This window comes from Dipodomys spectabilis, unplaced genomic scaffold (genome assembly GCF_019054845.1).
Source record: "Dipodomys spectabilis isolate Male_0828 unplaced genomic scaffold, ASM1905484v1 ptg000024l, whole genome shotgun sequence".
NCBI classification, from domain to species: domain Eukaryota; kingdom Metazoa; phylum Chordata; class Mammalia; order Rodentia; family Heteromyidae; genus Dipodomys; species Dipodomys spectabilis.
Window position 1 is genome coordinate 18,398 of NW_024870701.1, and position 288,358 is coordinate 306,755.

The window sequence follows — 288,358 nt, forward strand, 5'->3', positions numbered from 1 at the left end:
ACATTTGTCTCTGGCTTGTCAAATAATCCCCTTTCTATATAAGAGAATCTGTTCCACCAGTTGACAGATTATGTTAGACAGCTTCCCATTACTATAACAAATACCTGAGGTAACCTATTTATAAGGAGGAAATGTTTGGCTCATGGCTCTGAAGGTTCCACTTTGTGATTGATTAGCCCTGCTTCTTTTGAGCCTGTGGCAAGGCAGCACATCATGGTGAGAGCACATTGTAGAGCAAATTGCTCAGCTCATGGTTATAAAGCAAATAAAAGAAGAAAGAAGGAGCGAAAATCCCTCTCTCCCCTTGAAGGGGACCCTCTGTAACCTGAAGACCTCCAACTTTGCCCCTCTCTCTTGAAGGCCCCATCTCTACCCAATATAAATAGACTGGGGACCAGGGATTTAGCAGCTGGACCTTTGCTCCAAACCATAACATAGGTCATGAGTAGAACTGGAATGTAGCTCAGGGCTTCCTTCTCCATAACCACAGTACTTTCCACAAAAATAAATGCCAATGGGAAATGGAAAAAAGATGATCTTTTTATTCCATCGGTCTTCTTCCATTTCAACCCTACTCTTCCTCTCAAGCTGTCTGATTCCATTTTTTGTCCCTCATTCCTCTCTCCATACATATGTTCCCCCTTTATCTCCCCCACACAACACATGTTTCAGCTTCCTGCATTTATTTTATTAGACTGTACATTAGTTATTCATCAGAGTTATACCACTGGCTTCCTCCCCTACATATATCATAGTTTTGTCAAATATCATAGTTTTGTCGAACTGTTTGTGAGTATCTGCATACAACTTTGTATGTGCTTTCAAACATGTGAATAATAATTTTTAAGAGAAGACTTCTTTGTTTCCTCTAACCATTATGGGAGATTTCCCAAGAAGATTGGGTCTAGAGTTTTAAGGGGTATGGCTATCTTTTCTTTCCTTTTTTCTCCTGGGGTTTGAGCTTATGGTTGAGCAATATCCCTGAGCTCTTATGCTGCAGCTCCACTTCCAGCTTTTTGGAAGAGATAAGAGTTGGAGATAAGAGTCTCACGACTTTCCTGCCTGGGATGGCAAGATCTCCACCTCCTGAGTAGCCAGCATTACATGCATGAGCCACTAGCAGCTGGCTATGTTTATCTTAATCACAAATGAAGTTCTTTCTGTCTCTGCACTAGAACCCAGGAAATGTAGAGAAGAATGATGTTCATTGTCAGTATCAGTGATCATATCTGCCTGAGGTGGTTGGAGAAAACTGGCAATCTGAGGCTCCTGGCAGGAACGCGGTGGTAGATGTTGGTTCTTGTGTCCTTACTCCTGTATACCCTTTCACCACCGAGTGGCATCTCTCTATAACTGACCACATCCTTTAGCTCTGCTCACCCCACCTGTTTACACTGTAAGCGTATCTAGATATTAGCAAATCATATAATGGAAATTCAGTAGTAAATGTGATTCTGGCTTTTTAGTCCCTGTGTTTCACAGTTGGTGCTTTACTTGGGTAATTTGTGTTCAATATGTAAAAATAGTTAAAAAAAAAAAAAAGGGTAAAAATAGTAGAAAAGTTTATTTATTTTGTCTGTCTAGCTTAGCATCCTGTAAAAAATAAAATTCCTTATTTACTTCAAGGAACACTTTTGGTGGGGGATGGGCCAGAGGCAGTCCTAGGGATTGAACTCAGGTCTCACGCATGCTTGCTAGGCAAGAGCTCAACTATTTGAGTTATATCCCCCAGACCTTTTGCTTTTAGTTTTTCATTTTAACTTTTCTCTCAGGCTTCCCTGGGACCTCTACCCTCCTATCTCTGTTTCCCAAGTAGCTAGGGTTGCAAGCATATGCCACCACATTCTGTGTGTGTTTTCTTTTCTTTCATTTTGTTTTTGCTTGACAGCAGCTCTAGAGTAGCCCAGGCTTGCCTTGATTCTTAATCTTCCATGTCAGTTACCAGCACACACAGTGTTCTTTCTGGCTTTTCATAATAACAAATCTTCCGGTTTGAGGATATTCCGTAGGTGGTCCCATGATCCTCCTTCTCCTGGCTAGAATGAGTTCAGTATGTCCACCTAGCATTAGGGTCATACCATTTGGGGGAGAAATATGAAATCCATTGAAATTAATTTTTTCTCAACAATAATTAAGTTTTCAGAGCATACCCTACTACCTCTAAGCCTTTCGGTCTTCTCACAATGCTGACTAGATCACAGGAGAGTGTGGGCAGCGGGGAAACAAGCAGACAGAAATCTGCAGAAATCAGCATAGTGGGTGGAGAAACCAATGACGTACTTCTCCACCATATGTTGTCAGATTAGTCCAATCTTGGATGCTGGGAAGTGGCAGCACTTCCTTCACTGCTGGAGATTTTGGCCAGCAGCTCACAGACACAGCCATCTTGATAATTAGGTGGAATCCCTGCCAAGTTCTACGATCTTCTCTCTGGGAGGCAGCTGGCCCAGCCCCATCTCTGTGACTATGGGTGAGCCCATGGTGAATGATTCAATACCATTATTTCTTCTATCTTCCACAAGATGCTCAAAAGGCAGAGAGTTTACATACATGCTGTTTAACATGACTCTATGCAATGAATATCCAAGTTGGTTTTTCACGTGCTCCTCCCCACACATCACTTCTTACGGCCATAAGCCATGTTCTACAAGGTATTAGAATTAAGGTTTTGGGGGCTGGGAAGGTGGCTCTGTGGTAGAGTGCTTGCCTTGCATGCATGAAGCCCTGGGTTCGATTCCTCAGCACCACATAAGCAGTAAAAGCTGGAAGTGGCGCTGTGGCTCAAGTGAAAGAGCGTTAGTCTTGAGCTGAAGAGCCGAGCCAAGGGACAGCGCCCAGGCCCAGAGGTCAGGCTGCACAACTGACCAAAAAAAAATACAATTAAGATTTTTGACAGTTACTTCTGAAGTCAGGTAAAAATGAACCCGTGCCTATAATTGAGATGAGCCTCAAATATGTGGCACAGTGATACATATTGGCAATGACTCTGAGTCTCTTATTTATATAATGGATCTCAGATGACAAGTTAGTTGCCTGAATCATCACTAACCCCCAAGCTATCATCTTCTTGCCCTGGTTAGAGAAGGATTAAAGGAGAAAGCACAATCACATGGGGATGTGACAGCAGGCCATTTTAACAGGTGGCCAGGGACCTCAACAGCCCACACTCTGCCTGAACAGAGAGAAAGGAAGATGTGTGCATCATTAGAAGTGAAATGATTAGCTGGGCATCGGTGGCTCACACAGGCAACCCTAGCTACTCAGGAGGCTGAGATCTGAGGACCATGGTTTAAAGGCAGCCAAGGGAGGAAGGTCCATGAGACTCTTATCTCCAATTAACCACAGAAAGTCTGAAAGTAGAGGTATAGCTCATGTAGTAGAGTGCTAGCCTTGGAATAGTATCACATATTATATAATGATTGCCATTGACTTCATACTAGATATCTGCATTTTTGCTAAATAAAATCTCTGTGTGTCTATCTCTCTCTTTCTCCCTCTTTCACACCCCCCACCACCACACACACATATCACTGATCTTGCCCAATTAAGTAAAATTATGCAACATAGCAGAACCACTGACAGCTCTGGATTTGAACCAACTTTTTGAGTCTAGAGCCCATCGTACCCATAAGCGCTTTCAGTTTTCTGACCCACACTGTAGTAACAACTATGTATGAAATGATGAGAGGGGGAAAATGTTGGTTTTCTACAACTTTTCCTTCTACACAGATTTCTGGCATGTGTTGCCATGCTATGCTGAGTCATTTTTTGATTCATCATTATCATCGTGCCTTACAAAGTTGCTGGAAGATAAGGCCCTTTTCAAGTCCATGATTACAATGTCTACTCCCCCTTTTCTGGGTTGGGGAGAGAGGGTATCGTTTTTTATGTCTTGATGAGCTGCCAGCAATTCCACACTGTTCTCCAGAAACATCATCACAGTTGACAGGTCTTTATTGCCTGAGCCCAAAAGCCATGCCCATGGCACACAGTGGAAGTGAACCTGCACTAATTGATTCTGTCACTTCTAAGAAACAGAGCCCACAAGAGCAGAACCCTGGTTGGCTCTTCTGTTTTAATGAAGCAAAAGTAGCTTCCATGTTTGTCTGTGTCTGTCTGCAAAGTGACAGTGATTTATCTCACGCTGAAAGCAAGTTCAGGACCCCTTGGAGAAGCACAGAAATCTCCTAACCCCCTTGTGACAGAAGCTGAGATCCTGGCAAGCCGCCACCCCACTCCAGCCATGACTCCTTCAAAGGAAACCGTTTCCCACATCTTCCTGCCAAAAATCGCATATCCAATTCCCTAAAAGTCATTGCCCTTCCCTTCTCTTCAAATTCTGCCAAGGACACATCATAGTTGAAAGAAAAGCAAGACAACAGTCTTCTTTTACCTTAAACCTTGTGTCTGGTTCTTGGTTCTCTTGAATAAGATCGATTAATTAAAATTACAGTCTCATTCAAATTCCTCATTAGAGCTTAAAGAAACATGGGCATGGTGGAACACAACTATAAACCCACAGGAAGAAATAGGAAGATTTCGCTTTTGAGGCCAAGTTGGGCCACATATTGAGGCCCTGTCTCAAAAAAAGAGAAGAAGAAAGGGAGGAGGGGGAAAAAAACAAGGGAATTTTGAAGTTTATCTTACAAAGAGACTTCTTTCATTTACCAACCTCCTACTTGTTTCACAACAAGGTAATTTATTCTAAAAATACTTTGGGAGGGCTGGGAAGGTGGTTCAGTGGTAGAGTCCTTGCCTTGCATGCCTACGGCCCTGGGTTCGATTCCTCAGCCCCACATAAGCAAAAAGAAAAAAGCCGGAAGTGGCGCTGTGGCTCAAGTGGTAGAGCGCTAGCCTTGAGCTGAAGAGCTGAAGGACAGCGCCCAGGCCCAGAGTTCAGGCCCCACGACTGGACCCAAAAAAATAACATTTGTCTACACATAAGCTAAAAGGATTTTCTTAGAAACAGTGTGTTTCACAGAGCTACTGCACTTGATATTATCCAAAACATCACTCTGACAAATAAAATTACCTCTCATTGCTGTTTACGTTAATATGGCATGTAAATTCTGATCTTTTTATCCTTCTAAATTTGTTTTTGTTTTTATTTAAACATCTTTTTTAGCATTACTCCTTAGCTGTTGAGTCTTCCTAATGCTATAGCCAAGGGCTATTTCTGAGTTCTCTCTTTTGACATTTCTGTAATATTTCACTCTGATGACACTACCTCTTGTAGCTGTTCTGTTAGCTGAAATGTTACCGCTCTCTCTTTACTGTCCTCCTAGACATTAAATTGTTCTCTCTTGATATCTTTTAAGAGAGTCTCCTTCCTTCACTGTCCCTTAATGTCAATAACTCTATGATCCTCTCTTGATCTTTGCCTCTTACTCTCTTTAAGTAGTCTTCCCCACCCATGAAGATTCATTTGTTATCAGTTTGGCTTGATCCTCAAATCCACCTCATTAGCTTAGGCTTTTTACTTGAGCTCTAAATTATCTAGAAGTTTCCAGCTATTACCTATGATTGGCTCAACAGAACCTCAAAATTGAAAGTTGGTATAATGGAGATTTTTGTTTGCTAGCTCCTTTCCCTTACTCTCTTCTATCTATAGATTAGTGAAGCCTGTTGACTTTACTCTCTAAATATTTCTCTAATAGATTCTCTTCTTCATCATGTTCTTTTGGAGATCCTAGTCACAGGACACGTCTCATTAATTTTTGCTACTTCTCTACATGTTACTCCTCTCACTAGACCCGAAGCTAAACTGGGTCTAGAATTATGCATCTAGGTACATGGTAGGTACTAAACTAATTGTGAAAACAAATAAAAAGTAAATATATTTTTGAAAAAAAGAACTATCACATTAAAATGTTTGAAAATGGTAAAGTTAGCCATATTGTGCTCACTAAACAGGTGTTGTTTGTTGTTCTTTGCTTCTACCAGGACTTTCTCATGGTTTTTTTCCCCAGGAATACACCTATATTCAGGTAGTTACAACAATCAAGGAAATATAATTTTGCCTTCTTTTAATAACTTAAAAGTGATTCATAACCATCTCTCTGACTGCTTATAAAGGCATTATACTCATTACCTTTTTATAATGGTTGCATTTTATGAAAAATGTGGTCTTAAATTGATAGATAGTGATGGGAATGTCACACAAAACAGTTGAAATATAATGACCTTAAAATGTTACTTAACCCAAGAACAAATTTTCACATTTTCTAAATCAACTTTGTCTTAGTTGCTTGTAATCTTCAGACAAAGGCTATTGTATAAGTAGAAATGCTTTTAGTATCTTGTAGATTTGAAATGTGCTTATAGGATAGGAATGACTCATTTACCTTTATCTCTTGATTTGATGGCAGAGCAGGTTGATGCTAACCTACCTTTCCTAATCAGTAAGGAGTGAAAAGATGAAGTGGAGAAGGCAAGGAAAAACACTGAACTTCCTTTGTTGTTTGAAAGTCACTGATTTTCATCTTTTTAAAATTTCTTTCTGCCAGGAGCCAGTGGCTCATGCCTGAGATGCTACCTACTCAGAAGGCCAAGATCTGAGGATCTCAGTTCAAAGCCAGCCTGGGCAGGAAAGTCTATAACACTCTTATCTCCAATTAATTACCAGAAAGCTAGACATAGAGCTACGGCTCAAGTGGTAGAGCTCTTGAAAAAAAATCACAGAGAAAGCTCAGGTTCAGTTGCCCAGGCTTTAAGTTCAAACCCCAAGACCAAAAAAAGTTTCTTTCTACCTGAGAGTTGATGATTCACACCTATGATCCTAGCTATTCAAGAGGCTAAAATCTAGAAGTAGATGTTTAAAGCCAGCCTGGGTAGGAGGAAAATGTCAGAAAGACTCTTAACATCAATTTGTCAGCAAATTTCTGGAAATGGAGATGTGGTTCAAACAGTAGAGCACCAGTCTTGAACAATCAGCAGGAAAAAGGAAAAATAAAATTTCCTTCCTCATTTTCTTTGCCTGAAATAATGAGATTTCATCACAAGCAGGAACCTTGTGGCTTCTCCCTGTCCAACTGCATGTTTTAGATAAAAGAGAGTAAAGCAACTTAAGGGTCCACACAGCTGTGGGGGTCTCTTCACTTGTCTAAGACAATGCTGGAATCATATGAAAGCCCAAACTTTGGGTGGTTTGTTGGATTTGCACAATAAATGAAGCCTGAAGGAATGGGGGGAGGGGAAGTCTTCCATAAAGATAATGAAATCCTGTTCGTTCTCATGGTAATATTCACTCATATAATTCATCAGAATTAAATTATATTAACCACAGTGAACTCATGAGGAAACCCATGTAAGCTCATTTTCCTCTTGTTCACTTTAATGTAATAATATATTCGTGAAAAAAAAAGACACAGCCAGTTTGTGGTGTTTCATCTTTATCATGAAATTTTTCTTAAGCTCAATTTTTGCAACATAAATTCTCTTTAATATTCACTACTTGTTTTGATTGCACACAAAAAACATATGTTTATTTTATCTCAACATAGCATTTGATACTTATTCACCACTTTCACTTATAGCAACATTAAAATGTAAATAATAATCTCCCTGAAATCTCACAAGTTATTCTTCCCATTGAAGTGTATCCATTTACCCCTATTTATGGACCCTAATCTATAAGCCAGAGTTTATTATACATAATGTGCTTTTGTTGACTGTAAAAGACATTCACCCCAAAATGTCTTGATCTTAGGCAGGCACCAGAGGCTCATGCCAGCTACTTAGGAGGCTGAAATCTGAGGATCGTGGTTCAAAGCTATCTCAAACAGAAAGGTACTTGTGACTCCATCTTCAAAATAAGCAGCACAAAGCTTGAGGCATGGCTCAACTCATAAAGCACCAAGCAGGGGCAGAGAAGCTGAACAAGAGCATGAAACCATGAATTCCAGCCCTGATACTGGCTCACGTACACATTAAAAAATCTTGAGTTCAGATGGTTTGTTTTATGCCACGGATACCTTGCTTGAACTTGATTTACAAATGAAAGTTGCATTCATTTACTCATATTTCCCATTAGCTTGGCTAAATTTTGGGATGCACTCAATAGAGTGGGTCTTTGTTCAGTGAAGGCCTCGTGTTGTTACCTAGGATAGCATCTTATCCAAACGCTGAGATTTACTTTCTTTAACCCCAGGGTTCACATATAGCTTTTTCCACCAATGGCATCACCTATTGCCAGAAAGATAGCTATTTACTTAACTCATATCTACATCTTGGTAATTTCTACTCCTTTTTTCATTAGTTAATTTATCATAGTACATATTATCAAAACCTTTAAAAGCTTCTTTAAAAGCTGAGTGACCCCTGTGCTCTGCTTTATTGTAAGTTCACCTGCTATGTAATATCAAACTCAGTAATAGAACTACTTGTTCTGTCTTCCTGCAAAATCTATCCAACAAATGAATTTCCTTCAGCTTTGTACAGTGTCCTAGATACTCCTTCTGTTTGTGTTTCTGTTATCTGTAACTATTTTTCCTTTTTTACTACTAAATATGACTATGTAATCATCATTATCATGAATTCCAAGAGAGGCATTTTACCCAAAATAGTGCATGTGAAGCATTCAGCCCTAAGCCCTGTAGAAGGCAGAAAAATAGAGATGTACAAAACACTATGTTGAAAAAGAACTTTACAACTTCTGATGGGGGGGGGAGGGAGGTTGGGGAGGTAGTTGTAGAGGTGGGAGGGAAGGGATGGTAGGGGGAAAAGAAAGGAGGAGGCAATGATGCTCAATAGGAAAGATACTCATTACCTTGCTCATGTAACTGTAATCCCTCTGTACAACATTTTTACAATAAAAATGTACAAAAAAAACACAATAAAATGCCAACATGTAAATAACAAAAAAGAAAGAAAAATAGCCCCCAAAAGATTCCCATATTCAGATCTTCAGAGCATACGAGCATATTTCCTTATGTAGCAAAAGGAAGTTAACAGATATAATTAAGTTAAGTGGGGCTGAGAATGTGACTTAGTGGTAGAGTGCTTGCCTAGCATTCGTGAAGTTCCATTCCTCAGTACCACATAAACAGAAAAAGCTGGAAGTGGCACTGTGGCTCAAGTCGTAGAGTGCTAGCCTTAAGCAAAAGAAGCCCAGGGACAGTGCCTAGGCCCCGAGTTCTCCCATAACTTGTCTGTAGCTGTTAAGACCCATTTCAGCCTTCTGACCTCCAGAATAATAGGAGAACAAGCTGACTGGTGTTTTAAAGCCTCTATTTGTGGAAATTTGTTACAGGAACAACAGAGAACTAATGCACCCTGTCATTCAGAATTAATTCCATTAGTGGGAACCTAGTTCTCGACAATATAAGAATGAATGTGCAAATGCCATATAGATTTGAGACGTTTTCATTCTTTTCTCAGTCCATAAAGTAAGCTGGATTGTTTTTAAGTGACTTGGGTTTGACTTTACAAGTCCAGAAAAGCCTTGCAAGAAAGTGTGGTCATCTGAGCTAAGCAGAGATAAGGAGGCCAGTGCCCCCCAGGGAACAAGTAAAGTCAGGAGAAGGAGATGAGACCTGTCACCCACACTTTTGCTAAAGGGTTCATTGGCAATTTTGAATTCTAGAACCCTCCTAGAACTCATTCCTAGATATTCAAAAAATAAAATAACTCTTATTATGTGTGTTTTAAGATTTACAACATGGTATTAGGGGATAGACACAGACAGGAAAATGGTTGGTGTAGAAAATAGATTGACATGTCTATCATCTCTCGTCATCAATGTTCCTGATAAGAGCTATTCATATCCATGGCATTAACCAAAAGCCCTCACACACTATGATTTTATTAGCTTCTGTTTTCGTATTGTACATGAAATCTCCTGATGAAATGTGTAACAGAATTCAGAAGTCAGTAGTGCTCCTTCCTAGAGGCTGTGGCCAGGTACACCGGCTGCAAGTCCTCTCCCCCCAGCATGGAGCTTTCTCTTAGCAGCAGCTCAGTGTGGGCGCCCTGCAGGGTAACGCGCAGGCGGCAGAGCTGGGCAGGAATCCGGCCGTCATTAAGAAACCAACTCGGAGAACACACTGACATGGTGGGTGGGTTGCCGTTGATTGGGAGAAAAATGTCTTCATCGTTTGGACACCTGAACAGATGAGTAAAAATAGATTTTTCCAGAATTAAAAAAAAAAAACTAAAACCGAGAACAGATTCAAATCCATTTCTTTTTAGACTATAATAGCTTAGACAAAAGATGAAGATGAAAAGCAAACTTTTTTAAACTCATATGGATTAATTAACGATGGGATTCAATGTGGGGGTTTTGTTTTGGGTTGTTTTTTTTTGGCAGTTCTGGGGTTTGGATTTAGGGCCTTGTGCCCACTAAAAAAGCACTCTGCCACTTAAGCCTGTGCTTCAACTGTTTTTCTGATAGAGTCTTGCCCTTTCCCTGGACTGCTCTGGACCATGATCTTCCCATTTACACTTTATGCATAGCTGGGATGGCAGGTGCACAAAACCATGCCCCGCATTTCTTTTTTCTTTTATTTTGGGGGAGGATCCAGTCATGGGGCCTGAACTCTGGGCCTGGGCGCTGTCCCTCAGCTCTTCAGCTCAAGGCTAGTGCTCTACCACTTGAGCCACAGCGCCACTTCCAGCTTTATCTGTTTATGTGGTGCTGAGGAATCGAACCCAGGGCCTCGAGCATGCAAGGCAAGTGCTCTACCACTGAGCCACCTTCCCAGCCCTCATGCCCCGCATTTCTATGAACTGAGAGGGGGTCTGCTGAACATTTTCCCTAAAGCTGACCTTGGGGATAAGTTCTGAGGAGTGCATGCTCTTTCCACATGCCTGTTGTGCAGCGGTCTCTCCCTGTCTCTGCTGGAACATTCTCCACATAGAACCCCAGCCACCCCCAAGAAACCTGTGCTTGCAGCCCACACGATGGAGAAACTTGTCTTTATTGCTAACCCAGAACCACCCATCCATATTTTCTCTCCCCTACATTTGCTGAAATTAGATGCATGACCTGCTTTTTCTGGGTACCATAATTGGTTCAAGACTCTGATGTGCTCATTTTCATCTTACAGATACAATGTCTTTTATCAGAAATGGTTCACAAGTAAGCCTCATTGACAATAGTATGAAGCAGGGGTGGATGTGAATGGCTGCTTATCTTGGGAGGCTTTCTTCCTTCCACTTGAACTCTACAGGCTCCTACATGCTAGTCTGTGTGTCCTCTCTACCACCAATCACCCATCTCAGAATATGGCCAACCCTTGGACAGCTTTCACATTTGATTGTGTTTCTGCTCAACCTAAGTGACCAGAGAGTCTGAGCAATTATTATTGATTTAATTGATTTTCTGAATTGAAAGAAACAATGTTCAATAATGTCAAAAAGACTCCACTGAACAGCTCTTGCTAACTCATTCAAAGTTAGAACATCTTTCACAATCAAAACATACTTACTGGGTGCCCCAGAAGCTTCCTGAAATGGCACTTATATATTCCTTTGTTTTTTCAAGAGGAGAGGATCATAACAATTTGTGGGAGGAAAAAATTAAGATAATAGGCTTAGAATGCCTTTGCTTTTCTTATCTTCAATATTGAACCATATCCAATAGCACTATAAGAAATTTGTTCTGGCTGGGAAGGCAGCTCAGTGGTAGAGTGCTTGCCTTGTATGCATAAGGCCAGGTTTCAATTCCTCAGCACCACATAAGCAGAAAAAGCCGGAAGGGACACTGTGGCTCAAGTGGTAGAGTGTTAGCCTTGAGCTGAAGAGCTCAGGGACAGCACCCAGGCCCAGAGTTCAGGCCCCACAACCAACAACAACAACAACAAAAAAGAAATTTGTTCTGAGGTATAAACTTTGGTAACCCATCTTTTGTCTCTCCAGTCATATATGCATGGTCTTTCATTATCTTCATTTTTGTGAAATTATCTACACTATTTTCCTCCTTGTTTATTTAATACATTTTTACTGTAAAGATACTATACAGAGGGGTTACAGTTACATGAGTAAGGTAATGAGTACATTTCCTATCGAGCATTGTAACCTCTTCCTTTGTTTTTCCCCTACCATCCCTTCCCTCCCTACCTTCCCAACTCCTCCCTCTCCCCATCTTGAAATTGTAGTTTGTTTTCAACGTAGTGTCTTGTACATTTCATTGCTACAATGGGTCGACCTGTATCCTTATTTCAGCATTTTGTTTTCTCCCTTCCCCTCCCCATATTAGAAAAATGTATATACAAGATGCAGGACACCGACATCAAATACAGTGAAAACAGGGGTTATACCATGGGGGAAGAACATACAAAAGAAACAAAAAAAATACACAGTATATTATAAGTACATTTAAAACAGCAGCAACAAAGATAAAAACCTCTTGTGTCCCTATCTTGGGGTTTATTCCACTTAACATCATCTTATATGGTCATATAAACATAGCTTTTGACCTTTATGCTTGCCCTAGACATATACTAGTTATTGCAAATAAGGGAAACCATGGGACCTATGTTTCTTTGGGCCTGGCTTACTTTACTTATATCTTAGCTATGGTAAATAATGCTGCAATAAACATACTTGTGCTGGTAGCTTTAGTATGGTCTTGTTTGTGATCATTTGGGTGAATGACAAAAGTGGGATTGCTGGGTCATAGGGGAGCTCTATGTGAAGTCTTTTGAGGAACCTCCATACTGCTTTCCAGAGTGCTTGAACAAGTTTACACTCCCACCAACAATGCAGTAGGGTTCCCTTTTGGCCATATCCCCTCCAGCATCTGTTGTTATTGGTTTCTTGATGATAGCCATTCTAACTGGGGTGAGGTGGAATCTCAATGTTGTTTTGATTTGCATTTCTTTTATGGCTAGAGAAGTTGAGCATTTCATCATGTGTTTATTGGCCATTCTTATTTCCTCTTCAGAGAAGTCTCTCTGTAAGTCTTTAGAAGATACCTTACTTTCTAAAAATTCATTTTATTTCTATTTTACTAGCAAACACATATATGCCTTGGTCTTTCTGGGATAATTTTTTCTGGAAACAGAGAACTCATAATGATAGATAGGAGACTAATAAACCCTTTCATAGCCACAATTAAAGTTTCCTTTAAACTATCCACTTGCTTTTCTGAGTGGATAAGGATTTATATTTCCCCTTCTGAATGCTGTTCTATATGCAGTCACAGCCTTGGCTACAGAGCGGTAAGCAGGTGGTACAATATAAGAATTATACAAACCAGCTGGGCACCAGTGGCTCACACTTGTAATCCTAGCTATTCAGGGGGCAAGAAAGTCTATGAGACTATCTCAATTAACCACGAAAAAGCCAGAAGTGGAGCAGTTGCTCAAGTGGTAGAGCACTAGCCTTGAGCAAAAATAAAAACTCAAGGACAGTGCCCAGGCCTGGAGTTCAAGCCCAGGACCAGCACAAAAATTAAGTTTTACAAACTCTTGTACCACTATCTCATTCCTGGTCATTTCACTCTTATTCATCATTTTCAGGTAGAGGTGAGGGATGAACAAAGTTAGTTGTGTGGATTGAGGTATCTTGTAGGTCCTACACCTCCTCTCACAGTGTATGTAACTAGGACAAGGGAAATGAACCTCAGGGAACATTTGCATTTCTATCTCTTTATTGAGGATGGTACTACCTGTCTCGTAGCATTGTTGTGAAACAACTCAACGTAGAAAGAACCACAGGGTATGTTGTATGTCACCATTAGTATATGTCATGGTAACCGTTGTTATCATACTTACATAAAATTACGTGTATCCTTTCATCCTCCCTACTTCAGTACTTAATGATAATAATAATAATAAAAGCTCCTCACAGAGCTGTTTATATGAAAAAGTGATGCACCTACTTTGTCAATAAAATATTATGTATACTATTATGTTAAGTTGACCAGAAAGAAGTTTCACCTACTACTTTTGGAAACTATTTAGCTTAACAATGCTAAGAACTTTCAGAGAAGATCTTCAACTGAAAGGGCAAAGAGGGCAAAGAGTGAAATGCATTGCAGACATGCACCAAAAATCTGTGAAATAATTGTTGTAATGTTATTTTAAACAAACTGAAACTAGAAATGGTCATAACATCCAATGACAACAGAGTGGATAAATAAGTTATATTTTCCACCCATTCATGGGTTGAAACGTTGTGATACCTCTCTTATCTATCACTGAGCATCAGAACTAGCACTCATACAACAAAAGATAAGTTAAAAAGAGAAAAACCACAACAAATTTATTTAATGGAAGTTTTATGTTATTGGGCACTGGTGACTCATACTTATAATCCTAGCTATGCAGGAAGCTGAAAAAATTTAAAGCCAGCCCAGGCAAAAAATAAAAATAACGAAAAGTCCATGAGACATTAATCTCCAATTAACCAGCAAAAGGCCAGATGTAGACCTATGGCTCACATAGCAGAGAATCAATCTTGAGTGAAAAAGCTAAGGGACAGTACCCAGACCTTCAGTTCAAACCCTAGTATCAGCACCAATAAAAAAGAGCCTTTCGAAATGAAGACCCAGGGAACACTGTCTATTTTCACGTTTACATTCTGTGAGGAATGAACAGTCATGTGGAATTGTGATTGGACAAAGAATATGACCTGATGGTAATAGAAGGGAACCAGCAGGCCTGATCTGTTAGGAGTCTTCTTGACCTCTCTGTCCAGCATTTCTTCCTCTTTGCTATAACAATTGGGACCCTTAGGGAAAAAGGAAAGTGTGGGCTAGCTTTTTTTTATGGCTAGCTTTAGGAGTAAAAGGATTCTGGTCTATGACCCACTTTAAGAAAGAAGAATTTTAGTTTCTATGACTTACTTCGAACAGAAAGAGGCAACAGGACAGAAGAAGGTCAGACAGTGGATGAAACACATCTGCGATGTTAGAAGCCAAAAGAGCAATTGCCTTTAGGGGAGAAAGAGAAGGAAGGGAGGGCAGGGGATCTCTGAGATAGAAGTGGTGTTTCCTTTCTGGACTGCGAGTTGTCTCCAAGTCACTTGATGACAGTTCATGTAGCTATCTCTTTATGGCTGGTATGCTTCCTTCCAAGTATTATTTTTTTTGTAAAACAGTGTTTTAAGAAATTAGAGCTAGTAGAAAGAGGTGGCTGTGCTTACTACCATCATTCCATTTTAATGGTTAGCATGCATCTTTCTCAGCAACCAGAAGCAAAGCCCGGCTAGCAAGCCAAGCCCTCCCTGCAAGCAAGACACATGTCTCCATTCCATCACATGACATCATCCATCTGAAGTACAGCTCCCTCAGACATCACAGATGGAGACCCTCCTCCAATGTACGCTTTAAAAAGGATATCCTCCAAATCTAGGCACTGTGGTACATGCCTGCAATCCCAGCTATCCAGAAGGTAGAGGTAGGATTATTGCAGTCCGAGGCCAACCTAAGCAAAAGCAATAAGTATTAGCTGGAAATACAAAGGGAAATGAAAAGATTGAGGGCATGCCTTACATAGTAGAGTATTTCTCTACCAAATATGACAACCTGAGTTCAATCTCCAAAACTGCAGTGGGTGGAGGGTCATCTCCAATATTCCATCCCTCCATGTTATTCCAGATGATAAGCAGGGAATGAGTGGTTTCTCAGAGCCATGGTTTATAAATCTCCCCCAATACCACAAGTTCTGCTATTATTGACCATTGTGCTTCCTTCCTAATGAAGTTACTTGGACACTAAGGAAATAAAGCTTTGGGTACCTGGAAGACATGAACTATGGATCATGCATTTTCTTAAGGCTTAAACAGGATATCTGAACTTTTGCTATGCTAACACCTGCCAAGCGGAAAGTCCTGGCATAGAGGCATTAATTTGGTGATTTCTACCATACTTTCCGCAGACAGCTGCTGAAAAGAATATTTCTATTAAGTTGGAGGGTGGAAGTTAGGGTGACAGCTGCTGGTAGATGGTGGGGGAGATGAACAACCTAATTTGGAGGTAGAAGACTGAGCAAAGAAGTCTCATTTCTTGGCTTAGATCCCTAATCAGAGAAAAATATATTTTGGTTCTCTCTGTTACTTTTTCACTTGGCAATTTATAACTTCTAACATCTGGCTGTCAGGCTATACAGAAATATTAGCAGAGTGTCTTAGTCTATTTCCCTGTATAATCTGCTGGAGTTAATATAGTACCTATTATTGCTGCTCCCAGAACAGCATAGAAATCCTTTTAAAAAATAAACAATACTTAGAAATCTGTTTAAAATGACTTTGGCAAGGTTTTTTTGTTTTTTTTTTTAAATCAAAGTGACAAGGAGTTACTCAAGAAAATTGCAGTTCATTTTGTCAGATCTTGGTGCAGCGATTTTAGCCTTCAGCCCTAGGGGATTATTGGTCATCTTGCCCCAAAGCAAATTGAGTAACTGTAATCATCAATCCAAATTCTCACTACAGGATTGTTACCAGAAATTCCATTTAACTGTTACCCTAATATTTGTTCTTAGGACCTGAACTTTCCATTTGTTTTGTGGTTTTTCTCTAATGACTACAGGTTTTCTTGGGCCAAATATTTCCTGATATATTAGAAGCACCTGGCACACAGTCGATACAGAATGCATTTTATTGAATGGACAGGAACTGGCTTGGCTGCAGGGGAAAAAAGAGAAGGAAATGCAGTCAACTCTCTCACTCTGTTATGACCATCTCTACCTTCCATTCAGACTCTCAATGCAGTGAAATCAACTTGTCTCCAAGTTGGTTGGTTCTATTTAATTCAGAGCAATTTCAGGCTTAGGACAAAATTAAACAAAAAATCCTCCATTTGCTGGGAGATGGATCAAGCCTGTAATCTTGCTTAATAGGAGGCTGAGATCTGAGGATCACTATAGAAAGCCAGCCTGTGGCAAAAAAAAAAAAAAAAATGTCTGTGAGATCCTTGTCTCCAGTGAACCAGCAAAAAGGCAGAAGTAACTGGTGGCTCACACCTGTCATCCTAGCTACTAAGGAGGCTGAGATCTAAGGATCCAGCCTTGGAAGGAAAGTCCTTGAGATTATTATCTCTAATAAACTAATAGAAAAAGCTGGAAGTGTGCTGTGGCTCAAGTGGTAGAGCGCTAGCCTTGAGCCACAAAGAGGATCAGGGACAGTGCCCTGGCCCAGAGTTCAAGCCCCAGAACTAGGAAATAATAATATGAGTAATAATGAGGAGGAGGAAGAGAAGGAGGAGGAGAAGGAGGAAGAGGAGGAGGAGGAGGATGCGATAAACATAGTTGTGCTGGTACCTTTAGCCTTATTTGTGATCATTTGGGTAAATGCCCAAAAGTGGGATTGCTGTGTCATAGGGGAGCTCTATGTGGAGTCTTCTGAGAAATCTCCATACTGCTTTCCAAAGTGGTTGAACAAGTTTACATTCCCACCAACAATGCAGTAGGGTTCCCTTTTGGCCACATCCCCTCCAACATCTGTTGTTATTAGATTTCTTTCTTTTTTTTTTTTAGTGTGTGTTACACTACATTTTAAAATAAGAATAGTGGATCCAATCTGGTGGACAAGCTACATGTTAAATTTTTTTGGCTTTGGGGTTGGGAAGGTGGCTCAGTGGTAGAGTGCTTGCCTTGCATGCATGAGGCCCTGGGTTCGATTCCTTAGCACCACATAAGCAAAAAGAAAAAAGCCGGAAGTGGTGATGTGGCTCAAGTGGTAGAGCGCTAGCCTTGAGCTGAAGAGCTGAGGGTCATCGCCCAGGCCCAGAGTTCAGGCCCCATGACCGGACCCAAAAAAAAAAAAAAAATTTTTTTTGGCTTTTTCTTTTTTTGTAAGTTTTTTTTATTGTGAAAACACTGTACAGAGGAGTTACGGTTACATGAACAAGATAATGAGTACATTTCTTATCAAGCAATGTTGCCTTCTCCTATTTTTTCCCCTTCCATCCCTTCCCTTCCATCTCCACAACTACATTTCCCACCTTCCCCCCTAAATTGTAAAGTTCATTTTTCAACACAGTGTCCTCTACATCTCATTGTTACAGTGGATCAACCTGTATCCCTATTTAAACATTGTGTTTTTTCCCTTCCCCTCCCCAAGTTATACCGACATCAAATACAGTGAAAACAGGGGTTCTATCATGGGGGAGGGACATACAAAGCAACAAAAAAATCACATGGTACCTTATAAATATGTTAGAAACAATAGCAAGAAAGAAAAACCATTTGTGTCCCTATCTTGGGGTTCATTTCACTTAACTTCTTCTTATCTGGTCATATGTACATATCTTTTGGCCTTTTCTACTTGTCCCAGACATATACTAGTTATTGCAAATAAGGGAAACCATGGGACCTATGTTTCTTTGGGCCTGGCTTACTTCACTTACTATAATTTTCTCCACATCTTTCTATTTCCTAACAAATGGGGTGATGTCATTCTTTCTGATGGAGGCATAGAATTCCATTGTGTGTGTGTATACATATATATCTATGTGTATACACACACACACACACACACACACACACACATATATACCACATTTTCTTGATCCATTCACTTACTGAGGAGCATCTGGATTAGTTTCATATCTTAGCTATGGTAAATAAGGCTGCAGTAAGCATAGTTGTGCTGGTAGCTTTAGCATGGTCTTGTTTGTAATCATTTGGGTACATGTCCAAAAGTGGGATTGCTAGGTCATAGGGGAGCTCTATGTGGAGTCTTTTGAGGAACCTCCATACTACTTTCCAAAGTGGTTGAACAAGTTTATACTTCCACCAACAATGCAGTAGGGTTCCCTTCTGGCCACATCCCCTCCAGCATCTGTTGTTATTAAAGTTCTTGATTATAGCCATTCTAACTGGGGTGAGGTGGACTCTCAATGTTGTTTTGATTTGCATTTCTTTTATGGCTAAAGAGGTTGAGCATTTCTTCATGTGTACATTGGCCATCCTTCTTTCCTCTTCAGAGAAGTTTCTCTTTAACGCTTTTTAGCCCACTTATTTATCGGGCAGTTGTTTCTTTGAAGATTTTCTCAATAGATGAGTGGATCAAGAAAATATGGTATATGCCCATATAATAGTAACCCCTCTGTATGGTATTTTCACAATAAAAAAAGAAAATGTGGTGTATATATATATATATATATACAATGGAATTCTATGTCTCCATCAGGAAGAATGACATTGCCCCATTTGTTAGGAAATAGAAAGACTTGGAAAAAATTATATTAAGTGAAGTAAACCAGGCCCAAAGAAACATAGGTCCCATGGTTTCCCTTATTTGCAACAACTAGTATATGTCTAGGACAAGCAGAAAAGGTCAAAAGCTATGTACATATGACTATATAAGATGATGTTAAGCAAAATGAACACCAAGAGAGGGACATAAGTGGGTTTTTTTTCTTGCTATTTTTTAATGTATTTATAATGTACTATGTGATTTTTTTATCTCTTTGTATGTTCCTCCCCCACAATAGAACACCTGTTTTCACTGTATTTTATTCCAGTGTCCTGCATCTTGTATATACATTTTTCTAATTTGGTGAAGAGAAGGGAAAAAACAAAATGCTTAAATAGGGAAGAGGTTGACCCATTGTAACAATGAGATGTACAAGACACTATGTTGAAAATGAACTTTACAACTTGTGGGTGGGAAGGAGGATTTGTGGAGGTGGGAGGGAAGAGATGGAAGGGGGAAAGCAATGGAGGAGGTAACAATGCTCGATAGGAAGTGTACTCATTACCTTACTCATGTAACCGTAACCCCTCTGTATGGTATTTTTACAATTAAAAAAACATATTTTTTAAAAAGCCAGAAGTGGAGGTGTGGCTCATATGGTAGTGCATGAGTCTTGAACAAACAAGCTAAGAGAGTGTCTTGGCCCTGAGTTCAAGCCCCAATACCAGAAGTTACAAAAGTTTCCCACGTGCCCCTCATCCTACAAAACACAGCATTGCCCCACATTGCCTAGCAGCATGACACATAGGTTAAGATTCTGTGCTTGCACTCAGCGTTTTCTCTCAAAGCCCATGGCTTATATTAGGAGTACTTATTCTGTGGAACTTCTGTGATTTTGAAAAATATGTAATAATATATATCCATCACTATTCTATCATAAAGAATAGTTTCAATGCATCTATGTTTGGAGCCTTTGAAGACCTCCCTCCCTGCAATCACTGATCTGTCTGCACAATTTTATCTTTTCTGGAATAGTATAGAATTGAAATCATACAACCTTTTCAGGTTAGCTTCTCCGAGTTAGCTCATTTAAAGTTCTTTATATCTTTCATGGCTTGCTTTTTTTTTTCTTGTTTTCTATATTTTTAACATGACACTTCTGATTATTTCAAGTAGTTTTTATTTCTAGGAGAGCTCCCATAAATTCATTGTCTCAATCTGGCCCACAATTAAGATAATCTAGGAGGTATTTTACGTACAGATGTCCCAGCACATGCTAAAGAGGTTGATTTAAGTGGTCTCCAGGAGTAGAAGCAGCAAAGCCTGTCGTATCTGCACAAAGGGTGCCCTGGAGTGATGCAGTCAGAATTGGGGACCATTGCTGAATTGTACATTTGTTCCCAACACCTTAAAATGGTGCATATCTGTAATAACAAAGAGTACAATTCCATCTACGCTGACCCTTACAAATAATGATTTTGAAAATAATCAGCCAAATTATTATCACTTGTCAAGCCTTACTCTTATTCCTTCTTTCCTCAACTTGATGATTCATCTAGGATGTTAATGTCTTACCTCAAAGTATACTGAAACTCACCAAAAATTGTGCAAGAGGGATTATGAAGCAATAATATAAATTGAGAGAATTTGATCAAAGTTAATTATATATGCATGTGTATCTACAACAATGAGGCTCCTTTGTACAGTTAATTTATACTACTAATAAAAAGGTATAGATGACAGGGCTGGGAGAGTAGTAGAGTGGCTCAGTGGTAGAGCATTTGCCTTGCATGCATGAGGCCCTGGGTTCGATTCCTCAGCACCACATAAGCAGAAAAAGCTGGAAGTGGTGCTGTGGCTCAAGTGGTAGAGCGCTAGTCTTGAGCTGAAGAGCTGAGGGACAGCGCCCAGGCCCAGAGTTCAGACCCCATGACCAAAAAATAAAAAGGTATAAATGAACTGTTCTATTTTTTTAACTGGTTCTGAGTATTTGAACTCAAAGTGGGCACTTTCCCTGAGTTTTTATGCCCAAGGCTAGTGCTCTACCACTTAAGCCACAGCTCCACTTCTGGCTATTTTAGTGGTTAATTGGAGATAAGAGTCACACAGACTTTCCTGCCAGGGATAGCTTCAAATTGTGATCTTCAGATTCTCAGCTTCTTGAGAACCTAGGATTGCAAGCATGTGCCACCAGTGCTCCTCTTCTGTTCTAGTTTTTAATTCTAAGATTATCTCATAATCTAATTTGGCACATTCTTGATTATAAACTTGAGCCTCTACTTTAGAATATTCTAGAATACGAAATTCAGGCACCTAGCTATCCTCAGGATAGACTGACAATCCCAGCATAACATGCTTCAGAAGGTTTGAATAGAGAAGACATATAAAATACTATGTTAAATGTCAGCCCCGTAGAGTAGCAGTTCCTTTTCGCATGCTGGAATCTTACCATATCTGAAGTATATACAAGACAAATACTAAATAACTTAGAATCATAAGTCCAGTTTCACTTAGCCAGGTTTGACATCCGCTCACAGTAGTTGGTAGACTTTTGGCATTGTGCCAACTCTCAGTCAGACGCAGAAGTAAAGGGGCCTCTCTTGCCATGTCTCCAGCAGGAATGACAACTAAAGACAAAAATGGGTGGGCTTGGGCAGAGTTCGTGTGTACCCCGTAGGTGAGATGTTCTACAGGGTGAGTAGGTAAAGTCTCAGCATCAGCTACAGAAATGCAAGAGAGGACATCACAGGATGGAGAAGGTGCTGATGGGGGATTTGGACATTTGTCTTCAGATAGATTTCTTAAACCCTGGGCCTCTGTTTTATGATCAATTAGAGCAAAAGCATGCTCAGCGTCGATGCCTACACTGTAAGCCGAGGGCCTTTCCCCTACGCCCCAGTCTTCCTTCCTGCTGTGTCCACTAGGTCTATGACATGAGACCAGGGTCACCTGTTCCTACGGGCTCATCCCCTCCCCCTGCAAGGCACTAACTCTTTTCAAAATTTTATTTCCCACTTTTTACTGCTTTTTAAAAATTGTCTTTCAGGGGCTGGGATGGTGGCTCAGTGGTAGAGCGCTTGCCTTGCATGCTCGAGGCCCTGGGTTCGATTCCTCAGCACCACATAAGCAAAAAGAAAAAAGCCAGAAGTGGTGCTGTGGCTCAAGTGGTAGAGCACTAGCCTTGAGCTGAAGAGCTGAGGGACAGCGCCCAGCCCCAGGGTTCAGGCCCCACAACCGGACCCAAAAAAAAAAAATTGTCTTTCAGTTGCACAAAGAAGCTGTCATTCAAACAAAGCAGTGTATGAATACAGTGCATCTTGATCGATGTCACTCCACATTCTTCCCGATCCTTCCAACCCCATCCCTTTTGGCCATGTCAGCCTTCTCAGTCACTCCATGCCACACTCTCCTGAAGCCAAGCATAGTGAGACACAGCTGTAATCCCAGCACTGAGGAGGCTGAGGCAGGAAGGTGTAAGGAGACTGAGTCATGAAGGTATCAGAATAAAGAAAGGGCAGAACTCTAACAGAACAACAGGAGTTATTTGAAAGTGAGGTCTGGGAAGGGCACCCAAGTCTCTTTCAGCCCAGCTGAAGGGGAAATGGCACATCTCTCTTACAACTACGGTCTTTTAAATATTAGTCAGAAAGAGTGAAGTCATGGGGGCAGTGGAATCGGGTGAGATGGATCCAGGGTGATCGGTTATTTTGACTGAGGAGTTTCAAGGTTTCAGCATCCGATGTGGCCTGGGTCTCAGACCCTCTTATCCAAAAGCACAGGGTACATTTGTTCAAGGGGAAGGGGAAGAGGACGATTCGGTGAGGACAGTTCTAAGAGATGGCTGTCACAGGGGAGGTGAGTGCTTTCAGTTTAGGTCATTTTCCATCAGGAGGATCATGAGTTTGAGATCAGCCTAGAGTATGTTATAAGACCTTGTCTCAAAACACTTAAAAGCGCTTGCAAGTGTTTTATATCTCCATTGCATCTCCCTAATGCTCCCTTGAGCCCACCTGAGCCAACATTTTGCTTCTACTGTAATCCACAGCTGCTCTGGCTATGTCACCTGCCATTGTTAAACCCACAGTCAACTCAGTTCCCAGCATGCTGACCTGTCAGCAGTTCAACTCCACGTCCTTGAAAAGTCTTCTTGCGTGGCTCATGGGACATTGTCTTCCCCTGGTTCTCCTGTCACCTCCCTCTGAGCTTCCTGTCTGAATTGCCCCTGTGGCCTCCCCTTCTCTTCATCCCCTTTCCACTTCAATGCCTAGGGCTATGTCCCCTTCCCACAGTGGTCTCAGAGATGACCATGGCCTTAACTATGATCTCACCAATGGACTTTACAATGGATATCTCACCAGGTGATGATGACTCATACTTGTCATCCTAGCTACTTAGGAGGCTTAGATCTGAGGATCATTGTTCAATGGCTTTGAAGGCCCAGGAAGGAAGGTCCGGGAAACTCTTATTTCCAATTGGCCACCAAAAAAGCTGGAAGTGGAGGTATGGCTCAAGTTATAGAGCATGAGTGAAAAAGCTAAGGAATAGCACCCAGGCACTAAGTTCAGCACTCATACACACACACACACACACACACACACACACACACACACACACACACACACACACACACAAAGTTGACTTTGAGATGCCACAAATCAATCAAAACCAAGATGTCCAGATTCTAGGTTTTGAAGTAACGTTGTTAAGACCAGAGATATCCACTGGTGATATCTTACTAAGTTTTCTTCCTTTGTTTTTTTGTTTGTTTGTGCTTAGGCTTCTACATCTTCTATGCTTACAAGTTGCTCTTTTTCTTTCACTTAACAGCAAGCACTGTCAAAGTGAGACCCAGTTCTATGCTGTTATCTGCAGCACTTAACACAATACCTGATATATAGCAAATAGTTTGTATATGATTGTCGAAGCAGTAAATGGACGAACTCAATAAGTGACACATTTTTATACATATTTATTTCATCATTGGTCTTTGTTATGAAATAATTTCTAATATAAACTACTTGGAACAAAAGATCTATTATATAATAGCTAAATGTCATCATCATTATAGCTATTATGTATTCATGGAAACATGTCATTCCTGTATTTAATATTTAAAAATGTTACTCATTCGCTAACTACGTAAAAAAATAAAACAGAAGTGGAGCTGTGGCTCAAGTGGTAGAACACTAGCCTTGAGATAAAAGGCTCACCAACAGTGCTCAGGCTTTAAGTTCAAGCCCAAGCATAAGAAAAAGAATTAATGGATCGTGTATCCGTATCTGTGTGCGTGTATAGCAATCATCAGAACAGCTCATCCAAAGATGTTCTTCTACCTCAACTTTTACAGAGATAATGATAAAGCATGAACTATTTCACTAATCAGGGCAACCATTTGTTCCAAAGTAGCACTTTATGGTTAGGTGAGATTCAGTGACTTTTTTGTGTAGACCCTCATCCTACAATGAGGGTCTTCAGGAACCACACCTATGTGAAGCATGGTTTGTGCTCAGTGATAAATGAAACAATAGAAAATAGGTTTCTGGAGACATAAGTTGGTTATTGAGTGTCCCTATAAGGCAAGACCCTCTCAGAATCTATGTGCACATGTGTGCTTTTTGTTTGTTTGTTGAATGAGTTATGTTGTTGGCAGGAAAACAGAAGGAAATTGAGGCCATCACATTAAACAAGTTAAACCAAATGTTTCAGAGCTAAATATTGCTATTTTCATTCATGCAGAATCCAGACCTAAGATGATGATGATGATGATGATGATGATGATGATGATGACAAAGAAGATAATAATAATACAGGAATATATGAGAACTCTGAACGGGATCTGTGGGAAGGGGAAGAAAAAGATATATTAGGGGCTAAGAAGATTAAAGTACATTTTACACACACACACACAGGAATACAGCATAATAAAACTACCAAATACTGTTTGTAAAAGAAGCATGGGAGGGGAGGGATTACATCAACAGAAGAAGAGTGGCCTTGTTCAAAGTACTCTGTATACATCTATGGAATGATCACAATGAAGTCCTTTGTACTTGTAACACATTGATTTGTGCTGTGTTTCTCTAACCAGCTCACTACTTTCAGCTTAAATCATAAAAAATAATAAAGAGGGAGATCAGGAATGTTCTTTTAGTGTTAGATGTTTATCTCACAAATTTAGGCAATGGTTTTCTGGAGATCTTTTTAAGAGTGAGGCAGATTACTTACACATCTCGCTTCCAGCATTCACTCTGCCGCTCACTAGCTAACTGGATGCAGAGCTTCTCTGATCCTTAGTTCCTTACCTATAAGATGAGAGAGTTAGAAGATGATCACAGAAATCCAAGTACCTACTATCCTTTGACTCTTTTATTAAGTCACCAATGACAAACATTGAAAAGCTGGAGTAACCAAATTACCCTGGATTTCTTAGAAGTTACCTCACACACACACACACACACACACACACACTTGGAGATCTGCGATAAGTCCATGATACCATACACGGTGCATAGTAGATCATTACTGATAAGCAAGTTACCTGCAGTAAGCGTAAAGCATTGTACATTGCCGAACAGAGCGCCAGGCTCATTCCTCAGTGTCGAGCGCCACCTGCAGGCCCTCAGTTCCCTACACATCCCATTGGCCAGAGCATGTCTCCTTGGAAACAGATTTCCTCCTTCCTTACCTCATCATAGTCCCCCCCCACACCCCACCCCCCCACACACACCAGGCTGCTATGGGCACAGAAAAGAGAAGCACAATGCATAAGCATCCTTTTCATTAGAGGAGAAACAAAGGCCAATTAATAAAGACCCAGGGAAGAGGAAGGCCCCGTGGGGGTTAGAAGAGGGAGTGACAGACAGGGGCTGTCTGGACAGTGTGTGAAAGAGGAGTTTTGTTTATTAATTTTGGCACTGTGCTTGCATTTCATCACATAACATAACCTACTCAAATCTTGGTTTTTTTCCACAGCAGTACATAGATAGATAGATAGATAGATAGACAGACAGACAGACAGATACATACGTACATACATAGACAGACAGACAGACAGATAGATATACACGTGTGTGTGTGTGTGTGTGTGTGTGTGTGTGTGTGTGTGTGTGTGTGTGTGTGTAGATTCTATTGCTATCCCAATAGAGAACATCTTGACCAGAAGACTCCTGTGTGTGTGTGCGCACGTGCGCGCACCTGTGCTGGTCCTGGGGTTTGAACTCAGGGCCTGGGTTCTGTCCTTGAGCTTTTGAGCTCAAGGCTCGCACTCTACAACTTGAGCCACACCTCCACTTATGGATTTGGATTTGAGATAAGAGTCTTGCAGGCTTTCCAACCAGGGTTGGTTTCAAACCCGATTCTGATCTCAGCCTTCTGGGTGGCTAGGATTACATGCATGAGCCATCACAGCCTGGTGTCCTTTTTCATGTACTAATAAGGGATTATTCAGTGCTTCTCTGTAGAAAGTTAAATTGTCCTCAGTAGGTGAATATTATCTTTCTATTCTCTCGCATCCCATCTAAGGCATAAGCAATTACTATAATTTACCACAGCATGAAGGCAATACAAATGAGCAGAAGCCATCTCTTCACATCTAAGCAAATACTGGAAAAGCTTTTGATTGCCAACACTACCAATTATTACTGTCATTGCACTTAATTGATTTAGCCAACATATGTATGGTCATTTCAATTCTGTTTGGTGGGGATGATGAGAAGTTGATGGAACACATTTCTGTTTTGTTCACAATTGCTTTAAAATATGTTTCTGCCTTGCATCATGAACGATTATGCTTTCTGTTCAAAATCTGGGAAGGCAATGATTGTCCACATTTCCTGGAAAACCTTTTGCTGCTTTTTTTTTGTCAGTCATGGGACTTGAACTCTGGGCCTGGGTGCTGTCCCTCAGCTCAGCTCTTCAGCTCACGGCTAGCACCCTACCACTTGAGCCACAGCACCACTTCCAGTTTACTGGTGGTTTATTGGAGATGAGTCTCATGGACTTTCCTACCCAGGCTGGTTTTGAACTGTGATCCTCAGAACTTAGCTAGGATTACAGGTATGAGCCACCAGCTCCTGGCTCCTGTTTTGCTGCTTTTGAATGAGGACTTGTTTTCTCTAAGTTTCAAGACTGTTGCATCTCGGCAGCTAACACTGATGTAAAATATAGTGAATGCATGAGTATTTGTCTATGTTTCAAAACTGCGTTTAAATGCCTTTTCCTATGGTCTTTTCTGGCCTTTATTAAGGCAGTAGGAGATGAAGAAGAGCTACAGTAGCCAGTGCTGTGTGGGTAAAGCAAGGAAATGTACAAGAGACCAGTTAGGTCATTAAGCTTGCTTGTATTTCCACAGACTTAGGGAAGACTTAGAGCCAAGGCCCAGCCCTTTCTCCTGCCTTTCTTCCTTGCCTTCTGTCTACCGTGGCATGAGCTCATCACACAAAGAAAATAGAATGTTTATTATTAGACTAACATCAGCCCCCCCCCCCAACAAAATAAAACTTGAGTATATTCTTGTTTGTTTGTTTATGTCAGTCCTGGGCACTGGGCAGTCTCCCTGACCTTTGTTTTTCAGGGCCGGTGCTCTATCACTTGAGCCACAGCTCTACTTCTAGCCTTTTGGTGGTTAATTGGAGATGAGAGTTTCATAGACTTTCCAGCCCTGGCTGGCTTCAAACCATAATCCTCAGTGATCAACCTCCTGAGTAACATGAGCTGCTGGCATGGGACTAATGACCCTTTCTTTACTTTTGGAAACCACACATCTGTTCTCCATTGTTAGAAAATTGATATTTTCTTCTTTTTTTCCCAGTCCTGGGGCTTGAACTCTGGGCTTGGGCACTGTCCCTGCCCTCTTCAGCTCAAGGCTAGCACTTGAGCCACAGCGCCACTTCTGGTTTTCTAGTGCTTTATTGGAGATAAGAGTCTTGGACTTTCCTGCCCAGGCTGGCTTTGAACCGTGATCCTCAGATCTCAGCCTCCTGAGTAGCTAGGATTACAGGCGTGAGCCACCGGCGCCCGGCAGAAAATTGGAATTTTCTATAAATGGAATTAACACTGTGTATTCATTGCAGTTGGCTCTTTTGACTCAGCATCATTATCTGAGATTCATTCCAGCTGTTACCGAGTAGCGTTGCATGGGTGTGGTTTGTTTGATCACTCTCTTTTTTGTTCTTTTATTTTATTATAAAGATGCTGTACAGAGGGGTTACAGTTCCAGTTTGGGATATTTGCAAATAAAGCTGTTAAAAGCATTCTGGTAATTGAGGTAGCATGGGCTTCATTTCTCTAACATATACATTTAGTATGTATAAGTGAGGAATTCTCTCCCTCAGTGGGCTTGCTTTCTCACAGCTGGGGCTCTACCATTTGAGCCATGTCTCCAGTTTGGTATTTTTGCTGGTTAATTGGAGATGGAGTCTCATGGAGTTTTCTGTCCAAGCTGACTTCAAACAAGAATCCTCAGATCTCAGCCTCCTGAGTAGCTAGGATTACTACAGGTATCATCCATACGCACCTGGCCCCTGACCCATAGCCTCTTTTTGATTTAGTTGTTATTCAGGTATAAAATATTTACTTCTTTTTCCCCAGCCCAAGGCTGGGCTCAGACTCTTATCCTCCAACCGGTGTCTTCTGTTTATTTGAGAGTATAGGTATAGACCACTACATTGAGCCCAGTTCATTCGATTTCAATTTTCCTTCAGTTCAAGTATTTGATTATTTCCCTTTGATCCATGGCTTATTTGGCTTTGTTTTATTTAACTTCCACGTGTTTAGAGATGTTCTTGCTATCTTTCTGTTATTGATTTCCCATTATTCCCTTGTGGTTAAAGAATACACTAGATGTGATTTCATTTTATTTAATTTGTTGAGGATTTTTTTATAGCCCTGAATATTGTCTATCTTGATATAAGTGACAAAAACATTGGAAAAGAATGTAATTTCTGCTGTTCTTGTGTGGTGTGCGCTTGTGGGTTGTATTTGATTCTATTGGAGTTGTTGGGTTCTCCTGTATCCTTCCTAATTATTCCCTCAATTGTTGAAGTCTGCAGTCCACTTATGGACCTCCTGTTTCCTTCACCTCTGTCTATTCTTATCAAGTATTTTTCACATAAACATACTTCATGATGTTAGAATTACTATGTCTTTTTGATAGATCAACCCATGATATATTATTCTGTAATGTACCCCTGCTTCTGATCATCTTATTTCCTCTGAAGTCTATCAAATATTAATAGAGTCAATCTTGTTTTGCTTTAATTAATGTCTATTCGACTTGTATTTGCCACCCATTTATTTTCAACTTTCCTGTATCATTACATTTTAAGGGAGCTCCCCATAGGCATCAGGTTTTTAATCTACATTTTCTGTTTGGTTCTCTGTGTTTTCATTTTGCTTTTTGCTTTCCGACATGATACTTGAAATTTTTTAGAATTCTAATTCTTATATGCATGGTGATTTTGAGTGTGGCTCTTGACATAATTCTTTGTAGTAGTTTTATGTTTGTTTAGTTTTTGTTGTCCAGTGACATCATCATTTTACCAGTTTGAGAGAAGTATAGAGCTGTCACTATGCTGTATCTCTATACGCTCCGAGTATCTCTTACTCCTCAAACATATCATGAAATTGCCTTAAATATTTTCTCTATGTACACATAGAACCATATCAGAAATTGTGGGGGGGGTAGGTCCTGGAGCTCGAACTCAGGTCCTGGGCACTGTCCCTGAGCTTTTCTGCTGAAGGGTAGTGATCTACTACTTGAGCCACAGTGCCACTTTAGGATTTTTTGGCAGTTAATTGAAGATAAGAGTCTCACTTCCTTTCCTGTCTGGACTAGCTTCAAGCCACAATCCTCAGATCTCAGCCTTCTGAGTAGCTTAGGATTTCAGGTATGAGTCACCAGCATAAAAGCTCAAGGGGAGAAGGGAAACCTACTTAATTTTTTGCTTACCATGTCCTCTCTTCCTTCTTAAGGCTCCAAGATTCTGTTTTTTTCACCACTAGTTTTCGGTTTAGAGAGTATCCTTTCACATTACATCAAGATAGATTTGCTGGTAAGAAACTCTTTTAGTGTTCCTTTGTCTGAGAATACCTTCTACCTGTTTGTTCTAAAAGATAGTTTACTGAATATAGAAAGAGGGGCTAACAGTTCTTCTACTACAGCACTTTCCTTCCTCTCAACTCTGGAGTCTCCAGGGACAATTTTGTGTCACTCAACTGTTGCCACCCTATAGACAGCTATCATTTTTCTTTGACAATGTTCAAGGTATTTTCTTTTTTTTTTTTAGCTTTCAGAAATTTGGCTACAAAGTGACTTTGCATAGATGGCTCTGCATCCTGTTCGGGGGTTGCTTAGTTTGCTTTGGCAGTTTTGATAAATTTGCAGCCTTTATTTCTTCTAATGCCTTTTCAGCCACACCTTCTACACAGATTATCCTTTCAAGATTCTCTTGACACAAATGCCAGAGACTTCATTACAATCCCCCAGGCCCATGAGTCTCTACTCTTTTGGTCTATTTACATTTTATTTTGCTTTCTCTCTGTTGCTCAGACTATATTGACTTCTGTTTCTCTGGCTTCCATTTTCCTTTCCTCTATTCTGACGGTGAAGCAATTTACTAAGCTTTTTTTTATTTTGCTTGTTTTATGCTTCCATTTTAAATTTTGTATTTGGTTCTTCTTTATATCTTTTATTTATTTACCAAGACTTTCTGGTGAATTTGATGAGGCTGTCTATCGCTCTCATTAGCTCCGTGCATGTTCACAATTGTTCTTTGAAGCATTATTGTCATGATTGTTTTAAAGTCTGCTCAGATCATTACAACATTTCTGTAATTACAATGGTAACATGTGCTGAGTGACTTTTTTCAATCCATTTTACATCTTTTGGGATCTTGACGTGAAATCTGGACACGTGCAGACTGCTGTGACCCACTTTACTTAGGCAGGCATTCTGTTTTTAAACATTCTTTTAAAATCATTCTTCCAGAAAAGGAAAAGGAGCTACCATCTCAGCATCACCGCTAATGTCTCCACTCAGTGTCAACATAAAATGGGTGATGAGATGGGGCTCATCATGGTGTCTTGGTAGGAATGCGAATTCCAGCTGTACACATCATTTCTCACTCCTTTGAGCATGGTCCAATTATCCCCAGGGAAACAATCACTCTTCACCAGGCCTCTGTTGAAAACAGCTCTGTAAGAAGTGGAAGATGGTCAACAACAACTTCAAGATCACCTACTTCTCCGCAGTAGCAATGAGTAGAACTCTCCTGAGCATTAACATTGCTGAGCTTTCTTGGCCTTCTCTAACACTTTGGTGGGGATGAGTATTTTGTTACACCCCCAGTGGAAGGGAGGGGACTCTAGGCTCCTCTCTTGGCATTTACTGATACAAATGGAGGCTGTTTCCCCATTACGCTGTGATGTACAACTGGAGAGAGACATCGCCTAAAAGTTTCCTGTCTGACTAAGCGGTTCCTTTTCTAGTCTTTTGGTCAGAGCAGCAGCTTCTCTGAGGGCTTTGTTTTCTTACTATATCTGTTGGCATCTCTAAGATGGCAGCACTTCAGTTCCAATACCAGAATATATGAGATAAGAAGCAGTTCCAGGTAACTTCATGTTGTCCCTTTGGTTCTAAGGTCCCTAGCTAGCCTCTTTGCCTCAGTGCTTCACTGCTTCATCCACGACTTCAAGCTTTTATCTGTTCTTCACAACTTCAAGCTTTTATCTGTTCTTCACAGACAGAATCAGGAGGATGTGGGTGTACTCCATCTTCTGAAAAGCAGAAGTACCTACTGAACTTATTTTCAACAATAAAAGTTTTCACTGATGAAAACAACAGGAATAAGATTATATTCCTAAATAACAATTTAAAATTTGAATAAAAAAATGTCTCATTACAATTATCTTAAATACACATTGAACATGGAATATGTGCTCTGTGTTTCATGATTATATCTTGTAATTGAGAAAGATTGAAGTTTATGTTGGAGAAAGGAATATCTACACACACACACACACACACACACACACACACACAGCCAAGACCCTTGCTTGAATCAAAATTTTAAAGATTTTTAGCCAAAGAGCCAGGCAACAGTAGCTCATGATTCATGAACTATAATCCTAGATTCTCAGTAAGCTGAGACCTGAAGGATTACAGTTTGAAGCCAGCCTGGGCAGAAAAGTTTATGGGACTCTATCTCCAATTAACCAGCAAAATGCTTGACTGAAGGTGTGGCTCAAGTAGCAGACTACACTATTAATGGACTGAGCCAACATAAATATCACTGATTTTCCCAATCTTTGTCAGTGTCTTAGGAATAATTAGATGATATGCTTATGGGAAGGAACAAAATGTCTAAGACTGCTAAAGTTAAATAGACCTAGCTTTCAATTCTGAGTGGACAACAAGTCAGCCTCAATTTCTTCACGTGTAAAATAGGAATAACACTACATGATTGTTATAATTTTGCATATTTTAGTGTGATGACCAAATAAGACACCAGAGGTATAATACTTACATTCATGTTCATAGGTTTTTCATATCATATGTTGGTTATCAACACATAACTGTCAGTGATGAGTGACATATTTTAGGTACTGCTTAAAGATGATAAGATTTTTCTTTGGTTTCAATTCAACAAGAACAAGAATTAATATTTTCCAATGATTTAACATCACATGATTCAGATCCTCAGTGCCATGTAAACAGAAAAGGCCAGAAGTGGCACTGTGGCTTAACTGGTAGAACACTAGTCTTGAGCAAGAGAAGCTCAGGGACAGTGCTCAGGCCCTGAGTTCAAGCCCCAGGACTGGAAAAAGGAAAACAAAAAAAAAAAAAGCTGGGCACCAGTGGCTCATGCCTGTAATCCTAGCTACTCAAGATCATGGTTCAAAGCCAGCCTGGGCAGGAAAGGCCAGGAGACTCTTATCTCCAACAAACCACTCAGTAAACCAAAAGTGGCTCTGTGGCTCAACTGGTAGAGTGCCAGCCTTGAGCTGAAGAGCTGAGGGACAACACCCAGGCCCAGGGTTCAAGCCCCATGACCGTCCAAATAAAAAGAAAAAAAATCGCATGATATAAAGAAGCTCTAAACGTTGTCCAAAGGGAGTTTACTGAAAGCAAATGAGTATGATTAGAGGCCAAACAACCTACAGCTTTCCTGGGTATCACCCAAGCAGGTTTTCCCAACAAGCACAGATGGTAATAACCATTCCATGTTCTGCACCTGTCAGCCCACACTGGAAAGGCATAGTGTAGGTCTGAGTGACCTACTGTTAAAGATAAATTAACAAATAGGGCCAACTCTAGACAAGAGTCATCAAAGTTAGGAAGAATCTGGAAATATTGAGCCAAGAGCAATAGAAGGGAAAGACTGGTTGGCAAGGACATGAGAGTGTGTTCAAACAACCACTGACTGTTACACAGAAGTTTTGTTGAGGCCTTTGCATGCCAGTAGCGAGTTTAGACAGGAGTATTTGGCTGTGAGGAGCAAAATAAAACCAATATTGAAAGAATGCTGTGTCTGTCCTCAGTTGCGTTTTCCTCCTAAGTGAAGTCAGAATTTGAAGCAATTTGTGAAAAATGTATGAAAATACTTTCATCCAGGCTTTAACAGCTCTGATTTGTTCACATCAACTTATATCTGTGTACGTATGATCACTCTACCCTGACGTTCTATAAGTTGAAAGAAATACTCGTGGTTAGCTTCAAAGAGTGTATGGGTCACTATTTTTATTCTCTCCTAAGAACTGTCATTATGATCTCTTTACTACCCGTGACTCAAATTGTCTTCACATCTTTCTTAGCAACAACATTATTTCTTTTCTTACTGGGTCACAAACTGACAATACTGCCAACAGTCCCTTGGCAATCGCTAACTGATCATAAAATTATTTTTCTAGATATCTTAACCATAGCAATAAAACCTATTTTCAATAATACTATATCAAAGTGTCTTTTTTTCAATTTTGTTAAACCATTAATTTGGCTTGTTTGGCTTTCTGACTCAGCTGTTGATCTACCATTTGAGCCATACCTCCAGCTGTAATATTACACACAGATTTATTAGCATATTTATGTAATTTATGTTCACAGGCTCTGCATCTGTGGATTTAACCAACTGAAGATCAGAAATACTCAAAAAAGCATTGTGTCTATATTGACATGTACAGGATTTTTTCCTATCATTATTTCCTAAACAGTAGAGTAGAATAACTATTGGTGTAGTGTTTATATTTTATGCATTTATTATAAATAACCAAGAGATGATTTAAAGCACAAGGGAGGATGTGTATAAGTTACATTCACATATTACATCATGGTATATGTGAGAGACTTGAGCATCCACAGATTTTGGTATCTATTGGAGTCCTGGGACCAATTCTCTACAGATATCAAGGGAAAACAGTACTTAACAACTAATACAAGTGCTATTCTATTTTCAGCCATGGCAACAATAGTCTCTGAAGTACTGCTGTATCATTTAGCATTCTTAAACTTGTAGCAATCAGGAGTGCCTCTTCATGGAGAAAATAAGTGATATTTTGTTTCCATTGTATTTGTTGTTAGTAAAATTGCTAACAAATGAAACAGAAAAGAGTAAGTACCTTTGTTAAGGAGAGATTGTTAGTTCTGGGTATTGTACTCAAAAGAACTGAAAGCAAGGACACATGCAGATGTTTTATTTTTACATTTTACATTTCATATTTATTACTCACAATAAATGAAAGGTGGGAAAGAACTCATGTGTCCATCCACAGCTACACAGATAAACAAAATGTGTGTGTATATTTAACAGAATAATGTTCAGCCTTGGTGGAAGGAAATACTATTACAGACTATGAATATGGATGGATCTTGAAAACATTGCTCAAATGAACAAGCCAGTCACAAAAGGGGAAATGTGAGGGATTCCACTTGTATGGGACACTTAAAGTGATCAAACTCAGTAATACAGTGTGGTGGTAGCCAGGAGATGGGATCAAAGAACAAGGAATTGGTGTTGAACAGATTTCCACTGCAGGTAATGAAAAGGTTTTGGAAATTGAAGGTAGTGATGGTTGTATAACCATATTAATGTGCTTAAATTAATACTGAACTGTATATTTAAAAATTGTTAAAAATTACATATTTTATACCATTCTTTTCCTACAATGAGAAAGAGACAAGAAATTCTCTAGACTAGTTCTACAAAGTGGGTATTGTTTTTTGAGCTTTGGAGTTGCTTTGGAGTTTTTTTGTGGTTGGGCGGGGGGAAGTTGTTTGTATGTTGGTGGTGGTTCTGGAGCTTGAACTCAGAGCCTGTCCCTGAGCTTTTGTGCTCTAGGCTAGTGCTCTACCACTTGAGACACAGCTCCACTTTCAGGATTTTTTGGTAGTTAATTGGAGATTAGAATCTCACAGACTGCAATCTTCAGATCTCAGCTACCTGAGTAGCTAGAATTAGAAGCAAGAGCCACCAGTGCCTGGTAAAAGTGGGTATTCGTATCTCTATGTTAAAGAAGAAAAAGTGCCTCACCCACAGTCCCATCCATTCACCTGAATTGACTGTCCAAGCTTTATGAAGTTGCAGAGCTCAGCTCACCAGAACAGGCTGCTCACTGTGAAATGACTTGTATTAAAGCCAGCTGCTGCCAAAGCATTTCCCTCTAGGTGACTTTAATTGATTTCATGTTCAATTTAGTCCTAAGCAAACTAAAGCAAAGGTAATTGAAAGAGTTATTTGGAGACAATACATGTATTTCTATAAAAACTGGTCACCGTGAAGCTGAAGAAAGATGGGGAGGAGCGTCACCCTGCTTCCGTTATGGTTCAGTTCTAGCACATCGTGTCCTCACATAGACCTCCCCTGATGATAAAAGTGGGCTGTAGCCCCAAATTTCCTATGTGCGGTTCTTTGGAAGGAAGTCTTTGCACACCCCCTGCTGGGTCTTCAGCCAGACAGCAATAAAACTCTGCTGGTCACATCCAAGTATTAAGATGTTATTTCTTTTCTGCTGTATTCTACATAAGATGAAGGACATCAACATCTTCCTTCCATCAGCCAGGGACAGAGCTCTATGGGCCTCCCTTAGGCACTGCCCATTCTCTGGATCTGCCTTACAACCCCCTCATTGTTCTTCTCCTCCTGTGGTTCCTTGATTCCTATCACATATTCATCAAGATTTTGCTGGGCCTCTCATCCCAAGATCTGAACAGGACTGAGCTTCCTCTTATCCTTTTCCTCTCACACACCTTACAGTATTTGAGGAGGCTTGATATATATCAGGCCTGTGCTGAGCTTTGGGAATAAAGAGATGTATTCCTACTACCCCAGCCATGATCACTGTCCTTGGGATCCTATGGCTTATTGGGGAGGTGGGGAGAGGGACTGATTGACCAATAGGCATTCGTAACACACTTCCATAGCTGTCCAACCTGTGCAGGCTCAACCATGTATAATCTGCATCCTGGGCAGCAACAACCTGGCCATAGACCTTTACTGTTTCTCTTCAAACCTTTGCTCCCACAGTTCCTTGGACTGAAATGCCTGTGTCTGTCTCATCTTACCTGGTGACAGTTTTACCATTCAGGCTCCAACTCAAAGCCACCTTCCTTCTGAAGTTGTTCCTAACGCCTGCAGTCTGAATGAGTGTCTTCTTTTTCTACCCCTGCCATTGCATCTTCATTGAACATCTAGTCTAAGCATATCATAAATAATCTTAAAATTGGTTTTACATGCTTGTGTCATCCTAAAAACAAAATTCATCTGAACAAGGAATCAGATGTTTCCTAAAACATCTAATTAATGATATAAACATATATAAGTGATAAATAATATAACATGAATGACATAAATGGTTAAATTTGCTGGATGCTGGTGGCTCACATCTGTAATCCTAGCTACTCAGGAGGCTGAGACCTGAGGATCACAGTTCAAAGCCAGCCTGGGCAGGGAGGTCTGTGAGACTCTTTATCTTTAACTAATCACCAGAAATCTAGAAGTGGCACTTTGACTCAAAATGGTAAAGTGGTACCCTTCAGCAAAAAAGAGCTCAGGAACAGATCCCAGGGCCTGAGTTCAAGCCTCACAACCAACAATAAATAAATAAACAAATAAATGTCAAGGTTTTTTATTATATTTTTGTTGTAAAGATACTGTACAGAGGGGTTACAATTACATGAGTAAGGTAATGAGTACATTTCCTCTTGAACATTGTTACCCCCTCCTTTGTTTTTCCCCTACATCCCTTCCCTCCCCTTCTCCCCAACTCCTCCCTTTCCCCCTCAAGTTGTAAAGGTCACTTTTAACATAGTGTCTTGTACATCTCATTGTTATAATGGGTCAACCTGTATCCTTGTTTCAGCATTTTGTTATTTCCCTTCCCCTCCCCAAATTAGAAAAATGTGTATACAAGATGCAGGGCACCAGAATCAACTACAGTGAAAACAGGGGTTATACCATGGGGGAAGAACAAATAAATAAATGGTGAAATTTTTATTGTTTTATATTCAATGTTGTGTAACCTATAAAATGTGAGGAGATAATATTTGGATTCCACATATCTAAATATGATAAACAAGCATTCTTGGAACACTGGAAAGTTGCACTTTATGTTGATAATCTCTATCTGTGGCAGATTACGGTGAAGAGTTGTGCCTTCAATTTGGCTAAAACCTACTTTATAACTAAAATGGATGATCCCAACTTCTAGTATATGGTTTTACACACACTGGGCTTGTGGATCTCCAGCCAAACAAGTCTTTTTTTCCTATAGAGCTAAGTTGATGGAGCAAATAAAATGTTACACCACCAAATAACTCTCAAAGATGAATCCTTCAACTCTCACCTGAACCCTGGTGTCTCTACAGATTGCAATGCTTCCCAGAAATAATGCTAACATACATCCTCCACGGTGAACATTTATGGAGGAAGAAACAGAACATAGCTGGAAAGCTATAGGAATCAATTCCTTTAGTTTATTTCTTCACCTTTAGAAGCTACCTCATGTGTAAGGGGTAACCTGCTGATGGAACTGTGTAGTTAGCTAGATAGATCCCTTTATGAAGTTATACTTCTATGAAAAATAATTTTAAAGGAACAATATGGTGTTGCAATAGAAATGAAGTATAAAACAGGTCTCTGTGTGGATAGCAATGAAGGTGTCTGGAATAAAACCAGCCACCTGTAATTCTGATCTATTATTCAAATATATGTTGGCCAATAATGATCAATAGCATCAAGAAAATCACTTTAAGCTGAAGCTATCATTATTATAGTATCATAAAATGTCAGAGTTCTCTCATTTTACAGCATAGACAACTGAATCCCGAGTTTCAAGTCATTTTTTTCAAAGTCATTCAAAGAATAGCAGTTAAGCCAAGCCAAGACTTTATACCTAGTACCCAGATTTCATTGGCCAGATATTTTCTCATGTAAAGTTACCTTAATTTCTTGTTCTTTCTTGATTGCTAGAAATCAAGCTAGGAATTACAGTAATAATGTTAAGATGGAGACATTAAAAGAGTCCTCTCCTTTCCTCCCAGTCTTAGGAGGAAGAGTCTTTAGGCTTTCATCATTAAATGCAGTATTACCTGCTGGTTTATTACAGATTTCTTTTATCAGATTGAAGTGGTTCATTCTTTTCCAGATTTATTTTTGGGTCTTTGTTAGATCTTGTCAGATATTTGTCTACTTTATTGATATTATCATGTTTCTTTGGTCCTTCCATTAACATATACTAATTTTTTAGACTTTAAACCAACCTTGCATTCCTGAAACAATCTGAGTTGATCATCACATAAAATCTTTTTTATATCTTGTCAAATGCATTATGCTATTGTTTTGTACAGTTTAGTGTCTTGTTGATGAGGTCTATTTTCTGTAGCCTTCTACCTCAGCAGAATCTTTGTCTGGCTCGTGTAAGGATAATACTAGCCCCAAGGATTAAGTTTGGAAGTATTTCTTCCTCCTGTCTTTTCTGGAAGAGTTTGTGGAGTGTTAGTGTTATTTCTCCTATAAATATGGCAGAAGATCTGAGACGGGTTTTTTTTTGTTTGAAGAGTTCTTAATCACAAATTTAATTTCATTGTTACAGTTCTTTTCACATTTTCCTTTGTTTCTTTAGAAATTTTGCCTATTTCTAGAATTTTTTCCTTTTAAGTTATTGAATTTAGATTTAATTTTAATATTTTTAATTTTTGACAAGTTGATTATTTTGCTTTTGTTCATTTCTGATTTTGGTCATCAGCTTTTATTTTCTTCTTTGATATTTTTCAAAGAACCAACTTTTGTTCAAAACAATAAGTTTTGTTTGTTTCATATTTTTCTATTCTGATAGTTATCATATTCTTCCTTCTGCTTTCATTGAATTTAAATTGTCTTCATTCTCATGATTGTTAAGTTGATAGCTTAAATTTTATTGAGAACATTTCTTTGTCTAATATTAGTGTGTAAACACTATTCATTTTTCTGTGGCTACTACTTTAACTACATCCCATAAACTTTAATAGTCTGGGCTTTCATCTATATTCTATTCAAAGTATTTTATAATTTGCTCATAATTGCAATTTTAGAAATGCAATTATAGAAATGCATCATTTAATTTCTAATTACTTGAAGGTTTTTCACTTTTCTGGTGTTAACTATTTCCAATCTATTTTCATTGTGATTACAGGAAGTTGCTTGTATAATTTCAGTCATTTTAAGTTTATTCAGACTCATTTCATGACTTTATATGTTGTCTATCTCAAAGATATTCCATGTGCCCGTAAAAAAGGTGAAAATTTTATTTTGCTCAACAGAGTGATGTGTAGATGTCCAGTAGCTCTGTATGTTTGTAGTGTTTTTCAAATCTTTATCTCCTTGCTGATTTTCTGTCAAATTGTGTTATCTATTATTGGGAGTCCAGTGTTGAAGTCTCCAACTGCTAGTCTCTTGTCAATTTTTTGTATGTGCCAGTACTGAGGCTTGGACTCAGCACAAAAAAAAAAAAAAAGGAGCTGTCCCTTAGCTTTTCACTCAAGGATGGTGCTCTATCACTTGAACCTCTACTTCTGGCTTTTTGGTGGTTAATTGGACATAAGAGTCTCATGAACTTTCCTGCCTGAGCTGACTTTGAACCTCACTCTTCAGATCTCAGCCTCCTGAGTAGCTAGTAGACTCACAAGTGTGAGTCCCTAGTGTCCATCTCTTTTGTCAATTTTTGTGTTATGTGTTTTGGACTCTATTGTTACATATATATGTATAGTATTTTATGAACAGATTGGAAAGTTTATCATAATAGGTGATTTATGTCTTAAATAACATTTATTTTCATCCTAAACTATATTCAGTCTGATAATCATGTAGCCATGCAGCCATTTCAGTTCTCTTTCATTTTTGGTTTTCATTTTATGTTTTATAATAACTTCACTTTCAATTTATTTGAGTTTTTAATCTAAAGTGTACCTCTTACACCAGGTATGGTAACTTGGGTCTCTAACTTCAGCTACTTGGGAGGGAGAAATAGCAGAACAGTAGCTTGAGGTAAGCCTGGGCAAAAAGAAAAATTAGTATGACTGTTTAAAGCATAGTGGGGCATATCTGTTATCCCAGCTATCAGTAAGCATAGGTAGAGGATCACAATTTGAAGCTAGTCTAAGTGAAAAGCACAACCTTAAAGACATGGACACAAGAGGGGTTTTTTTGTAGTTGTTGTTATTGTGGTGGTTGTTGTTTTTAATGTACTATGTGATTTCTTGCTTCTTTTGTATGTTCTTCCCCCTATAGTATATCCCTTGTTGTCACTGTATTTGATTTTGGTACCCTGGCATTGTATATACATTTATCTGAATTAAGGAAGGGAAGGGGAACAACAGAATGGTGAGACAAAGGACTAGGGGGGAACCAATGCAACAGAGATATACACAAGACAATATGTTGGAAATGATCTGTACAACTTGGGAGGGGATTGGGGGGTAGGGAAAGTAGGAGAATAATGAGGGAAGGGGTAAAAAATTTGACAAGAAATGTACTTAGTACCTTACGTGTATAACTGTAACCCCTCTGTACATCACCTTGCCAATAATAAAAATAAAAAATAACATGGAAAGTGTTGATTAACCAAACAAGTGAAAATAAATTTAGCAAACATAAATTTTTTTAAAAAGCACAAACCTATCCAAAAAGTAACTAAAGCAAAAAGATTGGAAATACAGCTCACATAGTAGAGAGCTTATCTAGAAAATGCAACACTCTGAATTCAAACTCCAGAACCTATAGATAAGTCAACAAATACATCTTTATTTTTTTTCTTGGTTGTTTAACATAAGAGTTTTCCGATGTAGTCCAGGCTGGCCTCAAATTTCAAATCCTCCTACCCTGGCATCCAAAATGCTGGCATTTCAGGCATATAGCACCAAACCTAGCTTAATATTCTACATGTCTTGTGTGTCTTTTGTCCCTCTGCTCCCTCATTATCACTTTTGTAGTGTTATATTTTTCAATATGCCACTTAAATACCTTTTTAACAACTGTGGTTTTTAAACTATTTTTCATCGTAGCTGCTCTAGAGATTATAACATAAATCCATGTTATACTTTTAATGGCTTTCATCGTGACTTCATGTATGTATATAATGTACTTTGATCAAATCACATTAACCTTCATTATCCTCTCTAATTCCTCCTCCCCTCACTGGCTCCCTTCCTTTTCACAAACAGTGTCCCCTCTACTACAATAGCTATTCTTCAATAAATAAATAAATAAATGTGTGTGTGTGTGTGTGTGTGTGTGTGTGTGTGTGTGTGTGTGGTGTGTGAGCACGTGCGCGCACACACCCACATGCTGGTAGTAATACATAAATTCCAAAAAAATGTTTAAAACTCAAGATTACCATATAAAACATGTAATATTTACCTTTCTGAGTCTAACTTATTTCTTAACATGATTATTTCAAGTTCCATCCATTTTCTTGTGAATGATGTCAATTCATCCTTCTTTAAGACTGAATAAAACTCCTTTGAGTATGTTTGTGTGTATGTATATATACTGCATTTTCTTTACCCACTCATGTGTACAACATGGAACCTTAGCTTAATCAAGTTAGATTAATATCAACATTATTTCAATAATATGTAGAAATTTCATTAGAATAATCCCTTTCTTCCCTGTCATTTCTGTTCTTATTACACAGTTGCATCTTTATACTTGGACATATCATCACAGTTTTTAAATTAATTCGTTCATTGTTTAAGTACGATTTCAAAAAATATCTTTCTTTAAGAAATGTACGCATTATCCTGCCCATGTAACTGTAACTCCTCTGTACAGTATGTTCACAAATAAAATTAAATTAAATTAAAAAAAATATCTTTCTTTAAACATTTACCTATGTAATTATCTTTGCCAGTGTTCTAGCTTTTCTTTCACATATGCAGGTTGCTCTCTGGTGTTGTTTCTTTTTAATTCTAAAGGATTTACTATAGCATTTATTCAGAGAAGACTTCCCAGGCTTTCATCTGGGAATGATTTAATTTCTCATTTTTAAAAAATGGTTTTGTTGGGCTGGGAAGGTGGCTCAGTGGTAGAGCACTTGCCTTGCATGCCTGAGGCCCTGGGTTCAATTCCTCAGCACCACATAAGCAAAAAGAAAAAAGCCGGAAGGGGTGCTGTGGCTCAAGTGGTAGAGCGCTAGCCTTGAGCTGAAGAGCTGAGGGACAGCGCCCAGGCCCAGAGTTCAGGCCCCCCAACCGGACCCAAAAAAAAATGGTTTTGTTGTTATCAATCACTAGTTCACCACCTTTTCCCTTCGGCACTGGAAATACTTCTTCACAGGGCCTTCTGGCTTCTATGGTATACAGTAGAGACAGCTGTGAATCTTATCAAGTTTTTGTTGTATATGATGAGTCATTTTTCTCTTTCTAATTCCAAGATTTCACTTTGGACTTCTAAAATGTTTTTACTTGGGTATGGTTCAATATTATCTAATCAAACTTACAGTTGCTAACCATGTTAAATATGTAAAGTTTACACCAATTTTGGTGAGATTTTGACCATTATTTACTTAAAATATTTCTGCTCAATGTTGTTTCTTTATCTTCTCCATTTGTACCTATCATTGCATGTAAGCTATGTATCTAATGGCCTTCCACTAGTTTATGAAGATTTGTTTGGAATTCTTCATTCTTTTTCCTTTCTGTTCTTCATATTACATGAGCTCTCTTGGCCTTTCTTAAGACTTATTGATTCTTCTGCCACTTCAAATCTGCTTTAGTATTAGTGCACCCAGACACACCCGCATGGACACCCATACACACATACACATACATATACACATCCCCCTCAAAAGAGGAGTCATGGGGGCTGGGAAGGTGGCTCAGTGGTAGAGTATTTGCCTTGCATGCATTAGGCCCTGGGTTCAATTCCTCAGCACCACAGAAGCAGAAAAAGCCAGAAGTGGTGGTGCTGTGGATCAAGTGGTAGAGCTGAGGGACAGTGCCCAGGCCCAGAGCTCAGGCCCACGACTGACAAAAAAAAAAAAAGAGGAATCATGGAAGCAGTGTAAGGAGAGTGTGAAAATAACTAGCAGGACTGAGAGCAGGGGGCCTCTTTAGGAAAATCAAGATGAAACCTGAACTAAACAAGTAATAAAGAAGTATTCAGGAAGGATAAATCCACCTTTACATGTGTATAGGAAGCAAGAATGAAAAAGTGAAATTATCACTGGATTCCGAACATCCTGCATTTCTGATTTTATCACCTCGGCAGATTTTGGTTCCACTCATCCCATGTGGAATTTGTTTTTAAAGCAGTTTGGTGGAGAATTTGCATGTAGTCATGTAGGAGTCATAATGAGAAGCATCTGGTAGAAATACCCAGCAGTGAGGTGAAAGATTAATGTTGAGCTTTAAGAAGAACTATGGAATAGAAACAATGTGGGAGGAGTTAATGAAAACTTAATGGTAGAAGCCATTGAGTAGATGAGTTGTCCAAGGAAAGAAAATAGAAGAATAAGAGAACATAAACAATTATAACACCTCCTCTCTTCTTTTTTTTTGCTGTTAATCTTGCAAGAGGGCTGTCAATTTTATCAGTTTTTTTTTCAAAAACACAGCTTTTCATTTTATTAATTTTATTTATACTTTTTTAAATCTCTCTCATTAATTTCAGCCCTTATTTTGTTATCTTCCTCTGTCTACTAACTTTAGGCTCAATTTTTTCTCACTTTTCTAGAAGTTTTATTGCATCATGAGATTATTTACTTGAGCTGTTTCTGTTTTCTTGATGTGTACACTCAGAGCAATGAACTTGCTTGCCCCTCAGGATTGTTTTTGCTGTGTTCCAGAGGTTCCATTGTGATGCATTTTCATTTTCATTCAGTTGTAGGAATTTATTCATTTCTTAATTTGTTCTGTGATCCAGGTGTTATTCAGTAGCCTGCTGTTCAACTTCCACATATTTGAGTAATTTCTGCACTATGCTTTATTGTTGAGAACTAGTTTGATTCCACTATGGTCAGATAGAGCAGAAGGGATTATGTCAATCTTCTTGTATGTGCTTAAATTCCTTGTGTGAACTATATGTTCCATCTCAGAGAAAGTTCCATGGGCTGCTGAGAAGAATGTGTACTGGGTTGTGGTTGGGTGGAAAACTCTGTAGATGTCTGTTAAGTCCGTTTGAGATATGGTGTCACTGAGTTCAAAGGCTTCTTTGGTAATCCTCTGGTTGGTTGACCTGTCCTTTGGTGAGAGTGGGGTAGTAAAGTCTCCCACTACTGTTGTATTTGGGTCTATCATATTCTGTAGGTCTGAGAGTATTTGTTTAATGTATTTAGATGCTCCATTTTTTTGGTGAATATAAATTGATGGTTGTGATGTCCTCTTCAAGTATTGTACCCTGTATTAATATGTAATGACCTTCTTTGTCTTTTAATGAGATTTTAATGAAGTCTATGCTGTCAGATATCAAAATGGTGACCCATGCCTTCTTGCTGGGAGCATTTGCATGGTAGATCTTCCTCCATCCCTTCACTTGGAGTTTGTTTTTATCTTTGGCTGTGGGATGGGTCTCTTGGAGACAACAAATGGATGAATCTTGTTTTCTGATGCACTTTGCAGTTCTTTTTCTTTTGAATGGTGAATTGAGTCCATTAATGTTTATGGTTATTATAGAGAGACATGTTATGTCTGCCATTTTCTTTTTTTCCTAAATTTTACTTCTTTCCTTTTCCTTAGTTCATAGAGTTCATAAGCTTTGTAGATTAAGATAATGATGATTTTCATTGTGAAAGTTAAAATGTATTTGTGACTTTAGCTAAGGATAACTGTGCCACTTTGTACTTTGAAATTTATGTAATCACTTAACCTCAATAAAGAAATATTTGGAGAAAAATAAAGTTACATGTTTAGAAAGGTATGTACAGCAGGATGTTGTAAAAAAAAAAAAGTTAGAAGATGATTAATAAAACACATTGTGATTGAATCACTAAAACTAACAACTGAGTTCTGTCCCTGACCAAAGTACTATTTTCTACATTGAAGCCCAAGAATCAAAGCCTTTTAGTTTTAGCTATAAATGTTTAGGAGCATGATTTTTATAAGTGTCATGACCACAGTCAAATTGAGTTCATTTTTAAATGAAACAAAGTGAACTCTCTGGGTTTTATAGAATACCTTTATCTTTTTTTTCCTTGTGTATGTGTAGGAGGAAGGTAAGTGGGACTTGTATTCAAGGCCTCCCACCCCTGTTTAGCTTTTTCACTCAAAGCTGGCACTACTTTAGCCACGTCTCCAATTCAACATTCTGCTGGTTAATTGGAAATAAGTCTTTCAGATTTATCTGCCTGGATTGGCTTTGAACCTTGATCCTCAGATCTCAGCCTCCTGAGTAAACATGATTACAGGCAAGAGCCTGTAGTAGTAGTAGTAGTAGTAGTAGTAGTAGTAGTAGTAGTAGTAGTAGTGGTAATATATTCTTTTTAATCAAGACAAATTGAAAAGAGAGGTCTGAGATGATGGATCATGCATCCTTGGCATTTACACTTTGTATATATGCATTGGAATATTACACTATACCCCAAGAACATGTACAATTACTATGTCAATTTAAATTTTTTTAATTAAAATTTAAGAAGGAAAACAAAATGCAAACCTAAAAAAATATATTTCTCTGAAATACTATTGGGACATCTCTATTATCTGCCTTGGTATTTAGGTGCTTCATTAATGACAATAGTGCCACATCTTATTACTGCCTACATTTTGGAATATGACTACATGACTTTCCATTGTTCTCTTCCAGGATCTCCAATGAACACTCACCCAAACTCCAGATCCGGAGTCACAGTTACCTGAGGGCAGTAAGTGAAGTCTCTATCAACCGAAGTCTGGACAGCCTTGACCCTGCAGGCTTGCTCACGTCACCGAAGTTCCGCTCCAGGAATGAGAGCTACATGCGAGCCATGAGCACCATTAGCCAGGTAATCACCACCAGATCAACTGTGGCCATGAGTTAGTAAATACAGGGGCTTAGTGAAAACTGAGATTGGAAAAGTGGGTAGGTTGCCAATCCCCAGGTAAATCACTGATGGACTAGACTCAATCCGGTCCTGCAAGGGGTGTACCACGTGTTCAGCCACAGCATGCTCCTACCAGGGGAAGTGCCCTCTGCAGATGGAGGAGGCACAACGTGAGGATCCTTGGAAAGTCATCAGCAATTGGAACCAGCAAATTGGTCAGGAAGTTGATGGATGAGGGATCAGTTATAAAGATGCTTAGAAGATAAATGCACAATATAGATTGCAAGGCAGTGTCTAATTATAAAAGTTATAGAGTATTAGGCAAGTTAACAAAGCAGGACTTGGGTAAAATGGATCCTAAGGAATGGTACATATTGGTAAAGAAGTAGAATCTTACTGTTAAAAACTGGTTCACACTTTCTAAGTAAAGATCCTGAATCACAACAAATCAAAGACCAGATAAAAGGGATTACATTAAACTGAAGAGTTTCTGCATGGCAAAGGACACAGCTAGCAAGATAAGCAGAAAGCCCACAGAATAGGAAAATATCTTTACTAGCTATGCAGACAAGGGCCTCATATCTAAAATATGCTTAGAGCTCAAAAAGGTAAACCCAAAAAAAACAAATCCTCAAAAAGCCAACCCAATTAATCAATGAGCTGAAGACTTAAAGAGAGATTTCTCCGAAGAAGAAATAACAATGGCCAATAGACACATGAAGAAATGTTTGAGATCACTGGCCAAAAAAGAAATGCAAATCAAAACAACACTGAGATTCCACCTCACCCAGTGATAATGCCAATATCAAGAAAATTAACAATAACTGATGCTGGCAGGGATGTGGTTAAAAGGAAATATTACTATACTATTGGTAGGAATGTAAACGTGTTCAACCACCCTTGGAAGCAGTATGGAGGCTCCTCAAAAGAACTAAACATAGACCTTCCCTATGTCCCAGCAATCCCATTCCTGGGCATCTATCTAATTGACCACAAACCAAGCTACACTAGAACCACCACCACAACCATGTTTATTGCTGCATTATTTACTACAGCTAAGGTATGGAACCAACCCAGATGCCCCTCAACAGATGAATGGATCAAGAAAATGTGGTAAATATACACAATGGAATTCTGTGCTTCCATCAGAAAGAACAGCATTGCTACATTTGTTAGGAAATGGAAAAACTTGGATAAAATTATACTAAGTAAGCTAGGCCCAAAGAAACATAGGCTGCTTGATTTCTCTCATTTGTAATAATTAGAATGTGCCTCTAAATCTACAAGTAAACCCAATGGACAGTAAAAGACAAATAATTACACTGGAAATGATTAATTAAACAGCAATCTAACCATTCACACAGTAAGAGTAAAAGCAGATATCCTTAGGAGAGGATCGCAAGGGATAAATAGCTATGTGGATATGATCATATAAAATGATGCTTATCAAAATGAACTCCAAAAAATTGAAGCAAGATTGGTTTTTGTTTTTTTAGGGGTGTGTGTGTGTGTGTGTGTGTGTGTGTGTGTGTGTGTGTGTGTGTGTGTGTGTGTGTGTGTTGTTGTTGTTGGTCGTGGGTCCTGAACTCTAGGCCTGGGCACTGTCCCTCAGCTCTTTAGCTCAAGATGAGTGCTCTACCACTCGAGCCACAGAGCCACTTCCAGCTTTTTCTGCTTATGTGGTGCTGAGGAATTGAACCCAGGGGCTCATGCATGCAAGGCAAGAACTCAACCACTGAGCCACCTTCCCAGCCCCGCAAGAGTGTTTTTAAAATTGTTACTACTGTACTGTTTGCAGTTCCTTTGTTTTTCTTTTTTCTTTGATGTATTCCTTCTGTCACTGTTTTTGGTTTTTGTACACTTTATCTTGTATGTAAGTTTATCCAATTTGGGGAGAGGAAGGGGAAGCACAGAAACAGTGGGACAAAGCGTGAACCAATTCGCAGTGGTATTTACTAGACACTAGGTTGGAAATGAACTTTCCAGCTTGAGAGAGGGGACGGGAGGGGGAGAAAAGGAAAAACTGTTCAAAAAAACATACTCATTATCAGATGTGAAACTGTAGCCCCTATGTGCATCACCTTTACAATAAAATCTTTTTTTTTTTTTTTGTCGGTCATGGGGCTTGAACTCTGGGCCTGGGCGCTGTCCCTCAGCTCTTCAGCTCAAGGCGAGCGCTCTACCACTTGAGCTACAGCGCCACTTCCGGTTTTCTGGTGGTTTATTGGAGATAGGAGTCTCACAGTCTCTCTTGCCCGGGCTGACTTTGAACCGCGATCCTCAGATCTCAGCCTCCTGAGTAGCTAGGATTACAGGCGTGAGCCACCAGCGCCCGGCCAATAAAATCTTTTTAATTAAAAAAAGAAAAAATGAGCCACTGCACCTGGCCACAAATGTTAACTAGTAAACCGAAACAATTTCAACTTCATATATCCAGAAATTAGTCTCCTGGCCATGTTTTGTGTATTTAAAAAAAAAAAAAATATGTTCCTATAAAATAAAGAAGAAAGGAAATAATGCTAAAAAAAAAAAAAAAGTAAATAAATATGGGCTGGGAAGGTGGCTCAGTGGTAGAGTGTTTGCCTTGGATGCCTGAGGCCCTGCGTTCCATTCCTCAGCACCACATAAACAAAAAGAAAAAAGTCAGAAGTGGCGCTGTGGCTCAAGTGGTAGAGCGCTAGGCTTGAGCCGAAGAGATGAGGGACAGTGCCCAGGCCTAGAGTTCAGGCCCTATGACTGGACCCCCAAAATATATATATATATATATATATATATATATATATATATATATATATATGTAAATAAATAAATAAATAAGTAAATAAATAGAACTGGTTCACACAACTGAGCGTAAAGATTCAATATGGGCACTGAATACATGACCATCACAAAAACACTCTGAATTAACTGTAACATCCAGCATTAGTAACTCATTGGTCAGTTACTTGGCCAACTGCTCTACTACCAGCTCTTACTACTAACTCTTACAACACTTGTAAGGTATAAGTAGCCAGATGTTAAGTGGAACTTCCCTGTGATGACAGTTGTCAACAAGATCCAAAATTTACATACCAAAAAACAGTGTGGATCCAAGACTATAAAGAGAGAGCTGCTAAGAATAGGGTCTGGGAACTCACATTTTAACAAGTATTCCAAGCTGTCATATATTTCCTACAAAAGAATCTCCATACCCATGCATACCTACCGACCTTAGTGTTTTCCAGTGATACCCATCATCCAACCCCAGGAAAGAGTTGGAGCCTCATTCTGGTATAATTTTGGCTTGTGTGTCTCCATCTTTCACACTCAGTGCCTACCACCAGTCTATGAATACATTTTTGTGCATATGATCATATAAAATGATATTTATCTAAATGAACTCCAAGAAATGGAAACAAATGGGTTTTTTTGTTAATTCGTTTGTTTTTATTTTCTTTTCTCCTTTGTCACTTTTTGTTTTCTGTGCCTTTTGTCCCTTTCTTTTTTTTGCAAATTCTTTATTGTGATTAAGTGATGACATAATTTCACAAATTTCACAGTATTGTGGGATAGTGATGCTTAAAGTCACAAATACATTGTTACATCATTAGTTTTTGTTCTTACAGTATGTCTATGAGGTAGCTACTATTGTACAGATTAGGAAAGTGTACAGATTAGGAAAGTGTAGCTGTGAAAGGTTAAGCAAATTTTTTATTATACAATACATATAATATTAAATTCCCACTCATTCTGTGTAAAAATAAGAGCAAATGGATTCAAAACCTGAACAGTAACACAAAACAACAAAAGATACTAAAAATGAAATTTAATAAAAACATATGTGTCTGGAAGAGAGGTGAGGAGGGAACAGCAAAACAAAGGAGGGGAGTGAATATGTGTATGGTATCAAGAATACTATTCAAGACTACTAATTTCATGTCAAGAAGATTCAATAGCCAATTTAAGAGGCTTCCACTGGCAAATATAGGACAAATTTGAGTTCATTTAGAGTAATAGTTGAACTGGATTTAAAACCATCGTGGTCATCCGTTTTCCACTGCTTTAACAAATACCTGAGATAAACAACTTAAAGGAAGAAAGGCTTATTTTGGCTCACAGTTTCAGTTCCAGTCCACAGCCAATAGACCTGTTGCTTTGAGGCCTGTAGGGAGGAGAAATATCATGTGGTTTGCATGTGGCAGAAGAAGCTGCTCACCTCATGGTTGACTAGAAAGAAGTGAAGACCCAATATTGTATCCCTTTTCACTCCTTCCTTCCACTTACTCCACGCCTCTTAAAGGGTCTACCAACTTCTAGTAGCACCATGACTGGTGACCAAACCTTTAACACGAGGGCCTTTGGAGACACTTATCCAGACCATAACAAGGATCAAAAACTATTTTAAATTTATTTTTGTATCTTTAAAAAATTAGTTGAAAAAGCTGGGTACCAGTGGCTCATACCTGTAATTGTAGCTACTGAGGAGGCTGAGATCTAAGGATCACCCATCCAAAGCCAGCAGCCCAGGAAGGAAAGGCCATGAGACTCTTCTCACCAATAAACTACTCAGAAAAAGCCAGAAGTGGCACTGTAGCTCAAGTGGTAGGGCACTAGCCTTGAGAATAAAAAGCTCAGGGACAGAACCCAGGCCCAAGTTCAAGCCCTAGGACTGGCAAAAGAAAAAATTAGTTGAAGATAAAAGAGAATAAATTTATTATCTCAAAAAATTTAACTGAAAAGAATATAAATAAACCTTTAATTCTTCCATTTCTATATGAACTAAACTACCAGATAAAGTAAAAGAGAAAACATTTATTAAAATATTCCCACTAGTAATTGTAAAAGTTGTAAGATTAAATATTGCCATTTTTCTACCCTCAATGAATGAACAGATTTGAACATAAAAACACACATTTGATGAAAAACACACATGACCTCTAGTCATGCTAGAAGGATTGAACCTGAGTCATGTCAGGTTAAAAACACAACTTAAAGCTTTCAAGAAACATGAAAAATAGAAGCACTTATCAAGTTTTACCATTAGTATGAAGTCAACAAAATATAAACTGTGGGAGGCTCTGGGGGCCAAGTGATCCAGATTCCTCAAAATTTTAAATGCAATATGAAGAAATGTTTGTTTGGGGGCCTAAGGGTACACACTTGTGATCTGAGCATGCAGGAGGTTGCAGTAAGAGGAGTGAAAATTTGAGGAAAGCCTGAACAAAAAGACTCTATCTCAAAAACATAGGAAGGAAAAAGTGGAGGAAGGGAAGAAGAGAGAAGGAGGGAGCAAGAAAGGGAGAAAGAAAGTATATTAAAGGACAGGTACCAATGGCTCACCCCTGTAATCCTAGCTATTCAGGAGGCTGAGATCTGAGGATCACAGTTCAAAGCCAGCCCAGGCAGGAATGCCCGTGAGACTATATCCAATTAACCACCAGAAAACTGTAAGTGACGCTATGGTTCAAGTGGTAGAGCACCAGTCTTGAGCTGAAGAGCTTAGGGACAGTGCCCAGGCCCAGAGTTCAAGACCCACTACCGACAAAAAAAAAAAAGAGTACATTAAAGGATATCAGACTGGATAAGACTAATCTTATGCATATTTGAATGATTTTTTAAAACTATGAAAAATGCAGTGGAGTTTGGAATAAATTGTAGAGATAGCACTTACTATTGGAGATGAGAGTTGTGATTAAGATGGTCATGGAAATGGCTACTAGGGGTGCCTGAAAATTTTCTACTTATTGATCCTGATGGTGTTTTCACTGGCATTTTTCTTACTGGGATTTGTTAAGTTAAAGATTTGTCTCATTTGGTTTTCTATAGCTGTATAAGAACAATCCTGTTAAGAATATGTTTAACCTAGATTAGTAAGTGAAAAGCAAACAACTTTCAGAATTACACTTAAGATTTAAGGTTTATAAAAATGAAATCAAGGAGGTTATACATAGCCTCAGGTTTAACATTAGTAATCCAGACAGGGATAAACATTTTACTAGTTCCTCACAATATTTGCATGTCAATCAAAAGGAGAAAATCGAATAAATGATGTGTGCGTACCTATACTGTATAATTTACTTTACAAAAAGAATCACTTATGATGAAATCTTTAACTCAGATTCACATTCCTTGTTAAGGTTTCCTCCACTATTTCTTTTCCTTCATTCCATTTGACATGACTTGTCCATACCTTGTATCTGTACGTCTAAATGTATGTCCATATAATTCCTAATAAACATACGGGTGTGTGTGTGTGTGTGTGTGTGTGTGTGTGTGTATGTGTGTGTGTGTGTGTGTGTGTGTTGGGGCTTAAACTATATCCTTGCTTTGCTTGGCTGGTGCTGTGCTACTTGAGCCTTGCCAGTCCATTCCTTTGCTGGTTTATTTGGAGGTAGAATTTAGCAGATTTTTCTGCCAGGGTTAACCTAGAACCACAATCCTTGTGATCTCAGCCTCCTAAATAGCTAGGTTTATGACATGAGGCATCAGCATCCAGCTAATAGAACTATATAGATTAATACAGATGCATATGGTTATTTGCTTTGAAAATGTGCAGATTATATCAAATTAGATAAAGGAAGTAAAATACTATTCTTTAATGTAAAGGCTATTTTAAAATGCAAGTTTCTTTTCATTTATATAAAGGGCAATTAGTCAATTTTTGAAGGTTTACTGGAGTGAGTAATCTTTATATATCACAAGATGAGACAGTAAAAAAGTCATAATTTAGGTACACATTCTAAATTTGATTCTAATTTAATCCATTAAAGTCTCTATTACTCATGAATTAAATATTAGGAAAAATAGAGATTAAAAAGTCCCAGAAGATAACAGAAAATTCAAATTTCTTCCAACTCTTTAGGGACTTAACTATATAAAGAGAGATACTAATTTGAGTATATCCAGAATGCTGTGACCCATTGTGAATTATATACAGAAGAAAATAAATCAATGAAAACTGATCACATACACACACATGCGTGTGCACACACACATAGGGCTCCATTACAAAGATTTTTCTAAACTCACTCAATTTGTGGTCCATATTAGCTTTTTATAAAGAAGAGAAAAAACTAAATAGCTTTGAAAACAATCTTGATAATGCTTTTTAAGATTTTGACATGCTTGGGTTTGGCAGGGGGCAGAGGGAGGTTGGTTTTTGTTGTTGTTTTATTGTTGTTGTTTTTCTTTGCCAGTCTTGGGGCTTGAACTCAGGGCCTGGGTACTGAGTCCCAGGGCTTCTTTTGCTCAAGGCTAACACTCTACCACTTCAGCCACAGCGCCACTTCTGGTTTTTTCTGTTTACTGGTACTGAGGAATTGGACCCAGAGCTTCATGCATGCAAAGCAAGCACTCTACCGCTAAGGCTTAGTCCCAGCCCTTTAGTTTATTTTTGAACAGAATGTATCTTGCCAGAAAATAGAGTATGTTTCCACACTCCACAATGGAGCATCCGTCAACATTGACACTACTTAACAAACTAGTCATTTTTAAAAAAGTATCATATAACTATAAACCCTCTGTACATCACCTTTACAATAAAAATTTTAAACACATAAAACCACTAGTTTTAAGATACTATCTGCTGAAAACAAATTATCTTGAATATATGAGCTACTCAGATCATGAATTGATAAAATTCCTGTTTAAAAATAGAGAGAGCCTAGGTTGTATCTTAAGGATAGAGCATTTGCCTAATATGCATGAGGCCTTGGGTTCCAACTCCAGTAGCAGGTAAGAAGAAGGAGAAGAGGAAGAGGAAAAAGAAGAGGAGGAGGGAGGAGAGGGAAGAGGAAAAGGAAGAGGAGGAGGAGGAGAAGAGGGAGGAGGAAGTGGAGGAAGAGGAGGTATAAAAGGAGATATAAAAGAAAGTTTTCATCTTTCATCCTGGAGCACACATTGCAATAGGGTTTCCTGTTCTCTATTTCATTGCATTCGAAGACAAAGCTCTCTTCCTTTAAGATGTAATTAGTGAGCTGAGAAGGTGGCTCAGTGGTAGAGCGCTTGTCTTGCATGCATGAGGCCCTGGGTTCAATTCCTCAGCACCACATAAGCAAAAAAAGCCAGAAGTGGCGCTGTGGGTCAAGTGGTAGAGCACTAGCCTTGAGCTGAAGAGCTGAGGGACAGCGCCCAGGCCCAGAGATCAGGCCCCAGGACAGACAAAAAAAAAAGATGTAATAAGTAGCCAGGTGCTGGTGGCTCCCACCTGTAATCCTGGCCAATTCAGGCTGAGATCTGAAGATGGAAAGTCCATGAGACTCATCTCCAATTAATCATCAAAAGGTTGGAAGTGGAGCTGTGGTTCAAATGGTAGAGCCTCAGGCTTGCGTGAGAAGCTCAGTGGCAGGGCCCCCAGCCCTGGGTCCAAGCCCCAGTAAGTTTCACGGCATCTTTAGCTCCATACCATTCCCGTTCTCATCGGGCACATAAAGGAAATAAGGGGCTTGGGGTTTCATGGGATCGGAGGCTGCCTGTCCTTCTGGGAACTGACAACTAACCGCAAGGCGTTGGCCGTGTTGGTCCGCAGGTGAGCGAGATGGAGGTGAACGGGCAGTTTGAGTCCGTGTGTGAGTCGGTGTTCAGCGAGCTGGAGTCGCAGGCGGTGGAAGCCCTGGATCTGCCCATGCCCGGCTGCTTCCGCATGCGCAGCCACAGCTACGTGCGGGCCATCGAGAAGGGCTGTTCCCAGGACGACGAATGCGTGTCCCTGCGCTCATCCTCCCCGCCGCGCACCACCACCACGGTGAGGACCATCCAGAGCAGCACCGGTGAGTGAGCCCGCCCGGGCGGGAGCAGCGCGGGGCCTGCCTGGCGCAGCGCGAGCTCTGCGCAACCATCCTCAAAACACCGGGCCCTTGCTGGCTTCACACTGAGTTACTGGTAACAGATACCACCCATGACTAGGGTGCGCATCGTTTCCCTACATGCGCCTGTTCTCATCTCTAGCTACGCGCACACACCACCTTCCCTGTCCATCGCCATCACCGGGGTCAGGAAAGTACAGTACCGTCAGGGAGGGGCAGCTGCGTTGATTCCAGCCAACCTTTACTCTCACTAAGAAGGCTCTTAGTGACCCCCAAAGAACCAGAGAGCTTCTTGTGAATCACAGGGTTGGATGGCTTTTTAAATTCCAAGATAACCTCCAAATGACTCTCCCAAAAGATCCATGAGAAAATAAGAAAGAAGAGATGCATGCCACGTCCCCATGATGTTGATTGAATGTTTATCTTTATAACACAAAAACAAATTGATTTCATTGTTTAAAAAAAAATCTTTGATCATATACATATACTTAGCATCTCTTTTTCCCTCCAATTTGTGTTTAGATTTTTGCTGTTAAATTGTGTTGTTATCAGTAGACTTTTTAGGTACCAACACACACAGAAGAGCTTAACTAGTGAAGCTTAACTAGCTTCACTCGTTTCCATGACATTGGAACCTGGGTAGTAATATAGCCTTGAGCTCTGTATAACTATGGAAGTAAACAGTTGGGTTTCAAGAAGAAAAATTCTTTCATTTTAACCAGGCTTACCCTTATCACTGAACTATGAGAAAGCCCAAGGGTTGGTATATAACTGAACCCTCTATTAGAGTTTTGAGTGAAACATTTCTCAAATGACTAAAATGTCTACATGCAGAAGTAAGTAGACGGAAAGGCTGAAGCAAAAAGGAAGCAGACACAGTATAGACAGAGATGCCAAGCTTTTTGTTCTGTTTTAGTCATCCATCAAGTAGCTACAATGAATCCGTGTTTTTAGCAAAAGCAGACTTTCAATTCCTGCGAAGTAACCTCAGCCACTATGATCATAGCCCACACATCAAGTATGTTATCTCCAGAAGGCTAGTAATGTATTATTTCACTGTGTGACCTCCAAATTAGATCAACTAAGAGGGAATGCTGTAATTTTTGCTCTGACAGATTGTCTGACGTCTGAGTTGATTCTGGAACTTGCTGGGGACATTTTGGGGGATGTATTTTTCTTCAGTAACAATTTCCCTTTGTCATTTGTGTAGCCATCTTGAACCTAGTAGGAGCATATTCTAACCTGGTGGCCAAATTTGATTTTCTTTTACAAAGCTGTTGAATACCATATGTTAAATGCTTACTTGTAGTTTTGTTTTTTTTTTTTTTTTTGGCATTGTTGGGGGGTTTTCAATCCCCTGGCAATGATTCCTTCCCATCTCAGGAAATACTTTTTCTTTTGAAGTATTTGAAGTATTTGTACTTTTTGCTAAAATCTAACACGCCCAACAGGGGAGGGCTGGAGCCATGAAGGATGTCTGTCCTGTGTTTTTCCACTTAGAATCTGAGGAGAATCTGGCTTTAGCCAGAGGCCTCCCACAGAGGCCTCTGGGAGATTATCCAAAGCAGTGAGGAAAAACTGCACAGAGGTAATTTATACCCTCTCTTTGGGCTCCATGAGTCTTCTTCATGAAAACTAGGCCTCTTCTAACTGCAGCTCTCTGGGCATAAGCTCTAGGCTCCACTGCCCTCTCAAGGACTCAGGGACAGGAAGATGGGATTTGCTCCTGGTGAAGTGCAGTGAGGGTGTTGAAGTATAATATGCCAGATTGTTACACAAAGAAGCTGCTGACTACACTTTTAATGATCTCATATTAATTAGTTTTCTTTTACTATTGGTTTCGTTCTTATAGTGGAGCAAACACACTTTCATGTAAAAACTAATGCAGATCAACCTATTCTTGAAAGGATGCACCACTCATCCAAAGAACTCAGGGCTGCCTTTGCTCTATATTAAATTACTTTCCCTATGTATACAGGTCACATATTCTTACTGGTTTAGTGGAACCTGACACATACTACTTTCACATCTCTTTCTTCTTTTGCTAGATATTCATGAACACTCACAGTACATTGCATTTTTTTTTCCTAAAACTATCTTGAACCTGAAAAATAGTCCTCATTTTTGCAAGCTGCTATTATTAGGGATAATTTTCCCCACAACAGTCTCTATTTGAGACATTGCTTTTGCGTTAGCACATTTTAATTGTTCCAACTTTTAACAAAATGTACCGTTAAGGTTTTCTTTTATTCATACTAGCAAAAGGAAATTACAGACAATAGTATGCAATAGAATCAGATAGCAAATGAGAGGGAGCCATTAAGATGAGCTTAGCTTTCATTGGCCACAGGGACGTTTGAGACATCATTATTATTAACTGGTGATTGAAGACAAATAGAAACATCTCTGAAAACAGAAAGGGAATTCGCAAGTGGCTGACCTTATTCTTTCTTAGGTTTATTCACTTTTTTTTTGGGGGGGGGGGGGGGGTCCAGTCGTGGGGCCTGAACTCTGGGCCTGAGCGCTGTCCCTCAGCTCTTCAGCTCAAGACTAGCGCTCTACCACTTGAGCCACAGCACCACTTCCGGCTTTTTTCTTTTTGCTTATGTAGTGCTGAGGAATCGAACCCAGGGTCTCAGGCATGCAAGGCAAGCGCTCTACCACTGAGCCAACTTCCCAGCCCCGGGTTTATTCACTTTTTAGCTTACCTGTGATAGAATCTTAGTCTATAAACAACTTCAGTTACTTAGAATGCTCTCTATCCACTAGAATGAAGAATTTTAAGTGTTTATTTTTAATTGATACATGATAATTGTACATATTCGTGAGGCACATTATAGTGTTTCAATCAATTGTATAATGACCCATCAGGGAATTAGTATATCCATCGGCTCCAATATTTATCATTTCTTTGTGATGAAAGCATTCAAAATCTTCCCTTGTACCTATTTCAAAATATAAAATGTATAATTGTTGCTCTGTTACAGTCACCCTAATGTAGTCCTCCTGTAACAGAAAATCAATTGTTCCTCCTATCTGTTCAGTGAAATGTCAGCCACAGATGGATAAATACCACATGTTCTCCCTCATATATGGAATCTATGAAAATTCATCTTATAGAAGTAGAAAGCACAATACTGGCCACCATAGGCTAGGAAGGGTAGAGAGAAACAGAGCCAGGAGAGGTTGATTAATGGCACAAAGTTCTAAGATTAAAACTACCATCAGAAAGTAAAATGATGTGGAAAACACGACTCATTTGTCTGAACATTTTAGGCAAAAGTAAAACTTGATACCTCAAATAAACCCAAACGTGTGCTTCAAAATGTTGGCTTAAACTCATATAGCATATACCAATACAATGACATACATGAGTGAGTATTCTCTTTATTTCCTAGGCTAATCATTTTCTGTGACCTAGTATCAAAAGCACTCTATTGTAGCTAGACACAGACATTCCAGTGATACCAACAGCCTAATTAAGCAGAAACACTATTTAATTATCACAATTATAAGTAGATGCATACCCAAAAAGACAGACACACATGGTAAATGGTGGTACATGCCTGTAATCTCAGCACTCACGAGGCAGAGGCTTAAAGATCATCCATCTGAGGGCAGCCTGTGCTGGTAAACAAGTTGAGATCTTCTCTATAAAAAGAAAGGAAAGGAGTGAAGGAAGAAAAGTGATGAGAAGGAAAGAGGAGGGGAGGGAAGAAGAGGACTAAAGTAGAGATAGAGGAGAGGGAGGAGGAAGGAAAAAGACCATCAGAAAGAACACACAATAATTACCTAGACAGCAGGAATATGAGATTATAATGCTGCTTCTCTTGCCAGCCTGACCACCCGTTTTTGGAGAATTCTTAAGAGTTCATAGAAAGTTCACTTCTTTCTACGGGAATGCAGGTTAATTAATAGATCCTTTTCATAAGGCCATGAGGGAAAGGTACAAAAGTGCAAAGGATAGATATCAATCAGAAGCCTTTGAACAAAGCACTTTTGTTTTCTAATCAAGATAAAAATCAAACAGTAAATATTTGGATATTACCTAAGTTCCTTGCCCTTCTTTGAATCTTTTCAAGAAGAACTGGAAACTCTACTTACCCTCAACCTGGGAGGCTCAGACAAAGGAGGAAGGAAGGAAGGAAGGAAGGAAGGGAGGAAGGAAGGAAGGGAGGGAGGGAGGGAGGGAGGGAGGGAGGGAGGGAGGGAGGGAGGGAGGGAGGGAGGGAGGGAGGGAAGAAGGAAGGAATGGAGGGAGGGAAGGGATGATTAGAGATGGCTGTTACCTGTCCAGTAGGGAAAGGGTCCCTGTAAATCAGATAAACAAGGAAGTACTTTGTAAAATACAAATCAGAATGCCTCTTCCTTGACTTTGATTTTAAATCGCTCAACCTGGTTTACTTTAATACTAATAATGATAAGAGCTAATATTTGAGCACTTAATATTTGACAAACATTGTGAACTGGCTGCATAGTTTAGCACCTGTAACCCTAATGAATACTCTGGGATATGTATGTGATAGTGTCTTCATCATCTGGTAAAAATAATAATGATAAAAACAATGATCAAGTTCTACAGCTAGTAAATGCTCTTAAACTATTTATCAAAAAAAATGTCTTGAAAAGAATGACCTATTATCAAATAAGTTAATATAACTCTGTGGAAGGAGAAGCCCAAAAGCATTTTCTTTTATGCTTTTCTCTCAGGAATATTCATTTGTCTCCTGTCATGTTTGAAATGTGTATTTTTTTTAATTGTGAAAATACCATACAGAGGGGTTACAATTACATGGGCAAGATAGTTGAAATGTGTATTTTTTGTAAATTTTTTAAAACCCTCTTTTTTAAAAGAAAAATATGTTTTGTTCACATATTGTTGGCATAGTCTCTTATGTTAGTTTGTCTGTAAAAGATCTATTTAAAATTAAACTGTAGGGTTTGGGGTGTGGCTTAAGTTGTAGAGCACCTACCTAGCAAGTATGAGGTCCTGAGTTCAAACCCCATACTCACACACGAGAGAGAGAGAGAGAGAGAGAGAGAGAGAACTAAAAAGAGAGAACTAAATTTTCTACTCAAGAGGCTAAGATGTAAGACTCACAGTTCTAAGCTGGCCCAGGCTAAAAAGCTCAAGGACAGTGCCCAGGTCCTGTGTTCAAGTGTCATGATGGAGAAAGAAAGAAAGAGAGAAAGAGAGAAAGAAAGAGAGAGAGAGAGAGAAAGAAGGAAGGAAGCAGAGAGAGGGAGAGAGATAGAAAGCAAAAGAAAGAAGGAAGGAAGAAAAAAGAAAAAGAGAAAGAAAAAAAGAAAGAAAGACTAAATTTTAAAACTAAATTGAAGATGTGAAAAATAAAAATTTGAATAAATAAAGAAAAGGCCAAAGAAAAGAAAATTCTCTGGGTTTAAAATTTCATAGTGTGCTATTTCATTTTAACATTATGATGGATTTAAGAGATCAGATTTCTAATCCCTAGATCTAGTCCTGGTATCAGACAGCACTGAATAGAGTGCTGTCACTCATACGGAAACTAAGCAGGTGGAAAATTCTGTTTTGTGGCTAATAAAATTGACAGGGTTTCTCTGCCCTTGGGTTAATTAAGAAAAAAATCCTATAATAATTTAATCACACACTGAAAGGTCTCTTCATTGAAGCAAAGACACAAGATAACTCAGTTATCAAGGTCAATCAGAAAACACAAATTAGAAAAGTAAGCTTCTTTTTTTTTATTGTAAAGATACTATACAGAGGGTTACAGTTACATGAGTGAGGTAATGAGTACACTTCCTCTTGAACATTGTTACCCCCTCCATTGTTTTCCCCCTACCATCCCTTCCCTCCCTACCTTCCCCGAGGTTCTTTTTTTTTTTATTGTGATTAAGTGATTACATAATTTCCCGAATTTCACAGTATTGTGGAATAATGATGCTCATTTAAAGTCACAAGTTCATTCTAACTTTCCTGGAGTAAATTGTCTATCACAGTCTATAACATATAACGGTGTTCACATGTTATACACCATACATGTGATCAGCAGCATGGGGATATTTAGTAGTGGTTCGACCAGATGAGTGGGAGTTCTTTGTTTCTTAAGTCCTGTTAGTTTTGTCGTATCACCTAACATTTTGGATTTAGCATCCACTTATCAAGGAGATCATATACCGTTTGTCTCTTTGCTCTTGGCTTACCTCGCTCAACATGATTCCTTCTAGCTCCATCCATTTCCCTGCAAATGCCATTATTTTGTCATTTCTAATGGCTGCATAATATTCCATTGTGTATAGATACCACAATTTTTGGATCCATTCATCTGTGGTGGGGCATCTGGGTTGTTTCCATATCCTAGCTATTGTGAACAGTGCTGCAATAAACATGGAGGTGCACGTGTCCTTGTATATTGGTTCCTGTTGTTCAGGGTAGATGCCTAGAAGTGGTATGACTGGGTCGTAAGGGAGGTTAATCTTTAGCTTTCTAAGGACCCTCCAGACTGCTTTCCAAAGTGATTGTATAAGTGCACATTCCCACCAGCAGTGTAATAGAGTTCCTCTTTCTCCACATCCCCTCCAGCATTTGTCGTTGGCTGATTTGTGGATGTGGGACATTCTGACTGGGGTAAGGTGGTATCTCAGGGTTGTCTTTATTTGCATTTCCTTCACCACCAGGGATGATGAACATTTCCTCATGTGTTTCTTTGCCATTTTTATTTCTTCATTTGAGAGTCCCTCTTTAGTTCCCTTGCCCATTTAGTAATTGGTTTGTTAGGTTTGGGAGGGATTAGTTTCTTGAGTTCCCTGTATATACAGGATGTTAACCCCTTGTCTGATATATTGCTGGTAAATATTTTTTCCCAGTTAGTTGGTTGTCTTTCTAACCTGGTTGCGATAGATTTAGCTGTGCAGAAGCTTTTTATTTTAAGGTAGTCCCTTTTGTCGAGTCTCTCTCCAACTTGTTGTGACCCTGGGACTCTGTTCAGGAAGTTCCTTCCTATGCCTATTAGTTCAAGTGTCTCTCCTACTCTGTCCTGTAGTAGTTTCAGAGATTCAGGTTTAATGTTAAGGTCTTTAATCCATTTTGAGTTGATGTTGGTGCATGGTGATAGGCTGGGGTCCACTTTTAGTTTTCTGCATGTGGCTGCCCAGTTTTCCCAGCACCAGCGGTTGAAGAGGCTCTGTTTCTTCCATTGTATGTCTTTGGGTCCTTTGTCGAATATCAGCTGGCTGTAGGCCTGTGGATTTATTTCTGGATCTTCTATTCTGTTCCATTGGTCTTCGGGTCTGTTTTTGTGCCAGTACCATGCTGTCTTTGTTATTATAGCTCTGTAGTAGATTTTGAAGTTCGGCATGGATAGCCCTCCCATATTGTCTTTATCCCCTAGAATTGTTTTGGCTATTCTAGGTCTTTTGTTGTTCCATATGAATTTTTGGACTGTTTTCTGTATTTCAGTGATGTACGTCATTGGGATTTTAATAGGAATTGCATTGAATTTGTATATTAGTTTTGGAAGTATTACCATCTTTACTATATTAAGTCGGCCTATCCAAGAGCATGGGAGGTCTTTCCATTTCCTAGTGTCTTCTGCAATTTCTTTCTTTAACTTTTTATAGTTTTCATTAAATAGTTCTTTTACATCTTTGGTTAGGTTAATTCCTAAATATTTTATTTTTGGGGAGGTTATTGTGAAAAGTAAGCTTCTTAATGTGAATATTTAACATATGAGAAATTTCTCAGAAAATGTTAATTAATGGAGGTTAAAGCAGGAGGATGGTGAGTCCAGACCAGCCTGGACTACATAGTGAGGCCTTCAATAAAAATATATGTTAAAAATAAAATATTAAAATAAATAAATATGAGCTGGGAATGTGCCTTAGTGGTAGAGTGCTTGCCTACCATGCATGAAGCCCTGGGTTCCATTCCTCAGTACCACACAAACAGAAAAACTGGAAGTAGCACTGTGGCTCAACTGGTAGAGTGCTAGCATTGAAAAAAAAACTCAGGGACAGTGCCCAGGCCCTGAGTTCAAGCCCCAGGACTGACGAAAGAAAGAAAATAAGAAAGAGAAAGGGGGGGGGGGGGGAAGGAAGGAAGAAAAGAAGAAAGGAAGGAAGAAAAGAAGGAAGGAAGGAAGGAAGCATTGCCAAACCTAAAACAAGAATCCAAATTGTAAAAAAAAAAAAAAAGTATATGACAACATAGGATCTGAAATTTCACCTTTTCTTTTATAATACCTCTATCCATAGACATTTTAATACGGAAGAAGCTGCCAGTTTTCAAGACCTTCTTAGCCCAGCATTGTCTGGCTCAATTCCCATTGAACTTTAACAAATACAGCCAAGCTACTATACCTGACATGTAATTAACACTCACAGCTGGACAACTCCCTAAGCCAACACGATTTAGCTCCACGTAGAAACCCAAAGTTTTATATTTGTGTCTATTCTTCCTGCCATGACTTTTTATCACCCTTTCAGGGCAAATCTTCACTACTGCCAAGAGTCCTTGCTTAAAACCAAGGAGACCAAAATGAACAATGCCATGATTCTATTCAATTGGCTTCTAAAACATTCTGACATTTATTTTAATGATCAATTAATGACCCTATAACCATGAACACTCTGATATCTTTCTTTGCCACCTGCTGGTGTCCTGAACTCATGCAAATTACACAAACATACAAAAATATATTTTTAAATTTACTTTTTATCAAACATGGGGCTTGAACTCTGGGCCTGAATGCTGTCCTCAGCTCTTCAGCTCAAGGCTAGCGCTCTACCACTTGAGCCACTGCATCACATCCAGTTTTCTGGAGATAAGAATCTCACAGACTTTCATGCCCAGGCTGGCTTTGAACCACAATCCTCAGATTTCAACCTCCTCAGTAGCTAGGATTATAGGCACCCAGCTTTATAATTTTTTTATTCATCTTTTTCTCTGAGTTATCAGTATTACTGAGACACTAATTCTTAAAACTTCTAATTTCACTTACTAAAGACAAAAACTAGTTCAAGGTATCTCTAAAAATATGACACACTGTTAAAATTTAATTTATTCTTATCCCTAAAATATTTTATGGTTTCAAGGAGATATGTAATATTGTTAAAATTAATAATTCTGAGCCAGACCCAGGCTTTAGAGATGCATTAAACTTATATTGAAGTCCTGGATAGAATTACCATCCTATGTCTATTTAAGATGAATTTTCAATTTTTTTTTTATCTAACATTGTTATTTCATTACCTATTTTTCTTTTTAAAGTTTTATGAAGAAAAACTTTATAAAATGTTGGCCATACCAGAAAATCATGAGAACTTTTAAAGTTTGTTTTTATCGCTTTCATCGAACTTTTTTTCCTATTGTCTTTTGTTTCAGACTTTTTACTGAGAAATAATTATATTGAGCCCAGGCATAGTAGTTCACACCTATGATCTTAGGACAGCATAGGGTGGCTTAGGAATTCAAAACCATGCTACAATAGTGAGACCCTGTCTCAAAAAAACAAAACAACAACAACAAAAAAAGCCAGGTCCCAGTGTCTCATGCCTGTAATCCTAGCTACTCAGGAGGCTGAGATCTCAGGATTGAGGTTCAAAGCCAGCCCAGGCAAGAAAATCCATGAGATTCTTATCTCCAATTAACCACCAGAAAACTGGAAGTGGCACTGTGGCTCCAGTGGTAGAGCGCTAGCCTTGAGCTGAAGAGATGAGGGACAGTGCCCAAGCCCAGAATTCAAGCCTCACAACCAACAAAACAACAACAATAAATAGACAGACAGACAAAATAAAGCCAAGAATGGTGGTGACAAGAAAGAAACAAAGAAAGAAGAGAAAGAGGGATGGAGGAAGGAAGGAAGGAAGGAAAGAAGGAAGGAAGGAAGGAAGGAAGGAAGGAAGGAAGGAAGGAAGGAAGGAAGGAAGGAAGGAAGGAAGGAAGGAAGGAAGGAAAAGAGAGAGAAAGGAGAGAAAAGGAGGAATGGAAGGAGTAGAATGCAAGCAAGAATTCATTGTATATACCACAGAATTAAGAAAAATAAGGGAAGGGCTGGGTTAAAAGGGAGTGAAAATGTTGAAGGGCTGACACAGATGGAGATGCATTATATACATAAACGGCTTTGATAAATTGCAAAAACTAAATTCAGGGCTGGGAAGGTGGCTCAGTGGTAAAGCGCTTGCCTTGCATGCATGAGGCCCTGGGTTCGTTTCCTCAGCACCACATAATGCAAAAAGAAAAAAGCTGGATGTGGCGCTGTGGCTCAAGTGGTAGAGCGCTAGCCTTGAGCTGAAGAGCTGAGGGACAGCGCCCAGGCCCAGAGTTCAGGCCCCATGACCAGACCCAAAAAAAAAAAAAACCAACTAAATTCAATACATAACTTAAAAATTAAGAAAAGTGAGGGAAGGGGTGGGTTGGGAGGGGTGGGTGAGAATGTTGAAAGGGATGACATTGGCCAAGATGCATTGTATTCACAAACTGCTTTGTTGAATGGTAACTCCTTGGTAAAACTACTTAAAGATAATTTAAAATATTCAAAAAAAAAAGAAGGAAAGAAGGAAGGAAGAGCAAGTCAGGTGTTGGTGGCTCATGCCTGTAAATCTAGATGTTCAGGAGGCTGAGATCTGAGGATTGCAGTTCGAAGCCATCCCAGCCAGAAACGTCCCAATGAGACTCTTATCTCCAGTTAACCACCAAAAAGCTTGAAGCAGAGCTGTGGCTCAAGTAGTAGAGTGCTAGCCTTGAACAAACAAAAAAGCTAAGAGATAGCACTGAAGCCCTGAGATCAAGTCCCCATACCAGCACCAAAAAAAAAAAAAAAAAAAGGAAAGAAAAGAAGGGAGGGAGGAATAAATGTGAGTTTATAGGAAGTTACAGAGATGGTGTAAAGAAGTCTCATAACTTTCATTCAGTTCCTCCCCCCCAACAACTGTATGATGGTAATTCAATATTAATCCTAAGACAATGACATTGAATAGTGGATATGAATAATTCACATTTTATCACTTCCACAGAATCCTATAACAACCACTGCAGTGAAAATACAGAATTATTTAACCACAAAGATCAAATAGCACCTAGATTTTGCCAGTTTAAATGTAATTGTTGAGCTGGTGTTCTAGAGCTACAAACAGAACCTTTACTTTCCCTCCAACGCTCTTTGCCCTCTGTTGAATTATGTTATAATTCAGTGACCTACAATCTTCCTAGCTATGTAGCTATATATATATATCATCTATATGTATAGACATATTGCACTATGCATTTTGCTTCAAATATCAAATATTTAGAAAATTTCAAAGAATGGTTGTATTTAGTTACTCCTTTTATCTTTTTTTTTTTCGGCAAACACAATTTAGGGGAAATTGCAGGCATTTCTTCACATGACTACTTTTTCTAGCCCCTCTCTCCTCCTCTCTTGCTAACCTTGCCAAGACAGAGTCGCAACTATTTTGGGAACTATACTGAGAAAGGTGGTCTTGAGAAGCGTGATATATATAACCAGATAGACCTGTATTTGCCATTTTGTATTAGACCTGCTTGAAGAATGCAGCTGCTATTCTACCTGCCCTTGAGCCCCAGACACTCCCAGATCTGGAGCTGAAATTAACGACCCTCAGGCAGGGAGTACCTGACAAAGTACACATTCCAGACCACTTTCCCTGGGCCTAGGATCGGAGATAGTGGCTGCCTGGCAACCACTTCCCCCAGGTCGGGGTCAGAGATAGTGGCCATCTGGCAACCACTTCTCCTAAATTACCCTAGAAGTACCCTCTAATTAGTTTAGAGCACAATAGCTCGCTAGCCTGACCAGTTATTAGCCCCAGACCTTTTTCTCCCACTTTGTACTGCACCAATCATCCGCTAGAATTATGATTTAAATTTCCCGCGTGGTGTATTGATTCATTGCCAATACATACTGAGGCCTTACCCCTACCAAAGAACATATAAAAAGTGCTGTAACCCTGTGCTGGGGACCTCTCTCTGCACTCGGACATCAGTGCACAGAGGGGTCCGTGCTCGAGCTAGTCAATAAACGACTCATTGTCGCTTGCATTGATCTTTTATCCCTGGTGGTCTTTTCGGGCGCTCCAAGTCTCCGGGCATTATAGTGTCCTTAGATCACAGTGTGAGTGGGCAGGCACTATTTCATTTCTATTTTATGACATCATCTCTTTATTTAAAAAAAACTTCTTTCCACATGCACATGGGGTTCTAGAGATAGCACCACCTCACACAACCTGATTTTCACATGGTTACAATGTTTTGCATGGCTAGGATTTAGAGCTGTATCAGATATGATCAAGACAGAAACTCGTCTTGAATTCCTGGGTGCTGATGTTGTTTCTGTACTTCATACCATGCACCAAAAACAAACCATTTGCTTCACAGAGAGGGATGTTACATTCACCCCCATATCATTCTAAGGATCTAAGTTTTAATCATTACTTATATGGAGAAAAGAAGCTTTTAAAGTGGATGATATTAAGAACCAAGGAGATACTGCACACTGGTAGCTCATGCCTATAATCCTAGCTAATCAGGAGGCTGAGATCTGAGCATCCCAGTTTGAAGCCAGCCTAGGCAGAAAAGCCTGTTAGACTCTTACCTCCAATTAAATCACAGAAAAAGCTGTTAGTGGCACTGTGGCTCAAGGGGTAGAGTGCTAGCCTTGAACAAAAGGAGCTCAGGTACAGTGCCCAGGGCTAGAGTTCAAGCCTCAGGACCAAAAAAAAATCAAGTAGATGGTTAAGCTTCCATTTCTCATTCATTCTAAATATGTTCTTCCTCCTCTCTTCTTTTGGGAAAACCCCTATGAAGCTATATCTTTACTAATGCTTCCTTTCCTTTTTCTCTCTTTTCTAAAAAGAAAGAAATTGTACAAATAGTATCCTTGTTTCTACAACTTGGTCTCTAATACTGTTTAATCTAAAAAAATCTAAATAGGCATTTTCATAGATTGCTAATCGCATCTCTAGAATTAATATCAAAAATAGTTTTAAAATCCATGAAATACATTTTATTTTTCCTAGCTTTCTTTTAAAGTGCATCATATCCCTCAGCCTCCCAAATAATAAGTACCATAAAAGATCTGGGGGGAAAAATACTAATAACTCTAAAGCTACGGCATATAAAAGAGAGTCTCTTCCCTATTTAGTTCTATTTGTCCCAACTATATAGAATCTTTAAAACCAGAAACATCTATTGTTGACAGTGTTCTTTTCATTCTTCTTCTCTCCTTCCTTCCCTCCCCTCCTTTATTTTGAATAGCCATTAAAAGAACAAAAATGGACTGGACACAGTAGACGAGGCCCATTATCCCAGCTACAGGAAAAAACACAAGTAGGAGGATGGAAATTCAGGATGTCCTGACAAAATGCAAGACCCTACCTTGAAAATAACCCACACAAAAAGAGGCTTAAAGCATTTCAAGTGGTAGAACACCTGCTTATAAAGCATGAGGTCTTAAGTCAACCCCCAATACCACACACCCAGAGGGGGAGGGTGGAAGGAAAAAAACTCCCACTCTTTGAACCCATCCAGGTCATAAACTACAACTCAAACAACATGTTGAAATCTAAACACTTGAAATATCATTGTTGGGTTTGTTTGTTTGTTTGTTTGTTTTGGGGGGGTCTAGTTGTGGGGCCTGAACTCTGGGCCTGGGCACTGTCCCTCAGCTCTTCAGCTCAAGGCTAGCCCTCTACCACTTGAGCCACAGCACCATTTCCAGCTTTTTTCTTTTTGCTTATGTTGTGCTGGGGAATCGAGCCCAGGGCCTCATGATGCAAGGCAAACACTCTACCACTGAGCCACCTTCCCAGCCCTCATTGTTGTTTTTTGTTGTTGATTTTTGCTAGTTCTGGAGCTTGAGCTCAGGGCCTGGGCACTGTCCCTGAGCTCTTCTGCTCAAATGCAGTGCTCTACTGCTTGAGCCACAGCACCACTTCCAGCTTTTTTGGTGATTAATTGAGGATAAAAGGACTATATTGCCCAGGCTGGCTTCAAACTACAATGCTCAGATCTCAGCTTCCTGAATAGCTAGGATTATAGGCATAAGCCACTGCCACCCAGCTCATTGCTGTTTTTTTAGCCTCTGTTTCCTTTCTATAACTATGTTCTGTAGAAATAATATGAAACAAAGAAAATATGTTCACAATGGTAATGAAGGATTTAAACAACCTTGATTGGGAGTGAATATTTGTCCAACAGTAGAGGAAAGGTTAGATAAATTGTGGGATTTATACTTCAATAGACTACTACAGTAATTGTAAAAAAAAATATGTATAGAAATTGTATAATAATATGAGGGAACTTCTTAAGCAAGAAATGTACAATACCTTAGGGCAGTATCTAAAATTGTGTTTATGTTTGTACACACAGACTTCAAAATATGCCCAGAAGTTGTTCCCAGAGGCAGAAAAATCTAGAAGGAATGCACTAGAATATTAAATAATATCTTTAGTATGACAACCAAAGGCAGTTTTTGTTTTTTCTTTATTCTTCAGTTTCCAAATTTCTGTAGTGAGCCTATTTTACTTTTATAATAAATCCATGTTTATTTGGAAAAAAAGAAAGAGCTAAATGCTTTGGTAGGACTATGTTTAAACAACAATTCAACTAATGTTAGCATATCTTTTGGGGTTCATTTTTTCCTCTTTTATTCCTGATTTAAATGAGGCCTCTTTGGTTGGGTGAATAGGATATTTGAAGAACTCTCTAAGGAGATACTTGCTTTATTGTTATGTATCTGAACTACATAAAATCACCTTTTAAGAAAGGATGCTTAAAATCAAAACCAAAACAACTTTTTAAATCCTTTCTTTTGTTCTCTTTGACTCTCATTGTGGTATCCGTTGAGATTTTGGAGAATTGTTTGGGGTTGATTTGTTTTTCTTTTTTCTTCAGATGTCAAAGGCAAGTAATTTACCAACCACACTTACAGGTGATTTTCAGGGTGAAAGGAGTTTAGGACAAAGGAAGAAAGCTATATCAAGCCAGCTTATGGTATCTTGAAGAAAAAAACTTAAGTCTAGGCTTTGTAGTCCTTACTCTGACAAAAAGTGTTGCTCTCAGAGGCACATTCTCAGATTTATTTACCTGAGTTCCCACCAGAAAGGCTCCCCCCAGACAATTAGAATGAGAAGAAAGGTCCCTGCCACACTCATGAGCCAACATAATAGCCCTGGACACCTGTGTTTTCAGAAAGGGGAGAACTCCTTTGAAAACAGAAAAACTGAACCGCTGAATGGAATTGGAGAAAAGTGTGGTGAATGCTTGTCATTATTATTTATTAAGAAATGGCTGGGGACAGAACTGCATGCTACAAAGATGGATCTACACTGGGGAAATCTACAACTGTAAACACACAGAGAAATCTGGCTTCATGAGGTGTTATCAAAACAATTTTTTTAAAGTATCACACTATCTTAATGCGCAACCCTACTACCTCTAGTAGAAATGGTGCTTCTAGGTTAAGCAGTAAGATTCCTCACATCATTTGTCTTCCCCTCTTCAAGTCTTTGCTTTCTGTTTTGCTACCCCTTTCTCTCGTTCTGTCTGAAGAATGCAAAGGCTGTTGGTCATTTCTCACTCACATCCAGGAAATATAGGGACATTGTTAGGAAAAGACCATGCTGAACAGTTGTCTCTTTTCTGGCATATGTCCTTCTGGAATTCCCTGTTTGAGAGAACATAGCATGAGTGAGACCCCAGAATCAACAATTACCCTCCCTACATTCACAGGGCCACACTGCATTGAGCAAGTCTACCAGAGGATGGTATCTTTCAACCAGCTTGTAGAATAAGTGAAGCCTTAAGACAAAGTGCACCTGTTGTGTAGTGTGCTGAATTTATAAGGTCACATACAGTTTATTAGTTACTGTATGTGTGTGTGTGTGTGTGTGTGTGTGTGTGTGTGTGTGTGTGTGTGTGTGTGTGTGTGTGTTCCAGTCATGGGACTTGAATGCAGAGTCTGGGCATTGTCCCTGAGCTCTTATGCTCAAGGCTCTACCACTTGAGCCACTGCTCCACTTCTGGCTTTTTAGTGGTTAATTAAAGGCAAGAGTTTCATAGCCTTTCTTATCCAGGCTGGCTTTGAACTTCAATCTCAGAACTCAGCCTCCTGAGTAACTAGAATTATAAGCATGAACCACTGGCTTATTTTTAAGCCTGTCAGTAGGCCTACTGTAACCCAGCTGAATGTGTCTAACTGGAGCATCTCAACCAAAGGTTATTCAATAACGAGATACATTGATTGGGAGGTTTCTATTTGGAGCCATACCTCCATTCTTGTATTAGTCAGATTTCTGACTTACTATAATAAATGCCTAGGACAATTAACTTACAAAGAAAAGAGGTCCACTTTGACTTACAGTTTCAGTCCATGATTTCTTGGCCCCATTGCTTTGGCTAAAAGAATACATTGCAGCAGAAGCATGTGGCAGAGCAAAACTGCTCTTCTCATGGCTATAAAGCAAAATAAAGGAAGGTAAAAAGGCCAAAATCCCACTAACAACCTTGAGAGCACACCCCCAATGACCTGAAGACCTCCCACTAAGTATCACCTCTGAACGCTTCCACCACCTCCCAATAGCACAATCTAGGTATTATATCCAGGTCCAAACCAAAGCAATTGTTTGAGATTGTACTTTCATCCACTCATGCACAATTTTTATTATGTTTTTTTTTTAAAATTGACTATTCAAACCCATATTTAGTTTGTAATGCTTCTTCCTAAAGCAGGCATAACTCTTTTTAGTTGCAACATACCTTAGACAAACATGAATCATCTTTCTTTACTTCCAAAGAAAGATTTAATGTAACTATTACTAAGTAGGAAAGTTATACCTTTCTTTCTCCCCTCAAATTAGTTCTCGATCACATTATGTTTTTTTAAGGTGATTAAGAAAACCAGTACTGGGGCTGGGAAGGTGGCTCAGTGGTAGAGCACTTGCCTTGCATGCCTGAGGCCCTGAGTTCGATTCCTCAGCACCACATAAGCAAAAAGAAAAAAGCCGGAAGTGGTGCTGTGGCTCAAGTGGTAGAGAGCTAGCCTTGAGCTGAAGAGCTGAGAGACAGCGCCCAGGCCCAGAGTTCAGGCTCCATGACCAGACTCAAAAACAAAACAAAAAAAAAAGAAAGAAAAGAAAAGCAGTAGTATTCAGATAAAGTTTGTCTTTAAGATATTTCTTGTGTTTTTGCTTCCCATACTGAGACTTGAACTCAGAGCCTTGTACTCTCCTTTAGCTTTTTCAATCAAGGATAGTGCTCTACCACTGGAGTCATACTCCACTTCTAGCCTTTTGCTGATTAATTGGAGATAAGAATCATACAGACTTTTCTGCCCATGCTGGCTTTGAACCATGATCCTCTGATCTCAGCCTCCTGAATAGCTAGGCTTAAGATATTTCTGGCATTACCTACACCTTCAGAGCATTTTGACATTTCAGAATAGGACTGAATCTTGATGTTGTCCCCACTTGGTTGTCTCTGTTCCCCATGGAATTCAAAATCATCTTAAATTCATTTGATTTTGGGATTTCCCACATGCTTACTTTTTCTTTCCACATATGTCATAGGCTAAAGAATACACACAGGCAAATAGCTAACTCATTAATTAAATGGGGATATTGATCCATTCTGAGCCCTTTGCGTGATCAGCAATCCATGGACACCCGCTGAACATCTGCAGAACAGCAGGCTTTCCTGGGTGCTCTGTCTCACAAACAAAATGTGTTCATATTGCACAAGTTTCCCATTTTATACCAGATGTTTACAGTGTACTAACAGTGGAAAACTTAAAGCAAAGTCATTGTTCTGAGATCAGAGGCCTAAAATTTAGTCATAATTCATCAGTTTGCAGCTTACTATTTCTCCTCCAACACATATGACTTAATTTCATCCCAAAGCACAATTGTGCACACTTATATTTCTAACTAGTAACAAGCCATTTCTTCATCTCCCCTTTCAGACTAAAGCTTTCCTCAGCTTGACAAATCTTTCCAATCACTGAGGAAACTCTAGTGGTTTGAGGAATGTATTCACAAGCCCTCAATTCCATCCATCTTTGATTGGCCCTGTCCACATTCTTCTCAATTCTTGTTCTTAATCTTCTCACCTGTGTAGTTAGTACCAACTTTTGTAAGTTTTGCTGCCCTTTCCATTTTCCAGAAAAAGCCATCAGGAGTCAGTCAATTGTGGTGGTGCAAACTGTACTTAAGCTGATAAAGCCGTGTGGTTGGGGAAAATAGATCCAAAGAAGGAATCTGAAGAAGAAGGAGGAGGAGGAGGAGGAGGAGGAGGAATCTCAGTAGAATTGCCTTGATTCAAAATTGAGCCTGATTATGCTACTATTTTGTGTACATAAATCTCCCAAACCCAGAATCTGATCTTTGCACCAAGGCATTGTTTTATGAAGATTCACTAAAGAGAATAATAACTTTGTATTCATTTGGTGTCCATGACTATAATGAAATATCAAAAGCTGGGTACTCCATACAGAGAAGAGGATTATTTGGGGGCCTCATAAATATGAGGAGGAATCCCTAGTTGTGTCTGTGGAAAATAGCCAAGGCTGAATGAATAGCCTGGGATGCTGCAGGGTGCTTATAGGGTTGGGTTATGGTGCATTTTTCTTTTTCTTTTTTTGTCAGTCCTGGGGCTTGAACTCAGGGCCTGGGCACTGTCCCTGAGCTTCTTTTGCTCAAGGACAGCACTCTACCACTTAAGCCACAGCACCACTTGCAGCTTTTTCTATTTATGTGGTACTAAGAAATTAAACCCAGGGCTTCATGCATGCTAGACAAGCACTCTACCACTAAGCCACATTCCCAGCCCCTTATGCTGCACTTTTCTATATATCTTTAGGTTCAGGACATGGATTTTAGCGTACTTCAATGTACTTTCTTTGATAGCCCTTACCATCACTCACAAATATGGATTTACATGATTAACATTGACAGAAAGTGTGATGTTTAGCTGTCCATCATCTACTCAGTGCCTGGCATATCAGTGCCCAGCAGATTGGTGTGGAATAAGTCACAAAACAAGTAGACTTTATCAATATCTTGTGCTCCATTCTCTTTGGAGATTTGACTCAATGAAACTGCAACTTCCTGAGAAGTTTCAAGGAATCCTGACCACGGAGAGGGTGTGTTCTCACCTGTCTTCCTTCCACTGATGAGAGATTCAAGTCACCAGTGAGGGGTCTGGGCAGACCTCCTTCCCAGGGATCATCAGACGTGCTCCAGAGAGCTCTTCCAAGCAAAGCTGGCTCAGTCATTCTTCATCCTTTGTTTTCACTGCTGTTCCCAAGCATTAGCTCATCTATAATTACATTTCTTAGAACTCATTTATTCTTATGGTAGAGTAGGCAGCAAAATTAAATGTCACTTAAATCCAGATGTCCTTACCAACAGATACTCTCACCCTCAGCCCTATCTGGAGGTTCCCTTAGAGAGAGGATTCAGGAAATGGAGCTTTTACAGTAGCCTTGACCTTGAGCTAGAATCCTGGGCAGTACTGTAGCAAGCCATGACTCTCTTACCCTAGTGGGTCTCAGGCAAAATGAGTGAAAACACCTGCATACTCTCCAACTCAAACGAACAACTCTGATGAAAACATTGTTGTACAATCAGAGCTGGGTTTCCAGATAGGAATTTGGAAGAATAACATGTACAAGATTTCTGATCTTGCCCATGTAATTGTAACCCCTCTGTATGGTATTTTCACAATTAAAAAAAAAAAAAGATTTCTGCCATCTTCTCAAAACAATGGTATTCTGAGTTTCCTGAGAGTTTTCAGCCTTGGCTCCATGGGTAGGGGTGTGGAGCGGTGGGACACAGGAACAGGGGGCTTAGTTATTAAGTACCAAGTCACACAGTGTCCCAGACTACTTCCTTCCTAAGAAGGAATTGGTTCTTCTGCTTTTGTGTGACTAAAGAATCCCACAGAGGGGCTGGGAAGGTGGCTCAGTGGTAGAGTGCTTGCATTGCAAGCCAGAGGCCCTGGGTTCGATTCCTCAGCACCACATAAGCAAAAAAGCCGGAAGTGGCGCTGTGGCTCAGTGGTAGAGCACTAGCCTTGAGCTGAAGAGCTGAGGGACAACGCCCAGGCCCAGAGTTCAGGCCTCACGACTGGACCCAAAAAAAAAAAAAAAAAAGAATTCCACAGAGCCCCTTTCAATCACACAAATACCCTCCTTGCTTTCATGGTAAATATGATTCCAATCTTCCAGAAACAAGCAGCCAAGACTGAGCAGACAAGTATACTGGATTCCCATGTATCACTAAAGTGCAATAATAAAGGGCCCATTCCTTCTACCTCTACCAAAAGCAGAGAGAGAATGCCAGTGTGCAGAACTTTTTCCTTGTTCCCCTGTTTTCCACCTAGGTCCCCACCTATGAGACAGTGCCACCCACTTTGAAGGCAGGCCTTCCTCTTTTAGTTAATCCTCTCTGGAAACACACTTAAAGCTGTGCTCTATTCTCCTACGTGCATCTCAACCCAAACAAATTGACAATCAAGCTTAACCATCACAGTTGGCTAACAGAAGATCTGTCAGGTTTCCCAGGTTTTTCCTCTAGCCTTTGCCCTGGAGTTGTAGATGTGTGACTTTCCAGGAAGCTGGGACACTATAGAGAAGAGTGTAGCTTGTGCCTGGGAAGAATATCATTGCTAAAACTGGGAACTGGTGGCCAGTCCTGTAATCCTAGCTACTCAGGAGGCTGAGATCTTTGAGGATCTTTGAGCCAACCCAGGAAGGAAAGTTGAGAGTCTTATCTCTAATCAACTGCCAAAATAAAGAAATGGAGCAAGGGGTCAAGTGCTGAGTGCCAACCTTGAGTGAGAAGGCTAGTGGAGAGTGTCCAGGCAGTCAAGCCCCAGAACTGGTGTGCACGTGCACGCACGCACACAAGGAACATCAGTGCTTGAGGACCAGGCACTTCATTTTTCTCATCCTGTGTTCTTGGGGACTGACATTAAGTACTGGGTGGCCATTTAATTACTATCTAAACCGTGACACTTGTGACTGTGGAAACGGCATCACTTTCAGTGTCATTTTGAGGCTAGCATTGTGTTGAAGTTGGAGACTTTGGATTAAACAGTATTTGGATGATCTTTGCTGATAGTTGGGACAGAGTTGCCTCAGATAAAGGATTTTGCCATGACTGAGATAAGTGTCATACATTTATCTCTATATTTTACTGCTTTTTAAAAAAAAATTCTGTTGGTTGTGGAGCTTAAACTCTGGGCTTGGGCACTGTCCTTGTGCTCTTCAGCTCAAGGCAAATGCTCTATGGCTTGAGCCACAGCATCACTTCCGGTTTTCTAGTGGTTTATTGGAAATGAGTCTCACAATCTTTCCTGCCCGGGATGGCTTTGAACCGTGATCCTCAGATTTCAGCCTCCTGAGTAGCTAGAGCTAAGATTACAGGTGTGAGCCACTGGCGCACAGCATTTTTCTGCATATTTTTAAAAGACCAATTCACCGCTTCTTTCAGTCACATTCTGTGTGATATAGCATAATCCTGGCTGACACTATCCAGAACAAAGCAAAATGCATTTTAACCTCCTAAAGTTTTCCAAAAAGCAGTCTGAAAAGTTGAAAATGTTTCTTTCTCCAAAATAAGCTGTAATAATCCTTCATTTATTTTAGATTATCTTCAGATAGCCTCACAGATGGCTTGCTGAAGTTACCATGCCAACAAATCTGTTTGGCCCAAAGAATTAAAGTAACCCATCAAATTATGTGTGTTTCTCTTGTAATAAAACAAGTCTAAATTTCTTATTTCTCCCTATTAATGGTATCCCACTCTGCATCTTGTAAACTGAACTACAGAAATAATTCCTGGGAGAGACACACATTTTTTTCCTTCTTTATTACTTGGTTCTAAAATCCCAAAACAAAGTATTAGAAAGCCTCATTATTCTATTTGCTTTTGCATGAATTCATGTCTTTTTCTTTTTACCCAAGTTTGCCATTGGAAATGCTCAAAAGACATTAAATATTAATGATAATAAAATTCTGGAGATGCTCATCCTTCTAATTGCGTGCCTTGCACCCAGTCCCTTAACAGCAGCTCAGGAAGAAACAGATAAAGCCCAAATTAAAAATAGTTCCTTCCCAGCAAGATCCCTGCCCCTGTGGGCTGTGTAGCTGGTGATCTGGAAGCAGAGGGGTCTGTAAGCAACTCTGGGTTTTCTCAGACGTTTTAACTTTGTGTTGTTTAAAGAAAATCTAGCTGGGGATCACTGGTGGCTCACACCTATAATTTTAGCCACTCAGGAGGCTGAATTCTGAGGATCACAATTTGAAGCCATCTGGGCAGGAAACTCTTATCTTTAATTAACCACCAAAAAGCCAGAAGTAAAACTATGGCTCACAAGTGGTAAAAGTACTTGCTTTGAAATAAGCTGAGGCCCTGAGTTCAAGCCCCAGGACTGAGAAAGGAAGGGAAGAGGGAAAGGAAATGGATCTGGGAAATGGCACTAGCCTTGAGCATAAAAGCTCAGGAAGAGCACCCAGGCCCTGAGTTCAAGACCCAGGACTAGCACAAAGACAGACAAAAGGAGGAGGAGGAGGACAGGGAGGAGTGGTAGGGAGACAGAGGAGAAGGGAGGGGAGGGGAGAGGAGGAAAAGGGAGGTAAAGGGGAGAGGAGGAGAGCAAGGAGGAGAGGGGAGGGGAGGGGAGAAGAGATCTAGCCAGAAATTTGCAAAACGGCCATTTCTCACTCAGTCATGAAATTCCTTTTTGTCTAATGTGAGAAACGCCCACAGGAAAGGCAGATGTCCAGACGATGCCAATCTTACCCATCTCTGGGGTCCCTCTCATGCAGACGGCAGGGCTTGCAGAGCTGGAGCTCAGGAACAGCATGTGGGGAAATGCGGTGAGGAGGCAGCTGTGTAACCTTCTGCTGGCATCTAATCCTGCCTTTACAGTTTTGGAAACATCTGTTCCTGGATGCTGATGGTGTTACAAAGCAGTCATCATGTTCTCAGTGCTATCATTGCCCACAAGGAGCTGAGCCAGCTGCCCAGGGAACTCTCCAGATTAGAGCCCAGAAGGGGGAGGGGAACTTGGGGAAGAATGTGTGTCGTGTAGGGCCAGTCCCCCAAGGGACTTCTCTCAATCTGCTAACAGCTCCTGCTCAGTTTCCCCTTCTAGCGTCTGCCAAGCCCTAATGTAACTTGTGCCCCAACTCATGTCCCTATGCATCAAATGCTCTCCTTTGAACACCTCCTGATACTCTTTCTTCTGATAGCTCCATCATGCTTCAGGCTTTCAGTCGCTCTGGCGATTTCTCTCCTTCATTTTCTTTAACTTTACCATCAATTTCATGTTCTTGCCATTATAATGCTTCTTCCTAATTTTTATTTTTCTTGACCCTCTTCTCATTTTCTCCAACCTTAGCACATACAACTGCCCAATCGCATTGGGTGTCAATGAAATAAAATCTAGACCACACGAATGAAAGGTTCCCTTATTGTCAGGGGGTTCTGATCCTTACCAGGATGACACTAAACATCCATCCCAGCCACCAACTATTCTGGTCAGTCCTGAGTCACAGCCTTCTCATCATTTGAAAGCTTCTGGAATCTGCAGAAAAGGACTCCTAGTGCCATAAAATGCCTAGGTCCCCATCCTCTCAACGAGTCCTGACTTTGCCTGAACAGTCATGTGATCCATCATCAAGTCACCATCCCAAGCTATGGAGTGATGCTGCCATTACAGAACTGGGTCTTGCTTTCCTTCATTCTAGTAAGTAAGCTGCCTGCCTACCTGTAAGGCCAAGATCCCACAGGGCACTCTTTTCTGGGGCCGGCATTCCTGAACTGGGTCTTCCTACCTTGTCTCTTCCGGCTTCTTGGATGAGCTGCCTGGTGCCCCCATGGCCACAGAGTAGAAGCCAGCTTTTCTCTTGCCTGTCGGTCCCCAGGGTCTTGGTGGTAGGGATACTCCTCATGGGCCTCTCTGATTTCCTGACTCTTCTCTATTCCTAATGCAGAAGGTGAGCTCTTCCTGTCTGAGCCCTCAGGCTATCAATGGAGCTTTCCTTAAACCTTAGCAGCTACGTGATCTGCTAACAGCTACCTGTTGTAAGCAATCATCTAAGATGGGATTATAGGATCCTGTAGCCTGTCTCACCCCACTATTTCTCAAACCCAAGGAAGAGTCAGGAAGAAGCCCAGGATCCCAAAGCACCTCCACATTGTCCATTTCCCTCCCACACTCTCCCCTATGGCTTAGCTCCGTATTTCCTCTTTTGGGAGCTTTCCTGTTGTTGCCCAAAGGAAAATACAGAGTGGCAATTTATGTGCCCCGGTGTTGGCTCCTTGGGTGAATAGTCAAACTTTGGCCTTTCTGATGAAATAAACATGATCCAACATGATAAAACACGCTTGCTGTTTTTAAAATACAAGGCAAAGAATTTAATGTGTAGTTTCACAGCAAAGCACATGCTTATCATGCCCAGGCCCTGAGTTCAATCTGAAAGAAAGAAAGGGAAAGAAAGAGGGAAGGAAGGAAGGAAGGAGAGAATGAGAGAGAGAGAAAGGAAGAAATAAAGAAAGAGAGAGGAAAAAAGAAAGAAAGAGGAAGTGGTGCTGTGGCTCAAGTGGTAGAGCGCTAGCCTTGAGCTGAAGAGCTGAGGGACGTGCCCAGGCCCAGAGTTCAGGCCCCATGACCTACAAAAAAAAAAAATTCAGAAGACCTTTGTTATGGGGCTGGGAAGGTGGCTCAGTGGTAGAGTGCTTGCCTCGCCTGCATGAGGCCCTGGGTTCAATTCCTCAGCACCAAATAAATAGAAAAAGTGGAAGTAGGTGCTGTGGCTCAAGTGGTAGAGAGCTAGCCTATGTGGTGCTGAGGAGCTTCAACTTAGGGACAGCACCCAGGCCCAGAGTTGAAGCTGAACAACTGACAAAAAGAAGGAAAGAAAGAAAGAGAGACAGAGAGAAAGACAGAGAGAGAGAGGAAGGGAGGAAAGAAGGAAGGAAGGAAGGAAGGAAGGAAGGAAGGAAGGAAGGAAGGAAGGAAGGAAGGAAGGAAGGAAGGAAGGAAGGAAGGAAGGAAGGAAGGAGCCAAGGCAGTCTCAGGATAATCACTGTATAAAGAATAACACTGCCCTTACATCCTTGCATGCAATCAAAATCTTAATCACTTGAAAGTACTGTGAATTGAACTCAGAGCCTGAGTGCTATCCCTTAGCTTTTCCACTTAAGGTTACCATTCTACTACTTGAGACATGGCTCCACTTCCAGCTTTTTGTTGACAAATTAAAGATAGAGTCTCACAGACTTTCTGCACAGTCTGGCTTTGAACTTCAGTTCTCAGATGTCAGCTTCCTGAGAAGCTGGGATTGTAGGCAGGAGCCACCAGTGCCCAACTTGGAAGACCTCTTTCTGTTTCTCTGTGTCACACACACACACACACACACACACACACACACACACACACACACACACACACACACCATCCTGTGATTGCATTCTCCCATATATATATATATATATACATATATATACATACATATATATGTATATATATACACATACATACATACATGCATACATACTCAATTATCCTAGTGAAAGCACTTTTTCTCTGGACCCCACACATCTTTTCTCCATCACCCAAAGTCGGAACTGTCTTCTAGACTTAATTTCTTTAGCTTCTCTGCACCTTCATCTTCACTGCCCAAGTGGCTTCCTTGGCTATTTCTTCAGCTTCTTCTGCTGAAATCATAGATTCTCCAACAACTTCCAGTCCCTTGGAACCCAAGTCAATGAGCTGGCACCAAGTTCATCCCATATGCATGATTACAATCCTCCTGCTTTTCCCTGCTGTTTCCTCTAATCCTCAACACTGCCATTGTCCTAATTCCTTAAATAATTCCAACATATTTTAGAAACCAGAACCAGAGTCTTCCTCTATTGAGAGGTTGAGGGTGCATACTTCAAGCAAAGAGTAGGGTCACTACTTTGCCCTCCCATTAGCCAGAAAGCTACACACAGACCTTACAGATTACTAACAGCAACTTCACCCTTCACTTAAGAATAAAGAATAAGAACACAGAGTAAGCATAACTAAAAGCACCTTCATTCTTCATTCTAGAAGGGAACAATTAGGCTACTTCATCCATTCAATATTACTCTTCTGATGAAGTGAGATAATTGGTATACTTGAAAAGCCATCATCAACTTAGGTGCAATGGTGCACCCCTTTAATCCCATCCTACCTCAGGAGATGGAGGTAGAATCTGGGATCCAAGCCAGCCCAAGGCAAAAGTTAGAAGCTCTATCTGAAAAAGAAACTAGAAGTAAAAAAAAAAAAAAAAGAGGGAGTGACTCAAGTGGTAAAGTACTTGCCTAGAAAGTATCAAACTCTGAGTTCAATACCAATGCCAAAAAAAAAACAACTATCCATCATCAGCCCACATCCAAACCTGATACAGACGCTATCAGTGCTACACCCTGGACACAAATCATGACACTGAAATGCTATGAGTAAACACACCTCAGCATTACTTTTTGCCGAATACCTATTCCCTTTCATCTTTTTCAATAAACAAATTAGTGAAGGAAAATACTTCCATTTTAAATATATTGAGACAGCATAATTTCATCTATGAAATCACAAGAGATCTGGACCTGAGTATAATTATATACCAAATTGCATGGAGTCAATAACCCTGGGTATCTGAGTTTCCCTTTTGTCTCTATCTAATTATCTTTATCTGAAAGATATAGGGCTGCTCTGACTGACATACATCTATGCTGTGATTTCCTTCAGATTAAAATAAGTTTTCTAACAAATTATAATTAAATATTTCTCCTTTTTCCACATACAAATTAGTGTATATGGAGGGCTGGGAAGATGGCTCAGTGGTAGAGTGCTTGCCTTGCATGCCTGAGGCCCTGGGTTCAATTCCTCAGCACCACATAAGCAAAAAGAAAAAAGCCGGAGTGGCGCTGTGGCTCAAGTGGTAGAGCGCTAGCCTTGAGCTGAATTGCTGAGGGACAGCGCCCAGGCCCAGAGTTCAGGCCCCATGACTGGACACCCCCCCAAAAAAAAATTAGTGTATATGGAAAAGAGGAAATCTAGTTTTAGAAAATAGTTTGCTTCATGCTTGAAAAGCTGTCCTAACCATCACCCAGACATGTGGACCCCTGTTCTCCCATTCTACCTCAGGAGGTAGAGATAGAAGAATCATGGACTAAGCAAAAGTGGGAGACCCTATCTGACATTCCCAGGCCAAGGAAATATAGTGATCTTCTATACTGAAGATCCTAGAATACCTTCGCAAAGCTCTGAGGAGTACTGATGACCATTCAGACTACCAGCTTCATGTTACAAGACCATGTTACATGGCTTTAATTAACACAAACAGTAAAGGCCTTGAAGCTCTAAAGCCTAAGTCAAGAATTAGTAACCTAAATCCTAACCCAGCAGTGTACCCAAACCCACCTCATTCACTAGCTTTGAGACACTAGAGAAGTTGATTGAATTTCCAAAAATATAATATCTTCATTTCCTAATGGGGGAGAAGAAAAGGTAATAAAGGATATTGGTTGACAACAGTAATTCAGTGATAATGTCCATCTCCCAGTGTGGATGTGAACTCAATGACGAGAGAGTGCTTTGAGACTAAGTAGTTGGGGAATAGCTGAATACAGACAGGTAAAGGCTAAAACTATCTCACCCTGACTGTAGAAGAAGCAGGGTTGACTGATGAGGCCCTAATTTTTGCCAGTGTGGATAAATGGAAAGGTACTGCGTGACCTTGAAGAGCTAATGAAAGTGAGCAGAGGCTGTCATGCACATCCCTACAAAATCCTCTGGTGTGTGGTATAGGAGTAAACTCCTAATTAAAATGACAAGATTGCATGTGAACTCCAGGGACCATGAGAACTTTATAATTGATTCTTATAATGTGCTTCGGATACACACACACAACTATTAATGGTTTGTGGGAGGTAACATGCCCATTTTACTTTGTATTAACAATAGAAACACTCCAAAAGAAGTACACATAATGGAAATGATTACTTCTCTCTTCTGTAAGAGGCACTTAACCTTTGACCTCTAGCTAAATTCCATTACCCGAGGCAGCTTGTAGGCAGCCAGGAGTTTGTGCCCCTTTGCATTGTTTATAATGATATGTTAAAATAATTTTCCTAAGGATAGCTTGTTATAGATTAAGATGAACTGAATAAAACAGTAACTTGAGCAAATACATTGAAAAATAGAGACTGCCATTGCATTATTTTCTCTTTATCTTTCCTATTAGACCTATTCCTCCGTGCATTTTTTAAAATGCTGTACAGTAGAATTACAAATGACTTCTTTATTTTCTAGGCCAGTATTTACCTTTTTTATTGTTGTAGTAGCAGGGCTATAGTGGCTCATTCCTGTAATTCTAGCTACTCAGGAGACTGAGATTTGAGAATTGTGGTTCAAAGCCAGCCCCGGCAGGAAAGTCTAGAGTCCTTTATCTCCAATTAACCACCAGAAAGCCAAAAGTGGCGATGTGGCTTAAGTGATAGAGCACCCACTTTGAATGAAATGACCAAGTGAAAGTGCAGGACTCTAGGTTTGAGCCCCAGTACTGGCAATCTACATTCATAATACAAGCCACTCAATTTAAAGATGTAAACAAAAAGTCATGTGCACGTTAATCTAACATAGTTTACTAGCCTAATGTTAGTATTGATATTCAATTTTAGAATTAGCTGGCTCTAATATTTCAAACTAGCCGCTCAACTGTAGCAGTGCTACAGGACAATAGGACTCTCTCCCTCTATGGGCTTAGTCCTTTATGTGTGTGGGTGTGTTCGTGTCTGTTTTCTGTTTCTATAACAGAATGCTACACACTGACAAAGCTTCAAAGTTTCAAAGCTTTGAAGTTCAAGATAGAGAAACCTGTATCTGATGAGGGCCTCACCACTCAAACCATCCCAGAAAGTGCACATGGCTAACAAGTAAATGAGAAACACCAAACATATTCTTTGGAAGAATGCCACTCCCACTCCATGATAAAGATCCTACTCCCAAGACAATAGCATTAATCCACTCATGGGGACAGAGTCCTCATGACCTGATGTCACCTCTCAACACCAACCCTGGAAATTATATTTCCAACAAATACATTTTGGGAAATACCATAGCAGTGTGCTTTTGAGCGACCTTCATACCTTCAGCCTATGCCAAACTTGATTTTGTGTGGCGTGCCAATGTTGAAGCATTTTCCAAAGTTGTATTTTCCCCTCCCTCCTCCCTCACAGTATTCTAAATCAGCCACCCTGAACATATCTAAACACATGTGTGAATACTATGAGACCCAATTTTACTGGTAATCGTGGAAATAAAAGAACCTAATAAGTTAGGAAGCTGAATGAGAAAAATACAAAAACCAAAAATAAATAGACTCATAATGAAATATCCTTTTAAAGGAACACTGGAGGAGAAATGAGGGGAAGAGAGAGAGAGATGTCAAAAAAGGGAGAAAAGGGGGGGAAAGGAAAGGAAGGGAAAGGAAAGGAAAGGCAAGGAAAAAGAGAAGGCAATTAACATTTCTCAGATTATTCCAGGATTACATTTTTTTTAAACCCACCCTAGTTATGTTGTAAATCTCTTAGGAAATCACCGTGCTTATTTTTAGTATTTTCAATATTTTTAATATTTAATATTATTAATATTGGAAACTCTAGCAACCTCTTTAATCATTTTCCCAATTGCTTGAACCACAAAATCTATTTTCTTCCTCAAAACATTATCTTCTACCTCTCAGAACTGGCCTTCCAAGGCAAAAAAAAAAGAAAGAAAAGAAAAGAGGGTGGGTGAGGATTCTGAAACACTATGCTTCCTTAGCTTGGGTATATTTGTGTAGGTTCTAGACAACACACATAAAAATGTACCTTTAAGCTAGGTGTGGCCATACATGTCTGCAATACTATAATACAAGCACTTGAGAGATGCATGTAAAGGATCAAGAAGTGAAGGTCAGTCAGGGCTCCACAGTGAGTTCCAGGCCAGCCCTGGCTATATGGTGAGACCCTGTCTCAAACAAACAAACATCAGCTGTGCCTTTCTATTGTTCAGGTTTCAGTTTCCTGAGGTAGATAGCAATTCTCAGTATATATCAGCTTCCCATTGAAATGGCTGATGACCTTCTCTTTATCCTGATACTTGGAAGAGGAAAAAAAATAGATCTACTTTAAAAGGACATATAATACATGTCTGATATACAAGGACAAAGATTATTTTTTTGAACATTAAGAGTGCCACCAAAATGAGGGCAACTTGACCCTGGTGACAGGAAGTCTAAAATTGTATTTCTGAAATCCATTAAAGGTCAAATGGAGAGAAGCTTATTTGAGCAGCTAGATTTTTAACTGTTGATCCCCTGAAGCAAAGATTTGTTGTTCAGGAAGATCAGTGAAAAATCTAAGGTTTGAGAGTGATTTGATATTCATATGAGCAAGGAAATAAATTTAAATTCTTCTAGAAACTACAAAACTTACTTTGTAAATAATACACTAATACTATAAAAATACATAGTTTTTATTAATTTAGTAAATATTTGTTCAGTGCTATAGTCTGCTCAGAAGAGAGAATATACAAAAACTTAAAACCAGGGTATCAAGCCAGGTACTGTGGCTCACACCTATAATCCTAACAACTCAGGAGGCTGAGATCTAAGGATAGACATTCGAAGACAGCTGGGGCATGAGATTCTTAGCTCCAAGTAAACAGTAAAATGCCAGAAGTAGAGAGATGGCTCAAATGGGAACATACCACCTTAAGTGAAAAAAGCTAAACAAAGCACAAGGCCCTGAGTTCAAGCCCCAGGACTCATCTCACACACACACACACACACACACACACACACACAGAGAGTGCTTTACCACTGGAGCCATCCCTCTAGTCCAGCATTTTGCTGATAGTTTGGAGATGGAATCTCATGAACTTTTCTACTTGGGATAGATTTGAGCTGCAATCCTCCAGGCTCAGCCTCCTGAGTAGCTAGGATTAGAGGCATAAGCCACTAATACCCAGCTTCTTCATCCTTCTTGATAATTTTGAGTTTAGAAACCAATTTCTTATCATATCAGCATCATGTTTAAACTATAAATAATTAATGAAGAGCTATATCAAAGCAAGTCAACCTTTCTATTATGTCATTTATGCATGCTCACATTATTATCTCTAATTTCTTAACCATCTATCAACTTTATGAAGGTAAATTAGGAGAATCCAGATAATATAATGAGAAAATCCTACCAATTGAGTACCCACAATCTTGACACATTTCCAAGTGAACTGAAGCAAGTGGGGGCCTGTATTTGATTCCCATAGCTGCTGTAATAAATTTTCACAAACTTGTTGATAAAAAGCATCACTAATAAATAAAATAAAATTAAAAAAAAAAAGCATCACTAATTTATTATCCTAGAATACTTCAAGGTCAGAAATTAAAAGTCATGAAGCGCTACTTTAGTCAGAAGGCTGAAAGTATGAAGAGCTACATTTCTTCTGGAGGAATTCAAATCCATTTCTCAGCATTTCCCAGCTTTTAGAGGCTGCCTGCATCCTTTGGCTCACGGCCCTTCCCATCTTCAAAGCTAACAATGGCCATTTAAGTCTTTCTTTCTTTTTCTTTTTCTTTTTCTCTTTTCTTTCTTTCTTTCTTTTTTTTTTTTTTTTGCCATATGGCTGGAACTCAGGGCCTGGGCACTGTCCCTGAGCTTCTTTTGCTCAAGGCTAGCATTCTACCCCTTGAGCCAGAGAACCACTTCCGGCCTTTTCTGTTTATGTAGTACTGAGGAATTGATCCCAGGGCTTCATGCATGCTAGGCTCTACACATTCACAGCCCTTGAGTCTTTCTTCCAAGGTCCCTTGTGATGATATTGTGGCCCACTCTTATCATCTAGACCGTCTCCCATTCAAAATATCTAACTGCTGTGCAAAATCTCTTTTGCCATATCAGATATTTACAGGTTCCCAGAGAGAGGACTTGGACATCTTTAGACATTATTCTCCCTACCATAGGATCTCTCACATGTATCAAAATCCCACCCCATACTCAGGGTAGGTGATATACCCACTTTATAGATTTTTAAAGTTGACTTAGAACCTGACTAGTGGTTTCTTTAATCTAGACTGCCTCTGTCCTCTTCCTGAAACATGTCTTTGATTTGATGGGGAAGGCTGTAGAAGCAAAGAAAAACTGCAGTGAAAAAAATACTTTGGTTTTAAGCCGGTGTTATCTTAGCATTAAAATAAGAGAACAACACACTTTCCCAGACAGACAGACAGACAGAGATATAATACTTTTCATACTTATAACCAACCTATTCTTTAAATAATGATGCTATAATTCTATGAACTAACAGATATGCTTCTCTATAGTTTTCATAACAGTAGTTACATAAACAATCTTCTGGTACACTTACTTAATTATTCTTTTATTTTTTCAGCCATGGGGTTTGAACTCAGAGCCTGAGCACTGTCCCTGAGCTTTTTTGCCCAAGGCTAATGCTCTACTATTTACAGTTTTTCTGATGGTTAATTAGAGATAAGAGTCCTGGGCTGGCTTCAAGCTGTGATCCTCAGATCTCAGCTTCCTGAGTAGCTAGGATTACAGGCGTGAGCCACCAGTGCCCAGCTACTTCATTACTCTATTAGCGATTCCTGACACTTCCTGAAAGATTGTCATACTTGACCCAAATGATCAGACATACCCTTGTACAGCATTCCCTTGTCTAAACCTTGGTATAACCTTGTTACTTGGTGGCAGAGCCTCAGAGAGCAAGTATTTTGTATTGTAGAAAGCACTCCTATGTTTCTAGCTTTATAATTGTTGTATAATGAGGTGCAAAAGTGCATCTTTGGATTTTTACCATGAAACTAACTAATGGAGAAATATACTTTGCTCTTTTTCCACATTCCCTCCCCCCTCTCTCTTTCTCCTGCTAATATAGGCTTCCCTGTGGTGCTCAATATTTTTTATTTCTTGGATTTTTTTTGTTTTTTTTGGGGGGGGGGGTCCGGTCGTGGGGCCTGAACTCTGGGCCTTGGCGCTGTCCCTCAGCTCTTCAGCTCAAGGCTAGCACTCTACCACCTGAGCCACAGCGCCACTTCCAGCTTTTTTCTTTTTTGCTTATGTGGTGCTGAGGAATCGAACCCAGGGCCTCATGCATGCAATGCAAGCACTCTACCACTGAGCCACCTTCCCAACCATTTATTTCTTGTTTTTAGGGGGATAATCAATGCTTGCTAAATAAAATCAACTATGAACATATAGCTCCCAAGAAAAACCAGTATAAGAATACTCTGTGTTTACAGCTTTCTCAATTCTTAGAAAAGTTTTTACTGAAGCCAGATGCTAGTGGATCATGCTTGTAATCCTAGCTACTTGGAAGACTGAAATCCAGAAGATCAAAGTTCAAGATCAGCCCAGGAAACCATTCAAAACCACTTTTCAACCAATAGCAAGGCACAATGGCACATGCCTGTCATCCCAGCTACATGGGATGTGAGATCAGGAGGATCTTACATACCATACCAATAAGGGCAAAAACTGTCCATGAAAGTACATCTCAGTGGACAAAGCTGGGCATGGAGCAACCATCTGTTATGACAGGAAGTATAAAATAGGCAGATTACAGTCCCAGTGTGTACCCAGGCAAAAAAGTGAAACCCAATCTCAAAATGTAGGAGGTATGGCTCAGTGGTAAAATACCTGCCTTGCAATACAAGGTCCTGAGTTCAAACCTAAGTACTGAAAAAAAATTTTTTTTGCAGTACTCCAGTCTTTGCTTGACTTTGTCAGATAGGTCAGCAAACACTGCTGCCTTCCCTCCTCAAGACTTTGGTCAGGGTGTTGACAGCTAATGATGGTTTTATTCTAAGTGTCATTACTTTTTCTATTACATGAGGATTTCAGCGATTTTTCTTCTGAAGAAAAAGACCTTCTCTCACCATGTTCTGCCCAAATTGTTCCAGTGAATGCTTCTGTTGGCCTTGAAGAAGATTTCCCCAAACCTCATGATCCCTCCTTTTTCCACTTTACACAGAAGAGTTGTTCTGTAGAACATTGCAGAATCTTGGGGGAGATTGCTTTTCCTGTTGTGCATGACTTATGCAATGAAGAATAACCCATTTTTGAGGAAATACGGCTTCCATGAAAATCATCTTTTCCTGATCATACTATTATTTGGGAATTGAATCACAAGAAACAGAGAAGCCATATTTTAAGAGGTCAAATTGGGAGTCTTTATTAGAAAGCCAGCGACTGCAGGTAAACTCCTGTCACAAACACCTGCAGCCCAGAATACAGCTAGTACAAAGCTTTTAAAGACAATACTAATAATAACACATGCTTGGGGTGGAGACCCAAGCCCAACAGAAGCAAACCATATAGGGGAATACTCAGGGGCAAACAAAACTTTCCATCTAGGAAAATACAAAACTTTCCATATAGGCAGGGGTGAGCAAATCCAGCCATCCAGAGAAATGATCAAGGGCAAGCAATCTCTGTAGCTAAACTTTCCTAGGGCTAAACAGCATGATATATCTGCATATTAAAGAATGGACTATCTCACTTTTAGGCTTTTTGGAGCTGGGTGAAAAACCCCCCACTACTCAGCAAGGTACCAGAATGGTTGTGAGATACTTAGATCTGGTATCCTTATTTCAGTACTACGAGTAGATAGTATTTTAATGAGCTATCACCTCTCCTAGAGTACATTTCCCATTATCATTGATAGAATACAATTATTTAAACAGCTGGATCAAGTATCACCTTATTTCTAGTCTTGAGTAATACACTGATTATTGACCCATTTATGTGCCGGAATAAGTCTAATGTGGTTTATATTCATGACTTCATTTAATCTGTAATCACCCAGTGAAGGAGATAATCATTCTTGCTCCATTTTTCAGGTGAAAAACTAAGAACCTGTTAGACTAAGTTGCAGAAATAAATACATCTAGAAAGAGATCACAATACCATGCATTCTCTCCTCTTCTCCCCACCCTGCCCAGCTATATTTTATTTCATCCATTTTTTTCTTACTATTATTTCTCAGCAATTTGGCCTTTTATACCTTTACAAATATCCTCTGAGAAGATTTAGTGCTCCTTAGTTATTTACTTACTGCCTCATTTCCTCTCCATGGTGATAATCCTTTTTGCAGCCGTTCCTCACTTGAGGGAAGTGATGGCTATATCTATTCCTAACCCATTTAAGCACTTATTATTTCACCTTTTGTTTCTTGTTGGGTCTCTCAAACCAAAATGCATCCTTTATCACCTCCCAAATAAGAATCAAAGTAAGTGTTTCTCTTTTCACAGACTTGGAAGCCTTTTAAGTCTCATCTTTTCTTCATAAAACCTCAGGCTGGGTTTCAGTAAAAGTATTTTTAGATTCTTTTTAAAGATTTTATCAGAACAGTTCTTGCCTATGTATTCACAGTTCTTTTGGTTTGTATCATTACTATCAAGAGAAACTAAATTGATCTCTTGCTGTTTAGGGATATTATCTGGCACTTGATTTCATACAACATCAAGTCCTTTGCCATAATTTATGAGTTAAAGCAATCACTAACATACATACCCATACATACATACCCATACTCAATGTAGTTTTTTCTCAAAGCTTTAAATTTAGTCTTTAATCAATTAATACTTACAGAGGTTTTTCAGCTTCCAGTGGGGAGGGTATACTGCAATAAACCTAGTGTGTGCATATACATATATGCATATGTATATATACATGCATATAGATATGTGTATATACTTATAATATATGGGCAAAAGGAGCTGGAGATGTAGCTCAGTGTTAAGAATAATGCTTAGGCAGAAGCCAGGGCTCATGCCTGTAATCCTAGCTACTCAAGCTGAGATCTGAGAATTGTTGTTCGAAACCATCCTAATTATCTCTAACAAACTTCCCAAAAAAGGCCAGCCATGGAGCGGGGCATCGGTGGCTCAAGCCTGCCATCCTAGCTACTCATCCTAGCTGAGATCTGAGGATCACAGTTCAAAGCCAGCCTGGGCAGGAAAGTCCGTGAGACTATTACCTCCAATAAACCACCAGAAAACCAGAAGTGGTGCTGTGGCTCAAATGGTAGAGTGCTAGCCTTCAGCTGAAGAGCTGAGGGACAGTGTCCAGACCCAGAGTTCAAGACCTATTACCACCACCACCAACAACAACAACAACAACAAAAGCCAGAAGTGGAGCTGTGGCTCAAGTGATAAAGCACTAGCCTTGAGCAAAAAGAAATTCAAGGACAATGCCTAGACCCTGAGTTCAAGCTCCAGAACTGGCACCGAAAAAAAGAAAAAAGAAAAGAAAAGAAAGAAGGAAGAAGGAAAGAGAAAGAAAGAAAGAAAGAAAGAAAGAAAGAAAGAAAGAAAGAAAGAAAGAAAGAAAGAAAGGAAGGAAGGAAGGAAGGAAGGAAGGAAGGAAGGAAGGAAGGAAGGAAGGAAAAAAGGAAGGAAGAGAAAAGGCTATGCTTAGCATGAATGGGCCATGGGCTCAATCTCCAACACTGAAAAGAGAAAGAAAAAGTTCATTTAGTCCACCTCACCATCTGAACACTATAGCTTAGCCTTGGGTCACTTTTCCTCAAAATATGCTTAGAACAGCTACGTTAGTCTGCTATTTTGCAAAAATCATCTAACACAAAAAACCATTTTACTAAAAAGGTATTATTTCATTCATTATCATCAAAACATTCATTATCATTAAACCAATAAAGTTCAAAATTCTTTTTGAACTCTGGGTCTGGGCACTGTCCCTCAGCTCTTCAGCTCAAGGCTAGCACTCTACCACTTGAGCCACAGCGCCACTTCCGGCTTTTTTCTTTTTGCTCATGTGGTGCTGAGGAATCAAACCCAGGGCCTCATGCATGCAAGGCAAGCACTCTACCACTGAGCCACCTTCCCAGCCCTAAAGTTCAAAATTCTAAGTATAGAATTTGGGGAGAGCCTGTTGGGGAATGCCTTTCCAGCGATTTGCCTATTGAATTTTGAGTTTTAAGCTATAAAAACATGGCTACTATTTTTCTAATTAGTTAACATGTGTTTTATTGCTGATTTCAATTTAGCTTCTGGTCAAAAGCTGAGGGTAGAATCTTCAAGTCAGCAAGGGCTTAAGAGCAGTAGTGCCAGAGAGGAAAGCCCTTGGCTTCCTTCAGGCAGAGATGTCTGGAAAAGGGACTCAGAGGACTCTGAAAGCAGTACATATTTGCCTGTGCGTGCTGATGGTGATAGTTTAAGGAATTTTCTTTCCCAGCTGGTTGATGCCAACTTGGTTGGTTGAAAAAGTATGGAAATGAGCAAGCCTGTCAAAGCAGAGGCTCCTTCTCTTCCTGTCAGAGAGCCTATTGTTAAATACTTACCAACTCAGCACTGTGTAGAGCATAATGGATACACTGTTGGAGGGTTAATGATTGAGTGAATCACAGGGAGGAGACAGCTGGAGGGTGAGATGTCAAGAGTGGATGGAAGTGAGTGAAGATGACAGGAACAAGGGAAACAAAGTTGTAATGTGAAGTCACAGGAAAGAACTGATTTATTCCCTCCCAAGTCTCCATTAAAATGCTGATACACCCACTCAGTTCTCTATAGATTTGCCTTCCTGATAGAAAATCATCTGTTCCTGGCTTGTAGCCTGAACACTCAGGCAAAGACGGGTGATCATTTCTACAGTTAGATTTTTCCCTTTTGAGTTTCAGGATTAAAAACAAAAACAGGACTTAATAGCTGGGCATCTGTGGCTCGTGCTTGTAATCCTGGCTATTTAGGAGGCTGAGATCTGAGTATCAAGGTTCAAAGTCACCCCGGCAGGAAAGTCTGTGAGACTCTTATCTCCAATTAATCACAGAAAAAGCCAGAAGTGGCCTGTGGCTCTAGTGGTACATTTTTAGCCTTCAGCTAAGAGGAGCTCAGGGACAGCACCCAAGCCCAGAGTTTTAAGGCCCAGGACTGGCAAAAAAAAAAGGGGGGGGGGGGGACTTAAGGCCTTTTTTTTCATGCATTTGTTCAATTTACTGAGCATTCTACAATGTATAGGAGTCATTCTTTTCCTTTTAACTCCTTCCTTCCTTTTGATCTCCTTATAATTAATATTCCTTTAAATCCCACATAGACACAGATATCTTCAGTCTTAGCTTTCCTTTGGCTTGCTATGTTAAGCCAAAAACAAAATGCTTGGATTCAATATGAAATTGATATGAAGAGTAAAATAGACTAAAACCCAGGTTACTGGGGGTGTTTTTTATTTTTTTATTTTTTGACAGTCCTGAGACTTGCACTCTGAGCTTTTGTGCTCAAGACTAGTTCTCTACTATTTGAGTCACAGCCCCACTCCTACCTTTTTGATGACTAATTGGAGATAAGAGTCTCATCAACTTTCCTACCTGGGCTGGCTTCAAACCACTAGCCTCAAATCTCAGCCTCCTGAGTAGCTAGGATTACAGGTGTGAAGCATCAGTGCCTGGCTCAGGTTACTGTTGTTGAAATGGAGACTTTATAAAGAACACCAGAACCAATTAGTCATAGTGTGGTATGTCTTTTTTAATTAAAAGACACACTCCAGCAAACTGGACGTTAATTAAACTACCAACCTTTGCATCCAATATTGAATTTCAATACTTCTTGTATTCTCACCATGTACAAAAATCTCTGAAAGAGGAGTTACAAAGGAAATAAAATGAATAAATACCCTCTGTTCCCAGGAACTTGGAAAGTAAGAGATGTTTTGCTTGTGGGTAAAGATCTCTGACACAGTGATCATGGTCCTAAGTTATAATACAAACTCTTCCACCTAGAGCTCTATAATAAAAAAGATGTTACTTTGTGTCTCTGAACTTCCATTCTCTCCTATTTAATCATACTGCAGAGATAAAGTGAGATGAAGCATATGAAAACAGTGAAATCAGGGCCTAGCACTGGGTAGTGCTCTGTTAGTGCTGATTTGTGGAGATTACAGTACTGATACACTTACCAGTGACAGTAGGGTTGGTGGTGGGAATGCTGGTGAACATGGATGCAGACAGTGAAGATGGTGGAGGTGAAGAGAATAAAGAAGAGGAAGGTAGACATGATGGAGGTGGTAGAGGTAGGGCTAGTGATGGTTGAAGGGAAGAGAGCAAAACTGATGGAGGTGTGATGGTGACAGTGGATGTGATGGCAGAGATGATGGAGATGGTGGAGATGGCAGACATGTAGATACATTGGGGACATGGTAGAAGTGTGGTGGTGATGGTGGTAGCAGTGATGGTGGTGATGGCAGAGGTATTAGTAGAGGTGATAGAGCTGGTGATATAGTATTAGGAATGATGATGTTAGCATTTTCAACAATAACAATGATCTTCCCTCATTCATAGAAGGAATTTGTACAGTAACAGTAGTTTTTCAGTGCCTGTTTGCTAGGACAGTTCTCTATGGATATCCTATTTACCAACGTCTTCTGTTTGTGTTTCTAAAAAACACAGTTTTAGATCATTAATGGGAGCACAGTGGTAGTAGAATGCACAGATCACTAAAGACAATATAAGTTCAGGCTGACGTAGGAAGAGTATGCATTCAAGGACAGCCTGGGCTGTCCTTTTTTATGCTACCATGGACCAAACAGCAAGACTTTTTCTCAGAGAAAAAAAAAGGAAAGGAAAGGAAACCAAGAATTATGATACTGTGTAGTAAAAACAATTCTAGCGGTAATCAACGTGGTCTTACACTATAGTCAAAAGAGACATTTATGGCTGATCAGGGTTGGGAAGGCTTTGCTATCAAAGGCAGAGAGTTAAGCTCAGAAAGTAGGTAACTCACATCGAAAATTGGGAAGGGGCTCCCCAGGCATATGCTAAGATGTGGAAGCACTCCTGTTCTCAATGTGTGAAGGAACAAGTGAACCCAGTAAGGTTCATGGGAAAAGTGATCAGTGAGGTTGGATCTTGACTCAAGTGGTCCTTGAACTTTACTCTTTGGGCAGCATGAAGCTAATGTTATTTGTTTGTTTGGGAGGGAAAGAAAGAAAGAAAGAAAGAAAGAAAGAAAGAAAGAAAGAAAGAAAGAAAGAAAGAAAGAAAGAAAGAAAGAAAGAAAGAAAGAAAGAAAGAAAGAAAGAAAGAAAGAAAGAAAGAAAGAAAGGAAAGAAAGGAAGGAAGGAAGGAAAGGAAGGAAGGAAGGAAAGGAAGGAAGGAAGGAAGGAAGGAAGGAAGAAAGAAAGAAAACCTAGCTGAAGTACAGATGAAAGGGTCTGGACAGAGGAGACAAGACCCTTTTGTAGCTGTGGCAGTCATGACTCTCCGGACAGAGAGAAGAGCACAGATGTAAAATAATCCAGTAGTGTTGCAGTGAGGAAAGAGAGACTGTAGAGTAGGGACTGGGCCTCCTACTCCTCCACATTGAGTCGGTCCTGCCACATGTGTGAAATGGGCTTGCACTGAGCTGAGTGTCTGAAATTGAGCCAAGAAGATGAAGAACACAATGACTTCAAACAGATACAAATGAGGAGCTTCTATGTAGTAGTGAGTGGTCTCTGAAACAGTCTTAAACATGTCCTGGTGTTATCTGTTTCTCATTAGCTTTTAAGGAAGAGGAGGAACTCAGCAAACAAATTCGTGTGTGTGTGTGTGTGTGTGTGTGTGTGTGTGTGTGTGTGTGTGTGTTTGGCCGGCAATTGAATGACTAAATAGTGATGATCATGTTTAAAAAAAAAAATCTACTGGGCACTAGTGGTTCATTTCTGTAATCCTAGTTACTCAGGAGGCTGAGAGATGAAGATTACGGTTCAAAGCCAGCCAGGCAACAAAGTCCATGAGACCACAAAAAAACAAGTAGATCTTTGGCTCAAGTGGTAGAGCACTAGCCCTAAATACAAAAGCTCTGGGAGGGCTGAGAAGGTGGCTCAGTGGTAGAGTGCTTGCCTAGCATGCATGAGGCCCTGGGTTCAATTCCTCAGCACCACATAAGCAAAAAGAAAAAAGCCAAAAGTGGCGCTGTGGCTCAAATGGTAGAGCGCTAGCCTTGAGCTGAAGAGTTGAGGGACAGCGCCCAAGCCCAGAGTTCAGGCCCCACAACTGGACCTAAAAAATAAAAAAAAAACAAAAGCTCTGGGATGGCTACCAGGCCCAGAGTTCAAGCCCAAGGACTGGCAAAAAAGAAAAACAAATCTAATCCTATCTACACAGGTTGAAAACAGGAACATCATAGTTCAAAGACAGCTCAAACAGAAAACCTCATGAGATCATACCAGAAAAACAACAACCAAAATAACCAGGGATTCTAAGCATGGCTCAAATGATAGAACTCCACTCCAGTAAGCACAAGACCTAGAATATCCCCTCCCAAAAACATCTGGAAACATCTGGAGTCTTCATTATTTTCAACGACTAACAGAATATTGACTTTTCACACATGCCATTCTCAATAGCATTGTTCTTTTAAAAAAAAAAAAGTAATGCTTTCATTTTTCTAGGACAAAACTAACTACAAACTAACTACAGGAAATTCTGAATTAAACAGGCAAAAATTCAAAAGGTACATGAATTATGCAAGACGTCATCAGCCATGGAGATTTCACTTCTGCCCTATATGAAGTAGTTGCTGCTTCTAGTTTTCAGCAGAGACTCAGATGATCTTGGTTCCCAAAGACTTATTCTTGTTGTTTTGTTGTTCCATGAGAAATAGACCACATGTGGGAAAGGGTAAATGCATCTACGATCCTTTCCTTGATTCTGAACTGGAATTACTTCATCAGGACTGTATCTGTTTAGGTTCTCTTACAAATTATACCCCCAAGCTTCATGAATAAGTATTTAAGGAAGAAAATATGTGTTTGAAAAGCAAGCTCAAAATCTATTTCCTCAGGCTGGGAGTGTGGCCTGGTGAGAGAAGGTATGCTCACATGGCATGAGTAGGCCCTGGGTTCTATCACCAGCTCTGTCTCACATTCCAGTAGCCAGTTTCCCTGGCATGGTAGTCATTTCTGCTCAAGTAAAGCCATGAGGCAGAAAAGTACAACCTGTCTATTGAAATGCCAGGAGGAATTAAAATCCTCTTCCTTATTTACCAAACATTTACTGAGGTCTGGGTTTGCTGGCTTTCCATTACTATAACAAATTTCCTATATCAGTCAACTTTTTAAAAAGAAGAACAAATCAGATGCTGGTGGTTCATGCCTGTAATCCTAGCTACTCAGGAGGCTGAGATCTAAGGATCTAGACTCAAAGTCAACCTTTAACAATAAAGCCCATAAGACTCTTATTTCCAATTAGCCACCAAAAAAGCCAGAAGTGGAGCTGTGGCTCAAGTGGTAGGGAACTTGAGCAAAAGAGCTCAGGGACAAGGTCCAGGACCTGAGTTCAAGTCCCAGGTCACACAAAATGAGAGGAGGAGGAGGAGGAGGAAGAAGAAGAAGAGGAAGAGGAAGAATTATTTATTTTGGCTTACAGTTTGGAAGTTTCAGTGACCAACTAACTGGCCTCCGGTGCTTTGGGATATGGCTAGGCTGCCCATGGTAAAGTAGAGTGTTCACATCATGACCAGAACTGGAAAAAATGAAAGGAAGAAAAAGAGGCTGGGGCCTCAAGCGCCTTCAAAGCATGCCCCCGCTGACCTAAACCCTCTCATTAGCCCTCACTCCTTAAATTTCTGACCACATCCAATAGCATCGGGGGCTGAGACTAAGCCACTAACAGATGGGCCTTTGTGGGGGACACTTACCTAAACTTAGCAAGCACAACCTGTTGTCCTGGGCACCAGGATTCTCCTAAGGATACAGCAATATCATAGACTCAGCTTCTGCCAAGACTTGAAAGAGCAAATAACCAGGGCTAGTAGTGTGGCTCCAGCCATAGAGGGCCTACCTGCCTAGTAAACACAAGGTCCTTGAGTTCAAAACCCACTTCTACAGTGAGAGAGAGAGAGAGAGGAAATAACTTTACACTGTAAGTAATAGGAAGAGAGGGTTAAGGGAGATTTTTATTTCTATTGTCTAACATAGTCATAGGCTCTCTGGTTAAGAAAAATAAATTGCCTCTTCATCCAGGAAGTCTTCCTTGATGAGAGGAAGCCAGAGGCAAAAAAAAAAAAAGAGAGAGAGAGAATAGTGAATGAACTCAGCAATCTAGAGTAATGGAAATACAAAGACTGGGAAGGAGGAACAGAAAGAGGAATGGAAGGCATAAGAATGGTCCAAGATACAAGTAGGAGCAATAAGGACCCAAGTAAATCAGAGTGTCATCAGTCACCTTGAAAGTTCTGCCAAGAGCAGTGAGGAGCTATGATCAAGAAGATGAAGCCAGGCACCAGTAATTCTAGCTACTCAGGAGGCTGAAATCTGAGGATCATGGTTTGAAGAAACTTAGGCAGGAAAATCTGTGAGACTCTTACCTCCAATAAACTACCAAAAAAAAAGTTGGAAGTGGGGCTGTGGCTCAAGTGGTAGGGTGCTGGCCTTGAGCAAAAAAAGCTCAAGCCCTAGAACCAACACACACACACACACACACACACACACACACACACACACACACACACACACACACACACACACACACACACACACACACATACACACATACACACACAGAGTGCTTACTCTATTCCAATTGTCTTATTAAAGGCAACAAACAAAAACTAAACTGAAAGATTAACCTTGATCTCGTGGCACTTAGTTCATGTTTGATGATTTATTTATTCAACTACAGTACTCTGCTTATATGACACATGTCAGATATTACTTTCAGGATTTGGTTTATACAAGCACATATACATTGGCGTTGGGATTTACAGTTAGGACATTGAAACAGAAGTTACTTAGGCATTTCTCACCAAGATTCTAAAATATAACACTAGGTGCACCTGGAAGAAATGCACATACACATTTTCTCTTTAGGTCTACTGAAGGATAAACACCATCCTGCAAATCTTTCGCCAAGTGGAAGTGAAACCCTCTGTGGTGAATTTATTTCCTCAGGATGGACATTGCATTGGTGAAAAGATTAACTGACAACTACCAAAAAAGAACTGCAAGTAAATGGGGGACACAGCTGTGCTGGAAGTTGTCAGGGACCAGGTTTGCCTGGAATGCGGGGGAACCCCCAGGAATCGGGGTATGCTCTGCCAGCCTACATAGTTTCCTGAGGCTTTCCATCTTGAAATCACATTAGAAGGCCTAATCCTACACTATCCTCCTCTCAAAAAGAACAGATACTTCTGGACTCTGAAGGAGTATAAAATTTCACACCATTGTGAGTGATTATTGGACCATTTATCTCTCTAATCATCTACCCATTTCATCTTGGTATAAGTCTGGCTGTGCCTTGTTCATATTACTGTTAAGAATTACACTTCGAAGACAGATGTTAGTTCATTGATCTCGCTTTGATCGTCTTACTCTTACAATAAAACATATAAAACTCACACCTTGATAAGAGGAAAATTGCAACCACTGGATCAGATCCTTTGTCTTTGGGGGTCTCCATGATTGATCTACGGACCCAGAGTGAGAAACAAAATGGCAAAGATTTATGGAAAGCAAAATAATAAGCACTAGTCAGGAAAGGTGCCAAGGGACCGGCACCATACAGGAGTTAATAAGGTGTTTCCAAGAGAGAGGCATGTGACTCTTAAGATCATGGGATAGCCTGGGGGCTACTTCAGACCCAATCAGAGGCTCCACAGAGCGTCTGGGTGCCCATTCAGGCACACACATCTGGGGTCCAGTCGGTCTGCTGTTCATATGCAAGTGTTCCAAGGGCGATGGGCCATGACATGGGGCCTGTGTGTGTGACTGCTCAAGGCCAAGGTGATGTGATGTCTAGGAACCTGCACCTGGGATCACTCAAGGCCCTGGTGATGTGATGTCTGGGAGCCTACACCCAGAACTTCTCAAGGCTGTGGTGAGAGACACAGAACCGCTATGGAAGGGGCTCTTTGCCAAGATTGTTTTACCTCGCCAGGCAATTTTTCTGCTATAATCCCAGCACTGAGGATGAGGCAGAAGGTTCACGTTCTAGCCCATCTTGTGCTTCATAACAACACACTTTTCTTGCCAGCAAATGGATTTAAAGATACCATGCAAAATCAGGAAAAAACCTCCGAGAGATCTGGAACTCTCAAAGCTAGTCTGTCTTACCTTAAAGACTGGGAGTGTACAATTCAATAAACAATCACTTTGGGGGGGGGGGCAGTTGTGGGCCTGAACTCTGGGCCTGGGTGCTGTCCCTCACTCTTTAGCACTTACCACTTGAGCCATAGCACCACTTCCAGCTTTTTCTGTTTATGTGGTGCAGAAGTATTGAACCCAGGGCCTAGGCAAGCACTCTACCACTTAGCCACCTTCCCAGCCCCTAATCACTGTTTATTTAACCAGCACTCATCTAACGCTTCTCTTTGCCAGTCTTTGTTCAAAGATGCTACAGAAATATAAACACACTGACAATGACATGCAGGATTTGGATGTCTGTGACCTTGTTTGTCAAAGCTGCTTAACCTAAGGATATCCTGGTGCACAGTGCCACACAGCTTCTGCTGACCCGGGCAGAGATTTCCCACAATGAAGTTCAATGCTAGGCCAAATGCACTTTTCCTCTGTTCTCTTAGACTCAAGGAGGGAGTAGGGAGTTACAAATTAAACCTATGAGCTGATCTGGTTGTTTCTCCCACACTGAGATGACACCTAGAGCAGAATACCACTGAACTCATGGTACTGAGTGCACTTAACTCTTGAGCCACAGTTTCTGCCCCTCATCAACCTGTTCCTAGCCCCTGTGTTTCATTTTTATTAACACTTATCTCAATCTTCAGGGCCCTGAACCATATACCACAGTATCATCTTCTGTAACCTCATCAAAGCAAATTTAGACTTAACCCCAGAAATATCTGCTGTAAAAGAAATCTGTATTCTCATTGGTACTACATACTCCCGATCTCACTGGAGACCACTCTGGAAAGAAGTAAAACCTATACAACTTCATAGATTCTAGACTGCTACTGCAAGATATAGTCTACAAAGTTATTCCAATCTCCCCTCCAAAAAGCAAAATAAAATAAAACACTGTTACTTCAGTGACCAGTAAACAACCCTTTTTTTGGACACACAGTATCTGAAAGGCCGTACCTAATCACCTGGTTACAAGGACAAATCAGAACAGTTACTCTCCTGTTTCCATCAGAGAGGTTAGTGGTAAGATAGGAAGACAGTGATTATCTTGGCTGTATCAGTTGCTAAGGAGATACAGAAAAGGGTTTTCATTCTCCGGGCACATCTGAGTTGGTTCTAAAAGGAGGGTAGTCACTCTCATGACTAAACTGGCAGATTCAAATCTGATTAATTTCTTTTTGAAGCCACTTGGGTGGCCCAGACAATACTGCTCAGGATGGTGAAAGAAGAACAGCGCATTTTGTATTTTTTATTCTATGTCTTCTAAGCTGGGTCTGGATTTGATGTTCAAATCTGTATTTCCAGCTCTGGTGCTTCCCGACAGGTTTCTCTGTGGGATGGGATGTGGCACATTGATCCTTGGTGTTGACTTGACGGGGTGATGGCGTGATGATCACATATGGACACGAGGGGGCGATAGAGATTCACAGAAGTACAGGACCTTGAACGTTCACAGCATCCCGGTGGAAACGTGGAATCCTAAGTTTCGTGAAGGGAGGAAAGTGGTTGAAAATTCTTTTTGAAAGCTTCCTGAGTGCTTATCAAAAGTGTTATTCCGAACTCGGGCTCTGGTGGCTCACCTGGAAGCTACTCGAGAGGCCGGTCGATATCTTGAGGCTCCAGATTCGAAGCCAAGCAGAGCAGGAAAAGTTCATGAGACTCTTTATCTCCAGTTAACCACAGGGAGGTTGAGAAATGGAGCTGTGGCTCAGAGAGTTCTAGCCTTGAGCCCAAAAGCTCAGAGACAGCAGTCAGGCTCTGGGTTCAAGCACCTGGACACACACACACACACACACACACACACACACACACTGCTTTTTTTTCCAGCACTTGTGCACAGGTGGTGGAAATTTTGGCCAAAGCTTTGTCTTTCTTCTTCTTAATACAGCTGTTTGATTCTCTGCGCTTCTGCCCCGTTAGTGGCTAGTCCAAATCCATCCCACTGTTGTTGGCCTTCCGCCTGGCCCGGGGCTCTCTGCCCTTGGTGCCCGCGCCCCCCACTGCCCCGGAGCCCCGCGTGGTCGCTCCGTCTTAGGGGATTCCGGGCCGGCAGGTGTCCGCCCTCTGGCTGGTAACCTGCCAGGCTGGAGGTGCACGGCGCGCCTGCACCTGCACCTGCCACAGCCCCGCCCTGCTCATCCACGGCGCGGTCCCGAGGCACCGATCCGCGGGCCGAGCAACCCGGCCACCGCCCCGGGATTTCTTTTCAAAAGAGCAAGAATGTCGATGGTCCCTGCCAATCCTTTCTTCAGCTGGAGCCCCCGTGAAATCCCATTGAGTGAAATCCGTTCGGCGGATAACGAGCTCGCCTAGCATGCGTGTGGGCCGGAGTGCATTCATATAGATTTCTAAAAAGAAAAAAAAAACACTTTTTACATTATAAAATGGCCATCACAGAGACTCTGGTAGAGACCTGGGCTTATTTCACTCACAGGGGAAAAAAAAATGTACTTAATAAGAAAGTCGGGGGAGGGGGAAGATTCTAGGTAGCTGATTTTCCATATCCACAGAACTATTTAAAAGGGATGCTTGTTCGGTCCTTTGTTTTTTTTGTTTTAGTTGTAACAAGAATTTATGTTAGTATAACAGGGTGAAAAGTAGGGAGACATGGGGAGGGAGAGAGGAAACATTTCCTGTTCCCATAACAGAAGGGAGGAGTTACAAAGTCCCTGGATGAAGTTTCAAACAAATGTAAATTACATGCTAAGAAAGAAGTTCTAAACTAGGTGCAGGTGGCTCTTGCCTGCAATCCTAACTACTCTCCAGGCTGAGATCTGAGGGTCCATAGTCAGACCAGCTTAGGCAGACAAATCCTAAAGACTCATATCCAATTAACCAACAAATAGCTGGAAGTAAAGGCATTACTTAAGTAGTGGAATACCAGTCTTGAGTGGAAAAAGCCACACAAGTGCATGAAGCCCTGAGTTCAAACCCCAGGACTAACCAAAAAAAAAAAAGGAAGAAAGGAAGGAAGGGAGGGAGGAAAGGGAAAGAGAGCAAAGGAAGGAAAGAAGAGAGAGAAGGAAGGAAGGAAGGAAGCAGTCTGATAGTAAGACTTGTAGAAGGTACTAAGTGTACCTGGCTCAGAAAACAGCTCACCATCTGGCAATAAATTATTTCCAAATTACAATTTAGAAAGGCTTTAGACATTTTGAACACCTGCAATTTTCTGTAGACTTTCCAGAAAGCTCCCAGATTGCAACCAATGCCATAAATGTAAGCAAATACCTCCTACCCTGCTGCTGCTTCTCCTGGAGGCTCATGCACCAAATTCCAGGTAGGCAGTCACACAAGTTCTTCCCCAGTTCCAGGATTTGGAACCCAAGTTTCCCAATGTATGATTGCCAGCTGTAGAGCAGGGAGCCCTTATCCACTGTACCAAACATTTCATTCATCCACTTCACAAATATTTATGCAGCACTTTCCTAGGTCTGGACATTATGCTGAACTCAGCAGTTCCACCTTGAAGTCTGTTCTCCTGGAGTTTACAATCTAGGGACAGAGTCCAGCATGAATCCAAGTTCTTGAGGAAGAATCTACCAGATCAAAGAATTCATCAAGAACACTTCCCTGATGGGGGAAAAAAAAAATCTTCATCAGTGAAGAAAATAGAAAAGGCAGGTGTTTATAGTCAGAAGATTGAATGCATGGTGTATCTGCAACAGTGAAAGTTGATGGAAGAGCTGGATCTAAGGTCGGAAAATGTAGGCACAGTTGACAAGTTCAGCCATGTACAAATTCTATATTACCTAAGACAAACCGTAAAACAACTGTGTTTATTATATTCTAGGTATAGTTTGGATCTGAAGTGTCCATAAAGGCCCATCTATTGAAGGCTTGGTTCCCACTAGTCTGTGGAACTATTAGGGGGGAACCTTTACAAGATGGCACTTAATGGGAGAGAGTTAAGTCATTGGGGGTGTGCCTCCAAAAGGAATTGGGTTCCTAGCTCCTCCAGTTCCCCCCCCCTCCCCTTCCTCCTCCTCTTCTGCCTCACCCTGTTCCTCTTCCTCTCCCTCTCCTCCCTCTCTCTCTCCCCCTCCCTTTCCTCAGTCCTCTCTTCCACGCCTTTTCTACCTCCCTGCTGTCATGAGATGAACACTGCTCCTTCCAGAGCATGCTCTCGACCATAGGCCCAAAGCAAATCCAAAGACTGAAACCTGTAAAACCATGAGCCAGAAGAGAGCCTTCCTCCTTTTACGTTGATTAGTTCCGATATGTTATCACAGCGATGGGAAGCTAACTGCCAAATTGGACAATTTCACATGAGCAATGTAAGCAAAATCCAGCGGAATGATTCTTCCATTCCATATTTAGCTGGAAATGGGTATGCCTTCAGATCTGTGGCCTGGAGCAAAAACACTCAGGGACAGGGCACTGAACTAACCGGGGTAAAAAAAGAATTGATCTTAATTACAATCTCCTAAAAATGTGAGGCCAATATTTGCTTCATTTTGTTTTTAGGTTTTGTTTTGTTTTGTTTTGTCAGTTGTGGGGCTTGAATCAGGGTCTGAGTGCTATCCCAAAGCTTTTTTCCTCAAGACTAGTACACTTGAGCACTAGCCTTCCAGTTTTCTGGTAAGAGTCTCATGAACTTTCCTGCCCAGACTATCTTTGAACCATGATCCTCAGATCTTGTGAGTCACCAGCGCCTACCTGTTCTTAGGTTTTTTACTCAGTGAGTTCTAGCTGTTTATATTTCTACTCTTTTGTCCCTAACCTGCATCGTTGTCTAGTTTTCATTTGATTCATCTTTCTCTACCTGCAATGTAGCTTAAAAAGTATAATGGCACTTTAGGAGTTCTGTTTGGAAATCTAATTAGCAAACATCTGTAAATTCAGGCTGGGATCGGAGCTAAGATGGAGAGTACTTGCTTAGCATGCCTAAGACCTTAAGACTTGATCTCTAGCTTGTCAGTCCACCAACCAACCAATAAAATTCATGAGTTTATTAGGCGTAGTTTCTACTTTCCATGTCACGCCAGGAAAATGCTGCCACCATAGAGAGATTGCCTTTGGTCTAGCTCCAATGACAACATTCTCTCCATCTTGTCAACCTTTACCAATAGTCTCCTCACCATCTCATGGCTTCTGCGCTTGCCTTGCCTGCAGCCTCAGCTCAGCTAGTGTTCCTGAGAACATCTGCGCAGAACCTCTCCATCAGAGTGGTCTCAGCCCCTCTGACCTCATGGTACAGGAGGTAGGACTGCCTGTCCTATGAAGATCATAGCCAGCTAGACCTTGTCCACGTTCACAGGGAGGGAGCAACCTCTGCCTCCCTGCGGGAAGGTTACACGTTATGTCATGTATCTCTCATATGTGATATCCATCATTCTGAATCTGGCTTATTGCAAATTCAGCATTAGGGCTGGCGTGTCACTCAGTGGTGGAGTGAGTGTGCATTTAGAAATGGGAGACCCTGGCTTCAATCCCTACCCTGAAGGAAAGAAGGAAGGAGGGAAGAGAGACAGGGTGAAGGAGGGGGGAATAGGAGGGGAGAATCATTAGGTAAAAGTACTAGCAAAAAGGAAGAATCCTTTTGGAATTGGTCATGTGCTGCTGAAAACATAAGTGACAGAGGCTGGCTGTGACTTTCAGAAGGATGCTGACAGAGCCTACACAAGTCACCACAAAGTCAGGACTTCTCCCACATTGAAAATAGCAAGTCCAGGGAAGCACAGTGGAAGTGTTGTTGTTGTTGTTGTTGTTGTTGGTTCCTTTTAAACTTTTTCTCTTAATTATTTTCAAATAAATTCTGCAGACTGTGACAAGTTTAGAAAGGGGTGAGAGGCCCTGTGTGTGTGTGTGTGTGTGTGTGTGTGTGTGTGTGTGTGTGCGCGCACGCGTGCGCACACAGGCATACGCGCACACACACACACACATCTTATGGCTTACCCTGAATTCCAGCCAAGGTGAATGTCAGCCATTCATTCACCAGATAATGTCTGCTGTGTATCCCGTAGGTCTATATGTAGCTTTCAAATGTCAACACCGGTTGCTTCACAATTTAACATAATTTATATTTTTTCCTGTCATTCAGTAATTAGATTATAATGTTAATATTAGCCACATAACTAAATTTCGCTAATTTTAGGCTTTTCGCTATAACATAGTTACTTTTCAGCATCAGTGCCTACCGGACTGGAGAAAAGTTTGACTTAAAGTTTAAAAACACAAGAAATATCCTAATGAATCAGTACTAATTTTGTTTTTATTGAAATAGTATTTATAATTTAGAATTCTAAAAGCAGACTATTCTTTGTGATTAGTTTACCTTCCCTTCCCTCACTAAATAAATCCATTATTGGGTCCCCACTGCTACCACCTTACCTACTGTAAGAAAGTCTTCAATGTCCTTGCATGCATTGTGTCTACATACAGAATATACTGTTTTCTTTCCATTTAGGTGACACTTGATATCACCATAATTATACATGAAAATGGGTATTGTTGGAAAGATTAATATTCTGACCTATCAGAAGAATCTACAGTTTGAATACAGTAAATCATTGCTTAATAAATCTACCACTCATACTTGACTCACCTCTGTTTAGTTGCTTAATTATGTTAGGTGTGCTTTTTGTTGATTCTCATGAACTGTTATTTTCAAAATGATGTATGTATAGTGTACTTTTTCCCACCTATGACATGTTTAAAATGCTTTGTAGTATCGGCCAGTGAGAAAGTAAATACTATACTTACTCACATTTGGCTTAGCCAATTAAGTTGCAACCCCTTTTGCAAATAGTTCAGGAAATTATTCTAAAGTTCAAGATCTCTGAGCCTGAGTGCAAAAGAACTTCAGTTATGTTGTGGTCCCTTAAATGTGAGACTCACGGCCATTCCAAGAGCCAGTTCTTATGTTCTTACATTGCCAGAAAGTTTGTGAGCCTGTTATTACAAATTAAATTACATAAAGTTACAATTCAATCTATTCTATTTAAAAAAAAATACTAAACTGTAGTTTAGTGGTGGTATGAATATAAGAGTCTCTGGGTTCCAACTCCAATACTGCAAATACACAGGCAATAAGTTCCTAGAATTCCTGAATCCCTATTTGGCCATTTCTATAACCCTACTTTTGAGACTATTTGATACTTCCTATGCCTGTATGATAACTACTTCCCACTTCTTGCCCACCCCAAGTCCAGGAAGAGTTATTCAAGGTACTGGGATTGAATTGAGTTATGTTTTCACGTAATAAAAATCATTTATAGGGCCGGCACCGGTGGCTCACACCTGTAATCCTAGGTACTCAGGAGGCTGAGATCTGAGATCACTATTCAAAGCCAGCCCAAGCAGGCAAGTCTGTGAGATTATTATTTCCATTTAATCAGCAAAAAAGCCAAAAGTGGAGGGGTAGCTCAAGTGATAAAGCACCAGTCTTGAAGTGGCGCGTGGCTCAAGAGGTAGAGCGCTTGCCTTGAGCTGAAGAGTGTAGGGGCAGTGCCCAGGCCCAGAGTTCAAGCCCCACACCCGACAAAAAAAAAAATCATTCATTGGGTGTGTGCCAGTGGCTCACACCTGTAAACATAGCTTCTCAGGAGGCTAATATCTGAGATCACTATTCAAAGCCAGCCCAAGCAGGAAAGTCCGTGAGATTATTATTTCCATTTAATCAGCAAAAAGCCAAAAGTGGAGAGGTAGCTCAAGTGGTAAAGCACCAGTCTTGAGCAAAGAAGCCAGGCTATAGCACCCAGACCTTGAGTTCAAGCCCGCCCCAGGACTGGCACCAAAAAGAATATATGAAGGTGAAGGGATACAGTAACAGTATATATATACTATATATGTAAGTTAACATCAAGACCAGATTGGATTACAACTGAATGTGTAATTTTTGTCCAATTATGATTTTAAATTGCTGGCTGCTGACCGATGTAAGAGTTCAGCTGAAATCCACAAGATCATTCCCTGAGAAACTGTTACTATAAGGAACTTGCTATAAAAAGCATGTACATTTAGTTATTACTATCAAATGGTGTGCTATACACTGTTTGTGTCAATAATATTTACAATTTACAAGCCAGGGGCTAATGGCTCATTCCTGTAACACTAACTACTCAGGAGGCTAAGACCTGGGGATTGTGATTCAATGACAACCCAAGTAGGAAAGTTCATGAGACTCTTATCTACAATTAATTGCCAAAAATGCCAGAAGTGGAGCTGTGGTTCAAGTGGTAGCATGCTAGCCTTGAGCAAAAAGAAGCTCAGAGACAGTTCCTAGGCCCTGAGTTCAAGCCCCAGGACCAGCAAAACAAACAAACAAACAAATAAATAAAATTGCAATTTACACACATACATAGAGGTGTCTACTTTTTCTTCTGTATAATCCCTTGTTAAGCATTAGCATCATATCACAAGTCCTGTAAGAAAGAATATGGCTTTTTCATAAAGTAATTGGTAGTAAGAAGTTTGCCTCTCTGTGGACATAATTTATTAGATCTTGCTCATACCTATTTAATTTAGCAGTATTGAAAACATTTCTACTTCCATCTAAGTTTGAAATACTTCCATTTAGAATGAGAATCATAAGTAAATGATAGTCGAGACATTTTTGGCTCAGCCCTAAGGACTGTGAGAATAGAATAAAAATTGGGAAACTGTTTACAACAATGACTTACAAGCTTACTCTCCAAATCAAATTATTGAAGCAGGTCTAATTTATCTTAGGTTAGTATTTTCACCTTGAAACTCACTGAAAACACACATGACCGCCCGGTTGGCTTCCTGAACAATTAGGTATGTGCACCTATTGACTCTCCTGCAGAGCCAAAAGTTGAGCCCATCCAACAACCACACAACAACAGCAAGCTTCTAATCCAACCCACACAGAAAAGGAACCATGGCTATATTTCAACACAAACTCTGTCTGAACATGCATAAAATGATGTCTGTCTCCAGGATTAGATGGGTAGTGCTGACACCTAGGTGTGATGGTTGAAGTCTTACAGATCTACAGTCCAGCAGCACCCACTTGGATTTGGGCCTTTGTCCGAAACCACAATGGATGCTTTTACTGTATGAAAAATTCCCCTTCATGGTTTAACTGGTGAAAGGGAAACACTGTCCAGATCTAACTAAGGACAAGAAATCATTGGATTTTTTTTGATGCTTGTTTAATTAAGTTCTCGTAACACCAACTGAAAAAATTTCAAATCAGAAGCAACTATGTGTTATGAGAAGACTGGGGTGGGGGGAAGAAAGGTAATTTGGGACTATGCTATAACTGCCATTTTTTGTTTTTATTCAAGGTGTCATAAAACTGAGTTCTGCCGTTGAAGGTACGTTTTTACCAGCACAAAACCCATAATGTTTTGCTTCAAGGCTGCACAGCGTGGCCTGCAGCTAGCAAGCTTCTGTGCAGTGGTGTTTTACGCCATGTTCCAATTGCCTACGTGGCCATTTTGTCCGTGCCTTTCCTCGTGCTGGTCCTGTTACGCTGCAAGTCTCTCGGCCCTCCCCCCCGCAGTGAGGGTGGCAGTAAGGGAGCACATGTGTCTGTCTGTATTTCCTCGTGCGATGGCCCCAGATCCAGAGCTCTGCCAAGAGCCTCTGGCTCCCCAGCACTTCTCTGGAGGAGTTGGACACAGTCCTGTTAGGAACCTGTGCCCTCTTCTCTCAGTAGGGCCTTGGGCTTGTGTCCCCACCTAACAGAAGATGAGGTGTGAAGACTTCCCAAGAAGAGATCTAAGTATTGACAGAATTGGTCAGTCTCATTGCCAGGTCTTCCTGGACCCAGAATTTACCATCACAAGATGCTGTAAGGACCAACTTTAGTGTTGTCTACTTAGTGAGTGGACTTTCCTTTTCAGTTATGAGATCAAGATCCTGAGAAGAAAAGGGGGGGATTTAAAGCAAGTACAAAGAGCTGGGGGAGCAACCCAGTGGTAGGGTGCTTGCCTAGGTACCTGCCACAGCACCAAAAACAACAACAAAAAAAATCTTAATATAGCTGGGTGCTGGTAGCTCATTCCTGTAATCCTAGCTACTCAGGATGCTAATAACTGTGGCTCAAGTCCCTTAGTGAAACAGCTAAAGGTCAGTGCCTAGTTCAAGAGCCAGCACACACACATAAAATTAAAATGGAATAAGTATGTACCATTGACCTGGTGATACAGATCAGCAATCTCAGCAAATGGGAGCAAGAAGCATGGAGGATCAAGAGTTTTAGGTCAGTCATGGTCAGCTTAAGCTACAGAGTGAGACCTTGTCTCAATCACCAATCCTCCAACAAAAAAGAAAGTACAAAACAGACAACAGATAACATACCAGAGATTTTACTGCATAATCCCCAAGAGTGCTTTAAAAAAAAAAAAAAGCTCATTATCTGAAATGACTAATGGGTTATTGGCATGAACTTGACCTCCTTACCCTCTTAGGGACTTTCCAATCCAGAAATAGAGGATGTGTAATTTTTCTCTTTTTGTGAGTGTCTGTGTTTGTTTTGGGGTATATGTCAGTGTTCTCATTTATTGAGAATGTGTTGGTCATGCTTCAGGGTTGTCTTCATCCTCATCACCTAATCGGGGGAGGCTGCCTGGAAGAGGTGGTGGGCTTTCAGGTGAGTTTTCTAGCTTGCATGGAGATGTGGCTTGATGGATGGGCAATATGTGCAGGTCGGAGTGGGAGTAGAGCTGGACTCAGGCAGAGGATTGAGAGGGCTGGCCCTTAAAGGTTGAGAGATGAGAGAATGAACTCAGCCATCTCTTCACATGAACTAGGGAGTTCTGCCTTCCTTGTGGATTTACTACCATCACATGCTTCAAAAGCAGTATTTAATATTGGAGAGTGAACGACCAGAGACTTAATGAGGAACAAGGAAGTTGAGGATGAGGGTCACAGTTAAGAGTCCATGCTTAGCCTGTGTGAGGCCCTCAGTCCAGAAATGAAAGAACAGGGCAACGTTGCCGGCAGTGGTGACTCAGGATGGGTAGAAAATATCAGCAAAATGATATCCCTTCAAGGAGAGAATGCATATTTCAGGACTTTGTTAAGCCAAGTTCTCTCAGCATGGCAAAATGAAGTTTGGTTCACAGGCTCTCCAGTCTGTTCCCTACCTAACAAAGAGTCCAGAAAATTGAGTCAGGAAAATGGCTCTGCCCACAGGAGCTCACAGTAGCAGCTTGAGCCTTGAGTTTGAGCTCATTATCTGGAGAAAGACAGCAACAGTTGGTCCACCCTACGCCCTTTAAATGTTTTATCAAGTAATGCCTTTCAAGTCATTACATTACCTGCTTTCTTTAAGCACAATGTACCACTTGCAACAAAAGCATTCAGAAACAAGCTGGGTGTTGGTGGATCACGCCTGTAATCCTAGCTACCCAGGAGGCTGAAATCTGAGGATCGCAGTTGGAAGCCAACTCAGGCAGAAAAGTCTATGAGACTCATGTTTCCTATTTAAAAACCAAAAAGACAAGAAGTGGACTTATGGCTCAAGTGGTAGAACACTAGCCTTAAGCACAAAAGCTCAGGGACAGCCCTAAGTTCAAGTTCAACAGCCGGCATCCCCTACCTCCACCCCTACCCCTCAAAAAAAGAAACCAGAAAGCCAAGAGAACTGTAATAATTTTTAATTGTTCTGCTGAGATTTACTATGGAATGGCTTGAGTCCTCCACACAGGGTTGTGTTTTCCCAAGAAAGACAGGAGCATGGACTAAATAGAGGGCTGGAAACAGAATAGCTGTCTGGGCCAGTAAGCCTCTAGTTGCCTGCTTTGTTGCTAGTCTTCCCCTGGGTCCCTGGAGGTTGTGGGTACCAGACATCAGGCCCAATTCGACTGCAGCTTGAGCATCTTTTTGGCAGCTTATTGGCTGAGGTCTGTAAAGCTTGCAGGCTCGGGAGCATGCTGTGTTGTACCTGTGTTAGAATATGTGTGTACAAAGGCGGTTGGGGGATGTTGTGATTGAGTAAGGGGAAATTTCCATGCATGCCTTCTTAATGCATCTAGAAGGTGAGGCTCTTATGAGCATGCTCAGTACAATGTGAGTCAAGTACTGTCTTGAGCCGTTAAAACAGCAGAGATTCAACTGCTTAGTTAATTACTGTGCTTACCAGTTTCCATTTATGGAATGAATTCCAGGCAGCTTTATGGAACTCGATCATGTTGAAGAATATGCACATCCATGGAAAAGATCCATTGCCAAGAATAAAATCTCAAAATCTTTTTCCTTTTCTTTAAAAGTGACTGTTCTGGATTATCCTAGAACTCTGAAAATAGTATTAAGATTTTAGGTAGGTTCTCTCTTTTTCTTTTTCTTTTTGTTTCTTTTTCTTTTTGAGAAGAAACAAGTGTGAGGGTCTGGGGATATAGCTAGGTCTTGAAGTGAAAGAGAACTTGCCTAGCATATATGAGGATCCTAAATTCAATCCCCAGCACTGCTAAAAGAAAAGATAAACAACTGTGAATATCACAAAAGAAAATCATGAAGATTTCACTTGCTATTTCCCACCAAAACCTTTGCCAAACAGCCTGCAGCACTGGGCTGCTTCATGTCATTAATGACTAAATTAAATATCATTTAAAAGATTCGAAATTAAACAGAAGCACACTTTGCAATATGACTTTGCAATGATTAAAAGAAATAACTGCAGGCTGAGATCGGAGGATAGCAGTTTGAAGCCAGCCTGAGCAGGAAAGTCCATGACACTCTTATCTCCAATAAGCTACTCAGAAAGAGCCAGAAGTGGCATTTGTGGCTCAAGTGGTAGAGCACTAGCTTTGAGCAAAAGAAGCTTGGGAATAGAGCTCAAACTCAGAGTTCAAGCCCCAGGATTTGGGGTAGGGAGGGGGAGGCAGGGGGGATATAAATGTAAAGTTTTATCAATAATACTGATGAATTCTCACCTCTAATTTTAGGTGAATAGCTCCACATTTGGAGATGATTGGGGTAAGAGATAGTCAGATAGCAATTTGGGGAGATAGTTGAAGCAAGGGCATGGCAAGTATTGCAAAAAAGAATCCTCTAACTATTCCTCTTAAAGGGATTTGTCTCTGGAAATTGGAGCAGAAAGAATTGGGGTTGGGGTAGACACATACTGCCATATGTATAAACAGAGCAGCATCTTTACCAAAGACAGGTGACAACTCTAAAGAGTTTAATCAGCATTACTCTGAGCCCCAGCTGGATGCTATTGGTCCAAACAATGTGATACTACTGATGGTTTGGGTTGAAATACGTGGAAGGCGTAGAGTGTCATGGGAGACCGCAGCCTGGAGGAACTAGATGAGGTGCCATGGTGGAAGGCTGGTATAGGCTATGACCTGGTATGCTCTTTGACAAGACTCCCCCTCAAAGTCTACTTGTTGTTGGGCACCAGTGGCACACACTTGCAATCCTTGCTGCTCCGGAGGCTGAAATCTGAGGACTGCAATTCAAAGCCAGCTGAGGCAGAAAAGTCTGTTGTATTCTTATCTCCAACTAACAAAAAGAGAAGTGGAGATGTGGCTCAAGTGGTAAAGCTCCAGCCATGGGAAAAAAGCTGAAGTATAGTGCCCTAGCCCAACACACACACACACACACACACACACACACACACACACACACACACACACACACACACACACACACACACCAAAGACAACTTGATGCCTTTTGGGTGATGGTTTGAAACACCAAATTAACATTGAATTCTTTTAAAGCCTAGATAAGGAAGTATCCTTAGAGAAAATCTCCCCTGCACAAGTGATATTCTCTTTCCCTTCCTTCTGGTCACTTCATTCTAAATTCAATATTTTAAATCTTATTACTCCACAATCTCCCTTAGAGAAGGACTACTTTAGGATTGTTGTCATATACAAATGGGCATGGTTTCCACAGCTTCATGGACTCTCGTCTGCCAAACAGAAAAACATCTCAACAGTTTAAAAAGAAGAAGAAGGAGGAGGAAGAAGAGGAGGAGGAGAAGGAGGAGGAGGAGGACAAAAAGAAAATTAAAAACAGGGCTGGGATATAGCTCTGGAGTAGAGCACTTACCCACAATTCACTAGGTCCTGGGTTTGATATTTGTACCATAGGGAGAGAGAGAAAGAAAGAGAGAGAGATGGAGAGAGAGGGAGAGGGAGAGAGAGAGAGAGAGAGAGAGAGAGAGGAATAGAAGAACTGTTAAGATCATTAAAATGGGCTCCATCAACACTTTGAGCTTACTCTCTGTATTGTAAATCTCAAAAAGAGCTGCCTTCCTATTATGGAGCTCTGATCTGTTCTTGTGCACCTGTAATTTACTTTGCTTAATATTCTGACCTCTTTGTACAACTACTTAAAGACTTTTTAAAAAAAATTCTGTCCCAGTATCAGTAGCTCACATCTGTAATCCTTGCTACAGAAGAGACTGAGATCTACAGATTACAATTCCAAGCCAGCCTAGGCAGGCAAGTTTGTGAGACTCTTTTTTTTTTTTTTTCTGCTTATGTGGTATTGAGGAATCAAACCCAGGGCCTCATGCATGCAAGGCAAGCGCTGTACCACTGAGCCATCTTCCCAGCCCCGAGTTTGTGAGACTCTTATCTCCAATTAGCCACCAAGAAGCCACAAGGGGAGCTGTGGTTCAAGTGGTAGAATGCTAATCTTAAGCAGATTCTCAGGGACAATGCTCAGGCCCTGAGTTCAAACCCCAGGACCAGCCACAAAGACAAACAAACAAAAAACTTTTCCATACTATGGCATGCACTGCATACAAACATCCTTAAATGCATTTAATGTTCAAGAAACATTACAAATCATGTATTTTGTAGTTACCTACCCAGATGAATTTTGCACTTGTCATTGTGTCCATTTGTGAGGCAAGCCATCTGCTTAGTGTCAAGATACACTATGGTAATTCATTAGCAAATAGATAGCTAATGGACTAGATTCTCATGGGAAATTGAAACTGAAGTGTACATTTGTTTTCTTCTTTCTTCCTTCCTTCCTTCTTTCCTTCCTTTCTTTCTTCCTTCCTTCCTTCCTTCCTTCCTTCCTTCCTTCCTTCCTTCCTTCCTTCCTTTCTTTCTTTTGCCAGTCCTGAGGCTTGAGCTCAGGGTCTGAGCACTGTCCCTGAGTTTCTTTTACTCAAGGCTGGCACTCTACCACTTGAGCCACAGTGCCACTTCAAGCTTTTTCTGTTTATGTGGTACTGAGGAATCAAACCCAAGGCTTCATGCATACTAGGCAAGCACTCTACCCCTGAGCCACCTTCCCAGCCAAGGATCTTTTTTCTTTTTCTTTTTCTTCTTCCTTTCTTTCTTCCTTTTTTTCTTCCTTTTTTTCTTTCTTTCTTTCTTTCTTTCTTTCTTTCTTTCTTTCTTTCTTTCTTTCTTTCTTTCTTTCTTTCTTTCTTTCTGTCTTTCTTTCTTTTTTGCAGGTCCTGGGGCTTGAACCCCCACAGTCCAATCTTTCTGAATGGCTGGACTCATGGGCTAGGGACCAAGCCTTCAATACATAAGCATTTTAGGAGAGATTTCATATGCAAAGACACAGTCTTCATAGCAAGACACAGACTCAAAAAACTTATTATAAGCTGTCATGAAGGTGGCTTACCCCTGGTAATGCTAGCTACTCAGGAGGCTGGAAACCGGAAGATCATGGTTTGAGGTTAGGCTAGACAGAAAAGTGACTAGATTCTATCTCAAAAAAAAAAAAAAAAATTTCGGGACTGGGAAGTTGGCTCAGTGGTAGAGTGCTTGCCTCGCATGCATGAGACCCTGGGTTTGATTCCTCAGCACCACATAAGCAGAAAAAGCTGGAAGTGGTGCTGTGGCTCAAGTGGTAGAGCACTAGCCTTGAGCTGAAGAGCTGAGGGACAGCGCCCAGGCCCAGAGTTCAAGCCCCACGACCAACAAAAAAAAAAAAAAAAAATTCAAGAAGCCCAGCTAGAACAGTGGTTCAAGTGGTCATACACCAGGATGACAAGCATAAGGCCCTGAATTGAAACCTCAGTACAGAAAATAATGATGATGATGATGATGAAGAAAATCAAGAGTTCTATGAGCAAAGATAATAATAAAATGATTCATGTCGAGTGATGTGGAAAAGTAAATAAATGCCTCAAAAGAAAAAAAAGAAGAGGGCTGGGAAGATGGCTCAGTGGTAGAGCGCTTGCCTTGCATGCTTGAGGCCCTGGGTTCGATTCCTCAGCACCACATAAGCAAAAAGAAAAAAGCCGGAAGTGGCACTGTGGCTCAAGTGGCAGAGCGCTAGCCTTGAGCTGAAGAGCTGAGGGACAGTGCCCAGGCCCAGAGTTCAAGCCCACGACTGGACCAAAAAGAAAAGAAAAGAAAAAAAAGAAGAATATGGAACTTTTCAAATAAGGAGAAGTGAAGCAAATATTACTGCAGCTTTCCAGAGAGCAATCCTTCATAAATCTGTGAACTTTTATCACCTTAAACTAGTAAAACTCTGTGCTGAATAAGCAGTCTTGAGCACTAGCAACAAATTAGCAGAACCTGGAAGACAGTTCTCATCCAAACACCTTACCCTTTCTTCACCATAGTCCCTGGGGCCCAAAATGAAAAATGTGTAACTCCAAAACTGTAAGGAAAATCTCCCATGCTTAACTGTTGGTTTATTTTCTCTATTTTCTTTCTGGTTTGTAAGATGAAGAACTCTAACTGGGTTTCCAGTGTCTGCAAATTGGTTTTTATTATTTTAGAAGTCTGCTGGAAGATTTTTGACTATCACATCCCTTTTCTGTAAAAGAACAACCGGATGTAAGCCAGGTGCTGGTACCTCAGTCCTGAAATCTTATCTAGTCAGAAGGCTGAGATCTGATGACTGCAGTCAGCGTGGGCAGAAAAGTCCTGGATGCTCTTATCTCCAACTAACCACTCAAAAGCTGGAAGTGGAGCTGTGGTTCAAGTAATAGCCAAACAAGAGTATGAGGTCCAAGGCCCGGAGTTCAAGCACCCAGTACTAGTACCAAAACAATGACAAACACACACACACACACACACACACACACACACACTTTTGCTGTCTCCACCACCTTCCAACAATATCAGCATACCCTGAATCCATCAAATGATTTATTTATTGAATAAGTCAAAGCCCCACAGTCCAATCTTTCTGAATGGCTGGGGTCATGGGCTAGGGACCAAGCTTTCAATACATAAGCCTTTTAGGGGGAGACTTTATATGCAAATCATAGCACTCTTTGAGACACACTTTTCTCATCTATAAAATGGAATGAAATGGAACTCTAGGTACTTAAGCTAAAAAGGTCATATTAAATGATAGCACACTTTTAGTCCTAGCACTCAGGAGGCAGAGGTAGGAGGACTTGAGTTTAAGGCTAAGCTAGTCTACAGAGTGAGGCTTTGTCTCAGGAAAGAAGGCAGGGAGCCGAAGAGGGAGGGATTGAGGGAGGGAAGAAGTTAACTTGGTTTTGGTTTCTTTGAAAGATAAAAATCTATAGTTGATGAGGGACTGAGAAGAATGAGTATCAGCTTCTAAATACTGAGAGAGCCAGGTACTGGTGGCTCATGCCTGTAATTGTAGCTACTCAGGAGGCTGACATATGAGGACCATAGTTTGAAGCCAGCTGGGACAGAAAGGTCCTTGAGACTCTTATTTCCAATTAACTACCAAAAAACCTGAAGTGGGGCTGGGAAGTTGGCTCAGTGGTAGAGCGCTTGCCTTGCATGCCTGAGGCCCTGGGTTCGATTCCTCAGTACCACATAAGCAAAAAGAAAAAAACCGGAAGTGGTGCTGTGGCTCAAGTGGTAGGGCACTAGCCTTGAGCTGAAGAGCTGAGGGACAGTGCTCAGGCCCAGAGTTCAGGCCCCACAACCGGACCAAAACAAAACAACAACAACAAAAAAAAAACCTGAAGTGGAGGTATGGCTCAAGTGGTAGAACAAAGCCTTGAGTAAAAAAGCTTAAGTGAGCTGGGCACTGGTGGCTCACACCTATAAACCTGTCTACTCAGGAAGCTGGGATCAGAGGATCACTGTTTGAAGCCAACCTAGGCAGAAAGATCCCTGTGAGACTCATCTCAAATTAATGATCCAATTAGAGTGTTGGCCTTGAGCAAATGTTGCACAAGGACAGTGCTCAGGCCCTGAGTTCAAACCCCACAACTGACCAAAAAAAAAAAAAGCCAAATGAGAAAACAAAGCCCTGAGTTCAAGTTAGAAAGAAAGAGAAAAAGGAAGGAAGCAAGCAAGCAGGCAAGCAAGCAAGCAGGCAAGCAAGCAAACAAACAAGCAGGCCTAGATTTGAGAATAATAGCTGGATGCCAGCCCGGGCAGGATAGCCTGAGAGTCTCTTATCTCTAATTAGCCACACAAAAAAGCCAGAAGTGAAACAGTGATTCAGATGGTAGAGGACTAGCTTTGAGCACAAAAGCTCAGGTACAGCATACAGGTGCAAAGTTCAAGCCCCAGGAGACACACACACACACACACACCACACCACACACCACAAAAACAAAGAAAGGTAGGTGAAGAGAACCCAGGGACCATGTGGACAATCCAGGAAGGCCTCACAAGAGAGGTGAGAACAGGCTGCCGCTGAGTAGGAATTGGCAGGTGAGTAAGGGAGGGCTGGGACTCAGCTCAGTGTTGGAGTACTTGCTAAGGTCAAGAGAGGAAGTGCATTTGGTGTGCAACACTGCAAAGAAAGGGCGGGGGAGGGGTTGAGACCACAGGCAGTAGGTCTTACAGCTGTCAAATCCAGGACTTGCCCTTATCAGTAATTTTGTTTCTGTAGTTTGATCTACCATTGTTGAGCCAGGTATACAAATTGTAAATGGAAGATTCCAGAAACAATAAGGTTCAACCCTGCTCTGACTACAATGATGACATCCTGCCCTATGTCATTCTGGCTCACCCAGGACATGAATCATACCTTTGCCCAGCATGTCCATGCTAATGAATGGGCCCATTAGTCATTAGTAGCCCTTCTGTTACTTTCCTATGTATATCCAAGCCCTTCCTCCCTACCTCCCCCCGCCCCCGCCCCCGTGGACATTGGGTCTTCCTCTTGTATGTTAGGCAAATACTCTATCACTGACCTATACCCCCATAAATTGCTCAGGCTGGCTTCAGACTTATAATCCTCCTACCCTTAGTCCCTGCAGTAGCTAGATTGCAGACATGTATCATCACATACAGATCTAAAGGTTCTCTAAAGCCATCTGAAATTATCATTAAGTTTGTGTGTTTGTTCATATGTGAATTATTTCTGGATAAGAGTTAGCAGAATACCTAAGGAGTCAGTGAGCCAACAGTTAAAGAACTGCATAATTTACCAGATGCCAGTGGCGCACACCTTTAATCCTAGCTACTCAGAAGGGGCTGAAATCTGAGGATCGTGGTTCAAAAGCCAGCCTGGGCAGGAAAGTCTGTGAGGCTCTCATCTCCAATTAACTACTCAGAAAAAGCTGGAAGTAGCACTATGACTCAGAGTGGTAGAGTACCACCAGCCTTGAACACAAAAGCTCAGGGACAGCACCCAGGCCCTGAGTTCCAGCCCCACGACCAAGCAGAAAAAAAAAAAAAAAAAAAAAAGCAAACCATCAGCCAAGTGCCACTGGCTTACTCCTGTAATCTTAACTACTCAGGAGACTGAGATCTGAGGTTTGCAGTTCAAAGCCAGCCAGGGCAGAAAAGAAAGTCTATGAGACTCCTATCTCCAATTAACCACCCACCAGAAATGGAGTAGCAACTCAAATAATAGAGTGCCAGCCTTGAGCGGAAAAAGCTAAGGGACAGTACACAGGACCTAATTTAAACCCCAGTACTGGCATGTGTGTATGCACAAGCGTGCGCGTGCACACACACACAGAATAGTGACTCAACTGGTGGAGCATTAGCCTTGAGCACAAAAGCCCAGAGACAGCACACAGGTGCAAAGTTCAAGCCCCAGTGGGGCTGGGAAGGTGGCTCAGTGGTAAAGTGCTTGCCTTGCATGCATGAGGCCCTGGGTTCAATTCCTCAGCACCACATAAGCAGAAAAAGCTGGAAGTGGTGCTGTGGCTCAAGTGGTAGAGTGCTAACCTTGAGGAGCTGAGGGACAGCGCCCAGGTCCAGAATTCAGGCCCCTCCCTCCCCTCCAAAAAGTTTAAGCTCAGGATGGGCGTGCACGTACACATGTGTATACACACACACACACACACACATACACACACACACACCACAAAAACAAAGGTAGGTGAAGAGAACCCAGGGACCATGTAGACATGATCTACATGCATACACATAACCACCCTGACAGAAATCACCATCTGCCACTTATATTCTGAGAAATTCCCCTAATGGAAATATGCACCCCTTGTGGCCATTTCCCCCCCCCCCCCACCTTCTCAAGCATTTCCCTCCCTGTCATCCTTCTATTAGCCACCCCTCCCCACTCCCCACCCTCCCACCCCCCACCCCTGACCCCCACCCCCTGGCAAGCAAGCATCCCCTTATCCTCCCCATCTACCCATTCCACCCCAACTCTACCACTTTGGGATTCATTCACTGTAGCATCTGGAGCACAAAGGATTGACTTGATCTTTACTCTCTGTCATTGAAATATAAAAACCAATATGTTTACTTTTCAAAGATATTTACTTTTCAAAATGTGAAATTATGTTCTGAGATAATATTCAGACAGACCATTCCACTGAAAACAGGATACACAGACAGTCTCCAACTTAAAGCAAATTCACCTAACCATTTTTCAACTTCATAATGGTGCAAAAGCTAGCCATACATATTTTGTAGGAACTGTCCTGAACTTAGAATTTAGGTCTCTCTGAGGCTAGGCACCAGCCATGAGCCATGACTCTCAGTCAGTCACTGGAGAGGAGACAGCATGGATTTTCTATAGTTAGGTGCCTCCATTCCATTTTTAACTTATTTTTAAGTTACCATGGGCTTATAGATATTACCTTATTGAAAGACAAAGAGCATCTATATATGCCTCATTTCTTAATAACATCAAAGACCTGGGCTGCAGATATAACTTAGTCATAGACCTCGCCTACTATTAAGCCCAGGATTCATCCTCCAGCAGCCTACCTACCTCTCCCCGTCAAAATCAAAGACTTAATGAGTTAGTAAGGAGATCCTGTTAAGCAGGAACTTGGAAAGGCAACCAAACAATTAAAGTACATCTGTGCTAAGGACATCTGCCAGTTTTAAAGGTCTTTACATTTTTTTGTTTTGTTTTGTTTTGTGCCAGTACTGAAGCTCCAACTCAGGGCCTGAGCACTGTCCCTTAGCTTCTCTGGCTCAGTGCAGCACTCTACCACTTGACCCATACCTCCACTTCTGACTTTTTGGTGATTCACTGGAGATAAGATTCTCACAGACTTTCCTGTCTAGACTGGTCTAAAACTACAGTTCTCAGATCTCAGCCTCCTGAGTCACTAGGATTACAGGTGTGAGCCAACAGTGCCTGGTCTTTAGGTTTCAAAAATCTTCCAGGGTCCAAAAGCTTGCCCAAGGGAATATTTTTGTGATGAAATACTTTCTATCAAAACTGGAACTTAAAGCAAGTATACCCTAAAGGTAAAGATTAACCAGAAAGTTAATATGATCCTTCCCCAACTACTAAACAAACACACGCGCGCGGGTGCGCACGGAGAACCAACAAAAACAAACTCTCAAGACGAGATGAAGGATGATCCTTTCATGAGAAAGTATAACCATGCATCAGCCCAAATTCACATCACCTGACCCAGCCAAATATCACAAGCCATGAAAGATATTTCAAGTGATAAACCCCTACCGGAAAAAGAATTTTTTTTTTTCGGTCGTGGGGCCTGAACTCTGGAGCCTGGGTGTGGTCCCTCAGCTCTTCAGCTCAAGGCTAGCGCTCTACCACTTGAGCCACAGCGCCACTTCCAGCTTTTTTATTTTTGCTTATGTGGTGCTGAGGAATCAAACCCAGGGCCTCATGCATGAGAGGCAAGCACTCTACCTTTGAGCCACCTTCCCAGCCCAGAAAAAGAAATACTTTTGTAGGCCACAAATAAATGCTCCAGGAAAGTAATCTGCTCACCATCAAAAAAAAACAAAAACAAAAAAACAAGCAATGAGTGGGGACAGAAGGGAAAAACAAAGAAAGCAAGGGAAGGGGTGATATTATTCATAAAGAAATGTGTTCATAAGCCAGGCACTGGTCGCTCAGGCCTGTAATCCCAGCTACTCAGGAGCTGAGATCTGAGGATCTCCATTCAAAGCCAGCCCATTCAGGAAAGTCTATGGGGCTCATCTCCAGTTATTTACCAGAAAACAGGAAGTAGTGTTGTGACTTGAAGTGGTAGAGCACTTGACAAGTAAAAAAGCTCAGGGATAGCACCTAGGCCCCCAAGTTCAAGCCCCATGATCAACAAGGAAAAAAGAAAAAAATGTACTCATTACCTGACTTGTGTAACTGTAATCCCTCTTACTTCACCCTTATAATAACAATTTTAAAAATTAAAATAACCAAGTGTACAAGGGAACACCACACCATAGTGAGAACATAGACTCACCACAAACTTAAATGTTAGGTTAATATTCCCATCATACAGGTATGCATGCTTATGTAAAGAAAGAGAAGCCAAGCACTGGTTGGCTCCTGCTTGTAATCCTAGCTACTCAGGAGGCTAAGATCTGAGGATTGTAGTTCAAAGCCTTCCTGGGCAAGAAAGTCCATGACACTCTCATCTCCAATTATCCACTAGAAAACCAGAAGTGGAGCTGTGGCTCCAAATGGTAGAGTGCTAGCCTTGAACAAAAGAGCTCAGAGACAGTGCCCAGGCCCTGCTCAAGCCCCCGCAACCCACCAAGGGGGTGGGGGGAGAGAAGAACTGCAAACTTCCTATCAGAAAGCTGAGATGTGGAGGATCAAAGTTGAGAGTAGGGAGGAGAGGGGCGGGGAGGAAAGTAGAAGGGAAGAGACGGGGAAGGGAGGAGAGGAGAGGGGTTCTAATATCTCCTCGAAGGACATCCCCCCCATAATGCACTCTCCTCTACTAGCCCTACCTCCTAATGTGTCCACAATCCAGCATCCAAGCCCTCATTTAAGACTGAGCAACACTCCAACATGAAACAACCATAACTTTCAAAGTTATAAAGGTGACAGTCTTCTTAAAACTTACCTATAACTCCAGTGTGATCTCAATTAAAATCCTAACAAGTTTTTGTGTAGTGATCTCATTTGTGAACGTGCTGAACACAGCCAGATAGTCTTGAGAAGGGACACGATGGGCGAATTGCCCACCGAGCACCAAGAATTAGCTTATACCAGCCAGACGTGTGGCACGGGACCCAGACATGGCAGTGGCCCACAGAACAAACCAAAGAGCACAGAAATAGCCCTGGGCACAGATGGAAGCTGGAGAGGCAGCTTTGCAGATGAGTAAGAAAGGGACAGCATTACTGTAGATGATGCTGGCACCAGGAATGTTTATTTGGAAAACATGAAACCAGACTGCACCGTCTATAATCAGGATCTCCAGAGACACAGAAACTGTAGAGGACTCAGAGGCAGAAAGAGAGCAAGGAAGAAAAAGAGCAAGCCAGGCACTGGTAGCGCATACCTGTAATTCTAGCTACTCAGGTGGCTGAGACCTGAGAATCATGGTTTGAAGTCAGCCTGGGCAGAAAAGTCCCTGTGAGACTCTTACCTCCAAAACTGAAGCGGGGCTGTTACTCAAAGGGCTAGACACTACTAGCCTTGAGCAAAAAAGCTCAGGGACAGTGCTCAGGCCCCGAGTTCTAGCCCCATAACTGACAAAAAAGGGTCGGGGGAGGGAGGAAGAGGATGGAGGAGGAAAAGTTCATTGTTAACTCAGCCCATGGTCAATTGGAGGTAGGAGTCTCACAGGTGAGCCTGGCACCATGATCCTCCTATTCTCAGCCTCTCCTGTAGCTTGGGATGACAGATATACACACCTGCACCCAGATTAGTAGAGAAGATGTCTAGCAATCTTTTCTGCCTGGATTGGCCTCAATACTCCAGTTTTCAACCTCACAAATAGCTGAAATTACAGGTACAAGATACCATCATCCAACCAAAATTACTATTTATTCTATTTTACTTATTCATTTAATTTTTCCCACTACCAGGGCTTGAATTCAGAATTTCAAGCTGGCTTGGCTTCCTTGCTCACCTGGCACTCAGCCAGTTGAATCATGTTTCCAGTTCAGTTTTTGCTGTTTAATTTGGAGATGGACTCTCAAAGTTTTCAGCCCAGGCTGGCTTCAAACCTTGATCCTCCAGGTTTCATCCTCTCAAGTAACTAGGAATACAGGTGTGACTCACTGGCTCATAACTTCATTTTCCCTTTTGCCTGTTCCCGGGGAGAGCACTGTTTGGGGTCTCTGGCAGAGAAGGAATACAGGGTACTCCTAGGTGGTTCTTTATGGTCTGTTTCTTGGGATTTGGGTTCTTGAGGTACACTTAGGTACATATAACCTAAATCAGATGTAGTATTATAACCCATTCCTCCCTCTAATTAATCAGAATACACAAAATGCATTTGAATTTGAAAGAGGAAAAGGTAGTCCTTTATCTGTTAGTTACCCCTGATTCTTTATCATGACTTTTAACGACCCACTGAAACTCCGTGTGTGTGTGTGTGTGTGTGCGCACGCGTGCGCCAGTCAAACTCAGTTCCTGAGCTTCTTTTGGTCACCATAGCTCTAATTTAAGCTTTTTTGGTAGTTTATTGAAGGTAAGAGTTATAAGAGGTAAGAGTTGCACAGCCCTGCCCGGGCTGGCTTTGAACTGTGATCCTCAAATCTCAGCCTCCTGAGTAGTTAGAATTACAGATGTAACCCAGCATGGACACATTGAATCGTATAAAGCTAAACTGCGTAGGGAAAAACAAGCTTTTCCTCTTCTAGAAGGTGAAGTCTTCATCTTCACATCTGTGGGATTCTGGTAGTGAATTCTCCTTCAGAAGTACCTCACAGCTCTGAGAAAATGACATAACAGAAAGGAACTGCCAGCCAGCCAGGCCAAGCTGTCAACTTGGAAATTCCAGAGGCTAGCCCGGCCCTCTGGCTTCCTGGAATGCTTTCATTCCATCCACATGGGGTAGTGAGGAAAATCCCTGCAACATCAATCAGAAACTGGAATAATCCTTCCTCCTCTATCAGAATGGCAGACTGCACATGCCCAGTGGGTGGCAAAGTCAGGACATGGAGGCCAGACACTTAACTGGCTTACTCAGTCAGATTCTGCTCAGGACTGGATGGTTCACACTAGGTCACAGGTCTCAGTACCCAGCAGCCCACGGCTGATACACACTCTGATCACACAGGCTGGCAGTCAGCAGACTGGATTTATGCATCATGTAACAGGTGGCAGAGAGGTGACTGAGAAAGGCTGGTTTCCCTCAACACTGGCATTTTGTTAATCTCATCTCCAATGCTGTCACTCACCCAGAAAGGGCCTCAATGTGCTTACTTCTGCTTCAGGGGCATTGGAATGTGGTAGCAGCTGTCCGAATGATGCAGAGGCTCAGCTGAGGAGGAGGGAGGAAAAGTACCAGGCCAGACAACTAGCCAGAGGAGGGCAGGCAGGCAGGAAGCCATCCACACTACCGTCCACCCAGCTCCTGCTTCAGCTCCCATCATCCCTTGTAAAAAAATTCCAGTAGGTTGGGGCAACAATGAACCCCCCAATATAATCCAGGGGTAGAACCCAGGGCCTCATGCATGCTAGCCAGGCATATCAGTCCTCAGTGAAGTTCTTGCCAAGCACTGATGCATGCCTATAATCCTAACTACTCTGGAGGCTGGTCTGAGGAAGATCATGGTTGAAAGCCAGCCCAGTCAAAAAAGTTCAAGAGACAGTTATTTACAATTAACCACCAAAAAAGCTAGAAGTGGAGCTGTAGAATATAGTAGAGCCAAAGTAGATGGTGTGAAGTAGAGCTATAGTAGAGGAAAAAACCCCTAGACAGCACCCAGGCCCTGAGTTCAAGCCCTTAGAGCACAAACACAAAGCCAAGTGCTGGTAGCTCATGCCTGTAATCCCAGCTATTCAAGAGGCTGACATCTAAGAATCCTAATTCAAAGCCAGCCCATGCAGAAAAGGCTGACAGACTCTTATCTCCAATTAACTACCAGAAAACCAGAAGTGGCACTGTGGCTTCAAGTGGTAGAGCACTAACCTTGAGCAAAAGATTTCAGAGACAGCACCCAGGTCAAGTCCTACAACCAACCAAAAATAAAGAGGGACAAGGACTGGGATTCCTTATATAAATGAGGGTGTATGTGTGTGTGAGTGTGCGTGCGTGCGTGCGTGTGTGTGTATGTGTGTGTGTGAGTGTGTGTGTGTGTGTGTGTGTGTGTGTGTGTGTGTATTCCTTACATAACCTAGCATTAGAGGACTAATACCTGAGCTGGTATAAATTATTGTAGTTATTAACTACAATTACACGAATAACAATGCTTCTAGGTATTTCCCTTGCTCTAGACTGTACAAAAGGGCCTTCCCCTAGATGGCGACATTTAATCCTCTCATATATCGAAATAGAAATCCGTTCATTTCACAGACGCAGAGGCTAAGCACCTAAGATCACCCAGCTGGTATGAGGCAGATCCAAACTCAACAATCACACTCAGCCTGTGTGATTTCCACCTTTCCTACCTTGCTGGTAGGTTCAAAGTGAGTCCTGTATCTTTCCAGCTACCACGTGAAGGGTGACCTCAGCAGAGATAGGGGAAAGTGGAGAGCCAAACAACTGTCCTTCTGTTGGTCCCAGGCTAGGACAGGGCTGGGACAGGTGGGGCCCAGGGCCAGTTCTCACAGGGGTAGAGGTTGATTCACACCAGTATAGGCTGGGAGGGAGCACCAGAGGCATGGCCCCAGGGAAGCTGGCTTCTTCTCAGGACACGCCCTGCTCCCACTTTCCTCCTGCATAGCCCATCATTCCCAGATCCCAAGCTAGGCGTAAATCATATAAGTAATTGTGTGCACCATGTGAATACACACACCCAATGCCCAATACTACATGTGCATGGGCCCTGCATTCGCAAAGACCCAGCTCCAGAACGTGTTTTCTATGGCAGACCTTTCCAAACATCAGAACCTCCAAAAGGGCCCATTAATCCCAGGGTACCAGGGCAACCCTCTGATGGCTGTTGAACCTAAATTATGGGACCCACCAGGGCCGCTGGCAGTGGGAAGGGGAAGGGGGGGATGTATGCACTACCCATTCAGAACCACTATTTAAGGAATAAAAGCTTTGTTTCATTTTTAAAGAATTTATTTCTGAGTATTGATCATGACCTACTCTGATATGATGGAAGCTATTCTCAAGGGTTCTCATCTTTACCACCTGCTTGGTTTCCTGTGGCTGCTGAGCCATTTCCACAAACTTAGTAGCCTGAATAACAAATAACTTCATTTCTGGAGGTCAGATGTGACAATAAGTTGATAAGATTGTGTTCGTTTTTGGAGGTTCAAGGAGAGAATCCACTTCCTGGCCTTTACCACCTTGTAGAAGCTACTGGATTTCCTAGGTTTATAGGCCTTTGCACCATTTCCAAAGCCCACAGCAAAGTAGCTCTTCAAGTCTGCTCCCCATCTTCTCTCATGTTCTTTTTCTCTTCTGTTCTCTCTCTTGTATTCTCTCTCCATCATTACATCTTCTTCTCAGTCTCTGACCCTCTTACCTTCCCTTTTATAAGGACTTGGCACACTCAGATAACTAAAGATAACCTTCCCATTTTAATATTCTCCATCATATCTGCAGAGACCCCTCCTTGCCAATTAAGATAACAAGGTCACAGATCTCAACTATGTTGATGTGGCCATCTTTTAAGGCCACTGTTCTGTCTGCCACTCTGGCATCTTTCCTACATGAATTCCAGCACCTGCCTCCATCCCCTTTCATCCTTTCACCCACCAAACAAAAAGGCAAAACAGCATCAGGATTTGCACAGTACTAAATCAGAAGAATAAGGCCAAAATCTTTCTTCTTACTTACCTGGTAATGAAGCAGTGTAGGAGGAGAACTAAGAGGAGAAGGCAAAGAATGGATGAGGAAGAGGTGGAGGGAGAAAAGAAAGAACTAGAATAGTCAGGAGTAGAGGAGAGGGCTAATGAAGTGTTTGACACCAGCCTCATGATCATACCTTGAACATCTACTGAGTCTTCAACTATATCCTGGACACTGAGTTCTCAGTCTTCAGCGTCACCACTGGACCTGCGAAAGGTCAGTACTTGCCTCAGGTCAGCCACTAGCATTATTTCCTAAATCGGCCGGCAGGCTAGTTGGGAAATACACTACATCAATTACTTCTACTATTGCTATGATGAAATAATCCATCCTGAATGACAAGAATGGATTTGTTTTGGCTGCCAGTTTCAGAAATTTCTTCCTAGTCCTCGGCTCTGTTGACTCTCAGGCCCTGTAGTGAGGCAGAAAATTATGGTGGCAAGGACATGTGTTAGAGGAGCATCACCTCTTAGTGGACAGGAAGCAGAGACCAAAAGGGAAGGAGAAGGAGAGGAACTAGAGGAATCATCTTCAAAGTTACAACCCCTAGGGACCTTCCTCTTCCAGCCAGGCTGCTCCTCCTAAAGTGTCAACCACCTACCAAAATTATGCCACCACCTGGGAACTAAGGATTCAAAGATAGGAGCCTGTGAGGAAAATCTCAAACCATAACAGATGTGGAAAAAGGAACTGTACTAAAAGGCTTGATTCTTGCCTTTTGAAACTTGTGGTTACTACTTTCCCAACTTTTCTGAGCTGAAGTCTCATCCTGTGATCTTTCTGTTGGCAGATATACGGGTATGTGGGGTAACCATGCACCACAGACACAATAATTTAAGCAACAAGATTTTATTTTTTCACTGGTGGAGACTAGCAGCAACGATCAAGGTTTCACCCAGGCTGTTTCTTCAGAGGTATCTCTCTTTGTCTTAAACCTGCCATCTTCTTGCTGTCTCATCTGTGCTTGTGGATCCAGGCATCTTAGTTCTTATAAGGGCATCAGGTATGCAGAGGCAAGACCCACCCTAAGGAATCACATTAATCACCTCGTTTAAAAGCCTGTATCCATAGCCAGGCATTGGTGGCTCACACCTGTAATCCTAACTACTTAGGAGGCTGAAATCTGACGTTCGCAGTTCAAAGCCAGCCTGGGCAGGAAAGTTCATGAGACTCTTATCTCCAATAAACCACTGAGAAAACTGGAAGTGGCACTGTGGCTCAAGTGGTAGAGTGCTCATCTTAAGCTGAAGAGGTCAGGGATAGCACCCAGGCCCAGAGTTCAAGCCCCATGACCAACACACACACACAAAAAAAAGCCTGTATCCAAATATGGCTATATTCTGAGGACTTCCACATACAAATTGGAGAAAAAAGGAACAATAGAGCCCTTGACAGTGGGCTAGGAATCTGGGAAATTCAAACAAATAAAGGATACTTTCCCCTCCATTGTAGCAGGGGCCTGGTTGCAAATAAGGTGAATGGGGGAAGAGAGAGCCATCAACTTGAAAAGTGTAACTCACCCAAGTGTAACTCCAGTACTCAGGAGACTAAGTCAGGAGGTTCATGAAGTTGAGACTAGTTGAGCTACATAGGAAATTCGAAGGTCCAAATAGGCTATGGCTACATAGTAAGATCTGTCAAAAAGAAAAAAGAAAAAAAAGGAAAAGAAGGAGAGATGGAGAGAAGGAGGGAGGGAAGGGAAGGAAGGAAGGAGGGGAAAGGGAGAGAGGAAGGAAAGGAAGAAAGGAGAGGAGAAAAAGAGGGAGGAAGGAAGAGAGGAAGGAAATGAACTGAACAGAATTTCTTACTTCAAAATATATTTACTATGACTGACAACAACAACAGCAACAAGATATATTTAGAAGGCTGGGAGTACAGATGGAGTTCAGTGTTACACCATTTACCCAGCATGCACAAAGCCCTGGATTCGATCCCAGCGCCTCCCCTCCACTACGAGTAGAGACCTTTTTATTGTTTTGTTTATTTTTAACATCAGGAAAACATCTGGAGAATAAAAGTAAAAATATATATGAGACAGTGCTGTAGTTTGGATCTTAAATGTCTTCCATCTAATGACTTGAAAGTTTGATTACAGGCCTGTGACACTATTGGGAAGTGGTTGAACGCTTAGGAACTGGAGCCTTGTGGGAAGTAGTTAGGTCATTGGGGGGGGGGGTGTCCTTGGGGGGCATATTAGGACCCCAGCTCCCCTGTTCTTTTCACCCCCTGACAGGTGTCCTCTGCTCCACTACAGGCCCAAAGCAACAGGGCCAAATCACCAGGGACTAAAATCTCTAAAACCAGAATGTAAACAAAGGCTTTGTCCTTGTAAGTTGTTTGTCTCAAATATTTTGTCACAACAAGGGAAAACTTAACAGGTAATCAGTGTTTCAGAACTACCCTATGACCGAAATGTGAATATAAAGTTCATACATAGAAACTTAGGATTTTGAGTATGTACACCACTAACAAGTAAACTAAACAGCAGAGATTTATGCTGCAATTCCATTTGCTTTATCAAAAAACAAAAAACAAACCTACAACCTATCTGGTACTAAACATCTGGTTGTCATGGAGATGGATGTCACACCTTAAAGCAGAGGAAATACTCAGCTCTAGATTGTCTCTGTTGTTCTGCAATAGGATCATAAGTATACCTGGCTTAGTAGGGAAAATACAAAATGAATGGGTTTAGTCAGGAACCAGTGGCTCATGCCTGTAATCTTAGCTACTCAGGATGCCGAGATCTGAGGAACACAGTTCAAAGCCAGCCTGGGCAGGAAAGTCCATGAGACTCTTTATCTCCAATTAAGCATCAGAAAACCAGAAGTGGAGCTATGGTTCACAGGTTGAATGCTAGCTTTGAGCAAAAGAGCTCAGTGGTAAAGACCAGACCCTGAATTCAAGCCCCGATGACCAACAAAAAGAGAGAGAGAGAGAGAGAGAGAGAGAGAGAGAGAGAGAGGGTGAGAGGAAGGGGAGGTACTTGCAAAGTGGTTTTTACATTGTATATCATTTATCAGATTCTTGGAGATAAGTCAAACAAGATAATGAGTATTTCCTTTATTTTGCTTTGTCTTCAACCTTATAAGGAAATTAGTCATTCTTGTCCTCAACTTATAGAATAAACATAGATGTCTAAAAAATTTTAAGCAAGCTGGACAGGTGGCTCAAATGGTATAGAGCTTGGACCCTCAATCTGTAGTACTAGAAAAGAAAAAAAAAAAGTCAAGCACATAATAATCCTATAATCCTAACTACTTGGCAGGCAGAGATGGGAAAGAATAATGTTTGAGGCCAACTGAGGCAAAAAAAAAAAAAAAAGTTCCTGAGACCTCATCTCAACCAGTAAAAAGCTAGACATGGTGGTATATGCCTATTACCTCAACTATGTAGTAAACATAAATAGGTGGATCTTGGTCCAGAGCAACCTGGGCAAAAGTGAGACATTACTCCAAAAATAACAAAAGCACAAAGAGCTGAGAGTGTGCCACAAATGGTAGAGAGGCTGCCTAGAAAGTAGGAAGCCCTGAGTTCAAATCCTGGCATCACCAAAAAAGAAATGTAAACAAATGTCCTGGGTAGCACATTTCTTTAATGTTTGTGTATTTATTTATTTCTTTACTTATCTTTTTTCCCCCTCCTCATAGATTTATTTTATTGTGAAAGTACTGTACAGAGGGGTTATAATTACATGGGCAAGGTAATGAGTACATTTCTTATCAAGCATTGTTGCCTCCTCCTTTGTTTCCTCTTCCCATCCCTTCCCAGCCTCCCACCACCCCCCTCACCCAAACCTCCTTCCTCCCCCCCCTTACTTATCTTTTGTTCCAGTCCTGGAGCTGGAAATCAGGACCTGGGCACTCTGCCTTAGCTTTCTGACTCAAGTCTAGAGCTCTACCACTTCAACCACTGCTCCGCCTCCAGCTTTTGGGTGGTTAATTAGAGATAAGTCTCATGGACTTTCTTCTCCATGCTGGCTTCACACCTCAATCCTTAGATCTCATCCTCCTAAGTAGCAGGATTACAGACATGAGCCGCTGACACCTGGCACACTCTGAGCTCAAGGTCTGCCTTCCAAACTAATGTCCTTAAAACATTATCCAATTTGCCAGATGTGTAGTAACTCCAGCGAATATAGTCAGATCTAGTACCTTACCTTGTTTCCATGGTAGGTTAGGGAAGTCTGGAGTCAGGCTGCAGCCCCACCTGAGGAGGGCCGTGTGGTATTAAATTCCCCACTACATGCTTCAACTTGACCAGAGTCTCTGAGTCACATCTACTCCGCCGAGCCCAGTCTAGCTGGAAACATACCTGCAAGGTTTGTTGTTGCTGTTGTTGTTTAGTTTTAGAATTTCTGTTCTTTGTATTTTCTGAGCTGTAAGGTGACGTGAGGGCAAGTTTGAAACCACTGACAGAAGTCCACAGGGCAAATCATCAAATATTCTCTTTCCCAGATACAACAAAGCAGAGGCAGGATCCTGGCACGCTGTGGGGTTGCATTGGGGTGGGACAGGCATGTTAATAAGAAAACCAAAGATGGAGGAAGGTGTTAGCTCCCCCTCACCACCCCCCAAACAGGGACAGCAGCCCATGGGAGAGTGGAGGAGCCTGCATCTAGCCATGTAGAGTGAGATCGTGATGCCTGGAATCTTGCAGAATGGGAAAACTACCCATCCCAAGGAGAGCCTGGGTTGCTGGGCACCAGTGGCTCATGCCTGTAAACCTAGCTGCTGAGATCTGAGGATCACGGTAGGTAGCCAACCTGGGCAGGAAAGTCCGTGAGACTCTCATCTCCAATTAACCACCAGAAAAACGAAAGTGACACTGTGGCTCAAGTGGTAGAGCACTGGCCTTGAGCTGAAGAGCTCAGGGACAATACCTAGGCCCAGAGATCAAGCCCCAAGACCGACAATAATAATAATAATAACAATAACAATAATAATAATATAACCAAGGAGCAAGGAGAGCCTGAAGACCTGCCCCTATAGAAAATGAAACACCTGCCGGGTACCAGTGGCTCACTCCTATAATCCTAGTTACTCAGGAGGCTGAGATCTGAGGATCACAGTTCAAAGCCAGCCTGGGCAGGAAAGTCCATGAAACTCTTATCTCCAATAAACCATCAGAAAACCGGAAGTGGAGCTGTAGCTCAAGTAGTAGAGCGCTAGCCTTGAGCTGAAGAGCTGAGGGACAGTGCTCAGGCCCAGAGTTCAAGGTCCACGACCAACCAAAAAAAAAAAAAAGAAGAAGAAAATGAAATGCTTACATAGTTTCATTTTGCTTTTTTTGTTTGTTTTCTAGGCTGGGGGTAGAACACAGGGCATGCCACAGGATGAGCGAGCATTCCACTGTTGAACTTCATCTCCAGCATCACAGCCCATTTATTTTGTGCAAGCAGCTCCTCTAATCAGGAGGGGCTACAGGGCTGGGATGGGAGAACAGGGGTCTGCTCCAGGCTGGTTAGTCTGGAAAGGCCTCACTAAAGAAAGAGTACAAGAAGCTGGTGGCTCACACCTGTAATCCTAGCCGACTCAGGAAGCCTGAGATGTGAGGACTGAGGTTCAAGGTCAGCCCCAGCAGGAAAATCTATGAAACTCTTATCTCAAATTAACCAGCAAAAAGCTAGAAGTGGAGCTGTGGCTCAAGTAGTAGAGTGCCAGCCTTGAGCAAAAACAAAAAAGGTCAGAGACAGCACTCAGGCCCCAAGTTCAAAACCCCAGTCTCAGTAACAACAATAACAAAAAAATAATAAAAAAACAAATGAAAAATTGAAACCAGAGAAAGATGAACTTTTAGTCTGAATCATTAGGAAAATGCACTGACCTCCCCCTCTACACACACACACACACACACACACACACACACACACACACACACACACACACACAACCCCTGAGGAGTTTCAAAATAGTCTTGCAGTATTGGAATCTTGTCATATCAAATCACGTAGGAATGAAAGAAAGAGTCAGCTTCCTCCATATCAGATGCTAAGTGCCTATAATGTCACCGAACATTATCTGAGCTTCACTCACCTCCTAAGCTACAAGGTGGAAGTTGTCATGCTGGCTCAACAGATGGGAAAACTCAGGAATGATGCCAGAGATACCAGGATACCACCAGGAAAGTAGAAGGATTTTTTTTTTAATGTTTGTGAGATAGATTCAGAAATTAACACACCAGGAAGTAAAGCTGAAAGGCACTGAAAGCCACCAGCATTCCTCACATCACCAGCATTATTTTAGGTGTTAAGAAAATTATACTCTTGTAGAAAGAGCCTGGGAGAACAACTAATAAAGGCACATCTGATGAAGAAAACCGGAAGTGGCGCTGTGGCTCAAGTGGTAGAGCGCTAGCCTTGAGCTGAAGAGCTGAGGGACAGTGTTCAGGCCCAGAGTTCAAGCCCCAGGACTAACAAAAAAAAAAAAAAGCCCGAAGTGGTACTGTGGCTCAAGTGGCAGAGTGCTAGCCTTGGACAAAAGGAGTCCCAGGACAATGCCCATGCCCAGAGTTCAAGCCCCAGGACTGGACTGGCAAAAACAAAAAACAAAAAAAAGACCCATCTGAGACCCTTTTTATTATTTCAAGAATAATAGCTAAACCAATCATTTAATGACATGATAGACAGTTTCCTGGTGACCTGACCATGTGAGTTCAGGTTGACATAGGCAATATGCATATACTCAAATGTACTTAAAATGGATAACACCTTTTTCTTTTCTTTTGTGCTGGTCCTGGGTGCTGTCCCTGAGCTTTTGTGCTCAATGCTAGTGCTCTATCACTTGAGCCTGGCTGAGACCTCCATTTTTCACCCTCTGTATCCACGTCCTGGCAGGAGGTACTCCTCCCCATCACCACCACCACCCCCTTTTTTTTTTCAGGTTGTGGGGCTTGAACTCAGGGCCTGGGCACTGTCCCTGAACATTTCCTTTCAAGTCTAGCGTTGATCACTTGGAGCCACAGCATCGCTTCCGGTTTTCTGATGGTTAGTTAGAGATAAGAGTCTCACAGACTATCCTACCCCGACTAGCTTTGAACAGAGATCCTCAGATCTCAGCCTCCTGACTAGCTAGGATTACAGGCATGAGCCACTGGCACCTGCTGTCTGCTCCTTTTCCATCTCTACCTACCTTCCTTGCTTTGCTAAATAAGTCTGTGCTAAACACCTACTTTGTGAGTTTCCTTTTTGTAAAACCCTTAAAAATGCTTTTCATCATGGATTTCAGGGTCCTGTGATTTGTGAAGATACTGGAAAGGATCCCTCTCTTTTCTCTTATCAGGGATTCACCCTAATCCCCTTCCTTTTTTCCACTGGCAAGATAATTTAATGATCTAGCTGCTGGACACCACCAAAATAAAAGGATCATCACCATTATCATCATCATCATCATCATCATCGACAGTGAGGTAGCTTGCAATTGGCAAGTCTGGCTAATCCTGAGACACTGCTTTTTCCAATGAAGGGGAGAAAAATTAATAGAATAGTGTTGCTTACCCATCGCTTTGCGAGGTTCATGGCTGGTACTATAGACCCAGAGACAGGTTATCAAGAGAAAAACCACACATATTAATTAAACATATTTTTTGTTGTTGCTGTCGTTTAGTGGTTGTTTTTGTTTGGTTGGTTTGGTATTTTTGGTACTGGTCCTCAGGTCTGATGTCGAAGCCTGGGTGCTGTCCCTGAACTTTTTGCTCAAGGCTACCAGTTGAGCCACAGCTCTACTTGCAGCTTTTTGGGCAGTTAATTGGAGATAAGAGTTTCATGGATTTTACTGCCCAGGCTGGCTTTGAATGGAGATCCTTACATCTCAGTCTCTTGAGTAGCTAAGATTATAGGTGTGAGCTACTCCTGCCTGGCTTTACATAACTTTTCTTTGTCATACGTGTCCCTGTGGTCAGCATGAGAGCCTTGAGAAGTGAACAAGCTAAAGGAACTGGGAAGTGTGTGCAGCAGTATCGTAAGTACTGAAACCTTAGTTTTCAGGCCTAAACTCCTGAGAGTCCACCAATCAGGTCCAGCCACTCACCTCTAGACACCAAAAATAGATGGCCAGGGGAAAAGGCAGAGAAAGGAGATCTACCATGCAGCCAGGGACACACCATGGGACGAGGCAAAGTAAGCATTTCAGCCAGACATGAGCTTTAGATTTAACAAAAATCTGGGGTAGAGGGAGAGAGGTGTGCGTCACTGAACAACAGTCCTGCTCAAAGTGTTGCCCAATTGAGTCATACTGCATTTCTGGAGTTGTTCTCACTGTCATCACTTGAGAGGAGCACACTGGTTCTCATGAGATGATCCTTTCTTCCAGAATGCAGCTTCTTTATTGCAGTTACTTCTCTTCCTTTGGAGGACAGGGAGATCCTGCCCTACAAAACTCTGCTGTTCCTTAGGGAGTAGTTTCTGGCCCTTGGCCAGAGATGTTTTCAATCAGTCCTGTTCCTCCTGGAAACCAAGGTGACCACAAAATGACTGCAGAGAGAATGGCTGAGAGCAAAGACAGATACAACATGGATGCAAAGCTGCCAAGCTTTTCTCCTGCATTTTAATTTGTGGAGCCTGTGATTGTTTCAGCAAAAGCAGTATAATTATCTGTCACAGTGTGGTCAGAGGCCAAGCTGAGCTTGGTGGTTCATATCAGTAATCCCAGCTTACAGGAGACAGAGGAGGGATGATCGTGATCTGTGGTCTATTTTCTATCTGGAGAAATAAAGCAAAATGGATTAGTGGCATAGCTCAAACTCAAATGATAGAGTGTTGGCCTAGCCTACTTAATAAACCCTGTCTCAAAAAAAAAAAGCCCTGCAAATTATATAAATAATTAAAATCAAAAGGACTTTATGTATCCTGACCCCTTGGACTAGGCATTCCTTGGGGACCCAATGTACAGACACCATGTCATGAAGGTACTAGAACTTCCCAAGTACATTTCTTAGGACTGAGGCCCTAATTTCTGAACCAGTAATTGTGTTCAGGTAGAAAGCTACAGCTAATTAAAATAGAGTTAGAGCCAAACACCAGTGGCTCACACGTATAATCCTAGCTGCTCAGGAGGCTGAGATCTAAAGATTATGGTTTAAACCAGCCCAGGAAGGAAAGTTCATGAGACTCATCTCCAATTAACCACCAGAAAACCAGAAGTGGAGCTGTGGCTCAAAGTGGTGGAGTGCTAGCCTTGAGCAAAAGAGCTCAGGGACCGTACTCAGGCCCTGAGTTCAAGCCCTAATATTTCCCAGCCTTCCACACTAAAGAAGTTCTGTTAGCCAGGCAGCTGGTGACTCATACTTGTAATCCTAGTTACCTGGGAGGCTGAGATCTGAGGATAGCAGTTTGAAGCTAACCTGGGCAGGAACGTCCATAAGACTCATTACCAATTAACTAACAAAGAGCTTGAAATGGAGCTGTGGCTCAAGTGGTAGAACACCATCCTTTTGAAGCTAAAGCTAAAGCACAGTACCCAGAACCTGAGTTCAAGCCCCAGTACTGTCATCAAAAAAAAGAAAAAAAAAAGAATTCTCTGTTATTCCCTGTTATCCAGTAAGGAGAGACTTTCACGTTGCATAGTGTTAAGTTTGGGTTTAGATAATCTGCTTATCGAATAGCAATACATTACTTGGAGGGAGAAGTTCAGCACCTGCTCCCTACAAGCAATCCTTCTCAAGGGGACAGCCTTCCCTTTACCTCCTATTCTAAATTCTAGACAAGCCCCATCTAAATGATTAAGTTGCTCATGGATAAATAATCCTTATTTAGGTTTACAGACCCCACAATATCTGGTGACTTTGGGATAACATCAGAATGCGTATCCTTCAGTCCCCTGTATCCACAAACACAAAACATGTAGACTGCCAAAGGCACCACATCTAAAGAAGCACACAAACTAGCCCAGGAAGTTAAGGTCCCTGGTGATATGCTGACCAGTGAAGAAGGAAAACAAAAAGAGACACATCCTGGAAAGACTCCACTGAGCAGTAGTTCTTACCCTCTCTGTACAAGCCCCCTGAGTCCCCTGAATTCCATAAGGTAGAGCTTTGGCACAAAACCCCTTCTACCTTCTCAAGCCTTGCCCTCTAACAGAACTCATTTTCTGGGCTCTTGAGAATGTCTCTTACTCCAAATGCTCAGAGACAGTGCCTCATTTCCCACAATGTTAAGAAGACCAGAACCACATTTTAGCTTGCTTTTAATTTCTATAGAGGACTGGGCATGGTAGAGTATACCTATAAATCTAGCACTCAGAAGCCTGAAGTGGGAAGACGAGTGTTCTCTATCTTAACAAAATAAAATAATATAGATACCAGTGGCTCACACCTACAATTATAACTACTGAAGAGGCCAAAGACAGCAGCAAAATCAGAAGATCAAGGTTCAAGTTTGTCTGGGAACATTGCTGAAATGGTAGATTATCTGCCTAACAAATACAAGGCCCGAAAAAGAAAGAAAAGGAGAAGGGGAGGGAAAAGAAAAGAAAGCAGAAGAAAGAAAAAAATCTAGCTGGCTTACACCTGTAATCCTAGCTACTCAGGAGGCTGAGATCTGAAGATCATGATTCAAAGCCAGACCAGGCATGAAAGTCTGAGACTCTTACCCCCAATTAATCACCAGAAAAACGGAAGTGGTGGATCAAAGTGGGAGGGCACTGTCTTTGAGCAAAAGATCTCAGGCATAGGGCCCGGGCCCTGAGTGCAAGCCCCACGACTGACCAAAAACAAAAAACCTAGTGGCTGAGAATGTGGTTCAGTGGTACAGTGCTTGCCTAGCATGCATGAAGCCCTGGGTTCAATTCTTCAGTACCACATACACAGAAAAAGCCAGACGTGGCGCTGTGCCTCAAGTGGTAAAGTGCTAGCCTTGAGCAAAAGAAGCTCAGGGAGAGTGCCCAGACCCTGAGTTCAAGCCCCAGGACTGGCAAAAAAAAAAAAGAGAGAGAGAGGGAAAATTTGGCCTCCATCTCCATGGTAAAGCACCTGCCTTCCAGCTCTAGAGTCAATCTCAAACCATTAAATAATAATACTAATAATGATAATAATAACAAAAAATCTTTAGAAAGTTAACTTTATGTCACTAAAAAGCTCTTTGATCTTGGGAGGAAATTCCAGTCAGAGGGCCAAAATGTTGGGGAAAGAAGAGATCTTAGAGATTACTGAATTCTGCACTTGTTTTTACGTATGAAGAATCTGAGACTAACAGAAACCAGAACTCAAACTTCTTTCTCCAAACTTTTATTATTTTGACTTCTAGGAGAAATTCAGTAAATCTGGGAAAAAAAATAGGTTCAGTTTGAAAAACAAACTGGAGGTAGGGAGACATGTAAGATAAAAACCGTCTTTGAGAAACAGGGATCGGATCTGTTGTAGTAACTATCTGAGTTGTGTGCAGCAAGGAGCTCTAAACTGGGTATAACTGGTTGACACACTACATCCCCCGCCAAGTACTTCCTAAATGCCCTCTTGCAGCTTATGATGCAATGGGAACTTGGAAGATAATTACAACTTAACAAGTGCTCTGACCACTGAAAAGTGCAGTGGTCTAAAGAAGCCTAGAGGAGGCATTTGGAAGGGCAATAAGGGTGTCTTCCTGGAAGCGATGACCAGAAGCTGATACCTGAGTAAGAACGAGGAGGAAAGACAGACTGTCTCCACAGAGGGAAGCCCGGGGACAAGGGCCTTGATGGGTTAAATAACAAAAGTAAAAATGGTCAGAAAGAGGGTCGGGGGAAGACCTAGGAGGTGGGGACCAGGTAAGCAGCAATCTCATAGCCAATGGGGCTTTCCCTGCGGGCAGCTGTGTCAACTGGAGTAACAGCTGTGACTCTTGCTATGGTTATGTACACTAGTTTGAAAAGAGGAACAAGACAGAAATATTTTGACAAAGAAGATTGTACCTGTTGTTTGCTGAATGCACAGATCTGAACACATACATATATACCTACACAAATATACATAAACCCACATAAGAATACATACAACAAAACACATGCAGTTATATGAACATGTACCTACAAAGACATATAAACATATATACGTACAACACACATAAACACACAAGCCCCCTCACATAAACACAGAAGGGAACCAGTTTCACAATCCTTTTCCATATGATGAATTCTGATTATTTTTATTTAATTATTTTCTTTTTCTAAGTGGTGAAAGTGTGTGACTCACCTCAGTGGATCCTATGATTCATTAATAAGTCACAATTTAGTCTGGGAAAGCTTGACTTAGGAAGTTGGTGCGACACTCCAAAGAGTAGTTAAGTAGTAAAATGAAAACGATGTGGAACAATTCCAGGAGGAAAGAGAAAAGGGCCCACCGTTGTTAAAGATATGCCCAGAACCAGTGCCAGTGGCTCATGCCTGTAATCCTAACTACTCAAGAGGCTGAGATCCCAAGATGAGGAGATGTTTGAAGCCAGCACAGGCAGAGAAGTCCATGAGACTCTGATCAGTAAGGCTGGAAGGTCCAGCCTTGAGTAGAACAACTAAGGGACAGCACCCAGGCCCGGGAGTTCAAGTCCCAGTGCCCCGCCCCCATCTCCAAACATACAGCCCAGGGCTCTGGTTGAAAATAAATTAGAACATTAACTAGTAGCTCTCTGGGAGGGTGAAGAGTGAACATTTGAAAATACCCTCCCCCAAAAGGGGAGGCTGGGAAGGGATGTGAAGGATAAACAAAGGAGGAGGCTGCAATGCTTGGTAAGAAATGTACACATTATCCTGCCCATGTAACTGTAACTCCTCTGTACAGTATGTTCACAAATAAAATTAAATTAAATTAAAAACAAAAACAAAAAAAAAAAAAAAAAAAAAAAAAAAAAAAAAAAAAAAAAAAAAAAAAAGAAAATACCCTCCCCCTCATTTTTTACCAAACAAAAATGTGTTGCCTCGTTTGAGGTATAACTGGATAGCAGTATACCACTCCAGAAAACATGAAAGCTTTATTGAAAAATTGGGGAAGTGGTTATGAGGAACTCAATGAACAGGTGGGAGCTTCAGTCCTGAGCTAGAAGATCCTGTGTGAGACAAACAACCCATCAAAAACTCACCAGGCCTTTGGGGATTTGCCAGGCAGGCAATTAAAGAATAGCTTTTTTTTTTTCATTTATATTTCATTCTGTTGGCAGGATTTAATTTCTTTCCAAAGTTGTCATCCAACTTGGAATTCACAATCCCTAGATGAGAACTGTTCCAAGGCAATTCTTCCATACATCTCAGGAAAAAAAAAAAATGAAACTATTAGTTTTATTCTGCACACACACACACACACACACACACTAGGCAACCACAGGTCAAAGGACTTTTCTCTTGCCTCTTCCTCCAGCTTCCAGTGGCAGCTAAACCCTTTCTTGTGAACAACAGATGTTTCTGAGCTGGGGGCTCTGTAGGGTGGACGGCATTCATGCAGAAAGAGAGGAATTCCCTTACCGTGCTAGCAGATCCGTGGCTGCTTTTGCTAGAACTTTTATCCTCCAGCCAGAACTCACAGCAGGGACTGAGTCACTCCAGGTGATTGTAACCTCCTCCCCTCCCCCGCTGGCGTGGCGTAGGTCATTTACATTTACAAAGGCTCCCCAGAAGATTTCTTCCTTTTGCCTCTCGCGCAAGCCACTTTCCTGCATCATCACTGGGGCTGCATTGGTCAGCAAACACCGGCCTGGCAAGTCTAGCCACTTAGCCAGCTATTTTTCTCACTCCCAGAAAACTTCTTGCTGGTTTGCTTGCTTTCTCTTTTAAATCCAGGGAGCGAAACAAACACCAATTTCCTGCCTTAAGCCCCTTTTTTTTTCTTCTCTCCCTCCCACCTTCCTCCTCCCTCTCTTTAAAGCACCGGCCTCGGCTGTATACTGTAATTACTGCTGGCAGTGGTTTCACCAACTCCACTCTTAGAAGATAAGGCTAAGGTTTTATTACTTCTCAGCCCAATGCCCAATGGTGACACGACTTGTCTTTATCTGGGGACCTGACAAGGTTATCAGCAACTGCAAATGGGCAGAACCTTGGAGCCCTGGACTGCAAAATGATTGTCTTCCCCCGCCATCCATTTCCTTTCGTTCCACAGACTAACTCTTAATTTTTCTCAAGTTTTTCCACATTCTTAACCCGACCTTTGTCTTTCTGGGTTCCGTTTGGAATGAAGCTGTCATTCTGAGCAGTGACAGTGGCCGCCAGGAGTTCATTCCATCACAGCCTGAGATTCTGGGCTTACAACCCACAGAATCTTCTAGCATCTTCTGGCTCTAGTGTCGTGGGTATAGACGGTTTTTCTAACATTTTATTTAATTAAAAACAATTGAGCTCTCATGATTAGGTATCAAAACAAACTCAGATTTTTTTTTTGCCTATGCCTTTTATAATTCTTTCAAAAACTAGAATGGAAAATTTGGTGTCTAGTGGCAAAAGCTTGTAATCCCCAGACATGGAAAGGTAAGGCAAGAGAATCACAAGTTGAGAGACCAGCCTGGACTACAGAGAAAAACCCTGCCTTTAAAAAAAAAAGAAAAAAAATGCTGTCAGGCTGGGAATATGGCTCAGTGGTAGAGTGCTTGCCTAGCATGCATGAAGCCCTGGGTTCAATTCCTTAGTACCACATAAACAGAAAAAGCCAAAGGCCCTGTGGATCAAGTGGTAGAGCGCTAGCCTTGAGCACAGAGAGGCTCAGGGACAGTGCCCAGGCCCAGAGTTCAAGCCCCAGGACTCCAAAAAAAAAAAAAAAATGTTGTGTACAAGTGGCTCAGGCCTGTAATCCTAGCTGAGGTGTGAGGAAGCTGATACCTAAGGGTTGATGTTCAGAGCCTGCCTGGGCAGACAAATCCTTGAGATTCTTATCTTCAATTAACAAGCAAAAAGCCAGAAATAGAGCTGTGCCCCAAGTAGTAGAGTACCAGCCTCGAGCAAAGAAGCCAAGTGAGAGCAAGAGGCCAAGTTAAAGCGCACACACACACACACACACACACACACACACACACCAAACCAGCACACTTACTATTACCATCCACTGGATAAGCAGAATTCTGCCAGGAGAGACAATATGAGAAGTGTTGTATTTAAAAAATCTGATCTTGGACCTTCATCCTTTTCATTGTAAAATGCTAAAGCACATACACTCCCTCTCCAGCGGGCACAACCTTCACAGGTGGGACCCAAGTCCAGAAACTGAAAGGGGGCTGCAGAAGGACGCCCCCTGGTGGTTGGTCTTGCTGCCAGGGCTCTCAGTTGGGATGAGTAAGACCTCATTCCATCACCAACACCATCACCATCACCCAGGGGCTGGAAGGTGGCTCCCTGGTAGAGTGCTTGCCTTGCATGCATGAGGCCCTGGCTTGGAGTCCTTAGCACTACATAAGTAAAAACAACCGGAAGTGGTGCTGTGGCTCAAGTGGTAGAGTGCTAGCCTTGAGCTGAAGAGCTTCAGGGACAGCGCAGTGGGCCTGGTGGGAAGCACACAGCTTCCAAACTCCACCCTGGGAGAAGTTGGTTAACGCACACTCTCAGGCTTGCAGAACAGAGACCACAGACGCCTCTGCAGGGTTGTTTTAAGAATTTAATGAGACCAGCCAAAGCAGTTCCTTCCATCAAACACTTAAGTGAATGAGGGGGCGGCTGAGGGGAGTGGGAGAGTAAATTGATACCGACTTACATTTTGACTTCAAAAGTTTTGTAGGTTACTCTGTTTAATTCTGGCAAACAACAAGTGCTCCCAGGGGGCCTTGCACTTGCTGGGCAAGGAAGTGGACCAAGAGAGAGATAGAGGCATACCTGTACAAGGTCTTGGTTCCTTATATCTATGATACTTAGACATTTTCTGAGCCAAGTGGGCTCATGTAAACAATATCAACCCAGATGGTTTTTCCTTGAGGGAGGAAGGAGGAAAAGAGTAAGATGAATAACAAGTGCTTAACTAAACAGCCCAGAGCTGCCTGGGGCCATCTCCCACTGACCTGCCTTCCAGTCCTAGCTAATTATTCTCATAAAGCAAAATGGGCACATTTTCTTTCTTCTTCACTTCTTTTTTTGTTTTTTGTTTTTTGTTTTTGTTGGTCGTGGGGCTTGAACTCTGGGCCTGGGCGCTGTCCCTCAGCTCTTCAGCTCAAGGCGAGCGCTCTACCACTTGAGCTACAGCGCCACTTCCGGTTTTCTGGTGGTTTACTGGAGAAAGGAGTCTCACGGTCTCTCCTGCCCGGGCTGGCTTTGAACCGTGATCCTCAGATCTCAGCCTCCTGAGTAGCTAGGATTACAGGCGTGAGCCACCAGCGCCCGGCTTTTCTTCTTCACTTCTGCATATATTCCTTTCCCCCAGACTTAGGCTTTCAGTGTACTGGGTGCAAATGCTTTGGCTCCAGGTGGTCTTGATGCAGACAGACCCTCTCTTACAAGGCCCCTAGAAATATGAACGGCTGTGATAGATCCACTTTCTCTTCACTGCACAGATGACCAGGGAAAGGCTATTGGTAAATTCACACCCAAGTTCTAGCCTGGCTTCACACCCAGCTACTATCTGCAGTCAGATATATGAGTGACCTGTGCTGATACCCTGCACAATACAACCTCACCTCGGGGTGGGTTTACTCCACTGTGGTTATGACCCAGGAATGCTGTGGGATTCCATTCCAGATTTGTCCTAGCATTCCCCACTCCAAGTTTCCATGGGCCAGGTGATACTAATTCTGATGAAGTGAAACCAGGAAGTCTAAAGCAAGTTTCTTGGCCATCAGATATCCATCTTGCGTGCAAGCAGACAGATCACAGGATAAAAAGGCCAAGAAGAAGTGAAAAGTAGCAAGGAAAAGAAAAGCAGCCACAGAGGGAAAGGGCAGTTAATATGCTGAGTCCTCAGGTTCCATCTGCTTGGTGCCCCTGAATAACACCTGGCAGAGAGAAAGCAGTTCACAAGTGAGTGTAGAAACTGCCTTCCTTTCTCTTTTTTTTTTTTCTTTTTAGTGCCAGAACTCAGGGTCTGGGTACTATCCCTGAGTTTCTTTTGCTTAAGGCTAGTGCTCTACCACTTGAGCCACAGCTTCGCTTCCGGCTTTTTTTTTTTTAGGATGGAGATAAGAGTCTCATAGCCTTTCCTGCCCCAGGCTGGCTTTGAACAGTGATCCTCCTATCTCGGCCTCCTGAGTACCTATTATAGGCATGAGCCACCTGTACCGGGAACACTTTGCTTTTTTATGTGCTGGTATTGAATCCAGAGCCTCATTCATGCCAAGTGCCTACTCTCTATACCCCTAGCCTTCACAAGTGACATTACATTGGGGTTTGATGTTCTAGCTTTATGACAAAAGTTGGTCAACCATAATTGTACTTGGCCAATACTTGGCTAATGCCAAACACAAGTGGATATTGGTAAGAATTGAAATAATTATCTCTTGGTTGCCTAGTAAGATTGATTTGGGGACCTCCCCGATACCCCAAGCCTCTGGGGCTCAAGTTCCTCATGTAATATTTACATATAACCTGTGCACTTTCTGTCGTTACTTTGTGTCATCTGTAGATTCTTTCTAATACCTTAAACAAAACAAATGCTGTATAAATATGTGTTATACTGTATGTTCAAAGACGAAGAAAAGAAGCAACTTTTGCTGCAAATACTTTCCATTGGCCACTTCCATTGTAATTGTGGGTGCTGAAATTGTGAATACAGAGGAAGCCACAGAGAATGGCTTTGCTGCAATACTCTTTTTTTCATATATTCTTTCCTGCTTGTTAGACCTTTTTCCTTTTTCTCCAGATACCATGGTTATTCTTTCATGTAACAAGCATTTGTCTATGTAATGGTCATGGTGGGACTATGTGACATGCCTGTGAATAAGACAGGCACCAATGCTTGCCCTTGTGATTATGACATTCTTAGTGAATTCCATTCTTTCAATCTGGCCAGGAAAACACACACACACACACGCACACACGCACACACACACACACACACACACACACACACACACACACACACAACAAGGAATATAGAATATGACAAGAAATGGAAAATGATTCACAAAAGCTTTACAGAACAAAGTTCTCACCCTTGGCACCATCTCCACTCCAGCCTCCTGGGCACATGGGCACACTGTCTTTCAACAAGATCTGTCTGTCCTAACCAGAGGGGCTGGTAGACCAGCTGCCCAAACAGGAAACCTTATATAATTCTGTAACCCTGACCTTGGGTCTTTGCATCTTCCCCTCTGGTAAACATTCTATTCAGCCCAGGAAGACCTGTAGACCTGGCTGGGACACATTTTGAAAAACATGCACATGGTTACAAATGTTGACAAAGGAAGAAAAAAAAATCCCTAAGTCTAAGAGGAAGTGATATATCTGACTCAATAGTAGAAATCACTTCAGAAAGTCATAGAAAAAATGGAAACTGAATCCTCAGCAATGAAGCTGCCAGGGCAGGCACTTGTGTGGCTCGGTGACTCAAGAGCACCTGTTTGAACGGCCAGGAAAATGAGCTGTGAAATCTTGATCACATTTCCTACTGGAAACAACACTCTTGCCTTTAAAATGAGTAAGACCAACGTTTAAGCCCCCAGATTGCGACATGTGTGCCCTCATTCTATGAATCTGTGATTTGTCTTTACAACTGGCCAAGCAATGCTTACTTACTCACTCAGAACCCCAAGCCTCAGTAGTTAACAGTCTGGGTAAACACTAAGTAAATATCTGCCTGTTTTCAGGTTACTCCTTTTTTTTTTTTTTTTTTTAATTTGTTTTTGGGTCCGGTCGTGGGGCCTGAACTCTGGGCCTGCGTGCTGTCCCTCAGCTCTTCAGCTCAAGGCTAGCGCTCTACCACTTGAGCCATAGCGCCACTTCCGGCTTTTTTCTTTTTGCTTATGTGGTGCTGAGGAATCGAACCCAGGGCCTCATACATGCAAGGCAAGCACTCTACCACTGAGCCACCTTCCCAGCCCAAGGTTACTCCTTTGACATTAGTGATTTCAGACAACTGATTTCATATATGGTAATCCTCAGCTTCTAATAGTATTCAGCTACTTGTCAAACTTCAGTAACCTCCACATTAGGCTGGAGGCCTATAACCCTAACTATTCAAGAGGTTGAGATCCAAGGATCATGGTAAGAAACTAGCCAGACAGGAAAGTCTGTGAGACTCTTCCAATTAACTACTGAAAAGCCAGAAGTGGAGGTATAGCTCAAGTTAAAGTGCCAGTCTTAAGCAAAATAGCCAAAAGAGGACTTAGGCTCTAAGTTTAAGTCCCAGTACACACATACACATGTACACACACACACACACACACACACCACATTACTACCTTTTTTTTGGTCAGTCATGGGGCCTGAACTCTGGGCCTGAGCATTATCCCTCAGCTCTTCAGCTCAAGGCTAGCACTCTACCACTTGAGCTACAGCACCACTTCTGGCTTTTTCTGATTATGTGGTACCTAGGAATCGAACCCAGGGTCTCATGTATGCAAGGGAAGCACTCTACCACTGAGCTACCTTTCCAGCCCACATTACTACCTTTATACCTGGATGTGAATGTTCTAAAACTACCTTCTTCCAAACATCATTTAATGTCACTATGTTTTTTAAACATTTATTTTTATTTTTTGGAAACAGGGTCTTGCTAGCCCAGGCTTGGCCTCCAATGCTGGATCATCCGGCCTAATGCTTTAGCGTACTGGGAGTACAGGCATGTACCACCATGCCCAGCTAATAATGTCCTCTAATTTACTTGATTAATGAAACTTTCTGAAGAGAACAGTTAACTTTGATCTGAACCTTTTTCTTAGCTGGAAAGAAATGACCTGTCCCCTGTACTAACTGGAGCAACCAACTGTGGTTCTTCATCCTCCAAAACAAACTGCAGAGTAGAAGGGATAAGTAAGAGGAAGAGGCAGGTTAGAAGCACTGCCTTTGGCATTTGCCTTGTTTTTACCTCACACAGAGATAAAAGAGAGTAGGTGGGGCACAGAGGTGTGCTCTCCTGGAAGCTGAATTTACACTTGGGAAATCTTAGGTAATCTTTGCAAATGGGTCAAAATGCTTCAGGCTGGTTAGAAAGTGTCTGTACACCGTGCAAATTCAGATAACAGGGAATCTCCAGTATTAATCCTCACTACCATTCAGTTTTGCCTGTGGTTAAAGTGAAGAAAATATATTGGGAGAAAATGGCAAAAGCTACTTTCTACTTTGCTTCCTTAAAAAATATTTCCCCCAGCCAGGCACCAGTGGCTCACGCCTGTAATCCTAGCTACTCAGGAGGCTGAGATCTGAGAATCACCGTTCAAAGCCAGCCCGGGCTGGAAAATCCGTGAGACTCTCATCTCCAATTAACCTCCAGAAAACTGGAAGTGGTGCTGTGGTTTAAGTGGTAGAGGCCTCACCTTGAGCTGAAGAGCTCAAGAACAGTGCCCAGGCCTAGAGTTCAAGCCCCACGGCCAACTAAAATAATAATAATAACAATTTTATAATCCTCCCAACCCAGACATTTCATCTTGCACTTAAAAAAAAATTGTTAAAATGCTAAGTTAAACAACAACAACAACAAAAAAAAAAGACAGGGCTGGGAATGTGGCTTAGTGGTAAAGTGTTTTCCTATCATACTCGAAGCCTTGGATTTAATTCTTCAGTACCACATAAACAGAAAAGGTCAGAAGTGGCACCGTGGCTCAAGTGGCAGAGTGCTAGCCTTGAGCAAGAGAAACTCAGGGACAGTGCTCAGGCCCTGAGTTCAAGCCCCAGGACTGGCAAAAAAAGCGGGGGGGGGGGGGGGGGGGGGGGGGGAGAATGACATCTGATTCCAGCACTGGTGGCTTACACCTGTAATCCTAGCTACTCAAGAGACTAAGAGCAAAGGATCAAGGTGCCAAGCCAGCCTAGGCAGAAGTCTATGAGACTCTCATCTCCAATTACCCAGCAAAAAGCCCCAAATTGGAGGTATGGCTCAAGTAGTAGAGTGTCAGCTTTGAGCAAAAAAGCTAAGCGTCAGCACTTAGGCCTTAAGTTCAAGATCCAGAACCTTCACACACAACAGAAAAACCCCCAAAGGCAAGACCTCTGAGCTGACTTTTCTTTATCCTTTTTACAACTTAAATCCAGCAAAGATGTCCACTCCTTCCACAGCTCCACTTACCTTGCAGCTGAGCAGCGTTATCTGCCTATGTTACATAGGTGGTGTTCCAATCTTGGCCAGCAGGGTATGCTGGAGAGATAGGCTTGTCTGCTGCAGCAGAAGTTTGTTTTCTCAGACCTTGGGTATTTTAGGAGGGAGGGGGTGGGGTGTGGGGTCGGTGGGGAGGAAAGAAAGCAGCTGGCCTGCAAAACATCCATTTGTTCTCTGAGATGGTGCCACTTGCCATTTTGTAAGTCAAAGGTTGCCACGTTACCTGTTGCCAGGTTCCTAAGAGTGCTTGGGAGAAAATGTGGGTGAGAAAGCATACAGCAACTCCTTCAGCCTGGTGAGTTTCAAGCTCTTTTGACTGGGCTGGCGCTGACATTTGGAGAGCAGCTGCAGTGGACTGGGAGCATTGTTTGGTTGGAGTTTTAACAGGAGTGGCTGCTTCTTACATCATTTCCAGGCATCAAGTGCCTGGGGCTTTTTTTTTTTTTTTTTATGACTCACTTTCTGATCCGGTCCTCCCTGGATTTCTCTACAGTGTTTGCTAGTGCCAAACTGCCTTGCCCCAGGAAGCACAAGTTTTTGTAGCAACTTGTTAAAACAACTCTGGTGCCTCTTTAAAAAAAAAAAAAAAAAGTTGTGATTTTGGAACAAACCTGGTGCTTCCTGCTTTGTGAGAACAATGTTGTGTTTGATTAGCGGCGTGGCTGGGTGCTCCCCCCCGGAGCCGGCTGCTATCACTTGACTAGATCTCCAAGCCAGACATGCCAGGGCTTGGGCATTTGTCTGGCATTAGGAAGCGTCTGGAATACTAGTAAGCACCAACTGGCCAGGGCCTGGCTGCAAAAGTTATTATTCTGTCCTCCCCTGCTCCAACATGCTTTTTTCTACTTGGAGAAAAGTAGAACTCATCAGCTTTGTTGTTTTCCTGGAGGATGGCTTTAGTGGAAATCATCCTCACAGCCCCTCCCCGCCCCATCCCACCCCCCCCCCCTCGGCCAAACTGACCCGGAGAGACTATGGGATGTGCTTGTGCCAGACCTCACCGAAGTGGGTTGAGAAAGAAGAGTATAGACCCCGCCTGGGAAGCCTCAGCTCTGCCTCCTTTGGAGGCTGGTAGCCACACGTTGGGTGGCCTGGGAATGAGAAACAGTAAATATTTTTGAAACAAGCTAGTGACTTTCCATGTGTATTTTGTTGGATAGAGGGAGTTTTTTTTTCCCTCCTCTGATATTTGTTCTTCAAATACTTCATTTTCATTTTCTTTCTTGCTCACTTGCTTGCTGTGCTGAGGATCAACCCAGGCTTTGCCCTAGGCAAGCACTCTACCACGGGTCTACATGCCTACTTCCTTTTCTCATTTCTTTTAAAATAGTTTCTCATTGTGCTGCCCAGGCCAGTCTGAAGCACCTGGACTCAAGCACCTCGGCCCTCCTGAGTAGCTGGGATTCCAGGTCTGGGCCACTTCACCTGACTACAAACTTTAAAATTACAGCCACTTGGGGCTGGGAAGGTGGCTCAGTGGTAGAGCGCTTGCTTTGCATGCCTGAGGCCCTGGGTTCGATTCCTCAGCGCCACATAAGCAAAAAGAAAAAAGCCGGAAGTGGCATTGTGGCTCAAATGGTAGAGCGCTAGCCTTGAGCTGAAGAGCTAAGGGACAGCGACCAGGCCCAGAGTTCAGGCCCCACGACCGGACCCAAAAAAAAAAATTACAGCCACTTGGAGTTGACCAATTCTTGTGGGTTACTTGGAATTCATTCATTCATTTAAACTGGGCTGTGCAATCTGGGTTCTCTAACTCTACCACTTAGAAGCCATATGACTTAGAGGCGCTCTTTGTCCTGAGTCTAATATTTCTACCAATCAAATAGGGATAGTGGAGCCAGGTATGGTGGTACATATTTATAATCCCAGCCACTCTACAGGTTGGGACAGGAGGGTCATGCATGTGAGACTAGCCTAGGAAAATTTTCTAGTCTTTGTCTCAAAATAAAATATGAGCTAGGCACTGGTGGCTCACGCCTGTAATCCTAGCTACTCAAGAGGCTGAGATCAGAAGATGGTTGTTTGAAGCCAGCTTCAGTAGAAAATGCAATAGAATACATCTCCAAAATAGCCAGCAAAAAGCTGTTCTAGTGGTGTGGCTCAAGTAATAGAGCACCAGCTGAGCAAGCAAGCCAAGCAAGAGCATGAGGTCCTAGGTTTAATACAGGGTACCAGCAAAAACAAAAAATAAAATGATTTTTTTTTTAATACTGGTACTATATGGTAGAGGGCTTGCCAGTATGCATGAGGTCCCATGGTACTATGTGGTAGAGGGCTTGCCAGTATGCATGAGGCCCCAGGGTTCAATTCTCAGAACTGTCACACACACACACACACACACACACACACACACACACACACACACAAAATAGTAAAATCTTTCTCATCTCTGAGACCATGTTTGTCCTTTTTCACCAGAGAAGGACCCAAGCCAGACAATGTGTCTAGCATTGATGTGTAGGCCTGCTTGCCCTATCTAGCACATCACCAGGAACACAGTGATGTCTAGACTCATAGTTCTGGGCTTTGGGTTCTCCTGAATAGCAACAGTAGCACCTAACTTCTCTGCTGGCAGCTTCATCCTCAGTGCCAAATGCTTCCTAGAGATTCCAGGACACTCATCATCATTACCAGACAGCCTCTTTGAGGAGGCTTGCTTTTTGGTTTCCTTTTTTAAAATTTGTTTGTTGTTTTTTTTTTTGGTGCATGTCCCTGAGCTTTTTTTTGCTCAAAGCTAGTGCTCTACCCTTTGAGCCCCAGCTCTACTTATGGCTTTTGGTACTTAATTGGAGTCTCGTGGATTTCCTGCTTAGCTTTGAACTTTGATCCTCAAATCTGAGTCACATGAGTAGCTCGGATCACAGATATGAGCCGCTAGCACCCTGCTTCTTCTCTGGCTATTTTGTGTCACTCTCCATGGGACCCTACTTTTCAAATTCTTTTCTAGATTTCACTTGTATTCATAGTGCCACAGGATCTCCAATTTGAAAGATCCCTTGTCACCAAATTCAGTAACTTATCAGATGGTGGTAACAATTTCTATAACTTTCCAGCCAAAAAAATGAGTTGGTCTGTCATAGTACAACTCCAGGGATTGAGAACTCACTACCCTTTTTATTACATGTGTGGACAATGAAGAATTGTGTGTGTGTGTGTGTGTGTGTTGCTAGGGATCAAACCCAGGACCTCATGCATGCTAGGTAAGTTCTCTACCACTGATTATTTTTCATGCCTCTCTTACCTCTAATTCTTCCCTTGGGGAGTAATGTGCAGTAAGTCCCTCTATGCTCTATTCAATTGTCTTTCATATCATTGAAAAATCCTGTCTTCCTTCTCTTCCAAATGAAGCCTCTCTTCCTCATGTGATGTGATAGGAGGAATTATCAGCAATAGAGCACTTGCCAGCAGGCCCAAGAAACTTGGCTTGATCCCCAGCCCTGGAAATGTGGTGAGGGAGAGCAGTGTTCCCAGAATACAGCGCAGCATTGGATGGTTGTAGACACCTTCTCTGTGGCAGATACCACACTGCCAGTCAGTACATGCCTTTTCAGAAACAGGCACCTGAGTGCTTCTTAAGCCTAACATTTAATCCTTCCATTCTCTATGTCTGAAGTTGTCTCTTTATGTCCCACTTTTCAGTTCTTCCACAGGTCTCTTTTCCTTTTGGCCTCTTCAGGCCATTTGCTTTGTCAAATAGTCTGTAGTTTTAATTCAGCCGTCTGATATGTTTGTCTCACCTGTACCACCTCTGTACTGTTCACCTGGATTTACCAATGTTCTCTATCAGTGTTCTCAAATTATCGCTGGTGGAAGGACTAGTTTTGTGTATTTGATCTTCAATCTGTTGCAGATCAATGATTTGATAAAAAACTAATTCTTAGGGAGAAAAAAAAAAAGAAATTTGAAGAATCAAAACATGCAGAACACAAGCCCACTGTCTTTTGGTTTTAGTTTTTGGATTTTTGGGGTTTGGGGGGTTGGTTTTTTTGAGGGGGAGGGTTAGTGTCAGTCCTGGGGCTTGAACTCTGGGCCTGGGCATTGTCCCTGTGCTTTTGTGCTCAAGGCTAACACTCTAACTCTACCACATGAGACACAGCTCTACTTCCAGCTCTTTGTTTTCCCCCTCTTTTGGTGGCTAACTGGAGAAAGGAGTCTCAAGGACTTTCCTGCCTAAGCTGGCTTTGAAATATAAACCTCAGATCTCAGGCTCCTGAGAACCTAGGATTACAGGCATGAGCCACCAGAGTCCAGCTCACTGTTTTAATTAGATCAACAGATTGATAAAACCCACTACGACATTGCTATAAAAGTTGCTAAAAGCATGCTCCACATTTTCACAGCGAGCTACACGGGAACAAATAGAGTGGTCTGAAAGTTGTCCCATGTTACAGACACCAGTTGAATAGCACAGCTCTGCACTTGGAGGTGCAGAAATGTTTAACAACCTGAGGAAGGAAATCAGAAGAAGGGGGAGTTGTCACTTAGATCCTTTTTACTTGTCTCTGAAAGGCAATCTTGGGTTGGGACTATAGATCAGGAGTAGAGCACTTGTGTGGTATGTTCAAGGCATTGGGTATTAAAGGCTCAAGGTTTAAGGTTCAAGGCTGCTGATTCAAAAAAAACCAATCAACCTCCAAGGTTTGAATTTCTCTTAAATTCCTGTTTGGTGACTGCAAGGTGCATCTTTGAGCCAACTCCAGTGGTAAAGTCTCAAAGCAAAGCAACTTCAACGTACCACCATGGCAGATAGTTCAAGTTCTGTACTCCAAGTGGGCCAACCTCAAATTTTTATCACCTTTGAGTGTTAGAGCCAGACCAGCCTGTTGGAGAAACCATTTCTCTACTCTACCTGACACTAGTAAAATATGGTTGGCCTGTGGAGTGTGTTGGACCATGCAGGAGGCAGAGCTCAAGTCTAGCAATTGTGCCAGAAGTAACAGGACCTAATCACCATCCCTCTCCCCATTACCATACCACAGCAAGAATTCCACTGCCCTTTACAGCAAAAGAAATGAAATGATTTGGGGCTGCAGCACCCAATTTTGAGTAATCTACTCAGAAAGAAGACACCAGGGAGGGTGTAAATAAGCAGTGTCTGCCCCAGAAGATGGGGCATATAATGTTAGAACTGGTTATATCACTTCTTTGGAATATGAGTGAACTGAATGTCCTGAGAATCCATCTGAAGGCAGTTATGAGTTTACATCGCACAGACTTGTCTTCGGAGAAATAATGTAATGACTTAGTCTCCTTAGATTCAAGTTGAGCATGTCTACCCTTCCCAACTCCCTCTGACATTGACTGCTGTCCCAAACAGAGTTTCCATCCTTCAACCCTTCCTGGAAATCCAGAAGTAGCTCCTGGTGGTTAGGTGCATGGAGCTAAATGGGACAAGACATCTCATCACCTTCATAGCTTGGCCAGAGGCTTAGCTGTGGGTCATTGGGAAGAAGCTGAGGTAGACTGGCCCTGCTATGGCTCTCTATAAACACACACTGCCATCTTCCTGAGTGGTAGGACCTCTCAGGAGACTTAGCAACAACAACAACAAAAGCACATTGGCTAGGATCTGGTGGCTCCTGCCTATTATCCTTGCTACTCAGGAGACTGAGATCTGAAGATCATAGTTCAAAGCCAGCCAGGGTAGGAAAGTTTGTGAGACTTTTCTCTCCAATTAACCACCAAAAAAGTGGAAATGAAACTGCAGCTCAAGTGGTTAAGTGCCTGCCTTGAGCAAAAAAGCCGAGGGACAGTGTCTAGGCCCTGAGTTCAAGCCACAATACCAGTACACACATGCATACCCCCCCCACACACACACATACACACATGAAATAGTAAACTGGCTTGTTTTTGCTCACCCTGTTAATATTAAAGATATAATATCATGCAGTAAGCTTACATGGAAAATCTTCTTGGGGGAAATTTTTGTTAATGAAATATCCAGGTAACTAGGAGGGGACCACACTTTTCTTGGGTACGTGCTTCCCACCCATCGCCCTTCCAGAATGAATATGCTCTTGGATAGTAACATTTATGTGACATTCTTTCAATTCACAGACAATCCCTGGGGAGCTGCCCAACAGAAATGTTGCTATATCTTTTAAATGTAAGGAAATTCCTCCAAGCCACTGGGCAGTAGAGATGAGGACAGCAAAACCATTTTATTTACTGTTATTGTAGGATATTTTCTTTGTGTGGCCAGAGGAAACATGGACAATACTGAAGCAAGTATTTTATTTGGTGAAATGGTGCCGGTGATCACTAGAACTACATACAGGCAATGAGCCAGGCTTGTGCAGCTGGGTCTAGCTCCTGGGCCTAACCACAGGGATACACCTGTAGAAGGAAAAGACATAGAGGTGGTGGGGGAGACAGTCCACATGGTGAATATTTGGTAATAACTCTAATAGGTTTTAAGGAGACTAGCAAAACTCTTCAGAAAGCTAGGAAAGGCATTGTTCTTTTTAGGTAAGCATTCTCATTTGGAAGCTTCATAATTCTCTTTTGAGCTTTCTTTTCTTTGGGTCGGTTGTGAGGCCTGAACTCTGGGCCTGGGCTCTGTCCCCCAGCCCTTCAGCTCAAGGCTAGAGTTCTACCACTTGAGCCATGGCACCACTTCCAGCTGCTTATGTGGTGCTGAGGAATCGAACCCAGAGCCTCATGCATGCAAGGCAAGCACTCTACCACTGAGCCACCTTCCAGCCCCTTGAGCTTTTTGTTTTTTGACAAAATGGTTCTTCACAAATGAAAAGTGGAAAATTAATGTCAGATAGGTGGAGAGAGAGAGGCTAGAGTCAGCTTCAGCTAGAGCCTTGGGGAAGACCTTGATTAAAATGTACCAGAACAGCAGCTACAGATGAATGGATTCAGACCCTTGACTTGGTCAAGTAGCTGTAAAGGAGGCACCTCAGGAATAAGTTTATGGAGACCAAAGACACACTCTGAAAGTGTTTCAGATACTATAATACAAATTTACTTACAAGCTGGGTGCTGGTGGCTCACTCTGGAGGCTGAGATCTGAGGATCAAAGCCAGCGTGGGCAGGAAAGTCTGCTAGACTCTTATCTCCAATTAACCACCAGAAAACCGGAAATGCTGCTGTGGCTCAAGTGGTAGAGTGCTAGCCTTGAGCTGAAGAGCTCAGGGACAACACTCAGGTTCAGAGTTCAAGCCCCAAGAGTGACAAAAAAATCATGAAAATTCATGAGACTCTTGTCTCCAATTAACCACCAGAAAACCAGAAGTGGCACTGTGGCTCAACATGGTAGAACCCTAGCCTTGAGCAAAAAAAGCAGGGGGACAGCACCTAGGCCCGAGTTCAACCCAACAACTGACTGAAAAACATTGTCTAGTGAACACCTATCCAAAAGAAAGAAGAAAGGAAGGAGAGGAAGGAGAGAAAGAACGAAGGGGGGGGAAGGAGGAACGAAGGAAGGAATTGAGTGTTGATGAACCAAACATACTTCAGGGAGCTAGGAGTCACTCTTACTCATTATTAAGAACAGTATACACATACTTACAGCCTCCTTCCTTTCAGTGCTTACTATAACCACCAAAATCGTCTTTAGTGAATTATGTTATTTGATGTTCAGCTACATTTGATGTTTTCCTGAGAAGATAGAATCCTTTTCACCTTTTCCATATGTGTACATAACATGTGGTGGCCTGTAAAGTTGTCTACAGTTGGCCAATTATATCTAATTCATGTTGATTTATAATTTCCATTCCAGAAACTTCCATTTCCGAGGCTGTTTCTTTCCGTCTTTTCCCCTGAGTTTTGTGAGTGATTTGCTCCATTGGAAGCTCCGCAGGGGATCTCCCTCTGTACATGGACTTGTTTTCGTCTTCTACATCTTAGGGTGTGTTTTGTGTGCCCCCATTTCCAATGGCTGTCAGACACAATAGCAGGAATGAAAGCCCAGGCAGAAATCACAGTGTGTTTGTTTTCACTGTCTTCCAGTGTCATCTTGCATTACAACATATAAGAAGACACCACCTCCAGTCCCACCCAGAACTACCACGAAACCTTTCATTTCTATCACAGCCCAGAGTAGCACAGAGTCTGCGCAGGATGCCTACATGGATGGACAAGGCCAGAGAGGAGACATTATCAGCCAGTCTGGTCTCAGCAACTCCACGGAAAGCCTGGACAGTATGAAGGCTCTGACAGCCGCCATCGAGGCTGCAAATGCTCAGATCCATGGCCCTGCAAGTCAACATATGGGCAACAACACTGCCACTGTCACCACCACCACCACTACCATAGCCACGGTTACCACTGAGGACAGAAAGAAGGACTTCAAAAAAAACCGATGTCTATCCATTGGAATACAGGTAACAGCTTCCCTGGGTTCTTTGAAATAGGAACCAAAACTAAGAAATCTAACACGTATGGTCGTTTGTGTTTGTTTGTTTAATCCTCAAGAGATTACTATTTTGCCACTTGAGATAGTTTAGCTGTGTATAAAAACACCTGCCAATTAGTGGCTCTGATTTCTTAATTTTTAATTTTAATTTTGTTAAGCAGTACTGGGACATGAAGTGAGAGCCTCATGCTCTTCTTCACTCCAGGCTATTTGCTCTGCCATTTGACCACTTGAACCACATGCCCACTTCCAGCTTTTTGCTGGTTAACTGGAGATAAGAGTGTCTTAGATTTTTCTGCCCAAACTGGCGTTGAACCTTGATTCTCAAATCTTAACTTCTTGAGCAGCTAAGATTACAGGCTTGAGCCACCGGCCCACATTTGAATTCCCTATATTTTAAAATGTGACCAAAATTATGAACATATTTGGTCTGAAGATGCTATTAGCAGCTATTATTTTTATTCTCTAAATTGAATATGCAGCTCCAACTGGAGAGTAATTCAGGGAACACAAATACAAACATAAAGTGCCCCTCAATTCTTCATGTGAATTTTATTCTCAAAACCAAGGAGTACACATCCAAGGATGTGTTATTAGGTTGTGTTATGTGATGTTAAGGTTATTAGGTTGTGTTATGTTATGTTTGACCCCATTGAATAACTTTGTAGGAACAAAACTGGGAATTGCTTTTCACAGGTATGGGAAAGTGAGACCGGAGCAATTGGTATAGTATGGGAAAAAGTGTACATCAGTTCTGGTCTAGTTGTTGACTATTTAATCATGCATTTCATAATCATATAGCAGACAAAGCTGGACACGGATGACTCATACCTGAATCTGAGATCTGAGGATCGTGGTTCTAAACCACCCTGGGCAAGAAAGTCTATGATACTCTTATCTCCAATTAACCAGCAAAAAGCTGTAAGTGGAGTTGTGGCTAAGTGGCTAAAGTGCCAGCCTAGTATAAAAGCTAAGGGACAACACCCTGATCCTGAGTTCAAGCCCCAGTACTGGCAGCTCAGCAGACTTGCAGTTCAGCTCATTGTTTCCTGCTTTTCTCAGGAAAACTTAGGCTCCTTCTGCCTTGTTGTTGTTTTTTTTGTTTTTTATTTTTGCACCTGTTTGGCGTGGGTTACCCTGCAGGAAACCCTTCTACAGAGAAGAATCAGTTCTCCTCTCCATTTTAGTGGTATGGATCATTCTGCAGGTGCCCACCCCGCATAATAACTTCTCAACATAATAGCCAATAAATCTATCCCCACTGAACCAAACCTAGGCACATAGAAAAGGCAAGCATGAGGTACAGCCTCACAACACTGCTGTATTTTCAGTCTGCTCTTCAAAGTCCACTTTTAAAGTGCAATTAATCTTTCTCTAGTAGCAACAAGTCAAATGCCTCTTTCTAACATCCAGGTTTCCATAGTACACATTGTCTAGTTTCCTAAATGCATTTGTAGCATTAGGGTTGGAGTAGATGGATGACTTAGAGGAAAGGGCTCAAAGCCAGACCCCGCCCATGTCTCCTCATTTCCATAAGCCAATTCTCCTCCCATCCTCCAAAGCAGCTCAGGAGTGGGGAAAGAGGTTGGAGGTCTTATTGGTCTCAGGCAAATTGATTGATCTTCCTGTGCTTTTGTTTCATTGTTTATGCTTCATAGGATTGTTTTGAAAATAGAGCTTTAAAGAAAATGTCTGGCTTCTGCAGGGTGCTGGTGGCTCATGCCTGTAATACTAGCTACTCAGGAGGCTGAGAGTTGAGGATAGTGATTCAAAGACAGTCTGGTCAGAAAAGTCTGTGAGACTCTTATCTCCAATTAACCAGAAAGAAAGAAAAGAAAAAACTGGAAGTGAACCTGGCACTCGTGGCTCACTCCTGTAATACTAGCTGCTCCGGAGGCTGAGATCTGAGGATACTGGTGAGAAGCCAGCCTAAGCAGGAACTTCCATGAGATTCTTATCTCCAATAAACACCCCTACCCCCAAAGAAAAGCCAGAAATAGAACTCTGGGGTAGAGTGCTGGCTAGCCTTGAGCAAAAAGAAGTTCAGAGACAAAGTCTAGGCACTGAGTTCAAACCCCAAGACGGGCACAAAAAAACAAAGCTAGAATTGGAAGATAGTTCAAGTCGTAGAGTAAGTCTTGAATGAAAAATCCAAGGAAAAATATTCAGTCCTGAGTTGAAGTCCCAATACTGGCAAAAAAAAAAATTAATTAATGAATTAAAATATCTAACTCCTAAACCAGGCACTGTTGGCTCACACCTGTAATCCTAGCTACTCTAGAGACTGAGATCTGAGGATCAGAGTTCAAAGCCAGCCCAGGCAGGAAAGTCCATGAGACTCTTATCTCCAATTAACCACCAGAAAACCGGAAGTGGCGCTCAAGTGGTAGTGTGTTCACCTTGAGCTGAAGAGCTCAAGGACAGCGCCCACACCCAGAGTTCAAGCTCCACAACTGAAAAAATAAATACATAAATAAATGTGATGGTTGCACATGAATGTGAATGTACTTAGTACCACTGAACAATCCACTTAGGTGATTAATAATTTTTAGTACATATCTTTTGCTATAATAATTAAAAATATCTACCTTACTATCCCTGGCACATGGTCATCACTAAGGAATGTTAGCTTACCTCTACTTCCTCAATAGAAAGTTCATTCTGTTTTCTCCCTTTGCTTGGTTACTTTCAATAGTTCATCTCTCCCTAGCTCAGAACTTTTTTTTTTAGTGCCAGTACTAGGACTTAAACTCAGGACTTGAGTGCTTTTCCTTAGCTTTTTCACTCAAGACTGGTATTTTACCACTTGAGCTACAGCTCTACCTCCAACTTTTTGCTGGTTAATGAGAGATAAGAGTCTCACAGACTTCCTGGACCTCAGGGGATTGAACCACAATTCTCAGATCTCTGTCTCCAGAGTAGCTAGGATTACAGGCCTGAGCCACCAGTGCCCTGCCACTTTGTTATTTTTAATAATATACATATATATTATGTATCTTTTTTCTTTCTGGTCTTGGGGCTTGAACTCTGGGTGTGGATGCTGTCCCTGGGCTTCTTTTGCTCAAGGCTAGTGCTTTACCACTTGAGCCAAGAGCCATTTCTGACTTTTTATGTGATTAATTGGAGATAAGAATCTCACAGACAGGTTGGGAAGGTGGCTCAGTGGTAGAGTGCTTGCCTCAGATGCATGAGGCCTTGGGTTCGAGTCCTCAGCACCACATAAGCAGAAAAAACCTGAAGTGGCGCTGTGCCTCAGGTGGTGGAGGGCTAGCCTTGAGCTGAAGAGCTGAGGGACAGCTTCCAGACCAAGTTCAGACTCCACGATCAACAAAAAAATAAAGAATCTCACGGACTTTCCTGCCCTCGATGGCTTTGAACTGTGATCCTCCGATCTCAGCCTCCTGAGTAGCTAGGCTACAAGTGTATCCAATGCCCAGCTTATATATCTTAATATATATAATCTTGATCAAAACTCAGCAGTTCTTTCTGGAGGAAAACTTGATATGATCAATATTTGCATATCCATTCCGAACTGGTGTGAGCACATCCCAGCAAAATATATTTATTCTTTTTTTGCTCTGCAGTTATATACCTCAAACAATTCTACATTTTTTTTTTTTGTTTGTTTGTTTTTGCCAGTCATGGTGCCTGAACTCTAGGTCTGGGCACTGTTCCTCAGCTCTTCAGCTCAAGGCTAGTGCTCTACCACTTGAGCCACAGCACCACTTCCAGCTTTTTTTGCTTATGTGGTGCTGAGGAATCGAACCCAGGGCCTCATGGATGCAAGGCAAGCACTCTACCACTGAGCCACCTTCCCAGCCCCAATTCTACATTTTTTTTGCCTTTTTTGCACTTAGCAATATATTTTGAAGAAATTTATTTATCAATCTTAACTTCTGACTTTATTTTAAAACCTCTATATGCTTATCTTAATCACCTCCCAAGCTCCACTGATGGTTTTTGCCTTCTATTATAATTCCATCTGTGCATGCGCATGCACACCAGTTCTGGAGCTAAACTCAGGGCCTGAGCACTATCCCTTAGCTTTTTCTGTTCAAAGCTGATGCTTTAACACCTGAGCCACATCTCCACTATGGTTTTTTGGTGATTACTTGGAGATAAGAGTCTTATCATAGACTTTCCTGCCTGAACTGGCATCAGACCAGGATAGTCAGTAGCTGCTGAGTAGCTAGGATTACAGGGGTGAGCCACCAGGATCTAGCTACATTGGATTCTTTTTTTTTTTTTTTTTTTCGGTCGGTCATGGGGCTTGAACTGTGGGCCTGGGCACTGTCCCTCAGCTCTTCAGTTCAAGGCGAGCGCTCTACCACTTGAGCCACAGTGCCACTTCCTACATTGGATTCTTGACGGCCAAATGTAGTCTTAATTCTCATCTTCTATTGGAAACACTTTACTAAATGTGATTTCTAGAATAGTTTCAAGATGCTTCTTTAATCTGGAAATACATGTCAAACATGTTTTACATGCCTCTGTGTATATGCATACATATGTATATACATCTGCATCTATGTATCCTAATGCTAGGCAAGGAGAAGGCAGACTGCTTTGGAAGTAGACCAAAGTTGTGTAGTTAGAATTACTCTTAAGATAAAAAGATGGTGTCACCTATTGCTGCCAGTGGCCACTTTGAGAGGTGGAAGAAGGAAGGCTTCATATTTTGTACTATAGACTTCTGTACCATATGAATCCTTGCCATGTTCCCCTATAGTTTACTTCTTTCTTTTTTTTTTTTTTTACTAGTTGATAGGTTTTATCATCTATACAGAGATATATTTTATATCCTGTGTGGAGAAATGAGCCAAACTGCAAATGGTAAATTTGCCTCTACCAAGTTAACTTTTTTAACCCTTTTTTTGCCAATCATGGGGCCTGAACTCTGGGCCTGGGCTCTGTCCCTCAGCTCTGCAGCTCAAGGCTAGCACCCTACCACCTGAGCCACAGTGCCACTTCTGGCTTTTTCTTCTTATGTGGTGCTGAGGACTCAAACCCAGGGCCTCATGCATGCAAGGCGAGCACTCTACCACTCAGCCAACTTCCCAGTCTGCCAAGTTAATTATTTTAGAGCAATACAAATCAAATGAAATATTACTACAGCTTAAAAGTAGGCTTTAAAATAAAAACGTCATATTATCTCTGATTCATAGTTGATAGCTTAAAACAATAAGGAAAAAAGCAAAGAAGACAATTTCAATGCATTTAAATCTTTTGCAAGCATTTTTGTCTTTTTTTTTTTAAAGCAGATCTTGGGGCTTAAATCCAAGGCCTGGGCACTGTCCCTCAGGTTTTTTGTTTGTTTGTTTGTTTTTTGCTCAAAGCTAATTCTCTGACACTTGAGCTACAGTGCCCATAATGATGCTTTGGAAGCTTATTAGAGATGAGTCTTATGGACTTTCCTGCCCAGGCTGGCTTCAAGTCATGATTAGGGACAACACCCAGGCCCTGAGTTCTAGCCCCAGGACCAGCACGAGAGAAACAGACAGTCACAGCCAGACAGACAGAGGGGAGAGAAAGAGTGAGAGAGAGAGGAGGGGTGGGGGAGTCAGAGAGACAGAGGGGAGAGAGACAGACAGACAGAGAGACAGAGGGGAGAGAGAGAGAAGAGAGAGGAGAGAAAAGGAAAGAAAAGAATACTATTGCATTTCACGAAGACCAGCAGAGTCAAAGAGCATGCTGATAAGGTAGTGATGGTTCTTCTCAACAAAGAGGCTACATGTAGCAAAACAGTTCAGCAACACTACAGATGTTTTTGGTGAGCTGGGTATTTGTTTTTCTAGGGAGGCACTGAAATGAGTCAAGTGTTTGTTTGATGATTTCTTCAGGTGGATGATGCTGAAGAACCTGAGAAAACGGGAGAGAACAAAGCACCCAGTAAGTTCCAGTCTGTGGGCGTACAAGTAGAAGAGGAGAAGTGGTAAGTCCACATGCATGCATCCTTTTTCATCTTGCTACTGGCAAGTACAGGGGAAGTAGTAGTCTTCATGTGGGGCCTACAAAGGGCAGTGGCCTCCTACTAATGTTTGGGGGTATTTAGAGGGTAAACATGAATCCATTTTAGGTGACTCCTTCTTAGACTATAGTATGTTTTAGCTAGTATTGTATTTTGAAGTATATCACATTGGCATAAACACTGTATGTAGTACTTTGGACTACCGAATTCTTCAAACAAAATTGGAGGAAATCTTTTGCCAGCAGTCATGCCTTGCAAGAAATGTTAAGACATTCTGAGCAAAGAAAAATCATATAGGACAGAAACTAATGTAAACAAAATTTAATTTTTGTGTATGTGTATAGTATAAAGTATTGGTATTAGGTATGAGTCTGTATACACAGAGGAGAGAGAGACACAGAGATAGAGACAGAGAAAAAGAGAAAGAGAGAAAGAAAGAGAACCAGACAGACAGACAGAGACAGAGGGGAGAGAGAGGAGAAAGAAGGAAAGAAAAGAATACTATTGCATTTCACCAAGACCTGCAGAGAGTCAAAGGGCATGCTCTGTGTGTGTGTGTGTGTGTGTGTGTGTGTGTGTGTGTACATGCCTCTATGATTGAAGGCATAGAATATTTGCCTTTCAAGCCATAGACTCTGGGCTTAATCTTCAATACCCCACAAAAATTTAAAACAATAAAAATAAGACATAAAAATTATTACAATATAGGGGCTGGGAAGGTGGCTCAGTGGTAGAGCACTTGCCTTGTATGCTCAAGGCCCTGGGTTCGATTCCTCAGCACCACATAAGCAAAAAGAAAACAGCCGGAAGTGGCACTGTGGCTCAAGTGGTAGAGCGCTAGCCTTGAGCTGAAGAGCTGAGGGACAGCGCCCAGGCCCAGAGTTCAGGCCCCACGACCGGACCAAAAAAAAAAAAAAAAAAATTATTACAATATATAACACCTAACAACAGAACTTGAAAATACCTGGGGCAAGGGTTAGCAGTACAGCTCAATGATAAGTATTTGCCTTGCACAAGTAAGAGAGCTTTAGTTAGATCCCCAGCACAGAAAAACAAACGAAACCACAACAAAAACAAGTGCTAGGAAGAAAGCTCTTAGAACTCTAAAGAAAAGCAGATAATTCCACTATTAGAGTTGGACAGTTCAGAAACTCTTTATCTCAAGTGGACAAATAAAAAAAGCAGAAGATCAATAAGGGTACAGTTGACTCAACAACACCATCAACCAATAATTGGATAGAATTGCCATCTATAAACTGCCTCATTCAACAGCAGTAGATTACACTGGCTGGTCAAGCTCACGTAGAACGATTACCAAAAAAGACTGGGTCACACATTCAGCCATAAAACAAACCTTAACAAATTTAAAAGAACATAAATCAAACACTGCTGTCAGACCACAGTCAAATTAAACTAGAAATCAATGACAGAATGATAGCTGGATATTCTCAAAATAGTTGTAGATTAAACAACACCTTAAATTACACTTGCAACAAACGCCCATAATAAAAATCTAAGAAATTATAATATATTTTGAACTAAATGAAAATAAAAAATATAACCACCAAATTTATGGAATATACCAGAACAGTGCTTAGATGGCATTAAATGCAAATATTTAAAAAGAAGAAAGCCAGGAGCCAGTGGCTCACACCTGTAACCATAGCTACTCAGGAGGCTAAGATCTGAGGATCATGGTTTAAAGCCAGCCCAGGCAGGAAAGTACATGAGACTCTTGTCTCCAATCAACCACTCAAAAACCTGAAGTGGAGCAGTGGCTCAAAGTGTAGCATGCAAGGAGGGAGAGGAGGAGGAGAAGGGGAGGGGAGGAGGGAGGGAGAGGAGGAGAAGGAGGGGGAAGAAGAAGGCGGAGGAGGAGGAAGAGGAGGAGGAAGAGCTGGAATCACTTGTCTAAGCTTCCACCTCAGTAAACTAGAAAAATTAAATTCAGAGCAAATAGAAGAAAGGAAATAATAAATATTTTAGAACAAGAATAGAAATCAGTGAAATTGAAGACAGAAAATTAACAGGAAACACGGATGTGTTAAAGTCTCATGACTGTGACAAGTCCCTTAAAGGTACAATGAAATGGAAGAATGATTTCTTTTGGCTCATGGTCTCAGAGGTTTTGGTTTATGGTACTCTGGCTCTATTGTTGTGGTAAAGTCAGAATATCATGGCAGAACTTGAAAGAACAAAGCTGCTTACCTATTGGTAGCCAGGAAGCTGAGAGAGAGAGACAGAGAGAGACAGAGAGAGACAGAGACAGAGACAGAGACAGGGAGACAGAGACGGGGAGACAGAGACAGGGAGACAGAGATGGCAATAGGAAGGGTCTAGGGACAACTCCCTCAGTGACATATACTCCTTCTAACAAGGTCTAACATCCTACTTTCTACCACCTCCCAAAACAGCACCCCCAGCTGAGAAGCAAGCCTTTAACTCATGGGCTTTATAGGATTCACCTTGTATCCAAAACATAGCATCAACAAAACCAAAATATGACTCTGTGTGTGTGCCAGCCCTGGGGCATGAACTCAGGACCTGGGTATTATTTGAACTATTTTGCTCAATGCTATTGCTCTACTTGAGCCATAGCTCAATTTCCAGCTTTTTTGGTGCTCAATGGAGGTAGGAGTCTTACAGAGCTATTCTGCCCAGGCTGGCTTTGATCTGTAATCCTCAGATCTCAGTCTCCTGAGTAATTAATTAGGGTTACGGCCACAAACCTTGGGTGCCTGGCCAAAATATGATTCTTGAAAAGATAAATAAATTGATAAGCCAGGCAAACAAAGAAAAAAGATTGAAGACAATTTATCATCATGAAACATGAAAGGAAATGTATCATTGCAGCTATCCTGGTCATTAAAAAAATAACAAATATAGTTCAAGTGGTAAAACACCAGCCTTGAGCGAAAAAAGCCAAGCATAGGAATGAGGCCCTGAGTTTAAGCCTGAGTACTGACACAAAAATAAAAGATAAAAGTTTTAATTTTCTTTTATTTTTATATTTTTAAATTTTTTGTTGGTTGTAGGGCTTGATCTCTGAGTCTAGACACTGTCCCTGAGCTCTTTAGCTCAAAGCCAGTACTCTACCAACTGAGCCACAGTGCCACTCCTGATTTTCTGGTGGTTAACTGGAAATAAGAGTCTCACAGAGTTTCCTGCCTGGGCTGGCTTTGAACCTCAATCCTCAGATCTCAGCCTCCTGTAGCCAGGATTACAGGCATGAGCCACCAGCACCCAGTTTAAAGTTTTAATTCTTAAAGGTGGATAGATATTATTCTTAATGTCAGTGTGTTATGGGGGAGTGGTTTAAATTCTCTTAAACAATACCTTACCTGTTGGATGGTGTACACACACATTTCTTAGTCTATTATAGTTTCAAAAAAGAATTTCTTTAAAGGTTAAAGTTTAACAAAGCAACATTATCACCTTTTCTCAAAACATAGGAGAAAGCCATCTGAATCTTGTATTCTACTTCAGACCCTGCCTGCAGCCAACCAGTTTATCTTTCAAAATTAACACCTCTACTCTTTATAAGAATGCGAAGTATAGCCTACCCAACAGTCACCCCAACATCAGATAAGCCACTTTTGTCATTGTTTAAAAATGTGTTAAACATTTATTGAGTTATTGGTTTGCAGGATGGCCAGTTCCTCAATAAACTGAGTGATTTACTTCAGACATCCTTGAAAGGGCTGGCAGACCTGAACTTTCCAAAACATACCCTTTGTCAAAGGTCACTTTATAGTAAAGCACTATAAATAAGCATTTGAATTGATGTTAGCCATTGTTTTCAACCTTTTTGTCAAACATGAAGGGATTACCTTTATCTTTTGGCTCTAAACTATAATTCTTTTTATAAGTTTGCTGATAGTAATTCATTTAGATAGGATCTTTAAAAGCAAATATGGTCACTAGAGAGAACTTAATGACTTGAGGATTTTTTAAAAATTATGTAGTGTTAATGGTGAGCTTGCTGTTTTCACACTGAATGGCCACTAACAATCCATCTCTTCCTTCCTCAAATAAACAAGCTGATAAAAAGCACCAACCTAACAAAAAAGTGAGAAAAGAAAGAAAACAGAGCCAGAAAAGATAGGACAAAGAAAGCCAGATTGAAAGACTTAGTAAGAAGCCTAGAGACTCATTATCTTTTGAATGATCACAATTTAGGAGCCCAAACTAACCCAGAAAAGCCCTCCATTGAATTGTTTGTTAAGAAATAGTCTTGCAAATTTAAGGTGCTCTTCAGTGTTTCAAATCAAAATAAAATAATCTATTGGTAAACAAATAGCAGGCACCAGATAATGCCCAGCTTTAAGAAGAGATATGGAAATGAAGTATTACAAATCTTGCTGGAGCAAGGCCTGGTAGCTCACACCTGTGATCCTCGCTACTCACGGAGACTGAAGCTTGAGGATCGAGATTCCAAGTCAACCCAGGCAACAAATCCTTGAGACTCTGACCTCCCATTAACCAGCAAAGAGCCAGTAGTGCTGTGGCTTGTGCCAAATTTGAGTAAAAAAGTTCAGGGAGAGCACCCAGGCCCAGAGTGCAAGCCTCAGCACTGGTGTGTGTGTGTGTGTTTGTGTGTGTGTGTGTGTGTGCGCGCACACACACAGAAAATCTTACTGGGACACTTGGAGGCAGCCAGAACACCCTCAAAATGCCATGGATAGCAACTGTACCATGTGCAACCTTGCAGAGGGGGAGACACTACACCAACACATGCTATCTAAAGGTCACTAGTTTAAATTTGCCAGCAGCAGCAGGTTAGAAATCTGTGAGCATGTGTTGTTTTGAAATAAGACTGCTTCTCTTAAGGACTCAGTGAAGAAATTGATCACTTCCATCAAACATTAGCTAATGCTCTGCCAAATTTCACAGTGCAGCTAGTAGCTCTCTGTCTATAGGATCCACTGGGCACTTGTTTACTGGTATGCAGGATGGATCTTGAACAATGCAGGCAGATCCTGGCAATGCCTCCTCCCGAGCAAAGCCGGCAGCTTCCCTCCCATCCTCTCACATCCTTTTGACCGCTCTTCAGGAATTTCTATGAAGTCCTCTAGCCTTTCAAGCTGATAATTAGCAAATCTAGTAAACCAATCCTTTCTGTTGACTAAGATGAGAAAGGGAAGCTGCTCCCAGGAAGCTCCCCTTTCCTTAAGTAACAATTGTATTTAAGAGTGATTCAAACTGCACTTTGTTACCTGAGCTCACTAGTGGCTCACGCTCTAACAGTGGACACAAAGAGGAAGACTATTATATTATTGTTCCCGTGATAAAAAGTAGTATGTAAATTTGCTGGGAGACAACTGTATAGGACCAGGTTTAACCATTAATAACTCTAATGGGTTTTGGAGTAAATTTTTTTACAAAGTGTGTGAATCTTTTTTACATTATGTACCTTTCCTACAAGAATTATTTACTAATAAGTCAATCAGTGGTAAGAATAGTAAGCAAATGTTTTGTACATTCTAAACATCTATAAATTACAAAAATAAAATTAATCTTCTATAATCCCATAACTAATAGAGTATATTAATAATTATAATCCCTTAGCTAATAGAATATAGAGTATCAATAAGACCAGTATTGACCTAGGGCCTGTCACCTGTGTTGGGCTAGCACTGTACTACTGAGCTACACCCCAGCCCTTCAACATTTTAAAAGTTGTTGAAACCATTTTGTGCGCACAATTTTGTGGCATTTTATAAAATTAACTAACATTGCAGAAGACATTTTCTATGTATTACTAAAATTTTATGCCAGCTGGGTAAGGAAGGCAATTATATTCTCTTAACAGACTTATAAAGCCATTAAAAGATACTTGACTGAAATTGTGTGTGTGTGTGTGTGCGTGCGCGCGCGCGTGCGCTGGTACTAGGGCTTGAACTCAGGGCCTTGTGTTCTTCCTTGGTTTTTGCATTCAAGGCTGGTGCTCTACCACTTGAGCCACACTTCTACTTCTGTCTCCTGACTTTTCTGCCTCAGCTGGTTTTGAACTGAGATCCTCAGATCTTAGACTTCTGAGTAGCTATGTAGCTACAGTAGCTATAGTAATGAGCCACCCGTGCCCAGCTAAGATTTTCTCCCATTCTGTAGTTTGTCTTCTGTCTAGAAATTGTTTCCTTGGTTGTACAGAAGCTTTTTAATTAATATGATCCCATTTGTTGATCTGTACTTTTATTTCCTGAGCAGTACCTATGTCTACATTTTTAAGTTTTCTTATGTGATTCTCTAGTAATTTTAAAGTATCAGATCTTACATGAGATTTTTGGTCCATTCAGAGTTTATTTTTGCCCAGAATGAGAGATGAGGGCCTAATTCCCAGTCTTTTGAATGTGGATAGCCAGGTTTTTCAACACCATTTGTTGAAAACATTATTTTTGATTCAATGTGTGTTTGAGCAGTTGTCAAAAATAAGATGTCTATAGCTGTGTGAGCTTCGGGCTTATTTATTCTACTCCATTGGTGTACATGTCAGGTTTTGTGCTATAATCATGCTGTTTTGTTACTTGGCTCTGTAGTAGACTTGAAATAATGTCCTGTGATGACTGCAGAAGTGATCTGTCCTGCTCAAGATTGCTTTAGCTCCTCAGGGTCTTTTTGAGAGTTGTTATATGAATTTATATATTTTTCTCTCTCTCTCTTTTTTTTTTTCTCCAGTCATGGGGCTTGAACTCTGAGCCTAGGCACTGTCCCTCAGCTCTTCAGTTCAAGGCTAGGGCTCTATCACTTCCGGTTTTCTGAGAGGTTTATTGGAGATAAAAGTCTCACAGACTTTCTTGCCCAGGCTGGCTTTGAACCATGATCCTCAGATCTTAGCCTCCTGAGTAGCTAGGATTACAGGTGCCCAGCTTGATGTTAGATTTTTAAATGAATATTGCTTTGAATCTGAAGACTGCTTTCATTAGTGTAGCCATTTTCACAATAATAATTCTGCTAGTCCATGAATATGAGAGATCTTTCCATTTTCTAATGTCTTCTTCAGCTTGTTTCTCCTAGATTATATAGTTTTCATGATAGAGATATTTTTACCTCCTTAGTTAGATTTATTCCTAGGTATTTAAATTTTTCTGAGAGCCTGTGAATGGTATTGTTTTCCTGATTTCTCTCTGTCCATTTGTTATTGGTATATAGAAAAGCTATTGTTTTTTGTATGTTAATTTTTATTCTACTATTTTATCAAAAGTATGAGAGCTAAGAGTTTTGGTTTTTTGGTTTTTGTTTGTTGGAATTTTTAGGGCCTCTTGAGTATAAGATTACATCATCAACAAATAGGGAAAACTTTAGCTTCCTCTTTCCTATTTGTATCACTGTTTTGTGCCAGTCCTGAGCTCAGGACTGTGTAATGAGTTCTGCGTGTGTATATGTGTGTGTGTGTGTGTTGTTTTTGTTTTTTTTTCTGCCAGTCCTTGGGCCTGAACTCTGCACCTGGTCACTGTCCCTATGCTCCTTTTGCTCAAGGCTAGCACGCTACCACTTTGAGCCACAGCACCACTTTTAGTTTTCTGGTGGTTAATTGGAGTTAAGAGTCTCACAGACTTTTCTGGCTAGACTTTTTCTGGCTGTGATTCTCAGATCTTAGCCTCCTGAGTAGCTAGGATTACAGGCATGAGCCACCAGCATCAGGCTGTGTTGGTTATTTTATTTTTTGCTAACCCTGGGGCTTGAACTCAGGGCCTTGGAGCTATGCCTGAGCTTCTTTTTCTCAAGTACTCTACCACTTGAGCTACAGCACCATTTCTCACTTTTTTGAGTAGTTTATTGAAGAGAAGAGTCTCAAGGAGTTTCCTGCCTGGTCTGGCTTTAAACCACGATCCTCAGATCTCAGCCTTCTGCGTTTTGTTGTTTATTTTTAAGATAAGTCTTGCTCTGTGCCTGAGCCAATCAGACTCATATCTCACGTTGTACTGAGAATGACAGGTGCACACACCACTTTGTTTAGCCCTTGAGCTTCTCTGTACTTGGGTTGACAAGCCTGTGCCCCCATGCCCAGTCATTGGTTCAGATGGAGTCTTACTTTTTATGCTTGAATTGACCTTGAACTGTTATTTTCCAATCTCCATCATCTGAGTAGCTAGGATTAGAGGCTTGAGCTATATGCATTCAGTTTCAGTGATTTATTTATTTAGTGCCAGTATTGAGACTTGAGCTCTCAGGGCCTGAGAGCTGTTCTAAGTTTTTTGCACATGGCTTGTGCTCTACTACTTGAGCCACAGCGCCATTTCTGGTTTTCTCATGATTAATTGGAGATAAGAATCTCACAGACTTTCTTGCCTGGGCTGGCTTTGAACCTCGATCCTCAGATCTCAGCCTCCTGTGTAGCTAGGATTGCAGGCGTGAGCCACCAGTGCCCAGCATTTTTTTTTTTGGGGGGGGGGGTCCAGTCGTGGGGCCTGAACTCTGGGCCTGGGCGCTGTCACTCAGCTCTTCAGCTCAAGGCTAGCGCTCTACCACTTGAGCCACAGCGCCACTTCCGGGTTTTTTCATTTTGCTTTATGTGGTGCTGAGGAATCAAACCCAGGGCCTCAGGCATACAAGGCAAGCGCTCTACCACTGAGCCACCTTCCCAGCCCCCCCAGCATTTTTTTTTTAATGTTACCTTAACATTTGTATTTCTTGGATAAACCCTATTTGTCATCCTATATAATTCTTTCTATGTGTTGAATGATCATGAAAGATTTTTGTTTTTATGTAATGTCTTTTTGTCTTGATATCAAAATAATGCTGTTTAAGAAATACTTTTCTTTCCTTTTAGATATTTTGTTTTTATTTTATTTTTTCACTAATATTTATTTGTTGAAGTCACTAGTGAAGTTAGCTGAATCTGGAACTTAACTCCTGGGGAAGCTTTCTCTCCCCCATGGTCTTTCTCTGTAGATCAGGCTGGCCTTAACTCACAGATCTCCTGCTTCAGCCTCCTGAGTCCTGGAATTACAAGCATGCATACCACACCCAGCTCTAATGTTACACTTTTGATTTTTCACCAAAATCACCTCTATTTCCATCTGTCTCTCCTTTTTTTTTTTTTGGTCGGCCGTGGGGCTTGAACTCAGCCTGGGCGCTGTCCCTCAGCTCTTCAGCTCAAGGCGAGCGCTCTACCACTTGAGCTACAGCGCCACTTCTGGTTTTCTGATGGTTTATTGGAGATAGGAGTCTCACGGTCTCTCCTGCCCGCGGTGGCTCTGAACCGCGATTCTCAGATCTCAGCCTCCTGAGTAGCTAGGATTACAGGCGTGAGCCACCAGCGCCTGGCATTCCATCTGTCTCTCCTTAAGTAAACCAGTTTTGTACTTTTAAAATCCTTCCTTCTTCACACACTAAAGCTCATGGCTCATAACAGCACAATGTCGATTGCTGCAAAAATCTCTTGATCACATGTGACTTAAATGTATAAATGTTTGGCCCTTTGGTGGCTCGGATCTTTTCAACTAAGTAAGATGTTAAAGACAGAATCAAAAAAGTATCTCTAATAGGCAGCCAGCCCAGGGACCAAAGATTTGGGAAGACAGGTGGCAGTCAACTACATCTCTTCTTTGTCCACACAAAAACTCTGAATCTATCCACACTCCTCACTGTTTCCTTGGAGAACAACATAGCCTCGTACCCACCCTCATCAATCTCTTTCCAGTACAAAATTAACAATACCATGACCTAGCCACATAGTTCTTTACCCTGCTCCTGAGTTTTAAAGGTGTGGCCTTCCCGTGTTTCAGATTTCAAAAGTTGAAAGCTTGGCCTCAACTCCTGACCTTATACATTCCTTACTCCTCCTTGCTTCCTTCACTTCTTCCCTCCCTCCACCTTTGTCTCCCTTCCTTCTTCCCATCTGCCTTCTCTGCCTTCTTTCCTTCCCTCCTTTCTTCCTTCTTTTTCTCTTTTCCCCCTCTTTCTCTTTCCCTACCTCTAACTCTGGCTTCATTCTTTCCCTCTATCTGCCTCCCTCTTTTCACCTTCTTCCTTCCCTTTCACCATTTTTTTCAAAACAATTTATTGTGCAGCAAGAAAAATGATCATCTGACTCATAAAACTGGTGGTCTCCACTTAACTTAAAATAAGATTCAATAAGAAACTATTCAAATGCAATCATTATATTCAATATACATTGTGCAAGACTTCAACTATGTAACTTGAGGGTAGGGATGAGATGGGGAAAGATGGGAAAGAACAATGGAAGGGGTAACATTGATCAAGATGCATTATACTCATAACCTGACTCGTGGAGTTGAAACCCTTCTGTACAACTACTGTATAAAGAATAATATTTAAAACTTACCAGTGAGGCCTCCCGTGCTTGTTAGTTATCACAAGTCAGGAGCCAATGAGTGACTGACCTCAAGTTCCAGTTGCTGAGCATCTGAGGGACATACAACTAAAAAAATACTTTGTTGAGACTCAGAACCAAGGTTTTTATAGTGACAGTGCACCGAAGCCATTAGCACCTACTCAACTTATTCTGAAAGAAACTGGTAGAAGATAAGTGGCCCTCTGTCATTATCTTTCATTCTTTCTTCCATACACAAATGTATGTTGCTCAGAATGGAGAAAATCCTCTATCTTATTTTGTTTCAAGAAATCTACAAGCAAAAGAACGATGAATGTGGAAGATTTGAAATAAACAATAGAAGCTAGGCACCAGTGGTTTACACCTTTAATCCTAGCTACTCAGGAGGCTGAGAGCTGAGGATTGCAGTTTGAGGCCAGCCTGGGCAGAAAAATCCCTGTGAGACTCTTATCTCCAATAAACTACTCAAAAAAAAAAGCTGGAAGCGGTGCTATGGCTCAAGTGGTGGAGCACTAGCCTTGAACACAAAGAGTCTCAAGGACAGTGCCCAAGTCCTAAGTTCAAGCCCCAGGATGGGCCAAAACAAACAAACAAACAAACAATAGATGCTTTCTGTGAGACAGTTTGATGGCCAAGATAGAGCAGTTCCTGTACAGCTGTACTGCAATCCCAGTTCCTCCATAATCTGCTCTGATTTGGAAGCTGACCTGATAAGAAATAGTAAACTTGTAGCTGTGTGATAAGTCTCACATCTGTGATCCTAGCTATTTGAGAGGCTAAGATTGAGGAGCCTGCAGTTTGAGGCCAGTCCTGGCAAAGATTCCACAAGACCATCTCAATGAGTAAAAGCAGGCTGTGGTGTGTGAGCTTGTTACCCCTGCTACAGGGAAAGCATAAATAGGAGGATCACAGTCCAGGCAAATCCAGGCATACATATGAGATGCTGCATGAACAATAGTGAAAGCAAAAATTGCTGAGGGTTTTGCTGAAATGGCAGTGTGCCTGTCCAGCAAGTGCAAGGTCCTGAGTTTCACACCCTAGTATTTCACACCCTAGTATCTCTAAAATAAAAGAGTAAGCTTTTAGAGAAAGTATTTATTCTTGATCTCAGTCTTCTCCCCCTACCCTTTCTTCTGATACTTTATCTAATGAGCCATATTCGATTTTTACCTGTTAAAAGGTACTACCTCACACAATTCCCAGATGACTGGCCCTTTGAGGGCATTTTTCAGATCTCACATAAGACTTGGTGAGGCTGAGTGGAAAATGTCTGAGTTCTTACAAAAAAGAAAACAATAGCCAAAAAGCTAGTGTTTCCCTTTTGAAAAAAGAAGAGGCCAGGGGATTTTGTCATGGAAAGAGTTACCACACCTAACAGTTAATGGCTTAATTCTAGAGAGGAAAAATAAACAAATAAAAACCTTCTAATCAGAAATCAAGTCCGATTTAGTGGCACATATCTATAATCTATAATCCTAGCACTGAAGAAGCGGGAAGATTATGAGCTTGAGACCGGCCTGGACCACATTTTGAGATTCTGTGTCCAGGAAAGCCATAGAAACTTCTTTCATAGAAGCAGTGTAAAGCAACTGCAAACGAGAATGCTAACAAGTGACTTCAATGTGATTCAGATCAGCCAGGGTGTTGTGGTCTGCACAGGTCAGTCTAGTCTTTCATTTTCTGTCCCCGAGGCAGGCATGTTGGCCAGCAGTTTTCACAACTTGTAATCATTACACATTGGGCTTGCAGGGCAGGAAGGACCAAAGAAGCTTCAAGAGTGGAAATTGTGGGTTTGGAAACAGCCAGCCCCAAGGTACAGCTTTTATACCTCCCCCTGATGACTACTGGTCAATTCTTTTTAAAATACAGAAATGAGCTGGGCACTGGTAGTTCAGGCTTATCATCTTAGTTACTTAGGAAACTGAGAGCTGAAGATCATAGTTCAAACCCAGCCCAGGCAGGAAAACCTGTGAAACTCTTATTTTTTTTTTTTTTGGTCCAGTCGTGGGGCTTGAACTCTGGGCCTGAGCGCTGTCCCTCAGCTCTTCGGCTCAAGGCTAGCGCTCTACCACTTGAGCCACAGCGCCACTTCCGGCTTTTTTCTCTTTGCTTATGTGGTGCTGAGGAATCGAACCCAGGGCCTCGAGCATGCAAGGCAAGCGCTCTACCACTGAGCCACCTTCCCAGCCCCTGTGAAACTCTTATTAACTACCCTAAAAAAAAAAAAAACGAAGTGGAGCTGTGGCTCCAGTGGTAGAACATCAGCCATTAGTGATAAAAGCTCAAGGGTTAGCAGTCCAGGCCTTGAGTTCAAGCTCCAAGACCAACACACACACACACACACACAAATATAAAAATATAAAAAAAAATACAGAAATTAATCTTAAGTGATCCTCTTCTATGTTCCTGTCAACATTTTTAAAACAACAATAACAACTTGATGACTTTACACATGAAAGACATAAAACAGCTTTGTGGAGCAGAAGATTCTTTGAAAGCTCCGGGTAGAAGAAAGCCCTTGCTTAGAGAACTTAATTGATAGAAGCAAGCAGCTTGGACAGGGCTGCCTGAGTTCAAAGGCACCGCTTTTAATTCCAAACCATTTTAATTTTGCTTAACTTTTATTTCTTTCTGGGTGACTAAACTGCAAAGTTCTATTAATCTACTGCCAAGTCATTTTTTTTTTTTCTTAAGAAGGTGGATACATTACAAGATCCACAGCTAGGAGACCGCTCTCAGGAATGCTGTGGTAGTTTTGTAGAGATAAAAACAGGCTCAGGGAAAGTAAGCTGTTCTGTTTTCTGTGGGGAACAGATTTTTGTCTCTGGCAAATGACAGAAAACAATCAGGGATTAGTCTTCATGGAAGTTTGGAAATGCAACGCCTCTGGCAACATGATCCTGTGGAGCGAAGCCTCATGTTTTAGTAGTTGGAATTTTGTGTTAGTACAACAGCCAAGATGTCAACGGTTGTGAGGAGTCATCCAAGTCACACACACATGCAGCTGGAAAGGAAGCACAGCTTCAGGAGACTAAGTGTGATCCTGGGCGGTGAATGGGAAGAAGGCAGACATGGCTACTGCCTCCAGGAAACACGGACTGCTTAGAAGAGCAGTGTAGCAGAATTGTTCTTCCTTTCCTTGCTAATACAAGAGACTTGAAACATTGCTTTCCGAATTTTACATAATGTGATTTAAAAAATTGTTTTGTTGTTGTTTCTTTTTTTTTTTTTTTTGGACCATTTAAGCATTAAAGAATTTATAGACGTGCCCAGGTGACAGTGGCTTATGCCTGGAATCTTAGCTACTCAGGAGGCTGAAATCTGAGGATCGTGGAAAGTCTGAGAGACTCTGATCTCCAATAACCACCCAAAAGCCAGAAGCAGAGATGTGGCTCAAATAGTATCGCTGGCCCTTAGCCAAAGAGCTAAGGGATAGTGCCCAGGCCCTGAGTTCAACCCTTATACTGGCAACAACAACAACAACAAAAACTGATCAGCTGAACTAGGGGTATAAGATCAGCAGTAAAGTGCTTGCCTGGCATACATAAGTTCCTGGGTTTGAACCCCACTTCTACAAGCAAGCAAAATTGCTTCTTTCTTGGGGAAAAACATTGCCAGGTCTGATAATGGTGACAGATGTAATTTCTTAAAACCATCAGAAGTTGAAATGGGCTGGCTTTGGTTGGTCTATCTTCATAAAATGAATGGCCAGAATCATGACATACCATGATGATTTGACCATCCTAATGATTAACACAAATCAATACTGTGGCTAGGTTTTCCTTGACATTTATTCTCTGGTGTGTATATATGGAAATGGATTCATTGAAGTAATTATTCTGTCTCCTTTTGATGATTCCGAGTCTTCTAAAATCTTACTCATAACTACTTACTGGTATTGTTCTTGTCATTATTTATTCTGATGGACTAGAGTACTAGTTTTAATTGACTTTGACAGGGCTGTCCAGAAGCATTAAGAAAGAACATATTATATCGTTCAGTGTTGGACAGTCATTGTTTGGTGCACAATCCTTTAAGAGTGGCATTGTCAAATGTGAGATGGATGGGAAATCACCAGGCAAGCAAATTCTTTAAATGGGGTGATTATGAGCCACCAGAGGAACTGTCCCATGGCTCACCTGTTAGGAAGGCAAGTTTCCAAACCCTGGAAAATAACAAGTGTGGAAGAGGATGTAGAGCAATTGTAAGCCTTGTGTGCTGTTGGTAGGAATGCAAATGATATAGCTGAGATGGAAAGCAATGTGATAGCTCCTTAAAAAAAAAAAAAGATCACTAAATCAGGCACATGTAATCCTAACTACTCAGGAGGCTAAGATGTGAGGAGCATGGTTCAAAACCAGCTTGGACAAAATAGTCTGTGAGATTCTTATCTCCAACTAACCACCAAAAAATCCAGAAGTGGAGATTGTGGCTCAAGTGGTAGAATGTCAGCCTGGAATGTAAAAGCTAAGGAAGTGCTTTAGACCCTAAGTTCAAGCCCCAGTATTGTCACACAAAAAAAGAAAATGTGGTGGTGATGCTTGCATGTGAGATGCAAATGTATTTTAGGCCACTGAACTATATATTTCAGAATGGCAAAAGTGGTAAAGTGTATATTTTATCACAATAATATTAATATATTAAACTAGTAAGTAGCAACAAAAACAACCACAGAAACCACAGTGGAGAAATGAAATCATGATACCATTATCCATGGACTTTGATTGCTTCCTACCTGTTCTAGAGGTCAATGAAGTTCTGTTTTTTTTTTTTTTTTTTTTTTTATGTTTTTCTCAGTTGTGGGGCCTGAACTCTGAGTCTGGGCACTGTCCCTCAGCTCTTCAGCTCAAGGTTAGCGCTCTACCACTTGAGCCACAGCACCACTTCCCGTTTTCTGGTGGTTTATTAGCGATAAGAGTCTCATGGACTTTCTTCCCCAGGCTGGCTTTGGACTGTGATCCTCAGATCTCAGCCTCTTGAGTAGCTAGGAGTACATGTGTGAGCCACCGGTGTCCGGCCAATGAATTTTTTTGTGTTTAAAATTACATCAGGGGGCTGGGAAGGTGGTCAGTGGTAAAGCACTTGCCTTGCATGCAAAAGGCCCTGGGTTCGATTCCTCAGCACCACATAAGCAAAAAGAAAAAAGCCGGAAGTGGCACTGTGGCTCAAGTGGTAGAGCATTAGCCTTGAGCTGAAGAGCTGAGGGACAGCGCCCAGGCCCAGAGTTCAGGCCCCACGACTGGACCCCACCCCCAAAAAAAAATTACATCGGGGGCTTGGGTAGGTGGCTTAGTGGCAGAGTGCTTGTCTTGCATGCATGAGGCCCCTGGGTTTGATTCCTCAGTACCACATAAGCAGAAAAAGCCAGAAGTGGCATTGTGGCTCAAGTGGTAGAATGCTAGCCTTGAGCTGAAGAGCTGAGGGAGAGCGCCCAGGCCCCAAAGTTTAGGCCCCATGACAAAAAAAAAAAAAAAAAAATTACATAAGGTCCTTACCTTCACTGCAGCAGTCATGGAGAAAAGCACAGAGCTTTGCTTGAGAAACACTGATGCCATGTTTACCCATGCAAAATACCCAGGTGGAACCTGTTAGTTAATGTTGTCTTTTGTTACCTTGGAAGGAAAATTAAAGGCACGGGGAGGAGGGGGGCCAGTGTCAGAGAACTCTAGAACCATAAGCTGCACTGCACCAAAAAGAGTATGAACCAGATTGCAACAGGGACCTACAGAACTAAGAGGCACATTCTTGCAATCTTTCCAAAAGAGTTTTCATTTGAGTGGGAGCCTAATGAGACTTTGGTTTGCTTTCAGGAAGTCTCACTTGATAAGAACTACCCTGGCAGGAAAATGCAGGATTTATGATAGTCTTGGTCCAGGCCAGGCTGTGGTTTTCTCCAAATTTCTAAGCAAATTACACAGACTAAGATATAATTGAATTGTTTCCTTACCCGTCATCAGCCTTAATTTCAGGACTTAAGTCATGCCAGATTTGGAGAAGTGGGACACTGGATATTAATTATACTGACTTTGGTTAGCTCTGTACTTTATCCCACACATGAAACAGCTCAAAATATGCTTTGATATTCCATATGGAACAAAAAATAAGAATTGTGCAGTCATTCTATTAGATGCATAGTGATCAAAATGCTTGAATCAAGGATCTCCGTCAAGCATACAGTCAGAGAAGAAGGAAATTTTGCTTCAAGTTCTGCACAATTAGGTCAAACTGGAGTTTGAATTCAGAGCCTTCAGCTTGTTAGGCCTGCACTCTACCACAAGAGCCACATTTGCAATGATTTTTTTTTTCCTGCTGGTTATTTTTGAGATAAGGTCTTGCTTCCTGCTGGGCTTGGGCCTGTACTATGACCCTCTATTTTTAAACTTCTGGTTGTAGCTAGTTAACAGATGCATGAGACCATACCCAGCTATGAGTTTAGAAGAGGGTCTCCCAAACTTTTTTTTTCCTCAGGCTGGCACCAAACTGTAAACATACCAATCTCAGCCTCCCAAGTAGCTGGGATTGTAGGTGTGAGTCAACAGTACTCACCTTCAAGAAATATCTTTGAGGCATTTTAGCACACTCCTAAAATTCCTGCAACTTGGGAGGCAGAGACAGGATGAGTGTGAGTTCAAAATCAGCCAAAGCAAAATTAGCAAGACTCAGTCTCAAAAACCGAATACAAACCAAAGGGCAGGGGTTTGGCTCATGTGATCAGCACTTGCCTAGCATGTGTAAGACCACCAAAGGAAAATATCCTTGAATTACATCTCTCTTTTTCTATTCTCCCAAGCTTCCGCAGGTTTACTCGATCTAACAGTGTGACCACAGCGGTACAGGCTGACCTGGACTTCCACGATAATCTGGAAAATTCTCTGGAATCTATAGAGGACAATTCATGTCCTGGTCCAATGGCCAGACAGTTCTCCCGGGATGCCAGTACTTCCACTGTTAGCATTCAGGGCTCAGGAAACCATTACCACGCCTGTGCTGCCGATGATGACTTTGACACAGATTTTGACCCCTCCATCCTGCCTCCTCCGGACCCTTGGATTGACTCTATCACAGAAGACCCCCTGGAGGCCGTGCAAAGGTCTGTGTGCCACCGGGATGGCCATTGGTTTCTGAAGCTTCTCCAGGCAGAGCGAGACCGTATGGAAGGGTGGTGCCAGCAGATGGAGAGAGAAGAACGGGAAAACAACTTACCGGAAGACAGTAAGTAATGCCCATCTGGATCCCCCAGGGCTTAGGTCACCATTCCTTTGAATTTGTTGGCTTGTTGTTTTCCTTTCCTGCCAGCTTCTCTTTCAGTTTCCCACCCCCAAACCACAGCGTGGGGAAGAGGTAGGCCATTCCAGTCGAGTGACCAGAAACTTCTGGGCTGCACACTAGAAAGGCACTGGGTAGATATCACACGTTCTAGTTCAAGATCTGGGCGCTCCATGTGGGAATGGACTCATTCTCTGCTGTTTCCCCTTCCCCAACATGATCTTGAAACACTACTGATTCTCAGAGGATTGAAAATAATTCTTCTTATTTTCAAGGTCTATAGTTACGTATGTGCATGGAATATTATAAGCTTTACCGTTTTATTATTCTTATTCATATACTATATATAATTTTATTTTATTTTTCATTTTTTTATTTTGTTTTTTTCATTGTGGGCCTTGAACGCAGGGCCTAGTTGCTGTTCCTGAGCACTTTTACTCAAGACTAGTATTCCACAACTTGGAGCCACAGCCCTACTTCCAGTTTTTGAGTGGTTAATTGGACATAAGAATCTCACAGGGACTTTTCTGTCTTGCTCTGAACTGTGATTCTCAGATATTAGCCTCCTGAGCAACTAGGATTACAGGTGTGAGCCAGCGATGCCCAGCTGTCCTTGAGTTTTTGTGTTCAGGGCTAGTACATTATTTGAGCCACAGTTCCATATCCAGATTTTTGGTGGTTAATTGGAGATAAGAGCCTCAGGGACCTTCCTACATGGGGTTAGTTTTAAAGCAGATTCTCAGATCTCAGCTTCTTGAGTCTCATGGACTTTCCTACTCAGGAAAAGTCCAAGATCTTCAGATCGTAGCATCTTGAGTAGCTAGGATTACAGGCGTGAGACAATGGTGCTTGGCTCATTTGTGGCATTTTTTTTTTTTTTTTTTTTTTTGGTCGGTCGTGGGGCTTGAACTCTGGGCCTGGGCGCTGTCCTTCAGCTCTTCAGCTCAAGGCGAGCGCTCTACCACTTGAGCTACAGCACCACTTCCGGTTTTCTGGTGGTTTATTGGAGATAGGAGTCTCACGGTCTCTCCTGCCCGGGCTGGCTTTGAACCGCGATCCTCAGATCTCAGCCTCCTGAGTAGCTAGGATTACAGGCGTGAGCCACCAGTGCCCGGCTAATTTGTGGCATTTTTAAGTTAATTTAGTTTGCATTTTGTATTAGGGATGCAAACTTTCGATCACTAAAATAATTAAAACCAATCTCAATTTAATGGGTTAAAACAAATGCTGAGTAGATAAATAATAGGCACTGTGTTTCGTTCACCATTATGTGTAATAATTGTGTAATAATGTTGGCCTTTTAACAATTCCTGTAATTAAAAGAAAATTATAACCAATCTATTTTTTTGCAGCTCTTCATGGGCCTTCTCTAAAGTCCTAGAATTAAGCAACAGTCTAGACCAAAAGTTGTTCAGAATGCTCTGCTCTGTCACATAAGCATGTTCAGATTGTGAATGGAGAACAGGAAGTGACCTACAGGTAAAGGAAGTGAGGTAGAAAGTCAGGTTGATTGGTTACAGCTTGTATTTGTCTTCTTTGAATGAGGTTTGAACAGTAGACTGCTTTGGATTGGTTGAGACTCTGCTACTTGTTACACAGACATTACAATCTGTTAGTGCATCAACTGGGGTTATAATTCACTGAGAAGAGACAAACCTGTAGGTGAAACTTAAACATATGTATGGAGGCAGCTTTAGGCCAAACATACTTCAGTGTAAAATTGACATAGGAAATTTACTAGATTATCTCAGTTTTGAAGCAGATTTGACACATCTTCAATAATTCTAATATAGGTTATGTATATTTTAATGTTATATGTTAATTTTCCTGTGAAAACTATTATGAAATTAACAGTGGATCCTCCAATTTATATTTTTGAATCAAATTCAGTGGTAGGCATAAACCTACTTTAATTTTGTATAGGAACTATCTAGAAAAGGATCCTCATGATGTAGCTTTTTAGAGATTCTCTTTTCTTTTTGCTTTTATTTTCGTGTGTGTGTGTGTGTGTGTGTGTGTGTGTGGTGTGCACGTGCCCGTGTGTGCACGTGCCCGTGTGTGCACGTGTTGCAGTAGTGGGACTTGAACGCAGGGCCTTAGCTTTTTTCACTAAAGGCTAGCACTCTGCCAATTGAACCACACTTCCACTTCAGGTGTGGAGGTAAGGATCTCACAGACTCTCCTTTTCTGAACCAGCTTCAGATCTCAAGCCTTCCGAGTACCTAGGATTATAGGTATGAGCCATTGACATCTAGCTGACTTGTTTTTTGAAAAATAACTTTTTGTCATAAACCCGGCTACAACAAGCATAAAAGCGATTTGTGTGTGTGTGTGTGTGTGTGTGTGTGTGTGCACGCGCCCACATACACCTGCTAAAATAGGGGCTTGAACTCAGGGCCTAGGCACTGTCTTTTAGCTTTTTTCCTTAAGGCTGACACTTTACCGCTTGCACCAGAGCTCCACTTCTGGCTTCTTGCTAGTTAACTGGAGATGAGTCTCACAAACTTGCTTGTCCAATCTTTGAATTGTGATCCTCAGAACTTAGCCTCTTGAGTAGCTAGGATCACTGGCAGGAGCCACTAATGAAGTTTAATATAGCCATGCACTAAATGCACCAAACCAGCTGTGTGAAGAAGTAGTTCATTTTTCTGTAAAAGAATTACATTGTATGAAAAGAGCGTCTGGAAGATAGCAGTTATCAGGTCATGGGTGTGATGTCCTTGCTAAGCCTGCACTCTCCTAGCTCCTCCTACTTTTTCCTCCTGCTTGAGCCCTATTGCCTCACTTATTTCTTGCAAGTTAGACAATTCATAAGTCGATTTCTGTAAACTTCCCTTGCTCTTCTATGAGTACAAACAACTTGACCATGGGAAAAATATACATCCTTGACATTTGTTCCTAACTCTTAGTACCATGCAGACTCACCTAAGCCTAGATCCAAAGCCTGAGTGGTGATCTTCAGGCACAATTACCCTTTGTTTCCTAGTGACAGGTAAAAGAAGCATTGCTCAGAAGCTCTAAGTGGGGACTGGGCAGTTTTCAGTAGGTAAGCAAATAGTTGCAGGTACTAGGGCTTGAACTCAGGGCCTAGATGATGTCTCTAAGCTTTTTTGCTCACGGTGAAAGCTCTACCATTGGAGCCACAGCTCTGTTTCTGGCTTTTTTGCTAGTTAAACGGAGATAAGCGTCTCATGGACTTTTCCTGCTTGGGCTGTATTTGACTTGAGATCTTCAGATCTCAGCCTCCTCATAGTTAGGAGTCTAGAGGTGAGCCACCAGTGCCTGGCAACCGTTGCATTATCTTATTCTCCCTACTTCTTGGTTGCACCCCAAATTTATTTGATGGAAAAATGGCATCTACTCCCAGGAAGAATGCAGTGAAAATGCCACTGTCTTAAGGAGTGATAGGTTGTGGAGCTGCTGCTGAACAGGCTAAGCTGTCTTTGATTTCTATTCATTCAGTTCATTAATTCAGGACTTGTTGAAGCTTCCTAGGCTATTAGTAAGACCCAGGGAATCTGCTAACAAGAGTCTTTAATTGGATTCTGATCTCACACTGGCTCTTCTCTCAACCCAACTGCAAGATGGTAAGGTGGGCAGTGGTTGCATAAAGCTGTGGGAAATTCTTCCTGAGACTAAAGGAGCTATGGAAACTGTGAATTCTGATACAACTCACATATGTCCAAGGGTGAAAATCGTGCCAAAAAAAAAAAGAGGCTCTCAAGCTGTGTTTGGGAGGAAAGAGAAGCATATTTGTTTTGAAATGAATAGTATCAGTCATGCCAAAGCAATGAATATGTAGGAGCTACCCAAGCATTTGTTGTTCAGGCTGAACTGGGTGCAACTCCCCAGTGCTTTAGAAACACCTTATGCATTTGTCTGTCAGGTACTTCCAACACTCTTTTACAACGGTCAGTATCTCTCTTTTCCACTAAAAAGCAAGCTTTCTGAAGTGTGTGTGTGTGTGTGTGTGTGTGTGTGTGTGTGTGTGCGCACGCACACATGTGCACATGCGTGCATCCACGCCAGTACTGGGACTTGAACTCAGGACCTGGGAGTTGTCCCTTAGGCTTTTGTTGTTTTTCTCAAGGATGGTGCTCTATCTCTTGAGCCCTCGCCTCCCTTCCACCTTCTTGCTGGTTAATTGGAGATGAGAGTCTCACAGACATTTCTGCCTGGGCAGGCTTCAAACTTCCATCCTCAGATATCAGCCTCCTGAGTAGCTAGGATTCGAGGCCTGAGCCCTGCCTGCCCCCACACACCCAGTCTAATCAATCCTTAAAGGTCTCCATCTCTTTATTCTCTCACCTCAGTGATTGGATTTCAATAGGTGAGTTTAGGGGACATACTGATTCAGACCACAGCAGTTATTTTTGTCAGAAGCTTCACATGACGTTCACTGGTGAGACACTGAACAGGGTCAAGAGGTGGGCATCTGCCATGTAGCACTACAAAGAACCTCTATCTTGACCAAGTGGATGGTCTCAATGAGTCCCAGGCATTCATTCCTTCCAGCTCTCAAAACATTTGAAGCTTTCTCTTTCCTCTCATGCTCTGAGAGGCAAAAACTTCAAACTGCTAGGATTTCAACATTTTTAAATAGCACAGCTGCAAACTACTTTGGGCAAGAAGTCACCAATTTCGAATGAGGCAAAGCCAAACCAGTGAGAAGCTGACCTTAAAGTAGTAGCAACTCTCCACAGCTAGAAGAGAGGGCCAAGGCCCATGGAAGCATATTCATCTTGTCCTTACAATGCCCCTGCCAGTGGACTGGAGACTTTGACAGGTGCTGTTTTATTTGCCCTCAAAACAGCGCTCTGGCAGCATCTTGTCCAAGGTTTCAGAACACAGAAGTGTCTGATAGAACAGATACAACATGAATAACATTTGACAAGATAATGATACTTTGTGTTGCTTGGCACTACCCCCAGTAAGCTCTCCACACATATCTGCCCCTGGTTTCTTGGCAACCACCATTTGTTCTGATAGCTGGCCTGGAGATGCAGAGGGCCTTTGTTTTCCTAATTCTCTGATTTAACTTCTTTTATTATTAATATATTTTTTTTTGAAAAAACAAGAGGAGTGGCTAGGGAGAAAGGACAATCCCATTTGATGGGAGAAGAGCCTGCTTCTAAGTAGCCAGCATTTGTTTGTTAGTTCTTAATCTATGTACACCAGAAACAATAGCATCGATAACTAGGTCAGCCACTATTATATCTAGCTCTTAGCCAAGCCATGTGATGTGTTCTTTGGATCTCACCCAGGGAGGACCCTCCTCCAGGGATCATGATAAAGGTGATTTCTTGGAATCCCTTCTCCCATAAAAAGAAAAAAGAAAAAAGGCCAATTATTTTATTTTATTTTGTGCCAGTCCTGGGGCTTGGACTCAGGGTCCAATCAATGTTCCAGAGGTTTTTTTTGCTCAAGGCTAGCACTCTACCACTTGAGCTACAGTTCCATTTCTGTTTTTTGTTTGCTTATTTTTTAGTTATTATTTTTAAGTCGTTTATTGGAAATAAAAGTTTCATAGACTTTCCTGCCCAGTCTGGATTTGAACTTCAGTCCTCAGATCTCAGCCTCCTGAATAGCTATGACTATAGGCATAAGCCACCAACACCTGGCAAAAAGTGATTTCTTAATAAAATACTCCCAGATCTGTTCTTCATAGTCATTAGAGAACAATTAGGATAGATTGAGAGAAAGGAAAATTCAAATCATACTTGCTTAATTTATTTTGTGAGGTACCAGGATTATTTACACTATTATACTGGTGAATATAATCAATGTTTCCAATTGTTCCCTTAAAAAAAAATGGTTAGGCGAGCTGGGCACCGGTTAAAGGTGGCTCACACCTTTAATCCTAGCTACTCAGGAGGCTGAGATCTGAGGATCACAGTTCAAAGCCAGCCCAGGCAGGAAAGTCCATGAGACTCTTATCTCCAATTAACCACGGAAGTGGCACTGTGGCTCAAGTGATAGAGTGCTCACCTTGAGCTAAAGAGCACAGGGACAGCACCCAGGCCCAGAGTTCAAGCCCCACGACTGACCAAAAAAAAAGGTTAGGCTGAGGGTATAGATCAGTGATATAGCACTTATCTAGCATGATGGAGGCCCTAGATTTGACTCTCAGCACACACTGAGTGTGTGTGTGTGTGTGTGTGTGTGTGTGTGTGTGTGTGTGTAATCTCCTCCACAAAAGGCTGCAGCCCATGAAACTATCATCATGCTCATAAGAATGTGAGATAATTTGCCAGGCATAGTAGAGTGCACCTGTCATCCTAGCTACACATAGGCATAGATAGGAGAATTGCTATCCACAGCCAGTCTGGATTAAATGTGAACCCCCACCTGAAAATTTACCAAAACAAAAAAGGGCTGGGGACATGGTTTGAGTGGTAGAGTAGCTGTCAAGCTCAAAGTCCAGTAATGAGACATAAATAGACACACACACACACACACACACACACACACACACACACCGAGTCTGGACAGGAGAATCCATAAGATTCTTTTTTGTTTTGTTTTGTTTTGTTTTGGGTCCGGTCGTGGGGCCTGAACTCTGGGCCTGGACACTGTCCCTCAGCTCTTCAGCTCAAGGCTAGCACTCTACCACTTGAGCCACAGCACTACTTCCGGCTTTTTTTTCTTTTTGCTTATGTGGTGCTGAGGAATGGAACCCAGGGCCTCAGGCATGCAAGGCAAGCACTCTACCACTGAGCTACCTTCCCAGCCCAATCCATAAGATTCTTATGGAATCTTAAGGAAGCTATTTGCTCAATGGCAACTAGAAGTATAAATTTCAGTATGTTTAGTTGTTGCCTTTCTTTTTTGAGAGTCAAAGGAGAAAAGATCCATCTCATTTAGAAGAATTAGTCGGTTATCAGTTATTTTGTGAAGCTGTTATCTTTAACTCTGAAGGTTCATCTGGGATCCTGATTTTGGCATCCTTGGGCTGGAAAATGCTTCCTCATTGACCTGAACTGCGGATGAGAAAGTCTACTTAGCCAAGGAAAGAAAACAAGCCCTTACAGCAGACCAGTTACCTCCAAGCTGTCTTTCCAAAAGTATAACCATAAATTCTTGGGCTGTGTAGAGCTATTATTTCCCTTGATAAAAGCAGAGCAGAACAAAGACTGCAGTTCTTGTTTTAAACCTTCAGCTCTCCCAGTTGATAGCAGCTTTTTGGCTTGATAACAAAATAATGGAACTCTACAGTGAGTGGGGCTACATCCCAGCCAGCTGACAGAATGCCTCCCTCCCCCCACCCCCTCTCCCGTCCTGCCCCCAACAACACTTGGAGTAAAATGATACAAGGCTTTCTCAGACAATGACACCCTTGTGAGAAACAGCTGTCTCAGGAGATGCACAGGGTTGTTTGACAGTGGCTTGTATGTTACATAGATACATCTGCTATTATCTAAGTGAGAACGAACTGGCCAGATGGAATTGAATGTTTCTAACTAGGAATGCAGTCTAAAGCTGTGGAGGGAAAAATAGACTCAGGTTTCAATGGGCCAAAGATGAAATACTGGTTGATTTGTACTCTGAAATCTATCTTTAGCTTCTTGAATTGTGGACAACTTATAGGTGGAATTTTCCTGGCTTTATCTGAAACAAACTGATAAACGCAGTGTGTGTGTGTGTGTGTGTGTGTGTGTGTGTGTGTGTGTGTACAGGAGGTAGATCCATTCCACTTTAATTTTGCCTGTAATAGCATCCAGGTTAGTGAAACTCGGCCTTCCATTCTCCAGACTGCTCTGAAACCTTGGCAAGAATATAAGGTTGGTGATAAAACCTGTAGTGGAGTTTGGTTACGGAAGCTGTGCACAGTCGTTATTGCACTCAGCTATCTTGGGGATGGCTGGACTTCGTCTGCTGGATCCCCACAGACTGTGGATTAGGGGGTGACAGACAATGTAGTACTTTCTGAGGTCTGGCCTTCACTTGCTGCCAGTCATGTGCACCTAGCTGGTGCACCCTAGCTGTTTCCTGTTTGATTCTCATCTAGTGTTCTAAGTGAGCCTTTAATTGGTCTGTTCATGCGCGCACACACACACACACACACACACACATACAGACACACACACTCACTCACTGCAGAACTGCTTCTGGCCCAACCTGAAATTAGGGACCACTGGGGACGTGGCAGTTGTGAAAAAGAAATTGTGTGCATTGCACTTTAGGCTTAAGTTTTGAGAATGTTCAATTCACTGCGGTGTGAGAACAATTAGAGGGCATCCTTTTGGGGGTATCCTTTAGAGGGGAGGGGTGTGGAGGCTGAGGAGGTTACAAGGCCTGGACACAAATCCGTTTCCAAGGCCAGTAAATTTCCCGGATTCTAGAAGTTGCAAAGATGATCCCCCATGGTTTTCATCCAAGCATGATCCCCCATGAGAACTAATTCCTCCATTGAGAACTAATTCTGGCTTTCAGCTATCTGGACTCTCCAAGCAATTCTCCAAGCATTCAGCTATCTGGAATCTCACCAAACCCTCTTCTTTGGGGGTTTTTATGGAAATTCAATTGCATAGGTATGATGACAACATGCACAAACTCTTGCAGTGTGATTGGATGAGCAGAGAAAGGGTGTGGCCAATGGTAATAGGCTGAGTGAGGAAACCCAACAAGGCTTGTCTTTTCAGATTCTTTTTTTTTTTGTCGGTCTTGGGGCCTGAACTCTGGGCCCTGGGTGCTGTCCCTCAGCTCTTCAGCTCAAGGCTAGCACTCTACCACTTGAGCCACCCACAGCGCCACTTCTGGCTTTTTCTGCTTATGAGGTACTGAGGAATGGAACCCAGGGCCTCAGGCATGCAAGGCAAGCACTCTACCACTAAGCCACCTTTCCAGCCCTCATTTCAGATTCTTAAGCATTCTCTCCTCCTGGCTATGCAGCAAGACTCCTGATATGGGGTCTTGTCGTCTGCTATTAGGCAAGGCAGATCAGAGCATTTCTTTGTGGCCAGCTCCAAGGCTAGGAAAACCACTCGTTTCTATAGTCTGTCTCTGTGAAAAGAAATTCCAGTGTCTATGGCCTGCCTTGGGAAGAAAATAAAAAGTGGTGCAAGATGAGATGAAAATGCTTAAGGATTAGCATGTGGCAGTTTGTTTTCTGGTTGACACAGTGTCTTTAAATGGCTTAGTCTATTTCAAAACTTACTCCCTTAATGGGATCCCAGGGGTTCCATAGTCACAGTTTGTGTAAGCCTAGGTCCATGGTCTGGTTGAAATCAGATTTATAAACAGGAGAAGAATGCGGAATGTGCAGACATGGTTAGGCATGGGAGCTTAAGAAGCCTTGAGGAGGGAGAGGGATTGGTGGCAAGGTGGAGTTTGTAGAGGAGGGTGCACAGGACCAGGATGGGAAGGATGTGGATGTTGCCAGGCCAAGGAGGCGGAGCTATGGCAGAGTACTCAGAGGAGGAGGCATCCCTGCTTAGTAATTTAGCACCCACAGAGACACTATTAAAGAGAAACTTGGGCAGGGGTGGAGGGTGGGGGTTTGGAAACTGCAGTGTCTACATCAGTTGAAAAATGAACAAAGATAAGGCTGAACAGAGTTTATCCTATGGATGGTTGGTACTATGATATAATGTATCTTCCAAAATTCACATGTTGAAACTTAATTGCTAATATGATAGTGTAAGGAATAGGGCCTTAGAAGCAACTAGGGGCCTTGAATGATGCTTTTAATGTGCTATCTTGAAAAAGAGAGCATCTCTCATCAGACACTCAACCCCTTAGTACCTTGACCTTGGACTTCCCCCTCCTTCAGACCTATGGCAAATAAATTTCTGTTGTTTGTAAATCACTCAGTCTGTGGTTTCCTGTTACAGCAACACAAAGACAATGTTAAACAGGAAAAAACTATGGAAAAGTTGAAATGTGAGAAAAATATCGGATAAGAAAATGGTCTGGAGCTGAGGGTGTAGCACAGTGATAGTTTGCCTAGCATCTGGGAGGCCCTGGGTTTAATTGCCAGCATGAACAAAAAGGAAAATAAAGAAAAGAAATAGGAACTAGGAGCAAGAGACAGAGACAGAGAAAAAGAAAAAGAGGGCTGGGAAGGTGGCTCAGTGGTAGAGTGCTTGCCTTGCATGCATGAGGCCCTGGGTTTGATTCCTCAGCACCACATAAGCAAAAAGAAAAAAGCAGAAGTGGCACTGTGGCTCAAATGGTAGAGCGCTAGCCTTGAGCTGAAGAGCTGAGGGACAGCGCCCAGGCCCAGAGTTCAGGCCCCACAACCGGACCCAAAAGAAAAGAGAAAGAAAGGAGGGAGGGAGGGAGGAAGGAATAATAAAACCAGGCCTACAAGGTTGGCAAAGGATGGAGGCTATTCCTATTGTGATCAAGTCTTATAAATCTAATTGTAATAAAGATTGTCATAGTAAGGGCAGTTGAAGGGTTTATAGGACTGAATGTGGAACAAGTTTTAGGAGAAGACAGAACATTGAGAGTCTTCATGCCTGGTTGCGATTCCTTTAATTTCATAAGAGGCAAGGTTATGGTTGATGATGAAGGAATAGGGACCGAATAAAGAAAAAGGAAAGTGCTAAATGAGTAAGGGAGGTAACGAAGAACATCTCAAAGGACTAGTGGACAGCAGTAAAAGACGAGTGGGTGTGGGTTCTTCCTGGACCAAGGCACAGGCTCGGCACTGTGTGGGAAGCAGGGTTGCTGCTCTGGTTGGCAGGTTCATGTGACAGACTCTTTGGACCTGATTGTGATGGGCCTTGTTTTGCAGTGGGAGCTGCCATACATGAACAGCATCTCACCCTTCAACTCATGGCAAATCTGTTTTCTGAGCAATGTCCTGACCTGAGGTGGGAGGAGGGCATTAGTGGGAACCTCTTATTTCCAGTCATGGTTAAGAGCCTGTCTCTTCTATGGTTCTTTATCACCCAGCAGCTATTGGACCACTGTTCTAACTCAGATAGGTGGAGGAAACCATTCCAGACTTCACACAGAGACACTAAAATCTGCATCTCGAAGTAATTATTATGGATTCCTTTTACATACAGGCAGAAGAAATGGTTTGTCCTTACAGTAACATTTGTGAAAATCTTCCTGAATGAAAGCCATCAACAGAAGGAGACATTCAATTAGTTTATACTCCAGAGGATAGATACTAAAGTAAGAAGATGCAGAGGAAATAATGCCCTGATTTAGGCCATACCACTTTTTAGTTTGCTAGGTACATGTCCAAGAACTAAAGGATAGGATATACAAGTTATAATTCCAGATATACCCTAGCAAATTAAACATGTTATTTTTTATTTGTAAAAAGTGACACTGTTTGACCAATAAAGAATGCTGAGTTGGCCTGTAATCCTGGTTACTCAGGTGGCTAAGATCAGAGGATTGAGATTCAAAGTTGGTTCAGGCAGAAAAGTCTTTGAGATTCTCATCTCCAATTAACCCATTAAAAAAACTGAGGTGTGGCTTAAGTGGTAGAATACCAGCCTTGAATGAAAAAGCAAAGTGAGAGTGAAAGGCCCTGAGTTCAAGCCCCAGTACTGGTGCACACACACACATGTGATCATGATGATGATGATGTTGATGATGATGATGATGATGATGATGATGATGATGATGTTGATGATGATGATGATGATGATGATGTAATGGCCTCACCACTAGGGGTCAGTTAGATGTGTCCTCTGTGGTGAGATGCAATGACCACATCTATGTTAGAGGTTGGAGAAAGGTGTAGGTTCTTCACTGTGCCTGAGGCTTCACATGGAGGCTTAATGACTGTGGAGTAGGATATCAGACCTAAACACTAATCATCTTGGAATATGAGGTATTATACAGGTGATAATTATGCTTAAGGATTTGAAATCTAGGTTAATATTTATCATTAAGTTTCAGTGCAGGGGATTGAATCCAGGGCTCCATGCATGCTAAAGGACATACTCTAACTCTGAACTATGCACTGCCCCCTGCTCCCAGCCCTGACATGCTGATTTTGACCCAGTAAAAAGTCAAGCATATCCTCAAAGAAAGTAGTCTTTGTTCTACCTTGCTGTCACCAGCATAAACTTGCATCTGCCTGAGATTCACTGACAGAACACTAAGACAGTGTTCATTTTCTTCACCTGTGTGCTTCCTATACCTCTGTGTTCTCAAGTAAAAACCTTATTCCACAGGGGTCAGTGAGACACACGAGATGTGCTTCTCTCTAAATGTCTCTTAGTCTTCGATTGAATCTAGCTAGAAATTTCAAATCACAGATTGCATTTATGCCCCCTCCCAACACACACACACACACACACACACACACACACACACATCTTTGTTCATTATGGTGTATAATCTTTAAAGAAAACACAACTTCCTCAAGAAGCACTGGACATGTCAAATTGCAACTTCCCTGTACTACCTTTTGAAGTTCAGAAAAATAAATAGAACTTACAATTTACAGCAATCATCTCTGTCAAGTTCACCCTGATGGCTTCTACATAAGTAGCTTCAGACCAAACTTCCCCTAAATGCCGAGAGAGAAGAAAAGAGGGTGGTTAAAACTGTTAGCTACTTCTGTTAGGTCAGCTTTCTGTCACTGACAAGATATCTGAAGGAGTCAGGTTAATAAAGAAAAGGGTTAGGGCTGGAAATGTGGCTTGGTGGTAGAGTGCTTGCCTAGCACACATGAAGCCCTGGGTTTGATTCCTCAGTACTACATAAACAGAAAAATCTGGAAGTAGTGCTGTGGCTCAAGTGGTAGAGCACTTTTCTTGAGCACAGAGAAGCTCAAGGATAGTGCCCAGGCCCTGAGTTCAAGCCCTAGTACCAGCAAAAAAAAAGAAAGAAAGAAAGAAAAGGGTTTCTTTTGGTTCATAGTTCCAGAGGTTTTAGTCTATTGTTTGAACTTGTAACGGAATACCATGGCAGAGGCTGGTGCTCACCTCCTGATAGCTGGGAAACAAAAGGGAGCAAAAGGGGTTGGGCCCTAGTATCATCTCCAAGGTCCTGCTGCCAATAACCTAACTTACTTCCACAATGGCCTCTCTCCTTCATTCCCACCATCTACTGGTAGCAGCACAGGCTAGCAAAACAAGCTTTGAACACATGGGACTTGGAAGAACATTCAGGATCTGAGCTATAATACTACATTAGATTGAACAACCTAGAAAGATTGCATTTACCCAACAACACAGAACCCCAGGAGCACATCCCATCCTGGTTCAAAAGAGCCTTAAAGCTCCACTCTGTCAAAGAAGATCTACTACTGCAATTCAAGCCACAAAGCCTGATGAGAGAGATGACCCCAATTTAATGTTCCTTTGCTTACATTCAGAAAGTCTTTATCACCTTTCCAATGGCCAGTGAGGAGACCTTAGTGATCTGAGAGATGGGGTGGAATAGTCATTCTTTACTCCAGCGACTTCTCCCCACCCCACCCTCTGTCCCTGAAGGGGAACAGGGCAGGAGAGAATTCCTACTACTCTCTAGGGCTGCATTTCATGGAGGTGGGCAAGTAAATAAATTCAGGAGCAAATGTGAAAACAAAATTAACATTGGTTCCTCTGAGGAAGAGGAGGAACCCAGATGTTTGTTCTATCATCCTTTGAGCACCAAAGTATCTGAAAGTATTTTAATCCTTTTTTTCCCATATGGAAAAAAAAATCTGGCATTATCAAATTGTGATGACTAAAACTAAATATTTTAATTCAGACCCAACTTTTATACTGTAGCCAATTTGACTGCAAATCATGTTTTCCATTCTGTAGGAAATGTTCTGTAATACAATGTTCTCTAACTCCCTTGACCTTTCGGGTTGCTCAGTCAGGCTGAACTCTACCTGTCCCAATACAAGTAATCTAGTGAATCCAGAATGTTTCTATCACTGTCTGTATCTCTCCCCACTTCTCTCTACCAAGACATAAGTTCTGTGAGGGAGGGACTTGACCCTTGCTTTCCAGATCTCATTTTCCTTTAGCAGAATGCTTTCATATAGCATGCTGAAGGACTGAATGAATTCTCAGAACTCTCATGGCCTATTTGTGCTCTATGAAAACACTTTTGGAAGGCATGCTTAACACTAGATTTGTGTGTGTGTATGTGTGTGTGTGCACGCATGCCAAGGATGCACACGCTGTTGTTGGGGGTTGAACTCAGGGCCTGCGCAGTGCCCCTGAACATTTTCTTTTCCACTTGAGCCAAAGCTCCACTTTCACTTTTTGGTGGCTAATTGGTGATAAGAGTCTCTGACAGACTTTCGTGCCTGGCTTCAAATCACAATCTTCAGATCTCAGCCTCCTGAGGAGATAGGATTACACGGGAGAGCTACCAAAGCCTGATCCAACTTTCTAATACTAGATGTGCTCCTTTAGATGTATGGGAAGAGCCCACAGTTGCACCTGTATTTCATTTACTCGTTCTACTTTTGCTCTTGCTTTTCTGAGTATTTTCTTTTTGCTGTAGGTAGGCATTGTACATTTTAGAGTGCAAAACATTATCAAACAGTATCAAGATGCTCCTCTCTCTCCCCCTCATCTTCCTTCTGACTTTCCTTCTTCTTTGCCTCTTCCTTCTCTATTTCCCTCCCCATCCTCCTCCTCTTCAAGTCCTAGGGCTTGAACTCAAGGCCTAGATGCTGTTGCAAAGCTTTTGTGCTCAAGGCTAGCCCCCTACCACTTGAGCCACAGCTCCACTTCTGGCTTATTGGTTGTTAATTGGAGAGAAGAGTCTCAAGGACTTTCCTACCTGGGCTTGCTTTGAACTGTGATCCTCACATCCTCAGATCTCAGCCTCCTGTGTAGTTAGGATTACAGGCATAAACCATCAGCACCTAGCTTCCATCTCCTTCTTGAGATAGGATTTTGCTCTGTAGTCTAGGATGACCTGGATCCTCCTTCCTCCGCTTCATGAGTGCTGGGATTATAGGCATGTGCCCCTATGCCCAACTCGTCTCTTTTTCTCATTTCTCACTTATAATAGTTGGTCTTTTCCCTTTCTGTTTTCTACTTCCACTGATGTTTCTATTTATTGTGTATTGCTTTTTTTACTTCCTGGAGGCACATGTAACAAACAAAAAATTTTGCCTTCCAGAGAAAACATTTTACATCTACCAAGTGAGTGTCCAAGGGAACACACACACACACACACACACACACACACACACACACACACACACACACACACACACACGGAAAGAAAACCCCAGAAAATTCCCAATAGGACTTCTCTCTTAACTTCAGAGTGAATTAGTTATTAGTGATCTGCAAGAGAATGTGTGGAGGGCAAGGAAATACAAATTGTTGCCTACTTATCCCCCAGCTCTCCCAGGTCATGGTTTCTCTTAGGCCCAAGTCATTATCCCTTCCCTGGACCTAGGAAAGATGCCAGTACCCTGTAGTCCTTAAGAAATTTCCATCCAAGGAACACGAGGCAAAAACCTGGGAAACAGAAGGACAGGAACTCCACCCGAGATATTGTCACAAGGGTTCTAAATCCAGGGCTTGCTCCAGACCTTGCTGAATGAAGAAAGATGTCCCTTGTTTTTTGTTTTTTTGTTGTTGTTGTTGGTGTTGTTGTTTTGGGCCCGGTCGTGGGGCTAAACTCTGGGCCTGGGCACTGTCCCTCAGCTCTTCGGCTCAAGGCTAGCACTCTACCACTTGAGCCACAGCGCCACTTCCGGCTTTTTTTCTTTTTGCTTATGTGGTGCTGGGGAATCGAACCCAGGGCCTCATGCATGCAAGGCAAGCGCTCTACCACTGAGCCACCTTCCCAGCCCCAGATGTCCCTTGTTTTACTTCTAAGAAAACATTTAAGTTACCCTCTATTCATCGGATGAATGTGTCAGCTGGATGAATGTTTAGAGCAATGCTTTCTCTGGTGAGAACAACTATCATGTGGTGTGTGGGCGTGGGCGTGCACATGCTTGCCACTACAGCGGCTGGAGCTGAAGCCCTGACACTTGAGCCATACTTCCACTTTGGTTAGTTGGAGATAAGAGGTCACACAGACTTTCCTGCCTGGGATGACTTTGCACTTTGATCCTCAGATTTCAGCCTCCTCGGTAGTAGGAGTCACCGGTGCCTGGCAAGAACCACTGTCATATTGACTGCTTTTGTGGAGATCTGAGGAAGCTCAGGCATTCAGGTATATTTGAGAACCACTAACTTCAAGACCTGAGGTCTATCAGAATAGCTGAAGTTTTTACAACAACTTCCAGAAGCTATGGAATCCCAACCAACAAATTAGAGAACTTGAGTCTCTCTTTGTAAACTTCTAAAATACATTCTGAGAATCGGTGTGTCACACTTAATCTGCTCTGTGGCAAGATATTTCAGAGAGGTTTCCCCAACCCCAGGGCTTGCTTAAAACTACCTTTTCACTTAGGAATTACCTGTTCCACTTACCTTGCCAAATCTGGGACAAACTCTCCAGAAAATAAACCTGTTTCAAGCAACCAGGATGTCCAGTCACCCTTAAATATTCAGACTTTGTTGTTTTTTCCCCCTCTTCTCTTCTGGCTAGAGTAGGTGTGGCTCTCTGGTTGTCATATCCATAAAGGATCATAACCAATATTTATTACATGATTTCTATCCTTAACAGCACTATCCTTAACAGTTCATACAGATTAGTAGAATAACTCAACAAATAGATACCGTTAGCCCTCTTCCTGTATAGGAGAAACCAGAGATTGACAGTAAGTTGAAGCAAGAACTCAGGATCACTCAGGTCATCAACTCTAAACGTGTGTGTGTGTGTGTGTGTGTGTGTGTGTGTGTGTGTGTGTGTGTGTGTGTACACACATGTGTGCGTGCCAGTACGCAAGCTTCAACTTAGGGCCTTGAGCTCTTACTTGGCTTTTTTCACTCAAGGTTGGTGCTCATCCACTTGAGTCACACCTCCATTTCTGGCTTTTTATTGGCTAACAGGAGATGAAGAATCTTCCTGGAGCAGACTATGAACGGATCTTAGCCTCCTTAATAGCAATGATAACAGGCATGAGCCACAAGTGCCCCAATCACCTCTCAATCATCACAGAGTATCTTTTTTTTTGGGGGGGGGGGTCCGGTCAATACAAAGTATCTTATATTTACATAGCTGTCTTTTCTAGATCAGAGATGCTCAGACACTGAGAGGAAACCTAGTTAATGAGGGAAATGATAAGCATCTCAAAAGAGTTTTAGAGCAAAGTAGAAAGAAGGTCAAAACTTAGGCCTGAAGAATTTCTGCCAGATAGCCTCATATTGTGACTGAAAAGGAACATTCTGTCCCTGAGCTATTTGGTATGATTTGTGACATATGAACAATGTTCCAAAACATTTAAGTAGTGTCACATGTATAATATGTATTATAAACTATTATGATGAACTATTACCCAGCCTGATATTGTAGACAAGAAAGAGGCGAATTACTAGAAAAACCTGGGAAATGAAGTTTCTTTCTCTTCTGTATTCTTATCAAACTTTTTGGGGAATGTGGCTGAGAAAAGGAGACAGAAACTAATGGTTCCAGCCTATAATCCTAGCTACTCAGGAGGCTGAGATCTGCAGATCACAGTTCACAGCCAGCCTGATCAGGGAGGTGCATGAGACTCTTAGCTCCAATTAATCACCAAAAAGCCAGGAGTGGACCTGTGGCTCATATGGTAGAGTACCAGCCTTGAAAGAAAAAGCAAAGGGATAGAACGCAGGTCCCGAGTTCAAACCCCAGTGCCACCAGCACCAAAGGTTCTCAGTGGAGGAGAAAGCATTGCTCTAAACTCTCACCCGGGTCATACACTCACACTAGTTGGAGTGGGAGAAAGAGAGAGAGGCAGAGAGACAGAGACAGACAGAGACACATAGAATTCCACTCTGATACTCTATAAATTCAGAACAACAAGACTGCCTAGATGTCGATTATTCTCCAGGAAGGTTTTCACACTGGGCCAGGGTTTTTCTGAAGCTGCTTTTCCATGTGGGCATCTTTTCCCCTTCCCTCTTGCCCCAGAAGGCAGACATGTTATAAATGGCCCAGTGGCAGTGCTCCACCAGTGGCAGCTGCGTCTGTGTCGGTGGCTGGTTCAGGGGATCCCTGGGAGACACACAGACTTGGGGAGGTTTTCCAGAGAGCCCCACCCAGTTGGGGCACATCCACTTGGCAGTCAGGGTGCTGGCCTTGGACTGCACAGGGAACAAGAAGTAGCTTTCTTGTGAAGAAAAGTTTCCGTAGATATATAGCTTCCCGGGGCTGGGAAGGTGGCTCAGTGGTAGAGCGCGTGCCTTGCATGCCAGAGGCCCTGGGTTCCATTCCTCAGCACCACATAAGCAAAAAGAAAAAAGCCGGAAGTGGCGCTGTGGCTCAAGTGGTAGAGCGCTAGCCTTGAGCTGAAGAGCTGAGGGACAGCACCCAGGCCCAGAGTTCAGGCTCCATGACTGGACCCCAAAAAAACCAACCAAACAAAGATATATAGCTTCCCTATATGTCCATATAGGGAACTGAACCTGTATTCATGAGAAAAGCAGGCTGCACCATACAAGCTGGGCTGGCTCTGGTATTCTTTAGGCAGCAAACTGCATGTTCTCTCTGCTTAGAAAACCTTTCCCTTGCTGAGCACCAGTGGTTCACACCTATAATCCTAGCTATGCAGGAGGCTGAAATCTGAGGATCAGAGTTCAAAGCCAGCCTGGGCAGGAAAGTCTGAGAGACTCTTATCTCCAATTAAACACCAAAAAGCAGAAAGTGGAGCCATGGCTGAAGTGGACAATGCCAGTATTCTGAGTTCAAGCCCTGGGACTGGCACAAAGGAAAAGAAAAAAAACTGTTCCCTTGTCTGGCAGAATCAGTGGCTGAACTCCAGCAAAATAATAAAGGTTATGGGTTAGGTCTGGCGATTGCCAAGAGATTCCCCCATCCAAGCTTTGCTTTTCTTATGTTTGAGTTCTGGTTAGAAAAACAAGGTAGTATACCATGATTGCTGATTTTATGAATCCATAACTGTACTGACAAACAGTTGAAATTCATCCTTGGAGTAAAAGAAGTTTAAGAAATAAAAACCTAGCCAGGAGCCAATGACTCACACCTTAACCACTCAAGAGGCTGAAATCTGAGGATGGAGGTTCAAAGCCAGCCTAAGCAGAAAAGTCTGTGAGACTCTTATCTCCAATTAACCAGCAATGAAGCTTGAAATGGAGGTATGGCTCAAATGGTAGAGCACCAACCTGGAATAGAAAAAGCCATGTGATAACACAGCATCCTGAGTTGAAGCCCAGCACAAAAAATAGAAATTAAAACAAACCAAAACAGAAACCCTTATTTGCCTCTTCTCATGCAGTGCTGTGATGGGAAGCCAGAACTCTCAAGAAATATGCATGACGTTCATGTTCATTTCATTTTATGTGTTAGCCCAGGAGCCCGGAGTGCATGGACTCACATCACAAGGACGTGGGTGGGCATGGGACGTGCCACATACGCTGTTTTTTCCCATCGTGACATCATAACCTTCTCTTTTCTTTATTTACCAGACTAAATCTCTGCCATGAGGCATCTGTGTAAACTTCTTGTGTGTTTGCTCTTTTCAGTTCTAGGGAAAATCCGAACCGCAGTGGGCAGTGCCCAACTTCTCATGGCCCAGAAATTCTACCAGTTCAGAGAACTGTGTGAAGAAAACCTGGTAGGTAACATTTGGCCTCCTCACGATCTCCTGCTAGTAGAGAATCATGAGAAGAACTTGTCCTCAAGACTAGCCAAACTAAAGTAAAACTGTTTGAACTCAAGCTTGGGAGTCTTTTACCTAGAACAGACAACTTTTTAATGAATCTTATTTCCTGCTTTTCTTAAAATTTAAAAAAAAAAAATATTTACACTCAAATCATCTTTGGAGAGAAAAGCACTCACATTAAAACTTCATTTCCTGCTTTTATGAAACTAAAAATTTCCATTTTCCTGGCTTTCATATGATAGCTCGGATTTTTATTGTTCTTCCCATAATATAAAGCAAGCTGATGTTTCAAAGCTAAAAATTACAAAGCAAAACATCTTGGATCATGATTCTCTCTAAAATAGCTGTCAATGGCTATTTCCTAAACAGAGTTTCTGTTTTACCTCAAAGGTCACAGGTGGAGGGTATCCTGAAGTGTACATTAGATTTCTTTGAGACAATGATCCAATCCAACAATTTTGGACATACTAAAAGAAAATAAGCTGGGCACTGAGAGCTCACGCCTGCAATCCTAGGAGGCTGAGATTTGAGAATCTCAGTTCAAAGCCAGCCAAGGCAGGAAAATCCCTGAGACTCTTATCTCCAATTAACCACCAGAAAACCAGAAGTGGCTCAAGTAGTAGAGCACTCTCTGTGGGTGAGCTGAGGGACGGTGCTCAGACCCAGAGTTCCATCCCATGACTGACAAAAAGAAAAGAAAAGAAAAGCACCTCTTCTACTACTTGTGTAACTCTGTTGAGGGTGCACTGTGTACATGTATGCAAATATCACAATGAAATCCCCTCTTACTACAAGTTTACACTAATTGAAAAATAAGGTAAAATTTTAAAAAAGGAAAAAATTTTACCTTATTTAAGCCATCCTATTTTAAGAGTCGACTGCAAAATAAAGCAAGCTACAACTCACCTGGGCTTGAAACAAAAGATAAAAAGCTTGCTACTGTCTCCTAAAGCATAATTTCAGTAGCCTGGCTTTGATTACTAAGTTGTTGAACATGCTGGACCTAAAATAAAGAAAAGGAAAGGCCACTATTTATGTGTGGAACATGAAACCCTGATTGTTTGCAATATAAATGACCCAAAATATGATTTTAGAATTTTAACTCTGTATCACTGGCCCATTGTTCTCTCTTCAGATCTTATCTTATTTACAAGGACAGATACAGACTGGGGGTAGGAGGGGGAAGGAGATTTATCTAGACAGAGCTCAATGAAGAGAAAATAGAAAATCAGCAAAAGCCATTTCTCTTCTCTAGGCTATTATTTTTTTTAATCTACACACACACACACACACACACACACACACACACTCAAGTGGCATGACTCAAGTGGTAGAGCACCTGCCTTAGCTAGCACAAGGCCCAACACTGAAAGAGAGAAAGGAAGAAAAGAAGGAAGGGAGGGAGGGAGGGAGAAAGGGAGGAAAGGAGGAAGGGAGGGAGGGAAATAGAAAGCTATACTGCTGAAACTGTGGAAGTCACAGTTGTTAAAAGAATTAGCCAAACCCAGGCACTGGTGGCTCTCGCCTGTAATCCTAGCTACTCAGGAGGCTGAGATCTGAGGATTATGGTTAAAAGCCAGCCCCCAAAGGAAAGTCCGTGAGACTCTATCTCCAATAAACCACCAGAAAACTGGAAGTGGTGCTGGGGCTTAAGTGGTAGAGTGCTCGCCTTGAGCTGAAGAGCTGAGGGACAGTGTGTAAGCCCAGAGTTCAAGCCCCGAGACCGACAAAAAAAAAAAAAAAAGTGCCAGAAGCCTTTGGCTCACAGTTGTAATCCTAGCTACACAGGAGGCTGAGATCTGAATATCATGGTTCAAAGTCAGTCTGGGCAGGGAAGCTAGAGAGACTATTATTACCCATTAACTACTAAAAAGGCAGAAGGGGAACTGTGGCTCCAGTGGTAGAACACCAGCCTAGAGCACAAAATCTCAGGAACAGTACCCAGGCCCTGAGTTCAAGCCCCAGGACTGGTATACCCAAAGAAAGTATTTAATGAACAACTGTACTGTGGAGTAGAATGTAAACTTTGTGCAGATTTTTTTTTTTTTTTGTCAGTCTTGGGACTTGACCTCTGGGCCTGGGTGCTGTCCCTCAGCTCTTCAGCTCAAGGGGCGCACTCTACCACTTGAGCCACAGTGCCACTTCCAGTTTTCTGGTGGTTTATTGGAAATAGGAATCTCACATACTTTCCTGCCCAGGCTGGCTTTGAACCGTGACCCTCAGATCTCAGCCTCCTGAGTAGCTAGGATTACAGGCTTAAGCCATCAACAGGTAGCACTTTGTGCAGATTTTAAAGACGTCATTGTAGACAAGATATTTGGAAAAGATTTGCTGACTTCTAAGAAACTTTAAAGCCTTATTAAACAACTTCTGATGTTTCCTTGTTCCTGGTGGGCTCTTATTTCTGGGAGAACAGGAGAAACAAAGTGAAATGCAGGAATCCAGTGCCACACTGGGGAAGAGGGTCATTGGTGGTGAAGCCAGGCCCCAGCAGGAAAGGCCCAGAGCATACATGTGCCAGACTCTGTATTAAGTAAGCACCTGTAGATGTCTGAGTTCATTCAATCCTTAGAATGAGCATTTAGAGTTAATAATAGTGACATCATTCTTATGATGATACTATAGATGAGAAAAATGAGTATGAAAAGCTAAAAATCTATGACCAAGCACAGTTATAGGCAGAGCCAAGACTCACAGCCCAGTGTATTTGGCCTCATTCCTGTAAATTCCACTCAGGATTGAAGTTCTATTCCTTAGCTTGAAGGAGTTAGCTCCACCCCATTGGCAGCAGGAAGCAAGGTAGCCTAGTGTTGGCCCCACTCAGGCTTACAGCCACATAAAAGCAGCATTATGATTGGCCAGAATGAGAGTCAACCCTCCTTGCTTTAGTTCTTCTTTAGTTCTCTGAGGAGGAGAAAAATAATAGGCCCTTTATTTTGGATACACTTACACATTATCCCAAACCAGACTCTCAGGCTTAGAATGAATTGACAAAAGTTGGCTTTTTCCAACATAACTAAACCAAAGAACCCAGCCTCCTCTTTCTTCTACTTTCTGACCTCTAACCTCCACGATGGCCTGGATTAAGCATTGAGCTGCTACTCACTTTTGTGTGTGGGAAGTCACATGACTATCCATTTGAAGAACGATCAGACCCTAGCTCTCTTTTTCTGTTTCCTTACTTATCTATTTCACAAAGGTAAGGCAAAGAGATTCCTTGAGAGGGAAGTGGTGCAGTGGCTCAAGTGGTAGAGCACTCGCCTTGAGCTGAAGAGCTCAAGGACAGCACCCAGGCCCAGAGTTCAAGCCCCACAATCAACAACAAAAAAAAGAGATCCCTTAAGAAGAGGGAATAAGTTGCCTATGATACAAAGTTAAGTACACTGAAAAAAATATTACAGGTATTTGTGCCCAATGATCTACAGATTGGGTATGGTGATGTCCCTCTGTGATCCCAGCAATCGGTGGGCTAAGTCTGAGATCGAATTTCTTGCCTTAAAAAAACAAAACAAGCTGCACTGGTGGCTTATGCCTGTAATCCTAGCTACTCAGCAGGCTGGGGTCTGCGGATCACAGTTCAAAGCCAGCTCCAGCAGGAAAATCCGTGATACTCTGACCTCCAATTAACCACCAGAAACCTGGACGTGGCATTATGGCTCAAGCAACAGAGGACTCGCTTTGAGCTGAAGAGCTCAGGGACAGTGCCTAGGCCCAGAGTTCAAAACCCACAACGGACAAAATAAAAAAAATCCACAAACAGCAACAACAAAAAAAATCTGAAGCCAGAAATGCTTCAAAATCTGAAATTTTTGTTATACTCACATGATACTCACTACAAGTAGAAAATCCTACATCTGACTTCACATAACAAGTTGTAGTGTAAACACAGGTGTAGTATGTGAGTGATTGGAATCTATTGTAAACCTCTATGGAAAGGTAACATGAAATCTCCTCCCCTGTGTCACACACACACACACACACACACACACACACACCTGTAATCCCAGATAGTAGCTAAGTAGAGACAGTTCTAGAGCAGCAGGGGCAATTTAATAGGAGACCTTACCTCAAAAACAAACTAGAGCCAGGCACCAGTGGTTCATGCCTGTTATCTTAGCTGTTCAGGAGGCTGAGATCTAAGGATTGAGGTTTAAAGCCAGACCAGACAGGAAAGTCAGTGAGATCCTTATTTCCAATAAACCAGCAAAAAGTTGGGAGTGAAGCTGTGGCTCAAGTCTTAAACAGAAAAGCTCAGAGATAACACCTAGGCCCTGAGTTCAAGCTCCAGTACTGGCACACACAAAATAAAACCCCTAAAAAACAAAAGGAAAGGGCTGTGGGTGTGGCTTTAGTGGTAGAGCATTTGCATGGCAAGTGGGAGGCCCAGACTTCAACTCCTCTTACTATGGAAAATAGTTACCTTCACTGTGTGTGTAAGGCATTTATGAAATGGAAATGAAGTTCATGTTTAAACTTGAGTCTCATCCCCAAGGTATCTCATTATGTAAATGTAAATATTCCCAAACCCTAAAAAGTGCAAAATCTCAGCTTCAGAGCCCAGTGGTTTTAGATAATGTATTCAACACTACTATTTCTTTATATTGGTGGTAAAACTAAAAGTTTAGCCAATAGGGATCATGAATCCAAAATAGGTAGTTTACTTTTTTCTTTCTGATAAGGCCAAATATATTGTGCGATCAAAAACTATTTGAAAGGCACTTTGACTATTATCTATCTGTTTTGAATGCCTAGATGTTGAGGAATGTTTTTTATAAAGACAGGGTTTTGCTGTGTTCCCCAATCTGAACTTGAATTCACGTTCCACCCACCTTAGTCTTCCCAAATTGGGATTACAAGCATGCACTAACATGCCTAGAAAGAAATTTTATCATTTACTAAGTCAAAATACCATACACAAAGCCTTTCATTAATTGTCACTGAAATAATTTTTTGTTGTTGCTGTATGATACTGAGGATTGAACCCAAGGCCTTAAACGTTTTAAGCAGGCATTCATTCCACCACTGAGCTATACTAACCCCAAGAATACATTTTAACAGTGACTCAAGGATTTACAATGTTATAGTTTATTTTTTCCAAGAAAATCAGGATTATGAGAATGTTTTCAAACTATAGTTATACATATATCTTCTTTTCTGTTTTTTCTTTCTTTCTTTTTTTTTTTTTAGTTGGACATGAGGCTTGAACTCAGGGCCTGGACATTGTCCCTGAATTTTTGTGCTCAAGACTAGCATTCTACTATCTTGAACCGCAGCTCCACTTCCACTTTTCTGGTGGTAAATTGAAGATAAGAGTCTCATGGGCTTTCTTGCCTAGGCTAGTTTTGAACCACGATCCTCAGATCTCAGCTTCCTGAGGCTAGGATTATAGTGCCCAGCAAAGACGTCTTGTTTGTATGTTCTGGCACTGGGGCTTTAACTCAGGGCTGTATACTCTCTCTTCTACTTAAGACTGTTACTCTACTACTTGAGCCACATTTCCACTCCTGGATTTTTTGGGTGGTTAATTGAAATTAGTATCTGGAATTTGTCTATGCAAGCAGCCTTCAAATCTCTCCTCAGATCTCCATATCCTGAATAGCTAAGATTATAGGTATAAGCCACTAGCACCAGCAATGCGTCCTTTTTTTTTTTTTTTCTAGTCATGGGACTTGAACTCAGGGCCTGGGCGCTGTCCCTGAGCTTTTGTACTCAAGGCTAGTACTCTTCACTTTGAGCCACAGTACCACTTCCAGTTTTCTGGTCATTAACTGGAGATAAGAATCTCACAGACTTCCTGTTTAGGCTGGCTTTGAACTGCAATTCTCAGATCTCAGCCTCCTGAGTAGCTAGGATTACAAGCATGAGCCACCGGTGCCTGCCTACACCTTTTTTTTTTTTTTTTTGTCGGTCGTGGGGCTTGAACTCTGGGCCTGGGCGCTGTCCCTCAGCTCTTCAGCTCAAGGCAAGCGCTCTACCACTTGAGCTACAGCGCCACTTCCGGTTTTCTGGTGGTTTATTGGAGATAGGAGTCTCACGGTCTCTCCTGCCCAGGCTGGCTTTGAACCGCGATCCTCAGATCTCAGCCTCCTGAGTAGCTAGGATTACAGGCGTGAGCCACCAGCGCCCGGCTTGCCTACACCTTTTTAAAAAGAAAAACCAGCAGTGAACTACTCAAAAGCCGGAAGTGGGGCTATGGCTCAAGTGGTAGAGTACCAGCCTTGAGCAGAAAGAGGCTCAGGGACAGTGCCCAGGCCCTGAGTTCAAGCCCCACAACTGATTTAAAAAAAAAAAAAAGCTAAGGGACAGGCATGGAACTCAAGCTCCAGTTCTGGCAAAATAAAAATAATAAAATAAAAATTGATTCTTTTAAAAAATAAAAATAAAAAAAATAAAAAAAATAAAATAAAAAGAAAAACCAGGCTAGTGATACTAGTCCATTCAAAGATGTCAAAGTTCTTTCTACCCTGTTAAATTTCATGGTCAACAACTTTGCTCTTTCTTAAGTTCTGATGGTACCATTTTTTGTAGGGATGAGTTTTGAAAGTACAAGCTGGCCTCATGTTATTATACAACATGAGGTCTCACAGATTTTCCATGGCATGAAAAAAAGTGACATTAGCCAGAGGCTCTTGACACGAGGAGGCTCCCACAAACTGACTTGCCTGCCTTAAACTACTCTTGCAGAAAATGATCAGCAATGACCAAGTCACCTTTGTCTCTTGAATGTGGTTTATTTTCCTTTCTTAGATCAGATAAATTAAGGTCATACCTTCTATTGTCAGAGATATATGGGTGAGGACAAAGAAAACCAACTCAAACCCTGAAGGTTTACAATCCTAGCATATTAATCCTTGTAATCATGCTTCTATATGTATAGATACTTGTTCATGCTTACTGTATTATGTGGCAATCTATTTAAAACCAATTAAGGACTGAGTGGATTGGCTCAAGGACTGAAAAATAAATAAATAAATATATGCTGGGTGCTAGTGGCTCATGGTTGTAATCTTAGCTGCTCAGGAGGCTGAGGTCCGAGGATCTCAGTTTGAAATCAGCCCAGGCAGAAAAGTCCATGAGACTTAACTAGCAAGAGGCTGGAAATGGGGATGTGGCTAGAGTGGTAGAACACTATCCTTGAGTGGTAAAAGTCAAATGAGAGCACAACACCCTGGCGCAAGCCCCAGTACTGGCATAATAAACAAACAAACAATGCCAAGCAATGGTGGCTCACGCCTGTAATCCTAGCTACTCAGGAGGCTGAGATCTGAGAAGCACAGTTCAAAGCCAACCATCACCAGAACACTGGAAGTGGTGCTGTGGCTCAAGTGGTAGAGTGCTAGCCTTGAGCTGAAGAGCTAAGGGACAGAGCCCAGGCCCAGAGTTCAAGCCCCATGACAAAAAAAAAAAAATCTAATTAAATTCTAAGTGATTTTATCCAAGCAGCCACATATAAAATGAATTCCTATACTAATAACATCTTAATTGCCAAATACATAGTATTTTGAAGGGTTGAAGGTGTGTTTCAATGGTAGATTAAAGGTTCAACCCAGAACCAAAAAAAAACAAAAAACAAAACCCACGAAATAAAACCAAAAACATACCTACAGAGTGCTTAGAAAACATTACTTTATTATTCAACATGAATGTTAAATCTAATCATATTCTAGATTCCTTATCTGTTCAGTGAACAAATTATGGGGCATAGTGTTGAATAATATAAATATACTAAGTTGTTTTTTTTTTTCAAAGTTGGTATTTAAATGTGTTGTTTTTAAATGCAGGGTATAATAACTCATGCTAGAATTTTTCAAATGTTTGACCTTATCCGCTTTATCAGACCCATACAACAAGTCTAGATACTTCTAAGAGAGGAATTTTACAGCCTTGACAATTGAGTCACCAACTCAAACCAAAAGTGGAGATAAGATTACCATTCATAGCCTCGCTTTTATCTCCTAGCACCAAAAGGAACCCGGCATTCTTACATTATTTGGAATATTTGCAGATGTCTCATTGGCTCTGAGCCTGGTATGTCACATGGTCTCTAAAGCATAAATATGTTTCTTTCTCTTGTACAGAACCCTAATGCTCATCCGAGACCCACTTCCCAGGATTTGGCGGGGTTTTGGGACATGCTGCAGTTGTCCATAGAAAATATTAGTATGAAATTTGACGAACTTCATCAGTTAAAGGCCAATAATTGGAAACAGATGGATCCTCTTGACAAGAAGGTAGAACAATGTAGATTTTGTATGGTTCATTTAAAAACTTGTACAAACGCTGGACAGTCTAAATAGGCTTCTGCATTCAGTCCTGCTGTTTACAATGTGAAATGGAGCTGATATCATATAAATTTCATTGTAATGACAATGTTTACATAGTAATCATTTGGGATATTATCTGTAATATGTTTCAGGCATATTTTAAAAGAAAAAAAAAAACCTTGTCTTTGTGAATTGGAAAATGGGAATGTGGCTTTTTTTTTTTTTTGGTCAATTAAACTTTTAAGTTAAACCATTTTAGTCATTGGAAGGAATTGCCTCCCTTTTGCTTTTTAAATGAAAATAAATGACATCTACAATGCATGGTACCATAGAGCAAGAGTTCAACTTCCTTACAAGCTGAGGATGTGTTTCCGAGAAAATTAGGAAGCCCTGAAAAATAACTGACTTGATGATCATCTCATAAGTATAGTAATAAACAAATCACTGTGGTTCAAGTCTAAAACACCATAAGCTTCCGTAGTCATCATAAATGTTGGGATTTTTTTTTCCAAAGTTCTACTCTTGGTTGATTTGCCTGGGGAGGGAAATATTGCTCACTGTGGTCCTCATGCAACAGTTTAGAAATAAAGACTGGAATTCTTTTACTTTAATTAAGCAACTGTAATTTCATATCTGATTAGGGTGGCTCCACCAGGCTCAGACAAGTATCCAATGTCTGCTTCCTCAGGCTGTCCTTCATACATGACTGTTTTGAAACACTTGCCTGAGGTCAAATAGTTCCAAGAGATTCAACCTCAGAAAATGAGGCTCCTTTGAAGCAATGGTGGTCTTGCTCTCTTCAAGTCTCCTCCTTTATTAGAGTCAATGGCATTCTAGTTATTGACACTGCTGCCCATTATATTGGGGTTCCTGGGGTCAATGGACTCCAGGAAGAAATCTGGTCCCAAGGGACAGTCTGTAACAGAATGCCATCTCTTCACTGTCCCCACCCCCAGTTCTATTGCCACCAAACTGGGGGTTGTTGTATTAAATATGAAATTTATATGGTGTACATCTGGGCTTTTAGTTGGGAAACCAAACATTGTACCACATTCAGTTTTCTTTACTCTGCGTGTGAAGCTATCTGCTGTCAAGGCTTTTAAGTGGATCTTATTTGAAGAAATCCTGGCAGGTATATACGTGCTGGTAATTTACTTTCCAGAATTGATCCATTTTATTTCTCATTCATTGATTACTTAAAAAGCGTTCTTAAAACAAAACAACAACAACAACAACAAAAAAACACAACAAAATAAGGTAGGCTGGGCACCGGTGGCTCACACTTATAATCCTAGCTACTCAGAAGGCTGAGATCTGAGGATCACTATTTGAAGCCAGCTGGGCAGGAAAGTGTGTGACACTCCTATATCCAATTAACCAGAAAAAAGCTGGACATGGAGGTGTGGCTCACATAGGGCCAGCCTTGGGTGGAAAAGCCAAGTGAGAGCGTGTGTAAAGCCCTGAGTTCAAGCCTCAGTACTGACACATTAGAAAATAATAATAATAAAGAAAAATGGGAGGGGGAAAGGTAAATGACTAAAAAGTTCCCAACAGTCATACTTCTAAAAATATCCACTGAATTACCCCACAATGAAGAGCTGAACTGCCCCAAAGAAGTAGTACAAATTGCAATAATGAGACCTCTTGATACATGCACAGTGAATCATTAGTTATCTCAACTTTTAAAGGTTTTCATTTTTAATGGATTTTGTCAATGATCAGAACTTTTCACCGTGCCATGGACTTAGAAGGGGGGAAGGGAGAAAGAAAGGAAGAAAGGAAAGAAAGAAAGAAAGAAAGAAAGAAAGAAAGAAAGAAAGAAAGAAAGAAAGAAAGAAAGAAAGAAGAGAAGAGAGAAAGAATCTAATACTGTGTTGGTGGACAGTTTGCACTATGCTTCCCCTTCACGACTTTTCCACCACCTCAGACAACTGTGGGCCAGTGCATTGTACTACAATGAATTTGGTACTTCTTCCTGGCAAGCAAGGAAGAACTGCTGCCCTGAGCCTGTGTTAAGACACAAAGTGTACCCTTTGGATCTGATCCAGATTTTAAGAACAGGGTCACATTTCATTCCATAGCACCTTGGGATGTTTTATCTTAAATGGACACATTGGGTTTGTGTAGATCTGTTCACACCCTGGAAGCTTAACATCCTCTTTCTAAAGCATTGTGCCTTAGAATGCCCTTCTTCTCCCACCCTACTGGTTTTCTTGCCAAACAGATAAACGTTCCTGGCCGTTTCTCTCCCTGTGGTTGGAATTCCCTTTGGGACTACTAGTTATCCTGAGACCTCCTCAGGATTGACATTGTTAAAGAAGGATGTTTGAGGAAACGACCTGCCTCCCCACCCCCCAGGGTAGGAAATAGCAGGGTCTTCCCTAGTCGGTCACCCTGTACGTTGTATTGCTGTGTGTTCGTGTAACACGCAGAGGGCCTCACTCACCATGGTATCAACAGAGCTCAAGGACATGGTCTTCTAAGCTCCTTTGGTTGCCTAAGTGTGGAGGGGAATCTGGGTGGGCACATTGATGATGATGATGATGATGATGATGATGATGCGACTTGCCTCCGTAAAGGGGATCCACTGTTCTAGATAGTTCTGGGGCTACTGTGCTCTCCTAGCCCATCTCTGGCACTAGGAAGAGCCTGGAGCCTCCAGAGACCCCATTTCCCCAGGTGTTAGGTGCTGGGGTCCTCAGTCTTTCAACCAGGGGTCTGATGAGAGGGAAGAGGGAGGTGTTTAAAATACTCACATCCTGCCCTTAGAGAGGCCTAGTTCTGCAATCCAGTCTTGCCCTTGGCCTTAAACTCATCAGGATTTCTTAAGTTTTCCTGCATCCTTTGACTACCCAAACCAGAATAATGAAGAGGGGGGAAAGAAATGTCTATACAGTGTGCAGATCAACAGTAATCACCCCTTAGGGTAACATCTTAAAAACAATCCAACAAGTGTGTGTGTGATGTTCTAACTACTGACCTATCCGAGTCTTTCCCAAGCTTGTCCTGAGAAGCTGTGTAATGTCCTGAACCTTCTGCTTTGATCAGGAGAGAAGGGCCCCTCCTCCAGTGCCAAAGAAGCCGGCGAAGGGCCCTGCGCCGCTGATCCGGGAGCGCTCGCTGGAGAGCTCGCAGCGCCAGGAGGCCCGCAAGCGCCTGATGGCCGCCAAGCGCGCCGCGTCGGTCCGCCAGAACTCGGCCACCGAGAGCGCCGAGAGCATCGAGATCTACATCCCCGAGGCGCAGACCCGGCTCTGAGCCCGCCCGCCCCGCCCACCGCGGGCCCCGCCCTCCAGAAGCCCCGCCCCCGACCCAGCCCCACCTCCTGTCGCCACGCCCCCTCCAAGCTTCCTTCTTTCCCCCCCGCCTCTGTCCACCTTGCTGGAGCCCCCAGCAGCCCCTCTGCTCCCTAGATCACTCTGCCCATCTTCACCAAGCTTCGTCCCCTGTCCTGATGACTCTGGGCCAAGCCAACCCCACGCCCCCACCCTCCCGTGTAGACACTACACCCTTAGGTCACCTGCCATCCTCAGTTCTCTCAAGCTAGTGTGTCAGCAATATAAAAACCATAGGGAATTTCAGAAATCCAGTATATCACTAGGTGATCCATTTGGGACTTAGCGTCTTCCACGTGAAGGAATGAGGAGCTCCGACTCCCTTTATTTCCCTCCAAGTGGTTATTCTTTAAAAAAAAAAAAAGAAAGAAAGAAAGAAAGAAGAGAAAAGAAAAAAGAAAGAAAAGAAAGATAAAAAATCCAAATTACACTTTCTTTCGAAGCTCAAAACTCACACCATCTCACCAGAATCAGAGTAACAAAGAGACAAGGGACCAAGCTGGCCTGGGGGTTGGGGAAATGGGGGGGGGGGGAGGGGAGGGAGAGAGGGGAGACACAAACCTGCCTGTCCCCAGAGGGAGGGGGGACTTCATTGCTCACAGCTGCACAAAACCTGCCTCAGTGTTCCATCATCAACCACAGCTTCAAATGTTTCAATCAGCAGAAGATTGTAAATTCCATCTTTCAGGGAAATTAATCTATTCTGAAAGGCAATAACAAGAAGAAAGGCAAGGCAAAGGCACTGATGCGTTAAAGATTCAACAGAAGGGATTTTTTTTTTGTCTTATACAAATTTAGAACTGAAACGTTTCTTTTACTTTTTTTTTAATCAACTTTTATTGTACCATGTGTGTTTACCTTGGAGTGGTAGCGGTGATTTTTAAAGGGGAAGTGTAAATCCTATTGATTTAGAGTGGCCCTACCACTCTATCCACACATAGAAATACCCATCTGCCTCTGAAGCTCTTTTCAGAGATTTTGGCTTTTCCCATCATCCTTCTGAATGCTACCCATGCAGCTAGTTTAACCTAGTATCTCATATTTCGAGGATCTTTCTTCTTTAACTTCCTCTCACCACTATACAGAGCTCACTTGTCCAGCAGAAGACCATCTCAAGTGGATAAAAGAAGTTTCCCTTCCCGGTAGACAGGTTGCCTCATTTGAAGTGCTGCCACAGTCATTTTGAGGTTCAAGGTAGAGAGAGATGTTTGGCCTGAAGAGGTGAGGAAGAGGAGGAGGATTCATAGACACTGAAACAAATTCAAGCTTCTGGCGGAGAACTTTGGTTCCCATTTTCAGTCATGGTTGATGAGCAGGATGCATGGCATTAGTGATTAGCTGAAGTTGTTTTCAAATGCCCTTACTTGTAGCAGTTTAAACATTTCCAATGTGGGGATTTGAAAGTCTCACCTGCATTTTATATCAAGCTCACACCCTGAAGCATTAGAAATTTGCCATTAAAAAAAACAAAGGAAATAATAATAATAATAATATCAAATATGCTTGCACCAGAGAAGCTCTTTTAAAAAAATACACTTTCATAGCCAGGTGCTAATTTAATTTTCTCTATAAATTAAGAGAGGTGATGGATTCTGGCAACAAATATTTTCACGGACATATTCTAAAAACCACTAGAGAATTTGCTACCTCTCAGAGCCATCAATGCTTTGAGCTATCTTTATCAACAGGGCACAGATGTTTACTGCTGTGGTTTACAAGAAAAGGGCTACTAACTTATTTAAACACCAACGAACCAACTTTTAACTAGGGTAAACAAAGCACTGAAATGATTTGTAAAATTGGAGCGAACAGATTTGGAGCTCAAGTACTTGCTAGTTTCAAAAACAATATACTTTTCTTTACATTGTAGCAGTGATGAAAGAAAGATCACGAAGGTTGTAGAAGGAAGGCCAACTGTCACCGTGGGTCCCTGTGGTCCTATTCACTACAGATTAGCATAAAGGAAGCAGCATCCATCCCCAGATCCATGTTCAAGTATAGCTCCAGGCTCTGAGGTAGCGTTAAGATCTGGATCATGAAATCACTTGCTAATGTGATTCAAGATCATCTTAAAATATTTTCTTTGCCAACTGATTTAGCCCAGGATATTTTAAAGAGAGATGAGAGAAGGTCTATTTATCTTGTCTAAGTGAATGGTATTTGTATATTCAAAAGCTATTTTTGGTAAGAATTTAAAATCTTTTAGTGGAACAGGCCTAGGGCATCATGACCTTTGCCTTCCTTAAAAACACAGTTTAAATTGTACAAACACTTTATAAAAAGCTAATTATTCATGTTACAACATGACCCTATTCAATGCTGCTTGTTAACCATCTGACCTGACATTCACGAGCATAATCCTTCTTACATCATTCTTTTTGATGTAATTTGTAGAAATGTTTTTATTTAAGTTCATAATGGAGAATGTATGTGCCCTGAAAAATTACTTATTTTGTTTAGCTTTGGTATAAAGAAGTTGAGCATTTTCTTGGGGAGGGAGAGAATTACAAAAGAAGTTTGTCTCCCAAAAAAAAATAATAATCAAAGAAATTACGTATTTATTATATTTTTTGTAGCTGTCCCCATACAATTCACATAACCTTTTTGTAAAGAGAGATGAAGAAATGGATCAAAGATTTTTAATATTTGAAATGGTAAATAGAACTAATTTATTTGTAATATATTTCTGTTATTTATAGATGTGCCCTTAATGTTTGACTGTGCATTTCCGACTTTCATTTAACCCTTATCCTTGTGAATTTACCATTTCTTTTTTAAATACATGTCTAGATGCATATTTTAAATAATGGGAATGTAAATCACTAGAAGATCTGAATTCCCTAATGTAATTTTTAAAACTTATTTTGGTTTGGAAAAAAATAGATTCATTTGAAAGCCTTCAGATGGAGGGGTGGGGAACATTTTTATGGCTTTCTGAATTGGAATTTCATAGGCTCATTTACCTAGATTGTGTGTGGGCAAAAAAAATGTAAATAGATAAATGTTTCCCATAATGTAAAAAGAAGAAATTAATAAAATAATCAATGCACTGCTTTCAGGTCTGTGTGTTTTTACTAGAATCTCACTTCTTCCAAGATCTTAGTAGTCATCTGTCTTTGGAGGAGAGTCTAGATTAATAATTAAAGGACATATGCAGGGATTTCAAATGTGAACAATTAAATCTGGTACTAATGGTTCATGCCTGTAATCCTAACTACTTGGATATCAGGAGAATCATGGGTTCAAAGCCAGCATGGGCAGGAGAGTCCTTGAGACTCTTTTTTTTTTTTTTTGGGGGGGGGGGGAGGAGTCCGGTCGTGGGGCCTGAACTCTGGGCCTGGGCGCTGTCCCTCAGCTCTTCAGCTCAAGGCTAGCGCTCTACCACTTGAGCCACAGCGCCACTTCCGGCTTTTTTCTTTTTGCTTATGTGGTGCTGAGGAATCGAACCCAGGGCCTTGAGCATGCAAGGCAAGCGCTCTACCACTGAGCCACCTTCCCAGCCCTCCTTGAGACTCTTATCTCCAATTAACCACCAAATATCTGAAAGTAGAGTTGTGGATCAAGTGGTAGACCAGTAGCCAAAAAGAAAAATAGAAAAAGAACTAAAGAAGTCTTTTCATTATAAAAACCTAATAATCATATGCACGTGGAGTTTGGAATCCGGAGCTGCCAGAACTTTCTGACGTTTAGTATATTTTATTTTTTTTATTTTTTTTTGGGTCCGGTCGTTGGGCCTGAACTCTGGGCCTGGGCGCTGTCCCTCAGCTCTTCAGCTCAAGGCTAGTGCTCTACCACTTGAGCCACAGCACTACTTCCGGCTTTTTTCTTTTTGCTTATGTGGTGCTGAGGAATCGAACCCAGGGCCTCATGCATGCAAGGTAAGCGTTCTACCACTGAGCCACCTTCCCAGGCCCCAGTTTAGTATATTTTATGAAGTTACTAGCCTCCCAATACATATAAATCCATGTATTTTTTTATCTGTTCTTAATTCTTTGCAAACATTTTACCCATTTTGTTTTCTACATAGTTTTTCAGGGTAAGGAAGACCAGAGTAGTAATGCTTTGTGGCTTTTATTCCATTTTCACAGTCATGGAAATCAGTGCTCACTGGGGCTGGAGGTGCAATGAGGTTGGTTAGGTTCAATCTTCATCAAAAAAAAAAAAAGAAAGAAAGAGAAAGAGGAAGAAATGAAAGAAAGGAAGGAAGAAAGTTCTAGCTACATAGGAGGCTGAGATCTGAGGATCAGGGTTCAAAGCCAGCCCAGACAGGAAATCCTTGAGACTCTTATCTCCAATAAACCACCAGAAAACTGGAAGTGGCGCTGTGACTCAAGCAGTAGAGCACTAGCCTTGAGCTGAAAAGCCCAGGGACAGCGCTCAAGCCCAGAGTTCAAGCCCCACAACCAACCAAAAAATAAAATAAAATAAAAATTTAAAAAGGGAAGAAAGATAGGGAAAGAAAAGAAAATTCCTGCTCAATGATATTTAGTGCCTTACCCAATGTGACACTGTTACTAAGGTACATATTTGAGCCCTAAATCTCAGCCTTTTGTGGTGTGTGTGTATGTGTGTGTGTGTGTGTGTGTGTGTGTGTGTGTGTGTGTGTGTGTGTGTGTGTGTGTATGTACTGAGTCTTGAACTCAGGTCCTAGGCTCTATAGTTTAGCCTTTTCACTTTAGACTGGTTCACTGCTGCTTGAGCCACATCTCCACTTCTAGCTTTTTGCTGGTTAATTAGAACTAAATTAGAACTCAAAGTCACACTTTCCTGCCCAGGCTGGGTTGGAACCATGATCCTCAGATCTCAGCCTCCTGAGTAGTTAAAATTACAGGTGTGTGAACCACCAATGGCCAGCCCAAATCCAAGTTCCTTCCATGTGCATTCTTTCCACATTTGCCATTCAATTTTATCTGTCATGTTTGTAAACCATACCCTACCCACAAAAATATAGAACAACAACAAAAAAAAGATAACAGAAAAAAGAAAGGTAATGAGGTGTATGGAGGGGGGAGGGGGGAGAGGTAACAGAGTGACCTATGAAGTGGACTTGAACCCTGGTGTTGGTTAAACAAATCACAGGACTATGAAATGATGTCCATAGTACCTCTTCCCCAGGCCCTATCAATGCTTTCTTGTTGCTGCTGCTGTTGTTATTGTTTTGTTTTTGTTTTTTGGAAATCAATCCACTAATCTGCAACAAACTAATAAGCAGATAAGTCACCTATTCTGAGATTTTGTACATAAGGCCTGTACTGGTCACCAAAATTACATGATGTACCTTTGAAACTGCTTCAAAAGAGAAATGAGCAGGTGATTGAAGCCTGTGAAGTCACCAGGATCTCATTACTCTGGTGCATCCGGCACCATGATCAGATTTCTTGCCTTCTCAAAACTTATTCTGTTTCATAAAGGACCTGTAAATGCTTCAGCCAATCCCCAAACAAAAGGAAGTAGTTTTGGAGTACAGAAATTTGTATGTCAGCAAAGCAATTTCCCATTGCAGAGCTTAACTTCCCCCACCCAACATCATTTCGTTTTATTTTAACAAAATTATTTGCTCTGAAAAATGACATTTTTTTCAATTCTTGAAATTCACTCCTTGAGGATATACATTGACATGGATTTAAATAAATGATATATTTTAAAAATAGTGTGTGGATGTGTTCATTCTCCAATGCCATTGGTATGAAAAGAGGCAGCAATTCCTCTCTGATCTACCGGATGGGCTCTTTAACTTTCAGTGAGCAATCAATCCAATCAATTCTTTTTGTAAACAGGAACAAATAACCCTGTTTGAAATTCCTCTGTTAGTCCTAACAAATTTACTAGTACACATTTACAAAATAAGTCTTAAAATTCTCCCATAAGTCTCTGTCACCCATGACGAAAAGAAAAGAGAACAATGCCACTTCCTGGTACAATGTTCTCTGCTGGCCCAGGATAGCCATAACCAGAAACATCACAGGAATGTGGAGTCCCAGTGTGGTTCCTGTTTCTCCGTTTAGACAACCATCTTAGGTTATTTCCATATGTCTTCTATGTAAATGAGCACAAGTCTGAGCTAAAGAACATAGCTGAAAGCAGGTAAGCATTTTCATAAATCCCAAAAAGTCAAGCTCTGACCTGTAGCTGATTGAACCTCTATGATTCATCACATACAAAGATGAAGAATGATGAAGAATGTCTGTTAGCAAAATGAACTCCCTTCCCGTACTTATACACTCCTTCCTCTCTCCACAGCTTAGCATGCTCCCTTCCTAGGCAACACTAGGCCCCTGTAGTAAAGGCAGTAAATAATCAGCCTCCAACCCCCTTTTACCTTGGGATGGCACTTCTCTGGGGCAGCTACCACCATATAAGGCAACAAGAGCCCCTCAGAGTGACCTTCAGGTCTGGGCAGCTGCAGGGCCGCTTATCTACTATTTGGGCAGCAGTCATAAATCCTAGTCCACCATGATGAAGCCCCTGGCCCACACGTCCACACCAGGGTCTCCACCTCCTAGCCCCTTCTAGCCCCTCCTAAACCTCCTAGGTTATATAGGTCACCTCAGACAATAGCTAGTACTTCTCACTTTTCCCTTGTGAGAAGGGGTCTTGCTGGCCCCTTTCCTGGCAATAAACCTTTCTGGATGTCTGCATGGTTTTCTGGCAAAGTCTAATTTAATCTAACACTCCCCCCTGACCGGCCCAGGCACCATTATGGCATGCCACGGGTGTTCTTGTCCTGTCTCCTGTCTACTCTATTATGGCATGCTACATGTCTCTGTGTTGGTGTACTTGTCTGCATTATGGTATGCCACGTGTCTCTGTGTCTCCTGTCTACTAAAATGCTTTGTGATGTTGGCAAAGTCTAATCTAACTGCCTTTGGGGGAATATATATGCTAATTTCATCTGGAAACTTAATGGGTGAGCTAGTGTCACTAGGGATCTTCTGCTAAGATTGCAATGGAAGGTCTTCAGTAGAAAACACTTTCACTTTGGGACCAGAAAGAGAAGGAAGCAGATAGAGTCTATTCTGTTACACTGGAGTGTGCATATGTGTGTGTGTGTGTGGGGGGGGGTACATTCTTGGCCCCATGCCAGCAGATAAGGCCTCTAACCATAGCTACTCAGGAAGCAGAAATCTGAGAATCACAGTTCAAAGCCAGACTAGACAGAAATGTCCATAAGACTCTTATCTCCAATTAACAATCAAAAAGCTGGAAGTAGAGCTCAGGTGGTAGAACACCCAGTTTGAGAGAAAAAGCTAAGAAATAGGACCCAGTCCTGTGTTCAAGACACAGTACCAACACACACACACACACACACACACACACACACACACACACACACACATTCTTCCTTTTTGCTCTTTAGGCAGAGTTGTAATCAACTGCGATGGCATTCTGTAGTCAAATAACCTGGTACTTTTGCTGCTTCTGAAGATCAATATTTTCCAAATAGAAAATATCCTAGCATAGGTAGGGTTCAGAGATTTATATTTACAGTCACTCCTCCTTATCCATCTGTTTCACTTCCCCAATTTTGGCAACTATTGATAGAAAATACTCATAAAAGAACAAATGTATCCTATTGCACATATACAGACTTTCTCTTTCTTGTCATTATTTCCTGAGCAACATAGCACAGCTACTTATCATTGACCTTGTTCTGAGTGTCATGAGTCATCTATATGGAATGATGTGCATAAGCCTGTGCAAATTGGAGGGATTTGAGGTTCCATGGACTTAGGTATCCAAGAAACATCCTGGAACCAGTCAGCTGTGGGTATGGAGAAATGACTGTGGGCACTTCCTTCCTGCTAGGGCTTTCATGTGCATCAGCATTTTTAATTATAAAAGGTGAGGAGGAATATCAAAGAAGTTAGGTGATACCATACATGAGGGCAGCATCTCAAGTGATAGAGTGCTTGCCTAGCAAGGCGTGAGGCCCTGAGTTCAAATCCCAGAACTGCCCCCATAAAGAGTCAAGAAAACATCTCCAGGGATTAAAAGAAAAATATTCTATTAACAAAAATAAATAAATAAATAAATGGTTTATTTTAGAGGGAAGGGCTTTTGCTTTTTTTTTTTTTTTTTTTTTGGTTGTTTGGTTTGAATTTTTTGTCTTAGAAATTTCTTGCTCTAGAAAATGTTTACTTCTCTATGGGACACTTTTTTGGGGGGGGTCCGGTTGTGGGGCTTGAACTCTGGGCCTGCGCACTGTCCCTCAGCTCTTCAGCTCAAGGCTAGTGCTCTACCACTTGAGCCACAGCACCCCTTCCGGCTTTTTTCTTTTTGCTTATGTGGTGCTGAGGAATCGAACCCAGGGCCTCAGGCATGCAAGGCAAGCGCTCTACCACTGAGCCAACTTCCCAGCCCTATGGGACACTTTTTAAAAACAAATAATAGATTTGTCCTATCAGTTTCTTTCCAGAATAAGATCTACTGTGCTTTCAACAACCTTAGCCTGTGAAATCTGTCTCTATCTCCCAAGAGGCAAGAAGTAGTTCCCAAAGGCAGAATTTGACCAAAAGGTAAAAAAGGAGAGTTTCACTCATTTGCCTTTGCATTCCTTGCACTGCTTTCTCTGGTAGAGATCATCTCTTTTCTTCACTGCAGCCTGGTCCCTGGGAGGCGGTGCGGACCCTGGCACTTCCAACATAGGGCTACAAAAACATGAAAGAGCGAGTCTGTGAGCCAATCCAGGTGATAAGTCTGTGAGGGGTCCCTGTCAAGGACTTGGTAATTTTCTGTCTAACCTTGGGTGGATGCAGCAGGGGTTCCTTGACCAGCAAGTTATTCAAAATGGAATTCATGAGTGAAAGAGAATGACAACATTGATCAACTAGAAAACTGGCACGGTGGGAAGGTGTTGGCAAAGGAAATGGGGATTTCTACACTGGCTTTAAGTGAATATTAATCATTTTGCAAATAATAGTGAAGTGTGAGAATAATTATTCAGATAATTCTGGGTAATTTTAGAAACAAAGAAAGAGCAAAACATCCTACATAGGAAAACCTAAGCTGCTTTGGCCTTAGCCTATTTCAGATCTATCTGCAGCTGAACTCATCACAGTCTGAGGTATTTTATTTGAAACTAGATTATGAATGGAGCCAAGGATGAGCTATTCTTTTGGCAAAGAATTGGGTTAAATAGTCAACTGAGACAACTTGGGTAAAATTATTAATTAATTGCTTGCCTAAAGAAATAATCAGGTGGCTGGGGATATGGCTTAGTGGTAGAGTGCTTGCCTAGCATGCATGAAGCCCTGGGTTCGATTCCTCAGTTCCACATAAACAGAAAATGCTGGAAGTGGTTGCTGTGGCTCAAGTGGTAGAGCGCTAGTCTTGAGTACAGAGAAACACAAGGACAGGGCCCAGGCCCCGAGTTTAAGCCCCAGGACCAGCAAAAAAAAGAGAAAGAAAAAGAAAGAAAGAGAGAGAGAGAGAGAGAGAGAGAGAGAGAGAGAGAGAGAGAGAGAGAGAGAGAGAAGAAAGAAAGAAAGAAAGAAAGAAAGAAAGAAAGAAAGAAAGAAAGAAAAGAAAGAAAGAAAGAGAGAGAGAAAGAGAGAGAGGGAGGGAGGGAGGGAGGAAGGAAGGAAGGAAGGAAGGAAAGGAAGGAAGGAAGGGAGAGAGAAAGAAAGGGAAGAAAGAAAGAAAGAAAGAATCAGAAGAAATGCTCAGTAACACTAGCTAATCAGTAGGCTGAGATCTGAGGACTGCTGTTCAAAGCCAGCCTAGGAAGAAAAGTCAGCAAAACTCTTATCTCCAACTAACTACCAAAAAGCTAGGCATGGAGGGATGATTCAAATGGAAGAGCACCAGCCTTGAGCCAAAAAGCTAAGGGACAGCACCCAGGCCCTGAGTTCCAGCCCCAGAACAGTTATCTAAATAAATATATAAATAAATAATTTTAAAATTAACTTTAAAAAGTCAGGGGTTGAATGTGAGAAACATGATAGACACCTGAGAGAAGTCACTGACAAAACTGTCATCTGAGTGATGTTTGCTAGGGAACATAGGTCTTCTGTGGATTTATTGTTTAAATGTGTAGGAGAATGGATTCATCAGAGGTAGTTTGTCCCACTCCATTGTTCCTGCTGGCTTTCATCCTAAGTAATAATTCTACACCAGGATTGCTGGAATCAGCCTCATATTCCCAAATACAGAAGGAAAAGTCTCAATACGTTCCACCGGAAATACTCACATGTCATTTTGGGATTTGGTGTTTTTGGCAATGCTAGGAGTCAAACCCTGAGCCTCAGGTATCATATGTTATATTGTTTATAATAATCTGACTTGTGACTGGGTTAGGAAGGCATTGTCATAAGTTTATGCTTACAAATATTCCCCGCATTTCTCTTATAAACTCCACCCACCTTCTTACCAGCCACAACATGTCCCAAGCCTCCCCAGAAACTTTTTTTTTTTCTCGAGCCAGGCAAAGTTTGAATTTCAACTAGACTACCTAGTTTGAAGCCTGGCTCTCTCCTTTACTGATGTTGTCTTTTGAACAAGTTATTTCACCTCTCTGTGCCTGAAAATAGTGCCTGTCCTTTGTGAGATAGATCCTCACAAGGTACCTATAGGATTAAGTAAACTAGTTGAGTGCTAGGCACCCAGTCACCATCTAGCTAATAAATGATAATTTATCATATTGTTTATCATGATTTAAACATTAATCATTTACTGAGAAAGTGCCTTGTACCCTCCCTGGACTGTTTATGTGTATTCTGTAAGTATAATCTCATGATAACCTAGGAGGTGAGTATAAGAGAGAGTTAGAAAACATCCCAAGATCACTGGGATCTACTATTTGAATCAGGTCCTTTGTTCATAAGCATGTGATAAATGTAGGATAAAGCAACTAACCTATGTTGAACTTTTTTTTCTGATTACACACAGATTTCCAAAAGAATGAAAGTGACACACATTGGACCTACTTTTCCCTCTGGCTCTTCCCTTGATATTCAACATCTTTGAACAATGGATTGTGTATGCAACCAAACAATATTCAAATCTGTGTGTATTTTTCCCCACCAAATGGAAGCACACTACACACCTCATTTTTTCACCTAATAATGTATTATTTTGCCTCAAAATACTATGATCCATTTATTTTCTTTACTGCTTCCCACAGTATTCCTTTTTGCACATGAACCATAATATGTTATCAAATTCTTCTACTGATGGGTTTTGATTTTTTTGGAGGGGGGTTCGGTGATGGAGCTTGAACTCTGGGCCTGGGCGCTGTCCCTCAGCTCTTCAGCTCAAGGCTAGCACTCTACCACTTGAGCCACAGTGCCACTTCCGGCTTTTTTCTTTCTTTTTTTTTTTGCTTATGTGGTGCTGAGGAATCGAACCCAGGGCCTTATGCATGCAAGGCAAGCGTTCTACTGCTGTTTTTTTTTTTTTAAATGCTATTTTCATTGCTGGCCACAATAGATAGGTAGGTAGGTAATTAGGTAGGTAGATAGATAGATGATAGATAGATAGATAGATAAGATAGACAGATGGATAGATAGTCTGAGCTGGGCAGGTGGCTGAGTGTGGCCGGTGGCTCATGCTTATAATCCTAGCTACTCAGGAGAGTTGTAAGGATTGTGGTTTGAAAATCTGCAAGAATCTTATCTCCAGTTAACAACCAAAAGAGAGCCGGGTGCTAGTGGCTCACGTCTGTAATCCTAGCTACTCAGGAGGCTGAGATCTGAGGATCGGGGTTCAAAGCCAGCCCGGGCAGGAAAGTTTGTGAGACTTATCTCCAATAAAACCACTAGAAAAAAAATAATAAAATAAAACCACTAGAAAACCGGAAGTGGCGCTGTGGCTCAAGCGGTAGAGTGCTTGCCTTGAGCTGAAGAGCATAAGGACAGCCCCCAAGCCCAGAGTTCAAGCCCCATGACTGACCAAAAAAAACCCAACCAAAAAAGCCAGAAGTAGAGCTGTGTTAGATTGCTGGCCTTGAGCACAAACGCTCAGGATCAGTGCCCAGGCCCTGAGTTCAAGACCTAGGACCAGTGCACCCCCCAAAATAAGGGTCCAAAGTGAAAAATCATTTTACAATGTATCTTCACTATACATGGTGATGTATCCATAGACGATATTCCTTTTTAAAAAAATGGTTATACGGGGGCTGGGGATGTGGCTTAGTGGTAGAGTGCTTGCCTACCATGCATGCAGCCCTGGGTCTGATTCTTCAGTGCCACATAAACAGAAAAGGCTGGAAATGCTGCTGTGGCTCAAGTGGTAGAGTGCTAGTCTTGAACACAAAGAAGCTCAGGGACAGTGCCCAGGCCCTGAGTTCAAGCCCAGGGCTGGCAAATTAAAATGGGTATACATTTTTGCTTTTAAGTGTTATCAAATTACTTTCACAAAAGACTCCCTTGATTTATGTGTGTGTGTGTGTGTGTGTGTGTGTGTGTGTGTGTGTGTATGTGTGTGTGTGTATGGTCCTGGGGCTTGAACTTAGAGCCCGGGCACTATCCTGGAGCTTTTTTCTCAAGGCTAGCCTTCTATCACTTGAGCCACAACTCTACTTCTAGCTTTTTGCTAGTTTGTTGAAGATAAGAGTCTCATGGACTTCTATACTCAGGCTGGCTTTGATCCTTGATTTGCAGATCTCAGCCTCCTCAATATCTAGGATCATAGGCATAGTCCAGCTATAGAATCTACTTTTGCAAATGGTGAATGTAAACATTCAGAAAGTCAGTTCAGTATGTGTTTACTTAGCTCAGTGATTGAGCACTTGCCTAGCATGCAGGACACTGGGTCCAATCCCTAGCACCCAAAGCCCTCAGACAAAGAAATAGACAGTAAATTCAGAGTAAACAACTACAAAAAAAAATTTTAATGAGTATATTCCAGTTGGTTTTCACTATACCAGGGTGAAAAACATTTCCAAAAATGTGGATGTGACGTGAATGTAATCTTTTCTGTAATTCTCAGGATGTAGTAGACAGAAGTAAAGGAATAAATATAATTTTAGCTCTAAAATGGGAACCCATGAAGAAGTGGATCTATGTGTGTCTACCTTAAAGACAGAGAACCCTCTAGAAGGAGGAAGAAAGCCTGAGAAATTAGGTACTGGATGGATTTATACCAATTTGGATGTTTGGTAGTTATTTTATTATCATTGTTTTTTGTTTGTGTCTTGTTGGTGGTGGGGCTTGAACTTGGGGTGTGGATGCTGTCCCTGAGCTTTTTCTTTGAGCCACAGAGCTAGTTCCAATTTTCTGGTGGTTAGTTGGAGATAAGATCCTTATTGACTTTTCTGCCCAGGCTGGCTTCGAACCACAATCCTTAGATCTCTACCTTCTGAGTAGCTAGAATTACACATATGAGCCATCAGCACCTGGCCCCCCCCACCTTTTTTTTAAAATGAAACTCCATTTCTAAAAGGACTTCAAGATGGTTTATAGAACTAAAACTTAAAGCATTAGCCAAGTGCTGATAGCTCACTCCTATAGTCCTAGTTACTTGAGAGGCTGAGAGTAGAAGATCCAAGATCGAGCCCAGCTGGATAGAAAAGTTCATCAGACCCGTCTCAAAAATAATCAGCAAAAAACAAGACTGGAAGCGTGGCTCAAGTAATAGAGTACCAGCCTAGCAAATATGAGGCCCTGAATTCAAAGCCTACCACGTGGCTCAAGTAATAGAGTACCAGCCTAGCAAATATGAGGCCCTGAATTCAAAGCCTACCACAAAACATCAATAACGTTTTTTTCCCTTTGCTGAAGACTGACACCAGGACTTTGCACATGTCAGGCAAATGTTCTGCCACTGAGCTATAGCCCTATGAACAGTTTTTTAAAAAAAGAAAGGAAAGAGAAAAGAAAATAAGTAAATAGCTCACTAAACTCCCAAGATCCCAAATTCTTAAGTTTGTCAAGAAAACATGAAATGTCTCTCCTTGCTTTCTGCTAGGCAGAGGACGGTGCTTAGAACTTTACAGTCAGTCTTCATTCCCTTTGTAGGCACCTAAACTTTAAATGTTCCTTCAGTGTCCAAAGAGCTATGGAGCTAATTCTGCAAACACAGCAAAGCTATGTATAAGTTCACAATGAACATTACTACCTTGTAATCATGGTAGTAATCTGTCTTTAAAATTACTCCTCTTAGCAGGCGCCATGGCTCACCTCTGTAATCCTAGCTACTCAGGAGGCTGAGATCTGAGGATCCCAGTTCAAAGCCAGCCTGGGCAGGAAAGTCCATGAGACTCTTATTTCCAATAAACCACTTAGAAAACCAGAAGTGGCGCTATGGCTCAAGTGGTAGAGCGCTCGCCTTGAGCTGAAGAACTGAGGGACAGCGCACAGGCCCAGAGTTCAAGCTCCATGACCAAAACAACAACAACAAAATTACTCCTCTTGGGGGAGGATTGGGTGGGGGGTCAGGGGGAGGCTGGGAAGGGGAAACAAAGGAGGAGGCTACAATGCTTGATAAGAAATGTACTCATTATCTTGCCCATGTAATTGTAACCCCTCTACAGTATTTTCACAATAAAAAAAAAAATGTTAAAAAAAATTACTCCTCTTTCATGTAATTGTTTTGAGTAAGTCGGAGTTCACGACAAACAAATGATCCTAAAATAAGATGAAATTAGTTCTGCTGTCCTTTTTAAATCCAACAGAAAGCCCCAAAATGTGTTCTTCTCTAGGAAGTAAGCAATAGTTCAACTGTGCTCTTTTTTTCTTTTCTTTTCTGATCTTCACCTTCTTCTCTTACCCATTTTTCTTTCTCTTTCCCTCTTCTTTTTCCTCCTCTCTTCTTCTCTTCTCAAGCAGACCTCTTGACACATCAGAAATCTTTGTTTTCCTGTTCTACCTGAGCCCTTTGCAGTCACTTCAGAGGCTGGGACTTTTGAGACCTGTCAAAAGCAAGACCTCTTCGTTTTCCAGATGCTTCTCTTCCTCAGGCTGTAGGGAGTGACCCTTTCTCCCTGCAGCCTCTGCAGCTCCTTGCTGCCACAAAATCATTGCCTGTCCCTACAGGAGGTGATCACCTAACACCACCGGTGTCCTGGCTGTGACCAGGAGCCAACTTCAGCTTTGATTAGACAAACAGCCTGTGTCTTTCCACGTGTATGCATTAGAACTTTTTGTTGTGGAACCCACACAGCAGTTTCAGTTTTCTAAGGCCTGGTCAATATTTCCATTTCAGATGAAAAACTATATGTTTTGACATTGTATTTACACCACTTTTTTTGTTTACCTTGTTTCTTTCTCCAACTCTTTCCTTCTTCCCTCCCCTGGAAGGGAGATGAAACTCAGAATCTCATGCACACTAGACGATTGCCCTACCATGAGCTATAATCCTCAGTCCTCCTTTTCCTTGTTAAATGTGAAACATTGGATTAAGTTGTCCCCAGGTTCTGGCTGCCATATTCTGTAGTTCACAGGTGGGAAAGGGAAAAGAAAAACATGCACAGTCTAAATGTACTAGAAACAAAGCAACTCAAAGCTTGATAATACCTGGGCATGCCTACAATCCCAGCACTGAGGAGTCTGAGGCAGGAAGATCATTAGGTGGAGGCTAGCTGGGCTACATATTGAGATGCTGTCTCAAAGAAATAAGAACTTAGAAAACATTCTGCCTTTACCAAAACCCTCTCATAGATACGTATAGGATAAATAGATGTGGGAATAGGCAAAGATTATGGATGAAGTAAGATCCGATTTTTCTCATGGCTTTTCACAGCCATAAAAACATTGATTCTTGCCAGGCACCTGTGGCTCACGCCTGTAATCCTAGGTACTCTGGAGGCTGAGATTTGAGGATTGTGGTTCAAGGCATCCCAGGCAGGAAAGTCCATGAGACTCTTATCTCCAATTAACCACCACAAAACCGGAAGTGGTTCTGTGGCTCAAGTGGTAGAGCACTAGCCTTGAGCTGAAGAGCTGAGGGCCCAGGCCCAGGTCCAGAGTTCAAGCCCCACAACCGACAAAAACAAAACAAACAAACAAAAATAAATAAAAACAAAAAACCACATTGATTCTTAAGGATCTGCTGGGATCTTCCCAGCTCCACTACCCCCCCCCCCAGCCCGAGCCCACAGCAGATCTTGACTAAACAACTGGTCTGTGAGTCCATGTATATTTCGAACAAATCTATCCACTTGAAGCTAATGCCAGACTGCCCTGCATGGACCACCCTCTAAGAAACCACAGTTCAGCCTAGAAATCTTTAAGAAATCTGCACACAGGCTGGAACAATTGCTCAGCAGTAGAACACTTGACTAACATACATAAAGCTCTGGGTTTGAACATAGAATGACGAAAAAAAACAACTAGTAAACAAACAAAACCCTGTTCAGAACACCAACGACATCAAAATCGGACAGCAGCAATGGAGGGCAAATGCATTCCTGTTTTACCTATTTTTTGTGCGGCTGTCATTGAAAAGGCATTTGAAATGAAGGGAAGAGGTTGAACAAAGGTCCGGAAGAGCATGGGAGCAGTGAATATTTGAGAAATAAGTCACAGGGAAGTAGACATAACTAGAATGACAACTTATTCATTGCAGAAGTTGGACTTTAACTCACATGCCAGCACAAGGACAAGTGAGAACTAGTATACTGTACACACACCAAAAAAAAATCCATCTTTACTTAAAGCATGACTGCAAGTTTTATGACCTGCTTACTAGGAAGACATGACTTCTCAATTTGTATCAGAGAGGTGTTTGTCAGGAGCATAAGTGAGTGTGTCAGTCTAGTGTGAGCTTAGCTATTAAGGTTTGACATTTTTGTCAGCTGGCTCTTTGACAGTCATTCTGAGAATCATAGCACAGAAGTTGGGAGCATCTTCCTATATAGTAACTACTGTGTATTTGTTTATTCCTTAAAATATACTTCGCAGCAAAAATGAAATCAATGTGAAAGCTGTTCTGTGGCTATCTGGCACACAGGAGCTACATTTTACAAGGAATTAAAATGACAGTATTTTTTAAATCACTTGCTGTTATGAAATTCCAGAATCCATTGACAACTTGATCATGAGTCATCAATTATTTACATAGTAATCAATATTATTTATTCTGAGAGATGTTCAATATTGGATAGAATGAATCCTATGCAACAAAAAGACAGTGATAGATTGTCTCACAAAAAGATGTGGAAATGGATTCCTCATTTTAACCAACCTACACTTACAACCAGAAAATAAAAACAGAATGAGATTTGAGCTATGATTAAGAAACCATGGGTTCTGAATTTTTCAGGACCCATTTTTGATGGATCCAGGATCCAATTTTGATTATATACATTTTGGCTACATTCTTAGTTTATTTTTGTGTCCTAATAAACTATCTGAGTCTGAGTACATTATAAAGAAAAGAGATACAACCTGGCAATACTGGCTCAAGCCTGGAGGATAACACTTAAGGATCACAGCTTGAGGCCAGCCCCAGCAGGAAAGTCTGTGAGACTCTTATCTCCAATACCTCCAACAAGCTGGAAGTAGAGCTGTGACTCAAAAGGTAGAGCACTAGCCTTGAGCAAAAAAGCTCAGGGACAGAACACAGGCTCTAGGACTGACACACATATACAAAGCTACATTTCAAGGGAAATCTAAGAGCCTAGCACCAGTAACTGCAGTGATTCTGGGTAGAGTCTCAGGGCACTCCAACTAATGGTGAGAAGGGGAAGCAGGCATTGGTTGAAGAGCAAGTTTGAGAGAGACAGATGGTAGGTGCCAGGCTCATTTATAAAAACCTACCCTTATGGTATCTAATCCAGCAATCAGAGTGAGAATTCATTCCCTCAGGAAAAGCAGTCATCCTTAAAGGCCCCAATACCTCTCAACATGGTTATACTTGGATCTATTGAGGATCAAGCCTCAACATGGGTTTTGCTGAAGGAAGACCATATTTAAGCCTTAGTACCTATAGATGTTTGTTTGGGTACATATATATGCCAAAAGAAAAGTCTCTAGTCAGACCAACTGTCCAAATTTGGGATTCAGAGGCTCAGTGTTCTCCCTTTCTTCAATCACTGTGGCTCCCTTCTATCCTGATCTGGAAATTTATGCAGATGGCCTCATCTTCTACCCCTTCTCGCCTTTCTGATGTCCTTGACCTCCCGATAGCCTTGACCTTTTTGATAAGTGTAGTTTGGCTGTTCCTCACATTTTAATCTATTGTTGTATTTTAAACATTATGTTTTGCTTTCCTTCTCCCCCTCCCCACCCCCCCGTGTGTGTGTGTGTGTGTGTGTGTGTGTGTCATGGAGCCTGAACTCTGGGCCTGGTTGCTGTCCCTCAGCTCTTCAGCTCAAGGCTAACGCTCTACCAGTTGAGCCACAGAACTACTTCCAGCTTTTTCTGCTTATGTGGTGCTGAACCCAGGGCCTCATGCATGCAAGGCAAGCACTCTACCACTGAGCCACCTTCCCAGCCCCTTCCTCTCATTTTTGTCCTCTTTTTCCTCTATATTTCTCCCTCCCTTTCTTTTTTCTTTCTCTTGTGGTACTGGGAATTGCACTCAGAGTCTCATGTAGGGCAAATGTCTCATCCCTTGATCCATGGCTACTTTCTGTTTGTATACTGGTTTTGAAATAGGGTCTTAATACCTTTGCCAGAGCTGGTCTAGAACTTGAAATCCTCCTGCTTCAACCACCAAAGTAGCTTAAAGTTACAGGTGTATACCATTATGCCCAGCCCTTTCCTTGACCCTCAAGTTGTACTTTGAAAGTGAAACCAAATGTTGGGCACCGGTGGGTCACACCTGTAATCCTAGCTACTCAGGAAGCTGGGATCTGAGGATCATGGTTCAAAGCCAGCTGGAGTAGAAAAGTCAGTGAGACTCTTTTTTTTGTTGTTTGTTTGTTTGTTTTGGGGAGGGGGGTCCAGTCGTGGGGCCTGAACTCTGGGCCTGGGCGCTGTCCCTCAGCTCTTCAGCTCAAGGCTATCACTCTATCACTTGAGCCACAGCACCACTTCTGGCTTTTTTTCTTTTTGCTTATGTGGTGCTGAGGAATCAAACCCAGGACCTCAGGCATGCAAGGCAAGCGCTCTACCACTGAGCCACCTTCCCAGCCCTCAGTGAGACTCTTATCTCCAATAAACAACTAAGAAAAAGCCAAAGTGGTGCTCTGCACTTGAGCCAGGTGTCCCAGTTGCCTAGGTAACGCAGGTACTGGGTGGAGACTTTGCTGCGAGGAGGGTGGAGTCTGCTAGCCATCCAGGAGTGAACCTTACACTAGCTTTGAGCACAAAGAGGATCAGGGACAGTACCCAGGCTCTGAGTTCAAGGCCCAGGACCAGCAAAAAAAGAAAAAAAAAAGTGAAACCAATGAGCAAAATGAGAATATCTTTTGCTTAGTATATCTGTATTCACACTCCTCCTGGTTCTGAGGCCTTCAGTCCTTCAAATGAAGGCTGAAGAGGTCACACAAAGAAGTGTGAAGAAAGAAAACACAGAGGCTCAGTGAAGCCTAATGTATCCCAGCACTTGAGAAAGGTTGAGGTAGAATAGAGAGTTCCAGGACAGCCTGGGACCACCATAGTGAGACTTGTCTCAAAAAGGGAAAAACAAAAAAGACAGGGGTGTATCTTTGTATCTTCATTTGCATGTGAAGACATTAGGATGCAGGTTTTCATAATGACTGGGGCGGGGGGGGGGGGGGGGGGGGGGATCACAGTGAGTCATTATCAGCAGTGCTGAGCCCTGCATGAGCAGGCAGGCTCTCCCACACTAGGTGCCTGCTCTGAAGCTGGCCAGCCTTGACTAATGTACTCCCAAACTATAACCCTCACCTTACCATCAACTTCCTGACATGCTTGGAGGAGCAAGCAGAGCAGAACAGAACCCAGGTTAAGAGCAATCTTCATCTAAGGACTGGATTTTTGTTCGGTTATTTACCAATGCCACGACCATTTACCTCTCTGAGGCTGGGTTTCCTTGTAGGTTACCTATTTCATAAGTTGTTTTGAGGCATCAACTAAATAATGCATTTCATAGAAAACATTCAACAGAGTCCAAATTAGCCCTCGACAATCAGTTCTTTAAACCTTTAAGCAGAATCTTTATAGCTTTTGCCCCTTCAACAAAGGCCTGAAACATTTCAACTACAACATCTTAGATTAGCTATTAAATACTTAGCCTAAGAGCCTTTCAACCAGTTAAACAGGTTAGTTTTGGGTTTGACTCACTTTCTCTGCATCAGTTGTGAACACCAAATCACATTTTTTTTTCAGCGAAAATTTTTGAACATGAAGCTGAAACCAAAACCTACTACCAAGATCCTAATATTTATGTCCTACCGTTAGAGCACATATCTACCATCCTCTATGTATCAATTTATCTTGTAATAAATTTCAAAGTTAATTGCAGACACACCTCTCTGAGTACTTCAGTATACTTGCACCTGAATGTTTGTTTGCATTGTGTCTATGTTTATGTGTGTGTGTGAGAGAGAGAGAGAAAGAGAGAGGAGGAAGAGGAAGAGGTGGAGGAAGAGGAAGAGGAGGATGAAGAGAAGGAAGAATGTGTTGGTCCTGGGGCTTGAACTCAGAGCCTGGGCACTTTCCTTTTGTATTTTTGCTCATTTGTATTATTGTTCTACCACTTGAGCCACACCTCCATTTCTGGCTTTTTGATGGTTGTTAGTTGGAGATGGGAGTCTCGGAATTTCCTGTCCAGCCTGGCTTCAAACTCCAATCCTCAGATCTCAGGCTCCTGAGTAGCTAGGATTACAGGTATGAGCTACTGGCATTTTTTCCCTTCAAGTACCTTTTTTGAGATAGTGTCTCACTGTGTAATTCAAGCTGTCCCCAAACAATAGAATTCCCCTAGACCAAACTGTTTCTCCTTGTAGCTTCAGGCCATCAGGCAGTAAATTCCATACCTTATACATGCCATTGTTAAGAGCCCAAGTCTCTACTCTCCTTGTGTAAATACGTGAATCGCAAAGTGAGACAACCTGGAAGGGTTCAGACACTGGGTACAATCATTCATCCACAGCTCAGTGCACAGTGAGGGACAATATGGTCAGTGCCCTTCAAGGAAACCAGGCTGTTGTGTGGTGAACCTCGGGGGCAGGCTTGGAAACAGGAAGGCTGAGATTAGAGTCAGCTTTATGGCTCTTTTGAAGTTTCCCGAGCCAGCTGGGGAAGGCAGGGAGGCTCTGCAAAAGCTGATCAAAGCTACCTCTGCAGCCTCAAATTAACAGGCAGTTGGCGAATCAGGGCCGCACCTGCCTGGGAATAGCAACACATTTCACCCAATAAAGCTAATCTTTGTGTCAAGGGTGGGAGGGAGGCGGTGATCCTTTCATAAAACTTACTTGGGCTCTTTATTCCCACTCAATCCAGGTCTCTGAAGGAGTGGCAATGATCTATTTTCTTTGCACAAAAGTATTTGTTTATTTTAAAGCTGGTCTTAGCTTTACGGTGTATACCATTGAAGCCCTCTGTCCGTAATCAATGTATATCTGCCTTCTCTCTAAAAAAGATGGATTTTTGGGGGTGGAGAGAGAAGAATGGGAATGTGTTGTCATATTCTTTAGCTTTCTTTTAATGCAGATGGGATTCAAAACAGCCTGTTAGTCCTCCTAACTCTGTTTAAGGAAAGTATGTTTTATGGTGTGTGTGTGTGTAAGTGCACATGCTGGTAATGAGGCTTGAACTCAGGGTCTCAGTCTTGCTTGGCTTTTTCCACTCAAGGCTTGTGTTCTACCACTTGATCCACAGCTCCAGTTCTGGCTTTTTGTTGGCTAATTAGAGATGAGAGTCTCACAGGCTTTTCTACCTACGCTCATTTTGAAACACAATCCTCAGATGTCAACCTTTTGAGTATCAGGATTACAGAATGAAACAGTAGACACAAAGATAAGCCTAAAGAGTCTGGTATAGTTTTTTTTAAAAAAACAAACAAAACAACAACAACAAAAATAGCTTAAATTTGCAAGCCTGGAAAAGAAATGTAATGCATTGAGAAATAAATTCAGCTTCATGCAAATACTCACATGGAAAAGCCACAAAATAAATTTCTGGGTATGGAGAAGTTCATTATGGCAACTGTTCATTGTATCAGGCCAGAGACTTAGGAACTCAGAGGTTGTGTTAGAGCCTGGACAAGTCTCCCCAAGAAGCAAATGTGTTCAGATGAAAATGGAATGGGGAAAAGAGTAATTTGATAGACTGCAGGAAAATAAGGTGAGGTGCTTGGGCAATGAAACTTATAATCATGTGCCAAAGCAACCCCCAAGTCATTTTTTAATAGAACAACAACAATGACTACAGGGATCTTCTAAGTTGTTTCATTTCAGACAGGGTGTGTTAAGAATGTGACTTTCACTGGGCACCTGTGGCTCACGGCTGTAATCCTAGCTACTCAGAAGGCAGAGATTTGAAGATTGAGGTTCAAAGCCAGCCCAGGTAGGAAAGTCCATGAGATTCTTATCTCCAATTAACATGAGAAAACTGGAAGTGGTGCTGTAGCTCAAGTGGTAGAGCACTAGCCTTGAGCTGAAGAGCTGAGGGACAGCGCCCAGGCCCAATAACCGACAAAAAAAAAAAAAAGTGAATTTGTCACTGAGCCAGGACTCCAAGACAGCTGGGAACTAAACTTGGATGAATTGTTCAATAGAATGGCACCTCCCATTAGGAGTTTAAGACTGAGATAGGCAGATAAAATGGTTCACTGGGCACAATAATAGGAAATAATAGTTCAAGGCGTCCAGCAAATATTTCATCTTTTCCTTTTAAACAAATCTGAAATTTATATAGCAATACTGGGTTTACTGGCTACTAGGAAAAAAAATCATTATATGTAAAAATTCTTCCATCAAAATTTCTGAGTTAACTGGGCATCTGTGGCTCATGCCTGTAATCCTAGCTACTCAGGAGGCTGAGATCTGAGGATCACGGTTCAAAGCCAGCCTGGACAGGAAACTGTGAGACGCTTATCTCCAATTAACCACCAGAACATCAGAAGTGACTCTGTGGCTTAAGTGGTAGAGTGCTCACCTTGAGCTAAAGAGCTCAGGGACAGTTCCTAGGCCCAGAGTTCAAGCCCCATGACTGACCAAAAAGAAAAAAGTTTTGAGTTTTTTTTTTCCTTGAAGTTTAAAAATTCTTTTTCAATGAAAAAAATTAAAATGTATATACTGTAGGGCACAATGTGATGTCTTGATTTATGTATAAACAGAAATGATTGGATTGGGTAACTTCTCAGGGTGTTCTAGATTGTATAGTTTACAGTACATATCAGTTGGGGAGAAATGTTTACTAATGTACAAAAAATATTCCTCGATGATAGGATTACACACAGTTTACACACAGGTAAACTTTTCATGTGGCTCACACCTGAAATCCTAGTTATTCAGGAGGCTGAGATTTGAAGATCACACTTCAAAGCCAGCCTGGGCAGATGAATCTATGAGACTCTCCAGTTTAACCAGCAAACAGCCAGAAGTGGAGGTATAGCTCAAGTGGTAGAATACTAGCCTTGAGTAAAAAGCCAAGTGAGAGTGTAAGGCCTTCAATTTAAGCCCCAGTACCCCTCCCACCCCCCCACCCCAAGATTTGAGTATACCTGTGTAGACATCATAGCTTGGCCTCATATTCTGACATCTCTGGTGGATGCTTGAAACCATTGCTAATAAAAAAAATCCTACCTCTAATTGCTTTTCCTAAGTACAAATATAGCTCTTCCTGGATGCTAATGAAGTAGTGGCCATAATATCTGTAGTTTGGGGTTTGACAGCAAAAGAAGAATGAACTTCTTTTTCCTTCCTAGTTTCACAGATTTCTTACCCTAGATATTAGCAACTTTAGCATAGGATGCTTGTGTGTGTGTGTGTGTGCGTGTGTGTGCCTGTGCCCTTGCCCCAGTCTTGGGGCTTGAACTTGGGACTTGGGCATAGTCCCTAAGCTTTCTTGCTCGAGGCTAGTGCTCTACCACTTGACCCACAGCTGCACTTCTGGCTTTTTTGGTGTTTAATTGTAGATAAGAATCTCAGGTACTGGGCTGGGAAGGTGGCTCAGTGGTAGAGTGCTTGCCTTGCATGCATGAGGCCTTGGGTTTGACTCCTCAGCACCACATAAGCAAAAAGAAAAAAGCCAGAAGTGGCGCTGTGGCTCAAGTGGTAGAGCGCTAGCCTTGAGCTGAAGAGCTGAGGGACAGCGCCCAGGCCCAGAGTTCAGGCTCCATGACTGGACCAAAAAAAAAAAAACAGAATCTCAGGTACTTTCTTGCCCAGGGTGGCTTTGGACTATGATCCTTAGATCTCAGCCTCCACAGTAGCTAGAATTACAGGCATGAGCCACTGTCACCATAGGATTTTTGTTCTTACCTTATTGAGAATGCTCACCTTTTTCATTCAAAGGAAGCACTTTATAACTACTTTCTGATATATTCTAATGGTCACCTCTACGATTGTGTCTTGGGACCATTGAGTTGCCTACTTAAAATACACTCTACTTATCACCAGTTGATCCAAGAACCAAGATGGCCACTAGGTGACGGTTGAGAGGATAGCAGATCCCAAGTGGATACAATAAATGACTGATACACCAGGTATGATGTACTTATGAGTGTGTCTCACCATTCTACTCAGAATAGCACAGAATTTATAACTTAGGGGATTCTTATTTCTGGGATTTTTCCATTTATTTGTTTCAGACCTTGACTAATCATCAACTAAAACCCTGGGAAGGAAAACTGCAGATCAAGTGGGATTGTAGTACACATTGGCTTTTCATTGACTCATTAGAACAAATTAAATTTCACAATAAAAATCACTAGAAAGACCTTTATAGCAACAGAACATTGATGCTCAAAGTAACAAGTTCAAATGTGAACATGTTCAAGTTTCATTGGTTATATTTATAAAGATAATAGTATAGAATATTTTGAGAGAGAGGGAAAAAAAGACTAAAAAACAAGCTCACCATGCTTCTTGAGGTACCAGCGTATCTCCTTTTGGTCTTTCTAGAGTTTCATTCTCTTTACTCTCTGTTCTTAGTTAAATGTCTAAATCGAACCATAGTTTTCCTAAAGCTGAGTAAATTTCCACCATGGGGTTTGAGTCATTTGTAATTTATACACACAGGACTTCCAAGGTTGTACAGGCAAATGTTGTCTACAAAACATTTCACATAAAAATCCCATTTCCTTGACCTTTGCTTCAGTCCCAGTAAGACTTACTATTCTTGTTCATGGGCTTATCAAGCTTCCCTGAATTGCTAGCTGTGTTACAATGACCACCAGCTCCAAATCACTGCTCTTCATTTGCTCACAAAGCATTTGCTCAATAGTTTCCCTTCTCAGACTGAATCATAAAACTCTGCCTCCAAGGCAGTCTATTTTTAATTACAGGTCATGATTTTTTTTTAGAGGTCAAGAATTGACACATTCTAGTAATCAGCATAATGAGATCTAAAACTCTATCTCTAAACATTACTCTCTGGCCATCATTGCTCTCTGGCCACTCTCCAGAGATATGCTTTCATTTCTGGCTTGATGAGACAGAATTCTTACCTTCCTCCAATATTCTCAGACCTATTAGTCAGGGGGGCTTAGCTTCCTGTAAGCTGAACCAAATTTATGTTAAATTTTAGTTGAAAAATTGGCCTGGGTAACATATGATTTTTACAGAACTTTGTCTAGTATCCAAAGAGTACAACTCTTCTTATAGTTAGTACTCTGGAAAGACTGATCAATTCCTAATATTGTACTCGAGCAGAATAACAGTGGTTGAGAATTATACAGGGAAGTGTTTTCCCAAACTCATCTATACATAATAACCACCAAGAGATCTTTGAAAAGTTCTCAATCCTGGGCCACAATATTCTGTTAAGCTTTCTACATAGTTTCTAAAACAATGATTTAAACTGGGCATGGTGACTCATGCCTGTAATCCCAGCACAGAGGATGAAGCAAGAGGATTCAGAATCCAGGCCAGCCTGAGTTACAGAAAAAGACCTTATCTTAAAACAAATAAAACAAAATAAAGCAAAGTAAAACACTCCATTGATTTAGTGTTTCAAATGAACTACGGTAAAACTAGTAATAGTGGAATATTTTCCAATATTATCTTCCTCTAAACAACAACAATTAAGTTTAAACACTTTTTTCAATCGTGTGTGTGTGTGTGTGTGTGTGTGTGTGCGCGAGCGTGCGCATGCACGCACCAATACTGGAGCTTGTACTCAGGGCCTGCATGTTGGCCCAGAGCTCTTTTGCTCAAGACTGGCATTCTACCGTTTGAGCCATAGCTCCACTTCGGCCGTTGGTGGTTAACTGGCACTGAGTGTCAGGGACTTTCCTATCTGCCGTTGGTTTCAAACTAAGATTCTCATATCACAGCCTCATGAGTAGCTAGGATTACATATGTGAGCCATTGGCTCCCAGCAAAAGATTTAACAAAGAATTAGTAGAGGCTTGGTCACCAAAACCAGGCAGAAACTGGAAGGCTGTCTTCCCTTCAAGAAGACAAGTTTGTGTTCATCATCCTCATTCCTCAGACAGCTAGGCATGGCTGTAATCTGTAGCTTGTGGCTTGAGACACAGTAAGGCTTGGTTGGACAGAGCAGAAGGCAGGGAAGTTAAGAGGAATGTTTTAGAAAGGATGGAGCTGCAGAAGGGAATCTCAATTTGTGCCGGGGAAGCCACACCAGTGGCCAGTGTTAGCAGTAGGAACTGTTCAAGCAGAGATTGTAGGACTTTTTACAAGAGGGGAACAAGTGTGAAGTTTCAGTTTAGTCAAATGAACTTCTGAAGACAAACAAGCAAACAAAACCCCAATAACAATAACAAAAAACCTTTTAGGAGAAATGTAGCAGAATCCAGTTTTTTTGTTGTTCTTTTTTTCTTTTGGTAATACTGGGGCTTTGAACTTGCCAGGTAAGCCCTCTACCACTTAAGCCATACTGCCTTTTTTTGACAGTGCTAATTTTTCAGATAGGATATTCCACTTTTTGTTTGTGCTGGTCTTGGTATCAGTTTTCCTATCTCTACTTCCCATGTAACTGGGATTACAGACTTGAAATGAATGTCTAACTTGTTTTTTGAGATAGGCTCTCACTTTCTTGTCCAGATTGGCCTTAAACTGCAATCCTATCTCTGGCTCTCAAGTAACTGAGATCCAGAATTTGGTCTTTATTATAAATATACCATCCATAATGTCCAGTGAACAGCAAAACAACCACCACTACCACATTGGTTTAAAAACAACTGAAAATGTAATGACCAGAAACTGATAAAGTCAAGTTATAATAAGCAAGCAGTATTATAAACAGCTTGTAATTGCTAAAATTAGTTTATAATTGTAAATAGCTTCTAATTGACCTATATAAATAACATAATTTATCCTAATTATTAAACCAATGAAGAATCTCAGCAGAGAAGAAATGATAAGAAGAATAAAATGGGGTGTTGAAGATGTAGCTTAGTGGTAAAGCTCTTGCAAACATACAAAAAGCTATGTCTTCTAACCCAGCACCGATTACAAGCCAGCACTTGAAAAAAAAAATTAAAAGACTCAAATGGGAATCTACATATGAAAAGTACAATAACTGACATGAAAATTTCTTGGATAGGTATAAAAGTTCATGAAAGAGAGTAGGAGAATTCATGAAAGAGAGTAGAAGACAGTGAATTGGAACTAAATTAGACGTTATTGAAAAGCAAGAGTGAAGAAACAGCATCACAGAGATATAAGACAACCTAAAAATACAACTTACAGACTCCTGGATAAGATAAACACAAAGAGCCGGGCGCTGGTGGCTCACGCCTGTAATCCTAGCTACTCAGGAGGCTGAGATCTGAGGATCGCGGTTCAAAGCCAGCCCGGGCAGGAGAGACCGTGAGACTCTTATCTCCAATAAACCACCAGAAAACCAGAAGTGGCGCTGTAGCTCAAGTGGTAGAGCGCTCGCCTTGAGCTGAAGAGCTGAGGGACAGCGCCCAGGCCCAGAGTTCAAAAAAAAAAAAAAAAAGATAAACACAAAGAAAACATGGCTGGAGAGAGACATCACATACAACAGAACCAAGATCCAAGTGACAGTTGGTAGCTCATCCAACACCAGAGGGCGGAGACAATATTGGCCTTTTCCAAAAAGAAATGATTGGGGCTGGGAAGGTGGTTCAGTGGTAGAGCGCTTGCCTTGCATGCATGAGGCCCTGGGTTCGATTCCTCAGCACCACATAAGCAAAAAAGAAAAAAGCCAGAAGTGGCGCTGTGGCTCAAGTGGTAGAGTGCTAGCCTTGAGCTGAAGAGCTGAGGGACAGTGCCCAGGCCCAGAGTTCAGGCCCCACGACCGGATCTCCCCTTCCCCCCCAAAAAAAGAAATGATCAACCTAGAGTTCTCCATAAGATGAAAATAAAATGACTTTCAATAAACTAAGAATATTTTTTACTAACACTTAAAGAAAAAATTTGGGGGGCTGGGAAGGTGGCTCAGTGGTTGAGTGCTTGCCTTGCATGCCTGAGGCCCTGGGTTCAATTCCTCAGCACCACATAAGCAAAAAGAAAAAAAGCTGGAAGTGGCGCTGTGGCTCAAGTGGTAGAGCACTAGCCTTGAACTGAAGAGCTCAGGGACAGCGCCCAGGCCCAGAGTTCAGGCCCCACGACCGGACCCAAAAAAAAAAAAAAAAAATTGGGAGTAGAGGGCTTATCAACTCAGGGCCTCACTAAGCAGGTATTCTACCACTAAACCAAGCACTAAGCAAGTACTCCACTAATTGAGCCATGCCTCTAGCCCTTTTTGCTTCAGTTATTTCTCAAAGAGGACCTCATTTTTGCCTGGGCTAGCCCGGACCATGGTCCTCCTATTTATACCTTCTGAATATTTAGAATGACAGATGGGCATGACCACACCCAGTTGATTGGGGTCCCGAGCCTCAACTCTGGGCCTGGGCTATCCCTCAGCTCTTCAGGCCTTAGGCTAATGCTCTACCACTTGAGCCATATTGCCACTTCTGGCTTTTTTTCTGCTTATGGGTGCTGAGGAATCCAACTCATGCCTCATGCATGCAAGGCAAGCACTCTACCACTGAGCCACCTTCCCAGCCCCAACAGTACAATTCTTTTTTTTTCCTTGGGGGGGGGGGCGGAGGGGAGCAGTCATGGGGCTTGAACTCTGGGCCTGGGCACTGTCCCTCAGCTCTTCAGCTCAAGGCCAGCGCTCTATCACTTGAGCCACGGCGCCACTTCTGGTTTTCTGAGGGGTTTATAAAAGATAAGAGTCTCCCGAACTTTTCCTGCCTGGGATGACTCAGCCTCCTGAGTAGCTAGGATTACAGGCATGAGCCACTGGCACCCAGCCCAACAGTACAATTCTTAAGGAAATTCTCCCAGAGAAAATGACACTATTTTTCACTGGGCTTTGTGAGAGGTAATGAAGAGCACTAGAAATTGTACATACATACATACATATATATATACATACACATATGTACAAATAACATGTTATATGTATTACATGTATACCACATATATGAATGTTATTCTCTTGTTTATCAGACATGAGCCCATTCTAAGAACAAAGAAATGCAAATTGTATTATTGGATTTATCATGCACATAGCTGTAATATATATGAAAAATAAAGATTAGTGGAGCTAGACCATTGTCAAGTTTTACATTTAATATGAAGTTATATAACAACAGATTGTAACATATTAGATGTATGTTGTAATCACTATAATTAAAAAAAAATTACAAAAAAACCAGCTAGGCTCTTATCTGTAATTCCAATTCTTAGGAGACCAACACAAAATAATTCTAAATTTGAAGCCAGCCTGAGCTACAGAGGAAGACCCTGTCTAAAGCAAAGAAAGAAAGAAAGAAAGAAAGAATTGGCTATATAGCTTAGAAGCCAACAGAAAAAGATCTCTAATAAATATTCAGCGACCATGAAAAGAGAAAGAAAAAATTAGTAAACTGAATTCAAACACGTGAATAGACACGTAACATATAAAGTGACCAAACCCAGAGAAAAAGGCAGAGATCATTAGACCTGATAGAAAGGAATACCTAACTAAAGATCTGTGATTATTTTAAACACAAAAGCACAAGTAGGTTAAAAGTAAACAAGAGTTGGACGCTTGTGGCTCATGCCTGGAATCCTACGTACTCAGGAGGCTAAGATTTGAGGGTCGGGTTTGAAGCCAGCCTGGGCAGGAAAGTCTGAGACTCTTATCTCCAATAAACTCAAAAAAGCTGGAAGTGGCCCTGTGGCTCAAGCGGTAGGGCCCTAGCCTTGAGCAAAAGCAGCTCAGTGATGGTGCCCAGGCCCCGAGTTCAAGCCCCAGGACTGGAGGGGGCGGGGTACACTATGGAGATAGCATAAAAACCATTTGGGGCTTTGATAAAGTATTGTTTTCTTTTGAGATAGCATCTGACTATGTAACCCAGGCTAGCCTTGAACTCCCAATCCTCCTACTTTACCCTGAGGGCTGGAATTACAGATATGTACCAGCACACAGGCTGATATGACTAGCTTTCCAATTTATCTTTTGAGTTAATTTCCCTGTCTTAAAAATACTGGCTTGGAAGTGGTGCTGTGGCTCAAGTGGTAGAGCACTCGCCTTGAGCTGAAGAGCGCAGGGACAGCACCCAAGCCCAGAGTTCAAGCCCCATGACTGACCAAAAAAAAAAAAAAAAAAGAAAGAAAGAAAGAAAAGTAATGGTTTATGGGCTGGGAAGGTGGCTCAGTGGTAGAGCGCTTGCCTCGTATGCATGAGGCCCTGGGCTCGATTCCTCAGCACCACATAAACAGAAAAAAAAGGCCAGAAGTGGCACTGTGGCTCAAGTGGTAGCATGCTAGCCTTGAGCTGAAGAGCTCAAGGACAATGCCCAGGCCTAGAGTTCAAGCCCCATGACTGACCAAAAAAAAAAAAAAAAAAAAAGGGCTTATATTTATTATCTATCACCTCTTAATAACTAGGATCCGTTCTTAATCTTAAAAAAATTAACTAAGGCCAACACTACTCAGACTTTTTTTTTAAGCTTTATGTTTCATTTTTTTCTTTTATTGCTTGAGCCCCAAACCGTGGGACTTAAGATATTCAATGTAGACAAGCACTTTTCTAAGGATGTGCTATATTCCTGGCCCTACTTTTGAGATGTTTCTCCCCCTTGTAGTATGATTAATACCATAACATGGGAAAGCTGTCAGGAACTGTTGGTCTCCATTTGTACTACAACATATTTATGGCTTCTAACCCAGCTATTAAAGCAATGGTTCTTCTGGGTATCAGTGGCAAGCACCTGTAAGCTTAGCTACTTAGGAGACTAAGATCTGAGGCTCCCGTTTCAAAGCCAGTCCAGAAAGGAAAGTCTGTGAGATTCTAATTCTCATTTAACCACCAAAAAGCTGGAAGTAAAGCTGTAGCTCAAGTGGTAGAGCTTCTGACTTTAGCAGAAGAAGCTAAGGGACAGAGACCAGGTCTTGTGTTGAAGCTCAAATCGGGAGGGGTGGGGTGGGGGGAAAGCAACAATTTAAAACCCTTTCTGTGTCATTTGTAGTAGTTTTGTTCTTTTTATATGGCACCACCCAGGCTGAGGAGACCTTCCAATAGTACCCTGCTGATTAGAAAACACATTTCAGTTCATTTTCAGTTTAAAATACAACCCTTGGGGCTGGGAAGGTGACTCAGTGGTAGAATGCTTGCCTCACATGCATGAGGTCTTGGGTTTGATTCCTTAGCACCACATAAACAGAAAAAGCTGGAAGTGGCACTGTGGTTCAAGAGCTAGAGCTCTATCTAGCCTTGAGCTAGAGCTCAGGGACTGTGCACAGGCCCTGAGTTCAAGCCCCCAGACTGGCAAAAAAATAAGTAAATAAAATACAAAACATTTGTATTTTTTCCTTTTTACAGTAGAGTCTTCCTATAAAGGTTTAAAAATGGTGCAAACTTAATGCCAAGTTTTCTACACTCTTTAAACAATACAGAAGCTGTGGTGCTCCCTTAAATTCAAGATAGTTCACAGCTGGGGCAGGGCTAGAAAGCACAACTCTAACCACAGAAACTTCACAGTGAGCATGACAGCAAAGAATGGTTTTGTGGCATGTGACAAGTGAAAGGAATGCCACCAAGTCCTTCTGGCCATTGGTTTTGTAAGTTACCGTCTATCCCAACAAACTCCACTGGTACATCTACCTTTTTTTTTTTTTTTGCAAACTTACAACCTGAGCAACTATCATATAAGCACAACCTGATTATCCCATCATCTTAGGATAAAATAGTTCTAGATTTCTCTACAACTTAATGCTGCATTTGAATGCAAGGGTCTTAACTATATCACTCAATAAAGGTGATCTTAAAGATCAACCTGGATGTACAATGCTAAGCTTCTTGTGTTGTTTGTGTTGTTCATTTCTGCACACATAGGCCATAACCATTGCTTCAAGACTTTTCATTTATCATGACCAGGTTTGAAAATCCCTAGCAAAGATCACTAAGGATGGAGTGGCTAGCTAAACGATGAGGTGATTCATTTCAACTTGCAATTCAGCTCAAAGATTTGAGGGCCTGTTGTACCTCCTATCGAGAGTAAACACCACACATCCTGTTTATACATACTAGCTTCTTGTTCACCGGATATTTAAAGGGCACTCCTATAACTCACACCTCATTCTACCCCCAACTTCCTGATGGGGGCACTATATTCCTCCTTTATGTACCTTTTGGAAGCTGTACTGGAAATGTAACCCAGGGTCTTAGAGGTAGAAATATTCCTACTCATTTTTAAGTGTTCCCTTCAACAAAATACTCTGCATTACAATAACTTTTAAAGAAAATACTTTATTACGCGTCATGAAAAAAAGGCATCAATCAACTAGATTCATACTTGTTTGAAAAAAAAAAACATTGAAAATTTATTAATTAAACAGTAAGTGGACAACCTGTTCCACACAGGAATGGAAAGATGCTATGGGTTCTCTAAGTATTGCACAGTCTGAAAAACACCAACAAAAAGGGGGGGGAAATAAAAAAAAAAAATCACATGATATTGGGAAACAGCTCACATTATGAATAATCTACCAAGAAACATTAAAGAAAGAAAGAAAGAAAAAAAACCCTTTTGTTTCTACAGTAGCTCTGAGTTTATATTCTTGGAATGACGATATTCCATTGAAAACATCAGTAACAGGAAGCTTCATTTCAGCAATCCCATGTGCAAATATTAATAAAAAAATATATAAAATAATGCAATTCAACTCTTGCCATCACCCCGGCAATCACGTTTTGGAGAAGTGTTTTGCTTGCAAAAAGGGGTTAAGCTGTAAGCTTGGCCTGAAGCTCCATCTCAGCAGCCCGTTTGAGTGCAACATCCACTAGAAGCTGAAATCCACTAAAATCCTGGTTCAGGTCAGGCGGAGTAGGGGGAGGAGTGTTGAAAAGACCACTCTGTGTGTGTGTACTTTTACAAGCATCTTCTGGGTACATGAGTGAGGTTTCTGTGAAACTGCTGGCTGCTATCTGCTGAATATCTGTGCTATGTCCCACACCAACTGGCTGGCAGAGAGCCAGAGGCCCGTCTTTCAATGCAGTCACAGTGGTATGGCAGATCACGGATGGACGAGCCAAAACTGATCCTGGGGATGGGGGTTTCGGAGACAGTGATCTCCCTACCAGAGTTGGGTTAGGTCCAGCTGTGCAGGAATGAAATGGGCTTTCCTCTAGAGCTGGCATGAAGTTTTTGATGCCCATGGCAACCTCCACAGAGCTGGCTTCAGAAATTTTGGCCCCACGGCGGGAGATGGTGAACTGATTGGGATCTTTGCCATCCTTCCTCAGCATGTCTGGAAGGAGCCTGCGGCGGGCATTGATGAACCAGTTACACACCTGAAACCATAAGTACACATATGAATTTTCTCATTCACTCAGCAGCATTCTAACAAACACCTGACAGACGTCAGCTCTCAATTACTGGACTTAATTCCCATTGGACACTGGTAGCTCACACCTATAATCCTAGCTACTCCAGAAGCGGAGATCTGAGAATCATGATATGAAGTCAGCCTGAGCAGAAAAGTCCCTCAGAAAAAGAAACGAGTAAAAAGCTGGAAGTGGAGCTATGGCTCAAGTAGCAAAATGCCAGCCTTGAGCACAAAAGCTAAGGAACATGGGCCAGGCCTTGAGTTCAAGCCCCTATACTGCCTTATAAAGAAAGTATAAATTCTCAAACACCTGAAAAAAATGACTTTAAGGGGAAAACAGGTACCTTTAACACTCTCCATTTTAACCTATTACCTATTGCCCCAGCATTTAAGTTAATCAACTACAGGAATACTTGTCCTGTATGAAAAGTGCCACACCTCCCAGTAACTGATTTTTCCCAGTTCAAATGACTGTGTCAACAGACATAACATGAATGACCTCACCGAGGTCTGTCCTTGTTTAAATATCAAACCAGTTTCCTGGGCAATAGAATAAGGTTTAACCACCTTTTAAAAAAATGTTGGTTACATAAAAGAAGGCTCTTTTAGGCATTAAAGGAAATGCTATCTGACAGATGACTGTCAAGTGTTTCTGTGTCCTCTAAGTAACCAGTTATTAGCTCCTAGTTTGATAAAGTTTACAAAGAAGAGATATTCATTTTTTTTATTGTGAATGGGTGGAGCTTAGTGACTGGACACACCAGAATGCTATAAAATGACTTTGAAAATAAAGGTGCATGCACAGGTTGGGGGGTGTAGCTCAGTGAAAGAGCATGCTTTCATTCTAGCATGTGCTAGCAAGCCCTGGATGATCCCCAGCATGCCAGGTTGGGGGTGGAAACTTTTACATGAACCTTGCGCTCTTTCTCCTCACCTGGAGTGTGGATAGGTGTGTCTGTTGGGACAGTAATGCTTTTTCTTGCTCAGAAGGATAGGCATTGTATCGGTGCTCATAGAGCCAGTCTCGAAGAATCTGAACAGACTCCCTGGGCAGGTTGCCCCGCCTTCTCCTCTTGCCTGAGCCAGTTGAGGAAGAGAGGTCCAGGGGGATGTCCATGCTGTCCTCATCCTCAGTCTCACTGCCAGATGCTGCAACAACACCTAGGAAAGGACAAAGGGCAGCTGTCACTTGCTTTCATCAGCAGGGTAACTATCCCAAACCTATTTATCCTTGACCACCTGATGTCACTGTGTTTTTCAACTACTGAATACTATGCAAAGGGCCTGTGTGTGTGTGTGTGTGTGTGTGTGTGTGTGTGTGTGGCCAATGACAAGAGTCCTATAGAGTAATGAGACTCTGAAGTCAGATTCTCAATCAATGGTCAGACATAGAGGTCAACTTCTCACATTCCTTTCCCATGATGCTCTCCCTTGGTGGGAGAGACAAGCTACTGTGAAGTGAGTAAGTTGCCATGCATGTGAGACAAGGAGGTGCCAGGCAGTTGAAATAGGCCCTAACCATCTTTTCTTTGAGGTCACTGATAGGAAAATCAATCTAGTGACTACCCTACATTTTAAATGGTTATTCTTCCTCCTTCCATAGGAGATTTGAAAAAGGGAAGATTATGTTTCTTCACTGATACAAGGAAGGAAAATGGGATATTTTAATCATTCCCAGTGAAGTATTTTACATTTTCTGCTAGTTTCATGGTCATTTCTTGTTCTTATCTGTTAATTCAAAATCGCTTAATTTTAATAAACACTTAGACACTAACTGTAACCACTGCACTTTTCAGTTGTTCTACAATACTTTATAAGTCAAAAGATGCCCTATGACTGAATAAAGATTAAAATCAAGTTTCAATTAACCATTTCATAGGAATCTAGAATACTAGTTATCCAGAGTTCAGTCTTAAATTCTTACATGACAAAAAGCACTGAATATGCAAACACTCCAAAGGAAGCTCTCTGGGTGGAAAATAGTCTAATCTTGCCAGACATTTTAAGAATTCCCAAGTCATAAAGATTTAAATCAGATCAAATTCAATGAAAACTCAGACCAGCCTGACCTGTACACATTTAAATCTTTATGAATTTAATACAATGCTTCCTTGAAGACAGTCTAGAATTTATAAAAAAATTGTCCAAATACCAGTATTTCTTCATTAGGAGAAAAAAAGTAAAGGTATACATTTTCACTCTATATACATTTTTTTGTGTCCAGTACTGTTGTGATTGGGTTGAAAAATGACTCAGTCTTGGAGTCCTGTTTAATTTGACTGTAACTTTACTTGGTGACACACTTTTTAGTTTGGACTACAGGGGGCAGAGGTGTTGAGGGAGGTCCAACAGGAAGGGCAAACCCTCCCAAGACAAAGTAAAGCAAGTTCTAACAAAAGAGGTGAATGGTTTTGCAAATTCACTGGAGCTCGAGGCGTCATAAACAGCCATAAAGAAGCCACACAAACATCTAACGCTTTAACTGTTGAGCATTTGAAGCTTCCCTCCCCTGAAAATGTAAACTTTTTCTTAAAAGAAAAAAAAAAGAAAAGAGCAAACTTAAAACTGAAACTTATTTTCACTGCTCCGTTGAAAAACCCACACTGAAATCTGGGTGAAGTGTTAATTTTAAAACAAAGTCCACTAAATTATACACTAGTTCCGGTTTCATCTTTGCTTGGATGGCAAAGGGAATTTCATTTTAAATGTGTCACAGGGTCATTGAATAATTGAAGCATACTTGAATAAACTCCCAACTCCCAAAAGGCCATTATCCCCCCCACCCCCACACATCTACCTTTTTTTTAAAATCCAAAAAATGTGGAAATTTGTCCTTTCCACAGTAAATTCTCAATTAAGAGTTCGAAGCAAAAAGAAGACACAATAAAACAACAACAACAAAACTCTGCTTAGTTTGGCCAGAAGCTCGGGTCTTTCAGATGAAGTGACACACCACCAAAACTCAGGGCGACTTTAATCAGCTCATTAAAAATCATCATCATAATAACAAAAGCCCTCTGGACGCTTTCACAGCTATTTCCACTCCCCACCCCCAGCTGCGGGAGCAGGAAGTGCGGACTTGGGTGTCCGTGGGTCGGTTGGCCAGCTGACTTGCCCGGCCGCTCCGAGCACGTTCGCGGCTGTCAGGACTGTTTGCATGAACACTCCCCCCCCCCCCCATGGTGGCTCCGCTTGGAAAAACAAAGACTTTTTCTCGTTACTCATTTCCTACTGTAACTGAGCTTTTGAAAAGTTTCCCGGTTACGACTTGTTTCCAAACGCCTAGCTCGGAACGAGAAAGAGAGAAAAAAAATGTGGTCGGGGCGGGTAGGGAATCACAAGCTCCTGACTCCATCCACACACAAGGAAATGTCGCCGGGAAAGCCACCGGGCCGCCGGGGACCCCAGCGCGCCCAAGGCGCGCTTCCAATCGCCGAACCCGCAAGGCGAGGCGGGGGCGGGGGGGCGCAGAGGCCGCGGGTACCCTGGATTTTAAAAACACACTGCAGAGTTGGAAAAGAAAGAGAAAAAAAAATAATCTGGGGGGCGGAGGAAGGAACGATCAAAGGAAAAGTTTCAGGAAAAGCAAGCCCAATCCAACGCAGCTCCCGCTCGGACTCTTTAAGCCAGAGGAACCGAGGTACTAAACTTGCCATGCGCATGGCCGGCCCCAGCCCCAGCGACCCCAAAGCAAGCGTTCAAGCTGGGGCCGGGGGGGGGGGGAGGGGGGCGTATTTTCCCCGTCGAACCTTGTTCCTGCTTTTAAAGCCACCCTTAAGACTTTTGCACTGCAGTTTTTATCACACACCAGGGCTGGACGCACCCCAGCGACTGGCCAAGTGTCTTTGTTTTAAGGACAGTTTTAAAGATATCCAAGACTTGGCCCAGACAGACAATAGGCGGGACCGACTTCTCCGGCCCGGGCAGCCCCCCCCCCCCAGGTAGTCCAGACGCAGGCAGGGGGAGGTCAGGCAGCGGAGGCTAACGGGCAGAGGAGGAGCCCCACGAAGGAAAGCAGGAAAGCAGGCTGCTTTTGTTCCTGCCGGTAGTTCAAAAACCCCAAACTTGAGATCAGGCCGCAGACTGTTAGCACTTGGCACCGTGGAGGACCTCCGGGTCACCAAGGAGCTCCCGGTGGGCTGTGAATCGATCCCACACACTCAGGGGCCTGCACCCGATCCCAGACCAGGTGCTAGGGAAGCCTACGGAGAGAAAGGAACCCCGGCCACCCCCCCCCCCCCCACGGGCCGCCGAGAAAAGTTTCCCCTCTACACGTCACCTTTCATTGTTTCCATGAGTTGGCGCTGCTCGCGGGACCCCTGTGTGCCCGAAACTGGGGAACACGGAAAGCGTTGTTTCCCAGCTTGGGCCTTCGAATGGGGGAGGGGGGCGTCCGAGAAGGGGGGGGAGATCCTCGAGAGGGTGGGGGATGGGAGAGCCAGGGGCTTCGGGGGCGGTACCCGAAGGGGGGGAGGGGAAAGGGGTTCCGGAGGGAGCGCACAGACGCCCAGCCAGAGCAGGAACAATAGGGGTTCCCTTCCCCCCGCCGGAGCGCAGCGTTCGACCCGTTCCTCAAAACCAGAAACCCCCATTTTGCCGGAGCGCGCCACCGTCACGAGAACGGGTGCCTTGGGGCTTCGGATCTGTCACCCCCAGGGGCGACGTGACCGTGCGGGCGCGTCCCCGGCGCTCCCAGCGCGGCCCCGGCGCGGCGAGACCGCCCGGACTTCACTTTTTTTTTTTTTTTAAATACCCCAAACTTTAAGCGTCCCAGAATGCATCGCTCGGTCCTTGGGCAGGGGGTCTCACTACCCAGAGCCCGGGGTTTTCACTCTTCGGCGGGGAAGGGGGGGGGGAATTGGTGGTGGACAGGGAAGTTGTACGTGTTTCAGGGTCTCGCACAAAATCTCAACAGAACTCTAAGTTTAAAATTCACAAAGGGACCCCCAAAGCCCCCCCTCCCCAACCCCCCTGCTGGATGAGGAATGGCAAGCCGCGGGACGAGTCTGAAAGAATGCAGTCACAAACTCGAGGAAGCTTCTGGGCATGCGCAGCTGCGTCGAACCCCCCCCCCCCCCCACCTCCAGCAAGCTTTCCGGAGCGATTAACTTCTGTTTTGAACCACTCGACATAAATCACAACAGAAAAGCCAACTCCAGTCCACGACAGAGCACTCGGGGGACCTCCCAGCCAGGGACTCCAAAGTTAACTTCAAAAGGGGACTTCAGTCTTTGACCTTTCAGGGTTCCTTCCTCCCTCGTATTTTTTGTTTTTTAAAGCAGACGGACGGCAAGTTTTAGTTGTACAGCTTCCAGGACGCTGCGTGGAAACAATGACAGCCTGGCTCCCGACACTTACAACCAAGTCTGCTGGTCGTACTTGGACGCGTCCTGACTGCACACCGGCCCAGCGTCCTAACTCCTCATCTTGCCCAAAATGGATCGTGGGAAAACTCTCTGAGACGGAGAAAAACAATGTTTCTGAGAGTCTAGAGAGTACATTCCAGGGCGCAGTGCGGGGTCCGAGCCCACCTTCCTTCAGTTGTGGAAAACCTCAGATCCTTGAGAGTATGGGGGCCCAAGGGAGAACTTTCAGACAAAAGTGGGGGAGTGACTCCCCACTAAAACATGAGGTGCGGGGTACCCCAGACACCGACTGTGCACCCCCCCCCCCGCCCCAGAGACAGAGCTATAGAAGCCACGCGGCTGGGCTGAGCATGGGGTGTCGGCGGAGACAATGAAACTTGGAGGCGCACAAACAAGGCGCAGAACATGTTTCTTGACAACGTGCCAGCAGCGTGGAGAGGCTCGTCTCCCCACAACAGCCCCTCGTGTGGTGTCTGGAAGGAAAACAGCAACTGCCATTCCAGACACAGCCCCAACAAAGGGAACGGCCAACCGCTCCAACCCGAGCCTCTGGGCGGAAAAGTACACCCAAGTCACTCTCGCCTGGCGCCCAACGGGGCCAGCACGTTGTCCCCCGGCCTCGCGCCCAGGGTGCGCGGAAGCCTGCGGCGTGCTGCCTTACCTTTCTTGCTTTTCATTCTGGAACTCCCCTCCCAGATCCAGGCGATCCTGGGGTCTCGAGGGGCCAGGAGGGAGGCCACAGGGGGACAAGGGATCGTCCTCCTTCGCCGCCGACTTTCCCGTAACTTATAGGACGTGCTCCCACCGTAATTGCTAAACAAGGCGCTCGGATCCCAGGCGCCAGCTCCTGGGGCGGAATTCAAGTGACACTTGGGCTTCCTCCGGTCGGGATCTTCTGGCAGCGGGCCGGGGGCTCTCCCACGCCCAACTCGCTCCCCTCCCCACCCCGCTCCTTTGTTCCTCGCTCCTGAACGGCGCACCTCGGCGCTGTCACAGAGGCGAAGAGGGAAGGTACTGGAGGTCCTGCCTCCGCCCCCAGCCGCCCGCCCCGTCCCCCCCCCCCCCCCCGCCCGCCTCTCGGATCCTCCGCCCCTCCCCCCGCACCTTCCAGCCCGGGTGAACCGGACCGAGCACCGCGACCGCTAGAAGCCCGCTTCTACGCGGGGGTGGCCGAGGCCAAGAACACGATCCTTCCTGTCTGCGGCGCGCGCACCGCCCGCATCCCTCGCCCCTCGGCGGAGACACCAGCCCGGGCGTTCCAGGTTTTTCCTTTGGGCCTTTCTTCCCGGGGGCTGGCGAAGAGTGCGTTTGGTTAGGAAATAGCAACAGATGGGGGGTGGGGTGCGGGGGGGGGGTGGCAGGACGTACCCTCCCCTCCCCTCCCCCACCCCCGGGAAGGAAAAGCACTCCGGCTTGTTTTTTGACAGCTGCCCTCAAAGTCCGCAGACTATCGTAGCCACTGAAGACAGCCGCTTCGGATTCAAGGGGCGGGGCCCGAGGGGAAAAGTATTCGGGACAAGAACCAACTTCTTCTAGAATGTGCGGCTGCCATTGACACGCGGGCGCGGCGCGGCGCACCCTGCTCCCCGCACTTTTCCTCCAACCGGGACAGTGGGGCGCGCGGGGGGGGGGGGGAGCCATAAGGCATCCTCCTGCCCGGGCGAATGTCTGTCCCCCCAGGCTAAAGCTGCGAGTTCCGGAATGGATTGCAAAGCAGTTTCGAAATCTAACACGTTGCGGAGAGACACTTGTCATACTCACATGCTCTTTAAACTGTCGCGGCCGGGAGACAAACGGGGCGCGCGCCCGCCCCTCGGCGACCCGGCCAGAACCCTCCACACACCTCCCAACCCCAGCAGCTGTCGGCTCTGTAGGAAAGGGGGCGACCACGCCGTGACTGCTCATCCGTGTTGGTAAACAGTCTACTTTCAGGACTTACACCCGCTAGGAGACCCTCCCTCCCCACTTCGGTGTTTCAAACAGAAACTAGCCATTAAGTAAACACGTGTGCCTATTGGTCTATTTTGGTTGAGGGTTTTGGAGGACTCCAGCAGCAGTTCCTTGATGCAATCCCCCCGTTTAAAAAGTCAGCTGCTTTTCGGTGAGATTTCAAAACACCTCTGGGTCTATTTTTTTGTAGGGCCATTTTTTTTTTGGATGTTGAAGTAAAGCGACAGAACTGTCAAAATGCCACAAGAATTGAGAGAGCGGAGAGAAAGACGAACATGAAGAAAGGAAGAGAAAGAAGGAATAAAAAGAAAGAAGGAAGGAAAGAAAGAAAGAAAAGAAGGAAAGAAAAAGAAAGAAATCCACAAACAAGTCCGTCTCCAGTCTCGGCCCTGGGTGGTTGTCTTTTTAGCAACCTTGATGGGGACCCCGCCGTGGACTAGGTTTAAGCCCGGGGCGGCCCGGGGATGACGAGCTAGACTTTAGATCCTCTGTTTTAGGATCGCGCTGAAAAACGAAAGCCAGCCTCCCCCGCGTCCCTTCCCCGAGACACCCCCCACCCTGGGTGTGTGCTAAGGCCGGCGTTGTTTAAAAAGCATGGGTGGTTTTTCCAATTACAGGACTTAAAAGCGAATCAACAAGGGGAAAGGCGTCACCGTGAGGCCGGCCGTCACCTCGCGATCCCCCCCCGCCCTTCGATGATTGGCTGACTGTTCAGCACAGCTAAAACAGCTCCAGGGAGGTGGCTGGGCTCGAGGGGGAAGGAGGTGGGGAAGAACACGGTCCCGAGGACGAACCGCCAGCCTGGGAGACGCAGCCCTAAGCGCAAGGTCCTTCCCGGGCCTGGCTGGAGATGAATCCGCCGCGGCGCCCGGCTGCGGGACAGCTGTGGCGCGGGGTGGGGGCCGGCGCCCCTGCCGCCCGTTAGAGGGCCGTGTTGCTCTTTCATTTGAAGGGTTGTTTGTTGCTGGGATTGGTGGCTCACATCCGCTGGAACCGGGAGGCGAGGGAGGAGGCGCCGGGGGAGGAGGAGCCAGGGGCGGGCGCAGCTCCGACCCTGCGGTCTGAGTGGCAGCAGCCCGGTCTGCCACCGGGCAGTCGCGGCCGAGAGGCTTTGTTTGCTAACTTCGTAGACGGCCCTGGCGGCCCCGGAGGCGGTCGGAACCGCGGCACCGCGCACGCCAAGGGTCCGCTGGCCCCTGCCGGCGGGACGCAGAGGTTTCCTTCTTCCTGGTCGTTAGCCTTGGCCGCGCGGTGGTTCTCATTAGGTACACAAAGGTAGCTTTTCTTTCCTCTGCCACCACCTTGGCTAATTAATGCGATTCCCGCGCAGGCGAGATGCAAAGCGAGAGGCCCGCCAGTTTACAGCTGGAAAACAAACTTTGCAGGACCAGGAGGAAGGGCAGGGAGAATTAAAAAGCCTCTTTCAAATTTGGAGGAGGAAAATGTGGAGACTTAAAACTCACCTTGGCCGGAGGTCAGACTTGCGAGAGCCAATAAGTACCTTTTGCTCGAGCCTGTGTGTGTGTGTGTGTGTGTGTGTGTGTGTGTGTGTGTGTGTGTGTGTGTGTGTGTGTGTGTGTGTGTGTGTGTGTGTGTGTGTGTGTGTGTTTATACTGAGGCCTGAACTCAGGGCCTGGTCGCTTTTTTCATTCAAGGCTGGCCTTCTGTCACTCGAACTTTTTGGTGATTATTTGGAGATAAGAGTCTCATTGACTTTCTTGCTTTGGCTGGCTTTTCTGCTCAGGCTGATCCTCTCAGGAGATCCTCAGTTCTCAGCCTCTTGGGTAGCTACGATTCCAGGTATGAGCCACTGCCACCAACCTTAGAAGAGGTTTTGAATCTGGTGGATGTTCCTGAGAAACACAAAAAGCCTTATAGCCACCTGCCCCGAATGAGCCCCACCTCAACCCTACGACTAGTTGCCAAACTTGAAGTTTTAGGCTGTTAATGCATTCTGTGAAGAAAAGGCCTGGGGTCTTTACAACTAGAAAAACACCCGGAAAGAGGAATCGCTGCATAATACCTGCAGCTGCTTAGGATATTTGCTTTTCTCAAGGTGGAAAAACAAGTGTAAGGGTTCTGGCTCTATCACTCCCTAAATGTCTCAGGGCCACTGCTTGAAACTGATTCAATAACTTTCAAAGATTTCTAGTGCTGAAAGAAAAACCATCCATCCATCCATCTGTCTATCTCTATGGACTCAGGTTTGTCACATATAAATTTCGTAACTCACATGAATGTTAACTGAACTGGGAAACTGCCTAGGTAAAATTGAGATGGTGCCTGTTTCTTGCTGGCTACTGACAAATGTTTTCACCTGTTTCTCTCTGTCTCTGTCTTTCTTTCTCTCTCTCTAGATACATAGTTCCATTTGGTGTCTTCTGAAGCCACCTCAAGGCCAAGCAAAGAAATAAACAGAGCTTTTTTTAAGTTACTTTTCACAGCCTGGAAACCTTGTCAAGGCTAAAATAAAATAAAAACCCCTTAAGCCAGACACCAGTGTATTACACCAGTAATCCTAGCTACTTAGGAAGCTGAGATCTAAGGGTAGAGGTTTGCAGCCAGCCTGGACAGGAAACTCCCTAAGACTCACATCGCCTGTTAATTACCAAAGAGGTGAGGCAGAAGAAAAGCCAATCACCATCATCATTGATAACAATTCATCAAATTGTTGAAGGGTGCATTTATTTCATTCCTCTCAAACGATTAGAATTATTTCCATGAGGGGCTGTGGCATAGATGGGTAGGGGAGGATAAGACTCACCCAGACATCTGATTTCCCTTGTTTCTAGTGTCAGGAAAGGCAGATTTTTTTTTTTAACTTTGCATACTGCTGGGCTCTGTGTCCTGCACGAGGGATGTACAATCATCTTATATTTTAAGGTCAGAGGGGCTCTGGCTTGCTGAAGAAGTTGACCTAGTCCAGTCACAGACCTGGGGCTAGGCTGTGACCATCTTGCAGTGATTTCATGAACCCAGCAGGGTAATTCACCTCTTCCCTGCATAAATAATGCAAATCACACCACTCGCTTACCTTTGTTTTGAAGACTTTGCAAAAGTCTGCGCTTCCTCTCCCATCCTTTTCTACTTTTTGCATGTCACTTTTCCTTAGCTTAGTGGCTTTGGAATCTAGGGGAAAGAGCCCAGCCTATACTTCCTGTATTCTTACTATTTTGTATTTACATTGTACTTAAAGTTTATGAAACACTTATTTAAATAATCTCACTTAATACTCAAACTAGTTGAGTAAATTATTTTTGTTTTCCAGCAAGTCAAGATAATAATCCTAATATGACATAGCGAAAAGCACGTATTGACATAAGTTGCTTGGCTCTAAGTCAAACTTTAGGAAATTCTGCTCTTCTGGAAGGTGAGATGGAGGACAAAGCAGAAAATGACCTGCGATCACATCAGGGACCCCCAAGGACACAAGATCCCATAGACACTGCAGGGGTTATTCTCAGAATTCTACTCCTGTTTTACAATAGATTATCTTGCAACCTGTCTGCTTTTCTCTGTGTGTCCCCCGCCCCTCCTTTTGCCAGGTTCAATCCACTTTATCACTGAACTATGTCTCCAGTCTTTATTTACTTATTTGTGTTAGTTATGGGGCTTGAACTCAGGGCCTGGGTGCTGTCCCTCAGCTTTTTTTTTTTTTTTTTTGCACAGGCTGATGCTCTCCCATTTGTGCCACACCTCTACTTCTTGCTTTTGGCTGGTTCATTAGAGACCAGAATCTCATGGCTTTTCTGCCTGAGCTGGCTTCTGACCTGGATCCTCAGCTCTCAGCCTCCTGAGTAGCTTGAACTCAGGGCCTGGGTGCTGTCCCTCAGCTTTTTTTTTTTTTTTTTGCACAGGCTGATGCTCTCCCATTTGTGCCACACCTCTACTTCTTGCTTTTGGCTGGTTCATTAGAGACCAGAATCTCATGGCTTTTCTGCCTGAGCTGGCTTCCGACCTGGATCCTCAGCTCTCAGCCTCCTGAGTAGCTAGGGTTACAGGCATGAGCCATGGAATCCAATTTTGATCTCAGCCACAGGCCCTTGGCATCCGTATCTTATTAAGAACAACAACAAAGGCTTCTCAAAGATTCAAGCCAGAAAAGTACTATATAGACATATGAAAAGCTTCCAGTTACCCCACGGTCCATACTGACGTTTGTATACAACACAAATGGAATGCTATTTTCTTCCCTAGTAGTTGTGCTCGGACCTCCAGGGTGTGGATGGTTCCCTTAACCCTTGAGGAATTTCTGGCAGTTTCTTATCTGTAAAGGTGTGGGCTGAATGTCACCTTCTCAGAGGTGTATTCTCTGGCAATTTCACCTAAACTAGGTTATAGTCACTGCCACCCTGTGGCTCACCAATTCTCAAGCACCATCCTATTGACACTTGGGGCTGTCTAATGCATCACTCTGCTAGCTTTCCAGTGCATTTGTTGAGTGCTTGGTAGTTACCTAGATTCTAACTGGCTCATGCCAGTGGTTCTTCTCACTCCCAAATTGGACAAACAAATGTTTCCAGACATTGCCAGGTGTCTGGTGAGATAGAAATGAATTGGGGAAGATCAACCCTCATTGAGGACCACAGATCTTTGTTTTTATTTGGTTGTTGTTTGCAACAGCATTTTAAGATTATTTTACTGATTTGTCTGATTTTCTTTTAGTCTTTGAATTTCCCACTAAAATCTGGGATCATTATTAGATCTTTATGTACTGAATGACCCTTGTGCTTAACACATCATAGGTGCCCAATAAGTAGCTACTACACAAATGAAAACAAGTCTCTGTTAATTAGGAGAATATAATCATTTATTGTATACAGCAAATACCACCTTGTTCTATGTCATGTATTCTCAAAATTTCAGAAGTTTCACTGTTATTCTATTTTGTTTTGTCTTCTGTTTGCTGAGGATTCACCCTAGGGCCCAGTGCATGCCAGGCAACACCCAGTCCCAGCTTCTTTTTGTATTAGCTTAAAAGTTCATCTGACAAGAGAAAAAAAAAAAAGAACTAACATTATAAACATAGAGGTACCGTGTTTTGATTTTTCTTCAAATGTTGCTTGTAATAAGTACATATTTATGCTGTGAAAACAAGATTGGGGTGATAATTCGTCAGTTGTGTGTGTGTGTGTGTGTGTGTGTGTGTGTTTTAACTAATGCTTTTCTCTCTAGCAAAGGGCTAGTCTTTTCACATGTTTCCATTTATCTCCCTTCCTTTCTGCCCAGAGCAATAGGGGACCATTTATAATAGCAGTAAAAGAATGAAATACAGAGGAATAAAATTAACAAGAAATATATACGTTTTATGAAGAAAACTTTAAAGTCCTACAGAGGGATATAAAAGAAGACTTAGTCAAGGAAAGGTAACTTTCTAGCATATTCTATATGCAAACCATATGAAGATGTCTAGTCTCCTCACGCCAGTCTTCAAATTAAGTCATTTCAATTGAAGTAACAGGCTTTGCCTTGCTTTGCCTTCCCTTCCTGTCTCTTCCTTTTTTTTTTTTTTTCTATTTTGTTTTGCTTTTAAGTTAACAAAGCAATGATACAGTCATAGTAATTAAACTTCTTAACAATAGCTAAGAAACTTCTGAAAGAGAAGAGTTTAGGGAGGAAAGGAGGAGGAAGATCCTTTGAAATGCTTAAGGCATTTTGTTTTGTTGTAGTGGGATAGTGGGGGGGGGGGAGGCTTAAACTCTGGGCTTCTTTCTTGCCCTTCCTTGTTCTTCCTCCCCCCCCCCCCAACCCCTACTGGTGTTCTACCACTTGAGCCCCACCTCTAGCTTTTCATTGGCTAATTGGAGATAGATTCTATTGAACTTTTCTTCTTGGGCTGATTTTGAACTGCATTTCTTAGATCTTAGTTTCCTGAGTAGCTAAAATTGTAAGTGTGAGCCACCAACACCTGATTTACATATGTTTTGAAGCTTATAATTAAAATGCAATATTTTGTACTGAAAAAATATAGATCAGATCAGAAAATATAAGGAGGTTTAGATTTTATTTTTCCCAGTCCTGGGGCTTAAACTCAGGGCCTGAGCACTGTCCCTAAGCTTCTTTTATTTGTTTTTTTGGTCAGTCATGGAGTTGAACTCTGGGCCTGGGCACTGTCCCTCAGTTCTTCAGCCCAAGGCTAGCGCTCTACCACTTGAGCCACAGCACCACTTCTGGCCTTTTCTGTTTATGTGGTGCTGAGGAATCAAACCCAGAGAGTCATGCATGCAAGGCAAGCACTCTACCACTGAGCTACCTTACCAGCCCCCTAAGCTTCTTTTGCTCAAGGCTACCACTCTACAACTGGAGCCACAGTGCCACTTCTGACTTTTTTCTGTTTACATGGTACTGAGGATTTGAACCCAGGGCTTCATGCATGTTAGGTAAGCATTCTACCATTAAGCCACATTCTAGACTGAGATTGAGATTTTTGACACAGGTGTTCATTTATGATACCAGGATGAAATGAGTTGAGACAACTGATCAACTTTTGTTAAAAATAAAGCAAGGCTGGTTGTTCCAGTTGTTCAGGTTGCTCAGGCAGGACAGAAGAGGAAGGTTTTTTTTCTGAGGAGTTCAAGGTAACCTTGGGTAACCTTGCCTAAAAATTAAATAACGATTGAGATTGATCCCTCTAATAACAGAAACAAAATTCACCTGTCTCAAAAATGAAATGGAAAGATAATTTAAAATGCACCTGTATGTATTCTAGCATCAAAGGAGTGTGTGTGTGACAGACAATTTTGCCTCCCAGGTGACATTTGGCAAGGTTTTGGGACTTTGGTTGATCGCAGCTGGGCATGAGGGGAAACCACTGTAAGTGGAGCTGAGAGACCAGGTATACTGTTCTACCATTCACACACAGGATAATCCCAATGCCAGAAATTCTCCTGACCCAAACTTCAGTACTCCTAAGATTATGAAACCTTGTTTATAACATATGTGTTCTAGTTTGAGTATGGATTATGTTCCCCAGAGACTCATATTTTGAATGCGTGGTTCCCAACGCCTCAAGCCGGTGGTGCAATTTTGAGCTATTTTAAGAAATTTTGGAAACTTTAGGAGTGTATACCTTTAAAGGTTATAAATTGTCTCTGGTTCCCTTCTCTACTCCTGCTTCCTGTCCACCATGAGGTGGACAGCCTCTTCCACGCAGACCTGCTGCCATGATGCTCTGCCTTACCACAGGCCCATAATCAACAGATCAGGCCAATAACTATGGACTGAGCCCAGGATCATGGACAGAGACAAAATAAAATTTTCCTTCCTCAAGTTATTCTTGTCAGGTATTTTTCTCACAGCAAATATATCAAGCACAAAACATCAAACACAAGAAGCATAAATAACTGTATATAGCTGAGGATCAGTAGTTCGTGCTTGTAATCTTAGCTACTGGAGAGGCTAAGACCTGAGGATCTAAGTTCAAAGCCAGCCTGGGTAGGAAAGTCTCTGACACTATCTCCAATTAATCACTAAAATGCTAGAAGTAGAGCTGTGGTTCAGTGGCAGAGTGCCAGCTTTGAGCAAAATGCTTAGGGACATTGCCCAGGCCCTGAGGTCAAGCCCCAGGACTCAAACAAACAAACAAAACTCTCTCAAAATATGATCTTGGAGTAGAGAAGGCCTTGAAAATCAGAAGTTAAAATCGAGAAATGAGGAAACGTGCACTACAAACCGGGCATAAGACTAAAATCTGTGAAGAACTCACACATTTTTGTTTTGTTGTTTAGTAGTACTGGAATTGGAACTGCTTTCTTAAGTAGGTGTTCTATCACTGAAAGGCTCATACAAATCAGAGGAGAGAATCCTGTTATTGAAAAGGTGGACAAAGTTCATCCTTAGTAGTTTGTCACAAACACAAATCCAAGTAACTAAAAAACATGGAAAAACAAACAAACATGAAAACTTACTTTTGCTGTTATAACAATGAAGTAAATTAGATTTTGCTGATATGGGAAGATTAATAATGCAATCACTAGTCACTTAATGTCGATAGCATATGAAGGAATGAGTTGTTGCATAATTTTTTCATTGTGTGAATGGCATAGAACATGTTTATTAAAAGTAAGGCAATCATAATGTCTGTAAACCATAAAAATCTTGTGAGATCACCATTACAAATGCAGTCCACTGTTTTTTGTTTTTTGTTCGGTCAGGGGGCTTGAACTCAGGGCTTAGGGCACTGTCCCTGAGCTCTTTTTGCTCAAGGCTAACACTCTACTACTTTGAGCCACAGCTCCACTTCTAGTTTCTGGTGGTTAACTAGACATAAGAGTCTCATGCCTGAGCTGGCTTTGAACTGCAATCCTCAGATCACAGCTTCCTGAATAGCTAGGATTAAAGATATGAGCTACCAGCACCCAGCATTCCACTTTTGATTGATTATTGTTAAGTTTATGACTATATATGTTAAGTGATTTTTTTTAAAAGCAGGGAATAAAACTATAGTATCCCTTTTCCATGAAAGCTTTGTATTTCTGTATATTTTTGACATGATGCTCAGAGCAATGTTAACAATGACTCCCTTTATGGGTGCTAAGGTTCAAGAAGACAAGTGCCCAATCTTAGGTTGGTCCTAAGACCTGTATTTTTAATGACTAAATAATAGTCCATTGTGCTATGGATATAATTTATTCACCAGTATCCAATCATCGAACATTGTTTTAGTACTTACTTAGATTGCAACAGATTTACACAAATCCTCCATAAAAACCTGAGCAGAAAACCTGTAATTCTAACTACCCAGGAATCTGAAATCTGAGGATTGCAGTTCAAAGTCAGTCCAGGCCAGAAAGTCTATGTGATTCTTATCTCCAATTATCCATCAAAACCTGGAAGTGAGGATGTGGCTCAAGTGGTAGAGCCTTGAGTCCAAATGGTAGCCTTGGTCAAGTGGTAGCCTTGAGCACAAAAGTACAGGACAGTGCCCAGGCCCTGAGTTCAAGCACTAGAACTGGGACAAAAAAAAAAACAAAGAAAAACAAAACCAAACAAAAAAAAAAAAACCTGAGCAGGAGTTTTAAGTGGAACATTGAAGGGTTTGAAGCTTTTCGCTCTGACTATAGACCTAGACACATTGGTGGTTAGTCATTAGCAAGAGTGAATAACCCTACGTACCACTCTGGGGAGGAATTATCCATTGTCTTTTATAAGAAATAAGAACTATGGCTGTCAAATCACTTGTCAAATGTAAGTAGATTTAGATAACTAGTTCAACCAATTAAAAATATTACTCCAGGTGCAGATTATTTTTATAGGTTTGGCCAAGTATAAAATGTGTGGAAGATAATGTGATGGAAATGCTGTAAATGGATGAAATTAGTCACCATTTCCCCTGAAAGGCAGAAACATTTAAGTAAAGGGTTGCTAGTCTAATGGCGAACTCACAAACGGGAACATTTGCCTTCAGAGTGTGTTGGTTTGTTTTTGTTTTTGTTTTGCTAGTCCTAGGGCTGGAATTCAGGGCCTGAGCACTGACTAGAACTCTACTACTTGAGCCACAGCACCACTTCTGGAATTTTCTATTTATGTGGTACTGAGGAATCGAACCCAGGGCTTCATGCATGCTAGGCAAGCACTCTTCCACTAGGCCACAATAACAGCCCCTCCTACAGTATTTATCAGACTACCAAAGGATGTCACACAGGATGCCAAAACAATTCTTTCACAATGCTTTATAAAAGAAAGCTAGCCTGGGCATCAGTGGCTTGCACCTGTAATCTTAGTTACTTGGGAGGCTGAGAATGGAAGACTGGGGTTCAAAGCCAGTCCAGGCAGAAAAGTCCATGAGACTCCATCTCCAAAATGTCCAGCAAAGAGCCAGACTGGAAGCATGGCTCAAGTGGTAGAACATCAGCCAAGCAAGGAAATGTAGCAAGATTACGAGGCTTAAGGTATAAACCTCAATACCAGCACAAAAAGAAAAGGGAAAGCAAGATAGGAAGGAAGGCAGACAGAAAGGAAGAAAGAAGAAAAAAGAAAGAATAATAAAAGAAAGAATAATGAAAGAAAGCTTCTTTGCTTTCAAGCTATTTGAATAAACTTTCCTTATTATAGTTCTGGAAATCAAATTCAGGGCCTCACGTTTGGGCAAGCATTGTCTACTAAGCTGTACCTCTAGCCATAACAAAACTTAATTTTAGAAATGACATATTTCATTTCATTTTTCTAACCCATTTTGGAAGCTCTCTCAGTAACACATTTATACCCTTGGTCAGCTGGATTCCTCTTTAAGAGAGACAGATCTCTAAATTAGCCTATATTTTAATCCCTGTGTGATTGGCAGTAACTCACACATGTCTACTAGGCTTGCATAAATTTTCTTTAAAAAAAAAAAAAAAGTAGAAAAGAACTTTAAAATAGCCGTGTGACCTCAGCCACTAGGACTTTGTCATTCCCAGAGTGTTTTTGTTTGCTTTGCTTTTTAAACTTTTTATTACAGAACATTACTTTTTGTCTTTTACATCCCAGGAGCTTCTGCATACCAAGCAAGTACTCTATCACTGACCTGCATCCCCAGGCCTTCCAGAACATTTCAAACCCATCTTGCCATGAGACATGCCAATGTAATGAACCTCCACATCGCTATCACCCAGCTTCAATAACCGTCAGCTCAGGCCCGTGCCAATTCCATCTACATCCCCTCATACTTCCTTGTCATCAACAGGATTCTGAAGTACTTCTCCAACTAGGTGCTGGTGATTCACACTACTAATCCTAGCTATTGAAGAGGCTGAGATCAGAAAAATCTTATCTCTAATTAACCACCAAAAAACTAGGAAATGGAGTGTGGCTCAAGTTGAGTGAAAAGAACACATGGCCCTGAGGTCCAGTACCAGTATCAACACAAAAAAAGAAGAGATTCATTTCAGACGTCAGATCATTTCAAACCAGTTCCTCTGTTAATATTCTGAGTTGTCTGATCAGAAGTTTTACTCTTTCATCTCAGTAATTGTGTGTGTGTGTGCGTTTGTGCATGTGTATGTATGTGTGTGTCCGTCCTGGAACTTGAATTCAGGGCCTGAGCACTGTCTCTGAGCTTCTTTGCTCAATGCCAGTGCTCTACCACTTGAGCTATAGTTCCACTTCTAGCTCTTTTGTGGTTAACTGGAAATAATCTCATGGGTTTTCCTGCTGTGGCTGGCTTTGAACTGCAATCCTTAGATTTCAGCCTCCTCAGTAGTTAGGATTACAAGTGTGAGCCACCAGCACCTGACTGTCTCAGTAATTTCTTTCCTAACGGGACTAAGTATAGACTTACACATTTATTATTGTTTTCTAGCTATTTCTGTTTCTATGTTTAAACCATTGCTTCTGGCCAGAGAGAACAATTACATTTGATCTTAGAATTATACTTTAATACCTTCAGTTCTTCTAGCCTATTTTAAAGCAATAAGATAAAATTCTTTTTTTTTTTTTTTGGTCCGGTCGTGGGGCCTGAACTCTGGGCCTGGGCTCTGTCCCTCAGCTCTTCAGCTCAAGGCTAGCACTCTACCACTTGAGCCACAGCGCCACTTCCGGCTTTTTTTCTTTTTCTGCTTATGTGGTGCTGAGGAATCGAACCCAGGGCCTCATGCATGCAAGGCAAGCACTCTACCACTGAGCCACCTTCCCAGCCCAGGATAAAATTCTTATTTGGAAAGTCCTACTCTCAAATATTTATTTTCATTCTTTATATTTGCACTTGCCAGATTATATGCCAGGTTTCTCTCTCTCTCTCTTTCTTCTCTCTCTCTCCCCCCTCTCTTTCTCTCTCTCCTTGGTTTTTGATTTCACAAAACATGTCTGCTAAAACTGTATGTATCTTATTCCCCTTTTCCAGTATTCCTCTCCACCCATGCTTCACACATGCGAGGCAAATGAATTACACCCCTGAATCACACCCCAGCTCAATATGTATCTCACTTTGAAGCAACAATATTTTATTAAATTAAATATAGAGACAGCTATTTTTTTAAGTAATGGCTATGAATGAATTTAAGGGTAGTTATTTCCTTTTCTGTCTATGAGGTGTGTATGGAGAATAGGAATGAGGAATGTGTAAGAATGAGGATAGAAGGATTTGATACATTTACTATGATTTTTTTTTTTTTTTTTTTTGTCAGTTGTGGGACTTGAATTCTGGGCCTAGGCATAATCCCTGAGCTCTTCAGCTCAAGGCAAATGCTCTACCACTTGAGCCACAGCATCACTTTGGGTTTTCTGGTGGTTAATTGGAGATAAGAATCTCACGGAGTTTCCTGCCCAGGCTGGCTTTGAACCACTACCCTCAGATCTCAGCCTCCTGAGTAGCTAGGATTACAGGCGTGAGCCACCAGCGCTCGGCTCCCAGCTTTCTTAAAAAAGAGAATAGAACAAAAGCCTGAAGGGTGTGTGTGTGTGTGTGTGTGTGTGTGTGTGTGTGTGTGTGTGTGTGTGTGTGTGTGTGTGTGCATCAGCACTGTGTCTTTGTGTCTTGAACTCAGGGACTCATGTTCTTTCTGTTGGTGGTGGTTTATTTGGGGGTGGGGGGCTGGTTGTGGGGCTTGAACTCTGGGCTTAGGTGCTGTCCCTATGCTTTTCAGCTCAAGGCTAGTGTTCTACCACTGGATCCACAGAGCCACTTTCAGTTTTCTGGTGGTTAATTGGAGATAAGAGTCTCATGGATTTTCCTGCCGGGGCTGACTTTGAACCACCATCCTCAGATCTCAGCCTCCTGAGTAGCTAGGATTACAGGTGTGAGCCACCTGTGCCCAGTGGGACTCATGTTCTTACTTGGCTTTTGTCACTCACGGCTGTCACTCTATCACTTGAGCCACACCTCCACTTCTAGCTCTTCTTTGGTTAAGTGAAGATAACAGTCTTTCCCTGACTGGCTTCTAAACACAATTGTCAGATCTCAGCTTCCTGTGTAGCTAGGATTGCAGACATGAGCTAACAGCACCCAGTTTACAAACTTCTTTTTAATTTTTTCTCATTTACCTATCTGATCACAGTGCACATTTTTTCAGAAATAAGGCTTTGGTGACTATAATGTCCTACCTTCTGTCATTGGTCATTGGTTCAAGGAGCTTACCTGCAGTACATGACCTCCTTCATTCCTGTGAAACTCAATTCACAGAAGAACTCCTCTACTGTTCATGGAAAAAGAATTTAGAAGTTTACCCTTTCCCTTCCCATTTCTTCCTCACCCATCTATCTCTTCCTCACCCAACAAATCTCTTATTATTCCACAAATAGGAATCAAACCAATTTTTCAGGGGAAAAATGTGAAATAAACTTTAGTCCAGGGGAAAATAACATAAATTTGGTTATGTTGAATGTTCAAAGGATAGACATGTTGGTACACACCTGTAATGCCAGCTATGTGTAAGGAGGAGGATCATAGTCTGAGATCAGCCTGACACAGAAAGCAAGAGACCTTACCTGAATTACTAAAGCAAAAAGGGCTGGGACTGTAGCACAAGTGGTAGAGCATCTGGGTAGCTAGGATTACAAACATGAGGCGCTTTAGCTGGCATAATAGAGTTATGAAAGACTTTTAATGGAGTCTTTCAGTACATGAAAACCTCTATTAATAAAAGTATTAAAGACTTTTAATAAAAAGGAAGTTCCTTTTGCTTGTGAAAAAGGAAATGAGTTTTTTACTTGGTATTTTAAGTTTCTAAAAAAGGGGGATGGTATCAATCGACAGTATCTTGGTATTTAATACTGTACAGACAGTTATTATAGACAGAGGGTAGAAGACACTGCTTATGATGTTTAAAAACAAAACAACAACAACAAACCCAATCAGGGTGTAGCCTCAGTGACAATGAACCCACTCCAGGCCAGGCAAATGCCAGATTGTTGACTGCATTGGTCAGTTGTTTTAGTTGGCTTTTCTTTTTCTGCACACATGCAGAGGTCAAAGGGCACGACGGCCTTGCAAAATGCTTGAATTCTCAGGGTCATCAGACATCCTTGCAGAGTGTTCTGCGGCTAATTCCTGTGGTGATTAAGATTACTTCCTGAGTCAGCTCTTAACTGCTCCTTGCTGAATGGGCAGTCCTGTTCCTGGCTCTTAACTAGCCAGGGGGCACCCAATCTCTGATGGAGGAGGAAGCTTTTCCTGAAATGCTTTTGAAGCATGAATCTGCACTTTGTACCTCAGTTCTGGAGAAGAGGGCTGGTGATGTGGGGGTTTGCGTGTCAGCCTGAGGTCTGAGGTGTCAATCTTTTCATCTTTTACTCTGTGTGTGTGTGTGTGTGTGTGTGTGTGTGTGTGTGTCTGTGTCTGTGTGATTGTTACGCTCTGCTATGCATTCACATGCAGCATTATATCTTTTGACCTTCGCCACTATGCACATATACAGTCTTTGTCCACTAACCAAACTGAAGTTCTGTACCACTGAATATCAATATTGTGTTCTCCTCTCCCCTGGAAACCTCTATTCTATAGTCTATGGTATTATTTTACTTACTTTATTTAGTTAGTCAGTTAGCTTTTTTCTTTTTCTTTTTTTTTTTTTTTTTGTGTTCCTTTTAGCATTACTGTGGTGTGAACTCAGAGTCACACCTCAGTTCTTTTTGGCTTTTGTTATTTTTCAAATAGTCTTTCATTTTTTCCTAGGCTTGTCTTGGACCTCCAACCTCTTAACTCACCATGGCTTCTTGATTGAGATGGAGTTTTTCCCACTTTTTGCCTGGGATGGCTTCAAATCTTAACCCTCCTGTTCTCTGTCTCTCAAGTAATTTGGATTACAGTTCTCTCTCTCTCTCTTTCTTTCTCTCTCTTTCCTCCTCCTCCTCCTCGCCCTCCCCCTCCTCCCCCTCCTCCCCCTCCCCCTCCTCCCCCTCCTCCCCCTCCCCCTCCTCCCCCTCCTCCCCCTCCCCCTCCCCCTCCCCCTCCTTCTCCTCCCCTTCTCCTGTTCCTCCTCCTCCTCCTCCTTCTGTACTAGGATTTAAATTCAAAGACTTGTCTCTTCCTTCTTCCTTTCTTTTTGTACTGATCTTAAGACTTGAACTCAGGGCCCAGATGTTCAACCCGTTGAGCCACAACTAGTCCCCGAGGCCTGTTCAATATCTGCAACACTGGCAGGGGCTGCCTGCTGCTGCTGCTGTCCCTCACTGCAGCTGAAAGCTGAAGATGACAGTAGCTGCCAAGAGCTGAGACTATTGGGTGTAAAAGTGTAGAGCAATAGAGCTTTAACTCTGACCTGGGTACCTATAACCACAACTCACTGGCTTTTAATGCTTGGAGCAATAGTCCATAACTCTAAAGGGCTTAAACTGGGTCTGTCTACCCAGGCCCTAAGCTTGGGGCACTCAAGAGCCCAGATCACCAGCAATGGAAGGACTTCTCTTTACCCACCCACAATCCCAGAACAAAAGAACCCAGACACTTGAGTGGTAACAGAGGTAGAACACACACACACACACACACACACACACACACACACACACACAATCTCCACATATTGAAAATCATGAATTAGTGTTATCTCCAATTTTGATCTAATACATGGGATTTACTCTAGTCTCCTTTCATATCATTTATTCTTTTCTCTAACACTGACAAGTCTGCTTCTCATTATCATTAAGGCAATTACTATTAGTTCAATCCTAGAGTAGGCCAGCCAAGCCTCTGCAGAGAACAAACCTACAAATAATAATTAAATGTTCTTTTTTACCTTTATGCTCAAGGGTACAAGGTCAAAATACCATGTTCAAAAGTTACTTGAGCTAATGCTTTCTCCCATACTCTTCAAGGGACTGTTTTTCTTTTGAAATAAAATTTGTTTTATTTGTATTATATTTTATGGTTACCCTAAATTCTTTTTGATGTTATTCTTATTTTCTTTTAGATATAAAACATTGCAGGAAGTGGCGCTGTAGCTCAAGTGGTAGAGCGCTCGCCTTGAACTGAAGAGCTGAGGGACAGTGCCCAGGCCCAGAGTTCAAGCCCCACGACCGACAAAAAAAACAAAAACTATAAAACCGTAAAACATTGCAAAGTTTTACAAATTTATACTTGGTATAAACTTCTGAGCCATGCTTTTTGTTTAGTCTATCTAGACTAGACTAGACAGACTACTCAAGATATGTCAATATGACCCTACCAGGTAATCAATACCATTAATTTCTAGAGTTTTCCTCTTGTGCTCCTTCTTTCCTTCCTTCCTTCCCTCCTTCCTTCCTCCCTTCATCTCTCTCCCTCCCTCCCTTCCACCTGCCTGACTGCCTATAATGGAGTTTAAACTCAGGGCCTGGTCACTGTCTCTTAATTTTTTTGCTCAAGGCTGATGCTCTACTACTCAAGCCACAGCTTCCAGCTTCTGGGTGATTAATTGAAAATAAGAGTCTCATAGGCTGGCTTTGAACCATGGTCCTCAAATCTCAGCCTCCTGAATAGCTAGGATTAGAGCGACCAGTGTCCAACACATGTATATTTCTTTGGTATACAATAGATAGATCATTATAAATCAGTATTTTTTTTAACTTTTTAGTCCCTTCACATTATTCAAAGTTATTGAAAATCCAGAGCATTGTTTATGTGGTCTCTGTTTTAGTCACTGTATTAGAAATTGAAGCAGAAATTACAAAAATAGCAATCAGGAGACTGAGTCAGGAAGATGTATGTTCAAGGCCAGCCCAGGTGACATAGCAAGTTCCAAGTTTAACCAGAGCTATGTAGTAAGGCTTTGTCTAAAAGACAAAAATCCCTAATTATTTCAATTTATAAAAGCTAGTTGTCATACTAATTGTGTAATGCTGGAGAGTCAGACTCCCTATCTATTGCTCTAACCCGGTTGCTCTCTTGCCATCAAAAAAGTTTTTAATTAATTAATTAATTGCCAGTCCTGGGGCTTCAAGTCAGGACCTAGGAGCTATCCCTGAGCCTCCTAGTGCTCAAGACCAGTGTAGCACTCTACCACTTAAGCCACAGCACCACTTCTGGCTTTATTGGCGATAAGTCTCAAAGATTTTTCTGGTCCACAATTATCAGATCCCAGCCTCCTGAGTAGCTACGATTATAGACATGGACCATCAGTGCCTGGCTAGTTCTTTTGTAAACCAGTTACTGGTAGTTCAAGCTTTTTATCCTTGCTCCTTAAGACACTGAGATATGAAGACAGGTTTTAAGCCAGGCCATATAAACAAATCTGAAAGATTCTTACTTCCAATTAGCCAGCAAAAAAAGGCAAGTGGCCAGTTACTGGTGGCTCGTGCCTGTAATTCTAGCTGCTCAGGAGGCTGAGCTCTAAGCATTGCAGTTCAAAGCTAGCCCGAGCAGAAAAAGTTCATGACATTCTTATCTCCAATTAACCACCCAAAAGCCAGAAGTACAACTGTAGCTCAAGTGGCAGAACACCAGCCTTCAGTGCATAAGCTAAGGAACAACTCTCAGGCCCTGAGTTCAAGCCCCAGTCCTAGCACAGTAAATAAATAAAGTAAGAGAAATACTCAGTTTATGGCAGAATAGTGCTATATTAAAAAAAAATCACAGAAAGTCATTGCTTTGGGCTAGGCTCCTGATTTAATTCCTGTGCACTCTCCCCAAATAAATTGCCTGAAGTAACCTGATATCAGTTATTTTCCTATTAGTCTGTCTTCCTGTCCGGATCTTACAAGGAATGTAATTTTCAAATGACTTAAGACGCTCTTTGTTCTTTGTTTTTGCTCAAAAATCACCTCCTCTGCTCAGCCTGCCCAGACAACTTGATCAATTTTATGGAATAAAGTATTGCACAATTCTAAAATTAAAAATAAAATCAATTAACATCTTTAAGTTTGTTGTAAGTCTGTCTTTGGATATTAGACACACATTTGAGGAAGATGAAACACATACAGAGAGGCAAATGTCACAAAATTCTATCCAGCAACTGCATTCAGTTCAAGATCCAGGGACTACAGGATATTTATCCTCATCAGTACCACTGTGAATCACATGAGCATCTTCCAAAAGACATGGTAGATGACCTTGTCAATTCTAGCCACCAAAACAATAGTGGCGATTGTAGAACAAGTTAAAATGCTTTTTTTCAGAGATGAGTATCAGTGGCTTATACCTATAATAGTAGTTACTCAGGAGATTGAGATCTGAGGATTAGGGTTGAAAGCCGGACAGGGCATACAAATCAGTGAGAATTTTATCACCAATTAACCAGCCAAAATGTTGGAACTGGAGGTGAAAAAGATGAAAGAAACCTTGAGGCCCTGAGTTCAAGTCCAAGTAATAGCACATACACACAAAAAAGCTTTTTCAGAAATAACAGAAAAAGAGTGAAAAACAGCAATGATCGGACTCTTCTGGAGCTAGAATTTTGAAGATTATCTGCCTTAGCTATGGCCAAATACATTGACCACTAATAGTCAAGGAATGTCTGTTTATTGTCCTTTGTGTTCTTGTGTTTGTTACAGGAAGGTTTTCCTGTTTTGTTCTCATCATATCTGAGGTGGTAAATTCTATTTGGGGGCATAAGATACTGCTTTAGGAATTGAAGCTATATAGTCTCCCCACTTCTCCACCTTGTGCTGTTTCTGTGAATTGAATTCAAGCCCTTGAGCTCTCCCTTAGCATTTTTGCTCAAGGCTAGCATTTGAGCCACAGTTAGCACTTGAGCCACAGCTCCACTTCAAGCTTTTGGTGATTAATTGGAGATAAGAGTCTCAGTCTTTCCTAACTGGACTGGCTTCAAACTGGGATTCTCAGGACTCTGAGCAGCTAGGTGTGAGCCACTGGCTCCTAGCCACTTTCACTTTTCTTTCTTTCTTTCTTTCTTTTTTGATTGGTCATGGGGCTTGAACTCTGGGCCTGTGCACTGTCCCTCAGCTCTTCAGCTCAAGGCTAGCACTCTACCACTTGAGCCACAGAACCACTTCTGGTTTTCTGAGTGGTTTATTGGAGATAAGAATCTCACGGCCTTTCCTACTCAGGCTGGCTTTGAACCATGATCCTTAGATCTCAGCCTCCTGAGTAGCTAGGATTACAGGTGTGAGCCACTGGTGCCCAGCTCACTTTTTTTTTTTTTTAATCTGAAATGATATTGAAACTGGATTCAACAGGTATTATTGTTTTGTCCACTTTGTTAGTCTGTCTTTTCATAGGTGTATTTACTTGAGGTGATTTTTGATCAATGGTAGATAAGCCTATCATATTTGTAATTAGTTTTATTTCACTGCTTGCATTCTTTCTTTTCTAGCAAACAGCCAGATTGGAAGCCTTTTGTCAAGTGGTAAAATGCCAGTCAAGCAAGCACAAGGCTCTGAGTTCATACCTCATTAATGTAAAGGGGTAGGGGAAGAGATAATATTAAGTATAAGAAAGGATCAAATGAAAATAGTGGTAAAGTTGGGCAAGAATTAGTAAACTTTATTGTACAAGGACCAGATCAAAAAGAGTAAAATATTTGCCAGCCACATTTTTCTCCTTTAATATGAAAATAATTTTATTAATTTCATGAAAAAAAATTTCTTTCCTTCTACTATTGAAAAAAATGCCAAAGAGGAAATTAGCAGTATTTTTTATTTTTCATTTTATTTTTTTTGTCGGTCGTGGGGCTTGAACTCTAGGCCTGGGCGCTGTCCCTGAGCTCTTTAGTTCAAGGCTAGCACTCTACTACTTGAATCATAGCACCACTTCTGGTTTTCTGGTGGTTAATTGAAGAGTCTCATGGACTTTCCTGCTGGCTTTAGTATTTTTTGTTTGTTTTAGATATTAGACTTAATACTATTATCATCTGTGCATATTTGAAAATTAGTTATCTTTTTTTTTTTTTTTTTTTTGTCAGTCGTGGGGCTTGAACTCTGGACCTGGGCGCTGTCCCTCAGCATTTTAGCTCAAGGCTAGCACCATACCACTTGAACCATAGCTCCACTTTCAGTTTTCTTAGTGGTTTATTGGAGATAAGATTCTCATGGACTTCCCTGCCGGAGCTGGCTTTTAACTATGATCCTCAGATCTCAGCTTCCTGAGTAGCTAGGATTACAGGAGTGAGCCACCAGTGCCCAGCAATTGTTTATCTTTATTCTTATCTGCTATTCTTTATTTCTGAAGTCTTCTAGGGACACGCAATACATTATCTTATTTCATACTTGAAAAAGCCTTGGGAAGTCAGTTTTATATTTGTTGAACTCTGCTGCATTTTAGAGAGAAACTCTGAGATTTACACAAGGAGAATCCATAAGGTCAAACAGTGGGTCAAGGGCAAAGGCCAGAAATGATTCATTTCAGTCAATACAACATTCCTGAAGAATCTTTACTGAGCCAGACCCTCTGCTAGATGCTGGGGAAGAGAGATGATTGCCAGATCCTTCAACCACCTCATCTCTGTCTTTATGCTGAGGCCTCTTCCCTGCTTCTCTAGGCAAAGCAAGGACAAGCAAAGACATGCACCATGGGTCAGGTACCAGCTCCTCTGTGTCTTCTGGTCCAGGTCACGGTCAGTGAAGGCTGATATTTTCTACCAGGCTTTGGCCTTTGTCCAATTGAGGAAATCCCTGTGGACCTGAACACTTCTGTCCCCTTGTAGCAGACAGAATGTTTTAGAAGGACTGCTGACTTTGTTTCCTTATGATACACTGGTTTCTGTTTCCTGAACCCTTCCCAGATTGGGGTGAGGGCGAAAGCCATCTTCAAAAGAAAGAGGACATGATGAAGGGAAATGTTCTTTCAGACAGGAAAAGGAAAGCAAAGTCTGCCCCTTCTCACCATGGTCATGGCAGGAAGAACAAAGAAGGAGAGGGTAAGGGGATGATGGCTGGGTGTTCTAAACTTCTTTGGGGGGACTGAGATGAGGTCCCACAACATGATTGTAATACAGAATTTTCTGCTGCAGTTCAAGGCTCAACAGCTTGCAGAGACCAGTAGAATTGCAGTCCTATAGCAGGTAAGCCTACATAGTGTTATAGATCAGCAGCAGACAGTGCCTATCCATGTTGGAGCTCTACTGCCAGTGATGCTGCACCCTTCTGAGTTATTGCCACAGGAATATAATGAATGAAGTCCAGGACAGTGGAGAGAGGATGTGAAGAACTTTATTCAGAAGAGAAATATCTGCCACTGCCTCTGTCTTCATCCATCCCCTCAACTTTCCCAGATAGCTCTTTCTTTCTGGGTGACTCTGAATCTAAGGGTATTTATATTCTAAGCTGTGCTCTGATTGGTTGACCCTATTATAATTAGGTATTTTGGAAGGTAGCCCTTTATGGGTTGGTTTCTACACCATTATGATTTGTTGTTAATTCCTAATCAGGTGCCTTCTGCAAATTCTCTCCCAGGGTCTCTTTTGCATCTGGGTTTGGCCTGCTTGACCAAGATGCTATCTAAGGGCTCTAATTTACTCATTCACTTGGGACAGACGTAATCATTTCTAAGCTGCTTTTAAACTCCCAAGTACCAGTTTTACAAGTTCCAGTAGGACTTACGGACTGGAAAAGACCCAGTCATGACTGACTTGAAACCAGAGGTCTTGAGAGTCTGAAGGAGAGCGAGGGGATCAGGTTGACCTACTGTGTAATGATCTGGATTCCAGCATGGCATAGATTTAGAAGGAAGAAACACACCAGAGATGGTGACTGGACACTGTGCCATAAATCACGCCAGCACTAATTTTATCCTTGGCATCCAGGGCAAGTGGTCACCAAGTGGACATGAAAGGATTCTGGGGCTAGAAAAGGTAGGGCTCTACACTGTGCAAATATGCTTTTATTCTCTAGGCATCACAAGGTTATAGTAAGTTCTGCATTTCTCCTATAGCAAAGAAGGAGATCAAATATGAGAGATACTATGGATTTTTTTTTTCAGGACATCTACTCAACTACATAGAGATTTTAATCAGCCTTAGTAGGAAGTTGAACTTTGAATGGGCCAAATGTTTACACTGAAATAAGCTTGAATCAATGGGAGGAAATGGAAATACTGCAAGGGGACTTAACTAGCCTTCTACTACCTGGAAAGTAACAGAGGGAAAGGCAGGTGAGCTAGTAAATGAGCAACCGAGAACTCCAAATTCTCTACACATCTCAGTTATAGTATAAGTCATTATAGGATCTGGTCTTCCCTGTTGTAAAAACTGAAAGATGAAGTAGGCTTTTGTGAGCTGGTATAGGGGTGGATATCAAGCTGCTCTTCACCACCTTTAGAGAAACTAGTTGTAGCCCAAAGAATAGCAGTGAGCACAGATATGATTGGAACCTTTATTTATACATGCAGTTAAAAGCATGCTGAGAGAAATGAACGATAAAACGAATTTTGAAAACACTATTCCCATATGATGCCAACTGTCCCATGACTTTTCTGGTCAATCCAGAAAAATATGTCCGTGTAGTTCCATCACCACTTAAATTTGTTCCTTGTCAAAAGACAAAAGTACAGCTGGGTCTGGGGTTCAAATGTAGCCCCTAGGAAGCATAGGCCCTGATTGCAAACCCTAGTACCAGAAAGACACAAAAGACATAAAAGATCTTTGATTTAAAGATCTTACATAGCTATTATTTATTTGTGTGTAAGAGTCTTACTACGTAGTCCAGGCTGGCTTCCAATTTGTAAACTTCTTGTCTCAGCCTCCTAAGTGCCAGAATCACAGAAATGTGATGCCAGTTTTGTCTTTACTTGGGTTTAATTTGTAACTCTGCAATCAGACAACACTCCATTTCATAAAACAGAGTAAGTGTTCTGCAAACAAGAGATTTGTTTTACAGAAAAAAGAACGATTAGTATAGCATTAGCAGAAAATGAAAAACAGATTGGTTATTTCAAAGTAACTTTTCTTGTAAAGGTTAAAGCAGAGTGAATTTCCTTACCATGACGTGAGTTATAATTAGGCTGCTTTCAGTTCTATAACAAATAACTGAGGCTAGGTTCTTTGTAAAAGAAAGAGGTTTAATTGACTCATAGTGTTTGGAAGCTGATAATCCAAGATCAGGAGGCCTGGTCAGCCTCCATGATGACTCTTTTGGCAGAATTACAACATAGGGGAGAAGGGGCCAAGCACATGGGAGGGCCTTGCTTCCTAACAGTCCACCCCAGGAGAACTAATTGACTCTGAAAGACCATAATTTATTCTGCTGAGGGCAGCACCCCAGTGATCAAATGCCTCACACTAGGACCTACATTTCTTTTTTCTTTATTGACTTTACCAGGACTTGAACATCAAGAATTGAGTTGGCAGTCTACTATTTGAATCAGCTTTTCCCTAGTTAGTCTAGAGACAAAGTCTCACACACTTATCTACTCAGGATGGTTTTAAATTGCAATCTTCTGAATCTCAGCCTCATGAGTAGCTAGGATTACAAGAGTGAGCCACAGTGCCTAATATTGGACCCAGTTCTTTTTCATTTTAATATTTTTGTACTGGTATTCAGAGCCTGAACACTGTCCATTAATTTTTTTCCACTCTACCACTTGAGGAATAGCTCCACTTCTGGCTTTTTGATGGTTAATTGTGGATAAGAGTCTCGTGGACTTCCTTGCCAGGCTGGTTTTGAGCTGCGATCCTCAGATCTCAGCTTCCTGAGTAGCTAGGACTATAGTTATGAACCACTGGCGCCTGGCTTGGAGATTTGACTATTATCTCTGTCTTTCTGCTTCAGTAGGCTTGATGAACACCTTCGTTTTATTTGGTGATGTGGAGCTTTAGCATGAGTGACTTCACTTTGACTCAGTCTATCCGGCCTAGCACATGAACTCAGTTCAAACCAATGGATATCTTTAAGATGACTCTCTTCTGAGACTGTATTTTCTATACAACATAACAATCCCTCATGATTTTATAATTTAGATTTTCCTTTTCTGTGTGTGTGTGTGTGTGCCAGTCCCGGGGCTTGAATTCAGGGCCTGGGCACTATCCATTAGCTTTTGTACTCAAGGCTAGCACTCTTACCACTTAAACCACAGCTCCACTTCAAGCTTTTTGGTTATGTATCGGAGATAAGTGTAAGGGTTGGAGAAAGGAGACCTCCATGCAACTCAGACAAAAGAGTTTATTTTTGAGAACCAAACAGATGTCGGTGGGCAGAGCAGGAACTGATGGCAGAGAGAGATTATATAGGGGAGGGCAAGAAGGAAGTTATGACCTCAGCTTATGAGGAAGGGATCAGAGCCTGGGAGACCTTGCACTGTCCCCAGGTGTGCCAGTTACCTGGGTTACAGGTGCTAGGTAGGTAGGGACTTTTAGGGAGTGCCAGATGCAGTCATGCATGGAGAGAGGACTAAGGGCAAGGGGTCTGTGTGTGTTTCGCATGGAGAGAAAACAAAGAAAAGGGGACCATCTTTCCAGGGCTAACAATAAGAGTCTCACAGACTTTCTTGTCTTGGCTGGTTTCGAACTGCAATGCTCAGATCTCAGCCTCCTGAGTAGCAAGGATTACAGGTGTGAGCCACTGTTACTTGGCTGCTTTTTAAAAATCTGATCCTAGGGCTGGGAAGGTGGCTCAGGGGTAAAGCACTTGCCTTGCATGCATGAGGCCCTGGGTTCGATTCCCCAGCACCACATAAGCAAAAAGAAAAAAAAGCTGGAAGTGGCGCTGTGGCTAAAGTGGTAGGGCACTAGCCTGGAGCTGAAGAGCTGAGGGACAGCGCCCAGGCCCAGAGTTCAGGCCCCACGACCAGATCCAAAAAAAAAAAGATAAAAATCTGATCCACAAGGTTAATCTGCTGGCTCAGATGGAGAAGGTATTATCTCAATTTCACAGGTAAGAAAACTATGTCAAGGAAGTGCTGTGTCTTGTTAATGGTGAGAAAAGTTATGGTCAAATCCTGGGCTAGCTGGGGCCAATGGCTCACACACCTATAATCCTAGTTACTTAAAAGTCAGAGATCTGAGGATAGCAGTTAAAAACCAGCCTGGAAAGGAAAATCCATAAGATCCTTGTCTCCTTTCAACTAGCAAAAAACTGGAAGTGCAGCTGTGGTTTAAGTGTTAGAATGCCAGTCTTGAGCTAAAAAAGCCAAATGAGAGCACAAGGTCCCGAGTTTAAGCACCAGTATTGGAGCGCATGCGCACACACACACACACACACACACACACACACACACACACACACACACACACACACACACACACACACACACACACACTCACACACAAAGAGAAACAACAACAGCAAAAAACACCTGGACTGTTGAGTCTGAGGCCAGTATTTATTTATATGCCAGTGGTTTTCAGCGAGTTATTACTAGAAACTTCTTCCCCAAACAAATTCATTGGATACTTAAATTAAGGATCATTCATGATGCATTATAGTCCTGGCCACTCCTTGGAGCACCTCCTCATCTCAAACTCTACTAGAAACACAATGAGGATCACTGCTCTAAGCTTCAATGTTTCTATACCACTTCAACCTGCCATTTCCAGCCATAATGAGTTAGTGTTGAAAACAGAGATCCTGACAACAACTTGAGGCACAAAGTACCTCAAGAAGCTGACAATACAGCAATAGGAAACACACAAACTAAGTGTAAAAACGGAAACATGTATGCATGGATCCTGACAACACTCTGTATTGTTACTGTCTGCCCAAGTACTTTGAGGTCAGCAATTACTAAAATATTATGACTGCCTTCCTGTGACAGGCACATTAATTGGCTAATAAGGATTCAGTGCCAGAGGACCTCCTTTTATGCAAGAAGGCTGTTGTGCTGTACATCTGAATGAGCAGGCAGCTGTCCAGGGAGAAGCCTCCAAAAGGGGGTGAGGTCAAGTCTGCCAAGAGACTGCTCTCATTGGTGACTCTGATTGGTTTCAGGGCTTTGCTCAGGCTTATACCAAGGAGGACAGGTCTTTGTCAGATACCCTCCGTAGAATTTCTCTTAGGTCCTTCAAGACGAAGCTAAATTTTACAAAGAATTTTATTTATTTTTATTTATTATTATCATTTGTGTGTGTGTGTGTGTGTGTGTGCACGCACCAGGTCCTGGGGCTTGAACTCAAAGCCTCAGCTCTGTCTCTGTGCTTTTGTGCTCAAAGCTAATTCCTTTATTGTTTGAACCACAGCTCTAATTCAGGCTTTTTTTTTCATTCTTTCTCTCTCTCTCTTTTTAAAAATTTTATTGTAAAGGGGTTGCAATTACATAAATCAGGTGATGAGTACATTTTTTAAAACAGTATTACCCCCCTCCCTCATTTTCTCCCACTTTTCCCTTCCCAACCCCCCTTCCCCACAAGTTGTAAAGTTCATTTCCAACATACTGTCTAGTGAGTATCACTGTTGAATGGGCTCACCTTTTGTCCCACCATTTCTGTGATTCCCCTTCCCTTCTCCAAATCAGATAAATTTATATACATGATAAAGGGTACAGAAGTAAAAAGCAGTGACATCAGAGAATAAACCAGAAGAGAAAAAGAAAAAAGAAATAACTGGAAACAGTACAATTGAAAAAAAAACTTCTTGCTTCCATTTCTTGGGGTTCAATTCAATAAGCATCATTTTAAATCGCCATATGCACATAGCTATTGAGTCATTGTGATCTTCTCCTAAGACTATCATAAACATACTCTAGATACTATAAATGAGGGGAACCATACAGCCTATATATGGCTTACTTCACTTAGTATACTTTTTTCTAGGTCTTTCAATTTTCTTACAAATGGGACAATGTCATACTTTCTGATGGAAGCATAAAATTCCATTGTGTGTGTGTGTGTGTATCACATTTTTGATCCATTCATCCACTGAGGGGCATCTGGGTTTATTCTGTATCTTAGTATGCTGCAATGAACATGTTTGTGCTGATGGCTTTAGTGTGGGCTGGTTTGTGGTCATTTGGGTAAATGCCCAGGAGTGGGGTTGCTGGGTAATAGGGAAGCTTTATGTTTAGTCTTTTGAGGAATCTCCATACTGCTTTCTAGAGTGGTTTTTTTTTTGTTTGTTTGTTTTTTTGGGGTCTGGTCGTGGGGCCTGAACTCTGGGCCTGGGTGCTGTCCCTCAGCTCTTCAGCTCAAGGCTAGCCTCTACCACTTGAGCCACAACGCCACTTCCGGCTTTTTTTCTTTTTGCTTATGTGATGCTGGGGAATCGAACCTAGGGCCTCATGCATGCAAGGCAAGCACTCAACCACTGAGCCATCTTCCCAAGCCCTCCAGAATGGTTGAACAAGTTTACAATCCCACCAACATTGTAGTAGCATTCCCTTTTGGCCATATCCCCACCAGCATCTGCTATTATTCATTTTCTTAATAATGGCCATTCTAACTGGTGTGAGGTGGAATCTCAATGTAGTTTTGATTTGCACTCTTTTTATGGCCAGAGATGTTGAACATTTCTTCATATGTCCATGGGCCATTCTTATTTCTTCTTTGGAGAAGTTTCTCTTTAAGTCTTCAGCCCACTTATTAATTGAGTTGTTGTTTGAGGATTTGTTGGGGTGGGGTTAATTTTTATTTTATTTATTTGTTTTGGTCAGTTGTGGGGCTTGAACTCTGGGCCTGGGTGCTATCCATCAGCTTTTCAGCTCAAGGCTAGCGCTCTACCACTTGAACCACAGCACCACTGTCGGTTTTCTGGTGGTTTATTGGAGATAAAGAATCTCATGGCCTTTCCTGCCCGGGCTGGCTATGAACCGCAGTCCTCAGCCTCATGAGTAGCTAGGATTACAGGTATGAGCCACTGGTGCCCAGCTAAGCTACTGGTTTTTGTGGATTAATTTTATACCCTGATACTTTGCCAAAGTTTTGGATCAGCTCAAATAACTTGTGAGAGGAGTCTATGGAGTTCTTTAAATACAGGATCATGCCATCTGCAAAGAGGAAGAGTTTTGCTTCTTTTTTCCCCTACTTAAATCCCCTTTATGTTTGTCTCTTGCCTTATTGCTCTAGCCTAGCTCTAGTCAGGAATTCTAATATTATATTGAAAAGCAGTGGGAAGAGTGGACATTCTTGTCTCATTCCTGATTTTAGAGGAAATGGTTTTAACTTTTCACCATTACGTATAATGCTGGCTGTAGGTTTATCATATACAGCCTTTATTACATCGAGGAATATTCCACGAATTCCTAACTTCTCCAGAGCTTTTATCATAAAGGGGTGTTGCATCTTGTCAATGTTTTTTCTCATCTATTGACATGATCATGTGGTTCTTGTCCTTGGTTCTGTTGATGTGTTAAGTTACATTAATTGACTTGTATATTGAACCAGCTTTGCATATCTGGAATGAATCCTGATTGATCATAGTGTATGATTTTTTTTTTGATTAGTTGTTGGAATCAGTTGGCCAGAATTTTACAGAATTTTTTTTGGGGGGTGGGGCAGTCTTGGGGCTTGGACTCTGGGCCTGAGCACTATCCATCAACTTCTTTTGCTCAAGGCAAGTGCTCTACCACTTGAGCCACAGCACCACTTCAGAATTCTACTGAGCAGTTTTGCATCAAAGTTCATCAAAAAGATGGGTCTATAGTTCTTTCTTTGATGAGAAAGAGTTTTGTAGTTTATTGAAGATTAGAGTCTTATAGACTTTCCTGGATGTGTTGTCTTGGAATTGCAGTCCTGGGGCCTCAGCCTCCTGGACTGATTATAGGATTATAGGCATGAGCCACTGATGCTTCACTACAAAGGAATTCTTAAGCAGAAGAATCTGTCCCATCTTGTGTTTATTTTTTCTGATAGTTTAATTTTAAATGTTTGATGGCCAATTTGTTCCATCAAAGGAATGCAACTCTAAAGTTACAAAAAAAAGTTCAATAGTAGGAAAGAGTCAATCATGAAACATGTTATCCTCCCATAGCACTATCTCAGAGAGAAAAGTGTGTGTGTGTGTGTGTGTGTGTGTGTGTGTGTGTGCCTGTACTAGGGCTTGAACTCAGCCTGTGCTGTCTCTTAGCCTTTGCACTCATGGTTATTGCTCTAGCACTTGAGCTACATCTCCACTTCTGACTTTGGATGTAAGAGGGTCATAGACTTTTCTGTTCCCATGGCTTCAAACCATGATCCTGAGATCTCAGTATACTAAGTAGCTAGGATTGCAAGTATGAGCCACCAGTGCCTAGCTCTGATGTATATTCTGACTATGCTCACTGAGGTGGATTTAGGGACCTACTTCAGCCTCCTGAATAACTAGGTTTTAGTTTGGGCAATAGTGGGATATAAACCCAGGGCCTTGCACTTGCTAAATAGGCCTCTACTATTCAAAGTATGCTCCCATCTCTGGTAAATTCTTTGAAACTATATTGTGCTAATACTGCTATTCCTTAATACAGTGTTTAGGAAAACTATATATTGGTTTCCTTTTTTTTTTTTGTCAGTCATGGAGCTAGAACTCTGGGCCTGGGCACTGTCCCTGCACTCCTCAGCTCAAGGCAAACGCTCTACCACTTGAGCCACAGCACCTCTTCCAGTTTTCTGGTGGTTTATTGGAGATAAGAGTCTCATGGACTTTCCTGCCCAGGCTGACTTTAAACCGTCATCCTCAGATCTCAGCCTCCTGAGTAGCTAGGATTACAGACGTGAGCCACCAGCATCCAGCTATTGGTTTCCTTTTATCCGAAAGGAAAATTATATTCACTTCTCTCGAGTTATAGTATTTTTGTCCTTCTTTTCTCCCTCTCTCTCTCCTACCCACCCTCCCTCCTTCTCTTCCTTTCCTTTCTTCCCTTCCTTCCTTCCTTTCTTTTTCATTCTTTGCTTTCTCTCTTTCCCTTTCTTTTTGTGCCAGTACTAGGACTTGAACTCAGGGCCTGGGAGCTGTCCCTTAGCTTTTTTGCTCAAGGCTGGAGTTCTACCACTTGATCCATGCTCCATTTCTGGCTTTTTACTGCTTAACTGAAAATAAGAGTCTGGGGCACTTTCCAGCCAGCCCAGGCTGGCTTCCAACTACCATCTTCAGATCTCAGCCTCCTGAGTAGTTAAGATTACAGGCATATGTTGACACTCAGCTCCACTCTTGATCGCTATTACTCAGTATGCATCTGTACTTTTACATATCCAATAGCCACGACCTCTAAATTGTGTTCTTAAACTACAAGCATACTTGTATCTCTATAATAATTCTAAAAGTTGAAAACCAATCAATTGTATCCTTTATACCAATGACTGATATCATTGGTACCCAATATCTGTCTGCCTTCACCTATCAGAACTTAATTTTGTTTTCAACTGTCCATCCTCACATGTTACTACAAGTTCCAGGGTAAGACCAGCTCCATCCTTAGTGAGAATGTATCACCGAGGGGGGATTTGTGTTTTTCAAACTTGAGTATCCATCAGAATAACCTGGAAGGCATGTTAAAATTATGTATTGCTGAGTCATACTTAGACATTCGGACTCAGTAGATGTGTGGAAAGGCCTGAGAATCTCATTTTCAAACAAGTTCTGGGTGTTGCTGATATTGTCCACATGGGAACCATTCTTTCAAATCAATTGTCTAATTGCAAGGTAGCTGGTAAGGTATATTAAATAGGTAGGTTTCATTAGGTAGCCAGAAAGAGAACACCATGCGCTACTCAGGCAGGAGAAGTTCATTTACCAAACTGCTGCCCCCGGTATGCATGGTGGAGAAGCATGCTGAAAAAGGAAAGGGGGGTGACCCACCTCTGGGCCAGGACTTACCTAGGCCAGGGGCAGGAAGAGGTGTGGCCAGGTGGGAGAAAGGTGTGGCCACACTGAATCTGGATGTGCCCTCAGGGTCTAGGACCCTCCTAAGGTCAGATGGGAGGCAGGTGACCAGAGGTAGCCCAGGATCTGACCTAGCAGGCGGGGAAGGTGACTGTTTCCAGGTGTGCCAATTACCTAGGTAACAGATACTGGACAGAAACTTAGCCAAGAGGTAGGGAGGTGTCTCTGTGCAGACCTTACAGTAGCCATGGCAATAATTAAGATATAGCTTTGGCTCCCATATCTGCTTATAGAGGATTCCACACCAACAAAAGAGTGACTCAGCACCATGAGAAAATTCTGGTTCTCAGATTCCTTCTACCTGGGTCTTGATCATTTCTTTGGGAATTGCCTTCACCTTTGTGATTGAAGTTGATCCTTATCACCAGTCCTTCATGCTGAGGAGACTAGGCTGTGGAGAGACTACCACTTCATTTAAAGGGACAACTAACAATTTGTTTACATCTTTTTTTTTTTTTAGATTATAAAAACTTAATCAAGTCTTGCAATATAGAACAATTTATTTATTTATTTATTTATTTATTTTTGTCAGTCATGGGGCTTGAACTCTGGGCCTGGGCGCCGTCCCTCAGCTCTTCAGCTCAAGGCCAGCGTTCTACCACTTGAGTCACAGAGCCACTTCTGGATTTTTCTGTTTATGTGGTGCTGAGGAATTGAACACAACCATATCTAGGAACAAGGTAGTCTGGAAAGGGTGATTTCTAACCTAGTGACAGACACAATTTAAGAAGTTCTAGCATGGAAAAGAAGGAAGGGACAAGTGGATAATGGGAGGATTAATGATTGCTGATATATCGATAACATTCTGCTTTCTAGCAATGGATTAGAAATGCTTGTGGCTCAGTTTCAGCCAATGAGACAGGCCAGGCAGGGGCTTCTGGAAAGTTTCTTGTCTTTAAAAGACACTTGGTTTCTTCTTTGAGATCCTGGAATAAGAGATGTAAACCTTAAAAGAGCAGTGTTTATTTTGCTGTTTGGGAGAGGGCCAGCTTTCAGATGAATGAGAATGGCAAAAGCCAGGAAAATGTGCTTGCTGAAGAATCAGAGCTTCCAAATTAACCAGTTACAGGCTTCCCTCCCTCAAGTCCCTGTTACATCACAGAGTGCATTTCTTGTTCTTTGAACCACAATAAGTTAGTTTTCCTGTTGACTGTTCCCTGTTGAGCCAAGTATCAGAACTAAGAAAGTGGCTTTCTAATTGTATTCCTGTCTTTCTTTTAATTTTTGTTATGTTGGTCTTCTATTATCCTAAAATCTAACCATTAGTAAAGGACTTTCTGCAATGCCCTCTGCCACCAAGATAACTTCCTAAAGGCTTTGCTGTTTGCTGTCTACTACACAGCTGCTTGTGACCCAGGGACTTCCCTTAATCACTTACCTCATTGAAACCACTGTTTCCTGGATCCTAGTGTCTTTTCCTTGGCTCACTCTTGTTTGGTTGGGGCAGAATGCCAAGTAACTGCCTAGGAAAAGATCTGTGGGAAGCGGATTTCTGAGCCCTTGCATAACAGGTCATATAGACCGATTGGCTTCCTTCTCAGATATCTCCACATATCCTGGCTGGAAATGCTTCTCTGGGAGAAGCAAAATATAATTTTTATGTTCTTCACTATTTTTTTCCAGACAAACCTGAGTTAATGGGCATTAATCCCAGAAGAGAATCCGCAGAAGAAAAGCAAACAAATGTATTTAATATAAGTTGTCCTTAATAAGAAAATAATTACCCAAAGACTAAGTTAAATATTTTCCCCAGCCTCAACTTCTTATCCTTGATGGTGGGAATGATGCTTTACTTTTGGTATAGGGAGGACAACAATACCTGTATGGGAATGAATCAATCAAAACCTGTGTGATGAATGGATGGGAAATTCTCTTTCATTTAATGAATAGATATTTCATCTCCTGCTTTAAGAAACAGAAGGAAGGTCTGAGTGATCATCCCGTCTACTTTCAATGCACCTGAGTGGTGTATCTTTTTTTTTTCTAACTCTTTGATCTACACTGTGATTTTTTTTTAGCTACTTTTTCACTAGCATTTTAATGAGGCTCAGCAGAATGATCACTAAATAATATGCCATTTCCCAAGCTTGAATAGTAAGTTTTATAATAGCTCAATAATTTAGACTTTGGGGCTGGGAAGGTGGCTCAGTGGTAGAGTGCTTGCCTTGTATGTATGAGGCCCTGGGCTCCCTTCCTCAGTACCACATAAGCAGAAAAAGCCAGAAGTGGTGCTGTGGCTCAAGTGGTAGAATGCTAGCCTTGAGCTGAAGAGCTGAGGGGCAGTGCCCAGGCCCAGAGTTCAGGCCCCACAACTGAAAAAAAAAAATAGACTTTGAAACTGAGTCATTAGGTTAGAACAATTCACAGTTCAGTACTCTTGGAATGGATAATGTTATATCTTTTCTCTGTCTCTGTCTCTCTCTTGTCCCAGAGAATTTCTTTGCTCAAGGCTAGTATTCTACTACTTGAACCATTGCTCAACTTCTGGGTTTTTTTGCTGGTTACTTCGAGAATAAGAGTCTCATGGACTTTTCTGCCAGGGCTGGCTTTGAACTGCAAGCTTCAGATCTCAGCCTCCTGAGTAGATAAGATTACAATACCTGGCTGAAACTTGTTTTTTTGTTGGTGGTGCTGGGATCTAACGTGGAGTTTTGTTCAGGCTAAATACATGTTCAAACAAATGAATCCTCACCCCCACCTTAGAAACCTGACTTTTAAGATCTTGAATCAGTATTAGTATCATATTCTTGAAATATTTTACTTTAGTGAGTGATTTAAAAAAAAAAATTTTGTTGGTTATGGGTCTTGAACTCTAGGCCTGGGCACTGTCCCTGAGGTCTTCAGCTCAAGATGAGTGCTCTACCACTTGAGCCACAGCACCACTTCCAGTTCTCTCATTGTTAATTGGAGCTAAGAGTCTTACAGACTTTCTTGTCCAGGTTGGCTTTGAACCTTGATTCTCAGATCTCAGCCTCCTGAGTAGCTAGGATTGCAGGTGTGAGCCACCAGCACCCAGTTAAAGTTTTTCTTTTCTTTCTTTCTTTTTTTTTTGTCGGTCATGATGGAAAGCTTAAGATAGCTGGCAAGAACAAGACTTGACCTTTAAAAATAGCCAAAAGAGGACTGGAGGCATAGCTCAATATTAGAGTAACTATCTAACAATCACTAGGCCATGAGTTCAAATCCCAGTACCACACAAAGCAAAAAAACCAAGCAAACAAATCAGACTATTTTAAATAGGTCAAATGTATGAAAAGAATTATTTCACGTATGAAACAATTACAAGCTTTATGGAGATCTGAGGACCTTGGTTGGAAGCTAGCTTGAGCAGGAATGTTCATGAGATTTTTATCTTCAATTAGCCACTTCCAAAAGGAAGTGGAGTTGTGGTTCATGTGTGTTTAGAACTACCCTTGAGGAAGAACAGCTCAGGGACAGTTCTCAGGCCCTGAGTTCAAGCCCTGGGACCAGTACAGAAAAAGAAAGAAAGAAAGAAAGAAAGAAGAAAGGAAGGAAGGAAGGAAGGAAAGAAAAGAAAGAAAGTCAATAGAATCTACATTCTCCTGGTTAAAACAGGAATCCAGATGGACTATCAATTAAGTTCCTTTCTAGGTCCTGAGATCATCAATAGGACAAAACTGCATAGGCAACATAGTTCATGTAAGAATCCATCCCAGCCATCCTAGGGGACCATGTAGAGACAGACATGCACAGGAGAAGGAAGATTATAAGGAGGTTTATTAGTGGGGCTGTATCTCCTCAGGGAGAAGGAGCAATATGGTGTCTGCCCCTTATCCAGGTAGTAGCTTGTAATTCCGAGGATAGTGGTAGGAGGTACTCTACTTGAGCAGCTAGGCCAGGGCAGAGGCTGGGAGTGCCCACCTATTCCAGGAGAGTAGGGCAGGGAGGAGTTCAGGTCTGGGTGGAGATGGGGCTAGAAGCTGCCCCAGGAAATGTAGTGAGAGGGCTGAGGACTGGAGGTTGGG

General features: G+C 42.0%; 2 protein-coding genes across 3 annotated transcripts; one reads left to right on the forward strand and one right to left on the reverse strand.

Moving 5' to 3' along the window:
- Positions 1–43,596: 43,596 nt before the first annotated feature.
- On the forward strand, positions 43,597–212,807 carry Dlgap1 (DLG associated protein 1). Its single transcript, XM_042674982.1, has 10 exons — positions 43,597–43,607; positions 46,347–46,524; positions 55,070–55,310; positions 109,760–109,789; positions 157,492–157,865; positions 163,738–163,829; positions 180,953–181,374; positions 200,943–201,034; positions 209,161–209,313; positions 212,395–212,807. Exons 1-10 carry the CDS (start codon positions 43,597–43,599, stop codon positions 212,602–212,604), a joined length of 1,803 nt encoding a protein of 600 aa, XP_042530916.1. The 3' UTR covers positions 212,605–212,807.
- A 32,586-nt stretch (positions 212,808–245,393) lies between these two features.
- Positions 245,394–252,860, reverse strand: Tgif1 (TGFB induced factor homeobox 1). Of its 2 annotated transcripts, none has more exons than XM_042675256.1 (3): positions 252,520–252,860; positions 247,427–247,653; positions 245,394–246,457 (listed from the first exon to the last, which is right to left on the reverse strand). In XM_042675256.1, exons 1-3 carry the CDS (start codon positions 252,533–252,535, stop codon positions 245,888–245,890), a joined length of 813 nt encoding a protein of 270 aa, XP_042531190.1. In that variant the 5' UTR covers positions 252,536–252,860; the 3' UTR covers positions 245,394–245,887. The 2 variants fall into 2 exon arrangements, with proteins under 2 accessions (XP_042531190.1, XP_042531191.1); XM_042675257.1 differs by lacking the exon at positions 252,520–252,860 and adding an exon at positions 250,772–250,837.
- Between the last annotated feature and the right edge of the window lie 35,498 nt (positions 252,861–288,358).

Bases quoted from the DNA above. Each gene is read 5' to 3' on its own strand.
- Dlgap1 (XM_042674982.1), top strand. The intron at 163,830-180,952 runs GTAAGTCCACAT...TATTCTCCCAAG, and splicing joins CAAGTAGAAGAGGAGAAGTG to CTTCCGCAGGTTTACTCGAT. The intron at 201,035-209,160 runs GTAGGTAACATT...TCTCTTGTACAG, and splicing joins AACTGTGTGAAGAAAACCTG to AACCCTAATGCTCATCCGAG.
- Tgif1 (XM_042675256.1), bottom strand. The intron at 246,458-247,426 runs GTGAGGAGAAAG...TTATGGTTTCAG, and splicing joins CACACCTATCCACACTCCAG to GTGTGTAACTGGTTCATCAA.